Here is a 249,874-nt window from a genome sequence, read left to right on the forward strand (position 1 = left end):
AACGTTAAGTAATCACAGCGTTTCAAAAATGATTGGCTTCAATTTAATATGCTTAAAAATGGGTCGGACTACGTACACCACTTTATAATTATAGTTTGGAGGTTGCTACATGTAAATCAGATGTATCTATCAGAAATCTACGAATAAACCATTAGTAAATGGACTTAAAACTAAACTACCATTTGACTTTAATTACAAAGTTATGAAATGGCTCAAGGTGTGAATGTTTCGGTTCCCACGTTGTCCGGAGCGCTCAAAGGAAAAATTGTAAATTTTTATTCAGACACGCCTATATTTCTATGGCCATCTTAGATAATAGTGTTAGCTGTCTAGGGTATAAATAGCAAATCTTCAGTAAGAAAACGATGACATTGTTGTACTGAAAAGATTTTACTTCTCTAAATATGAGAATGTTATATTTCGTGGGTCTTTTTTCTGTGCTTGTGTGTCTGTCTGATTCATCTCCAGTAAGGAAAGTGCAGGTAAGCATTAAATTTTGTACGTTAACATACTTAGGGAGCAACCATTTAACTTTAAGGGGGGAGGGTATGGGTTTTCGACGCGATCTATCAGATATTTTTTCAATAGTAACACTATAAGATACGGGGGGAATTTGCATTCAGAATATATATTTTTTTTTGTCATCTCATCTGCTTGATCAGAATTTTTCTTTTTCATCATATCTGGGATCAGGATATTTTTTTAGAAAAAAAACATTTAACAAATACGGTAATATGGAATAGTACATGTTTTTAAAAGTTGGGTTGTGCTCGCCTATTCGTCGTATTTGTTTTTGTCCGGTTCTTGCATGTATCTAAATTCGACTTATGGCATACGATTGGCTCCTTTATATCTTCTTCTTCTGTTTATAAAAACTTTAAAATAATTGATGTGCCATCAACTTTTTGGGATGAAATATAATAAAAATATCAAAACATTAGCATCTATGACCTCGATTTGACAAAACAATAGCTCTGCAAATTACAATAAATACTCTTAAATGCAAACAAAAATATATTTTAAACTACAAGTATGTTCTATTAAAAAGGATAAGATATATCCAATGTCTCATATGAACATATGTTTTATTTAGTACCTTCTTTTTAATAGAATCGTGAGTTTGATTTGCATAATGCCATGAAATATGTTCATGATCGACAAAGCATGAGGGAAGAGTTAGGGAATGCAACCGTGGAGGAAAGAAAGGAATTTATTCAGTCAATCCAGAACGATTTTAACGACATCGACGCTATAACATATAAAGTGCTTAAACGTAAGTAGTGTGGGTTTTTTTGTATTGTTTTTTTTTTTTTGTATTTTCATTTACTGCGTTTTTATTCACTTAAAACTTTCATTGTTCATGTGTTATCATACAATAAAGCCTGATGATCATATTATTTGGCGGGTTTTGTTATGTTTTATATTCTCAATTTCACCCTGAATCATGAACTGTAATGAGGAAGTACCGAAGATTTACGCTGCATACCGCGGCATAGACTTTTAAACATAAGAGAAGTGATACAGTTACAAGGAAAGATCAAAATATTCAAAAAATATGATACAGATTTTCTTTTTAAATATTCAAGATAGATATCGAAGAATTAATTAGCGGTAATGTTATTCAAACAGAAGAGAAGTGATAAAGTTACAAGGAAAGATCAAAATATTCAAAAATTATGATACAGATTTTCTTTTAAAATATTCAAGATAGATATCGACTTAATTTGCGGTAAGATTGATCATACTAAGTGAAGACTTTCAAGCGCAAACAATGGCATTTTCCATTAGGTAAATTGGTATATTTCCGAGTATTTCTAGTGTCGTTTTTTGCTCTTGTATATCCATTTTGAACTGATGGTCACTTAATGTGTTTTTCAGTCGCGTCTTCATTAATCTGTAAACGAGCCTTCGGTGGTCGATTTATCTAAATAGCGACTGTCCAACTACACTCGCTTATCAACTTTGAGATTGTGAGTTCGTAACTCGCATATGGCAGATGCATTCGACTTTAATCTTTAATAATTGGTTGATCTCTTCGGACGGCTTCCCCAACCAATAAAAACTGATCGCCACGAAATAGAAAATAGTATTGAAAGTGGTGTAAATCACCAACCAATTAATCAATTAATCAATCAATCAATCAATCAATTAATCTGTAAACAGAACTTTTTTCTGGAAATCATCGTCACGTCAACTGAAAATAAAATAAATCTTTCTTATTCGAAAACATTTTTTGTATAAATGTTTTTTTTGTGCATTTTGTTGTATGTAAAACCCTGTTTAAAGACTCAAAATTTAGTTAAGACTTAAATGATGTCCTTTTATACTAGTGTTACCTGTTATCTTTTACATTAGATGACTGGACAACAGAACTAGATCTGACTGCAGAGGAAGTTATGATCCTCTTCCACCTGCGAATTATGGATTCCTATCTGCCAAATGTTGGAGGTCAGTAGAAGTTTATTTCGGACGAATGACAATTTGTTTAATAAAACTAGTTCAAAGAAATGGAATAGATGTATCTGACTGTATCATAAGACAACCTTACAGTTGTTTATTTGAAAATAACGAAAAAAGGCTTTTAAGAATTTATAACTCAAATGATTTATCAAGATACATTTGAACTTTGGCGACGACAAGCGCCAATCACATGTGACAAGTCAGTTCTTAACATATAGCTTGAAGTACTAGTCAATTCCCCCACAATGCACTATAGTTATAAACCAACGGCATCACATCATAATATCATTCAGAAATCCACAAACTGCGGTACCGACAACTTGTCAATGTGACTTTGAAACGTGTTTTTGAAGGAAAGCTCAGCACAACTTTAATGGAGAACTGAAACTTTAGAGCATGAAAACCTCAACAACCAGACGGACAATTAAACTCATAAGTCGATAATAAATTGACAACGTCATTGCCAAAAAAAAAAAAGAAAAAAGAACGAAAAAACAATAGTACAAAAAACATAACATATAAAACTAAAGACTGAGCATCAGAAATCCCGGAAAACACTAAGGGGTAATCTCAGGTGCTCCGGAAGGGTAAGCAGATCCTGCTCAACACGTGGCAACACCTGTCATATTGCTCATGTTAGTACAAACCCAGTTATAAGTCTAATTTGGTATGTCACATTCTTAGTTATGTGCAAATTAATTCTTGCTAAAAATTTTAAATGATGCTAATGTATAACAGATTTCGAAATTTGCTATAATTGTGTAAAAAACTTTCTCCAACCTTATTTGTATGTGCTTGTGTAAATAAAAAAAAAACGGTTTCGTCATTTTTAAATAATAAAGTATAATTCATGGTGCTATCACTGTTAACAACTTGTCTGACATCAGGTCGAGTTAGTGTTTTAACACGTGACAAGGAAGTTTTTAATCTTTGAAGGGGGGGCTCTTTGAAAATGTATAATAAAATTGAGAATGGAAATGGGGAATGTGCCAAAGAGACAACAACCCGACCATAAAAAAAAACAACAGTAGAAGGTCACCAACAGTTCTTCAAAGTAGCTAGAAATTCCCGCACCCGGAGGCGTCCTTCGGCTGGCCCCTAAACAAATATATACTAGTTCAGTGATAATGAACGCCATACTAATTTCCAAATTGTACACAAGAAACTAAAATTAAAATAATACAAGACTAACAAAGGCCAGAGGCTCCTGACTTGGGACCCTTTTTGATAGACAGATAGAATCTATCTTTTGGGGAAGTATTGGTAATTTGTTTTAAATTACCTGTGTCTTTAAGAAAGCTGGCATAATGAATGTAATGTTACAAAAGAAATATCACAATCTTTTTGATTTCTTACAGGCGGCCCCAGAAGTCTTTTCTTGGGTGATTGTATTAAAGGTAAGTATACAACTGTAAAAAGAGATTAATTTCTGTTCATAAGGTGATCACGAATGCTTTATAACTATTATTAAATTACATCATGAAAATTCTTTGATTTTGATATTATTCGCATTTGATTTAAGATAAAAACACAGTATTTGTAAAAATACATCTAAAGGTCGGCTTTTAATCATCTATAATATATACATAAAGTGTACAGACATGAAAAGGTGATTATGCGAATTTTGAGAAAGATCCAAGCTTAAATGTTCATGTTGTGCAACTATTCTATATAGAGACTACTCTATCTAGTATATAACATTATACATCTATTTATTTTCCTAACTATCCTATACTGCCTGTCGATGCTTTTATCATGAATTGGCATTGCACAACTCATGTCTTCTTTGACTGTACACTAAATCCTTGCAACGTGTTTTAGTTGATTTTAGTCTCTGATGCATGTTTTTTTTTTTATTTTTAATTGTTTTTTGCTTTTAATTTGTTTTCAGTAATTGCAAGTGCTCTCAAATCGTATTTTCGTGTTAATTTGACCTGTTGATACAATTTGTAATGCATTTTTGCTATCAAATGATTACTTAATAGTGTTAAATCTCGTCTCACTTTTTTTTAATATATACCACATTTGATGAGTGTGAATTTACATTGTGTCGTAGCTCAAATGTATTCGTTCAATGTATGTTCACTTGTATTTGTTAATATGTCTTTTTATTGAGTTAACTTTTAAAAGCCATAATGATTTCAATTGATATTTTATATTGTGTCTTTCTATGTCGTGATGTTACTCTATTATTACAGGGTAAGATGAAGGTTGGTGCCTATTAAAACTTTGAAACTCGCTTCATTTGTTTGCACCTGTCATAAGTAAGGAACCTGATGTTCAATGGATGTCGTTTGTTGATGTGGTTCAGGGGCGTTTCTCGTTTCTCGTTTTTATATAGAATAGACCGTTGGTTTTTCTGTTTGAATTGTTTTACACTAATAATTTTTGGGGGCCTTTTTAGCTTGCTGTTCGGTGTGAGCCAAGGCTCCGTGTTGAAGATCGTACTTTGACTGATACTGGTTTACTTTTACAAATTGTGTTTTGGATGGAGAGTTGTCTCATTGGCACTCATACCACCATATATCCATTGTTGAGCAACTATCGCATTATACTTAAATTATTTCTTTGTTTTCTGTTTTACAGCGTATATGGAAACAAATTACAGTAGCTTCGACACATTCGAAGAGGCAAGGATGGGAGCAATGATGCAAATTATAGAGTGTGGAATTATTGGCTTAAAAACATTAGAGAGCGTATTAGATATAAGTGACCTTACTGGTTAGTATACTAATTAAACCAATTGATCTATTGATTGGTAAAAAAAGAAGTAAATTACTATAAAACATGGCCCATTTATTCTAAAATGACCATTTGATTTGATTTTTTGGGGGCCCAAAAAAAAATCCTTCCAGATCACTGAATTAGCTAAATAAAATACAGTAGAACAACTTAAAGCTTTGAAATATGAGGCTAGATAAATCAATGTTTGCCTTGCACCATTCTAATAATGTCTTTTTGTCCTTTTTGTAATACATAGAGGAATCGCTCAAATTGTCTACCAGTTTTGGAATGTCGTTTTCAATTTTATTCAGTTTGGCCCAAAAGAAGTTCCATGATAGTTGTTATCGACAAATAAATAATAACAGCTTTTTGTGAGAAATGTTGGACAAATGTATCCAGGAGAGAAAATAAGATATAGTTGACTCTACGCATTTAAAACAATCAAAAACATTGTCAGAAATTGATAAATGTAATCAGTCACGTACTGAGAGCCAAAAGGTTGTCGCATAATAAGATATCAAATTTTCTATACCCATACAAAAAAGTTGCCAATCCGTTGAATAAAAAAAAAGAGGATGTGGTATGATTGCCAATGAGACAACTCCCCACAATAGTCTAGTCTGTCTACAGAATCAATCTAAACAAATTGCAACAGAAAAGATTTTTTAAATATCATATGAGATTATCATAGCACATTACTGTTAAAAAAGTCTAACATAATCGTACGGTCGGAAATCGGTGAAAATTGAAAATAAAAATATCGGTGATGTGCCTACCGATTCATGTCAGAAATGGTCCGCCATATTGACAAAGGGAGAAGACTCTTACATATGTGAATTTATAGAAACCAACTGAGAAGATGATATCCCTGAAAGAATCGCTAAAATAGATTTATATTATTATAAAAGTATGCTGGTAAGTGTTTTTGTAACATACACTTATGTTTTACGTGTATTTAGATATTCGGAAATGCGTCAAGAAAAGAATTAGACAACAAAAGTTCTTGACGCAGGTCAAACGACAAAGATCGCTATATTTTTGCTTATTTCAAAGAAAATAAATAAAATCAACTACCTTTACCTAAAATCAATTAAATTTAAAGTAATAAAGTCCAAAATATAGCAATAAAAATAATTTAAAGGAACGTAGTAAGACTCGTCCCTAACGAAAACAAAAAAGTATGGAACGCCAAATTAACAAAAATGGATAGTCATAATTGCAATTTTGTCGATTTTGAACTTATTACTATAGCCACAGCATTTATTCTTACCTACTATTGCATTTTCTTCAAATAAATAATTTAAATAATTATTTTCTTCCTTTATTAATGAATAATTGTCGAAAATGAACTATTTTGTAATTTATTTCAGCTTTGAATTCACTTGAAGAAACCTATTCAGTGTCATGATTTCATTGGAGCTAACCAGTCACTGTACTAATTGTTTAGCACACGGATAATTTCTATATCAGGTAATATATTATATTTTTCTGCATTTCCTATTTCAATGAAAATATTTTATCACAGTGGAGTCAAAAATATTTGCGTATCTTGTACTACCAAAAGTCAATTCAAACCAAATTCAAAATGAATGGTCAACTAAACAAATGTACGGAATATGCTACAATAAAACACAATCGAAAGTTTCCAAGTAGGGAAAACATCGAACACAGTATACTTTTTTAATGCTTTATAATAAATATTGTACTTAAGTTCAAGCTGCTCGTTTCTGTGTGTACTTTGTATAGTTTGTCTTGTTTGTCTCAATGTCCTTTTCGTTTTCTCTGACGCGATTTAAGCCTATTGATTCAATTTCTCTTGTCACCCTTTTTGACACTTTTGAAATAATGCATTATCTTCAGTAGTGCTAGAATTCATAATAAATTGAGAAATGGACAAATGAATTACAGTGTATAGACACACTAAAAAAGAAACATCACACGGACAAGAAAACATTATTCATTTAGAGTCGATGTTGTTTATTCTTGTTGTTCTGAATAATATTTTAATGTGTATTGATATGTTATATGACATATATGTAATTATTAAAATATACAACAACAAATGATGTGTGAACTAATTCTTTTCAGCTACATCTATACCATGGAGAAATGTATTGTGTGCCTAAAAGATGACCACCCAACAACGCTGATCAAATTGCGACAAAAAGGATGTCTTGGAATCATCAAAGCTAGCCAGGAAAGAGGAGACTGGTTGTCCGCATCAGAGGGTAATTTTGTCCATCAACTCTGCAGGAAAACATATACCAATCCAAATGACATAAAGAAATACAAAAAAGAAAAACTTGTTCTGAGAGAAATAAATACAAATACTCCAAAATTACGATCAAAGTCCCATTTTGATTTTAAACATCATTGTTTATTCTGTGGAAATGAAGCAACGGACTCAAAGAAAAAAGACAAAAATGTATTTCAGGTTCGAACTGATGATTTTGATAGTCGCATACAAGATGCTTGTGATCTCCGAAATGATGATTGGGCAGCCGAGGTACGCGGAAGACTGGAGAGCGTAAGCGACCTCCATGAAGCGGATGCTGTTTATCACCAGGCATGTAGTGTCAACTTCCGCACGTGCAAAAATACTCCTGTATTCCGTTCTCCAATATCACCAGACGCAAAGCCTGAAAACAAAAGAGGAAGGCCAGCTTTGCAAGAAGACGGCTTCTACAAAATAGTCGACTTCCTTAAACATCATGACGACGAACAGATTTCTATATCAGATCTTGTTGAAAAAATGGACGAGATGTGTGATGGAAATGCTTATAGCCAGATGTATTTAAAGAAAAGATTGAAGCAACATTTTGGAGACGAAATCATTATTACAGACATACCAGGTAGAAAAAGTGTTGTAACTCTACGAGAAACCGTGACTTGTATTCTCCAGGACTATTACCAGAGACCAAGCAATTTAAATCCAGATGACGAAAAGAGAGCTTTGATCAGAGCAGCTGCCAAACTGATAAAAAGCGACATCCGATCTGTAGATACCACAAAGTCTATCTATCCAACTCCAGCCAACATTGCATCAGTTGATAATAATCTATCATACTTACCCGAAAGCCTGCTGTTATTCCTTTCTAATATATTTTCTGAGAAAGACCCATCAGTGAAAATAGCTTCCATAGGACAAGCAGTAATGCAAGCCTCGCGACCTCGAGCGCTTATAACACCACTTCAACTCGGTCTAGGAGTACAGGTGCATCACAACTTCGCTTCACGATTTCTTGTGTCCACATTGAACAGCTTAGGATTTTGTTCCTCATACTATGAAGTCCAGAAGTTTGAATCAAGTGCTGCAGCTGTACACGGAGTTGACCTTCCAGGTGATATAAGCAACAGCTTTGTACAATTTGTAGCAGATAACGTTGACCACAACACAAGAACGATAGATGGCCTCAACACTTTTCATGGCATGGGCATAATAGCTGGAATTACGCCTGGTACGAAGAGAACACAACCCATTCCTAGAATAGCTTTTTCTACTGATGAAATAAAGGCATTAGCAAAGATAGAGATCAAATATTACAAACCTCAATCAGATCGTATGGCTGAATTAAGTTATGCTGAGTTGAAAAACCTAAACATATTGGATAAGACTTTCCGTCTTGATCTGCTGTCGGTTATTGTTTGGCCTTTAAAGTATCCAATACCAATGTGGTCTGGCTTCATGCAGATGGTTCAGACGGGAGACTACCCAGGAACATCATCAGTTTCATTCCTGCCTATGATAGATTTGAATGCTTCTGACATGACATGTATTTATTCTACATTGAACTTCGTCGCCAACCAAGCAAAGCGTTATGACATAACAGCGATCTTAACTTTTGATCAACCTCTGTATTGGAAAGCCTTATCAATTGTTGAAAACGAAAATCCAGGAAGCACCTTGAAGTCTATGGTTTTACGATTAGGACCATTCCACACAGAGATGAGCTTCCTCGGCTCAATAGGGAATCTTATGAGTAATACTGGTTTGAAAGAGATGTTAGAACTCATATACGCTCCGAATGCCGTCACGCATATCCTTAGCGGAAAAACTGTAGCTAGAGCTTTTAGAGGTCACATGTTGGTGGATACAGCACTTTATTGTTTGTTGATTGCAGATATATTTAATATTGACGTATCTAAACTTTTGGAAGAACCCAATTCAACCCTTGAAACAACTGAAATGAAGGAAATTGATGAATTATATTCTCAATTATCCTCTGGAGAGCTGTCAGCTTCAGAAGCGGGTGAATCGGACGTCTTGAAAAACCTAGAAGCAACGGTCCGGAGAAAAACTGAAATTTTAAAGCAAAGTCGTACAGCAATATTCAGAAATGGTCCAGGTTTTAAGACAATTTATCAAAGCAGAGAGAACCGGTAACTGGCCTCTTCATTTGCAAAGCATCCAAGAAATGTTGCCTTTTTTGGCAGCATCTGGACATAATCTGTACACGAAAACAGCATACGTCTACTTAATGACAATGCAATCTTTAGACGAAGACCATCCTGATGTTTATGCTAATTTTATCAATGGGAATCATGTCATCAGACGCAGCAATAGGTACTGGGCTGGAATATCTTCAGATTTATTTATAGAACAAGTTCTAATGAGAAGTGTGAAAACAGCGGGTGGATTGACGAGAGGTCGAGGAATGACTGAAAGCCAGCGTTCCCTTTGGCTTATGTCCATGTTAGCATGTGCTGAGATCAATCAAGCTATACAGGATTTGTCCGGAGTAGGATACTTTTCTAGTGAACAACACAAAGACGAAACACATGCAAGACAAAAAAAGGACACTAACGACATTCAAACTCTTCTCACATTCTTGAAAAGTCGTAATCCATTCATTGATTCAGAGGTAGACCGTTCACTACGAAACATTGAGACAGGAGTAGTAGCTGATAAAACCGTGAATGTGGATGATGCCAAAAAGGTTGGGACTTCCATTCTACAAGAACTAGTAGGAAAGAATATAGCTGACCACACGTTTAAGAGAAAGAAACAAGCCATTACGCTTGGCAACAAAGTTCAGGCAAAACTTGACGGCGAACCTCTTAGAATAGATTCACAGCTCCTTTTTCAGAGATGCACCACTGCTGCACATGGTATTTTCGAAGATATTTCAGAGATATTTCAATTTGAATTATGTGGAGTTCCTTCATCAATATTTGAAACCACTGGCCTTCCAAGAGAGCCTCAAAAATCAACCCTTGCCGAATATATGTGGAATTTGACTGGACTTAAACCAAAAGCACCAACAGAAACCCACTTTGTACTTGATGGTGGTTCTCTTATACACCGTTTACCATGGACAAAAGGAGCTACAGTTGACACCATATGTATGACTTACGTCAATTATGTTAAAAATCACTATACAGATGCAACTGTTGTGTTTGACGGATATCCATCAGTTCCAACTACAAAAGACGTTACTCATTTCAGACGTACTAAAGGAATCATATCTCCAAAAGTCAATTTTAACAATGCCACACCAATCAAAACAAAGAAAGACGAATTTCTTTCAAATTCAGAAAATAAACAGCACTTTATCAATACCCTTGGAGAAAAACTTAAGGACGGACATGTTCAAGTTATCCATGCAGAAGATGATGCTGATCTAAAGATTGTGCTTACAGCAATAGAAAAGTCGAAACAACATACAACTACCGTCATAGGAGAGGACACTGACCTACTCATACTGCTCTGTTATCATTCAAAAGATGCTATAAACAAGATTTACTTCAAATCAGAAGCCAAGCAAAACACTCACAAAATAAAGATTTGGGACATAACAGAGACAAGGACAAAAATAGGACCACTTGTTTGCAATATTTTGCCATCCATTCACGCCTTTAGCGGATGCGACACAACATCTCGAATTTTTGGTCAAGGCAAGGGCACGGTTTTCAAGAAAATAAGTACTAACCTTAAATTACAAGATCATGCAGCTGTCTTTTGCCAGGAGTTCAATGTTGAGAGCATTCATAAAGCAGGAGAACAAATGTTTGTTGCATTATATGGAGGGTTACAAGATGTTGAAACATTAGATATGCTGCGTTACAGAATATTCGCCTCCAAAGTTTGCGTTGGAAATATATATGTACAAGTGCACACTCTCCCACCAACATCTGACGCTGCTAAGCTACATTGCATGAGAGTTTATCATCAAACCCAAGTTTGGATTGGGAAAGGTGATAAATTAGATCCAAAGGACTTGGGCTGGCATGTTGAGGACAATAAATTGCTTCCAATTAGAGCAATACTACCACCGGCTCCCGAAAAGCTTCTTAGGATAATCAGATGTAATTGCAAATTGAATTGTGACACAAAACGATGCTCCTGTCGTAAACACGGAATAGACTGTTCCCCAGCATGTGGGGAATGTCGGGGAATGAATTGTTCAAATACAAGTAACATTACAGAAGCCGATGAACTTGACGACATGTGAATGCATCAATATGCATGTACATTGCAGAGACATTTAACTATACATTAGGAAGACTTATATCAAAATTGTCTATTTTTTTGGTTAAATTAAAACAAAATCTAATATTTTCAAAGATAAATTTTTCAGAAATTGTATTTACCATTCTAATACTTTTACATAAAAACAAAAGTAACCAAGTAAAAACAAAGTAATCAATTATTGAACAGTTTAGGCAATTTATAATATTAATTCAATGACTGTTGTAACAAATCTAACATTAATACATTTTATTTAGAAATTTATTCATTTTTTTGGGGGGGGGGGGGGGGGTAATTTTGGGCTAATTTCGATGATAGATAAATAGATTTTCCTTAAAACAACTGTTTGTTTTCTTTTTTCTATTCGCATATAATTGTAAATAATTGTGTTTAATGTTTTTACTTTAAAGCTGCCTTCAAAATAAAACGTTTGAAAACAGCCATATATGAATCTCAAACATATCGGTTTTTTTTGCATTTTTTTGTGATTTTATCATTAAAAGGGATAATTCTACCAATAAATTCTAACTCTGGATTGTAAATTTTACATCGGAAATGTTCTTTGTAGTTATTTTAGTCATCTTAATTCGTTTTTGAGATTTGATTGGCTAACATAGTGCCAAAATTTCGATTTTCAAAATTTTTTCACAATTTTCCTCGATTTTTGGTTAAAATCAATGTTTTTAGCCCAAAATGGTGATTTCCGATCGTACGATTTTTCTAGACTTTTCATATATGATTGTGTCATGCTTTGGTATTATAAAACTGTTGAAATCATTTCTGTTGCAATTTGTTTAGATTTATGCAATATTTGCCGTAGACAGACTAGACTACAAGAGACCAAATGACACAGCAATTACCAGATATAGGTCACCACACGACCTTCAACAATGGGCAAAGCCCATACCGCATAGTCAGCTACAAAAGGCTCAGAAATTACAAATGTAAAACAATTCAAAGAGAAAACTAATGGTCTAATTAGTGAACAAAAAAAAATGAACGAAACAGAAATATGTAACACAGCATCAAACGACAATCACTGACTACGTAACTAAAGGATCCTGACTTGGGACAGGCACATACATAAATACTCTTTATATTTGACCATTACGTCCTGTCCGTTTACCCTGAATTTCTTCATCGTTTTACCTATTTGCCTTTCATTTATTTTCGTACTTTCCTTTAAATTCAAATGAAGCTTTTTTTCCATCTCAAACTAGTATGGCTGTTCAATTATACACATGAAACTAAAAAAAAAGATAAATCGAAATGAGGCACAATTTGTTTTTTTCGGAGTAGAATAAATAGTACTAATGAAATTTTGAAATGATAACTCATACCGCCTGGATAGCACCTTCCATTCTCGTCGGATAACCATTACATTTAAAGGGGAATGCTTTTGCACAATACACAGTTATTTGTGTCGTAGAATTAGAAATATAAATCATTCTTATAATTATCATCATTCACTTGAGGTTGAGATTTAGATATACAAGACTGTCATGTAAAAGAAATGTTGTTTTGTAAAGAATTCCAAATGACTAGCGTCGTTGGACAATATACTTTTTTTAAATAGATCTATCCGATTTTATGTATCATGATTGAAGTTTCCTTATGTTAACAAATGGCGAAGGTATTTATGGTAGTCCTTAATAGATTTTTTTCCTGCATAAATAAATATAATATCTTTTAATAGATAGTGATTTCGAATGTTTGGACACCTTGGCAGCCATATTGGAAAAAGTTTCGAGGGGCGTGGCAGAAATGTTCACAATTAGCCGATTTTTCGAAGTAATTATGACAATTGACGGTGCACAGTACGACGATCCAGGTAATTACTAGTATATAATGCATAAACTAAAATAAAATAGTGTATTAAAAGTTTATTATAACACCATTTCAAAACTACATTTAGACTCTTAATATTTTGTATTTCAATTTTTTTAATTGAATGTGACGACGTAGTTTTTCTTATCTGATTCTAATTGTCCGAGACATTTCCACAGTCGAGAAGTATCTCATATTTCGGTTTCAATTTCTAAGACATTTCAACACTCATGAAGTAACTCCGACTTTGATTACAGTTGTCCGTAGTCAATCATACTGGATTTAAATGTCTGAAATATTACAACGGTCAAGTTTTTAACTTTTTCGAATTTCAGTTGTCTACCACCTTGTCATATTAAAGAAACCACTTGCATTCTGGTTGTGTATGTGGTTTCAGTTGTCTATCACCTTGTCATATTAAAGAAACCACTTGCATTCTGGCAACTTCCGAAGCAAGGTTGTCGGCTCTCCGGACATTCCCGAAGTCCTGCGTTTAACAGATTGCCGAGTTTATGAGCTTCGGTCCTTGCTTAGAAGTTGGCATTCTGGTTGTGTATGAATAAAACATGACAACAGTCAAGAAGTAACTGTTATTTGTCTGAAATATTACAACGGTCAAGTTTTTAACTTGTTCGAATTTCAGTTGTCTACCACCTTGTCATATTAAACAAGCCACTAGTATTCTGGTTAAATATATATGAAACATTACAACAGTCAAGTAACCCTTGCTTGGTCTGAATTGTCTGAGACGGTACCACAGTCAAGAAATAACACTTTTCCTGATTTTTAATAGTTGAGAGTTAAAACCACCGTCAAAAAGTAACCCATATTTTTGTTATCAATGTCTGAAGATCCCTAAATGTGACTGATGTATAGAAATATTATCCCCTTAGTATTCTTCCAACCGCCAGGAAAAACCCTTGCAAAATCGACTGTGCGGGATGTTTAAATTCGCAGCAACGTCCGGTCAGAATGAAAACCAAACAAAACACAAATAATCAATCAATTAAAAAACTACTATAACAGAGATTAGTCACTCGCGATTCGCAATAAAACAGTGTCAGCTGGTAAGTTAACTACGTTATTTTAACGTAGTTTCGCATGAATTCCAGTTTCATATCTAACTATTGCAGACGGCACATAACCACTGTTCCCGCGTTCACATAAAGAGTATCAGGTATTACTCTCTGTAAAAATGCAACTATTTTTCATCTGTCAACTGCAGTTATTACTATTCATTTTTATATAAAAAAAATTATCATTAGTTGTTTTTTTTTCCGTTGTGTTATAGTAGTCTCAGATAGTCTAAATCTAAAAATCTTACAAAAATAATTGATCTTAGAAATATTATATGCCAATTTGTTTTTAGAATCTTTCAACCAAGCTTTGAAAGGCAAGGCTTTAGCCAAAATGGACCGTGAACAAGGTCCTAATGGTAATAAAATGAGACCACCAAGACCAGGTCAAAATGACAATGACATGAGACCACCAAGACCAGGTCAAAATGGAAATGACATGAGACCACCAAGACCAGGTCAAAATGAAAATGACATCAGACCACCAAGACCAGGTCAAAATGACAATGACAAGAGACGATGGCCATCAGATGTTGACACAAGACAAGGAGCTCAATGGTCATTTTTAAATCCTTCATCCAGACTACATAGAATAAGCAGCATTCTCGCAAGAAAGTTGGCTGATACTATGAAGGATGTCAGATCGTCAAGATTAAGAACCTGAAGATGCAACTGGCTGCAAAATTGATTTGTTGTTATCTAATGTAATGTAGAAAATGTATTCAATAATCAAAATAAATCTAGTAACGTGTTTGTCACGTGACATTATTTATTACGCCATGTTTATTCGAAATCTTTAAGAAGTAGTATTTAGTTTGTGTTAAGGTTAACAAAAACCAAGAATGCTGACTTAAGAAACACCTATTTATAACACTTGTTTACAACTCTTATTGCATCTATCTTTTAAGAAATATGTCAATATACTAGTAAGAATTTGTAGTATTATTGTCAATGAAACAACACCAGAAGCCAAATGATAAAGAAGTCAATAGTTATAGGGCTTCAAAGTGCTCCACGAAACCTCTTTCTAAATAATAAATGTCTATTTTATCAGCAATCTAAGCCGGGCGTCAGAGTTATTGTGAAACTGCCTATTCTGGAAGTGACGTGAATCAGATGTGAATACTAAAAAAAATCCAAATTCTTTTTAGAGTACATACAATCTAAGACTCTTATGGAGGGATAAATCCTACTTTGTAAAGGATCACTCTGATTCAAACAAAACATTCTCTAAAACTGACCTTGGCATGATTCTTAATTTCTTGATTGGAAACATTTCTGTTACGTTTGGAGGACGTGTTTTCCAACAGTCTGTCGGCATTCCAATTGCAACCAAGTGTGCCCCTTCCCTTGCCGACTTTTTCTTAATTAAGTCTCCCAAACAAAGTTTGGAGACTTATTGTTTTTGCTCAGTTCTTATTATTTTTATTCTTCTTATTTTTCTTTTTCTTCCGCCACTTTAAAAATGAACTTGTCCTCACCGTTTCTCAAAAACTGCTTGTCAGATTTACTTAGGATATCATAGAATGTTAGACTAAGATATCTAGGTGAGCCATCAATCTTTCGTTTGTGTATTGGGGTAGATTAAGGGGTATTTTGGGGGCAGAAAGATCCAAATTTAAGAAGAAAACAAACCAACAGAACAAAAAATATCAGTTATGTTGTACTAAGGGGTAGTTTGGGGGCAGAAAGAGGGGAGGGGTTTACTATAGAACCCTATGGGATTTTTTTTTTTCTAAAATTTTCAAATGAATATAACTTGAATATAACAAATCACATGAAATAAAAGGGGAATCCATGGGGGTCATCCCCACCCCGTTCAATTTGAGAATGTGCTATTATCTTGTGGACGGTCCAGATCCCCACCCCTAAACCATATATATTCTTGAAGGGGACAATAAACAAATAAAATGAAATGAAAGGGAAGTCCCTAAGGTTCACCCCACCCTGTCTTGTTTGAAAACTTGTAAACGGTCCATATCCCCACCCCTAAACCATATATATTCTTGTATGGAACAATAAAACACAGTAAATGAAATATAGGGAGAGTATATGGAGGTTACCCCCACCCCGTTCAATTTGAGAATGTGCTGTTATCTTGTAAACGGTCCAGATCCCCACCCCTAAACCATATATATTCTTGTAGGGGACAATTAAACAAATCAAATGAATACTGGGACCATAGGAATTGTGAGTTATGGGAGCTTTGTTTGGGAGACTTCGTAACAGCATCCTGTTACAATTACTTCTTCTTATTATGAGGCCTCATACTGGAACTTCTTAGAAAGAAAGATTAGAAGCTAGCAATGTCCTTTAACTTTGCTTATCGCTATATAGATGATGTTCTCTCACTAAATAATTCAAAATTTGGTGACTATGTTGAACGCATCTATCAATCGAACTAGAGATGAAGGATACAACAGATACAGCTAAGTCTGCCTCATATCTTGACTTACATCTAGAAATTGACAATGAGAGTCGGTTGAAAACAAAACTTTACGACAAAAGAGATGATTTCAGCTTCCCAATTGTGAACATTCCATTTCTATGTAGCAAGATTCCAACAGCGGCTGCATACGGAGTACATATCTCACAATTGAAACGATATTTCCGGGCTTGTATTTCCTATCATAATTTCCTTGATGAAGGGTTGCTCTCAAGGAAGATATTAATCAAGAGTTCCAAAAAGGGAAGTTGAAATCATCACTTCGTAAATTTTACGGACGACATCACGAGTTGGTTGACCGTTATTGAATAACCGTTTAACAGATGATATCGGATATGTTCATGTCGTCGTAACTACAATCATATTCCCTTTTCATGAATGTGACCTACCGAATTAGACTATTTACCGGATTTGTAATAACATGAGCAACATGACGGGCGCCACATGTGGCGCAGGATCTGCTTACCCTTCCAGAGCACTTGAAATCACCTTTAGTTTTTGGTAGGGTTCGTGTTTCTTAGTCTTTAGTTTTCTATGTTGTGTCATGTGTATTTTTATTTGTCTTTTTCATTTTAAGCCATGGTGTTGTCAGTTTATTTTCGATCTATGAGTTTGACTGTCCCTCTGGTATCTTTCGTCCCTCTTTTCAACGTACAGCAATCAATAATGAACAAAACCCATATCGCATTGTAAGCTATAAAACTTATTATAAAGCTACAAAAGGCATCGAAATGACACAGCGGTGTAACAGTACAATATAAGAACTGATATTTTTTGTTCTGTTGTTTTTTTTTCTTCTTAAATTTGGATTATTGTAATATGTACCCCTTGTCGACCAAATTTGAACTTCAATTTACTCGAGTATATTCTACATTTTATCTTCTTGTTCTACTGACATTGGCTGTTGATCAAGTCATACACAAATGAGAAAATTCTTTTCTAAAGAATTTTATAATACAATGTAGAAGTTATTTTCTAAATATATTACAGTCCTAGTATAAGCTGTTATTGAATCGGTTATATTTATTGGCTGTTTATGATAAGTGCAAACATGTATTAAATGGAAGAGAACGGGGACGTTGTCTTGTCTTCAAGTACGTGTAACCTGCTATTGAATTGATGTTTCATCGACGGAGTTTGAAACAATTTATATTATTTTTATTGAGATGGTTCGAACCTTTAGATGCCTCTTTTAATCTTAAAACCCATAACAAAGAAACTAAAGGTTAAAAACGCTGGACATGTTCATAATTAAACTGGGATAAAGAGACGGATTACAGTTTTAATTGTGTAATCGTCATTTCAAAACTCTGAAGCTTACAAATCGTGGGCATGGTTCAGCTGTTGGTATATAAAGAGACTTACATTCTATAAATGTTTTATCGTGAACAACAACTTTGAAGAGAGAACAAACTGATAAGGAAGCAGCATGGGGAAGTTGTATTTCGCTTGTATTGTTTTGGCTTCTGTTTTGATATGTCAGTCATCGCCAATTAAAAAGTTGCAGGTAAGTGTAAATGTAAAAACCTAAGTTTGACAGGTGTTTCCTTTGAGATCAAAGTCCATATATTTCTGTGGTATTGTGATACTTTTTTTATACTCCTATATACGAATGTATGGTTAAATCGTATGCTCCTTTGTTATCGTACGAGTTGTCATAAAAAAAGTACAACATTTTACGGACCCAACTAACACGGGAGGCTCCATCTCAAGGTTGCTGTGCATGTGCAAAAAGAGAAAATATAAATTTTTTTTTAACAATTTAGATACAGTTTTATAATATTAATTGTATACTATAACGAGAACTTGTTTTAGGATGCATTAGCCGTATTCGACACAGCTTTAGGACTTTTCAGCTTGCAGAGATCTTCAACATCGTGTTCGATTTGGCCTTCTAAATTTTATCCCGAGAATATCACCAGCGGAGTTGTCAGTACTTTTGTGTTGACAGGAAATATCATTAGCATGGTCATTTTCTGCCAATTTTCTGTTGATAAAATTTTTTATTACTGTATTTGAAACACTAATTTTTAATTACTGTATTTGAAACACGAATGCGTCTACCCTAGGTAATGACAGCGTTAGACTATTTGTCACCTTTTTGACTGTATTGCTTGCTTGCAGATTTCTTTCAAATCGTGTTTGATTTGGCCTTCCAACATTAAAGTTGAGAAAACAGTTTATAAAACTGTCGACGAAAATAATTCAGAATTCTTAAAACATATTTTTATTCTGATGAACACTTTATTGTGGACAAACTGCTGTCATGCTTCTAATGTCCTTATTTGACATTTGGACTTACTTAGGCGTTAAATCAGTTATAGTTAAAACAACAACAGGAGCAATATGTTCTATTAATATGACATTAGCTTTCAAAAAAGCAGCATTCTCCTTCTATCATATTTTCTGCTTCATTGAAAATTTTATAGTAATTTTCGTGATTTTAATTTTACTTCAAGTATGAGACGGGTAGACATAAGATAGATAAAGTGAGCTTTTACTGATGTTTTGTTTTATAGAGCCGTGAATTTGACCTGCACAATGTTGTGAGATACGCATATGACCGACAGGGCTTAGAAAAGGAACTGGGAGAAGCAACAACTGTAGAAGTACAGGAATTTCTTCAATCAGTCCAGAAGGATTTGAGCGACATCGAGGCTATTACCCAAAAGATATTACAACGTAAGTACTGTTTTTAATTTGCACGATCTTCTTTTTTACTTCTTTGGTACCTGACAATCTTTGAATTAACGAACTTATCTTACCGTGATTTATTTCACGCTTATATATCTCATCTTCGCTAGCCAAGGGTTACGATCATCTCCCCTCTGCTAGCGAAAAAGGTGTATCTTTAAATAAAAGAAAGCTTAGTAACATACAAATCCTTGATAAAAGTTATGAATTTATTACAGCCGATTGCATTGAGTGTGTAAGTAACGGTAATATCCTTGGTAAGCTTGCTTGCTTGCTAGCTGAACCTTGACGAAATTATGTAAATGGTCCCATGGTCTTCAACTCGTCTACTAAACACAAATTATAAAATAAGGAAACAATAATTAAACAATAATTAATATTTGAATTATGAAAAAAATAATCTTGCCAATAAAAAATAAACTATGGGCAATTAAACCAAAACGCTTTGAGATTAATGGATGCTATAATACAAGCATTTTGAGGTCTATCATATACAAAGTTCGTAAAGAAATCTAGTCAAAAAGAACGAAGCCAACAACATCAGAAAAACATCTTTGAAGCATTATTATAAGCATGAAACAATATCAAACGGTTTATACTTTAAATGTCAATGGTTTTTACGTTATACGTCTGATTGTTTTAACGATATATGTCACGTGATTGTTTCAGATGACTGGACCACAGAGCTGGAACTTACTGAAGAAGAACAAGAACTCCTCTTTCATTTGTGGATAATGGATTCCTACCTACCAAATATTGGAGGTATGTTTAGCTCAAAATATGACGAACACAGGATGATAGAAAAGATGAACAATATTTTTTTTTGTTGAGAAAACCGGACTTAACTCATCTTCGCTAACCATCAGTTACGTTCCAGAAAGAAGGGGACTGGATCGTAACCCTTGGCTAGCGAATATTGACTTTACTCACACAAGCTGTAAACTGGACTGTTGATCCTTAGGGGTACGCGAGTTCCTTCCTGGTGGCATCCATCGTGTTGTCTAATCATCTGTAATACATTGTAATTTATTAACAAATTGATCGTAAACCTTGTAAAATCAGTTCATAGTGGGGTCATTAAATGTAAAATTTAGTAAAAACAGTTGAAGGACTGGTTAAGTTGGTCCTAGTAGCTGTTTCATCATATATTAGACTAGAACACACCCGTGATATCGCGGGTCTATGACTGAATTAAAGTATATAACTATGCGCAAGCCTTATTTTAGTATTATTTTTTATCTGATAAAGTCATGCCGATTATAGGATACACAGTTTTCTCTGCTTTCAAATCTTTCTGTTTGAACCCGTCGAACTGGAACTTATCAATTATTGGTAATATTAATTATTTGGAAAAACAAAAGGTCCTGGAATGGAGTATTTTTTAATCAACAGCATTATCCTATGTTAGTTATAAATAAAGTTGAATTCTTTGATTCACTGTTTTATGTCATGCCCGCTAGCAAATTGAAAACGGTTCCTATATACACCTTATTTTTAGTCCAGATTTTTAGTATTCGTATTGTTATCTTAGAAAGTCTTACTGATTAAAATACTACAATAGGTAACAATTTGACAATGATTGAATTTAGTAGTGTCAACCCTGTGATTATGATCCGTGTATATAGCATAATCCTAAATACACCGTTTGGTGGTGCACCTGTTAGATGCCGAACGTACAGATAAGGTAATAGGTAACAGGTGAATATAATATTGATATCGGTATCGGACCTGACCCGGAACTTCTTAATTATTGGCAATATTAATTACGTGGAAAACAAAAGGGCCTGGAGTGGTGTAATTTTTAATCTACACCTTTGTACTATATTAGTTATATATAAAGCTGAATTCTTCGATTCGTCGTTTTTACGTGATGACGGCTGATAAATTGGACCTCGTAATTTTAGTATTATAGATATGAGCAACAGTTATTTCAAATACATAGAGCTATCACGTATCTGTCTGAACGAGGTTCGAAATTGATTTAACCAAATGTGATTTCGTCACTTTATTGTATACCATGCACAATAAAACACTTCCGTAAAAGTAACAGTTAAAGAAATATCTTATCAACATTTTGTCCAAAAGTCCTCGTACATGTAATAAGAAATTAATTAATGTGTTTTAGTCTTCTTATTTTACTTGCTGAAGCGGAAGTCACTATATACCTCAATTTGTTTTACAGGTGGTCCAAAGAGTCTTTTCTTGGAAGATTGTAAGAAAGGTAAGTGATATTTCCAAATATACTTTAAAGGATTATGTACCCTTGTGGTGATTCAATGCTAAACATATGGAAATTTTATAGAAAATCCACAGACTTTATCCTTGTACTCTCATATTTGGCAATTCGATAACTGATAGATATAGAATTATTGCATGCAGTGCTAGCATTGATTTCCTAAAAACAAGTTTATTAATGTAGTTATTGATTAAAACAAAAAAGAATATGGACCGATTCAAGTACACCTTGTAGGGTGCGCTCGACTTTAGTGACTCAGCACGAGGTGTTTTGGAATTTACAGGTTTGTTAGAACATTTTGTAGAAAATGAACACTAGCATATCATAGAAAATCAAGTGAGTAATCTCTGTTTCAAATTTTATAACGAAAATCTCTGTATTTGAGGCTGTGGATTTTCTATAAAAATCTTGGTTTATTTGCCACAAAGTACTCTTTTTCTAGTAAATGCATTGAAACAGTAAAGTAAATAATTATGCTTTCCATCAAGTTTCCCCTTGGTATATGTACTAAATGGCCGATCTCTATTATTCATTATATCTGTAGTTTTGATACAATTGAAGTTTGGAAAAAAATGGCTACTTAAGGCCGGTCATAAACCTTAAATACTAGTAGGTTAACTACTTGAAAATCAATCATCACGTTTATTTCTAATAATGGTTTACTGAATTAATAAGTAATTCGGCTATTCTGATATTTGTTTGAGGTGACGACTAAATGAGATGCATTTTGAAATCCTTAGTGTATCAAGCAAAAGTAAGTTACAAAAATTACTCCAAGAAAAACGACTATTTAATCCGAAATAAACTATCGAATAAACAGTATAAACTTTTATCAAAATTTTAAAACCCGATTTGCAGTTGTTTCTGTATTATTTGTTTAAAAAACGGTTTATGTAATTAATAAATAACTGATCTAAAGTAAATTTCAACATGTCGATGGTTTTCTAGTTTACCTTATATAATTGTACTTTGAGTATAAAATTACAATTTGCATTTTAAAATTATTGATGGGAATTTTGTTTATTTTAACCTACAGAATACATCGCAACAGATTTTAGCACAGAGGCTACTTTTGAAGATGCAAAAATGTCTGCATTGGTACAGATTTTGACCTGTGGATATAATGGTTGGAGAACGATGGAGAATGTGTTGGACATTAGTGACCTAACAGGTTGGTTTATTCTTAGATGATGTACATCACTTGTGTCAACGTGATGATCGTAACTGCAATAACGATCATCCCAATATGTAGTCCGAGATTACTCTGACGTCCAACGGCTGTTTTGCCAGACAAGCTGGGGCCGTGGGACGTCAGACTCAGAGCTCGTCCCATATCAAAAAGTGGATATTTGCCCACCCAAAATAGATGCGCTGCTTCGTCGCTTCTGATGCCGACTGACGGCCTTGGAATTATATAAATCGGGCATCAATCTGTTCATTTTTCATTTATCTCTTCATTTATGTAAGTTTCACCTACCTGCCAACCTTTATTTTTCCATATTTTAACAGTTTTCACAATGACCCATCGATTTCGGCATTTTGCCTTTCATTTTCAAAGATAATCACGTGACCACGAGAAAACAGTGATGATTTATGCAAATGACCATAATGTAACACCTCGTTCATTTACGATGCAAGTTATCTAAATGTCCGAGAACTTCCGATTGTAACGTGGTCGGAACTAAATGCTTCATACCGATCTCCTGTAAAGGAGGTGAAAAATCGTGGTTGCTACTAAATGTTAAACATCGATCTCCTATAAAGGAGGTGAAAAAATATAAATATTTGCATATTTTGAGTCTCGAGACCACGAACTCTCTCGTAACTTGACGTCCATTTGAAAGTGAAAGTCAAAATGTCGAAATCGATGGGTCACTGTGAAAACTGTTAAAATATGGAAAAATAAAGGTTCGCAGGTAGGTGAAACTTACATAAATGAAGAGATAAATGAAAAATGAATAGATTGATGCCCGAATTATATAATTCCAAGGCCGTCAGTCGGCATCAGAAGCGACGAAGCAGTGCATCTATTTTGGGTGGGCAAATATCCACTTTTTGATATGGGACGAGCTCTGACGTCCCACGGCCCCAGCTTGTCTGGCAAAACAGCCGTTGGACGTCAGAGTAATCTCGGACTACCCAATATGGCGGACACAAATTTAGGGAAATTTTAGTAGGGCCAATTATTCTAATGCCATTGAATGTGTTTTTCCTCAATGGTATACAAACAATCAGAAGAACGAAAATCGAGATTAAAAACAACACGATAATGATCGTAACTTCGTCTACAGATGATCGTACCTTTGATAACTATTGGACTTGTTTTTATAAAAAGATGATGGTATTACTAACTCAAAATTTACGATGTTTTTTTTCTTTAAATGGACATCCTATTTATCAGTAACGATATATTGGTATTACCGAAACGTAACACACACAGAAACGAACAATAATGTAACAATGACCATTTTCCTGACTTGGTACAGGGCATTTTATGAAAAAATGGTGGGTTGAACCTGGTTTTGTGGCATGCCAAACCTGCCACTTTAATGGCAGTGTTAATTATAACATTAAAATGACAACATTAACACTTCCAGTCTTCTTAAACTAAATAATTGCATCATAAGCAATGCTTCATTAAGGTTTATGTACCCTTCTGTAGCCATTTTTGTACGAATTTTTCAAACCTCAATTGTATCAAAACTAAAGATATAATAAATAATAGAGATAGGCCATTTAGTACATGTTCCAAGGGGAAACTTGATGCAAAGCATTATTTTTTACTGTTTCATTGCATCTGATAGAAAAAGAGGACTTTGTGGCAAATAAATCAAGATTTTTATAGAAAATCCACAGCCTTTAATACAGAGATTTTTGTTATAAAATTTGAAACATAAATGACTCACTCGATTTTCTATGATGTGCTAGTGTTTATTTTTTACAAAAAGTTCTAAGTAACCTGTAAATTGCAAAACACCTCGTGCTGAGTCACTAAAGTCGAGCGCACCCTAAAAGGTGTACTTGATTTTGGCCATATTTATACTTGTCTTAACCAATAACTACATTTATAAACTTGTTTTAAGGAAATCAATGCTAGCACTGCATGCAATAATCCTATATCTATCAGTCATCAAATTGCCAAATATGAGAATACAAGGATAAAGGCTGTGGATTTTCTATAAAAATCTTGATTTATTTGCCACAAAGTCCTCTTTTTCTATTAAATGCAATGGAACAGTAAAAAATAATGCTTTGCATCATGTTTCCCCTTGGAATATGTACAAAATGGCCTATCTCTATTATTCATAATATATGTAGTTTTGATACAATTGAAGTTTGAAAAGTTCGTACAAAAATGGCCACAGAAGGGTACATAAACCTTATTATTCTCATAGGCGATTACTTTGTACTATGTAATGCAAATGTCTATTTTGTGTACAACTATACAATATTTCACTTGAAACTCATATAAAATATACTAACTTTTATAGAAGATGACTTGAAATCAGTGGGCACTATGGCTGCAATTTTGGAAAAAATCTCAATTGGTGTCTCAGAGATGTTCACTCTTGGACGATTTCTTGAAGTTATTGCTACAATAGACGGATCCGAGTACACCGATCCTGGTAAAGTAATCTATATGATTGTTTTATTTATTAATTATTTTGAAGTCTAAGACACACAAAATTCTTCCTCCATTTTTTTCCATACTTGCAAAATTGTCAGATAGCGCTTATGGTACAATCAACATCTTTCAGCAGGAGTGGTAAAATCGAACGAACAACTTTTTAAAGCATGTAAAGTATACAACAGATTTATTTTACTTTATTGCGCGCCTTTGGACATTGTAAAAAAACACTGTCAGAATTATGCGTACCATTAGGGAACAAGTGACTTTCGGACAACATGCAATGTTTATCCTAGATAAAAACAAGATTTTAAAAATTATTTAAGAATTGAATGCTTCATTTTATAAATTCATTTGGGTGTAAAAGTGTTGACCGAAGTACATCATAGTTTGTATTCCGCGCTTCATTTCAAAAAATTCTAAAAATGTGCGCACGGTCAACGCCTTTACAACCATATGAAATTTTAAAAAGAAACATTCAATACTTATCAGTACATTTTTAGCTAGGATCATAAAAATACGATTTCGATTCAGTTTTTAATTAATTTACCTGTGCACTTTATATTATTGTGGAACCTCGTGTATCATGAATGTTAAATTTCATTGTGTAATGAATGTCAATTTCAGAAGGACGCGAGATTGCGGTTAGCCACTCAAAATAACGTAATATAATGAAACAAACATGCAATGTACTTAAAGACAATAATAGTGCATTGACTTGACATATCAACAATATAAGGATGAGGCTTAGAAACGGGGAAATGCGAGGCTGTGCCGAGCTTTTTCCCCGTTTCGGGCCGAATCCTTATATCGTTGATGTGTCAAGTCAATGCACTATTATTGTCTTTATGCTGAAATATAAAAAAAAAACATTTACAATTGTTGTTTAGTGTGTTAATGTTATTTATTTGATTTAAATATTGGGAAAAATCCCCCTTTAAAAAGACCTCATATCACACAGACGGAGAAATATACAACACGATGAAATGTACATCATTACCTGTTGAAACCGGAAGCAATGGTGAACGAATTCGTTTGTTTACAGACTAAAAAATCAACAATAAACATAAATTTATGATTTATAGGTTGCAAACATAAAATATTAACAAGTGAAAAATGTTTTCCCAAAAACTGTAAAAGAAACAAGTTTGAGTCTGTAAACGCATCGTTGTTTACATTTGAAATAAGAACAGGTTGAAGAGGTCGTATGAATAATTAGATATAATTTCGACAATTTCTATTTAAATATTCCTGAGGAAAAGTGATATCAGGTCAGTGACTGTATATGACATAGAATACGGTCAACGCATTTTGACTGATCAAATAGAACGAGTGCAGTATAAATAATAGTAGATATATCGTAAGAGGGCTCTCTGTTATGGAACAACAATGTGTTTGTTTTTTTTTTTGTTTTTTGTTTTTTTTTAATTTTATGTTTAATCATGCAGTTTTGAATAACAGAGAAAAATATATGCTCCATTACCGTTGAGCAGACCCGTAGACAGGGGTGGTAGTCCTATAGTATAAGACTGCAGGTTCATATCATTTACATTCAACGGATTTTTTTTTACTATCAATGTTGAACCTCAGAGTCTTGTTCAACATTGATAGTAAAAAAAAATATCCGATAAAACACGTTGAATGTAAATGATATGAACCTGCAGTCTTATATTATAGGACAAGGGTGGGAGAAGTTTCATTGATATAATTTATTTGTTTACGTTGCTGATTACAATCGTTTATAATAACATGCAATGGGGTTCAAATTAAACTAAGTATATTACTTTTTAATGCCTGTGATATCAAAATTGTTTATCATATATCTGTTAAAGTACATACATTTAAACAATTTGTTATATTGGTACAGAGTCGTTCAACAAAGCTCTGAAGAGCGATGCCATAGAAAAGATGGACAAGAAACCAAATGGTGATAAAACAGACGAGGGAATGGGTGATAATGACAATAACGATAGTAGTAAGCCAGAGGGTGACATGCGTCCAAGGCCCACAGGTGCTCGTCCTAGGCCAACAGGTGCCCGTCCAAGGCCAACCGGTGCTGGTCGTAAGCCAGATGGCGACAGAAAAACCATGCGTCCAAAGCCCACAGTACAAAGCATTGACCAAGTCTTAGAGTCTAGTAATGACAAATCATCATCAAACGCTGTTTCATTAGTATCCAGAATAAATAGAATCAGGGATCTCAAGGAGAAACTCTTATTGTCTAAGATCCTGAAGGCTTTAAATGACAGACGCAAATAAATGGAAAAAAGAGGAATTGAATCGAACACTATTTAAAGCGAAAGTTTCTATTATTTGTAATGTTTTTTAGATTTGGCTTTCATATTAAAATGTACCTTGCAACATATTTTTACTTCTTTTGTGATCGAAAGAGAAGTATGACTTCTAGGCCAAACAATGGATCTGCCAATCGCGTGTAGTCATCAAGACAAACATAGAACAATTTGACCTTGTTTCTAAGGTCACTTACCTCGGATAAAGTAATATCTGGAGAGCTATTTGAATCGCACGGTAGCACACAAGGTCTCCAGATGTTACTGAAATTTCAATTACTTTCCATATTTTATAAATTTTTATTAAATCTTGATATAATTCATTGCATTTTTGATCAACAGTTTAAGAAACATTAATATATAGAAAAGGAGATGTGGTATGATTGCCAATGTAAAACAGTACATCCAAGTCACACTGTATAAAAAGTTAACAAGTATAGGTCAAAGTACCACCTTCAACACGGAGGCTTGGCTCACACCACGGAACAGGAATATATAAAGGGCACCAAATTGAACAGTGTAAAACAATTCAAACAGGATAACCAACAGTCTAATCTATATAAAAACGAGAAACATACATGATTCACACCAACAAACGACAACCACCGAACAACAGGCTCCTGACTAAGGACATGCGCATGAAAATACAGTGGGTTATGAGAAGTGAAAAAATGGTTTATTCCTGTAGGGATGTTGATTCATATTTTGAATCACATGTTTTAGTCAACGAAATAATTATCTTACATTTGTGTTTTTGACAAGGTTTATTTAAATGTTGGTAAAAACTGTCGGTCTGGGGGGCCTATAACGCAGCTGCAGGGTACTAGTAGTTACATATTTGTATTCGTAATCACAGTCATTCAAAAATTTGATTCGGTAATAGCTTTTGTTTTTAAATATAGTTCAAATATGTTATTCTAAATAAAATAATAAATTTTATAAGGTTTAAATAGGTAATAGGTTAAATACTTTGGGCGATTCTTAATATTATCAGGGATTTACAAAATTCCTAAAACTGCCAATTTACAACTTCACCCAGACAAATATGCAGTTATCAAGAATAACAGTTACACGTACATTCTTATACAAAATGCATATAGGTTTTACTGCCGGATGGGTGAAGTTTTCTTTTACTATCACTATGTCTATACCACTGCCGTCGGACAGTTTGTTCACTAGAGGATCATCCTTTCAGTAGTCAGTTCCTCAGTACAGACATGATTTATGGCACACTTTTTTTTGTAAATTTCTTGCTAATAAACTTAAAAGTTATCACAAGACAAGATTCCAACTCTCTCTCATCTCGGTATCTACGATGAGTTATTTAATGCATTTGGCTATGAGTATATCTAGTATCAACTAGAACACACCCGTATATCGCGGGTCCGTGACTGAATTAAAGTATATAACTATGCGCAAGCCTTATTTTAGTATTAGTATTGTCATCTGATAAAGTCATGCTGATTATACGATACACAGTTTTCTCTGCTTTCAAATCTTTCTGTTTGAACCCGTCGAACTGGAACTTATCAATTATTAATAATATTAATTATTTGGAAAACAAAAGGTCCTGGAATGGAGTATTTTTTAATCAACAGCATTGTCCTATATTAGTTATAAATATTGAATTCTTTGATTCGCTGTTTTACGTCATGCCCGCTAACAAATTGAAAACTGTACCTATACGCCTTATTTTAGTCCAGATTTTTAGTGTTATCTTAGAAAGTCTAACTGATTAAAATACTACAATAGGTAACAATTTGACAATTAAGTAGTTTCAACCCTGTTATTATGACCCGTGTAATACTATATAGCATATTAATCCTGAATACACCGTTTGGTGGTACGCCTGTCAGATGCGGAACGTACAGATAAGGTAATCGGTAACAGGTGAATATACTATTGGTATCGGTATCGGACTCGACCCGGAACTTCTTAATTATTGGCAATATTAATTACGTGGAAAACAAAAGGGCCTGGAGTGGTGTAATTTTTAATCTACACCTTTGTACTATATTAGTTATATATAAAGTTGAATTCTTTGATTCGTCTTTTTTACGTGATGACGGCTGACAAATTGGACCTCGTAATTTTAGTATTATAGATATATATTTTCATGGTTTAATTTCCGAATGGTCACATGACGTGTCTTCGTATTTATACTTTCCTAGCTTGACCATAATTTGTTTTGAGTGGTCCGAGCGCGTGATCCTGATGAAGGTAAATTCAGATAATCACATCGGATGGACAACATTTATAAATGTGTTGTTATCATTCTGGTGCCCATATTGCTATGTATACTAGTATACCATAGATAACACTAGAGGTCTAAATAAACCAGAGATTGAATGTCTGTGTGTGTATATATACAGCAATATGAAAACAACAATTTAATGAATTGTCAATATAACCAAAGGTAAGGCAAATGTAACCATGTTTTAATCATAATTTTCTTCAGAATACATAGGATTGTTTTACCCTACAACGCCTGCTGTGTTTTTGTTAGATGTGTTTCGCTTTTTATTGTTTGTTCTTTAATATGTTGTGGATGAGCAATATTGTCCAACTATAAGGGGACGGTTGAGCGCTCACATACATGTTTAACACCGCCACATTTTGTATGTTGTGTTGGTCTTACGTAAGATTTCTCAATTGAATTGTTTCATATTTTTCATGTCGGGGATTTTTATAGCAAACTATGCAGTATGGGGCATTCTCATTGTTGATGACAATTTAGTTGCCTATAATAATATAATTGCTTAGTACATACATTTGAATTTTGGTGGATAGATGTCTCAATGGCAATAATACTACATCTCTATTTTATATATGATAATAAAATAAGTCGTTTCTTTATAGCACGTTAGAGTAGTCCTATAATATAAGACTCTGGAGGTTCATATCATTTACATTCAACGTTTTTTATCTGGGGTTCAACATTGATAGTAAAAAAAAAATATCCGATAAAAAACGTTGAATGTAAATGATATGAACCTCCAGAGTCTTATATTATAGGACTACACGTTAGAGATAGTTACATATGTTTGTGTACACAAAATCTTCGATGAAAAGAGTAAACTGAAATTTATTCATTAACGAATTTTTCGCTGTCTATTAATTAGATACAAGTACTCGGGATGTCCAAATTAGGACGCCATCGATAAAAGGGTTCCCTTCCAATTAAGTATAATCATTGCTATCATACTGTGAACTTTAATTGAGATAAAATCAGTGTGAGGTTACACGTTTAGCTAGTTTCAAACACGTTTTGTTCTGCGCTGTATTGTCTCCAAACGTTACAATGAATTTAAATGTCTGGGATAAATGTTAAATAATATACGTTTTATGTATACACAACTCACTTTGCTCACAATTCACACATTTATCGACGCAATATAAAAGTAAGTAACTTTATATATATTTAATTATACAATTTTTGAACAATTCCGTTTTCTCTATTCGCATCTTTGACCTTAGATTGTATATGATCACAGTTTCCTTAAAATGATGATGTCTTTAAATCATTAATATTTATAAGGTTAGATGATGTGTTTCGGAGTTTAGTATGACGTTCATTATCACTGAACTAGTACACATTTTTGTATAGCTGAAGCACACCACCGTGTGCGGGATTTTCTCGGTGTGTTGAAGACCAATAGTGGTCTTCGGCTATTTTCCGTTCTTTGTTGTCTCTTAGAAAAATTGAATCTCCATTTCCATTTTCAATTTTATTTGTAAATTGTATAAACCAGACACAAATAGAAGAATTTTGAAACATGGCCGAAAAAAAACCCACTTACGTACCTAACCATCCTAATTTGAAGTCGCACTCATCCTGAGTAAGAAATAGTAGATTCTTCGTTTCTGGTAATTTGACATATCTATAGATAACATTTGGTTAAAGTGATAGCAAATTACTGAGTCAGCTTCCATAAATTGTTAATTTCCAGTGCATTTCAACCAAATTATATTTTGAATTACCAAATCAAATCAAATCAAATCATTTTATTTGTGTAAAATCCAAATATTGGATTGTTACCAAGACAAACATGAAAATCATTACAAACATACAAATTGACAATATTGAAATTTAAACAGAATTCATATTCTATATAAAACATATAATAGCTATATATATATTTAGATGTTTTGGAGGAGGTAATACTTTTGCAAATTTGAAAATACAAGTACAAAAATTCATAATGCAATTGTTATAAAATTCATCAAAAAAAATACTATAAGAAAAATATAAAATAGTCCTAACTTTGTTACATCTACTAGTTTTTCTTATCAGCTAGGCTATTTCTTAATACATATTACCTGAACAGTTAAAGAAAACTAATGTTATATTCGTGCATTGGGTTGTTGTTGGAGATGATTTCACCACTGCCTGATTCACTGGCAGATTGGCACTTAATATAGACAAGACAAGACAATTGTTGAAATAGGCAGATTGGCACTTAATATAGACAAGACAAGATAATTGTTGAAATAGGCAGATTGGCACTTAATATAGACAAGACAAGACAATTGTTGAAATAGGCAGATTGGCACTTAATATAGACAAGACAAGACAATTGTTGAAATAGGCAGATTGGCACTTAATATAGACAAGACAAGACAATTGTTGAAATATTTTATCCAAGTAATCATATAAACTCATTAGTTCATTCCCCTATATTTCACCAATGCTTAAGTCTCGCGGGTTAAATAAGCTCGGAAAAAAATGATCAATTAGTTGTCCGTCGACTTTATTTACTAGACAAATTTTTAAATATTTGTAAACTGAACTATAAGTTGGTTAACGAACCTTTTAGACAAAATCATAGGGTGTATGTATGTCTGTAAAGCTATATCATTAGTATCGCTTGACTTCCAATGACACACGTGACCATTGACCAGCAATTACTATGTGAAGCATCAGATAATTTAACTGAAAATATTCGGTTTACGTTTAGTCAGCTTAAAATCTACCACACCTTCAAGCGAAATAACAAACAATGAAATATAAAAAGCAGAAGAAACTGTTTCATAATAGATTAAAATGGTTGAAGTGTTGTCCGATAGTGATGAGTTAAACAGGGCATCCCATGCCAAAAGGCACATTATGTTTGCTAGAAAGAAAGCAATGTGTGTTTATAGTTTGAGCTGAATATGCTGGACGAATATTGAAACATTGAATGCATGATTTAGTATTTTTGATTTAGAATACAACTGCAATAGATTGCTTTGCTGAGTGCAGCTGGATTCGACCGCAGATGTCTAACCCTGTAAAGTTGGGATCAAAATGGACACAATATTCACCGGCTTGATACAGGTCTGAATTTGGATTGTAATTAAATTTTAGACACATAATAAGTTTCTGACACAGAATAACTGTAGTCAAGGAATTGGTTATTTGATTTGAATTTATATTCAATGTTTTGCTTTTGTGCTATACTATGCTGTTGCGAATTGACCCCCCCCCCCCCTCAAAAAAAAAATCTCGTTTTTTGCGTTTGTGCAATACACTATGCCTTTGAATGTTAACCCTCAAAAAAAAATATTTGAGAGAATTTTTTTTTTAATTTCTGAAATCTGAAATGAGAAAGATTGTCTCCCTCCAATTTTTTTCACCTCCCCCTTCCTTTATTCCAAAATAAAATTATTTTCCTCAAGATATGGTCAATATCTCAATTCAAATTTCTAATGAAGTTTGCAACCATAATTACCAATTTAAATACATCATTTAAGTTTTAAAATACAAAATGACGTCATGTATGGCAAGCCTGAACCACTTTTATTAATTAATCTTAGATTATCTCAGATAAACTAGGATTATATCAGATAAACCCAGTTTATCTCAGATAAACTAAGATTATCTCAGCTTAATTCAAATTCGAGAAAATCCTAGTTTATCTCAGAAAATACAGAAAGTTCTTTATCTGGAGAAAAATCTAGGTTTATCTGAACGATTTTCAGATAATCCTAATTCATCTCCAGATAATTAATTATCTGAATTTCAGATAATTCATTATCTCATTTTCCAGATAATTTAGGTTTATTTCGGATTCTAAATATACCAAAGAACAATGAAACGAGTGTTATAATTGGACGACAATCGTTTGCAAGATTTTATATAAAAAAATACCGTCCTTTTTGGGGCGACAGTCTGCACACGGCACGCAATTATCAAACTACTCATGTTGTGGACATCACCGTTATTGACACATGGACAAGCGAAATTTGTTGAATCAATTTAAAAAAACAGTAAAATACAGAAGGGTATGACGCGGAATTAGGGTCATAAACATGGAATTTAGCATATGCTATATTATAATTTAGCATATGCTAAAATGATTTTAGCATAAGCTAAATTCATTTTAGCTTAAGCTAAATTCATTTTAGCATAAGCTGAATTCATTTTAGCATAAGCTGAATTCATTTTTGCATAAGCTAAAATCATTTTTGCATAAGCTAAAATCATTTTAGCATATGCTTAATTGTTTAGCTTATACATAAATGTTGGCGCGGAATCAAGGTCATAAATATTAAAATTAAAGTTTATTTTAGCATATACTTAATGAATTTAGCGTATGGTAAACTGATTTTAGCTTATGCTAAAATGAATTTAGCTTATGCTAAAATGAATTTAGCTTATGCTAAAATGATTTTAGCTTATGCTAAAATGAACTCAGATTATGCTTAATGAATTGTTTTATCCAATCAAAATCTCGCTTTCTTAACTACTTTTATACTTCGCTCTTGTATAAATAAATAACCACTTTTCTCAAATAAATAAAAGATTTTCTTAATGTAAAAATATGGCTCTCTGCCATCCCGCTAAATCCGCCTCTGCTACCAATTAAGCCGATTTTGTATAACAATTAAGGTTTCCCATGTTGGAAAATTTATTTCAAATTCTTGACACGTTTTTGTTATTTAAATAAAGTTCTTTGTGTAATTGTTTATACATTGTATTCGATCTTTCAACTTAAAAACGATGCTATAGATATACAACGTGTACATTTGTTGCCGATTGCATGAATGAAAATTTCACTACTGTGTGGGATTAAAAGGTTGAATACAATGTATACATTAAAATAGATGACAAGTTGGGATTGTTTTCCAATCTTGTTCGATGATTTAGCACTATCAGAAATACAGATCAATTTCTATTTGCAGCACAATCCCATTTAAAGTTTTCGAGTAGTTCTGTTTCTGATCGGTCTTAAATTTTGCCAAGCCTGGAGGGGTCATGCTGTGCCACACCACCGGGGACCCATCCTATCGTGTTTTGACCATCTGTATATTAATTTCAGATTTCAAAGTCAAAGTAGAGGGAGCTATGGATCTTTTTGATCAGTTTGATTCCAGCTTTTGGAAGAAAAATGAGAAAAAAAATGTTTGTTTCAGCCTCAGCATATGCTAAAATTGAAAGAAAAATTGCTTTCGTCTTGTCGCAAAAAAAAAAAATATAGATTGTTAAAAAAAACTCTGTCCGGAATAAAAATCCATACAGTTTACCGTCCCCCCCCCCAAATCTAATGGTGGCTGCCTTAGTCGCAAAATCACTCGAGAAGAATAAATGCATCCAAGCAAGCGGTGCATGAGAGATTAGCAAAATTGACTTTTCGGCCATTCACGAAAAATTTTGGATCCCGTTGTTTAACTGGGTAAACGGCCAAAAACGTTCCAATTACATTGAGCGTAGCAAGAAGTTTCCCCTTTCAATCAAACACTGATCAATTGATTTGTTTAAAAACTGTGCACAATGTTGTATTGGTTAAAAAAAGATCAAGCACAGTCACTTTTTTTCAGAAAAATGTATAAATGATACCTTATTTTTTTCTAACACGAGTGCCTGCGAGGACAAGTGAATTTTCAGCTCAATTGCATTTGTAGTTTTAGATTGAGTGCTGTTTTCAATTTATGCATTCCCCTTTTTTAGCGATATAAAAGGGGGATAAATCGAGTCGAATTCAATTAAATGTACATTTTTTTGTACTTGTGAACGAGGCATTAGACAGTGAATCCTATTTAGAGCTTACCTATTACCTTCAACATGAAAAAACTTAAAAACAAACCATATGCAATATAAAATATGATGAGCTTCCTGTCATTTTATGGCTTTCATCTAGACTATTGGGATGTTAACAATTATAGGCAACCATACGGCCTTCAATAATGACAAAATCACATACTGTATACTAAATACAAAAAATCAAAAATAAGTCGACAGACATGAACCATCGACAACCACGGAACTATAGGCTTCTAACTTGGGACAGGCACATACAAAATATGCATGCAAAAAGAGTTAAACATCTTTGTGAGCGTTCAATCCATCCTTGAACTTGGACAGTGGTGTAACAGTACAAAATTGGAACAAACTGTTAAATCAATTGAAAATAAATTAACCTAAAAGATCGGTACGAAACCACTAAAGAAAGCCACACTAGCATTAGTTTAAGCCAATAGCTATAGACACAAAGCATCGAAATAAGAATATGTGCAATTACTGAAAGTTTGTCCAAAGCATTTCACTGAGACTGAAATAAATCTTGTTCTCTAAAACTCAAGTAGCAATCACTACATAACCAACATATTTAGTCATTAACAGTCTGAAGGACGCCTTCGGTGCGGGAATTTCTCGCTCTGCGTTGAAGACCTTTTGGTGACCTGCTATTGTCTGTTCTCTGGTCGAGTTGTTTTCTCTTTGACACATTCCCAATTTCCATTATCATTTTTATGAGAAACGCAATGGCCTTATATTCTACAATTCAGGTTTTTGAAAAGTTGAGATCCAAAGGTTTTTGACCATCGGAAATTTGCAATAGTATAGTTTAGGACTACTAGAACACACCCGCGAAATCACGGGCATTCAGAGCGTGATTGAAAGTGTGTAAAGTGTTGTAGGAAGATTTAATGACTTGAGAATTTCAGGAAAAGATACTTGGGGACAGGAAAATGTCTTTTTTATTCCTTTTTCTTTATTTAAAAAATTCCCATTTTTTTTCTCTATTAATTACAACTATGAACATATATTTAGTATATTATGAACATGCAAGTCAGGAGCCTGTAAATAGTGGTTGTCGTTTGTTAACGTGTTACATATTTGTTTTTCGTTCATATTTTGAACATAAATAAGGCCGTTAGTTTTCTTGTTTGAATTGTTTTACACTGTAATATCGGGGCCTTTTATAGCTGATAATGTGATATTGGCTTTGCTCAGTGTTGAAGGCCATTCGGTGACCTATAGTTGTTAATTTCTGTGACATTTTTGTCTCTTGTGGAGAACTGTCTTTTTGGCAATCCTACCACATCTTCTTTTTTTGTTTGTAATCAATGAAATTTTGTAAAAGATTTAATGACTGGAAAATTTCAGAAAAGGTATCAAAAGTCAAAGGTACCTTGGAACAGGACACTTGTTTTCTAGCCCGGCTCATCCTTTTTTCCCCAAAATTCCCCCTTTTTCATTTTCTGTTAATTTTAACAACACATGGATAATTTTAGTGCTTAAATGTACATAATGTACATTCGTTACTATAAATTGCATATTTGTTTTTCGTTTATATTTTGTACATATAGATAAGGTGTTAGTTTTCTCGTTTTAATTGTTTTAAATGGTCATTTCGGGGCCTTTTATAGCTGACTATGGGGTATGGGCTTTGCTCATTGTTGAGGGCCGTACGGTGACCTATAGTTGTTAATTTCCCCAAAAATTCCCCTTTGGTTTCTATTAATTCTAATCAGTAACACATGGATAATTTTAGCGCTTATCTGTATAGTATGTACATTGGCCTTTTTAACTTTTTTGGATTCGAGCGTCACTGATTAGTCTTTTGTAGACGAAACGCGCGTCTGGCGTATATACAAAGTTTTGTCCTGGTATCTATGATGAGTTTATTTACAACCACTGGGTCGATGCCACTGCTGGTGGAGATTTATTTCCCCGAGGGTATCACCAGCCCAGTAGTCAGCACTTTTTTGTGCTGACATGAATTATCATTGATATGGTTATATTTATAAATTACCTGCCTACAAAATTTAAAAATTTTTGAAACACTAAGGCTTTTCTACCTCAGGCATAGATTACCTTAGCTGTATTTGGCAAAACTTTTAGTAATTTTGGTCCTCAATGCTCTTCAACTTCGTACTTTATTTGGCCTTTTTAACTTTTTTGGATTGACTCACTGATGAGTCTTTTGTAGACGAAACGCGCGTCTGACGTATATACAAAATTTTATCCTGGTATCTATGATGAGTTTATTCATTACTATAAATAAAGTGTATTTGTTTTTTACTTTCAATTCTCACTTTACTAATCGGGTCAGCGGTCATTTATATATTATACAGACTCTATCAATTAATCAACTCTGTGACCGCCGTGGATAGTTAATTTGAAAATGATATCAGATAGAAAATACTCTTTATTCGTAGTAAATGTATGTTCAAAGTATAAAGAAAAGGCAAACCGGAAGTCTAATCTGACTAACAATTTCGTCCAATGTCGGAATAATATCCGGACGCTTTTTTTTCTCGTTTTTCTCCCAAAATAACTCAATCTGAATAATCATATGAATGGATGACAAATGCAACTATGCCATGTACCTATAGAATCACAGAGGCATGATGATTAATTTATTGTGGAAAGAAGAGAAGCGACACACAAAATGAGGTCTTCTCGTTTAATAGTATAGATAACTAAAACTATAGTGCACACGCTGCAATGTCTCGCCTTCTTTACTAATCATTGATATTATGGTGATAGTCCTAAGTAAAAAGCTTTATTAAAAACTGTCACATAAACTTAACATTTATTAATTTAACCAAGATAACTAAACAAAGACCAATGAACCATGAAAATGAGGTCAAAGTCAGATGAACCATGCCAGGCAGACATGTACAGCTAACAATGCTTTCAGACAACAAATATAGTTGACCTATTACTTATAGTTTAAGAAAAATAGACCAAAACACAAAAACTTAACACTGAGCAATGAACCGTGAAAATAAGGTCTAGGTCAAATAAAACCTGCGCGACTGACATATAGATCATAAAAATATTTCCATACGCCAAATATAGTTGACCTATGGCATATAGTATTAGATAAAAAGACCAAAACTCAAAAAATTAACTTTGACCACTCAACCATGAAAATGAGGTCATGGTCAGATGACATCCGCCCGCTAGACATGTACACCTTACAATCATTCCATACAACAAATATAGTAGATCTATTGAATAAAGTATGAGAAAAACAGACCAAAACACAAAAACTTAACTATAACCACTGAACCATGAAAATGAGGTCAAGGTCAGATGACACCTGCCAGTTGGACATGTATACCTTACAGTCCTTCCATACACCGAATATACTAACCCTATTGCTTATAGTATCTGAGGTATGGCCTTGACCACCAAAACTTAACCTTGATACATGAAATGAGGTCGAGGTCAACTGAAAACTGTCTTACGAGCATGAGGACCTTGCAAGGTACGCACATACCAAATATAATTATCCTATTACTTATAATAAGAGAGAATTCAACATTACAAAAAATCTGAACTTTTTTTTCAAGTGGTCACTGAACCATGAAAATGAGGTCAAGGACATTGGACATGTGACTGACGGAAACTTCGTAACATGAGGCATCTATAATATACAAAGTATGAAGCATCCAGGTCTTCCAGCTTTTAAAATATAAAGCTTTAAAGAAGTTAGCTAACGCCACCGCCGTAGCCGCCGGATCACTATCCCTATGTCGATCTTTCTGCAACAAAAGTTGCAGGCTCGACAAAAATCAAAATGTCCAGGCTTTAAGTCCGACTGCTTAAGCAAAATTGAGTTAGGAAAGCAGAAAGAAAAATTGTCACGAACACAGCGATTTTTTCCTACCAATTGACTTTGTTTTTACTCTCCTGGTATAATTACACCAAATGCAAAAAACCAGAGCACAGTTCCAATGGCCATAAAGACCCAGGTGGTACAACACATATTTTGTCCTCATCATATGTCCAAACTTATGTCTACAGGGTCTAACATGCCTACCTCTAATTTTTTTTAAAAACTGACAAACATTCCCCTAGGTAAATCATGTTTACCCACTAGGGACAAATGATAGGTAATGGTCTAAGATTCAATGGGCCTAAAGGCCATGGTGGGATATTTCATCGTTTGTCTTCACTATAGCTCCAAAGATAGATATTCTATTGTTTGTCTTCAAAAGGTCCGAACTTGGGTCTAAATGGTCTAACATGCCTAACCCACATTTTTTAAAGAGTGTCAAAACTTCCCTTCGTCAATACTTTTTTTACCTACTAGGTGCATTTTATTGGCAATGGTCAAATGTCTTAATGGGTCAAAAGGCCTAGGTTGGACAACTTATGGTCTGTTTTCACTAAAGGTCAGAGTTTAGGTCTAAAGAGTCTAACATTCCTGCTCCTAATTTTTATAAGTCTGTTAAATACGTTTGAATCTTATTCAACCTTTGGGTTTATAGACACATCTGAAAATAGGCTCCTTTAACAGTTGGAACTGGCGTGTCTTAATTTTCTAATAATCATCGTAAACTTCATTAATGTTATCCAATATAAAAAAAATCTACAATATTCGACGGCAGATTTTATTTTCATTTTAATGATTCTTCTACAAAATATCTTTAGAAGAACCCAGGAGTCGCATGGATATAGCCGGGAACCAATCACTATATTGTTATCCGAGAAACGCAAACACTAAACATATTTTTTCTGAAACATCCCAAAACATTCTGGTGACATGTTTTATTGTTATGCCCGCGTCACACTGTCCCGATTTTTATATACGATGGACACCCGAATGCGAAAATTGTAAGTTCGTACGAAGTTGGTCCCGATCTCGTTAAAATACCAAAAAGTGACAGAAGCAAGTACGATGAATAACGAAGTCTATACGAGGGTGTCGAAAGTATATACGATAGCAAAAGATGGACATACAAAGGTTAACCGAAGACGGTATTAAGCTTCACATCTCAGCCGAAGCCTACAAGATGGATCACGAAGGCTACACGATGGATTACGATGATGGCGCGATGGCCATACGATGTCTAAAAGACGTCGTGTACAGCTTACGATGCATTTAAATTATATGCCGAAGGCATCACGCGTTTTAAATTGTTTGATCAATATTGAATATATATTATATTGTACATTTAATTTTTGGTTTAATCATAAGACGGAAGACCGTGGGTATTTCCAGTTACTGAATAATTTGGTTGATTTCTAAAAAAATAGTTTATGTATCAAATATGCGTATTCAATTTACCATTTTCTGCATGTGTCATATACAAATATAGTGTACATATTTGTCCCCAATATGTTACATACGAGGGGATGCCATGCTCGGCATTGCCTTGTTTGAACTGAAAAATGTGTGCACTAGTCTGAATAATCACCCATAATTATGCCCATGTTTACTGATCTATCTTAAAGGTAAGGTAATGAGTTCGTTGATCCCTTTTATTCAAAAAGAGCTCTTTCCAGGAGAATATCATAATAATATAGACTAAAGGAAGGATGTGGGGAAAGCAATAAATGCGGCAAAATATGACATATAGAAAACAAAATGTTTACGGAGTAAACATTCGTGTGACAATAACTCAGACGATACATAAAAAAATCAGAATAATGAAGAAAAAGTTGGTTTCCCTATATACGTGTACCTGCAGTTTTAGTATACGAGGCGCGTTTATGATTTTCATTATGTTATTTGATATGAAAAATTGACAAAAAATAATATTTTATTTGTAAAAGTAAATCCTGATCCTGTAATACCTGCTCTTCTTGTTCAATTTGAATTAATAGAAACAACGCTGTCGCCTTTCTTGTGCTTATAAAATCATATGATATGAGCTCCATGTTTTGTGAACGTCTTTCTTTACTGTCGTATTAGACTGACCAGTGCATATCGCGCATGGCACATTAAATGTATTTAAGCGCGAAAATGAACTTACATTTAGCTGGATTTATTGCCGTCGTAGTTCCATCCTGTCACCTTCGTACTTTTATTCGATGGCATCACGACGGGATCACGAGGTCTTCACTAAGTCGTGTTGCCATCGTAAGACCTTCGGGTAGCTTCGTGATTCATTCGTGTAGACATCGTAATGTCAAAACTGCCCGATGGAAACGATGGAAACACGAATGCAATACGATGTTCAAAGATGCATCCCCGGTGACATTACGATGGTGAGGATGGTGATACGAACTCAATACGAACCCTCAACATCGGACGCACCTTCGGGGATTTTTTAACATGTTAAAAAATTTAGAACCCTTCCCGAAGTTGTCTCCGAAGGCTAGAAAAAGTAGCCAATGGTTCTACGATGGTTAAAGATGGCACTACGAATAGCCCGATCTGGATACGATCAGTCCCGATTTTGAAAATTTCCATAATCGTGTTGCCATCGGTGTAAAAATCGGGACAGTGTGACGCGGGCATTAACGAATGTAATATGTTTTAGTAGTATACAGTAGAGATAACTTCTAACCTCTCTTTAAATCAGTAAGTCAAGAGAACAAGAGTAAGTCAAATGTGCACAGTCCGGACAATTGGGTTTCGTCGGAACAGGAGAATACTGAACCAGACTCGAGCTGGCAGCCACTTTTATCGACCAATCAAGATAGCAGCCAATTTTGATGATATGTCTAGAAACCCTAAAACCTCATGAGACCCAATCGTTCCGAAAATCGTTCAATCTTAGTGAAATGCAATTTATCAGTGGAAATCGACAATTTCACGGCTTGTATTTTTTTTAAAAGCATTTCATTCCGTTTTAAATAAATATGTGTAGCTAGAGGTCTGTTCGTTATTAGATATTCTAAAATTGATATTCAATATACAACAGCAGTCGATTCAATATTCAAATTTAGTTGAAAATCATTAAAAAGCATGCAGGGAAAGATACGTCGTTTTATAACCCTTTCAAGCTGTCGTAAATTCTTATATATCGTGCATATTTGTCTTTATGTATGTAATAAAGATTTTTATCAATAAAACGGCACGAAAGATTCAAAAAGATGTAATACAATATATAATATATCAAACAAAACCAAAAACCATCACTCCAGAAACATTTAAAAATATAGATACAGTGGAGATCACTTCTAACCTCTCATTAAATCTGTCAGGAGAACTGTTCTAGAACAGTACGTAGAACTGTCAGCCTGACACCTTTTAGTCAGTTCTAGGTTAGAAAAATATTTATGGAAAGCCAGAAAAAAAACCCAGATGATTGTATACTGAAAACCTACCGGAGACTGCTTAAATGACGTTGTGACGGGTCACCCACTGGCGAATTTAAACCTCTGTGGTGGCCAGACGGGCCCGGATCCCAGAAAAAAATATTTGAGTGGGGAATAGCCTGGGTCAATACCTATGAAATAAGCTAGGTCCGGTTCGGAACTTTGCCGTGAGGATATGCCGAAAAGTACCGAATGTGTGCACGTGGTTGGCATGGAAAATACGTAAATGGGCGACTTTAAACCTCTTTGGTGGCCAGACGGGCCGGGATCCCAGAAAAATATTTAAGTCCCGAATAGCCTGGGTCAATACGTTTGAAATGAGCTAGGTCCTGTTCGGAACTTTGCCGTAGAGATATGCCGAGGAGTACCGAATGTGTGGTAAATATAAAAAAAATCGCTATAAGGGCAACTTTGAACCTCTGTAGTGGCCAGACAGGCCCGGATCCTATTCTGGAACATTAAGTAGTTCTCATGACACCTTTTTGGCACCGTTAAAGTTCACAATAATAAGTTCTGCTTAAGTCGACAAAAAACGCCCATTTCACATATTTTTTTTTCATTAAAAAAAAAATCCACGTTTTTTGTACCTATACTGGTCACATTTCAATTTATCATGATATTTAAGAAGCGCTTCATTCTGAAAATGTGCGTACGTTCAACGCTTTTACAACCCTATGAAGTTACTAAAAGAAGCATTCAATACTTATAATTACATGTTTTTAGCAATGATCATGAAAACACGAATTTTATTATTGTTTTATTTTTAATTTACCTGTGCACTTTATTGTGGGACCTCTTGTTATCATGAAGGATAAGTTTTATTGAGTAATGCAATTGCTTAAGGAATAACACGTGATGTACAGTTAGTCAATCAGAATACCGCTTTTTGAAGACCATTTTTCGAACATCGTGAAAGATCTGATGATACGAAGACTTAAAATCATTCTTCAATTATATGTCGATTATTTATATTCGTTATAGGTAATGAAAAAATAAATTTTCATGTCTAAGCCGGGTCTCTTTTGTTGGTGAATAGGGATAAAATCGTGCAATGGCATTGAATCTAAATATCTTATAATACCACGTACACAGACTAGGTGAATTATAGCAATATCAGTCTATTTATCTCACCTTTATAACTTTTATTTCTATAAATACAAATGTAAGATTGTTTTATTTTGTATCAATAATTTTCATTTTTCATTTTTATGCCCAGTATATTTTTAAAACGAACGATACGTTGCTTTTTGTCCGACACTTTTGCTTTTTGTCTATAATTTTTTTCTCGACACTTTTGCTTTTTGTCCGTTTTGTTTTTTGTCCGTTGCTTTTTGTCTGTTTTGCTTTATGTCCGCTGATTTTCTCAACTTTCTCATCCAAGTCAAAGTTTGTTAAAGTAAACCATTATGGGCAGCCTATATATTCCGACACCCTTTTGGTCCGACACCCAAGTAGTCCGACACCCAAATAGTCCGACGTCCAATAATTCGACATCTTATAAGTCTGAAATCGAAATGTAGCAAAAAGTGTACTTTTTTATAAAAGAAATCTAAATAAACTTTTTAAGGCTCTCCCTTGACACCATCTGCGAGTATGGTCTTGAGGAAACGATGATAGTCCATCGGAAGGGGACGACAAATGGCTGACCCGTGTTCAGAGAGAGCCATATCTCTTGCACGTTAAAGACACCCTTGTAGATTTCGAAAAAGAGTAGGCTAATGCCGCTACAAGGCAGCACTCGCACCCGCAAAGTGGAAAGAGATTAATATAAGTCGCAAAACTTGCTTCCAAATCCACTATAAATAAATATGTTTAAACTAAGGATCGTTCAATATTAAGAATAGGACAATTGGGTTTCGTGGGAACAGGAGAATACTGAACCAGACTCGAGCTGGCAGCCACTTTTATCGGCCAATCAAGATAGCAGCCACTTTTTTTCCAGCAGCCAATTTTGATGATATGTCTAGAAACCCCAAAACTGCATGAGACCCAATCGTTCCGAAAATCGTTCAATCTTAGTTAAATGCAATTTATCAGTGGAAATCGACAATTTCACGGCTTGAATTTTTTTTAAAAGCATTTCATTCCGTTTTAGATATGTATGTGCAGCTAGAGGTCTGTTCGTCATTATATATTCTAAAATTGATATTCAATATACAACAGGCTGTTAGCAGTCGATTCAATATTCAAATTTAGTTGAAAATCATTAAAAAGCATGCAGGGAAAGATACGTCGTTTTATAACCCTTTCAAGCTGTCGTAAATTCTTATATATCGTGCATATTTGTCTTTATGTATGTAATAAAGATTTTTATCAATAAAACGGCACGAAAGATTCAAAAAGATGTAATACAATATATAATATATCAAACAAAACCAAAAACCATCACTCCAGAAACATTTAAAAAAATAGATAGAAAAATATTTATGGAAAGCCAGAAAAAAAAATCAGATGATTGTACAAATGTATACTGAATACCCACCGGAGACTGCTTAAATGACGTTGTGACGGGTCACCCACTGGCGAATTTAAACCTCTGTGGTGGCCAGACGGGCCCGGATCCCAGAAAAATATTTGAGTGGGGAATAGCCTGGGTCAATACCTTTGAAATAAGCTAGGTCCGGTTCGGAACTTTGCCGTGTGGATATGCCGAAAAGTACCGAATGTGTGCACGTGGTTGGCATGGAAAATACGTAAATGAGCGACTTTAAACCTCTTTGGTGGCCAGACGGGCCAGGATCCCAGAAAAATATTTAAGTCCCGAATAGCCTGGGTCAATACCTTTGAAATGAGCTAGGTCCTGTTCGGAACTTTGCCGTAGAGATATGCCGAGGAGTACCGAATGTGTGGTAAATATAAAAAAATCGCTATAAGGGCAACTTTGAACCTCTGTAGTGGCCAGACAGGCCCGGATCCCAGAAAAATATTTGAACGGGGAATAGCCTGGGCCAATACCTTTGAAATGAGCTTGGTCCGGTTTGGAACCTTGTCGTAGAGATATGCTGAAGAGTACCGAATGTGTGGTAAATATGTAAAATTCGCTATAATGGGCAACTTTGAATCTCTGTAGTGGCCAGACGGGCCCGGATCCCAGAAAAATATTTAAGTGCCGAATAGCATAGGCCAATACCTTTCAAATGAGCTAGGTCCGGTTCGGAACTTATATTTGAGTGGGAAATAGCTTGCGTCAATACCTTTGAAATGAGCTAGGTGCGGTTCGGAACTTTGCCGTAGGGATATGCCGAAGAGTACCGAATGTGTAGTAGGTACGCCAAAACTGTCTTGTTATGACAATGTTTCATTATATGATGTGCATTTACCTTTATATGATGTGCACTTGTCATTATATGATATGCACTTACCTTTATATGATGTGCACTTGTCATTATATGATGTGCAAACACCTTTATAAGACGTGCAAATATGCTTATATTATGTGCAAGTATCATTATATGATGTCCAAACATCTTTATATGATGTCCAAACATCTTTATATGATGTGCAACTACACTTATATGATGTTCATACATACTTATATGATGTGCATACATACTTATATGATGTGCAAACGTACTTATATGATGTGTAAATGTACTTATATGATGTGCAAATGTCCTTATTTGATGTGTAAATATACTTATATGATGTGCAAATATACTTATATGATGTGCATTTTCCCTTATATTATGTGCAAACATCTTTATATGATGTGGTTGTGTCATTATATTATGTGCTTGTAATCTTATATCATGTGGTTCGGTTAACTTCATTATACAGTGGCGGATCCAGCCATTTAAAAGGGGGGGTTCCCAACACAGAGTAAAGGGGGGGGGGGGGTTCCAACTATATGCTCCCATTCAAATGCATTGATCGACCAAAAAAGGGGGGGGGGGTCCAACCCCCGGACCCCCCCCCCCCTGGATCCGCCACTGTTATATGATGTCGAAACGTCATTATATGATGTCGCTTTCATCGTCGTTATGGTAAATGAACATGATTACGATTAGAATGATTACTGTCTACGTCATAACTGATTCCGATCTGCTTCTGCAGAATTGATATCTTTTTAGCGAAAGTGCATTTTTAAGATAAAGTAAGAAAATGCATTTTAACAAAAATTAACGTTTCAAACATTTCGGCGGAAGATTAAGATCAAAAAATGCAGGAACTAATTGAAGAATTTCCCGGCAGTGGCGAAAATATGATAAAACAAATTGTGTGGCTCTTATTTATAGCTTGCTGTTCGGTTTGAGTAAAAGCTCCGTGTTGAAGGCCGTAATTTAACCTATGATTGTCTACTTTTTACAAATTATGACTTAGATGTAGAGTTGTATCATTGGCACTCATATCATATCTTCTTATTTCTTTTCATTGCAAAAGACACCAATGAACTCAAATTCAATTTCAAAAATATTTTATAACGATAGCTACAAAATTATCCGAGCCCCCCCCCCCCCCCCCCCCCCCCCCGCAATAATTGATTGAGGACGCAAAAATTCAAATTGTTATGGAATTATTGATTTTTTTTACTTATTCTAAATGACCAAAACGACTTGACCATTGAAAACAAACGGGATGTATTTAATTTGTTCAGGGGGGGGGTTTATATATAAGTTTGATATTGACCAGTCATTTGGTCAAGTTAGCATACTTTCATGAAAGTAATCTCATCTTACCCTTTTATTCATTAATGGGTTATGTGTATATGCGGACTGCAGTCCGTAATTGAATTGTATATCTGTTTGATATATTATCTCGATTAATTGTTACTATATATATAGATGTACATGTGTTGTGAAAAAAAGAACCAGGGGCGGATCCAGGATTTTGGAAAGGCGGCTAAGTTTTTAAAGATCGGCAAGCGAAGCGAGAAACAACATATTGGGACCCTTTTGGGGCTAAAAAACATAAAAATAAGTGTAACATGCAATTTTTAAACGGTTTCTGTCGTGGGGCATGTTTATTTTGTAGTTGCTGTAAAGCGTAAGGGTTGGACATTTTCGATCATGTATTCTCCCTATTAATTGTCTTTCATAAAATGATAGCATGGATCCAAAGCTATGTACTTATAAATTTAATGTGGGACTTCTCAGTAAAACATAGATAAGTAGAATTTTCGCCGGTTTGTACGTGTTGTAAGTTAATTTTACAATTTATGAATGACGGTCGACAAATGGAGACAGAAAGTCCACACCCAGCAGGCAGGTTGCAGTCTGGTCTTGAAAAAGTATTCAACATATCAGTTCGGCGAAACAGTCATTCCGGTCATACATGCAAACCCCGGCCACAAAAAAAAATACGCCCGTATTTATTCATCATGCATGTTCATTTAATGCTAAATAATTCTGTTAGAAATTTTTGTTTCTAATAGCATAACAAGTGGACAAAACTATCGTTTTCAGTCAACTTTCGGACAGAACTTGTTTAAGGCAAAAATCAAAGTCATTTGTTTTTCTCTCAAATTCTAAGACTGCCTCCTCAAATCGTACCTTAGACTTTAAATCTATCTAGAGCTTATACATATTTTGGCTCATTATTCGGCTATATTATTTTAAAATAGGCTGGGCGTTTTGAGTTCAACATGTTTTCGTAGGTAAATAATATTTTTCGATTTTAATTTTTATGACCTTGATTCCGCGCCAACATTTATGTATAAGCTAAACAATTCAGCATATGCTAAATTGATTTTAGCTTATGCAAAAATGAATTCAGCTTATGCTAAAATGAATTTAGTTTATGCTAAAATCATTTTAGCATATGCTAAATTATAATATAGCATATGCTAAAATGATTTTTAGCTTATGCTAAATTCGATGTTTATGACCCTTATTCCGCGTCATAGAAGGGCTCATTATATACATTATACATCATATACTTTGTACATAATTAATAAACAAAATTGTTAGCTCTCTTTGACACTAACTGACAGTTTATTACTGACGGCTACTAACTGACTGTTTATTACTGACGGCTAATTTCGACATCGCCGATGATATTTGAACTCTCATATTTTAATTTATTAAGTCGGTTTTAATCTTTTAATCATGACAACGGTTTTGTAAAATATTTAATTTAAACTATTGCATTATTTCGTCATGTGTCAGAGATTTCACTAGAAGGAAGACAATTAAGTAATCCAATACACAAATAATGCACGATTCAATTATGGAAAAAAACATAAAAACCGGCTTGAATTTGATAATGTTCCTAAATTCTTTAAAAATCAGCTTAAATTTAATAATGGTTCTGAATTTATTAAAAACTTGCTGGAATTTGAAAATGTACCTGAATTCTATTTAAAAAAAAACGGCTGGAATTTGATGATGTTCATGAATTCTACAAACACCTGCTGGAATTTGATCATTTACCCGAATTTTATAAAAACCGGCTGGAATTTTATAATGTTTCTAAATTCCATAACTATCGGCTAAAATTTGATAATGGTTCTGAATTCTATAAAAAAAAACGGCTGGAATTTGAAAATGTTCCTGAACTCTATAAAAACTGGCAGAAATTTGAAAAGGTTCCTGAATTCAACAAACACCGACTGGAATTTTATAAATTTCCTAATTCTATAAAAACTGGCTTGAATTTGATTAATTATTAACGTAAATTTTTACAGGATTCAAGGATATTATGTCAAATATTAACGTTTTTGAATTTTAACCTTCTTTAAAAAAGCTCAACTATTCCTTTTATTCAAAGATGTATAAATTAACACTTTGTGAGCTATATATTACCAAATAGGACAGAACATTTTCATTAAAGTTTCTCACTAATTAGTTTTAACTGCAACAATGAAAATGCCGTCTTAGGGAAAAGTTGGCATTAAGTCTGATGCCTCTCGTATCCATGCAGACGGGTTGTTTTATATCTTGAGTCATTATAACATTTAGTATGCATGTGAATAACCTTGCTATATAGATGATGTAGATATTAATATTTTTGTCACTTAGTATGAAACATGTCTCAACCTTTCTGATGTACTTTGAAGAAAGTCAATCAGGGCCGTAACTACCTATGAGGCAGGGGAGGCAGTGCCTCCCCTGAATTTTCTACACCAAAATTTTTTTTTGAAGTAAAAAAATAAAATATTGACAATATGTACACGTAGAACTTTAATTTATATTATAAACAACACAAGTTAACAGTTTTAACAGTGTTATCATGATACGTAATATCTGTCATTTTTCGGATTTTTGATCGAAAGTAAACCGTTTCAGTATTTGTTTTATTTTTAGTTTTTTCGTGTGGCCGTCCGTCTGTTATTCAGTATTGAGGGGGTCAGTATTCGTATGAGAAAACACATGAAACTTTGCTTTCGATAATTTTGAATAAAAACTTAACTATTCACTTTTAGTTGGGGGCTCAATTATTTAAGCAGAGGAAGTTCCTTTTGTATTGTGAATCTTTTAAGATATCGGAAATTCGTTACCGGCTGAATCAGCTGTTGGATCGTTTTTTTTTTAAAGTTTCCCGATCGTACGAGAACATTATGGTCAATGTCTCAGTAGTTAAACACTCTCATTCGTTGTACCAGGGACTTTCTATACTAAGTATATACTAGACTAGTATAGAAAGTCCCTGGTTATATACATGTCTGTTCAGCTTTCAACACTATTGAAATTCAAGATCCTCGATAAAAAAATATCTTGCGTTTATAATCTTGCTTTATATGTTTTTTGAACTTACCAGTTTCTAAAAAAAATATCTTTAAATACAGAAAATACAGATAATAATTGTTTGCATGAAAATTGCTCAAAGGATCCAGCAAAACTGATCTTTCTTAAAGTGAGGAAATCGAAGGAAAACGGGTAATTTTAGCCATATCATTTGAGAAAAAATCCACGGTCACAATATATTTAATGTTAACAATTATAGGTAAAAGTACAGCCTTCAAGACGGAGCTAGCCTTGGCTCACCCGAACAGTAATCTCAGCTTGTTTTTGCATAAAAGTTGCTTCCAGGTTCAAGCAATACTGATGTTTCTTAAAGTAAGGAAATCGAAGGGAAACGGGTAATTTTTAGCCAATGACTTCTAGAGAAAAAAAATCGGCGGAGGGCTGCGCCCCCTACACCCTATCAAAGGGGGCTCAATCGGCGGCCCCAAACCCCTGCCTCCCCTGAATTCGAACCCTAGTTACGGCCCTGTCAATAACATAAAGAAAAATTTACTATCATTACTATACATATATATTTTCTATAAAAATCGGCTTGAATTTGATAAAGGTCATGAATTTAATAAAAACTAGCTTGAATTTGAAGATGTATCTGAATACCTGAATTCTATAATAACCGGCTGGAATTTGATAAAGGTTCTTCATTCAATATAAACTGGCTGGAATTTAAAAATGTTACTGAATTCGATAAAAACCGCCTGGAATTATATAATGTTCTTGAATTTTATAAAAACCGGCTGGAATTTTAGACTGGTTCTGAATTCCACAAAACCGGCTGGAATTTGATAATGGTCCTGAATTCTATTTAACAAAAACCGGCTGTGTGGCACCGTTAAAGTCCACAATTCCTCTAAAGTCCACAACACCGCTAAAGTCCACAACAATTTTCCGTTAAAGTCCACAACGCCGTTAAAGTCCACAAACTTTCCGCTAAAGTCCACAAAATGACCTCCGCTAAAGTCCACAAGAAAACACCGTTAAAGTCCACAACAAGAAGTTCCGCTAAAGTCCACAAAAAAGCACCGTTAAAGTCCAAACATTTTTTTTTTATTTTCAAAAGATCAATTTCTGTTTTTTACATGGACTTTTTTTCTTAGAAAGTATATCTTGTCAGCATAAATTATATTTTTGGTAAATGAAAAGATAATAGTATTTGCTTTATCACCATAAATGTGATCTTTGTGTTGCGATTTTCTATCAATCAAACAGACAACATTTCTGAAAAGTTATCTAGCTGTTACACTCTTTTTATTCTTTAGTAAACATTTGTTCATCCACAAGAAACTCCAACATAGCGTTCCCTTTATGTATATGCTGGAGACATAATTAGGAGCCTATATTTGACATTTAAATTTCCTTTGCAAATATCTATAAAGCTAGGTTCACACTGCCGCTCAGATCAACTCGATGATCCCGATTGTCCAAATTTCCACGACCAAACTCAACCAAATTCTTGATCGGGCCTGTTTACGACTTCTACCTGACCGCCATCCGACTTTACACGACTTTAACTCGACCATTCACGACTCCTTAATGACTCCATCACGACTTCATCTCGACAAAAAATTAATACTATTCGATAATTCCGATCAATTCACGATCTTTACACGATCTTTAATCGACTATCAAGACCAAATCAACTATTCACGATCTCAGCCTGATCTCGACCAGACCAAATCGACCAGATCGTATATGGGTCGTAGGGATAAACGGGATTTGGCCGGGTATGCATAATTTTAGTATAAAAACGTCCGAAATTTTTATCCCCCTCCGCTTCGGGGTGGGCATTAAGTGTAACCCTTGTCCGTACGTACGTCCCAACAATATTAGTTTCCGTTCTCTAATTATTTTTTTCAAAACCAAATTTTATGAAACGCCGTATACACAATGCTTATTACCATAAAACACGGATCAAATACGAATTTGGGTGGCCGTTCTTCTGTAATAATACTTTATAATGTTATATATACTAGCTGGACACATTCTCCGTTTATTTGGTTATATTCAGTAGAAAATCCGAGTAAAATCATACATTTATAAAACATCTACATAGAAATAAGGCAGTTGGATATGTGGGCAAGGTGGTAAGAGCTCAGAGAGACAGGTAAATAGTAATGACGGAGATTGGAAGAGTGCATAGAAGAAGGTGTAGACAGAAACGGGCGCCGAGAAATCTAGGTGAAGCAGTGGCTGACACGATGACCACTATGTGTCGACAGTATGCGAGACTTGCACTCACTCAACAAAGAGGAATCCGATGCTTATAAAAACTTTCTTATATAGTTGACACTGATATGTAATGGTAGTTTCATTGCTCTTTTTTTAGAAATGACACCACAAAATGAGATTTGTCTATGGATTAGCACTTATGATAGACAGCAATATACATAAACTTTACCACCCCCTTGTCCTTGCTATCTTACATATAAAGCGTACCGTTTGTGTCACATATTGTGCATACGTATGTAATCAGTATTTTTCATAGATTTGATATCCAGTAGTTAAAGGGTTAAAGCTAGATATTTCTTTTTCTTTTTGCTGTATGGCAACAACCTGCATGTATTTTCTAAACAATATTGCAAAAGAGGGCAAAGATGTCACATATTTCCCCAAAATTTTATCAAAAGCAGAATTTCAATCCCCTGGAGTGATACCTTTTCTGAAACTGTTTACAACTTTACATATATCAAGAGATCAAGAGTGCATTTCTTTCTAACAAAAGTTTGGTAAACGTTGTGTGCCGTTTAATGCATCGTTTAATCAGAGTTTGCTTACCCTGTTTGAACTGTCAAAAACGCATGCACATTTAGTTGTTATTTGAATTTATTACGCGGGGAAAATAGCCTCCGTAGAAATAGACACAGAAGACATCGACCCTCTATGCATATTTAATTTTATTGGCAATTCTTCATCTTAATCAGATGACTGATATGATGGTCAGAAGTATTTGTCACCTACAATTTGTTGTTATATATATCATGAAAATCTACGTTTTTTTTTCATAACAAATATTTAGGGACTATTTCATGTAAGATTTTAATAAAAATTAGTACCAATAGAAGCAGAACTCTTATAACTTTATTTGGTAATATATCTATTTTGAAGCGTTAATTATCAATTTCTGATGACATAACAAAAAGTTTATATTTTATCCAAAAATTTGATTTGCACCAGGAAAAAAACAAAACTTACCGAAGAAAAGTATGACCAAATAAACAAATATATATTCAGACAATTCAATGGTTTGTGAAAATCCAACTGTAAATGCCGTCAAATGTATTTTGTTTTGTTTTTTGCATTCACTTGCCGATGAATTTGTATGTTGAGAAATCCAGAACTAATATAAATATGTGTCTATGGACATTGGAGGGTGTGGATATAGGATAAAGGCAGGGTGTGGATATAGAATGAACGCGATAGGAAAGTTCATCTTGCATTGAGCCCGAACACCAACAATTGTTGAACTATCCTATATAGTGCGGTGACTGAATGCAGATTTTTTTTCAATTTAATCTCCCCAGCGAACACACACCTATATATTATATCATTGGAAAGAGGAAATCGTGTACTATAATAATATGTCTGTCGTCAGGACTTGATATGGTCACATTTTTTTTTAATTGAGGTCAAAGGTCATATGTAAAAATCTGTGAAAATTTGGGAGGGTTTCAATTTTGACATTTTTTTTCTATTTCTAAACTCTACCTAAATATAAATGTTACTGTTTTGGCTTGAGTAATGTTTGTTATTATACATATATATATACACCTTAATCATTGAGATTTTTTTACAAAAAAAAATCCTAAAACGACGATTTATGAACAGAACTTCAAAAATCAAGTTTTCAACCTATAAAATGTTTAGAGCACCTTTAATAACCTTATGAAAAATTTTAATTTCAGGTAAAAATCAAGTGTCATGCAGGACAATACTTTAAAATTATTTTTTAAACTATCATATTGGGTGAGGTATCAAACCAAAGCAATAAAACACTACAGTCAAATATGACCTCAAATTGAACTTGCGGATACTTCAGGTTTTTTTATAGACTGCTCGTTGCTTTTTGGTTTTTTTTTCTCACAATTATTACTGCTTCCATAGCATTATCTGTTGTTGTGTATTTTACTCTGGTTAATATCTATTACATTTTAGGTTTTGTACCTATATCCCCCTTTTTTTCCTTGCAACGTACCACAAACTTCAAAAGTATTCCATATAAAAAAAAAGATGTGATATGATTGCAAATGAGACAACTCTCCAAATGAGACCAAATGAGACCTAAATTATATGTCCCGTACGGGCTTCAACAATGAGTAAAATTCATACTGCATAGTCTGCAATTCCCGAAATGAATAATGTAAAACAAACGAAAAATCTAACGGCCTGATTAATGTACAAAATGAATAAGAAAGAAACAAATATAGTATATAGAAACAAACGACAGACACTGCATTACCGTCTCGTGACTTGAAACAGACACATACAGAATGTGGCGGGGTTTAACTTTTTTAAGGGTGCGCCAACACTCCCCTAACCTGGGGGGGGGGGGGGGGGCTGGGACCGTGTGTACAAGTGCAACAAGCTTTATACCAAATCAACCTTTATCTCCATCATCTTCATTTTCATCAACCATCACAAGACATGTTTTAATATTTCTACATATTTCACTCATGGCCACAGGTCTGCACATGAAAGGTTCTGCTCAAAGCAAACACGTTATTTTGAGGTTTTCTTTACAAGTACAGACAAGGTATGGTAGGAAGTCCGAAGACATTTGTTCCTAAAAAAATACCAGCTTCAAACCATCCCTATCAATTCATCCAAGATTTAACAGTGATCTAAAAGGGGGTTTAGGAAGGTATGATGACATCCATATGCTTGTCTGCAAAGATGCTTGGGAAACATTATACGAGACGTTCACACTATCTTGAATTTGCTCAATTTCATGGGTGGCAACACATTAGATAGCGTCACACTTTACTTTAAGAAGCATAAAATCCATTGGCATTCAATGTTTCAACAAGGTGTTTTGAACCAAACTCATGGTACATTTGTAAAGCCAATCCTAAATAAAAAGGAGTTAAAAAAAATTGGCCACACAAACGATTGACTCAACAATTGCTTAGCATTTACGCAATTTTTCTGGTGCCATTTCCTGAGAATAGTGTTGGCTGTATGCAGTTTACGGTCGAGTAACTATAAAATGAATTGCAATAAATACGAAGGCATTGACTGAATTGAAGAAGGAAGAGACAATTCATCCGAAGCTGGGTATTCTTCTGTAGAGTTTCAATGTTTTTTCTAAGTATACTTCCAGCGGAATGAAATATCTGTCCGTTATTTGTGTCTATTACAGTTGACATTGAGATTTTGAGGTCAGTTTTCAATTGACTAGCAGCTGATATGGCCTCTCAAATAGTTATTTTGCTACTAAATATTATGTTATATTTGCCTTGAACTTGTTGAAGTTGTTTGACAACTGAATTTCTATAGAAATCACTGAGTTTAGACTGTATTTTACACGTAGAATATTTTAAATTAGAATCAGCCGGAAGAAAAGATCTATATTTATCATATAACGGTGTCATGAGGAATGACCATTAAATCGTTGTCAATAGCCAAAATAAAATTAGTAAAAGCAGTATCGTGATCTGAGATATCTGCTTCCACGGGTTTGGATTTTTTTTTTTTTATTTTTTTCGTTTTTAGCAAATAATTTGTAATGCAACCAAAAATGACAGAGTGCTTGCAGTTTAAAAGATGGACGGGAAACTTTTCAACTTTAACTTTATCTGACACGGATAAAACATTCTTAATATGCTCATCTGATTCAAACTTGAGTAGTTTTTGATCTTTTTAAAATGTTTTGTTACAACAAAATATACAAGCGCTCCAGTTGAACGACTGCATTTTAGAACGCGTACAAATACCCGAAACTGAGGGACAACAGTCCGATAAATGTATGTCGTCATTAAATATCAGATTAGAAGCTTCCTCGCTCTAAAAGAAGGAACAAATATGTTTACTTGTGTAACTTTTGTAGCATGAACGATAATAGACTGCCTGCACAGAGTTCTTCAAATTAACAGCTATCGCATGAACCATCTTGATGTTCACCTCATCCAATCTTATATTCAATGCAGATACAAAAATCGACTTCCCTATACTGGTAAATTGACTGAAAATTTCAGTCGAGTTTGTTTTTTTTGGCATATTAAGCACTGCATAAAATTTAACGACTTTTGTCTTTTCTTTGGACTTAATCATGTTGATGGAGCAAGTTGCAACGGACTCGACATATCACGGAATATTTACTGAAACTATCCGTCTATTATTTTGATTTTACAATAAAACTTTTCTGACAAGTATATTTGATCAACTTCCGAAGCAAGGTTGTCGGCTCTCCGGACATTCCCGAAGTCCTGCGTTTGATTGCTGAGTTTATGAGCTTCGGTCCTTGCTTGGAAGTTGATATTTGATGTTTTATAACAAAAAAACAGAGAATATAAACATATACAAACAAAGTATGTGGCATATATCAGTGCACTTTAATTGAAAATATGTGTATATAATAGCGAAAAAAATAGTAATTTCATATATCAGTTGAGAGCAAATATTGACTTATACACAAAATTTGACGGAAGGCAAGTGATTAAGTTCCGTGTTGAAATTGAAGTTTTTTACTCCATTCTTTTTCCATTGATTTCTTAAGGTTTTTTTCATATTTTGGTTCCAAAATTTTTATCACTTATTAGGTTTATGAAATACTATATGCTTAAAATATTATGGGATAATTTTTATTACTACTATGAAGAAACTAAAGTTTGTGTCTAAATTTGCAATAAAAATTACCTCAATTTTAAACAGTCCAAACTTCGCAAATTTTATAGATTAGAAGAAAATAAAATACTGAATAGAATATTTTGACATATAGAAATAGCTTCAGGAAAAACTATTTCAATTAAATGTAAGCAAACATACACAATTTTTCATTTTGAAAAAGAGGGGTTGACAGTGGCGGATCCAGAGGGGGCGTAGAGGGCGTACGCCTCCACCCCGCCCCTTTTTGCTTGGACTTTTATGTTGTTGTTGGTAGAATGATTAATCAGACTAGACTTCTTGAACTTTGCCATTTCCCGTGTATTTAATTTTTATGCGACAATTACAGTAACACATGGCCAAGGCTGAGGATGACAATCATGACACCTTCAAAACGACACAGGATTGAACAAGAACGTATTGACTTCTATTTCACTATTCCACCAAACAGATTGTAATACGGTCTATAGACTATGACACTCTCATGAAAAAAACCTCCACAGCAATAGTATTTACCTACGAAAACATATTTAACCCCAAACACCCCATCCTATTTAAAAATTACAGCTGAATAATGATCCCCAGTCAGTATTTATGAGCTCGAGAGAGATTTAAAGTCTAAGGTACGAACCATTTGATTTGAGGAGGCAGTCTGAGATATTTGAGAGAAAAAAAAATTGACTCTGATATTTGCCTTTAACAAAAATTCTGGCCGTATCTAGATTTAAAACAATAATCTTGTCCTCGTTTTTGCTATTAGAAACGAAAATCAAACAGAGTTATTGAACATGATGAATAAAAACGGGCGTATTTTTTTTTGTGGCCGGGGTTTGCATGTCTGACCTGAATGTCTGTTTCGCCTAACTGCTATATTGAATACTTTTTTTAAGAACAGACTGCAACCTGCCTGCTGGGTGTGGCCTTTATGTCTATATATTCGACCGTCATTCATAAATTCGTTGTCATTTCAGACCCATTGGTAGCCTTTGGTTGATTTAGAACCCCTTACTTCCCTTAATTTTGTTGGCTGAAACATATCAACCAAACATTTGAATAAAAATTTCTTGTTTTGTATTTTTTAACTCGTGTCCGTTCTATTGAAATATTCATCAAATAGCCCGGCGTATATCTGGTTTACAACAAGAAATCTGCGAGAATTTTCCATGTCTATTTTTTACTGAAAAGTCCCACATCAAATTTATTAGCACATAGCTTTAAATCCGTACTATCATTTTATGATAGACAATTGATAGGAACTTCGAATACAGCATCGCAAAAGTCCAACCCTTACACTTTACAGCAACTACAAAATAGGCATGCCCCACAACGGGAATCGTTTAAAAAGTGCATATTACACTTATTTTATGTTTTTTAGGCCCCAAAAAGGTCCTAAAAATTTTCGCCTCGCTCCGCTCGGCAAACTTTAAAAAGCTTCGCCCCCCCTTTCCAAAATCCTGGATCCGCCCCTGGTTGAAACTCTCCAATATACTACTAGTCATTAAAATGACTTTTTAGTAAAATGTGACCGTACGAAATTCTGACGACAGGGCAAAAACTAAAGAAGACATATTTGTCTTTAAGTTAAGACCATTTTTAGCCGTGTGTTATTGGGGGAGATTAAACTAGACGACTTTTTACACTTCTGTCACCGCACTAATAGTCATATTGATTGATAAAATGTACGTCACATCAAAGTTCACGGTATCGCTTTCAGAGTTAATTTCCTTTCTTTATTCTCTTTTGAAGATACTTTTTTAGTATTTTGAAAAAGCTAAATGGAAGACTAGTATGAAGTTTTAAGCAGAAACTTTTACGAATTATATAATATCAAAGAATGTTTCTGTTCATTTCAATACAATTTTATTGGTCACTGTAGAACATATTTAGCGTTTTGTGATTTTATACATATTAATCTTGTGAGTAATTTTGCATGTGATAAAAACACTTTACCAAGATAAACAACTAGTGTATGTATATATTTTTTAAGCCCCATTTATGGGCATTGGTTTTCCCGTTTGAATGGTTTTATACTTGTAACTTTTGGGGACCTTTATAGCTTGCTGTTCGGTGTGAGCCAAGGTTCCGTGAAAAAGCCCGTTCCTTGACCTATAATGGTTTACTTTTATAAATTTTAACTTGGATGGAGAGTTGTCTAATTGTCACTCATACCACATCTTCCTATATCGATCAAATCAGGTTTTATTGTGACATTTTGATAGAAACCCATTCAACGCATCCATTTCCGATACTAATCGATAAAAATGTTATTTAAAGCATTATAGATCTTTTTTTTTATTATGGCCTCGCAACGAAGTTGTCGGTGCCATATAGTTTTACCCTTTGTCCGTCTTTCCGTAATTCCGTCTTTCCGTAATTCCGTCATTCCGTCATTCCGCAACAAACCATTATACGGAGTTTTTTTCTAAACGACTTCAGATATTAGGCTGATTTTTGGTATGTGAGTTAACCATGATGAGTTACAGATCAAGTTTAAATTTCGTTCCGCTCCACTAATTTTTGCCGAAGTTACGAGCTTTGGACTTTGAGAAATTGTTGAAAATCACAGTTATACGGACTTTTTTTCTAAACGCCTTCAGATATGGGGCTGATTTTTGGTATGTAAGTTAACTATGATAAGTTACAGATCAAGTTTACGTTTCGTTCGGCTCCACTAATTTTTGCCGAAATTACGGGCTTTGACAATCTAGTTTAGAATTTTTCATACCGGCTTCATTTTTCCGTTCTGAAAATCATAACACATTATTTTTTGTTGTTTTCTATAGCGAACACAGATATTAATAACGTTAGATATATTTGGTTAAAAGTTTTGCGACAGGAGAACTTTGGGAATTCATAAACTTACTAGTTTTTTTGTTTAATGGTATTTAATCTAGATTGTTGCCTGAATGAATGCCGTGTAAATGTTATAGATTATGAGGCACCTTTGCTTTGTACATTAATTATGTCAAAAAGTTATTAAATGTTAAGGATAAGAAAAAAAAGTACTTGTAGAATGCAGTAATAATATAACTAACGAATTTACAAACTTTTTAAAAATGATGATAATACAAAGATCAAAATTAATGGAACAAAATCATATACAGATACTGTACTTCTTTCATGTATCAAACTGATGCTTTGTATTGTACTAACGGGATAAAAATAACGAACAATATGTTTTTAACAATAAAAAATGGTGTGGACTTTAACGGTGCTTTTTTGTGGACTTTAGCGGAACTTGCTATTGTGGACTTTAACGGCGTTTTCTTGTGGACTTTAGCGGAGGTCATTTTGTGGACTTTAGCGGAAAGTTTGTGGACTTTAACGGCGTTGTGGACTTTAACGGAAAATTGTTGTGGACTTTAGCGGTGTTGTGGACTTTAGAGGAATTGTGGACTTTAACGGTGCCACACGGCTGGACTTTAAAAATGTTCATGAATTCGATAAAAACCGGATAGAATTTGATAAGGTTCTTGAATTCTATAAAAACCGACTGAAATTTTATAATTTTCCTGAATTCTATAGAAACTGGCTTGAATTTGATTTATTATTAACTGAAATTTTGTCAGGATTTAAGAATGTTATGTCAAATATTAACGTTTCAGAATTTTAACCTTCTACAGAAAAGCTCAAACGATTCTTTTTATTAAACGATGTATAAATGAACACTTTGTGAGCTATAATACAAAATGGGACAGAAAATTTTCATTAAAGTTTCTAAGAGGATCACTAGTTTCAATTAATTAGTTTTAACAGCTGCAACAGTGAAAATGCCGTCTAAGAGAAAAGTTAGTATGAATTTTGATGCCTCTCGTATCCAAGCAGACGGTTTGTTTAGTACTTTATATTTTGAGTCATTAAAGCATTTATTATGCAAGTGAAACACCTTGCTAAATAGATGATGAAGATATTGATAATTTTGTCATTTAGTTTGAAACATGTCTCAACCTGTCTGATGTACTTTGAAGAAAGTCAGTGACATATACAAAAATTTACTATCATTATTAAATCATTTCTTGTTGTTTTATATCTTAATATGTATTTTAAGCAACTTTCTTATCAAACATTTATTGAAGCCATGTATTAACTGTTTCAATTAATATATAAAACAGTTTACACAGGTAGCGGTGCAAATCAATTCAAATAATAATACTCCTGAATTCTATTAAAACCGGCTTGAATTTGATAATGTTCCTAAATTCTATAACAAGAGTGCACACGCTGAAATGTCTCGCCTTCTATACTAATCATTAATATTATGTTGATTGTCCTAAGTATAAAGCTTTATTACAACTGTCTCATAAACTTAACATTAACCAAGATAACTAAACAAAGACCAATGAACCATGAAAATGAGGTCAAGGTCAGATGAACCATGCCAGGCAGACATGTACAGCTAACAATGCTTCCATACAACAAATATAGTAGACCTATTACTTATATGTGAAAACTGTTCCTTATTTTTGTTTGTAACTATGTGTTGTTTATTATATTTGTAAAAGAATATTATGTTACAATGATATTATAGTATGCTCCTTGTGAGCCCATTTTATGGAAATAAAGCTTCTTCTTCTTCTTCTTCTTCTTCTTCTTCTTCTTCTTCTTCTTCTTCTTCTTCTTCTTCTTCTTCTTCTTCTTCTTCTTCTTCTTCTTCTTCTTCTTCTTCTTCTTCTTCTTCTTCTTCTTCTTCTTCTTCTTCTTCTTCTTCTTCTTCTTCTTCTTCTTCTTCTTCTTCTTCTTCTTCTATAGTTTAAGAAAAATAGACCAAAACACAAAAACTTAACACTGTCCAATGAACCGTGCAATTGAGGTCATGGTCAAATAAAACCTGCGGGACTGACATATAGATCATAATATATTTCCATACACCAAATATAGTTGACCTTTGGCATATAATATTAGATAAAAAGATCAAAACTTAAAAACTTAACTTTGACCACTGAACCATGAAAATGAGGTCAAGGTCAGATGACATCTGCCCGCTAGACATGTACACCTTACAATCATTCCATACAACAAATATAGTAGACCTATTGCATAAAGTATGAGAAAAACAGACCAAAACACAAAAACTTAACTATAACCACTGAATAAAATTGAGAATGGAAATGGGGAATGTGTCAAAGAGACAACAACCCGACCAAATAAAAAACAACAGCAGAGGGTCACCAACAGGTCTTCAATGTAGCGAGAAATTCCCGAACCCGGAGACGTCCTTCAGCTGGCCCCTAAACAAATATATAGAATGAAATGCAAAACAGTGTGGCTGTGGCCATTGATTGACACATTAAATTCATCCATTGACTGGGACAATTTAGGTGAACGTTTGTATACATGTAACGATCACTGCTCACTGTGTACTTTTTAAAGACACTTAAACTATGGGGTCACCAAAGGTTCTCAACACCTTAATAAAGTAATTCGAAAAATTAATGAGAAATAACACGATGTTTTGATTTATATCAATTATATAAATCAAAACATAAAGGTTATTCCTGATTAATTTTTCGAATTATTTTATAATTAAAGGCGTTAAGAAACCTTTGATGACCCCACAGTTTAAATGTCTATCGTAGGTACGTCGTGAACAGTGGTCGTTACAGACAAACGTTCACGTAAATTGTCCCAGTCAATGGATGAATTTAATGTGTCAATCAATGGCCACAGCCACACTGTTTTGAATTTCATTCTACTAGTCCAGTGATAATGAACGCCATACTAATTTCCAAATTGTACACAAGAAACTAAAATTAAAATAATACAAGACTAACAAAGGCCAGAGGCTCCTGACTTGGGACAGGCGCAAAAATGCGGCGGGGTTAAACATGTTTGTGAGATCTCAACCCTCCCCCTATACCTCTAACCAATGTAGTAAAGTAAACGCATAACAATACGCACATTAAAATTCAGTTCAAGAGAAATCCGAGTCTGATGTCAGAAGATGTAACCAAAGAAAATAAACAAAATGACAATAATACATAAATAACAACAGACTACTAGCAGTTAACTGACATGCCAGCTCCAGACTTCAATTAAACTGACTGAAAGATTATGATTTCATCATATGAACATCAGGCACAATCCTTCCCGTTAGGGGTTTAGTATCATACCATCATAACATATATGAGAAGAACATAACCCGTGTCATGCCAACAACTGTTTTTAGAATAAATGTGTTTAGTTCCGATGCAAAGACCTTATCAGTGACTCAATATTAACGCCAAAATATGCAATCTTTAATGACTTGACAACAGTATCGTAATTATATCCCTTCTTAATAAGTCTATTTAAAGGTTTTGTAAGTTTCTGAGGTGAATACTGACACCTTTGTGCTTTATAAAGAATATTACCATAAAAAATTGGATGTGAAATACCTGAACGTATTAGAAGTCTGCATGTAGAGCTATATTTACGAATGATGTCTTTATACCGATGATAAAATTTAGTAAATGTTTTGACTAGTTTGTGATATCGAAAACCCTGGTGTAATAATTTTTCAGTAATACATAAATTTCTCTCGTTAAAATCTAAAACATTGTTACAAACACGAGCGAATCGTACAAGTTGAGATATATAAACGCCGTAAGATGGTGACAAGGGAACGTCACCATCTAAAAACGGATAATTAACGATAGGAAATGAAAAATCATCCCTTTTATCATAAATTTTAGTATTTAGCTTTCCATTAGTGATATAGATATCAAGATCGAGAAAAGGGCAGTGGTCATTGTTAGTATTAGCTTTATTTAAAGTAAGTTCAACAGGATAAATTTCATTAATATACATACTGAACCATGAAAATGAGGTCAAGGTCAGATGACACCTGCCAGTTGGACATGTACACCTTCCAGTCCTTCCATACACCAAATATACTAGCCCTATTGCTTATATTATCTGAGATATGGACTTGACCACTAAAACTTAACCTTGTTCACTGATCCATGAAATGAGGTCGAGGTCAAGTGAAAACTGTCTGACGGGCATGAGGACCTTGCGCACCTTACGCACATACCAAATATAGTTATCCTATTACTTATAATAAGAGAGAATTCAACGTTACAAAAATTCTGAACTTTTTTTTCAAGTGGTCACTGAACCATGAAAATGAGGTCAAGGACATTGGACATGTGACTGACGGAAACTTCGTAACATGAGGCATCTATATACAAAATATGAAGCATCCAGGTCTTCCACCTTCTAAAATATATAGCTTTTAAGAAGTGAGCTAACACCGCCGCCGCCGGATCACTATCCCTATGTCGAGCTTTCTGCAACAAAAGTTGCAGGCTCGACAAAAATCAGCTTTAATGTTATAATGGTCCTGAATTTAATAAAAACTGGCTGGAATTTGAAAATGTTCATGTGTTCTACAAACACCTGCTGACATTTGATAATTTTCCTGAATTCTATAAAAACAGGCTGGAATTTTATAATGTTCCTAAATTGAATAACTATCGGCTGAAATTTTATAATGGTCCTGAATTCTATAAAAAAATAAACCAAACGAATGGAATTAAAAAATGTTCCTGAACTCAATAAAAATCGGCTGAAATTTGATAATGGTCCTGAATTCTATAAAAAAAACCGGCTAGAATTTGAAAATGTTCCTTAACTCTATAAAAACTGGCTGAAATTTGAAAAGGCTCCTGAATTCTATAAAAACCGACTTGAATTTGATAATGTTCCTAAATTCTATAAAAATCAGCTTTAATGTTATAATGGTCCTGAATTTAATAAAAACTGGCTGGAATTTGAAAATGTTCATGTGTTCTACAAACACCTGCTGACATTTGATAATTTTCCTGAATTCTATAAAAACAGGCTGGAATTTTATAATGTTCCTAAATTGAATAACTATCGGCTGAAATTTTATAATGGTCCTGAATTCTATAAAAAAATAAACCAAACGAATGGAATTAAAAAATGTTCCTGAACTCAATAAAAATCGGCTGAAATTTGATAATGGTCCTGAATTCTATAAAAAAAAAAAAACGGCTAGAATTTGAAAATGTTCCTTAACTCTATAAAAACTGGCTGAAATTTGAAAAGGCTCCTGAATTCTATAAAAACCGACTTGAATTTGATAATGTTCCTTAACTCTATAAAAATCAGCTTTAATTTGATAATGGTTCTGAATTTATTAAAAACTTGCTGGAATTTGAAAATGTACCTGAATTCTATTTAAAAAAAACGGCTGGAATTTGATAATGTTCATGAATTCTACAAACACCTGCTGGAATTTGATCATTTACCTAAATTTTATAAAAACCAGCTAGAATTTTATAATGTTTCTAAATTCCATAACTATCGGCTGAAATTTGATCATGGTTCTGAATTCTATAAAAAAAAAAAACGAATGGAATTAAAAAATGTTCCTGAACTCAATAAAAATCGGCTGAAATTTGATAATGGTCCTGAATTCTATAAAAAAAAAAAACGGCTGGAATTTGAAAATGTTCCTGAATTCAACAATTGATGATAACGAGTGTTATAATTGGACGACAATCGTTTGCCAGATTTTATATAAAAAATACCGTCCTTTTTTAGAGGAGTTGCGACATTCTGCACATTTATAAGAGAAAAAAATATATGAGTTTACTTATTATTTTCATCTGAGTATCGAAGAATTGGACGTCGATTTGAGAATTTAACGTCAGATTTGGACGATTAAAGACCGGACGTCGATCTGAGTATAATCCCAATTTAGATCATTTTAAGAAAATCACCACTCTGTATATCTATCACCACGCTATATCCCCTACACCCCTCAACTCGATACCTTGCGGAAAAGATGCGCCTGTTTCTCCTCTACAAGACCTATATAGTCATACCCCGTGAAACCCCTATTATTTTTCTCTAGAAGCCATGGAATAGGCCAATCCCACCCTTTTCCGGTTTTTTCAAATTTTTAGTCCTAGTTTCAGATTTTTGAACATAGCGCCACTCGATTTCTTGCGCAAAAGATGCGCCTGTTTCTCCTCTACAAGACCTATATAGTCATACCTCGTGAATTAGAGAATTCAAATGACACAATTCGAAATCAGTAACCATGATCTTAAAATAAAGAAAGGTAGGTACAGGTGGGTTCAGGCAACAGCTAGAATTTTTTATCTTTGAAAACAAAGTGAAGGACGTACTCTACTATCTTCTAAGTGTTCATCTTCAAGTGAGAGTTTCCATCATTTCAATTGAAACAGTTCGACGAGTGCATCAATGTTACAGTAGTCTGTTTACTGTAAGTTACTAAGCTTGGCCCGATTCATCTGTCATTTATGGAAACTAATTCACCACTTTCTGAGACATTCATTTTTATTTCACCATCAGACATGGAGCTACATTTGTAACTAAAGGAAAACTCTCATATTAAAGAAATTTGACATGATATACAGAAACTTTCTTATAATCAATTAAACGACTGCTTTTCTTAGATATGTGATTTTTCATGGTCAAACTTTTTCATTGTTAACGGACATTTTGAGATTTTTTATTGTAAAAAAATTGTGTTTTTTAAAGAAATCAACATTCAAAATTTAGAACTTCATGAACATGTACAGGAAGCTGAATTATTGCACATCTATGTACTACTTAAAATTGTACTTCGATCTGTTGCGTCCTTAAAATGTTCTGACCGTCCTAAGATTTAATGTACGGAAATGTTTCGGTAAATTAAATTCAAATCCGAATTGAATGTTTATTACTTATAGTTACTTATAGTTGATTTCCAGTACAGGATCCCTCAAGGTTCCTCTTCACCAGACTCGTAATTTAATGTGTTTCTTATACTATTTTGACCGTGACTTCCGGATATTTCTGCTCTATAGTCATTATAGTATAATTCTTCGTCTGACCAATATTTGTCTAGTCGATTTTTGAATGAATTTATCGATGGTGACTTTGTTATTTTATCTGGTAGTTTGTTCCAGGTTTTAGCAATTCTAACAGAGAAAGAGTGTTTACGGATATTAGATTGGAATCTTTGATGAACTATTTTATTACTGTTGGTCCTACTACTATATCTTTGTTGAGAATCTTCTGCCTTTCTTAAAAATGAGCTAACTTCTTTGTCGTAGTGTCCGTTCATTGTTTTGAAGGTTTCGATCATGTCTCCTCTTATTCTCCTATAGGATAATGTAGGTAAGCCTAGTTTTTTTAGTCTCTCTGGGTAGCTCATGTCTTTTAGCCCTGGTAGTTGTTTTGTTACCCTTCTTTGAACACCTTCTATTTTGTCTATATCTTTCTTTTTGTATGGGGACCAGACTGAGCTGGCATAGTCTAGGTGTGTTCTAACCATGGTTTTGTATAGTGGCATGAATGTCTCTATTCCCAGGTATTTAAATATTCTTCTAAGAACTGCGAATATGGAGTTTGCTTTGTTCACTTTTTCACTAATGTGGTTTTCGAATGTGAGTTCTGCATCAATGAGGACGCCAATATCTTTTTCCTCTTTAACTTGTGCTATAGGATGATTTAGTAGGTTATAGATTGGTGGATGGTCAGTGCTATTAGATTTCTTACTTATTTTCATATATTTACATTTTTCTGGGTGAAATTTTAGTAGCCATTTGTCACTCCAGGATTCCATCTTATTAAGATCTTCTTGTAAAATTTGTCTGTCATTTTGTGTTTTAATTATTCTGAAGATCTTAGTGTCATCTGCAAATAGGTATGCATCAGAATCTACTTGGTCTGGGAGATCATTTATATATAAAACAAATAGTAGTGGTCCTAATACTGATCCTTGGGGTATCCCAGATGTAACGTTAGCCCAGTCTGACTCTTCACCATTCACTACGACCTTTTGTTTCCTATCTTCTAAAAAGCTCGTTATCCACCCTACTATATCTTCATGGACACCTAGATTTTTAATTTTGGCTATTAATCTTTTATGTGGTACCTTATCAAAGGCCTTCATAAAGTCTGTATAAATGCAGTCTATGTCTAATCCTTGATCTAGCGCCTCTGCCTCTTATGACACACAAAAAGAGAAACCAGAATCTCTTGATGACCAAACGTATGTACACGTTGGGGCGATTTAGAGCTTTTCAGAAGGAGTGAGATTCCTCCTTGTTGAAAGCCTTGTGGAGACCTCTAGATTTTTAAATTCACTCCGTTTTTCTCATGAATGGAGTGTGGTCTCTCTGTAAATTACCCCATATCTTTTCATTTTCCTATTTACCGAAGGTTCCATGTGAAAATTTCCATTGGATCATATCTGTTAAACTAAATGTACAAAACAGGCTCAAGAAAAGGAGAAATTTCTTTTTCAAACCCGAACTAGAGATCTATTTTTTTCTAATAGAGAACCTTACATTATCGTCAATGAGTTCAGGCATGTGAAAAATTATATAATCATACACAAGAAAGAAACCCTGAACAGGCTTTAAGCAATAATTTTTACCTATTTAATATTAAGTTAATATTAACGTGTACATGTATTTGATAAAGTACAGATATAACAAAGAAACTGCCCGGTATCCGACGTAAGAGTATACTTTTTACAGCACGCGTAGTCGGGTGCGTTCACTACGAGGACACTTGTACTCAACTACGCGTGAAGTATGAGTACAGAATCGTCCCATACAGGACATTTTCTATGTTATCCTAGTATATTATCCGACAGTTAAGAATAGAATCTGGTCAAATTTTGAAGTTGAACATGTGGGAATTTTTGATTTTTGCCACGGACCATTTAGTTTTCATGGAGGAAGGGGCCTGGTAGTTTTTAGAAAACAATATTCTGACTCTGATTTTGACTTAAAAAATCTGCTACCTCAATATGAAAAAAAAAAATTGTCAACAAAATTTTCCTGTATAAACTGTAATAGAAAACAGAGTAAATGTGTCTATGAGATACAGATGCCCCCGCCAAACAGGAAGTAGACGAATGACAGACCTGAAAAAGGGAGACACGTTACAATTCACCTTGAAAAAGCTTCAGACCAAATATCAAACCAATCCGACATACACAAGCCGATATATATTTTACAAAAATTTTGTACAGACGTACAGACAAGGGTAAATCTTAATGTCCCGTCGCCTAAAGGCGGGGGTATAAAAATCTGACCAGCGAAGCGGTTATTAAAATATTCTGAGATATATAACTATATACCCCCCCCCCCCTTTTTCCCCTCCTGAAAACCAAATGTTTCGTGTCTTAGCAAATGTGTGTTAGCACTAAGTTGTTCAATTAACGCAGTTAAGCAGAAATGTATGTGTATTTCGACAAAAATTGGTAAATTAACACCAGAGATTCCTTCGTTTGATCGAAGAGTTTTCTTGCTTCAGGCTGAATAATTCACACCGTTCTACATGAAAAAAAAAGATTTAAAAACCAAAGTTCCGGCGGGCTTTTTCACGTCCTAAATTTCGAGACCTGACAATCCGGGACATTAAAATTCCATTTTACCAACAAAAAGATAATCCCAGCTTTATTTCTTGTTAAAGGGTCTCTGGTAATAATGATACGAAGTCGGAATTAACTCAGGTTTTAAGAAAAACATACGTGTACATTCTGGATTTCAAAAGTAAGAATTTTTGACAACACAGAAGTACAAATACCAGTCCTCCCTTTTGTGTATACATATGAGAAAACATTTCAAAGTTATTGATTGAATTCAAATCCATCACACATACAGTACACATTGTAGTCTGAAAAAATAAATGACTTCATTCCTATCAAACACCTTTTTAATTGTTTACCAGTATATTTCTTTTAGTTTTGGGTAAAATTGTAAAGGAAATAATACTATCAAGACGTCCTTCCATAAATCTTTTTTTTCTGTTCTGACTTTGAAGAAATGGCTACTTTTCGCCCAATCGAAATGGTGCATGGACATATTTTGTTTCATATTATTAGAATTATTTTCAATATTATCGGTATTAAACTTGATTATCGACACATGAAAATTTGTCAGCATTGTCAATCATTTTAACTAAAGTACCATTGGTTCGGTCACTACTCGATAACGTAGCTAATTTTGACGGTAAAGAAACACCAATTCGATCACTTCTTTGTTACGGGCTGTATGTTGCACAATTAAACATGATGTCGCAAAATTAAAATGAGGAAATTTTTAAGATACAAGTAATACAAATGAAAAGTTTGTAGATTGATTTATGACTATTTTAGTATGTTTACGTGTATACCATAAAGGTAGAGCAATAAAACTTAAATCAAATACTACAAATTCTGTACTGCTACTTAAAGTTACAGATGTGAACCTATTGTGTAGATTAAGTTGTGTATAGTGTTATTATTGTGATAAATAGTCGATATTTCGTCTCCATTGCAGGTCTCTGTCTTAATCGATCTTTATACACAGATGAACACGCGCGTTTATGAAATGAATATAGAAAATAATATTGGCTGACACAATCTAATTACATCGACAGATTTACGCATATCCATGGAAACACGCCATTTAAGGTAAGGTCATTTTAAAATCGTTACAATTTATAAATGTTTTACTGTCTGTCTGCTGTATACAGGTAAATAAATCACAAGTTTGCCATTTACCAAATATTTTTGATTTGCCATTTCATTATTTATTAATGGTCACCATCTTCCTAAAATACACCCTAACAATACAATACATATAATTGATTAATGTGGGCATCTGTCCTATTTTTGTGATGATAACTAGCCAGGTAATATCAGGGAAACTCGGAAAATGGTGAGATTTTTTCTATCTTATACGATATCAATTTCGTATTTTGTATACGATGGTTTTTCTAATATTTATCACTAGACGGATTTAATTTTAAAACATTTCAATGATTAATAAAGACCAGGAAAATTCGGGATATGGTGAGATTTTTACTATCTTACTCGACGGTCATTTTTTTATTTTGTATACGTGGGTTTTCTTCATCTTCTCACTAGACGAACTTTTCATTTAAAAACATTCCAATACAAAAGACTGATTTACTAAATACTTATACCCACGGCGGTGTCCTTTGTTATAATAAACTGTCAATGGCTCAGTTTGATACTACTGTGACAATCAGTAAAATATATTCAATAGACAGTTGATATTATGTTGATGGATTAAATACTTTATAATGTAGGAAAAGAAACAAGTAACTATCATTTCTACATGTATTCTTTATGTGCAGATATAGAAAACATTTAAAAAGAGGTAGGACTTACTAAGGAGTACAAATATTATGTATACAATAACATAGACATATGTATATATATAATATCAATAAAGCAAAATTTTGTTTAGAGCAGTACAGTTGCTGTTTGAGTCAGTTCCAAACAACAACAAAAAAATGCTATAAATTTAAAATGTTTTGTTTAATTTCCATAAAATGGTCCCAAGCATGCTTTTGTCTTTTTCTTTGATGATATGCCTTGGTGGATTTGTTCATAATGTCTTTTTCATTTCTGTATGTTGCGACCTATAATTGTTTAGTTCCTTTGCATTAAATGATAATTTTGATTTTCTTGCCCTCTTTGATAAATTAATTTTTGTGTCGATATGATTTTCAGAAAACTGTAACAGTTACTCAATATACTTATTTCATAAATACTGAATTTTAAATTGTAAAGCAGCTTAGTCATTTTCGCTATGTTAGATTGATACAGAGCATATATGTCAAATGAATTGTCCTCTACCAGACTGAAGCTAGCGAACAATAACTAAGGAACAATAAGCCATATAAGGTGATATATATGGAAACCGAAACACTGAAAAAGACAGCAACGACCATTTAAAAAAAAAAATTTAAATGCAGAAATTACAAATTCTATTTACATGACATGGGATCTACCATATCGATTTATTCAACATGCCACACCCCTTTTTCAGTACCACAGTATAATGTCCTCTAGTTGACGCATTAATTTGTATCCTTTTTTTCAGAAAAAGGTCTTTGTTAACCAGTTTTACAATTTGGACAGTTCTCGGTTAAAAATTTGACGCATAAGGAAAAGATAAATATAAAATGTATTTCCAGTCTCCGGACTATTTTGGCACTCATATATATAAATAAATAAATTTTGTGTATTTACTGTCTTCTGATTGGTTAAAAGTATTACTTTTATTTTCAATGTTGTCAATTTTTATGACGACACGCCCACTCTGACGTAGTGTATTCATACGCCAACATGTGTGTACGTTGTTTTTGTTAATATAAATAATATAAAAAGTTCTTTGAGCCTTATTTTTGATAGAAATTTATTTATAATGAATGGCAATAATTTATTTTGAATTTATTGAACCATAAAATTAATTTTTGACTCTTCACATTTTACATAATCCGCTTCGCGGATTATTCAATGTGAAGAGTCAAAAATTAATTTTATGGTTCAATAAATTCGCGGATTATGTAAAATGTGAAGAGTCAAAAATTAATTGTATGGTTCAATAAATTCAAAATAAATAATAGCCATTCATTCAATAATTATTATACCACATCTTCTTATATATGAGCCAGTCCATGCGAAAAGGTACAAAAAGTCCTTTTGGTAAACTTTACAGGACACGTTATCAAAGTTTGTTATAGTATTTTTCAAAAACGATTTTATCTGAAAAAAATTACATTAATTTAAACATTCATAAGATTGTCAATTCTATCCCGAATTTGTCAACTAAAACAGAAAAAGACGTAGAAATATCTGAATTTTTGGTATTTGAGCAAGTGTAAAATCATTTGTTCCCCGGACTAATGCTATACCGACCAGAAACTTAAAAATTTACAACACTACAGAGACAAAAGTCAATAATTTCCGTCAGTTCTACAGGTTTAAAGAAAGTAAGACAACATTAAAACACGAGGGAAAATACAAAAACTATAACATCTTGTGTTTTAGAAATTGAAATTTAAGTTAAGTTAAGTTATTTAATATTATTTAAATCAACCTTAGTTGTTAAGTTATTTAAATCAACCTTAGTTGCACGGGATTCGAACCGTTTCCCGGTTTGATTACATTGATATCCGCATCGTATGCGGGAGCCTTATCCCCATTGCTACCGGGGTTAACATTATCAATTGGCAAATCAAGCCATTTAAACTGTACTTTGAAAATTATTGAAATATATGAATTAGTTCACTAAAAATCTTGATAAAACTACGGGGGGGGGGGGGGGGGTCCCAACACTTGCAGGTGCGTGTAGCTCACAGCTTGATGATATGAGGAAAAGTAAATGTGTTTTATAAATCTCAAGTCTACTACCAATAATTATGCACACTTTTTAGATTTTCGTAAATTTTTCGTTTTTGTACCTTTTCGCATGGACTGGCTCATATGTAAACTTATCTCATTTTTTATTTGTTAGTTCTATGACTTCTGTTTTTAACAGCTAGTTTCAAAAATACTATGGAGTTTTCTTTGTTCATTGTGTTCATTTGAGATATCAAACCCTTTAAATTTTAAATTGTAAAGCATTATTCATTCTGACGTCTTTACAAAAAGTTCATTGGCTTTTGGACGTGTACTGATTGATAATTTAGTCTAAGATGCATGATTTTTTTTTGTTAGTTGTTATCGGCTTTGAACTAGCTGTCCGTAACTGTGAGAACGCACAGTCAGATCTGTAATACTTGTCTTTTTGTTGTTGGGACGTACAAGTAACCATCCACGTCCACTTTGTATTTGTTTGTTATATGCATTTCTATTTGTATGCATAACGAGTTAAGCTTTTTTCAACTGATTTTTACAGTTCGTTCTTATGTTTTACTGTTCCATCACTGTCCCAGGTCAGTGGAAGGTTCGGCGACTTCAAACTAGTTTTACCCCGCCGCATTATGTATGTGCCTGTAATTTACTGGTTTTCATTTTTTCCTGTGTTAAATATTTGTTTTTCGTTCATTATTTTGTACATGAATTAGGCTGTTAGCCTTTTTTGTTTTACATTTGTCATTTCGGGTCCTAACTGTTCGATATAGACATTAACCAGTGTTGAAGTCCGTACGCTAACCTATAGCTGTAAATTTCTGTGTCATTTGGTCTTTAGTGGAGAGTTGACTACATGTATTGGTTATCATACCGGTACCACATCTTCTTTTTATATAAATATTGATAAACCTCATTTATTTTTACTCAAATATAAATTTTAATCCATCAATATAATAACAAAAAGCAACTTGATCTTTGAATATATTTTCAGATACCAATGTACCGTGGTGCCAAAATCGACATGTCGCTATATGCATGTACCCTTAAAAGAACTGCTCAAGTGTCTGTATATATATTCCTGGTTTTGATTGCATGGAAATGTTTAGGCAACATTTATACAAAAACAAATTTTTATGAGAGGAATCAAGTTCTTGACTATACAGACAAAGAATCACATTTTGGGCAAACTTCTTCCGAAACGTTTGATCTGTCTCCTATTGAGTTTATACGCCAAGACTGTGGTGAACTTTGTGATACAGATCGCCCTGGGACAACCGGACCATACTTTGATCATATCACTGCTAAAATAAATTGTAATGCTTTATTTACCAACAAATATATTGACCGAGAACACGGCCAAAAGAAAGCGCCAAAAGAAATTCCGAAAGTACTCTGGAATGAATTTACTATGAATAATCGTTTAGAGGTTGTGAGTTATTATTTCGACGAACATTCTTTAGGAAAGAGAAAACATATGTCTGTGCCAATATGGACACAGTCAGAAGTTAACGGTTTGATATCGAAAGCCAAAAAGGGTAGACTTGTTGGAAATTATGGTGTAAACAATACAAATGCCCTTCGTGATGGGTTGACACATGCACCAGGTGTAAAAAATGGACGAGTTCTTGTAATTGGTTCCGTGAAGCCTTGGGCAGAAGCATGTGTCCTGGAGGCAGGTGCGCGCGAAATTGTTACTCTTGAATACGGTAAAATAGTTTCACATATTCCAAACGTTAAAACAATGGTACCATATGAATTTAGAATGGCGTATTTAAACAAAACATTAGGAGAATTCGATGCAGTAGTGACCTTCAGTTCAGTTGAACATTCTGGACTTGGAAGGTACGGGGATGCTTTAAATCCCTGGGGAGACATTATTGCAGTGGCAAGAGGTTGGTGTGTAACTAAAGAAGGTGGTTCTCTAACAATAGGAGTAGAATATAACAACAACCAGGATTATATAAGATTCAATGCCGACCGTTGCTACGGTAAAATTAGGTATCCTTATTTGGCAACAAATTGGAATCAATTTTATAGAGGATACTCGGGGAAAGGCATACAGAGAGTTCATGTGTTTACAAAATAAAACATAAATTCATTATAAAACACAAAGGGTGTAAGATCCAAATAGTTGATTTTTCTCCTTAAGAGAATCAAATAAGGCATGTCGAAAAGCAAATTAAAACGAGAGTTTCGATCAATCAATTTAAAGGGTAGACATTGTCGTCCATCGTTTTTATCGTGTAAAGGGTACACATTGTCTTCCCTTATTTTACAGTGCAAAGCAGTGCATGAAAGCATTATTGATATCTTCAAAAGACCGTAAAATTACAGAAAAAAATTGCTTATTTTTCCAGACATGCATACATAAAAATAAGCCATCAAACCGAACAATAAACAACGGGAATATCATTTGAAAGGTCGAATAAAGGAAAAGTTACAGCAACACACAACTTATGCTTGCTTTCAAGTGCAATATGTATCATGAAATGTGTAATAGTTATACGTATCATGGCAATTTTGTTTGTACGTTCGACCAATTATACAGACAAGTCTTGTTAAACATGTATCATATTCTATACCTAGTCCGAATCACTGACGGAATGTAAAAAAGATACGTAGGGTATACGTTAATGAGACAGAACCCAATATGTATATAAAAACCCTTCAAAGACATAAAGAGGTCAATATGTCGTCTCCAACAAAATACAGGTGTCTGTGTTATTTCGAGCTCTAAATCGCCACCGGGTGTTACCATCTGATTTTTAGGGGGTATGGTGAGGGTAAGATGAAATTTGAAAAAAAAACAGGACAGAAGTTGTGAGTACTAGTACTTAAAAGGCAGTATGACAATTTATGTTAAAAAAAGGCAGGACCGAATAGAGTGAAAATTGAAAAGGGAAGACAGAGATTACAACTAAAAAAACAACTGGTTCCTGATTTGGGAGTGGTGCATGAACATGAAAAAAACAAAATAAAAATAAAAGGATATATATATATGAAGCCCAGGTGGTCGTGTGGTCTAGAGGGACGGCTACAGTGCAGGCGAATTGGTGTCACGATATCTCAGTAGCATGGGTTCGAATCCCGGCGAGGGAAGAACAAAACATTTGCGAAAGCAAATTAACAAATCTAACATTGTTGGGTTGGTGTCTAGACGAGTTTTATATACATAATGTACACAGCCATGTATCACCATCACTGCTGGTGATCCGATGGATAAATCTGTTGTAGAGTTGTCACTGGCTCAGACGTACTTATATATATATAACATCGTGGCCACAAGTTAATTTTTTTCTGTTTAGTATTAAATTTATATTAAGATCCATTTTGTTACATCTTGTGATCAATTTTATTTGGCAATCGCCAATGGCAGTGAGCAGGGTTAAAGAATATCAGTTGTTCGACCTGTTAGTCAAATAAAAAAAAATGTGGAAACATTTGATTTAGAGCACACACGATGAAGGTTATTAAATTAGTAAATGTACTTATTGTGGCAATAAAAGATTGCTACATCTGGTGGCGAAGTAGTTTCTGTGGGTTTTATTCGGCATCTTGCGTGAACAATTTTGTTTGTTCTGTTGTTTAGGTTGCTTTGGTTTTATAATTTTTTTTATACTTTTGACAATTGTTTCGCGCATACCTGATAAAAGTCATTTTGAGAAACATGTGCTCTGCGTAATCATATTATGCGCAATTTTCTACAAATGTGTCGGTCGGTGCCGCTGCTGAATGCGTGTAATATCCCTTCCAAGTAGCCAGTATTTTGGGATTGACATGATTTCAACGACACACTGGCTAGAAACCATTATGGCGAATGTTATCGACAAACACGTGGTGTTAGGATTTGAGTCATATATAACGTTTTATTAGTTGTCAATATATATTTGATTTATTTTAAAATTTTTGAATGTGAAGCTTCAACTTATTCAATTAATCTTATACAATGAAATGTACTGATAGTTCACATCGATAACAATAAAAACAGTAAGCATATACCATAAAAAGAAGGAAGAAGACACCAAGAGTGTATCGGAAATCAAAAGTCCATGTGAGCAGACTACACCATCATGGCCAAAAAATAACAACGGCGAAAGACAATTCAAACAAGTCTATGATTGCGTTGGATAAAAACCGCAATTTTTATACGTGTGCATGTAAAACAAATTTTGTTGTAGAAGGGTCTAAAACAGCACAAACAACATTTTCCAAAAGACCAAAAAAGTGAAAAATTATAGTTAAACAAAACGCATTTGACTAACAGGTCGAACAACTGATGTTCTTTAACACTGCTGACTGCCATTGGCGATTGCCAAATAAAATTGATCACAAGATGTAACAAAATGGATCTTAATATAAATTTAATACTTAACATAAAACAATTCACTTGTGACCACAATGTTATGCCACAAACATATGGTGTTAATATTTTTTTGAACGCCGGATCCGGATTTCGACAATAAATGTCTCTTCAGGGATGTTAGGGATCGAAACGGTATTTGGAAGGCCATATGAAATGTACCCTCATTTGTAGATAGACTCTTGAATTTTAAGAGTCAATATAGGATGAACGGATCATATAAACCGGAGGGAAAATATGATACAAGCCCAAACGAAAAAATATAAACGAGTCTAAATTGAAAACTACGTTCAAACCTATGATTGCGTGTGATAAAAACCGCAATTTTTATACGTGTGCGTGCAAAACAAATTTCGCTGTAGAAGGGTCCAAATACAGCACAAACAACATTTTCCAAAAGACCAAAATAAGTGAAGAAGTATATTTAAACAAAACGCATTTGACTAACAGGTCGAACAACTGATGTTATTTAACCCTGCTGACTTCCATTAACGATTGCCAAATAACATTGATCACAAGATGTAACAAAATGGTTCTTAATATAAATTTAATACTAAACAGAAAACAATTAACTTGTGGCCACAATGTTATGCCACAAACATATGGTGTTAATATTTTTTTGTACATCAGATCCGGATTTTGACAATAAATGTCTCTTCAGTGATGTTAGGGATCGAAACGGTATTTGGAAGGCCAAAGTGTACCCTCATTTTTATATAGACTCTTGAATTTTAAGAGTCAATATAGGATGAACGGATCATATAAACCGGAGGGAAAATATGATACAAGCCCAAACAAAAAAATATAAATGAGTCTACATTGAAAACTACGTTCAAACCTATGATTGCGTTGGATAAAAACTGACGGCTTTGTTTATGTACGAAAAATAAACAAAAAACAAATGTGTAACACATAAACATACGAAACTACTGAATTACAGGATCCTGACTTGGACAGGCACATACATACAGAATGAGGTGGAGTTAAAAATGTTAGCAGGATCCCAACCTACCCCTAACCTGGAACAGTGGTATAACAGTACAACATAAGAACGAACTATAAAAAATCTGTTGAAAAAGGCTTAACTCATCAGATGAACACAAATACAAATACTACACAGAGATGACGTGGCCAGATACTTGTACATTCCAACAACAAAAAGACTCTAAGTACAGAGTTAAGCATGACAAGTACACATTTTTGTTTTGGGACCAGATAAAGCCCGCCTTCGGGTGAGGGATTTTTTTCTCACTGTGTTGAAGACCCATTGGTGACATTCATCTTCTTTCTGCTCTTTGGTCGGATTGTTGTCTCTGATACATTCCCCATTTCCATTCTCAATTGTATTCCATATAACGGTCAATCAACATGCAATGGCGTCCGTAAAATTTTCGAAGGAATGATTCGTCACTGATGAGTCTTATGTAGACGAAACGCGCGTCTGGCGTACTAAATTATAATCCTGGTACCGTTGATAACTATTTACACCACTGGGACGATGCCACTGCTGGTGGACGTATCGTCCCCGAGGGTATCACCAGCCCAGTAGTCAGCACTTCGGTGTTGACATGAATATCAATTATATGGTCATTTTTATAAATTTCCTGTTTACAAAACTTTGAATTTATTGAAAAACTAAGGATTTTCTTATCCCAGGAATAGATTACCTTAGCCGTATTTGGCACTTTTTGGAATTTTGGACCCTCAATGCTCTTCAACTTCGTACTTATGTGGCTTTATAAATATTTTGATATGAGCGTCACTGATGAGTCTTATGTAGACGAAACGCGCGTCTGCCGTACAAAATTATAATCCTGGTACCTTTGATAACTATATTCAACTTCAATACTTCAAACTCTTGGTCCAAAGGCTTCATTATAAACATCAATCCTGTATCAATGAAATCATGATAGAAAATAAAAATTAATTGCATTTAAAACTCGAGTAACTGATATACGTAAAACATTACGTATCACAGAATTTGTACTTACCATCAGCAACAAGACGGGTGCCACTAGTAGAACAGGATATGCTCACACTTCCTGAGATTATCCCCAGTTTTTTGGTGATGTTCGTGTTGCTCATTCTCGAGTTTTCTGTGTAGTGTTTTGTTGCCATAGCATTGTCAAACTGTCTTCGACTTGTGTGTTTTGAATGTTTCCTAGGTATCTTCCATCCTTTTTTAAATTTTAAATACATAATCGCTAGTTACCTTGTAGTATGAAAATCAAAATGATGTTTTTCAGCTTTTCACGAATACATACATTTAATTATTAATATTAATCTACTTGCAGTCAATTCCAGTCATGTAATTTGCGAGCTCTAAAGATCCAGTACCTGTACAAGTACCTCGACTTCATATCAAAGATGAGAAAAACACATTTCAAGCGCTTCATCGTATATTTCATCACAATACTAATGCTTTTCTATTTCATCCGGTATTTTGTCTTAGATTTCCAGTCTGAATTAAAGACAAACAGAAGAACAGTCTTGAATAATGATAGCAATGTAGCTTTAGTTCTCCAGGCCGCTTTACAAATCAACGACCATCCAGTTTTAATAACCCTCGTAAATGATGGATATCTTGACATGGTTCAAAGTTGGGTGTGCAATACTAAACTTATGGGATTCCATAAACAGGTACCATTATGTTAATAAAAGACCTCTTAGTTTCTTTCCTTTAAGTACAAAAAACAATCAAATTTTATTCAAACAGGTATACATAGATATAGGAAGATGTGGTATTAGTGCCAATGAGACAACTCTCCATCCATGTGTGTTTATACGTTCATATATATATACGACCCTTTATATTATGTATGGAAGTTAATACTTCATATAACCATTCATCTGGTTTCTGCAGAAAGATATCGCGTAATGCAAGCTTCCAGGATCAATCTTTACTTTTACTTTATCCTGTTTGCGTTTGGTATAAATTGTTTTACAATAGAATTATTTCGAAGGGCAATTTCCAACCAAAATACAAGTTAGGTTTGAATCTTATTATTCAAGTTGAGCCGAATTGAAGCTATAAATGTCAAATTAATCCCAATTTGCACAAAGCTAACAGGGTAACAATTGGTTGATTTGATTTGATTTTGATTTTTTTTGTGTTTTAACGCCACTTTTAAGCACCACTTTTGGGCTATTTCGTGGCGGCAATTTTTTTTTTATGGAGGAAGCCACCGACCTTCTTTAGGTTACAATTGGTGTCACCCGTGACTCCTGTATATTTTACTTAGACCCGAAAAAGCGTTTGCTATATTATTTTTTATATATTTAATCCATCTAAAATGTGTGCAAAACATAATTATTAATTTAAAAGATGTTTTATTTGCCATGTTACCAAGCATACCACCTTCAATCCGCTCCATAAAATGATATGGGGACAAATATCTGTTCATTTCTTTATCAATTTTGGCTTTAATAATTTTCAGGTATTAAAACAAATATCTTAATTTTGTTACAAGTTAAAAAAAAATTGAGATGATATGGTGCATATAAGCAGCTATATACTATGAGGCTTGCATTTTTTTAATGTTTAGATTAGTTTAGATTTCAAGCCATTTTTTTTCTCTCCATTTTTAGGTAATAATGATAACTACCTCAGCAAATGCGACAGAAAAGATCAAATCTTTGTCACCGGATATAACTGTTGTTGTATTAAATGTGGACAAATCTATGAATGAACACCAAGTGTATAGCCACGTGGGCTATGTTAAAATTATGATACTCAGGACTCAGATACAGCTGGCTTTACTTCAGAATGATATTGAACTATATTCTTTTGAATGTGACTCCGTATTTCTGGCAAACCCATTGCCGACTCTTAGAGCGCATTCTAAAAAACATGATATTGTGTTTATAAGTAATTATAAGTCACCAAAGGCAATCAATGGTGGATTCCTGTACCTTTTCCCAACACCGGCAACAAAGGCAACATTTAAACAGCTGAACAAAATGATGCTCAAACTTTCTGAAAAAATAAAATTTGAGCCATCCAATAAAACTATTCCCACTTATGAAAACGACCAAGTATATTTGTCGAATTTAGTTTTCGAGAAATATGCAGGTCTCAAATCAATCATCTTGCCCTTCTCAGTGTTCCCAGACGGCAAGTGGTACGAAATCTCGGAAAAGGACAGAAAAATGACAAAACCTTATCTAATTCACAATAACTGGATAATGGGCAACAAGGCGAAGGAAGAAAGAGCTAGAAAGTGGGGACATTGGTTTTTAAAAGAAGACGGTTCATGTGATGTTGACGCTGTTAACAAGATAATTTAGTTTTAACAATATATTTTTATTCACAGTGAAAAGTCTTTCAGTATCATTTAAATAACCGTAAAAAGTTTTACTTTAAATAGTTTTAAGTATTACAATTTTACTTTTACTGTATTACAATTTTACTTTTACTATATATATTTATATTCTCGTTTTTTTATAAGAACATAAGAACAGAATTTTATTTATTTTGATAAGAACAAATTTCATCTTTTTTAAACTAAATTTTGCTTAGTTTCTATTATATTTCTTTTGTTACTCTTGATGTGAGATTTGAGTTGTAGGCAACATACTTTGCATTAATCTGGCATAAGTGAACGGTTTCAACAGTGAAATGGTCTTTTATGTAAGAAAGGAAGGAGGTTTAATTAAAATCTAATAGGCCATGAAATTACAAAACAATTTATTCCCTTCAAATTCATAAAAAAAAATTGTGGATAAATTAATACGGTAATACAGTAATAATAGTTTACTAATTTTTATTTAGTGACAATATCACTAAACATAATTCTCTTGTTCACTTGTGCTGCATGATTGATATATACGTATCTTGCTATACCCGACGTTACTTTTTAAGATGTTTCATACAACGATGTTTAAGGATATTAAAATCAAATTTTAAGACACTTGTTTGGAGTTTCAGATTATCACTCGATATCAGTAATCTGGTGTCGATTTTCTCACACTTTGTATAGCAAAAATCAGACAGTTGATTTTCTCTTTTAAATTCTTTCACATTTTGTCATGCTTGGACCTTTTAATGCTAACTAAGCAGTAGACGGTTGTATAGTGCCTTATACTTGTTAACATCCTCGTCCTATCATATTCGAGTCGCTGTCGAGTACTTTCTACGAGTTTCTTCATTTCGTAGGTCTTCTTATATCCAGACTAAATGGTTAAAGCAATAAACAAAAACAAACATGGAAGACATCAACCTACGACTCCCGCTGAATTACAAGCTCTTGGCATGAGAGAGACACATGAAGAAACAAATTAAAACAACACGTTATAAATGTCATGTGATAGAAGCGCTTTTCTGGATTTACCTTCATCAGGAACGTTCAAAGCCGAATATTTGAAAGCCAATGATGTATATAACGAAATCAGTTTAAAAGCCATATGACGAAAAAGGGAATAAAAAAGCCAAATCCATTTAACTTTGCCTTTGAAATTAGTTTCAAACTTAAAGTTTCTTTAATAATTTAAAATTAATTATTGACGGACAATATTCGAAAGGTGTTATATAAATCATGTCAGCCCCGAAGTATTGACTACTGAGCTGATGATACTCCGTGGACTGAGCAGAGATATTGACCCAGTGTTAAAAATGAAAACAAAACGTTATAAATTCTATGAGTCCGAAGTGCTTTTCTGGATTTATCTTCATCGGTAACGTTCAAAGCCGAATATTTGAAAGTGGTGATGTTTGACATAATCAAGTGTGGGAACACAGAACACAACCCTCCTCTAACTTGAGACAGTGGTGTAACAGCACAACATTAAAAAACCAACCCTCCTCTAACTTGAGACCGTGGTGTAAGAGCACAACATAAAAAAACCAACCCTCCTCTTAACTTGAGACCGTGGTGTAACAGCACAACATAAAACAACCCTCCTCTAACTTGAGACAGTGATGTAACAGCACAACATAAAAATACCAACCCTCCTCTAACATGAGACAGAGTTGTAAGAGCACAACATAAAAAAAACCAACCCTCCTCTAACTTGAGACCGTGGTGTAACAGCACAGCATAAAACAACCCTCCTCTAACTTGAGACAGTGATGTAACAGCACAACATAAAACAACCCTCCTCTAACTTGAGACAGTGGTGTAACAGCACAACATAAAACAAACTATCCAAATTTAGAAAAAAACTGGACTAATCAGAAAGACAATAAGCACACATACTGACAAAAACCAACAAAAAACACAAACAAGGCACCTATCTGAGATTACTCTCAAATACTGAAAGCTTTTTTCAAGCCAATTTCAACTAATAAATAAACCATGTTCTCGCAGTATTAAATATGAATCCCTATAAATCAAATGGATTTAGTGTAAACACGTTTATATATAAACAGTTACGAGAAAACCACGACCTTCTGCAATGCCTATAGTACCGACAGAGCATAGCAACAAATGGGTTCAAATTTTACAGTAATACATAATTTGTAATTGTTTTATTCATAAAAAAAACCTCAATGTTAGAACCGATCAAGACCATATTCAAATTTCTTACTATTATTAAATTGATAACCTTCCAAACCGAATATTTTTTATCTATGAAATAATTTAGTCAAGTTTTTAGGTAAGTTGTACGGACGTGTTAGATACTAGCATGTAATTGAAAACAACAACATTGATCAAAACAAGAAGTGTAGATAAATGTGCTCCTCAATCTAGACAATTAAAAAAAGGAAACAGTTTATAGTCCAATAGTATGAACAGCTAGTATTGCACATGCAGGGGTTTATCAAGAGCCCTTTTCGTACGTTTCAGTTTAGAACTGACTGAGTTATAACCTTTTTAAACGTTTAGTGATGTTTTGTCATTGTCATTATTTTTTTATATTGAACTTTAATTATTCTATTGAAATTATTATTCATAATTTCTGTCGCTAAATAGGATAATGATAATTTTACCTTTTCGCTAAAAGGGGGATTAAAATGGGCATCGATCATTGATCTTTACGCTAAAATGGGTTAAAAAAAAAAAGCGCTATAATGTGTTATACTTCGGCGCTAAAACATCCGATTTTTTTCTCGCTAGATGTCCTGTCGATAAGCTAAAATGTTTTCATCCGCCTCAACATATAATCCCATAGACATACCAATAGTAATTTGTCAGTAAATGTCGGATCAATCTTTTTAATTTTAGTATGTACATTATTTTTAATCTACGTGAATGTTTAGGTAAACCTTAGTATTGGTGTAATCTTCTGTTTACAGCGTCTTAAGGATACTCCAGTTTTACCAAAATGTAGAGATGATGTGCATACCGCTACTGGTTTCATGATAATTGAGACAAACAAGTCAGAAAAGTTCCTGCTTGCAAATGATCGCGAGAAAGTTATACTTCTTTTTTTCACACCTCGGCGCAAATGAAATGCAGATCGGCACAAATGTAAAACGCCGGAATACTTTATTATCCTGTTGAAGAAATTAGAGTCAAATGGTAGTATGACCATCTTCCAACGAAGCGTGTTTATGGTATCCATACCTTTGTAATCCATAACCACTCGGCGTAATTTTACATATAATTTATGAAAATTTGGAAGCGAATAATTCCAAAGGAAATATTTCATTGTGTCACAAAGTGACATTTTTTTTATTATAAATATACACAGTGCAGATTACAGTAATTCATGAACCTTATACCCTTACATCCAATTACAGCGCTCCCAAGATGACTTTCTTCACCTGCCTTGGCTACTCGAAAGGCCAACCTAAACCCATGAAAATGAAGTGCTTGTTTTTCCCTGTAAAGACTTTCTCTTTTTTTTTAGATTTTGAATCATATTGATACATTTAATTGCATTCGTATTTTTTGCTTCTGTCTGTATTGACATCATCTTTTTAGTTAGTAACTAAAACTGTATGCTGTACAATAGTTTGTAAATAATGATGAATTGAATCATTTGAAATCGTAGTGCATTAAGTTCATTAGGATGCTTTACATATTTAAATGCACTTTTTATATTTAACGCTTTGATCAGCATTCGAAGGATGTTGCTTTAGTAATCCGATAAAAGAAGAGACATATATAGCCGGTTCAATATTCGGTTGAGAGAGATCATTTGTTTCTAGACGATTATAAATTTCCGGATTAGGATTTTTTTAAATCACATATTATATGACGCGTTTCCGAGTTTGTATTTATGCAAACATCCTACGTGTATTTTTCAATCTGTATCCCTTCTTAAAGTAACAGATCACTTTTGAAAAATAATGACAAGTCAGATGTTCATGGTAAGTAAAGTACTATCACTTTTCTCTTAGAGTGTTGAGTTTTTTGTTCATGTTTTTCCAATGTTGTAGGACATTCCGACACCAAAGAAATTCTTCCTAATATCATGATTTTTATAGACTAAGTGTATCTGATGTTTGTTACCCTTTTTTAATTAATTATGTGTGTTGCTCACAAGTTCTCATAGTTTTGTTGCCTGCTGCTGGTCTTGTCGTATTTTTGCAATGGTTTTCTTTTTCTTTCTTTTTTTCGCGATTAATGGCATTTGATTGCCTTCTTATGATCTTCTTTTTTAAGCCTTAAGATTTAAAAATTCAAAATAACTAGATGTTCTAGCTGTATTAAATTGTGAGACTAAAGAGCATATGTTGCTGGTATTAACATTCAATTTGCAACGTCAATCAAGGAATCAAGGCGTTTATTATTTTTATAGTCCTGCAAAAGCAGACACCTGAAGATTTTATCTATGTTTGAACGTGTTTATGTTATTGGTATTATGAATATTCGTCATATTTAATTAAACTAAACCTAAACAGACACACTAACATAATTCACATAAACAAGGGTCTTGAATTTGTGTTTTTTTTTTCTGGTTTTATTTGTTTATAAATTATTGCATGTTTTTTTATTATTTAAATACCGTGTAAATCATAAGGCAAGAACTATTCACAAGTTAATAAAAGATTTAGCAACTACTACATTGAAAACCGAGAGGAAACAGGTGACATTTTCTGTTCCAACAGTATCAATCTATTTTCATCATGTTTCTATTTCTTTTCCAGATGATATTCGTTTATTAAAGTGAAGAAGGTATAATTCTACATTATTTTAAAAGCTACTTAGGATTACAAACTGTGTATATATCCGTGACGTACTAAAATTTACTGTAGAAATCTCAGTGGCAGAAATTAAAGATAATTATGAAAAGATCAGACTTCAAACATTTTACAATAGGCATCATCGCTTTTTTGGTTGTATGCTTAGTATTCAGACATTACCTATTCGATAATAAAACGTATAGAAAGCGGCCACTACTACACAGCGACAGCAATATAGCTTTGGTACTAGAAGCAGCATTACAGATAAAAGATCGACCTGTCATGATAACAATAGTAAATGATGGATACATCAACTTAGTTAAAAGCTGGATATGCAATACGAAACACATGGGATTTCATCAGCAGGTAACTGTTATTATGTAGTCTATTTACAGCTGAATGCATTGTGTGCGTAGATAAAAGTAATATCTTTGGCTAGCTTGCTTGCTAGCTGAACCGTGAGGTTATAATTAGGTTAGATAAACTACCCTTCTTTAAGAGTAGACTAATCTGACTGATAACCAATCTGTCTGTAGGACTATGCTACTGCGAAAGGAGGGTAGTATACCCTTCCTAAAAATGACTTCACGGTTCAGCTAGCAAACAAGCTTACCAAGAATACTACTTTACCTACATTCGTAATGTAATCGGCTGTAATGTTATTTTATAGTCTGTTTTATGTTATTTTATAGTCAAGTTAATGTTATTTTATAGTTTATTTTATATCCCCATTCAATTCAATTTTATAGTCTGTTTAAGGTCATTTTATAGTTTGTTTAATGTTATTCTATAGTCTGTTAAATGTTACTTTAAAAAAAAAATGGGTTGATTTTAATGAGAGATTGAAATATTGTACGGACAAATGTCTATTGTTGATTTCCTTTTAGATGTCTTATGGTTTTATTTGTCGTTTGCTGATTGCCATTCTGACGTCACGATTACCGATGTCTTTTGTTATCCATTTTGCATGATGGCCTGTCGTCAATAGTTAATAGTAAATGATGAATATATCAAATTAGTCAAAAGCTGGATATAAAATACGAAACTCATACGATTGCATATACACTTCAATAGAACAGAAAAATAAAATGTTCATTTTTTTTTTATTGGTCTTTTTTATTATTGATAATCAGTTTTTCCGAAAGCTTCAAAGCTGTGATTGGTCACTGAGCTCATTGGATACAACTTTGAATGTAAGCTACCTACTTAGTAATCTAGGAGTAATCAAAATTACTATATTTCCCTTATCTAATTGCTTGTGTTACTTGACGTACGATATATAAAATTAAAACAACTTTATAAGCTGTGGCCTAGATGCTTTTTATTTGAAGTTTTCGCACACTGTAACCTCGAACACCAAACTCTAACCATACATGAATAAATCTTTCTGTTGACTCTTATCTCAAGCAAAATTCAAAATCTAGTCTGCATTCCAGTATCTAACAATAGTGTACCTCGGAACATTAAAGTAATGATTTCTGGTGTACACTATGATATCCTCAGAAGCTAACTGTTTGACAGGGAACTGTAAGTATAACTATAGGTCTATTTCGTTGACTGTTCTGTGAACCTTTGATTAGACGAAAACATTATTGTCCAAATCAGGACGGTCTCAATATTTCCATGCACTTGTTTCTAACAAACGTTTAAAAAACCGAAAGTGAACTTTCAATGTCATGTTTTTTCTCTTACTGTTTATGACGTCTTTACACTAAATCCATTGGATATTGGATGTGTACTGATTGATGATTTAGTCTTAGATGCATGATTTGTTTATTAGTTGTTAGTGGCTTTGATTGACTAGCTGTCAGTAACTCTGAGTACTCTCAGATCGGTACTTAGTGTCTTTTTGTTGTTGCGACATACAAGTACCCGGCCATGTCCTCTGTGTGTTTGTTATATGTATTTCTATTTGTATCCATCTCATAAGTTAAGCATTTTTCAACTGATAGTTCGTTCTTATGTTGTACTGTTACACCACTGTTCTATGTTACTTTTTTATTTACATTTGTTATTTCGGGACCTTTTATAGCTGACGTCATGGGCTTTGATCATTGTTGAAGGCCGTACGGTGACCTATAGTTGTTAATTATTATCAAAAACTTATTTATGTACAATGTATATTTACAGGTCATTATAATAGTGACAAGTCCTCAAGGAATTGACGAGATAAAGAAAATATCACCAGATGTCACTGTCGTCGCTTTGGATGTTGATCAATCAATGAATGGACACCAAGAATATAGCCATGTTGGATATCTCAAAATTATGGTACTCAGAACTCAGATACAACTCGCCTTACTTCACAATGATATTGAAGTATATTCTTTTGAATGTGACTCCGTATTTTTTGCAAACCCGTTGCCTAAGCTCAGAGCACATTCTGGTGAGCATGATATTGTATTTATCAGTAACTACCAGCGACCTAAATCAATCAATGGTGGATTTCTGTATCTTTTCCCAACCCCGGCAGCAAAGGCTACATTTGAACAGCTGAACAGAATGATGCTTAAACTATTTTCAAACATTAGAAATCAACCATCAGACAAACTGATACCAACGCATGAAAATGATCAGGTTTACCTGTCGACTCTAGTTGCAGAGAAATATGCAGGTCTTAAATCTACCATTTTGCCCTTTTCCATATTTTCAGACGGGAAATGGTACGACATTTCTGAAGAGGATCGAAAACTAACTTATCCATTTTTAATACATAATAATTGGATAAAAGGTAATATAGCAAAGGAAGGAAGGGCTAAAAAGTGGAAACATTGGTTTTTAAAAGATGATGGTTCATGTGATTTCAATTGGGCAAAGGAAGTTACTAAAACAATAATTTACTAGATTGTATCATTTTATTCACAAACGCCATTCATGACATCATGTGTATTACGATTTTTTACAGTATGTTTACAAGAATGTAAATAAAAGTTTTCTAACTAACTGTGTCTTTGAGGTAAACTGAATTTTCAGTGTGTGTTGGGGGTGGGGTGTGTCACATAGTCCAAACTTAATTTATAACGTTTATATTAGGTAAACAATTGTGTAATAATGTCCTAACAATTTTCATGCAAATTTCGTTTCAATGCCATTTCTACCACCAGGCACACTGTCTGATAAGTTAATGCTTTTCAACCTATTTCCATAGATTGTTTTTATGTTGTGCTGTTACACCCTGTCTCAGGGTAGGGGAAGGGTTGAGCGCTCACAAAATATATTTTACCGAGCATTATTCTTTGTGTGCCTGTCCCAAGTCTGGAGCCTGTAGTTCAGTGGTTGTCTTCGGTTCATGTCTGTCCTATTTGGGTTTCGTAATTTGATTTAACTTTAGTTATAAATAAGGACGTTAGTATTTCTCAGTTGAATTGTTTCATATTTTTCATGTCGCGGCCTTTTATAGCCGACTATATGGGGTTTCCTCGTTGTCGTACGGTTACCTATAATGGCGTACATCCCCTTCATTTGTTGGTGGATAGTTGTCTCATTGGCAATCATACGTACCACATCTCCTTATTTGTATATAGATTGCCTACCTTGTATTTGGCAGTTGTTGATTTTCAATGCTCTTGAACTTCGTATTTGATTTTACCTTCACACTGTTATGATTCGAGTGCACACCAAATTATAAACCTGGTATCTTTGATGATTTTTTTCTTGAGTCATGTTTGGTGTGTAGAATCCCTGTAAGGTGTACATGTTCGTTTGATCGTTATAGTTTATCTGTGTAACATATTGAACTTGCATGCATAGTGTTACAATTGTAGTCAAAATCCCGTTCTCGATTGTGACCTTTCTTAAAGTATACTTATAATGAGCCAAAAAAACCTAGGTGGCATGGGCGGAACCAGATGAGAAATAATCCTGATAACTAGTACCTTCTCGGAGCACCTGAGATAACTACCTATTTATGATGGGTAATGATCAGTCTGTAGTTTCCAATGTAGTGTTGTGAAGAGTTTTATTTGTCTTTTCGTCGTTTTTTCGTGTTTGCCATACTGTTGTCGGTTTCGCTTCGACTTATCAATTGTCCCTATCAATCTTCCGCCTTGTTTTTAGACAGATTTTTATTGACAGTTACCTTATTTGATGTTATAGGTGCACGTGGTTATGACAACTCTTAGTTTCTATAAGTTAAAGACCAACTTTCTTTTGACTATAGAATACTTTTGGGACCACAAAAGGGGTAATCTGATCATGACCAGATCAGATTAACCAATAAAGTTAAAAAATATCTTAATTCTTCGGTAGTTGACAGTGAACCAGAAAGGTTAGTTTGTAGTAAAGTCAATAATTAGTCTGAAAAGTCTGTAAATAGAGTTAAACAAGAATGTGTCCATAGTACACGGATGCCCCATCGGGACCATCATTTTCTATATTCAAGGACCGTGAAAATAGGGGGAAAATCCCTAAATTGGCATTAAAATTAGAGACAATATCATAGGGAACACGTGTACTAAGTTTCAAGTTGATTGGACCTCACCTTCATTAAAAACTACCTCGGCCAAAAACTTAAACCTAAAGTGGGACGAAGGGACTGACGAACGGACGCACAGACCAGAAAACATAATGCCCATAAAGGGGCATAAACGTGTTCTCGCACATGACAATGCACTGATTGTGAAACTACGATATTTGGACACTATTGAATAGTTATCTCATTGGCAATCATCTCCTTGTTTTATTTCAGAATTGAATGATTCTTTTTTTATTTTAATTAATGCTACCCTGTCAAATTTCGAATTAAAAAAAGCCTTTCGTTTGTTTTTCTATGCATTGTTTGGGCGCTGTCTCGAAGAAGAAGTACAGCCATACATGTAATATTTCATACGTAAATCAAATATAACTTTTCAATCCTCCCCCTCTTAAACAATAATCATACGAATCAGATATTGTGCCGGGATCTTGTCTTTTTTTTCACACACAAAAAACGGAAACAATTAGTTCATTGGCATTCTTAATAGCTAATTTTACGAACGATGACTATCATTCAGAAAATTATTGAAAAAAAAAAATATATAAATAGGTTCAACTTCTTCATTTTATATTGACAATCTTCAACAAATAAATACATCTTTCCGATCACAATTCGCTTGTTTGAGCCTTTAAGACTACAGTCAATAATAGCGCATTTTTTTCCGAACTCTGGAACTCTGTTTTGTGTTTTTATTTTGTTCTGGTCCATTACACGTCTGTATCTCCATTCTTTTACTGCATTCTTTACATTTTACTGTACAACACCAGTGAAATTTACATTCACATTTTTCTGTTAGTGTGACTGATCGTGAATCGTAACCCCTCCCACAACACATAATGTCACACCCGTCTGTGCCTAGTGACGATTTATTACAAGTCCTTCCTTCAGTTCCAAGAGATCCTGAAAAACAAACAATAAACAAAGGTAACTGATGTTGTTTATTTTCATTATTGTTATCATTTATTTGTTCCTTTCTTTAGAAGGCTTTTAGAGCTGAAAACGATTTTACAACACAACCTGTTAATATTCCTGTTCAAAATCTGTATCTGTAAACATGTTGTTATTTTTCAAGAAGTCAGGTTGGTTTGTCGTCTTTATTTCTATATTTTTATCTTGTCATTATGGCGCTGTCTCATTGACGTATGTGCCGGCATGATATTTGTCATTATGGAGCTGTCTCATTGACGTATGTCACGGCATGAGATTTGTCATTATGGAGATGTCTCATTGACGTATGTTCCGGCATGATATTTGTCATTATGGAGCTGTCTCATTGACGTATGTCACGGCATGAGATTTGTCATTATTGAGCTGTCTCATCGACGTATGTCCCGGCATGAGATTTGTCATAATGGAGCTGTCTCATTGACGTATGTCACGGCTTGAGATTTGTCATTATGGAGCTGTCTCATTGAAGTATGTCACGGCATGAGATTTGTCATTATGGAGCTGTCTCATTGACGTATGTCACGGCTTGAGATTTGTCATTATGGAGCTGTCTCATTGACGTATGTCCCGGCATGAGATTTGTCATAATGGAGCTGTCTCATTGACGTATGTCACGGCATGAGATTTGTCATTATGGAGATGTCTCATTGACGTATGTCCCGGCATGATATTTGTCATTATGGAGCTGTCTCATTGACGTATGTCACGGCATGAGATTTGTCATTATTGAGCTGTCTCATCGACGTATGTCCCGGCATGAGATTTGTCATAATGGAGATGTCTCATTGACGTATGTCACGGCTTGAGATTTGTCATTATGGAGCTGTCTCATTGACGTACGTGACGGCATGAGATTTGTCATTATGGAGCTGTTTTATTGACGTATGTCACGGCTTGAGATTTGTCATTATGGAGCTGTCTCATTGACGTATGTCACGGCATGAGATTTGTCATTATGGAGCTGTCTCATTGACGTATGTCACGGCTTGAGATTTGTCATTATGGAGCTGTCTCGTTGACGTATGTCCCGGAATGAGATTTGTCATTATGAAGCTGTCGTATTGACGTACAGTACCTGGCCAAAAGTATTCGTCACCTTCATTTTTTTGCTATCTATTCATATAAAAACATTATCATTTATTTGTTCCTTTCTTTAGAAGGCTTTTAGAGCTGAAAACGATTTTACAACACAACCTGTTAATATTCCTGTTCAAAATCTGTATCTGTAAACATGTTGTTATTTTTCAAGAAGTCAGGTTGGTTTATCGTCTTTATTTCTATATTTTTATCTTGTCATTATGGCGCTGTCTCATTGACGTATGTGCCGGCATGATATTTGTCATTATGGAGCTGTCTCATTGACGTATGTCACGGCATGAGATTTGTCATTATGGAGATGTCTCATTGACGTATGTCCCGGCATGATATTTGTCATTATGGAGCTGTCTCATTGACGTATGTCACGGCATGAGATTTGTCATTATTGAGCTGTCTCATCGACGTATGTCCCGGCATGAGATTTGTCATAATGGAGCTGTCTCATTGACGTATGTCACGGCTTGAGATTTGTCATTATGGAGCTGTCTCATTGAAGTATGTCACGGCTTGAGATTTGTCATTATGGAGCTGTCTCATTGACGTATGTCCCGGCATGAGATTTGTCATAATGGAGCTGTCTCATTGACGTATGTCACGGCATGAGATTTGTCATTATGGAGATGTCTCATTGACGTATGTCCCGGCATGATATTTGTTATTATGGAGCTGTCTCATTGACGTATGTCACGGCATGAGATTTGTCATTATTGAGCTGTCTCATCGACGTATGTCCCGGCATGAGATTTGTCATAATGGAGATGTCTCATTGACGTATGTCACGGCTTGAGATTTGTCATTATGGAGCTGTCTCATTGACGTACGTGACGGCATGAGATTTGTCATTATGGAGCTGTTTCATTGACGTATGTCACGGCTTGAGATTTGTCATTATGGAGCTGTCTCATTGACGTATGTCACGGCATGAGATTTGTCATTATGGAGCTGTCTCATTGACGTATGTCACGGCTTGAGATTTGTCATTATGGAGCTGTCTCGTTGACGTATGTCCCGGAATGAGATTTGTCATTATGAAGCTGTCGTATTGACGTACAGTACCTGGCCAAAAGTATTCGTCACCTTCATTTTTTTGCTATCTATTCATATAAAAACACATTTTTTCAAAAATGTTTGGAGGGCATTTATGGTTGGGTTTTGATCAACAAGGCTTTAAAAGACGTAGAATTGTGTATGTTCCGGCATGAGATTTTTCATTATGGAGCTGTCTCATTGACGTATGTCCCGGCATGAGATTTGTTAATATGGAACTTTCGTATTGACGTATCTCCCGGCATGAGATTTGTCTTTATGTAACTGTCTCATGAACGTATGTCCCGGCATGGGATTTGTCTTTATGAAGCTGTCTCATTAACGTATGTCCCGGCATGAGATTTGTCACTATGGAGCTGTTTCGTTGACGTATGTCCCGGCATGAGATTTGTCATTATGGAGCTGTCGATTGACGTATGTCCCGGCATGAGATTTGTTATTATGGAGCTGTCGTATTGACGTATGTCCCGGCATGAGATTTGTCATTAAGTAGCTGTTTCATTGATGTCTGTCCTGGAATGAGATTTGTCATTAATGAGCTGTCTCATTGACGTCTGTCCCGGTGTCCTATAGCCATTCTTCCCCCATGCCAATTTTTCCGGGGGGAAAAACTGGATCGATCCAATATTTCCCCCCGGAAAAAATGGCATGATCCAACTTTTCCCCCTCAACGTTATAGGGGGAAAACGAGGATCAGCCAATTTTTCCCCTTTGCGGCATGATAAGCTAGTTTTCCCCTTTATACATTTAAAACGTCGGCGACGTCAGTTAGAAATTTTTATCCTAAAAAAAGAATATTAACTTTTTTGATTAGTTTAGCGGTACCAAAGCTTCATCGTATTAATATAAATTGATATGTATTTATATATACCATGTATACATACAAGTTATATTTATACACACGAAGCACATTCTGATGCAGTGATCACATCCATTCTCATTCGTGAACCCGTGGTATCATTGACCTAATGAATAGAACTACTTAAACCACGATTTTGACTTTATATGATAAATCATTTTTGTACCACAAGGTAAAAATACCCATGAAAGGCATGGATAGAGAAAAATACTCATCGCCTTGAAGCTTTCATTCAGGAGAAGAAGTGCGATAAGGGTGAAACTTCATCAAACCTAGGGGAGATATGTACCCCCTCTCCACCCAGCATGGGAGACGTGCAGTGGAAACGTGGAATTACAGGAACTACCTAATTATTGTGACTCGCTGTACAAGATCTACACAAATATTCCACCTGCCCTAAAGGTGTATATATAGGGTCGACCACGATCTAGCACTTATTATACAAATATCCACCGGAGTTACACGGACCTGGTAGCAAGTAATAAAAGGCCACCATGCATACGGCCTCCAAAAATGAAAAAAAAACATACTCAAACGACATGAACCAACAACAACCACTGTACCCGGTACTACATGTTCCTGGCTTTGGAATGGGCATTGGTACATAAACAATGTGGTGGCCATAAACTCAACCCTCCCCAATGAACCCAACCTAGGACAGCACAACGCCAGAAAAAAATCAGTTGCAATTGGCTTCACTAAAAATGTTGATAAATGTACGTTGCACAAAAATCACTTACATAAAAAAATAGAAACAAAGCACCGAAATAAAAGTACTCGCAGTTACTGAAAGTTATTTCAAAGCTAGTGAAAATATAGACGGACTAGTGAGCATAGACAGACTGGTAAACATGTGAACAGACGGGTGAATATGTAGACAGACTGGTAAGCATGTGAACAGACGGGTGAATATGTAGACAGACTTGTCGACATATAGACAGACATGCAGTTGAGAATGTAGAAAGACTAGGGGACACAAAGCAAGACAGATTAGTTAAAACATAGACAAACTGATAAACCTGTAGACAGACTTTTGTTAATGTAAAAGAACTAAAAATTTGTATCAATAAACCTATTTCTAACACTGTTCGGTTTAATTTTCAGACGTGTATATATATACAGTGATATCTATAATATAGGGGGAAAGATTGGCATGGGGGAAAAGTGACTATATGTATACGTATTGTCAAATTTCCGCGGGGGTAAGAATGGCAATGATACAAAATTTCCACGGGGGAAATATTGGCTCATGCCAGTCTTTCCCCCGGGGGAAAAACTGGCATGGGGGAAGAATGGCTATATAACACCGGCATAAGATTCGTCATTATGTAGCTGTCTCATTTACATCTGTCCTGGCATCAGGTTTGTCATTATGGAGATGTCTCATTGACGTACGTCCTAGTATGATATTTGTTATTATGGAGCTGTCGTATTGACGTATGTCCCGGCATAAGATTTGTCAGTATGGAGCTGTCTCATTGACGTACGTCCTGTCATGAGATTTGTCATAATAGAGCTGTCTCATTGACGTACGTCCTGGCATGAGATTTGTTAGTATGCAGCTGTCGTATTGACGTATGTACCGTCATGAGATTTGTAATTAAAGAGCTGTCTCGTTGACGTATTTTCTGGCATGAGATTTGTCACTATAGAGCTGTCTCGTTGACACATTTCCTGGCATCAGGTTTTTCATTAGGGAGCTGTTTCATTGACGCATGCCCCGACATAAGATTTGTCTTATAGAGCTGTCTTATTGATGCATGTCCCGGCATGAGATTTGTCATTATTGAGCTGTCGTATTGACGTATGTCCCTGCATAAGATTTGTTATTATGGAGCTGTTTTCATTGACGTCTGTCCTGGCATGATATTTGTCATTATGGAGATGTCTCATTGGCGTACGTCCTGGCATGAGATTTGTTATTATGAAGCTGTCGTGTTGACGTATGTACCGTCATGAGATTTGTCATTAGAGAGCTGTCTCGTTGACGTATGTTCTGGCATGAGATTTGTCACTATGGAGCTGCCTCGTTGACGCATGTCCTAGCCTCAGGTTTTTCATCAGGGAGCTAGCTGTTTCATTGACGCATGTCCCGACATAAGATTTGTCTTATAGAGCTGTCTCATTGATGCATGTCCCGGCATGATATTTGTCATTATTGAGCTATCTCATTGACGTTTGTTCAGGCATTAGATTTGTCATTATGGAGCTGTCGTATGCCGTATGTCCCTGCATAAGATTTGTTATTATGGAGCTGTCTCATTGACGTCTGTCCTGGCATGAGATTTAGTGTCAGAGTAGAGAAAGAAAGCGATAGGACATTTTTATATTAAATTGACGCCTTCATCTAACTTTTTTTAACGGATATGTGTGTTTAACTGATGAAATATTTGCAGTATAATGATTATTAAAGTGTTTAACGACCATGACTGGCTATACAGCCCTGGCACGGTCGGCTGAATATTTGGAGTATTCCTGTTTTGCTAGCAAAGTGAATACGTATCATGTGAAATGTTGTTATATCATGTACGAAAAGAAAAAAGACACTGACCCCAAAGGAATCGAAAAATCTCATAAAACAAACAAAGCCAGACAACAGCATGTCGAAGGCGGACGAGAAACAATTACAAAACATTCCCCTAAAACCAAAGAATGAACACTTTGATTACCAACGAAAAACAGCAAGTGAACCAAAAGTATTTTTTTTAACATATGAAGAGGCGAGTTTAGGCGGCTAGTTATTATCCATTTACATCAGTTTTGATTGATTAATTTAAGTAAGCATAACTCGGATCTAACTGGACATGTGTCTTATACTATTGTTCGTTTGAACCTTGTTGCTGTTTCCTCAATTTCTCAATTTGAGAAGAGAGAAAAAATTGAAAGAGTGGATATTTTGGTAATTTTAAAATATCTCTAAAGAAATGAATACCCGGTTTGAATAGTATTTTTTCTATGAAGAAATGTATATTTATTAAAACCATTTTGCTATTCCCTTTTAAACTTTTAAAACTTAGTTGGAATGCAAAAAAAATCTATAGCAGTTTCCATTCTGTGAAATCTGAACGCTGTTTATATATTTACAATAAACCGGTAAATCATCACATTAATCAGTATTCTTTCTGTAACAAATTCCGAAAAAAATCAGTATTCTTTCTGTAACGAATTCCGAAAAAAATCAGTATTCTTTCTGTAACGAATTCCGAAAAAAATCAGTATTCTTTCTGTAACGAATTCCGAAAAAAATCAGTATTCTTTCTGTAACGAATTCCGAAAAAAATCAGTATTCTTTCTGTAACGAATTCCAAAAAAATCAGTATTCTTTCTGTAACGAATTCCGAAAAAAATCAGATTCTTTCTGTAACGAATTCCGAAAAAAAATCTATATTCTTTCTGTAACGAATTCCGAAAAAAAATCTATATTCTTTCTGTAACGAATTCCGATAAAAAATCTATATTCTTTCTGTAACGAATTCCGAAAAAAAATCTGTATTCTTTGTGTAACGAATTCCGAAAAAAAATCAGTATTCTTTCTGTAACGAATTCCGAAAAAAATCAGTATTCTTTCTGTAACGAATTTCGAAAAAAATCAGTATTCTTTCTGTAACGAATTCCGAAAAAAATCAGTATTCTTTCTGTAACGAATTCCGAAAAAAAATCTATATTCTTTCTGTAACGAATTCCGAAAAAAAATCTATATTCTTTCTGTAACGAATTCCGAAAAAAATCAGTATTCTTTCTGTAACGAATTCCGAAAAAAAATCTATATTCTTTCTGTAACGAATTCGGAAAAAAAATCTATATTCTTTCTGTAACGAATTCCGAAAAAAAATCAGTATTCTTTCTGTAACGAATTCCGAAAAAAAAATCTATATTCTTTCTGTAACGAATTCCGAAAAAAAATCTATATTCTTTCTGTAACGAATTCCGAAAAAAAATCAGTATTCTTTCTGTAACGAATTCCGAAAAAAAGTCTGAATAGAGTTTCAAATAGATTGTCGAATCAAGATTTCGTAAATAAAATCTTACTTTTATAAATTTTAACATTGTACAAACTTAAAGACTGTAGAACGAAAATAACCGTGCGAAATAAAAACTTTTTTTTTTTCAATACATAAGAAAGAAGATGTGGTAGGACTTCCGTGAACTTCGCTATATTTCAAATAATGGCGAGTTCAGCAACAATATCAAATTATCTGATACAATTTCCATGAATGAATAGTTTCGAGTACAGGACAATAAACAGAGATTTGCTGACGGATGATTGAAATATATGTCTACTTCCGGTTCAACTAATATTAGTTCCGGTTCATACGGGGGTTCTAATGCGTAAGTCTAAACTTTCATTACACACTATTATATGAGTATGAAAATAAGAAGATGTAGTATGATTGCCAATTAGACAACTCTCTACAAGAGACTAAATGACACAGACATTAACAACTGTAGGTCATCGTACGGACTTAATCAATGAGCAAAGCCCATGCATATACCGCAGTCAGCTACAAATGCCCAGAAAAGACAAATGTATAATAATTTAATCGAGAAAACAACGGCCTAGTTTATGTACAAAATAATGAGCGGACAACCAAATATGTTACACAGCAAAAACATAAGACAATCACTGAATTACAGACTTGTGCCTTTGGACAGGCACGTACAGAATGTGGCAGGTTAAACCAGTTTGAAGGCGCCAGCCCTGCCCTAAACGTGGACATTGGTTTAACCAAAAACTATAAAAATCAGCTGAAAAAGGCTTTATTCATCATGGATAAAATGCGATATGTGTTTATTCATAAATATGATGTAAACATTTTCTATGTCAGTGACCCTATTCTACTCCCCAAAAAACAAAACAGAGTTTTAATACTTTTACAACCTGACTGAACTATAGAGTATGTGACTACCTTCCTTTCTTATCTCTGTTGTGAATACCATTTTAGGACTTTATAAAACGTTATCAAACATTTGGTAGGGACAATACATTTCATCGGTTTAGGCCAAGCGTTTTTAGATCCTCGTAGGCGAAGTGTAAATATCGTGTATTACAATCATATAACTTCTTATCATTTTCACTTTGAGCAAGTATTTGGTCATACAGATCTTGTATAACAATATTACTACATCTTATTATACGTTGTACCTAGACATAAAGATCTTGTATGACAAATTGGGCAAGAACTTGCATATAAAGATCTAACATGATAAATTGAGCAAGTACTTGGGTATAAAGATCTTGTATGGCAGTCATACTAAATCTCATTATTTTAATATTCAATAAGTACTTTGTCACAAAGGTCTTATAAAGCATCCATGATACATTTTCTTATTTTTGTATTGCATAAAAGTTGTTACCTATCCCTATATCGGTCTCACAGTAATCTGGTGAGTCTTCTAGATACACAAGATCCCGTCTCGTTGGTCTTTTATGATTTCTGTTAGCAACAATAAGACCGGATCCATCTTGGTCTATCATGACTTGTGTTGCACCATTATATTTAAGTCTGAGATATTTGCCCACATATCTAAAAGACTGCATGGCGAGCCAACAAGTTCGAATTGTACATGCACCACTTACACCATGACATTTACAAGTCAGTTTCATAAACTTTTTGACAGCCTGAAATGAAGGAACGACAGGATGGTTGAATTGATTCTATAATGAATCATTTTCATAACAGCGTGGACAACCTCAAAACTAATGTTTGAAATAATACTGAATCATTAACCTATGTTCAAATATTATGAATCTATTTTCAAATATTATGAAATATCGGTGAATATTCATAACATTTAATGTACAAAATGTAGTTCCTTACTTTGCACATACATGTAGATCATCTTTACGTAAAAATCGTTTCGTTTTATTATACTTTAATTTCTAGAACATATATAGCACCCTTTGGTTCCTTACTTTTTTTTTATGAAAAAAATGTTATTTACCGTCCATCGGCAAATATTACATGCATATACAGGACGTTCTAAGTGTTCCTTGGTTTATCAATATTTTATTTTATCAATGATGCAAATATGATTAGACACAATATCAATATGAACACTGTGCTAGTTCACAATGACCCGGTCTAAGGAATACATGTACCGATTATCAGGTTATCTGCATGTTGATATCGTAAAATATCAGCTGCGAGACATAATATGAAGCTTTTTGTCGAGTGAGCGTAGCGAACGAGATCAAAAAGCCTTCATATTATGTCAAGCAGCTAATATTTTACAATATCAATATGCAGATAATCTGATAATCGATTTATCGGGCTATATTTGCGTGTTTCAGAAGTGTTTTCTTTGTTTCACCAGCACACAAAAGATGACTTGATAAGTTCGGGTCAAAGTTATTTACGTCGGTTCAAACATTATGACGTCGCTGATATGTCCGAGTCAAAGTTATTAAGGCCGGGTCAACGTATTTGACGTCACAAAGACATGATACGGAATAATATTAAGAGCTGAACTGAGTGATATAGACAGTGGGACGCCCGATAAGATACATAATACTGACTCCCCGTCGAAAATTCTTTTTCTCTTACTCCAAAAATTAACCCGACCGTGTGCGTAGCGGAGAAGCGGCAAATACGAATTTTCAAATCTTTAGTTTGAAAGGTAGTTTATGCAGACAGGAGCAATTTTTTTTTATGAATATCGGTTAATCAAAAGTACAAGGAAACAATGAGAAGCAACCGGTACCTACCCTCCGACCAGCTCTATTGTTGTGCAAATTCATTAAAGCCCTAGAATCTCGTATTCTCTTTTCTTTGGCGTCTATAAACATTCTAGAAAACTGGCTTCCCCATCGTACATTATCACTACATCCACCCCATTCAAACCACCCTCGTTTATCTCGACCACGCCCAGATTTTGAGGGATCACAACCACACTGCATCAAATCACCTCTGCTGCATGATCTCGTAACTGCATGGACAACACCAGCTGACGATATGGCATAGACAAATGACGCTTCCCGGCTTCCTACTTAACAAAAGAAACAAAAAAGAACAACATAGATTATTTCCATTATTAAACAATATTAGAGTTCAAATTCAAGTTTTGATAAGAAAAAGAATACATTTAGGAATATGGGATTTTTTAGCTTTGCTTCTGTTATGATTGCTTGCTATTGTTGAAACCATATGATGGAGTTTTGATATATTTACATATTTATATTTATATTTTTACATATATAAAGGGAAATCAAAAACATATGAGGACCAGATCTTCCCGGAGCACCTGAGATCAAACCAGATTTTGGTGGTTTTCCTGTTGTTCGTCTTTAGTTTTATATCTAGTGTCTTGTGTTCTTTTGGTAATTTTTCTTATTCTTTTTCGTCTATCTTTGTTTCTTTTTACATGGTGTTTTAAGTTGTTTTATATTTGATCTTTTCTTTTATTTTGCCTTATATATCGTCTGTTACTTTTCTTTATAGTTATTGATCATGTAAATCGATGAAAGTTATCAATCTGCACGGCTCGGGCGACTCTATTTGACCTAAACGACATAGGAGTTCGTGGTAAAGAGGCACCCCAATCGTGCAGATTAAAAGAGAGACGAAAGATACCAGAGGGACAGTCAAACTCATAGATTGAAACAAAACTGACAACGCCATGGCTAAAAATAAAAAGACAAACAGACAAATTATAGTACAGAAGACACAACATAGAAAACTAAAGACTAAGAAACACGAACCCCGCCAAAAACTAGGGGTGATCTCATGTGCTCCGGAAGGGTAAACAGATCCTGCTTCACATGTGACACCCGTCGTGTTGCTTATATCAATACAAATCCGGTAAATAGCCTAATTCGGTAGGTCACATTGTGAAACGGAAAGGGTTTTGTAGTTGCGACATAAAGAACATATCCGATATCATCGTGATGGCGTCCATAAAATTTACGAAGGGATGATTTCAACTTCACCATTTGGAACTTTTGGTTTAATAGCTTGTGAGTAGCAATCTTCTATCAAAGAAATCATGATAGGAAATACACTCCCGGGAATATCTTATCAATTGGGAGAAATATTCTTCGTATGCAGGCGCTGCTGGAATGTTGCTACATAGAAATAGAAAGTTAACAATTGGGAAGCTGAAATCATCTCTTTTGTCGTAAAGTTTTATTTTCAACCGACCCTCATTGTCAATTTCTAGATGTAAGTCAAGATATGAGGATATGAGGCAGACTTCACTGTATCTGTAGTATCCTTTATCTCTAGGTCGATGGGATAGATTAGTTCAACATAATCACAAAATTTTGTATTATTTAGTGAGAGAACATCACCTACATAGCGGAATGTAATGATATATACCGATTAAATTGGCCATTAATTGTTAATATCAGCTGCTCGACACAATATGAATCCTTTATGAACTCGTTCGCTGCGCTCACTTGACAAAAAGCTTCACATTGTGACTTGCAGCTGATATTTTACAATACCAATATGCAGACAACCTGATAATCAGTACACACGTGACGCCTCCAGATTACACGAACGTTTTGGAAACATTCGGAAGATATTCAATCCATGGCCCCTGGAAAAAAATTCCAGTAGGGTGAAAAAAAGGGAAAGCCCAACTTTAGATAATAGAAAGTTGGCAACTTCTGAATTATTAACTAATTTGATAATCAGGCTTTCTCCTAAATTATTTGAAGAATAGCGTTTTAATCGCAGATCTTTGATTTTTCTGTTTTTGTATAAATTTGTGACGATTTAGAACTTTATATAATGTGTAGACTCTTTGTTCTCTATTTGTCGTTTCGTTGTGTTTGTCGTTTGATTGCTGTCTTATCGACTATCTCCCACATCTCATACAGTTTGAGTTCCATTTGATGTACTTTTACATCTATTTATAACAAATTATAACTGAAAGAGTTTGTTAAGCATATAGCTTATTTGCTTTTCTTTCCATCAAGAATATCCTCAAAGGAGAACTAGTCGTTGAGAGATGTACCTAGTGCAAAGTTAACCAAAAAAAAGTTTCACTTTTAAATCTTTAACTTCCCGTACCTCCCTTTTTGGCAAATAGAATTAATTATAAAGGAATTAATATTTAAAAATTCGTAATAAATACCATTGAACAGAAAACTAATCCAAATCAGATTTCAATTATTTGGATACTCTAAACTATTTTAAGAACTTAACCTTAGAAAAATGATTATCTTGTTGACTTTGTAACACGGGTTTAAGATTTACATCCCTTTGATTGAAAAATATATAGTTCGTTTTAGCGTCGAAAGATTTTGTAACGTCGCTCCGCTCGTCGGTATTTCTTCTATGGAAATACGCCCCTGCAGATAAGAGTACATTTGAACTGTGAGGTATATCTGGAACAGTTAATGTACATATTAGCTGTGCATTATCCAGATTATAGCACAGTAAGAACAAAGAGTTTTTGGCTATATCGTGTGTGTATATATGACCTTTGTCTCTTGTTTTTTTTTTTACCATCTATAATTATAACTTTCAAATACGAATATGGTGCAATGTGGGATGATAACATCATGATGGTTCTTTTTTTAAAATCACATTAATTTAATTATTATATATAATTACAGCAAACTCAATAACTACTAGAATTGTAACCGCCCAGTCTCATGAGGAGTAAAGGTTTGCAACAAAAAACTTATGCGCTTTTCTGCACAAAAATGTTGCACCTTTTTCTTTTTGAATTTAACCAATGACAAGGAATGTGTTTTTATCAGTATATGTGTACACGTACTACTCAGTTCAAATGTTCATGGTAAACATTAATAATTTGTTGTGTTTCCCCTTGCACTGAAACCGTTTGTTTAATTGTATTTGCATTCTTCGTTACATTTTATACTATTTGCTATCCCAAGAAATCACATATTATTGTAATTAATATAATTACTCAATAATATGCTAAAGTTCGGCCTTTAAATATGATTAGAATGTATATTTTTCAGTAAACTATTGTGTGACTGTATACATACACTTTACAATATTTGTAAGAATAACACATGATGTTACGGTTTGTTTAAGGCCTATTACATGTTATTGTTGGGCTTAGTGTCAAGGGTTTTTGATCTGTAATCGCATCAAAGTGTGAAATTTGACTTTTAAAACTGTGGTTGAAGAAAGCAAATTAGGGAATAATACCCCAAACCGCGTTTCTTGATTAAATAATGAAATATCTGTACATTTAACTGAATAAATATTGCGTTTTGAAATTAGCAAGTGTGCGAAGATTTCTTATAAACCATGTCTTAATTCGTTTCTGTCTATACTTTGAATAATGCATTATAATAAAACTGATAAAACAGAGTAGGAGGAATAAATAGAATTCGATAATTTTTACATCATTTTATTTTTAAATACTTTACTACTGTATTACATAAATGAAGAAGGAGAAACAATTTGTATAAATATTTCCATCAGACAATCCTTCCATTTCTACTGTTCCGACCACCTTAGAGATACGCTCAGTTAGCACTTTTATCCCCACAAACATCAATACATCATATATTTTAAAGACAAGACAAGCATCGTATTTTTTCTTTCTGTCATAATCTAGAAACCTGTTAATAGGATAATGAGCGAAAAAAGATAGTAATGCAATAAAAATGAATAGGCACGTGCACTAAGCCGCAATAACTCTGTATCAATTATAACTGTTGAGATAGTGTCAAAGAAAATTACGTTCAGAGGCGGGTGTCATCTTTTGAAAAGGTGTATGTATTTATAGTTTTCTCATTAATTATCTTTTAACAAAATCGATGCGAAAGATACTATGAATTAGGTAATTGCATATATACTTTCTACAAGATGTCATCTTACATATGACTTCCAGAAATTATTTGTAATGAAACACTTTAAGTTGCCTATATAGTGGTACTCGTGCAAACAAATGTAGTTCTCACCATTTTTTTTCAACATTGTTAAAAGTTAATGTTAACTTCTGAAATAGTTTTCCTAGTATATATTTCAATATTTTTAGTCTATGAATCACTATAGTTGAGATTTCAGAATGTGACCTACCGAATTAGACTTATTACCGGGTTTGTAATAACATGAGCAACACGACGGGTGCCACATATGGAGCAGGATCTGATTACCCATTCGGATATCTCCTCCAGTTTTTGCAGGGGTTCGTGTTGCTCAGACTTAAGTTTTCTATGTTGTATTCTGTGTTCTATTGTTTGTCTGTTTGTCTTTTTCTTTTTTTAGCCAAGGCGTTGTCAGTTTATTTTCGACTTATGGGTTTGGGTGTCACTTTGGTATCTCTCGCCTCTCCTTTAAGTTGATGTCGTATCCATTCTACGATTTTAGTCTCTGGTGCATGACTTTCTAATATTTATTGTTTTTGGCTTTTAACTAGCTTTCACTGAGTAACTTCTAGTTCTCTCAAATCGAACCTTTGTGTTAGTTTGAGCTGACTGTTGATTCAATTTGCAATACTTTTTTTTATTTGATGTTTACTTTTTTTGTGTTATATCTCGTCTCACTATTTTTAATATATACCACCTTTGCTAAGCATTTAGTATGACGATAAATTCTCGCTTTGTTCTCGTTGTTTCACTCTGTTGTTTATTGGTTGTCGTTTGTTGATAAGTGTTTCTAGTTTCTCGTTGTTGTTTTTTGGTATAAATAGAACCTTGGTTTTCTTGTTTGAATAGTTTAGCGCTAGTCATTTTAGGGCCCTTCATAGCTTACTGTTCGGTGTGAGCAAATACTCCCTGTTTAAGACATGACTTTGACCTATAATTGTTTACTTTCTAGTCTACCCCTTAATATCAATAAATCAAGCTTGTCTGTTTGTAACATGGTTTTCAACTGCCCAGCTACTTTTTAAAGACATTTGCTTTGACTGAATATACAGATAAGCAGTGAATTGCACATATAATGAAAAATATCATGTTCCAATCTGATTACAATACAGATCCTATATGTCCAAGCTTTGTAAAGCTCAGACATCCGCACTATCATTTTCTATGTTCAGTGGACCTTGAAAGTGGGATAAAAATTAATTTAGCATTAGAATTAGAAAGATCATAGCATAGGGAACATGTGTACTAAGCTTCAAATTCATTGAAAACTCCCTTGACCAATTGATCAAAACTCTTAACCTGAAGCGGGACAGACGGACGAACTAATGGACGGACGAACGAACGGACCGAGCAGAAAACATAATGCCCATAAATGGGACATAAAAAAACCCTTAATTGAACACTGGTGGTTAGTTGTCACCACATTTCCTCATTTTTATACGCGTGTCAACAATCAAGTCTTCTCTTGAATTATTTCTTGCGCAAAATGATGAACAAAGTGTTTGTTTACTGTTCTGAAAACCTGGACACTACAGTGGTATACAGTCAACATATAGTTAATAACCAAAACAATTGTTAATCGTATAAGTAACACGATCATTTTATAGATAGAAGATGTGGTATGGGTGACAATTTCATAAGACAACTCTCCATCCACTTTACAATTTGTAAAAGAAAAACCATTATAGGTCAATAAGAATACGAATACGAATACGAAGTCTTGGCTCACACCGAACAGCAAGCTAAGAAGGGTCCCAAAATGACTAATGTAAAACTATGTTCCTTTCCCCTACTGACAAAAGTTCACTCATCTATCACAACAGGACACGAATAATCTGATTGACAATACGGATATACGGTTGTGTCATCCGTGTACTATGGACACATTCTTGTTTACCACGTTTTGTGGTGTTATAGAATGAAATTCAAAACAGTGTGGCTGTGGCCATTGATTGACACATGAAATTCATCCATTGACTGGGACCATTTACGTGAACGTTTGTCTGTAACGACCACTGTTCACGACGTACCTACGATAGACATTTAAACTGTGGGGTCACCAAAGGTTTCTTAACGCCTTTAATTATAAAATAATTCGAAAAATTAATCAGGAATAACCTTTAAGTTTTGATTTATATAATTGATATAAATCAAAACATCGTGTTATTTCTGATTAATTTTTCGAATTACTTTATTAAGGTGTTGAGAACCTTTGGTGACCCCATAGTTTAAGTGTTTTTAAAAAGTACATAGTGAACAGTGGTCGTTACATACAAACGTTCACCTAAATTGTCCCAGTCAATGAATGAATTTAATGTGTCAATCAATGGCCACAGCCACACTGTTTTGAATTTCATTCTATACAGAACACACGAACATATATATTTTGTATATGCATCTCTCTCGAACTAAAGAATTGGCAGTTGTACTGAAAGTTCAAGAATCTTAAACAGCTGAATATGATAAGGATTATGAAGGCAATAATAGTATATTAAATGCGCAGTGAAATGAGAATATTATGATGATAACATCATGATGGTTCATCTTTGAAATCGCATTAATATAATTATTATATATAATTACAGTTAACTCAAGATTTGACTGTTAACCGCACAATAAAGAGGAGTAAATGTTCGGAACGAAAAGAAATAAAAAAAGAAATAAGAAATATCCAGTTGTTTTACATGTTTTATAACCAACAGTTAAATACATATCTACGAGCCTTCGTTTCCATTTTTAATATAATTTGAATTTTCTTTAGTCACACTTTTTTTTTGATATATTTTTTAATTTATGTAAAAATTATTAAAATCATTTTCGGTTTTTAGTAAGCAGGTCATTATTTCTGCACCAAAGATATTCTCAAGCATGTGTTTCCACATAGTAATGTTACTGATTTATTAAGAAACTAAGGTTTCAACTCCCTCCGGTAAAGTATTACCTAGATGGATTTTGGTATTATGCATGGTCCTTTTAGGTCATATTGCTCTTTCACTGTTTTGGTTCTTATCCATACTTTGGCTTTCAAATGTTTTGCTTTGGACGTTACTAATGAAGCTAGATCGAGAAAAGCGTAATTTTTTATGATGCATTTTAAATATTGTCATTTTATTTTGTCATTAAATTCAATATGCGGGTGTATCGTGCGCTCTTGGTTTAGCTGTTTATTCATTCATGTATGGGATTGCAAATAGTTTGGTTTAAATAAATATGCAATGGGACAACCCACGCACACGCTTTCACATACACGTATGTATGCATGTATATTTAAATCTTAAAATTCAATTTGGGCAAACAATTTGAAAAACCAGATTATTTCAATTGAAAACCGGAAATTTCAATATTTCTTTAAATTTCATTTCCAAAAATTTCGTGTTTTTTCTTTTTTTAACACAACCGCTAATATCTAAAACAGTTTTTGTCAAAATATTTTGCGGGTACTGTTGGGATTGGAAACATTAATATATCAACTCATCATTCACAACTGGTCTCAAATGATCGTTTACATCTCAAATGTTCGTAATTCTCAAATGGTCGTAAATCTCAAATGGTCGTACATTTCAAATGATCTTAAAATTTTAATGTTCGTAATTCTCAAATGGTCGTAATTCTCAAATGGTCGTAATTCTCAAATGGTCGTACATTTCAAATGGTCGTAAATCTTAAATGGTCGTACATCTCAAATGATTGTAAATCTCTAATGGTCGTACATTTCAAATGATCTTAAAACTCAAACGGTCGTCAATCTCAAATGGTCGTACATGTGAGCATCTCAATTGATCGTAAAACTCAAATGGTCGTAAATCTCAATGGTCGTAAAACTCAAATGGTCGTATCTAAAATGGTCTCAAATCTCAAATGATCGTACATCCCAAATGATTGTAAATATCAAATGGTCGACATTTCAAATGATTTCAACATTCAAATGGTCGTAAATCTCAAATGGCCGTACATTTCAAATGGTCGTACATCTCAAATGATTGTAAATATCAAATGGTCGTACATTTTAAATGATCTTAAAACTCAAATGGCCGTCAATCTCAAATGGTCTCAAATCTCAAATGGTCGTACAGTTCAAATGATCGTATATCTCAAATGATTGTACATGTACATTTCAAAGGATCGTAATTCTCAAATTTCGTAAATCTCAAATACTCGCATATTTCAAATGATCGTACATCTCAAATGGTAGTAAATCTCAAATGATTATTCTTTTCAAATGATCGTAGCGAAGGAAATATACAGAAATAGTAACATGGTAAGTATAAGTTTTGCATAGAAAATCGAATAAGCGAAGGCACACATAAATATAATTTTTATCTTCCGTTTCTCTTGTCAGATTAATTACGCAAAGTATGAAAATTTCATTACAATGATGGACAATTATTATTTAACTTGTTGTCGCAGTTTAAGGGGAAATAACTAAAATTGCATATTTGGGGTAGTCTACAAGCAATATCAGTACTGAAAGAATAAAAGACTGACCCCAGAACAGCATGCTAAAATAAATATTGTCCTTCCAAATGTTAAATATCTAGAATATATTATCAAGTGTATATATTACCTTTCAACATGATTTTGCCAAAGACAGAAGAATCCCGGTCTAATGTAGTGCAGTTCCATCTATGATTTTGAAATTGTTCTTGACATTCTAAAACACCAAGTCTTGCTCCCTGTCCTATGTTCACCATGACATCAGGATGTAGGCGACATAGTCGCCGTTGTCGCCCTACAAGACCTGGAATATTGTCACACAAAATACCTGCACCTACAGCATGTAACGGCAACTGGCTAATAAACCTACAATAGAAAATATTCACGGGTAAGAAACACTCTTGTGAAACCCAGTTCCCGTCCAAAGATAACATGAAACCTTATGTTAACCATTTAATATGGAATACGTCGGGTTTGTGGCAAATGATACAGCAATCAAACAACACATATAACCTAATTTATCATTTCGGGGCCTTTTATAGCTGACTATGCGATATGGGCTTTGCTCATTATTAAAGGCCGTATACTTAATTTCTGTGTCATTTGGTCTCTTGTAGCAATCAAACCACACCGTTTATATATATTCATAAAGATAGCCTAACCAAAAAAAAACTTATAATGTAACTCGAAGATGATCTCTAAAACCATTTTTTAACAACATATTGCTGTATAATTTTTCTAAGATTTCTTTTCATATTGGTGGAAGATATTTTCTATGAATAGACTTGAATGCAATCGATTTCTTCTTCGTTGGTATCAGTTCTTTGAAAACGGATAGTATATGATATTATACATTTGCTTCCCATGGCGATTCTTGTAAAATACGTCTGTTCTAATATGAAAAATAAAAGCGGACATAATGATAAGATATGAGAAAACTACCGTTATATTTTTTTATTATTTTAATACAATTAATGGATACGAAACGCCGGCTGGAATAAATTATATCACTCATATGTTACATGTAGTACAGAGTGCAAAGATAATTTGACTGTACTTTAAACTTTCTTTTATGAATAAGTTTTTTTTTTTTCGTTGATCTCAATTTCATGCTTTTAAAACAGACTAAGAGAGAGAGAGAGACGAAAGATACCAAAGGAACATCCAAACTCATTTATACAAGCGATACAAATTACAAATTTACTGCAAACAAAATAGAATATTTGTAGGGATTTATATATTTTTTTTCTTAAAAGATCAGCTGATTTGTTTTTTTTTTCAAATTCGATTAGTTCAATGATTGGAAGTAGTGGATATTGAGACCAATTTCTCCACGACATAAGTTCAAATTTTTGTACATGACTGAATTCGTGTATCGGAATAATATCATTAAAATCAGATAATGTACTTACCACCATGTAGTGTAAGATGGTGTTATATATAATCCAAATAAAATTATCACCAATAATAAATAATAAATTGCCATTCCGTAAGATCCATGAGGATTAGATTTGTCAAAAAATCATTTGAATCAAGTGACACAAGTCTAACCCATAGTTAAAATCATAAATCCATTGTAATTATTTTTTCAGATTTTTTTTCTCTTAGTATATATGAATCTCTTAAGTATGATACACCAAGCTCCAGAAACCACAATATATAATAAACAAAAGAAAACAACAATTCAATTATGTTATTCCTGATTATGGAATAAGATCACATTTCTTACACTTTTTCTGTTTTGAATTAAGTAATATCCGTTATTATAACTGTTTATTTAAATTTTCTGGTTATTAAACATTTTTTTGTAAATTTAACATTGATCATTGGCCGTTTTTAAAGGGCGGCGTTGATTTCTGCCAATCCTAATAGAAAAAGCAACCAACGTACTAATAAAAATTTTCAGCCCAGTAATACTGCCTAACACTTAGAGTAAACAAATCAGCTATGATATACCGATAATCTTCTCCCTAACAATAGATAAGGATTACTTATTAATTTTATTATGAATTATTGGATAGGAATAATCCCATAATGAAATATTTCAAAAATCCCAGTTGTGAAATATTCTAATTAATTTTGTTTATACAAATTCTTATTTTCCATATCCGTTTATTAAAATTCGAAGTCTTTTACTTACGTTTATTTTCAAGATTATTGTTTTACCGAGACAAGAAAATTACAAACACACGACTTTTTAGAATGATAATGAAAACAAAGTTGAAATCTGCTAAGGTCAACATCACAGGTGTAATATTTCAAAGACAAAGAAAAACAAGCAGGTATTTACAAACTGTCAGTGGCAGCAATGATCTGTTTCAGCTTAATAGACTTGTAATTACGGCTTTGATGTATTGATGAGATGTAAATTCAATACTTTCTTTAGATCAGTCAAGATAGATACTTGCTATAAGTACCTTCTTTCATCAGAAAAATCAAACTGGCCAGAAATAGATGGCCAGTGTTAGATAGTTTTACATAATTGAACGTTGTTTTCTGTACTATCCTATTCATAAGAAGTCTTACTTTTTTTCTATTTTGGGGGATTTCCCTTTTTGTAGTCATTTCTTGTCTTGACCATGTTGACTGTAATAGTTATTGCTATGTTTTACATAACAATTCGATCAAATCAGTTTCACAAACAAAAAAATACAATAAATTCATTTGTTTTGTCACTAAAATTTGAATAAGTCGGAAAGTTTTAAAATCTACTAAAGAATATCCTTTAGACTCTTAAGGTATAACAAATATGATTATTTGTTTTTGATTTTTGTTTACAGTTTTTAACTCTTTTTTCGGTCATCAAATTTCTTATTTTTTTCTTTCGAAGAAATATGGTCAAATAAGTCTCGTTAAAAGCTAACAACCTTGCATATAACACAGGTGTATTGCTATAAAATGGTTTCTACCTTTTATTGATAAGAGTAACTATGCCTTTAGGTAAAACTATTGCTCTATTTTATGTCCATTTGAGAGGCCTATATGACGTCACATCAAAACAGACACACATTTAGAAAATATTGTTTTAAGAATCTTCATATATATTTACAATTTCAGGGCCAAAAAAAGGCTCTTGACATAACCTTTTCCTTTGTTGCGTATGATTGAACAATCTCCACTATCCCAACATCTCATCAAATTAATCGTAAACTAAAGTCGATCTGATGAGTTCAACCATAAGTATTTTTCACTTATTTTACAGTATGTTCTTATGTTGTACTGTAACACTAACATAGGTTTGAACGATGGTTTGGCTCAAGTAAACATGTCAACCATGCGTGCCACATTATTTTAGTGTCTGTCTCAAGTTGGAAGCTTGGTATTCAATAGTTTTCGTTTATTGTTGTATATCGTGTTTGTTTTTCGTTTATTATTTTGTAGATAAATCAGACCGTTATTTTCTTGTTCAAACGGTTTACATCTGTCATGTCGGGGTCCTTGATAGCTTCTTTTGCGGTATGGGTTTTTATCATTGTTGAAGGCTGTACGGTGACCTTTAGTTCTTAATTTCGACGACATTTGATCTCTCGCGATGGAGAGTTGTCGTATTAGCAATCATACCACATCTTATTTATATATAATAATGAATTTCCGTTGCTGTCGTCCTTTCGCTTTCGTTGAGTTTCACAGAGAATTTCTAAGCACTAAAAATCTAGATCTGATTGTTATACATACTTTTAACATACTTATGATCATCAGTATAAAATAATTTTTTTTATTGCAAAAATATCTATATCTATCTTCGTTTTTTATAAACAGTTTCTTTGGCAAGATAAAAATCATTCAGCTTTTTTTTTATAGAATAGTTGCTTTCAATAACTTTACATGGGCTTCATTTGTGACAGAAAGAAAAACAGTGGTCTGTCGCAAACAACACTAGTTGATAAGATTATCGAATCCAGTATCGGAAATAAAACTTACAGCCGATTTCATTGAATGTGAAGCCAAAGGTAATATCTTTGGTTAGCTTGCTTGTTAGCTGAACCGTGAAGTCATTGTTAGGTCAGGTAAACTATTCTTCTTAAAGAGTAGACTAGTCCATCAGATAACCAATCTATCTGTTGGACTAGGCTACTTCGAAACCAAAGATGTTGCCTTTGGCTAGACACTCAATGAAATCGGCTGTAAATCGATGAAAAATGTGGAATCGTTATGAACAGTGTCTATTTCTGCGATAATAATTTCTGTTTTTCACAGTTCTACGTATCATTATATAAATGGATTGATAAATTGCATTCAAATTCTGAGTATTAAAGTTTTAGAACAATAGGTTTGTTATTTTTGATTTACGAATGCGTGTTTAAAACCCAGTCACATCAATATTTTGACAAAATAAGTAAATCTAAATTCTTTTGGAAAAAGGACATTCCTTTATCTCAGAAACACAGTAGCTAATACATTGGCATGTTTAGAAGTTTGTAGCTGTTTTCAGAACTGAACGCGAAGAAACAACACTTTTAAACGGGAGCCTGATTGGTGCGAAATTGAAAAATAATAAATATTTCAACAATTTCATTATTTACTCTTGGTTGAGACAAGACTTACAATATAACTATACCCTATATAGATTTGCTCACAGTGTTCCTAGACTAATAAATTTTTCAGATGTTATTTGGATTTTATTTGTGGTTGATTTGAAGAGATAATTTCATGGAGAAAATATGCAGGTTCATTAAATACAAAAAATATTATATTGTTTTTGCCGTGTATATTGCAGCGTTAATATCTCAAGAAACATTCATATTTCTAGAATAAAATTGACGGCTAACCTCATACTGGTTAATTTATATTACGTGTATGTCAATGTTATATCCTTAATAAACTGTGACGGAACCAAAAATTATTTTGCAAAATAAGCGTTATTTTCGCTGGGACTAAAATATTCGGGTTGGGTTGAACATGGAGTTTTTTTTGTCATATGTACAAATATTAGTTCGAATCTATGAGATAAATACTATTTTGTACGAGTTATCGAATTTCTCATATTTTGCTGCTTAGCTTAACAATTAGTCAATGTTATAAATGAAGAATATACAATGCATGAATAGTTTAGATTTCACATTTTCAACAGACGTAATGTTTGATAGTTGAAAGGCGTAAATCATAACTATTACTATATGATAAAGTGTTTACTTATATCTTCCCGAGATATACACTTTTTCACTTCACTATATCGGATTAAAAACTTTGATGCGATAAGCTATCCCTTACGGAATACATTGAGCAGGAAGTTGTTATGGAGAGGAATAAAATGAAATCCCGGTTTACGTCAGCAGCACAACATCACACAAAAAAACTCAAAACACTCTAAAGTCTAAATAAGTCATGTTTTAATTATTGTAAGGAATAAGTTAAAGAAAATGTTAGCATTTTTCAAACTGTATAAACCGACTTGAAGTCTGCTGAAGGTCGTACTTTGACCCTTATGGCTAACTTTAACAAATTAAAACTTGGATGGAGAGCTGTCTCATTGGCACTCATACCACATCTTCTTATATCTGTTGAATAAGATCCCAAAAATACAAGACACCGTGATTGAACAGCAAAAGTGCAATTATATAAACCTTAATCAAGAAATTTATTAGTGTCTGGATGGTATAGGGAATAATGAGCAGAAAATAAAGAATATATAGAGAAAAAAAAGCTAATTAAAACAAATAAAAAAAAGTGGAGAATAATTGTTAAAATGAATAAAGAATAAAAATAATATGGTCTGACAAATTAAACAATAAAGATACATGTATGTAGACAGCCAACAAAACCATCGTTTATTCAGCGGAAAGTGGACTTTTTGAAGGACAATTTCAGAACTTGTCAACTGTATAAATAATAAAACGATAAGAAGTATAACACTTTTATCAAATTTCGTCAAATGGAATAACACTTCTGCGATGAATTATTTAGTGAACGTTTTCGACCATTCATATTAGGCACCGTGATCAAAGTTAGTTTGGGATCAATATCTGCAATCACGATGTGAAAGACTAATAGTCAAATTGTAACAATATGCGATATTAAATATTTATATAAGATGCTTTCAAAAATGTGGGTAGATATTAAAAAAGAAATTCGGATTGGAATCGAAAAATTATATTAAACTCAAAAGGGAATATAATTGGAGAAGAATGAAACGCGTATATATACACTCGAGACAATACTGCCGAGGTATAACCGGGAATGGCCATACACATAAATCTTATAACTTGTTTGCTATTGTCAATCATGATTTAAATTTCCCAATGTGAACTTTCATTTTTTTGTGAATCATCATTATAGCAGCTTAAACACACGGAACAACATCTCAGTTGATCCGATGTTCCATGGTTTTCTTTTCCTATCATGATTTCCATTGCTTTCAGTGAATATATTGCATCAAAGGTTCTAAGTGGTAAAGTTGAAGTCATTCCTTCGATAGTTTTAATCATGGTTTGGTTGACCAATACTTCCATGGTTGACCGTTATGGAATATCTTTGTCACACGTGACTCCTGACATGTTCCACTTGTTGTAACCACAATCCCTTCCTCTTTTCTCGATTGTAACATTTCCGATAGTGACCTATTATCGGGTTATTTTACTCGCATGGGTAACATGACGGGTGCCACGTGTGGAGCAGGAACTTTTTTACCCTTCCTGAACACCAGAGTTTTTTGTTTTGATCTGTTACGGAGTCGTGTTACTCAACTTATAGTTTTATTTATACATGTATTAAAATTGTTATTGTTGTTGGCCCTAAAGTCGTTTATATTTTGGTCATAGTATAGTCTGTCTTTAATGGAATTATGATTTTCACCTTGGCATTTTCATCAGCCGTTTAAACGGCTAATGCATACTCAGTCAGATAAACCATTTACCATACAGCAAACATCACATTGTGTCAACTATAGTTGAAGACTCTGATATTTTCTTATAAACGGAACAAATATTCTGAAAGGTACGTAAAGATAAAAATCACACTATTAACTGGTAGGATATTCCTTAAATTATTACCATTCGTTCACAGGTAAAACAACAAAATTATCAAAATAATTAACAAGTAAAAAAATTACACAATGGAAATTTTTTTTTAAAAATCCCACGTGCGACAAATAAAAAGTAAAATCACAAAAATACTGACCTTCACGGAAAATTCAAAAGAAAAGTCCGTACACAACCGAATGAAAATGAGCAGCAAGTGTAGGGAACTGGTTTCAATAAAATTTACAATATCAAGAAACAAGAAATTTGTAGGAAAAAATTTGTTATTGAAATCAGACATAAAAAAGTTTTGATATTAAGAATTTTAACCATCATACAGTGTGCAATTCAATAACTCTTGGTAAGTCTATGATTTATCGAAGCAATGATATTCGAATAAACCGTTGATGTAACAACATAGAAAGACATCTTGATATTTATTATAAGGCGTTTTGACACCTCTAAAATCTAACATTATCCTATTGTATAACTTACCATATTTCTTCCAGACTCTGTCCTTGTAAGACAAGTGATATGAAATAACTTAGTAAAACTGCAATATCATACATTCCAATCACAAAAAATAGGCATTTTTAAAAAATATTGGCACTGTATAAAAAAGTACTGTTAGTTGAAACATGCTGCACGAATGCCAAGATTACAAATGTCATATTTGAAGATTACCATCAATATTATGAAATTTGTATTGTAATATCAAAAGTTTCATCAAAGATTTACAAATTCTGGAGAATATTTGTAGATGGTATTGAGCACTGAAACAAGTGCATGTATGACCAGACATCCTTTGAAGTTTTGGTATGAAATATGATTAGACAGAATTATTTGCTTAATTGAATCGATTTCAGAACGGACTTCATCATGAAGCATTATTTACTTAATTTCGCCAACAATCTGGTGGTTGTATGTTTCAAAAATGAAACGATGATCAGAAGTGTGTTATGGGTGCAGGCATAACAGGTGTATCTTATTCTCTTTACAAACAATAGTCAAAGTAATGCAATAGGAACCAACAGGATACATTGCTTCATATATACAGACAATAAACCTATTTCGGGCTTCCAAGACAAAACAACTGAAGAAATAAGCAAAACAATTTGTTCACTGGACATTTTGCCAAGAAAATTTAATAGACGATGTAGGACGACAAACATAAATTGTTCTCAATGGACTCGTAGAATTATATAATCTTGAAAAAAAAAAACACGGGCGTCTGTCTGGGTTGAACTTGGTCTTTAATTTGTGTCAGCTTCGTTTTAATCTAATTTTATCAGTCCTTCGCACACTTTTAAAGAGGAATTGGCAAAAACACAAGGTATTTTACGATTTTTTCCCATTTTTTTTAAAACGAAAAAATGTGATTCCAAAATTATTCTTTTTAACCACAACATTATTGGGTATAGAGAAGAGTACGGTATTTTATCAAACCACTACTGAATAAGAAGATACAATTTCGGTTTCAAGTTAATGAAACATATTGATTTTTGTAAACTGTAGCTCGATATTAACTGTATAACTCACATTTCCCTTTTTTCATTCGACAATCCCTTTTGATTGGATTATTTGATAGATTGATTGATTGATTAGTGTGATTGATTGATTGATTAGTGTTTAATGCTACTTTCAGCACTATTGTCTTATTTGGTGGTGATAACATTCTATAAGAGGAGGAAGACAGAGTGCCCACCTTAATTCGTTATGAAAACTAACAATCCTAGTCGTTTAAGATTGATTGCGTGCACATACCACGTGTTTGATTCAAACTCACAACACCAGCGTTGAGAGTCTAGTGAAACAGTAGTTGGACTACTTGGACCAATCTACCACGGAGGTCTCCTTTTCACGGATTGGATATGGCTCGAAAGTCTCCCATTTATTGTTTACAAACGTACTTCTTTAAAATCGACGACCCAGTCGTTACTCATTTGCTTTACTAGAACTGTCGAAGCTCACTCGAGATACATAATTTGGAAGGTATAATAGAGCTTTTAAATTTTGCATAGCTACAAGATATAAACAAAATAAGAATATAATTTTGTTTGGTCCAGGACTATATAGAAAGTCCCAGTTTGGTTCAATCACTAATAAAAGTGAAGTTATATAATGACAATTCGTTTTAAGCCAAAATAAGCAAAGAAATATCGCTGATGAATTATCTATAGCAGGTAAATATTTCGGTCACATTAGATCCGTATTCGTGTGACCTTCAATTTAACCCATTAGCTAGAAATTGGTTACGCATGAATAAGTCGTGTTTAGTCAATAAAAGGATAAGAATGTCAGCATTGAAAGAGAAACAAATGTGAACCATTTTGTTGATTGCTTCGATCCACAAACAAAATATTCTTATACAGGTACAAAATTAAATAACTTATAATTTAACCTAAAACACGAAACCAAATAGACCTATAAAAATCCAATTGCACGAGGTCGCAATCTATTGATATTTATGTTATGTTTATATCGAGTTATGTGACCATCGGCATTTTTTTAAGGTCATCTCGATAGTGAATTAGATGGCGTCTAGATTAAAATACACACGAAATTCTGATATATATATTATAGAGAACATGCTTTTTAAACTATTTATTTCAGACTTATTGTAATGTGGATATACGTTTTAATATGTTATAATAAGGGGACGACCATTTGATATTCTGGGGGGGGGGGGGGGGGGGGGGGCAGGCGGATTTGTTTTTGATCGGTTATTTATTTTCGTAAACTAAGAGGACAGATTATTCATTTTCTGCACTATTGAAGCAAGATTTTTCATTTTCATTAAAGCAAGGGACTGATTATTCATTTTCACAACTATATTTATGATATTCGAAAACATACAATTTTTAAATGATTTGTTTATTATAAATAATACATGTATAGTAAAGTCATTATGTACCATTTAATCAGAATTAATCTTAACCCTCTGCAGAAAGGAATCTCTTTATATTCCCAACTGCATATACATGCATTGCATACATACATATTATTAAAGTTTGGTTGTAACTAGCCTCTTTTAAAAGTATTGGCAAACATATTTCGCCGAGCGGAGCGAGGCAAAATTTTTTTGAAGGGTTTTGGAGCCACTGCAGGCCCAAGAAGCTATAGAACAAATGATGCAAAATAATGCTTTCTGGGTGTTCCGCAGACCCTTTTATAATCTGAAAATGCAAGTTTTGTTTTAATAATTTTTTGACAATATTTTGGTCTCAAAGCACAATGTATAAATTCAGTGTAAGACTTAAGTTTCTAGGGACAACATCAAAAGACCAATGTGCATGATAAAGCAAAAATGTAATTCACACAGTTAAGTCTGTGGCTGCTGTTTTTTTAAACTCATGATCAAGTTCATAACAAAATTACTAGATTACAAAAGGAATGCAACACTAACCGAATACAGGAGGGCAATCAATGAACAAAAGACAAATCTATAATACTAAAATTACGAGGACCAATTTGTCAGCCGTCATCACGTAAAAACGACGAATCAAAGAATCCAACTTTATATACAACTAATATAGTACAAAGGTGTAGATTAAAAATTACACCACTCCAGGCCCTTTTGTTTTCCACGTAATTATTATTGCCAATAATTAGGAAGTTCCGGGTCGAGTCCGATACCGATACCAATAGTATAAACACCTGTTACCTATTACCTTATCTGTACGTTCCGCATCTGACAGGCGCACCACCAAACGGTGTATTCAGGATTAATATGCTATATACACGGGTCATAATCACAGGGTTGACACTACTAAATTGTCAAATTGTTACCTATTGTAGTATTTTAATCCGTAAGACTTTCTAAGATAACAATACGAATGCTAAAAATCTGGACTAAAAATAAGTTTCAATTTGTTAGCGGGCATGACGTTAAACAGCCAATCAAAGAATTCAACTTTATTTATAACTAATATAGGACAATGCTGTTGGTTAAAAAATACTCCATTCCAGGACCTTTTGTTTTCCAAATAATTAATATTACCAGTAATTGATAAGTTCCAGTTCGACGGGTTCAAACAGAAAGATTTGAAAGCAGAGAAAATTGTGTATCTTATAATCGGCATGACTTTATCAGATGACAGTACTAATACTAAGATAAGGCTTGCGCATAGTTATATACTTTAATTCAGTCACGGACCCGCGATATCACGGGTGTGTTCTAGTAAATAAGAAACATTGATCCCGAAAAATCAGGGCTACATCTGAGGGAAAACAAAACTTGCTTCATGCAAGGCACTCGCTGTGAACACAATTTGATATGGAGACAAGCATTTGGTTTTTAAATTTCCTACCTGAGGCATTTGCCTCAATGTAGTTACGGCCCTGTAATAAAATAAAAGTGAGTTAAGGTTTCTGAGACAATATATACCTCAAGATAAATGAAACCAATTTTCAGACATTTCAAGTATATTTAAATAATATTTATACTTTTATTATTAAAAAAATTGGGAAGAATTTCCCGATTTTTTTGGGGAAAAAGATGAATTTATGAAGAATCTGGTGCCATCTTATACTTTCGATTAGACCTGCTGAGTTATTTATTTTCAAGACATTGCAAGTCAGGTAATTCATTTTCAAACTACCACAGAACAAACCATTTATTTTTGTGATTATCAAGGCCAAGTTATCTATTTTCAAAATCCTCCTGCCCCCCCCCCCCCCAGAATATCAAATGGTCGTCCCCTAAATCAAATATTAGAATTTGAGTCAAATCGGTGAACATGAATTTGACAACTAGTATCCCTTTAATTAGCAGTTTCCCCCTTTTATACAATGCCAAAATTTAAAAGTTGGCAAAGAGGAACTACCTTACACAATGCATTTTTTTGTAATAATTAGAGATAACTTTAACAAGCATATCTAAATTAATCTTGGAAAGTTGTCCAGAGCAAGAGTGTTATATCGACTAAATTTTCAATTTCGTGCAATTTGGAAAGTCTTCAAAGAATGCAGATTGCATTTCAACCCAGAGTGAACGTCTACCGAAAGATATACAATTATACTTTAAAATTAGTGACTTTCATGAGGGTAGCTACAAAGATTTAGCATCCAAGAATAGTATGGTTATCTTTACTATAGACCCAATGCCATGAGAAAATATTTTTTTATTTGGGCTATTAATTAACGTTTTATTCCATCAAATTAGAAGTCATTAGTTGTATTCTTGCATGTATGACACATTTTTGTGGTGTATATGTTGGACTTGTTGTTTGGATTGTTTTACATTTGTCATTTCAGGACCTTTTATAGCGGACTATGTGAATGGGCTTTGCTCATTGTTGAAGACCGTGCGGTGACCTATAAATGTTAATTTCTTTGTCATATGGTCTCTTGTGGAGATTTATCTCATTGGCAATCATGCCAATCATTATCTTTTTTAATAAAGGCTTTTCAGTCTGTATTGAAATGAGATGTAAATTATATAGATTTGAATGTGGGCCTCATAAGGTTGTTTTCAGTGTTAAGAGTTATTAGTGTATTTTTCCCTATCTTTCCTTGTTACAATAGTGCTGGTAAATTCAATACACTTGCTGCCAGGTTAGACTCATTTTGTAATGGAACACTTGATAGTCATTTGACCAGATACAATAACCAGGTGCTCCGCAGGGCGCAGCTTTATACGACCGCAGAGGTCGAACCCTGAACAGTTGGGGCAAGTATGGACAAAACATTCAAGCGTGATACAGCTCTGAATTTGGATTGTGATCAAATTTTTGACATTACATGTTTTTTTTTTACACAAAACAAATGTCAAGATTTTACAAATCAATTAAAGATTTCTTCTTCAAACTTTTTAAATCTAAAATTAAATAGTTGACACAGCATAGGTTTCTGACACAGAATGAATGTGGTCTAATGAACTTAAAATATTTTTTTTGCTTTTGAGCAATTCACTATGCTGTTGAATATTAATCCTCTCAAAAAAATGTTTGAAGAAATTTTCTTTTTATTTATGAAATCTGAAATGAGAAAAATTTAAACCCCCCCTTTTTTTTCACATCCCCGTTTCCCTTTTTCCAAAACTGATATCAATTCAAATTTCTAATGGAGTTTGCAACAATAACTACTCTTTTAAATACATCATAAAATATTAAAATGTAAAATAAAGTGCTTGTTATCACTGAATGGTAAAGATTGGTTGGTAGTAAAAGTGAATATACATTGTTTATTGTATAAAACAATAAAAAAAACTTCATCAGCAACATTTTATATTGGCAAATTTCCAATGAAGTTATTTACATAAAGTTATTGGCAAATAAAAATAGAAAATGACATCATAGTCATGTCTGGCAAATGTCCAACATACATTATCTAAAAACATTTTAGATAAGATAAGGAAAAAAAGCTTCATCAGCAACATTTTATATTGGCAAATTTCCAATGAAGTTATTTACATAAATGTATTGGCAAATAAAAATAGAAAATGACATCATAGTCATGTCTGGCAAATTTCCAACATATATTATCAACTTCTATTCTATACAAAGAAAGATAACTCCAATTGAAAATTAATTGCTATTGCACAATATTGTGCAATTAGATATTTCTTGCTATTGTGCAATACTGTGCAATTGAAAATTTCTTGCTATTGCACAATACTTGATATGGAATCCTGATTTGGACCAACTTGAAAACTGGGCCCATAATCAAAAATCAAAGTACATATTTAGATAAAGCATATCAAATAAGCCCAAGAATTTAATTTTTGTTGAAATCAAACTTAGTTTAATTTTGGACCCTTTGGACCTTAATGTAGACCAATTTGAAAACTGGACCAAAAATTAAGAATCTACATACACAGTTAGATTTGGCATATCAAAGAACCCATTTATTCAATTTTTGATGAACAAAGTTTAATTTTGGACCCCCATTTGGACCAACTTGAAAACTAGGCCAATAATTAAAAATCTAAGTACATTTCTAAATTCAGCATATCAAAGAACCCCAAGGATTCAATTTTTGTTAAAATCAAACTAAGTTTAATTTTGGACCCTTTGGACCTTAATGTAGACCAATTTGAAAACGGGACCAAAAATTAAGAATCTGCATACACAGTTAGATTCGACATACCAAAGAACCCCAATTATTCAATTTTTGATGAAATCAAACAAAGTTTAATTTGGACCCTTTGGGCCCTTTATTCCTAAACTGTTGGGACCAAAACTCCCAAAATCAATACCAACCTTCCTTTTATGGTCATAAACCTTGTGTTTAAATTTCATAGATTTCTATTTACTTAAACTAAAGTTATTGTGCGAAAACCAAGAATAATGCTTATTTGGGCCCTTTTTTGGCCCCTAATTCCTAAACTGTTGGAACCAAAACTCCCAAAATCAATCCCAACCTTTCTTTTGTGGTCATAAACCTTGTGTCAAAATTTCATAGATTTCTATTAACTTAAACTAAAGTTATAGTGCGAAAACCAAGAAAATGCTTATTTGGGCCCTTTTTGGCCCCTTATTCCTAAAATGTTGGGACCAAAACTCCCAAAATCAATCCCAACCTTCCTTTTGTGGTCATAAACCTTGTGTTAAAATTTCATAGATTTCTATTCACTTTTACTAAAGTTAAAGTGCGAAAACTAAAAGTATTCGGACGACGACGACGACGACGACGCAGACGACGACGCCAACGTGATAGCAATATACGACGAAAAATTTTTCAAATTTTGCGGTCGTATAAAAATGTTCCTTTAATAGTATCTATAGATTATTTTGTCTGCTTATTGACTATCATATACAAATGCCATGCCATTAGATCTTTCGTTAATAACAGGTTATGTAGATAAACAGATTCTTTATTTAAGAACATCGTACCATTTATGCATGAAATATTTTCCACTGGACGTTAAGGTAATAATTTACTTCTGAACATCAAAGAATATCACCAGCATAAACAAAAGCTATAAAACCTGCTTATTTAACAGATCAATTACTTTCTTCTTAATTATCAGAATACCGTCTTAAGAATATTTTTTTAATAGATTTTTTCATCTGGAGTTAAAGGTCAGCTCTATAACATGTCCAGGTTTCATCCATCTCAAAAGCAACCTATTAATTAATAGTGGAGTGCATTGGTTGTAACAATTACATGTGTTTCTTTTTAAAAGCCGACAGTTGAATTATTGGCAGGAAGTCAAAAAAAGATTATTTTTTTATTTCTTAATCTTTGTTTTACATGACCATTACACTAGTGTGATAGTCCTAGGTTTTATCATTAAAATAGTATTTATGCCGATTATTATATGAATATTTCTGATCACCACAGAGATATAGGCTCATATAGCTGTCAGGCAAAGGGAATACAGGGCACTGGCAGATGATGTTAATACCAAATCATAAGATGTGGTATGATTGCCAATGAGACATCACTCCACCAGAGCCAAAACTATGTAGAAGTTGGCATCTGTGGGTCATTATATGGCCTTCAACAATGAGCAAAACCAATCACAAAGAAAGCTACAAAACACATGAAAACTGATGACAAATACACAATTCAAAGTAATTGGATCATATCTATTTGAAGTCAGAATATTTCATACTGGAGTGTTCAGATTTCAATATTTATTGCCATTATAGACTGTTTTTGTTCACAGGGCTATGGGCTCATCCCTACCAATCAGATTGCATGATTAGCCTGGATACAGCAGAATACAAAATTACATCTGCTTCATTTTAGACTGTTATTAACATCTTAAATAAGAGCTCTTTGACAAATTCCCCGTTTCAGATTGTAAACTCTGAATATATTAACTACAAAAGTAATTATGTATTAACAAAAAAGAATTGATGTTACACATGGTTTTAATTTTGAATTTATTTCTTGTAATTCCATATTGTGTTCATGGAAACTATTGTGATATTTTGTTTTCACTTCATTTTTTTCTGGTGGATCTACCAATAATATCATAATATCATAATAAGTAAGACAAATAATTCATTAACAATTTATTGAAGACATGATGTTTATTTTTAACATATAACAAATATATAATCTCATACTAGCTGGTCTTTTCTTATGTTTTATTCTGTCATAAGCTGAAGAACACAAGCTACCATATTACCTTGGTATTGTAGATTTTTAAATTGAATTCAACAAAGAATCAGACATTACTGTGGCTTAATATAATGTATAACAATAGAAAAAATACCTTAGAATAAGATATTAAGCTATAACTTATTCTCATTTAGTTTTTTTTCAACCCCCTTTTCAATAATCAATACCTTCCTCCATCCTAAAAAGCAAGTTTTTAAAACAGCAATCATAAAATTAGCTAAAAAAAAAGATAGAGATTATTTCTCTCGTTATTTCACAAGAAATGAAACAAGTTTCACAACTGTCTAGTGTATTATATTTTCACCATACATTTTAAACTCTTTCAACTATCGATAAGCAAAGAAAAATTTTGCTTGGCAATTATCTCTCTCATAAAAGTTTGACAATGTCAACTTGACATCAATTATGAATGAAATACCAGTGGTGAATCCAGGGGGAGGGATCTCGGGGTTGGAACCCCCCCTTTTTTTTGGACGATCAATGCATTTGAATGGGGACATATAGTTGAAACTCCCCCGTCTCCTGGGTTGGAAACACCCTTTTAAAAATGGCTGGATACACCCCTGAATACCCATCTCCAAACTAGCATTCTTGAATTAACCACAACAACCAACATTCATTTAAGGAAGGGTAAAACTTATTATTCTCAATTTTCTTGTTCAAAATATTTACTTTGGAACAGTAAGATTCAAAATTTGATGAGTAATTCAGGAATGAAAGAGAAAAAAGTTTAATGCAGGTAGACTGACACATTGTAAAATGATTTAAATTATTTTGTCTGAAATATTTTAATCTTTCTGCCTAGAGGTGAAGTTTAACCTGACACTAATCCATGTAAATAAAATCTAATTAAGCATTAAAGACATCTATAATTATTAAATATACCATAAACAAAGGTTAATTAAAAATACCACCTCTGTCTTTAGAATTTGTAAAGCACAGGTAACAATGTCATGACCATAAATAGTGTGAAAAAATAGAAATTTTGAACATACCAGTAGCTGTCATATTTCTAAAAGTAAACAAAATTAACAGAGATTCATATATATCCTCTCAGTCTAAAATGAGACTGAAATATTATTCAGCCATCCTAAATAAAATCAATTATAATGTCAACCTAAATACTATTAACCATTAGCAAGGAGAATTTTTTTAACTATTGGTGTTTACTGACCTTAACTGGCTGGTAAGCCCTTGCACAGTCAGAGAATTTTTTTAATAATCATCTTGTACAACTTTTATAGCAATGTTTGATGACCCTCTCATGAATGTGAAGAAACCCGTTATAGCTGACAATGCAGTATGGGCTTTGCTCATTGTTGAAGGCTGTATGGTGACCTATAGTTGTTTTAATGTCAGTGTCATTTGGTCTCTTGTAAAGGCTGGTCTCATTGGCAATAATACCACATCTTCTTTTTTTACAGTTATATAACTATTTGTTTTCAGACTTGCCATCCAGTGGCAGATTCAGAAGATAAAGGACATACATTGCCCTCCTATTGATTGGAAAATACAAGCAATGTATATAATTTTTAGCTTAAAATTGTCTAAAATATATTTTCTTTTTCTACAATTTTGCCAACTTTAAAAATTTCTGGTTTCTGCCCATAGAGACTTCAACAATAACATAAAAGTTTGTCAGGTTTTCTGAAAACTGATATATATATATACAACTATCATAAGGCATGTATATATTGCTGCTTTGGTTGGTAAGAGTAGAAAATGAGCTAAATAGTTATACAGTTGAAAGTTGGCATTAACAATTTATCTCATAGGTTTAAAACCAGCTTTATGTATTAATTTGAATTTTTCTCATAGTAAAAAAAGGAAGTATGTTCTTAAAATGTTGGAAGCTTACCATGAGGAGGTCAAGTCAATAATGATCATCTTAGTATTACTTGAGGCATCAAATCTGCAAAACTATTCTGTCCAACAATACAAAAGAAGATCCAAGTTATTAACAAGATGATAAATATTAACTTGATAGATATAAGAAGATGTGGAATGAGTGCCAATGAGACAACTCTCCAGCCAAGTCAACTTGACTCTACTTTTGTATTGTGGGGCAGAATAGTTTTGCAGATTTGATACCTTGGTGCAGTATTTTCTATGGTTGAACATGATGATTTAAAGTGAGCTATATTTGTATTTACCCAGTATATTAAAATATACTATCTTATGAAGCAGTTGAAAAGCAGATACCATTGTAAATTCTTGTAAAATACAAAAATGTAAGCTAAAAAAAAATCAAATTCGTCATAAAAGATTTCACCCTGGCCTCTAGGTTAAAGTCTGTTCTGTTGAAATCATAAAGTATAAGCTGCCTCATGTATGGGTATTTACCCTGTATCTAATGCCATGAAATGCCATTTACCCTGAAGTGAATTTAAATATTATAATGATTAAAAAATCAAAATGGCCGCCATTAGTATTGTAATTTGTAATGACAATAGTTGTAATCCTTGGTAGCTTCTGTTGTGTGACTTATGCCTTCAACGTTGGTAAATACTGTGTATTCTATATCTAAAACAGATCCATAGTTTATATACGAGACAGTTGATGAAGAAGATTGGATGGTAAAATGGCCTCAAGCTTCTCCAAGACATAACTTATAGGCATGTATAACCATCCTATTACCTAAAAAAAAAAAAAAAGAATAAAAAGTAGAAAATGTGTAATGGCCTGCATCATAATGGTAATCTGCTGCATTTGTTTGCACCTGTCCTAATTCAGAAACCTGATGTTCATTTGTTGTTGTTTGTTCTATGTGGTTCAGAAGTGTTACATCTTTTTATTTTATATAGAATAGACGGTTTTTTTTTTTTTTTTCGGTTTGAATGGTTTTACACTAGTCATTTATGGAGCCCATTATAGCTAGCTGGTCAGTGTGAGCCATGGCTCTGTGTTGAAGACCTATAATAGTTTAATTTTACATGTGACTTAGATGGAGAGTTGTCTCACTGGCACTCGTACCACATCTTCTTATGTCTATATAAGGAAGTAGAACTGATCAAGAATGAGACAAATAAAAATAAACAAAAAACTGGGTTTAAAGATACACAATTAATAATGCATATAAAAAGATAACACACCCACATTTTAAGCAACATGGCCTTTGACTCAAAGTCTTCAATTATATAAATCCACCATTAGGGGAAGTAATTCCGGCTCCACATGCATCATTTAATTTATTGAGTCAAATCTGGTCCCTGAATAATTACCTGCCTCTTAACGTCCAACTAAACATATTGTCCAATATCATATGTAATTTCAGGGCAATCATAATTTTAAAGAAATATTACTGTGGATTCATTATTATTGGTTGGGTACCAATTTTCAGGGATTTCAGGGGAACATGTAAACCACGAATTTAATTGTTGAACGAATTACACATTTTCAATAAGTTTGCATGCACATTTCAGCAGTTCCACAAATTGCAAGTTTTTCTCAATCTGTAGAAATTGGTACCAACAAAAAAATTACTGAATCCCCAGTTACATTATACTGTTCTTTGTTCAGTCAAACAGATTGGTAATTGCAAATACTGTCAATCAAAATTCTAAATTAGAAGGATTTGATAAATTTTGCAAACATTTAGCTATCGTTCAATAGTACTAATGGTACTTACTGTTTTTGCTACCATACCCATGGGTTCTGGGTATTGATGTGTGAGGAGGGCCAGAAGGGCTGTGAAGGAACACAAACCAGCAGTAAACAAGATAAAGAAAGGTAACTCTTTCTTTGGGTACACTGACACCTCATGGTAAGCTGAAATCATATTGTAGGATTTATAATACATTAATTTCATTTGTAACTTTACAGCAAAATGCTTTGTAGATAAAGGTAATATCTTTGACTAGCTTGCTTGATAGCTGAATGGTGAAGTCATTATTAGATTAAGTATACTACCCTCCTTTAAGTGTAGACCAGTTTATCTGTATGTAAGACTAGACTATCCAAAAGGAGTGTAGTATACTGTACCTAAAAATGACCTCACAGTTCAGCTAGGAAGCAAGCTAGTTTAAAGTTATTACCTTTACCTATACACTCAAGGCATTTTGCTGTAATAAAACATTTAAGATACAACAGGACGCAAATAAAAAGTTTGTTTTGTCTGTAAACGCAAATAAAAAGTTTGTTTTGTCTGTAAGCTTAATTTGTAAGAAATATTTACTATGCATTGCAATTGAAACTGTTATCTTTATACACTGGAAAAGGTAAGATTTTACTGACTGTAAAGAAATCCTTTACTAAAAACTAATTGGAACAAGAATTTGTGCACATTGGACATAGAAATATGATAGTAGGGTTGGGCATGGTGTCCTATAGACATATATTCCTGTTTAAATTGATAACGTATTTCATCATATGAAAATTTCCTGATTGTATCTTTAAAATAAAATAATTCCCTTTCAAATCAAATATTTTTTTTAAATATTCTGCCATCTTTCAGAAATATGGAAAACTTGAATGACTTCCTATACCGGTAAATCATTCAAGGAAATAAACCTGCTTAATTATTGAAGCTAATGATAGCTTATTTGTTTAAGTTAAGTTATGGGGCCTAAAAATAAGATTGTCATTCTATACCTGGTAATAATTCTCTGTCAGCACTTTCTGTACATGTTGGGTAGGGGTAAAATAAATGTCCTTTCTCTAGGGGATATGGTATCATTCTAAAAGCTGAAAAATAATGAAATAATCCTACAACTGTGTCAAGATTCATTAATATCTATCCAGGTATTTTGGAGGAGTTACATTTGAGGGAGACTTTTACCATATTTCACAATATTGTTTTTAAGTCAGTTGATTATCTCCCCTTGATCACAAAAAAAAAAAAATCAAATGAATTTCAGAACATTAATTCGACATAAAATATATGGTTTTAAATAAGCCTTTCGCCATCTATTGGAGCTGTACAAATAAGAAACATGAATAAATTTATCACCAATCCAGTTTAGTATTATATACCTATACTATGAAAGTCTTATAATTCTTAACTTGTTGATAAAATCATGTTGATAACATTACAATAAAAAATGCCCATTAACCTTTATTCTATCTTTTTTAAACCAATAACTTGAAATAAATTATAACTCATGCAGTGTTCTTCTTACAACATCTTAGCATAAAGATACCAATAAGCTTTATTCTCTTATCAAATTTTCAAATGTTTTTGTGATAAAATCCTTTCTCCTAATGCTATACATTTCAGCTTTTTGAAAATCTTCTATTTGCCAGGAAGCTGTTTTTTTTATTCTTAGGAGGAAACTATATTCCCATATTGTATCCACCAATAAAAGTTTTGGATTCTCTAAAATCAGTAATGAGCAATAATTATATGTCTGCATCAAATTCCTTAAGGGCCTAAACATGTGTATAAGCTCACAAGCCAATGAGGATGTTACTCATTGTTTTAAAGCTTTACCATGATTCAAAAATGAAACCAGCAAAATTAGTGCATTTTTGGAGGCACTAAAAGAACAATAATAAAACTTACTTCCTTCCCATGTACAGTGTAAAAGATTGAGAGCGCCATCTACTTTTTTCCAGTGTGGTAAGTGGAAGAATGCATATGCTATAGCCTCACTATCACCTCTCTTAAGTATGTGTTCTGGTGGAAGGATTAAACTTTTCATTTCTAGTAAATACTGAAAATAAATATATACATTACTGTAAGGGGTCATGTGTTGAAGTAGAAGTCACAGCTCAATGTCTTCAAAGACTAATAAAATCATTTTTTTTTCATTTTAGAGTATACATTAGTGGTAAATACTTGAATATGTTAAAAGATACTGCATAAAAATAAAACTATTTTCAAGATTTTGTGTGTGGATATTTTTTGTTCATATATAATTATAACTTGGTATGATGATAGTCATTGAATACTTAACATCCAGAGGGTTATAAAGAACATGTTATTGAGCTTTGAAAATAAATAAATCAACAGTAGTAGTATTCTATTTACCATGGCTCACTGAAGTATACCCAACATTTACATTTATTTACACATGATAAAGTTCAACTCCTGATAATGTATGTATCAGAACATGAAAGTATTATATTGACAGGAACTACAACGATTAATTAGCATTTATTTATAACCCGGGTAGCCCTGTAGAAAAGATATGGAAACTGTCTAATTAGTACGCTGTCTTTAATTCCTTTTGTGACTATCTGCGATGCCGCAGTCATAAATGACCAGAGATACTTCTTATCAATCACATGGTTTTAATCGAGACAGCTTAACAATATTACCTGTCGGAAAACACCTTTACTTATTTCAATCACGTAGGTAGACCTTTATTCGTGAATAACTTATTTAATCAAATCGACTAATGCATAAAAAATGAAAATCGGCCCAGAATTAATTATTCTACAACGATTTCAAATAGTGAGTGACATTATTTTATTAGTTTGTGGGTGAAGTTTAAATCGCCATTAAGGTGTGTTCCGGTTACCGCCGGTTAACAATAAATATATTTGATAAATATTAAAACTGTGAAGTTTAGAGTAATATATATGGTTAAGTTACTGGATAATCCTAGAAAGTCGAAATTTCCAGTTTACAATACGAAACTTAATCGAGCAAGTACCAATCAACAAAATACAGCAGAAGAAAACAGAGACCTAACTACTTTATATAGCTATTTATATAATACATTTCTGTCCCCTAAAATATGTTATCACTACCCGACCAAATGAAACCATCCAAATGATACTGGTAAATATTCTTGAACAGTCGCAGAAGAATTTGTATAATGTCACTATACAAATCCTTGAATCGCAGTACTAAAAAAAATTTCAACACATCGGAGTTCAGCTGAACATTCGTATATACCAACCAATGATCTTACCCTGGATTTAGAGCGAAGCTTAATAATTCCTACATTTATTTAAATCTCTTTGATCTTTTGATTTTATCAGAACGATAATTTACAATCATCTTAAATATGCAGGAAATGTGTGCCTCTCAGTGGAGTAAACAGTAGTTATTATATAATCACAACTTGCGATATATATTACATAAAGTCCAATTTCTATCGAAAAATAAATCAACCAGATGCTCCGCAGGGCGCAGCTTTATACGACGGCAGAGGTTGAACCCTGAACGGTTGGGGCAAGTATGGACACAACATTCAAGCTGGATACAGCTCTAAATTTGGATTGTGATTAAATAGTTGACACAGCATAGGTTTCTGACACAGAATGAATGTGGTCTAATGAACTTAAAATACTTTTTTTTCCTTTGAGCAATTCACTATGCTGTTGAATATTAATCCTCTCAAAAAAATGTTTGAAGAAATTTTCTTTTTATTTATGAAATCTGAAATGAGCAAAATTTAACCCCCCCCCCATTTTTTTTTTCACATCCCCCTTTCCCTTTTTCCAAAACTGATCTCAATTCAAATTTCTAATGGAGTTTGCAACAATAACTACTCATTTAAATACATCATAAAATATTAAAATGTAACAAAAGGTGCTTGTTATCACTGAATGGTAAAGATTGTTTTAATTTATCAGTTGGTAGTAAAAGTGAATATACATTGTATATTGTATAAAACAATGATTTAAGTTGACTCAACTACTATTCTGGACAAAGAAAGATAACTCCAATCAATTGAAAATTTCTTGCTATTGCACAATATTGTGCAATAAGTTATTTCTGGCTATTGCGCAATACTGTGCAATTGAAAATATTTGCTATTGCACAATACTGTGCAATTGAAGATTTCTTGCTATTGTGCAATACTGAGCAATTGAAAATTTCTTGCTATTGCACAATACTGTGCAATTTAAGATTTCTTGCTATTGCTGAATACTGTGCAATTGAAAATTTCTTGCTATTGCACAATACTTAATATAATAATTTTGGATCCTGATTCGAACCAACTTGAAAACTGGGCCCATAAACAAAAATCTAAGTACATGTTTAGATTCTGACAGCATATCAAAAAAGCTCAAGAATTCAATTTTTGTTAAAATCAAACTTAGTTTAATTTTGGACCCTTTGGACTTTAATGTAGACCAATTTGAAAATGGGACCAAAAATTAAGAATCTACATACACAGTTAGATTTAGCATATCAAAGAACCCCAATTATTCAATTTTTGATGAAATCAAACAAAGTTTAATTTTGTACCCTGATTTGGACCAACTTGAAAACTGGGACAATAATCAAAAATCTAAGTACATTTTTAAATTCAACATATTAAAGAACCCCAAGGATTCAATTTTTGTTAAAATCAAACTAAGTTTAATTTTGGACCCTTTGGACCTTAATGTAGACCAATTTGAAAACGGGACCAAAAATTAAGAATCTACATACACAGTTAGATTTAGCATATCAAAGAACCCCACTTATTCAATTTTTGATGAAATTAAACAAAGTTCAATTTTGGACCCTTTGGGCCCCTTATTCCTAAACTGTTGGGACCAAAACTCCCAAAATCAAACCCAACCTTCCTTTTATGGTCATAAACCTTGTGTTTAAATTTCATAGATTTCTATTTACTTATACTTAAGTTATGGTGCGAAAACTAAGAATAATGCTTATTTGGGCCCCTTTTTGGCCCCTAATTCCTAAACTGTTGGGACCTCAACTCCCAAAATCAATCCCAACCTTCCTTTTGTGGTCATAAACCTTGTGTTTAAATTTCACTGATTTCTATTTACTTATACTAAAGTTATTGTGCGAAAACCAAGAATAATGCTTATTTGGGCCCTTTTTTGGCCCCTAATTCCTAAACTGTTGGAACCAAAACTCCCAAAATCAATCCCAACCTTTCTTTTGTGGTCATAAACCTTGTGTCAAAATTTCATAGATTTCTATTCACTTAAACTAAAGTTATAGTGCGAAAACCAAGAAAATGCTTATTTGGGCCCTTTTTGGCCCCTAATTCCTAAAATGTTGGGACCAAAACTCCCAAAATCAATCCCAACCTTCCTTTTGTGGTCATAAACCTTGTGTCAAAATTTCATCGATTTCTATTCACTTTTACTAAAGTTAGAGTGCGAAAACTAAAAGTATTCGGACGACGACGACGCCAACGTGATAGCAATATACGACGAAAAATTAAAATTTTTGCGGTCGTATAATAAAAATGGGGCATTTATTCAATAAATTTGGTACAAATTTCCATCGTCGATGTGTTTTTCTATAGAACTAATGATGACTCGCATTAATCCATCAATCACTCAATCGGCACACATATGCAGATGTATGGTAACGAAATCTGTCGAGGTTTGCCGATTGCTGTTTCTTAGAATTTATCACAACTTTCGATTTCTTCGTTTTTTTCCGTAATCCCGAAAGCAACCGAGAATGACAATATTGTAGGGCACCACACGCTGGTATGTAAATAACGTGCCATGTTTCAAGCTAATTAACATGTCATTAAATTGCGTGCGGCATCGCAGATGAAACGTTTGAAGTCGGGTCGTAGTAGTTCCTGTCAATATAATACTTCCATGATCAGAATTAAAATTGAGAATGGAAATGGGGAATATGTCAAAGAGACAACAAACTGACCGATGAGCAGACAACAGCTGAAGGCCACCAATGGGTGTTCAACACAATATTGTGTATAATACCTTTGGACAATGTGGATTAAATTCCACAGCTCTGTGTATAGCCTCTACCGCTGTCATTTCTGCTGTACTTAATCCTCTTTTTGAAGCAGTATCAGGTGAGAATCTACAAAGATAAAAATAGCATGAGAATTAGACAGTCAATCAAACTTAAAACATGGAAGCAGAAGGCAAATGAATAACAAAAATTTGAATTTTGATAAAAAAATGTGCTGAAAATTTGTTAACATCAGATTCAATTCATCAATATACTCAGGACAATTTTTTTATGGCTCTTTCATATGTTGTGTGTTTCTGTATTCTAATTATAATATTTCAGAACAAGAATGTGTCCCAAGTACATGGATGCCCCATCCCCACTATCATTTTCTATGTTCAGTGTACAGTGAAAATGGGAAATAATCTCTAATTTGGCATTAAAACTAGAAAGATCATATCATAGGGATCATGATTACTATATATTTTAAGTTGATTGGACTTCAATTTCACCAAAAACCACCTCAACAAAAAACCTGATGTGGGACAGACGGACGAACAAACATATAAATAAACACAGACAAGAAAACTTAATGCTCAAAAATGGGTCAAAACAAAATAAATAATGTGACATAAAGTGACTTACTTATCGGCTACTGCCCTTGCTTTTAGTAATGCTGCTGTGTAACATATAGCTGCTGACTTAGGTAAACTGATATCTATAAATTATAAATAGATAAATTATAAATAAACCAGATTTTATAAATTAGATTTAAAGAATGCATAATGTGATACTATACATTCAATCTGAATAAATATCACACCTTGTGTAGCCAGATCCTTCTTACCATAGCTTTTACCAGTATTTTATTCAGTTATATATAAATTAAACAAAAAGGTAGACAATACACTTGTGTTTAAATTTCATTTGATCTTTTCTAGAAAAGTTTATCATATAATAATCAAATTTTATAATTTTATAATGATATATATAGTACACAAATATGTCAGTGTATCATTTTCTAATTTTCCAATGATTAAAATTAGTTCAATTTACAGAAAAATCAAACTCAGTCATGGAAGGGGAGGTAAGGGATTGCCTTACAAAGGGAGATAATTGTGTACATACCATCATATTTAGCTAGTAATGCCTGTACATCTGCATATGCTTGAACTTCTAATGGCAGGGGTGGTAAGAGATTGCATTACAAAGGGAGATAATTGTGTACATACCATCATATTTGGCCCAAGACCACAATTAATGACCCCGCTTTTCGTTGTCCACGAATATAGTTCCTTTTAATTAGAGTGTATTTTTCCTTAATTTTTTTTCTTTCCCTTCCTCACTCATTTCTTAGATTATTTTGGGTGGAAATGAAAGAAGAGAGGTGAAATAAATTTTTGGATGTTGTATTTAAACTGATTTTGATATGAAAAGAGTGATTAGGCCAAGTGCAGAAAGGTCATATTTACAGTTTTCGGAACATCTCTTGACTTGTCAATAGGGGTATGGATGTGTATTGGCTAAATTTGTAAAAGTGATTGCTTCAATCTTTCTGAATTTTGGATATATATTTGGACTAGGACTATACATTACACACACAAAAAATTTGACAAAAGTGCATGGTGCAATTTTTTTAATGTTACAAAACGTTATAAAGAACTGATAGAGGAATTAATTGTGGTCTGTGGCCATTTAGCCAGTAATGCCTGTACATCTGCATATGCTTGTACTTCTAATGGAAGGGGTGGTAAGAGATTACCTTATAAAGGGAGATAATTGTGTACATACCATTATAGTTAGCTAGTAATGCCTGTACATCTGCATATGCTTATACTTCTAATGGAAAGGTGGTAAGAGATTGCATTACAAAGGGAGATAATTTTGTACATACCATCATATTTAGCTAGTAATGCCTGTACTTCTGCATATGCTTGTACTTCTAATAGAAGTGGAGGTTACAGATTGTATTACAAAGGGAGATAATTGTGTACATACCATCATATTTAGCTAGTAATGCCTGTTCATCTGCATATGCTTGTACTTCTAATGGAAGGGGTGGTAAGAGATTACCTTATAAAGGGAGATAATTGTGTACGTACCATCATATTTAGCTAGTAATGCCTGTTCATCTGCATATGCTTGTACTTCTAATAGAAGTGGAGGTTACAGATTGTATTACAAAGGGAGAAAATTGTGAACATACCATCATATTTAGCTAGTAATGCCTGTACATCTGCATATGCTTGTACTTCTAATGGAAGGGGTGGTAAGAGATTACCTTATAAAGGGAGATAATTGTGTACATACCATCATATTTAGCTAGTAATGCCTGTTCATCTGCATATGCTTGTACTTCTAATAGAAGTGGAGGTTACAGATTGTATTACAAAGGGAGATAATTGTGTACATACCATCATATTTAGGCCACCCTTAAAAAATTGTTTGTTTGGCATTGCCGACCCACACTATCAGCAGGTGGGTAGGTAGGTAGGGATTTTTTTTTTTTTTACATTTAAAAGCTTTATAAGTGTAAATTATGAAGTCTCTAGATCAATGTTGTCTAAAGCATTGCAGCATTGTTGTGTGTACATGCTGGTAGTTTCTTTGAAAGGGGTCAATGTCACATTCTACATCATGGATAATTTCATGTAAGACAGTCAGTTTTATTGGCAGAGTTAACCAAAGTACCCAGAAAAAAACACAGAACTGAGGCAGGAAACTGACAAATTAACCATATCAAATGTATGACGTGAAAATTGATCTTTTATTGTGGGACTGCCCACTGTCACAGTTTGGTAAAATTACCATAAGTTAAATGGTTCAACCACTACGGCTCCTTGTACAAATGGACAAAGATTTAAAACTTTGATTGCTTGCTTTGGTTTTATAAACATCACTTTCTACACCATATAGGTAATTTCATGGCAGTCAGTTTTAGTGGCGTACTAAACCGTAGTACTTGAAGGAAAACGCCAAACTGCGGAAGGAAACTGACTAACCTTATCACATATGACATGAAAATCAAACCTTAATTTTACAACTGCCCAACTAAGGCTCAAACCAATACCTAGAGGCTAGTAATCATACATGTAAGGTGTGACGAACTACCATACAAAGACGCCTACTGCCCCTGATAAGTTTTGAGGATAAAGGATCTGTACCAAATTAGGATAGCAAAATATTAAAAATTTGGTTGGCACAAATAGACATATTAATATTATCCAAGTGCAAGGTTTTTCAGGGCTAGGTTTGAAAACGTATGATAAATTCAAAATGGAAATATGCAGCAGGACAGACAATTTTTACAGATAAATAAATTATGGGTTGTAATGCTTGTTTGATTAACAGAAATTTGGACATGCATTACATGAATACAGATAAATTAATGAGCCCTTAGAATTGTGGGAAAAGAGGGGATTTTATTCATCACTAGTACGCTAGATACATTTATAAATATGTTTCTGTCAGTATCTTTTCTGTTTTAAGAATTATCTTATTCATGTTAAGAAGAAAGGCAAGAAAAGGGGGAAGTACTTCAATTGACACAAGATGCTAGTCTTTAAAATATGTATGTTTTGTTCCAGGCTAGCATCTACTGGTACAAAACTACTATAAACCTGTAAATCTGGGACCATTTTGGTCTTTCAGCTTTGGTGCTTACAGCCATAATTATCTTGAATGCATCATTGTGGTTCTGACTGTAGTACAATGTAGATACTTTGTTCTCTGGTTCAAGGGAAAATTTGTCAATGATAAATTTCAAATATTTAATAAGTTCAACAAATATAAGAGCCACGCATATTTGTTCTGTGATGTACCGGTGAAAAACTTCTATCTCATGAAGCGACAAAGTAAAGCAGAAATCATCTGTTTCTGCTTTACAAAAGATAGAATTTGAGTCCTCTACAAGGTCTCACAGAACGTTTCTTTCAATGAATAGCTGAAAATTTGCTTTTTGATAAAATCCATGTCCCTTAACCAATTCATTGCAGCATAGGGAGATGCTTTCCCCTGCCGGCCTCTTTGACATTACTTTTGGCAGACTTTTTCTATTCCAAGTCATTTAAATGTTTGCTCCCAATACAGTGTAAGGCAAGCGCTCTTAAGATCGTGATTTGAAATAAGTAAAGCCAGGAACAAACTCGGCGGATACGATCAAATTCCGTCACAATTTCGATTTTTTTTAAATAAAAAAAAATAAATTCCTGAAACGCAAGTAAAATTATTTGGGCGGCAAGTTTTTCAGTGGGTCGGGCGGCAATGCCAAACAAATAAAATTTTATTTTAGGCCTTAGCTAGTAATGCCTGTTCATCTGCATATGCTTGTACTTCTAATGGAAGGGGTGGTAAGAGATTACCTTATAAAGGGAGATAATTGTGTACATACCATCATATTTAGCTAGTAATGCCTGTACATCTGCATATGCTTGTACTTCTAATGGAAGGGGTGGTAAGAGATTACCTTATAAAGGGAGATAATTGTGTACATACCATCATATTTAGCTAGTAATGCCTGTACATCTGCATATGCTTGTACTTCTAATGGAAGGGGTGGTAAGAGATTACCTTATAAAGGGAGATAATTGTGTACATACCATCATATTTAGCTAGTAATGCCTGTTCATCTGCATATGCTTGTACTTCTAATGGAAGGGGTGGTAAGAGATTACCTTATAAAGGGAGATAATTGTGTACATACCATCATATTTAGCTAGTAATGCCTGTTCATCTGCATATGCTTGTATTTCTAATAGAAGGGGTGGTAAGAGATTACCTTACCAAGGGAGATAATTGTGTACATACCATCATATTTAGCTAGTAATGCCTGTACATCTGTATATGCTTGTATTTCTAATAGAAGGGGTGGTAAGAGATTACCTTACCAAGGGAGATAATTGTGAACATACCATCATATTTAGCTAGTAATGCCTGTACATCTGCATATGCTTGTATTTCTAATAGAAGGGGTGGTAAGAGATTACATAACAAAGGGAGATAATTGTGTACATACCATCATATTTAGCTAGTAATGCCTGTACATCTGCATATGCTTGTACTTCTAATAATGCATCAATGAGATTCTCATGTATGTTGAATAAATTTAATGTGGGAAACTCTTTCATTAACTGCAAAATAAACAACTTAATTACACAACTGACATTACTTCTAAAAAATTGTTTATAAAATTTGATATGGTCTAGTTCAGTCTTGTCTTGTTTTCTTTTTAAGCATTTGCTAAGCAATTTGGCATCATGGAAGTGAGTAAAAGTTTCCACATGAATCATATTTAATCATGAATCTCATAATATTGTTTGATGAAAAAAATTTGACAATAATATCTTCTTTTATTCTTCTTATTTTCTTAATTTACAGAACCAAATAATACAGTGACTGTTAAGTATTGTCCTAAAAAAGTCTGTGTAAAACTTGATGGAATTATAGTTAACTGTTATAGATATCTTATTCAGTGGTAAGACATAAACTTGCAAAATATTTTTTGTTTACCTCTCTCATCATTTTGATTGCTTCCCTTGTTCTACCTAATTTTCTAGCACACATGGCAAGTCTCCTTTTTATATAAACTATCACATTTGTGTCTCGCCCTGTAACAGATTCAAAGAATATTATCATTCAAAAATCCATCTTAGTTTAAATAGATTGTAAAAAAAGAATGTAAATTTCAGAGATGATGTTTCTCAAAATATGTGATTTCCATTGGTTCAGAGTCTTTAGAAGAGAATAAAGAACTCCCCAAAAACATTGTGGTAAAAATAGTTAAGTTCAAAGGGGATCAAACTAAATTCTACAAATGATTTTATCCCCATTAACGTTTGAGGTAAAAATTGAAGCAAAGTGAACACAGTAAACAGAACATCTTGAGACAGACAGACACATAGACTTATAACTATACTACCAAAACATATCATTTGTGTTGGACAGACAGACATGAAGGCCATACAGTGACCTATAGTTGTTAATTCCTGTGTCATTTGGACTCTTGTGGAGAGTTGTCTCATTGGCAATCATACCACATTGTATTTTTTTTTATATAAAATCAAACTTATAACTTTATCACTACAAATCATCATTTGTGTGGGACAGACAGTCAGAAATACAAACTAATATCTATATTACCCCAAATTATTATTTGTGTGGGCTCAAAATTTATATGATGTGATTTAGAAAACAGTATATCAAAACCAATATAGTGGTTAAGATTTCAATAAAGCTTACTTGAGACCTTTAAGAAAGTTCTGTTGATGTTTGCAGTTATAACATAGTACTTGTATACCATTGTTAAGATTGTATATGTATAAACCATTATCTTTGATATTTTTTATAAAATATTTGAAACCTACTGTATGTTGCTTCATGCTGTAAGTTTTGATGTTGTGTCTGTTGTGATTTTCTGTATGATATTTCTGCTGTTTTGTAAGCCTGCTTAAACATTTTCTCCGCCTACAAAACATACAATATTTTCTCAGCCTACAAAAATACAATATTTTCTCTGCCTACAAAAATATAATATTTTCTCCGCCTACAAAAATACAATATTTTCTCAATTTGATGGTTAAAGTCCCATAACTCTGGAATGATAAAAAAATCAAAATTTTCAAAGTTTCTTTCACTAATCCTTGTAATAGCGTAACGTTAAAAGTGAATTTATCAAAACGAAAATGGCAAAAAAAAATCATGAAATCTGATGGTGTAAAACTCATAACTCTGGAATTAAAAAGACAGAAAATTTCAAAATTGAAAGGGAGCTTTCTTTTTTAATTCTAATTAAACACTCGAAAGATTTTTTTTGGGGAATGAATAATACAAAAACAAAACTGTCTTATTAAAAAGAAAACATGTGATAGGTTAATTGTTCTCTTTAAACAGTATTTTTCTATTCAAAGTTTAAAGTTGACCTTGATATTAAACTCCTAGTAACCTTATACAGCCATATCTGCCAGAAACATTCACATCTACCATGAAATTATTTTGTATTTGTTGGGTGGTTATTTCAATCAAATTCCTTCCTAATCAAAATCAAAATTCTAAATACTAATGAAATATTTTTTTTCTCCAACAGGTTTGTCATATGGAAAATTTAATCCCTAAACAAAAGATTTTTTTTACCAAAGATATTTAAGGGATAGGAAAAACATTTGAATGTAACATTTACGTGTACTTTTACAGGAGGATGAATAGAAAATGTAACATTACAAAGCTTTGCTTCTGTAGATTTCTGATAAAATTTTAATGATCATTCTGCCGTTCAATGTTATATACATACATCTGCTATAGAACTTGTATCTTCTTCTGCTAACAATATTATAGCTGTACAACATCTGTCAAAGGAAACAAAGGTTGAATTGATATAGTGTAATATCAAATGATATAATGATTGAATATAAGGTCTGATGTTGTTTATTTGAAGGATGTTAAACAACAGGTCAATATCCAGAAGGAGGTTACACATTAAATATACATAAATGTCAAATGTCAATGTAGCAAAATCTTCAATATTCCTGTTGTGTTTCTGTCTCATAGGGTATTTTCAACATATTCCTTCCTATATAAATACTCAAAGTAGAAACTTGAGTTATTGATCATCTTATCTGTATTTTGTACTAGAAAATGTTGTACAAGTTATGTTATATATGAGTTTTCTATGTCGAAATCTTCAGTTTTAATGTTTTTCTCAACAACTACAACTTTTACAGAGTGATGATTGGTTGATGGATTGGTGTAGTGATGATTGATTGGTTGATGGATTGGTGTAGTGATGATTGATTGGTTGATGGATTGGTGTAGTGATGATTGATTGGTTGATGGATTGGTGTAGTGATGATTGATTGTTTGATGGATTGGTGTAGTGATGATTGATTGGTTGATGGATTGGTGTAGTGATGATTGATTGGTTGATGGATTGGTGTAGTGATGATTGATTGGTTGATGGATAGGTGTTCAACACTACTTTCAACACTTTTGTGCTATTTTGTGACTCTCAGTTTTTAATAGTGGTGGAGCAGAGAGTTCAGTCCTATGAGAGAACCACCACCTTCGGTAGGATATCTGACAATCCTAGCTATTTAATTACTAGTTGAATGCACCTTCCCTATGTTGTTACAGTTACTACTATACATTCGTAATCAGTAGGTGAGCAAATCTGAATTTAATCATTGAAAAATTTGTAAGGGTTCCACCTACTTTTGCTGTTTATCACACACTCAACAAAAATGAGGAAAAAAATCAATAAGAATATTCCTCTTGATTGTTATTTCAAAAACACTTTAACTGCAGACTGTATGTACTTTAATGTTAACTTGCAGAAAAAACTAAGTCCATTTATAAGTAAAATACGAAAAATGGAATTTTATTTTTACAAAATTTACTTCTGGATACTATCTTATGAACATAAACAAGCTTCTGTCCAAGTTTAGTAGAAATCCAGGATAGTTAAAGAAAGTTATTCAAATTTCAAAAACTTTAACCACAGAGTGAATATTTGTGGACGTCGCCGATGACACCGACAGAATGTAGGCTCGCTATGTCTCGCTTTTTCGACTAAAGTGGAAGGCTCGACAAAAATGTCATTTTCTACTATTGCTGAAGCATGTTTGACACATAATGGTGTTTTGATTACTCAGGTAATTCATAAGTTTATTGTGAATTAAAATATAAAGATGAGCAACTCGTTATCATAACATAACAATTCTCATTATATCTTACTCTGGGTTTTTCTCTAATGCATCTTTAGCAGCTTTGATTCTTGATTGAGGATTTCTTTCCCTCCATGCTCTTTGCATTACTGAAAATAAATCAATATATTATTGAAAATATTATGAAAACAAAATGCAGATATATTGCTTAAAAGGCCTTAAAATATACATAGAAGCATTACTCAGTTTCCAAATTTATATCAGTTGTAATTGCTGACCATGCGAAGGCTTTATAAACAGTCAATGATGTTAACAAGAATGTGTCCTAAGTACACGGATGCCCCACTTGCACTATCATTTTCCATGTTGAATGGACCGTGAAATTGGGTAAAAAATTTAATTTGGCATTAAAATTAGAAAGATCATACCATAAAGGGAACATGGGTACTAAGTTTCAAGTTGTTTGGTATTCAACTTCATCAAAAACTACCTTGACCAAAAACTTTAACCTGAAACTGCCACTTTCATTTTCTATGTTCAGTGGACAGTAAAATTGGGGCCAAAAGTCTAATTTGGCTTTAAAATTAGAAAGATCATATCATAAGCAACAAGTGTACTAAGTTTCAAGTTGATTGGACTTCAGATTCATCAAATATAATTCTATTTGTTTGACAATTGATATTTTCAACATTCCTTATACATTTTGACAATTTTTTTTATAAGTTTGCATGTCTAAAGTTTATTTATTAATTGCAAATCAGTCACAAGCCTTTTATTGAACAATTGCAGACTTGAGAGCTTTACTTAATTTGATTCAGTTCTACTTTGGAAAAGTGAGACATCTGTCTGATCAAATCTGTTGGAGATTTATTCTCTAGAAACCTTATTTAGGTCCATCAGATACTAAGTGCGTTTCATATTATTTTTTACAAATCTAATTTGCTTTCATTGTAATAACTTGACAGTACTTTTTCTACACTATTATGTGATTTTCTCTTCATTTTAGGGACTAATTGAAAAATTTAAAATTTTAACTTTTCATTGGAGTAGAGTACACTCATTCGTCTACAGTTTAAAACTATGAATCTTTCCCCTTTAAATCATATTATATAACTGTTCTTGCAGGGTTGTTACAAAGCCTTGCTTCTCTTTTAGAATTTATTTCTTCAAAAAGATATATATACTTATTCCTAATCCAGTAAATCAACATCAGAAGCCCTTTTCACAAAAAATCTTAAGTGTAAAATTAATCTTAGGATAAAAATATCAGTTGAATTGTTAAGGAATATTTTAGACTTACTATAAGTTTTACACTTAAGATTATTTGTTAAAAGGGCTACAGGTGTCTTGGGTAAAGTAAATCATATAATTTAATTTGACATGCTGTGAAAGAAGTTTTAATCCTAGATAACATTTTTTTTTGTGATTTATCCAAGATATTTAATTCATGGGTTTTGAATTTGTGGTTTTAAACTTTTCATTCAACAAATCATAAGAAGATACATCTTTCATTTGGTCTTAAAATTTTGGGGTTAACTAGGAAAGCCATGAAACATTGTAACCAACAAATAAAAGCACAGTGTGTTAAAATCATATTTAAATTATTTTCAACTTACTTTCAAATTCTTGTTTTCCAGCATCTGATTCACATGTAAAGAATGTTTGGTGATCTTGTGCTGAGAGATTCATGTCGTAATATGTTAATGGTTCTTTACCCCTCGCCCAATTATATCGCTGATATTCTGATCCTCGGAATAAATTCAATGGATTTCTCCATACTTTACATTCTGAAAAAATATTTTAATTTCAGTTATAACCAGATGCTCCACAGGGCCCATCTTTATACGACCACAGAGGTTGAACCCTGAACAGTTGGGGCAAGTATGGACACAACATTCAAGCTTGATACAGCTCTGAATTTAGTTTGTTATTAAATAGTTGACACAGCATAGGTTTCTGACAGAAAATGAATGTGGTCTAATGAAATTTAAATTATTTTTTTTGCTGTTGAATATTAATCTTCTCAAAAAAAAAAAAAAAAAATTGAAGAAATTTTCTTTCTTATTTCTGAAATCTGAAATGAGAAAAATTGTCCCCCCCCCCCTTTCCCCACAATTTTTTTTCACCTCCCCCTTTCCCTTATTCCAAAAATGATCTCAATTCAAATTTCTAATGGGGTTTGCAACAATAACTACTCATTTAAATACATCATAAAATATAAAATGTCATACAGTCATCATTTAAGTTGATTTGACTACTATTCTGGACAAAGAAAGATAACTCCAATGCAACATTTTATATTGGAAAGTTTCCTATGAAGTTCATTAAACTAAAGTTTTTGGAAAATTTCTAATGGAATTTATTAATAACAAAGTTTTTGGCAAATTTCCAATATACATAATTTAAGAGCAGTTTAGGTGAGCTATTTAAAAAATGAGTTTCAATTACCAACCTTACACTGCTTTTAAATTATGTTTTGTACTTAAGTAATTGTCCATTAACCTGGAAACCCTTTCCCCCCTTTTTTGCACCTTATTTCTTAACGGTTTGAGCCATAACTCCCAAGGACAATTCTTACTATCTATTTGTGGTATTCCAATATCCAAAATCTAAATACATGGTTAGATTCATCATATCAAAGAACCCAAGAATTCAATTTTTGATGAAATCAAATAAAGTTCAATTTTGGACCCTTTAGACCTTAATGTGGACCAATTTGATAACCGGTCCTAAATATTAAAAATCTAAATACATGGTTAGATTCAGCATATTGAAGAACACCATATATTGAATTTTTGTTGAAATTAAACAAAAAAAGTTTAATTTTGGACCCCGATTTGGACCAACTTGAAAACTGGGCCCATAATCAAAAAACTAAGTACATGTTTAGATTCAGCATATCAAAGAACCCCATGAATTCAATTTTTGTTAAAATCAAACTAAATTTAATTTTGGACCCTTTGAACCTTAATGTAGACCAATTTGAAAACGGGACCTAAGTATTAACAAGAGTGCACACACTGAAATGTCTTGCCTTCTTTACTAATCATTGATATTATGTTGATACTCCTAAATATAAAGCTTTATTACGACTGTCACATAAACTTAACATGAACCATGAAAATGAGGTCAAGGTCAGTTGAACCATATGCCAGGCAGACATGTATAGCTAACAATGCTTCCATACAACAAATGTAGTTGACCTACTGCTTATAGTTTAAGAAAATAGACCAAAACACAAAAACTTAACACTGTGCAATGAACCGTGAAAACCAGGTCAAGGTCAAATAAAACCTGCACGACTGACATATAGATCATAATATAAATATTTCCATACACCAAATAATAGTTGACCTATGACATATAGTATCAGATAAAAAGACCAAAACTCAAAAACTTAATTTTGACCACTGAACCATGAAAATGAGGTCAAGGTCAGATAACATCTGCCCGCTAGACATGTACACCTTACAATCATTCCATACAACAAATATAGTAAACCTATTGCATAAAGTATGAGAAAAACAGACCAAAACACAAAAACTTAACTATAACCACTGAACCATGAAAATAAGGTCAAGGTCAGATTACACCTGCCAGTTGGACATGTACACCTTACAGTCCTTCCATATACCGAATATACTAGACCTATTGCTTATAGTATCTGAGATATGGACGTGACCACCAAAACTTAACCTTGTTCACTGATCCATGAAATGAGGTCGAGGTCAAGTGAAAACTGTCTGACGGTCATGAGGACCTTGCAAGTTACACACATACCAAATATAGTTATCCTATTACTTACAGTAAGAGAAAATTTAACATTACAAACCAGATGCTCCGCAGGGCGTAGCTTTATACGACCGCAGAGGTTGAACCCTGAACGGTTGGGGCAAGTATGGACACAACATTCAAGCTGGATTCAGCTCTAAATTTGGATTGTGATTAAATAGTTGACACAGCATAGGTTTCTGACACAGAATGAATGTGTTCTAATGAACTTAAAATTTTTGTTTTCTCTTAGAGCAATTCACTATGCTGTTGAATATTAATCCTCTCAAAAAAATGTTTGAAGAAATTTTCTTTTTTATTTATGAAATTTCAAATGAGAAAAATTGAACCCAATTTTTTTAATCACATCCCCCTTTCTCTTATTCCAAAACTAATCTCAATTAAAATTTCTAATGGAGTTTGCAACAATAACTACTCATTTAAATACATCATAAAATATTAAGATGTAAAAAAACTGCTTGTTATCACTGAATGGTAAAGATTATTTTAATTTATCAGTTGGTAGTAAAAAGTGAATATACATTGTATATTGTATATAACAAAGATTTAAGTTGATTCTGGACAAAGAAAGATAACTCCAATTAAAAAAAAAATCTTGCTTTTGCACAATATTTTGCAATTAGATATTTCTTGCTTACTATTCTGGACAAAGAAAGATAACTCTAATTAAAAAAAATTTTGCTATTTCACAATATTGTGCAATTAGATATTTCTTGCCATTGCGCAATACTGTGCAATTGAAAAGACTTGCTATTGCACAATACTTAATATAATAATTTTAGATCCTGATTTGGACCAACTTGAAAACTGGGCCCATAATAAAAAATCTAAGTACATTTTTGGATTCAGCATATCAAAGAACCCCAAGATTCAATTTTTGTTAAAATCAGACTAAGTTTAATTTTGGACCCTTTGGACTTTAGTGTAGACCAATTTGAAAACAGGACCAAAAATGAAGAATCTACATACACAGTTAGATTTGGTATATCAAAGAACCCCATTTATTCAATTTTTGATGAAATCAAACAAAGTTTAATTTTGGACCCCCATTTGGACCAACTTGAAAACTGGGCCAATAATCAAGAATCTAAGTACATTTTTAGATTCAGCATATCAAAGAACCTAACTGATTCATTTTTTGTCAAAATCAAACTAAGTTTAATTTTGGACCCTTTGGACCTTAATGTAGACCAATTTGAAAACGGGACCAAAAGTTAAGAATCTACATACACAGTCATGACAGTTAGATTCGGCATATCAAAGAACCCCAATTATTCAATTTTGATGAAATCAAACAAAGTTTAATTTTGGACCCTTTGGGCCCCTTATTCTGTTGGGACCAAAACTCCCAAAATCAATACCAACCTTCCTTTTATGGTCATAAACCTTGTGTTTAAATTTCATAGATTTCTATTTACTTATACTAACGTTATGGTGCGAAAACCAAGAAAAATGCTTATTTGGGTCCCTTTTTGGCCCCCAATTCCTAAACTGTTGGGACCTAAACTCCCAAAATCAATACCAACCTTCCTTTTGTAGTCATTAACATTGTGTTTAAATTTCATTGATTTCTATTTACTTAAACTAAAGTTATTGTGCGAAAACCAAGAATAATGCTTATTTGGGCCCTTTTTTGGCCCCTAATTCCTAAACTGTTGAAACCAAAACTCCCGAAATCAATCCCAACCGTTCTTTTGTGGTCATAAACCTTGTGTCAAAATTTCATAGATTTCTATTAACTTAAACTAAAGTTACAGTGCGAAAACCAAGAAAATGCTTATTTGAGCCCTTTTTGGCCCCTAATTCCTAAAATGTTGGGACCAAAACTTCCAAAATCAATACCAACCTTCCTTTTGTGGTCATAAACCTTGTGTTAAAATTTCATAGATTTCCATTCACTTTTACTAAAGTTAGAGTGCGAAAACTAAAAGTATTCGGACGACGACGACGCCAACGTGATAGCAATATACGACGAAAAATTTTTCAAATTTTGCGGTCGTATAAAAATCTGAACTTTTTGTTCAAGTGGTCACTAAACCATGAAAATGAGGTCAAGGACAATGGACATGTGACTGACGGAAACTTCGTAACATGAGGCATCTATATACAAAATATGAAGCATCCAGGTTTTCCACCTTCTAAAATATTTAGCTTTTAAGAAGTGAGCTAACACCGCCGCCGCCGCCGCCGGATCACTATCCCTATGTCGAGCTTTCTGCAACAAAAGTTGCAGGCTCGACAAAAATCTAAATACATGGTTAGATTCAGCATATTGAAGAACCCCATATATTGAATTTTTGTTGAAATCAAACAAAGTTTAATTTTGGACCCCGATTTGGACCAACTTGAAAACTGGGCCCATAAGCAAAAAACTAAGTACATGTTTAGATTCAGCATATCAAAGAACCCCATAAATTCAATTTTTGTTAAAATCAAACTAAGTTTAATTTTGGACCCTTTGGACCTTAATGTAGACCAATTTAAAAACGGGACCAAAAATTAAGAATCTAAAAACATGGTAAGATTCGGTATATCAAAGAACCCCAATAGTTCAATTTTTGATGAAATCAAACAAAGTTTAATTTTGAACCCTTTTGGCCCCTAATTCGTTGAGACCAAACTCCCAAAATCAATCAAAACCTTCCTTTTGTGGTCATAAACCTTGTGTTAAAATTTCATAGATTTCTATTAACTTATACTAAAGTTTTTGTGCAAAAACCAAGAAAAATGCTTATTTTGGGAACAGTTTTTGGCCCCTAATTCCTACACTGTTAGGACTTAAACTCCCAAAATCAATCCCAACCTTCCTTTTGTGGTCATAGACCTTATGTTAAAATTTCATAGATTTCTGTTTACTTATTTTAAAGTTATTGTGCGAAAACCAAGAAAAATGCTTATTTAGGCCCTTTTTGGCCCCTAATTCTTAAACTGTTGGGACCAAGACACCCAAAATCAATCCCAACCTTCCTTTCATGGTCATAAACCTTGTGTTTAAATTTCATAGATTTCTATTTACTTTTACTAAAGTCAGAGTGCGAAAACCAAATGTCTTCGGACGACTACGGACGACGACGCCAATGTGATACCAATATACGACCAAAAAATTTTCAATTTTTGCAGGCGTATAAAAATCATGAATTTTAAAGGAGCAATAGTAATACTGCTTCATATTCTGAAATTTTTGTAATTTTGTAGTTTGAAAGCATTTTTTTTGCTTGATTTGTTGTTTCTTATAAATAACTTTATATGTTTTCATCCACATTGTGAAGAATCTAGTGGATAGTTGTATCATTAGCAATCTAACACATCTCATTGCTTTTTAAAGGCTTTTGTCTTAAGCTATGTTTTAAATGTAAATATATTTTTGTCCAATTCTCATATACTATGGCACCATGTTCTGTTTGTTTTTGTTGTGTGTTGTTTTAATGGTTTATTCATTTTTATATATCTTTTGTTGCCTGACAATTAATTTTGCATAGACTGTTCTCTGACAATTTACCAGGCATAAAAATTGAGAACAGAAATAGAGAATGTATCAAATGACAAAACCTGACAAAAGAGCATATAACAGCTGAAGGCCACCAAGGGTAGACTGTTGTCTGACATTTTCCTTGCATATACTGTTTGTCTGATAAGTAACCTAGCATAGACTGTTTACTGAAAATTTACCTAGCATAGACTGTTTACTGAAAATTTACCCAGCATAGACTGTTTACTGAAAATTAACCTAGCATAGACTGTTTGACAATTAACCAGGCAAAGACTGTCGTTGGGAAGTAACATGGCATAGACGTATGTCTGACAATTTACCAGAATAAGAGTTTTGTATGACAAGTTACATGTCATAGGATTGACAATTTACCTGGCATATATTATAGTCTTACAATTTACCTGACATAGACTGTTGTGTTACAATTTACCTGGCATAGACTGTTGTGTTACAATTTACCTGGTATAGACTGTTGTGTTACAATTTACCTGGCATAGACTGTTGTGTTACAATTTACCTGGAATAGACTGTTGTGTTACAATTTACCTGGCATAGACTGTTATGTTACAATTTACCTGGCATAGACTGTTGTGTTACAATTTACCTGGCATAGACTGTTGTGTTTGCTGATTCTGTGTTGTGTTAGTTGTGTTATTACTGTTTGTGTTTGTATTATTGTTGTCATTCTGTTGTCCATCTGTGCCACCCAACAATGGAGATATGTGATTTAGAGAAACTTGTTCAATAAAGGATGTTCCATATTTCTTGAAATACCACCATTCAAATATCTGAAAGAATAAAGTAACAATTTTAATAACATGTATTTGATGCTGCACTTTGTTAAATTTTGATTTATGTGCTTTAAATAGCATATCTGTATGCAACAATATTTGTATGTAAATAAACATATTAACAGTAATTATCTACATGGGGAAGCTTATTAACAATTATATGTTTTGTACTGTAGTACACTGCATTCACCCTTGGTCTTTCCATCAACAAAGTGATATCGTACATAAATTACACTCCAATGAGAACTTCTGTAAAATCTAATATTTATTGAAATGAAGAAAATGAGTGCATGTCCACATTCAATTCTTGCAAAAGAATGTGTATCTGAATTTTATACACACTAATAATCTTAAATAAATTAATGTTAACATTTTTTAATTGGTGTTTTTCTTAGTTAAATATAGAGTTTCCAAAAGCACATTAATTCATAGCAGGAGCTTTTATCAAAACCATATGCGTCTATCATATAAAAATATCAAAGGAATGCCTCATTACCAATGTTATTCTTTATTTAGTGACAGACGCATATGGTTTTGAAAAAAGATTCTTATATGAAATAATGTATAACTAGTCAATTATTTCTTTTCACACATGATACTGAAAGAAGTCTTATTTTTCAAAGACTTGTTATTACTTGATATGATTTGGTTAGAGAGATTCTGAAGCACAACAAATTTGAAATTTGATTGAGAAGCAAGATTTTAATTTCCGTAACAATCATGGTTTTGGGAAAACCACAATGACAAATTCAATTAAGAACCTTCTATGCATTTTTACTGTCTAATTGATTCCTAAGAGCTTTTCTGAACTTTACAAACTAATTTAAGATTAAGAGTTTTCCTATAAATTTATATTGGAGTGCTTTTTAGTGATGCATATTACATCTTTGCTAGAAACTGGTCACAAGAAATAAAGCTATTTTAGAAGTAGCAAACTATTGGCTATTCCATTACTAACTTATAGACATAAATGTTTCATACAACAATTAGATTATGATGACAGTAATGATAATACAAGTAATAAGAAGCACGTCTTTGATCATTAAATTATCCATCTCTGCATCGGAACGTAATCTATTCTTAGGCTAATGAAAATACAAGAAAATTACGTGACAAATTGAATGAGGTGTAGTATAAGGGATAATAGTCTTACTAAAATGTCAGCTCTTCCTGTGGTCTCAACGTTTATTTCATTAGGGCAGGTTTTTATTACCACTATAGGATGACTCCAATTTTCTAATTACGTCATTACAAGTTTCTTCAATTACTTCCCCTAACTGTTATATTTGAATTCACATATGCGTGTAAGTGTATGAAGATTTGAACTTGAGACACATTTTAAAAGAACCCATTTTGATCCTCTTAATAAACACATCGTGAATTGTCTTATAAAAGGCAATATTTGTGAAGATGGAGAAGAGAAATAATCAATATGAAATCCAGAAGAGTGCTTACTTAAATGTGTGTTAATATGACTGTAACTGTATCGATTGATCCTACATCGTGATTACAATCACATACAACATTTCTATTTCAATTGTTAGTTTAATTTGTCTTCCAGTTGATTAGATTCGGTTTATCAAATGTGATTTTAATGCGGATATTCTAAACCTGTTTCAAGATAAATGTAAACATTTGTCGTAAGGTTAAAGTACATCTTGCACAACAAATGATTTTACGCATATGAACTTTTGTTATAGACGCAATTTTCTCTGTATCAAATAAAGAGATGTGGTATGATTGCCAATCCAGACAACTTTCCACCAGAGACAAAATGGTGTGGAAATAAGCAACTACGGGTCACCTAAACATGTACATGGTTTTCCCATTGTTCATCTCTTATCAGAATGAGTTGTAGTAGTTTATAATATGATCAATTCAAGAAAGTGCAGAAGATACAAGGAAAATCTCAAAGTACTTTTTTTTCATCATGCTGAAACATCAAGTTATTTAAAGTGTATTCCAAACTCTGTCTTACAAACGAAATGTCAGACAAAAAGTACTTTGGTGAGACAGAAATTTTCAGATTTTTAAGTTGAAAATATAGTAGAAAAATGTCAAATTTCTATTTCTGTCGGCCAACCCTAAAACAGTTTAGCACATTTTTGGAGCCCTATATAGCTGGTTCTTCAGTGTGACCCACTTAGGCTCTGTGTTGAAGACTGTACTTCAATGGTTTATTTTTACAAATTGTGACTTCAATGGAGAGTTTCTGATTGGCACTCATACCACATCTTCTTATATCTAGTACAGACTGTATTTACAGTCACACTTTCTTTCTTTCTGGAAATCTGATTAAACTAAAGGCATTCTCTAGGGACAGTTCAATTTGGAAAAATAAAAATTGCAGACATATAAGATTACAATAAGAAAGAAATGCAGACAATTTCTTATGTTATTTTAATTTAACCAGCATTTTTACACTAAATATCAACATATGAAAGATAAGCAACCGAAGACATATGTCTATGAATAATGTACAATCAGCATATGCAATAAGCATGAGAGAGAATCATGTGAAAGAATTGTGGACTCGTGGATCATACCAAATACAGCTATCCTATTATATACCTTACAATGACTGAAAAAAATTTTTGGATAAAAAACCTTCAATTTTTTTGAGGGTCATTGAACCAAAAAATAAGGTCAAAGATATAGGACCTTAGACCAGATGGAAACTTATGGAAACATGTGAATTCTGAAATGTAAAGCTTTTTACAAATAGTTTTGGTCTTTGTTGCTGCAGTAAATGAGACAAAAATACCAAGTTTGAGAACTGAATAAAAATCTTTAAACCCTGCCATATGTTCATGTTCCTGTCCCTATCCTGAGGAACCTTGTTAGTGTGTAGCTGTCTCTAATTAATATAATCATTTTGAATTTGTCATTTAGGGAATTATGTGTTGACGGCAGATGTTGCAAAATCTCTAATAACTCTTGGGGCAATTTAGAATGTGACCTACTTTATAAACAACTGTTTGTCTTTGCAGACCATATGCTGACCTTTAGATATGATTGGGTTCCTAACTTACTGACAAACATAAACATCGCCTTTTATTCAAACTTTATGAATAAATCAATTAAAAAAATTAAAATAAAGATAATTTGATTTTAACACAAGGATAGGAACAGTATGTCACGACTGGGAATTCTTTAGTATTGATTCAGTCTTAGTCAAAATAATTATGACATCTTGAAAGGCTATGTTAATCCAGTGGTAAGTAAATCCTCATGTACTGGTACAAGCTAAGCAATCCATTTTGGTATCAAATTTATGATGGAAAACAATGCACTGAAAAACTTTCTAAAAAGACAGCTGAAACAAACATTCTCAAAGATTGACAAAGAATGAATTCCTGATGTGATGATCAATAAAGGTAGGTATTCTATTAGTTATATTTTATTATGCATACAGAATGTTACTATACCAAATCTGAGATCTTCAGTACAATAATATTTGGAACTGGTACTTACCAAGATTAATCCCGATATCAGTGATGAGGTACCAGTTAATGCTACATAGAACTTGGGAGTCAGAGTATTCAGAAACATAGTTGCTGAAAAAGAAAAGAAATAATTTTTCATTATCATCCACTTGAATCAAAAGAGAACAAATAAAGCATTTTTTTTTTTAAAAGTTCTATAACGTCGAAAGTACACAAGTTTGCCTGCCAATAGAAAAAAGATGTCATATCAAGCAGGATAGTTATGATCAATTCAATAATCCTTTAAAAAAATTCTTGGAAAAAGTTTTTTAGCTGCTGAGACCACGGAACTCTCATACCACAAGTTATCAATATAATGTCTCCCTTCACTATGATAAATAGTAAGTCAGTGGATACCTTTCTGGTATGGGTATGCTGATTTGCATATTGTGGAACTTTCTAAACTTTGTGAAATTTGCATTTGCTTCAATGTACAATATTGCTTTATTAATTAAAATTTGATTTCAAAATAATTAAAAACAAAATCCCAATCAAATAGAGTCAAATTTTCAAAAGATTAAAGATGTAGAATAACATCTGTTCATTTGCTTTTAGTTTTGTCAATTTATTCTGCATCATAAAAATATATGCCATATCCTTTCTTTGACGATTAAGTTACCTTTGGCATTTGGTTACGTGAAGATTTATACATTGTATCTGCTTTTGATACCTTAAACTCATTCCTTATTTACACATGTTCAGAATGTCACATGAACTATTTACCAATAATAAAATATTTAAAGGGTAAAGGGCACATGTAGAATGTCATCAATACTCACTGGACAACATGCAATCATTATTTTGTAATAAATTAGATTTTTCTCGTAATAATGTAATAAACTCAACCAATACAAACTTAATTTGAACCAGCAAGTAGAGAAAGAGTAATAAAAAATTAAATGAATTATCAACATGTAAGTATTTGGTACCTTTTAAACAGTAATTTGATTCAAATTAATTACAGATTGGAAATATACAAAGCTGCAGTTTATATCTCATTAATCCAGCTGCAGGCTGCACTTCAATTGCATCTTAAGCTTTTTCAAATAGATTTTAATGACTTTTTCAGGCTCAACTTTAAAGAGATTACAACTGTTTATCACTAGTAGGTTTCTGATGTTTATATGATCTACTGAAACAAATCTTAGAAAGTTTCCCTTTACTAGAAGGTAACTTGTTAATGAATCGAATCAACATCTAATGATAACATTCATCACCAAGTAGCAGTTTGATTTCTCTCTGATGAAGTCTATAACCTTGACTTTATCTCTTTACCTATGACCTTGACCTTTCAGCTAGTCTAGAATATTTGTAGAAAAACTCTTCAAATGATTTCAAACTTATGCATTGATTACAATTATAAAGAAATAGTGTACTGTAAAAAAACTGTGACCTTGACCTTACATCTGGATATTACTACAGCAAGGTTAACCCTATTGATGTGGAGAAATATACAAGTTTCAATATTCTTTGAGGGGTTAAAAAACTGCTTAATAAGAATGGTTGTCTTTATATTTTGACATTTCGGCAATTCTCAATTATTCTAGGTTTATTAATGGATGGAAAACATTTGCAGATCAATCATCATTAACATGCTTCTTAGAAGTCACAAGTAATAAGTTCAAAATAACATAAAGCTACTACTTAATGTAATCTACAACAGCAGTGTGAAATAACCAAATAAAGTATTTGACCTTGACTTCTGAGACAGACATTGTTAATTACAAGGCTTATATTTTTCCGTCCTGAGCCATTTGAAAAGGGTAAAAAAAGTGTGGTAAGAGCTGAGCAGCTGAGATTTCCAGTACTGCATCCTTTTCATATAATTCAAGTATTAAAAAAATACTCTACCATATATTTTGACATAAATAGAATTATTTATATAGCTATATTACTACATTTCATGGAGAATTGAAATAGATTTCATCTGGTAATTTTTATATTGAAAAATATCTGATCAATTTATGACAATGGTTTTAATATATGACAGTGGTTTTAACCGCCTCTTTGAAAAATGCTTTTATCCAATTCATAGTTATGATGTAATCAGCAACCTTTATATAATTAATCTAAATTTCTTGCCCTTATCTTATATATTGGAGCTTGTAATAATGACATATTATAGCAGCTCATCCCTTTGTACATAGCAATTGCTATAATTGTGAGTTGGTCTTCTTTATACTATTATAACAGTATGCTTTTCCCCTGCATGTTTTTCAATGCACACAGCATCATGGGCTGTTGTACATGAGATTATAGTTTTTGTGATTTTAATGCAGAATTAAGTTTATCACAAGAGAAAACATATCTATTAATTGACGTCAATTAGTGGATTCATGCAAAGACTTTACATTCAACAGAAATTTATAAAAGTAACATTTTATTTTGTTTTGATTTTATTTTATCTACTAGGTACACCTTTTCATCCTCTCCCCCTAAATAGGACAGGCCCATTAAGAATAAGTTGTTTCAATGACTTTGACTAAGTAGGCACAAAAAGCTGATAAGATCTGTATACATGTATTTAATATTTGTTGGCAAATCTTCTTCACACCTACATATACAGAAAGTTGAAACTCCATGACAACTATGATGTCATCCATTGTTATGGTTGTCTCCCATAAACCAGGTCAAGTCAGACTTTGTTCTTTCTATACCCCTGGTATTTTTTATCTGCACAACACAATAAAATTTCAATACTAAATTATATGTGAATATTTGAAGACGAAATAGTCTTTGATTTACAGGATTTACAACAAGAAAATCAAAAAAAAATTCTTAATATAAATCAAATTACTTTCAAACCTGAGCAACATCAATTATACATCAATATGCTTCTTTATGGCAATATTTGTACTGAAAGTGTTAATTGCACATCTTTGTAAGGGGTTATTCTTTAATCCCTCAAAAAGTGGTTTCAAGCAATACATGTATTAGTGTAGCTTCAATTTTCAATAGGCTCTTTTCATATTCAGAATAGTTATTTTCTTCCTCAAGGTTATAATACATCAAGTCAGTTTCTCCTATACATATGTATATAGATTTACTTAGGCATCACTGAATAACATTTTATAAATATATCAAATGGATTAAATGATTGATGACTTGCTTTTCTCTCAGTTGCATATCAGTACCATTTGGACATCACAAAATCAATCTTAACTTTTGCAAATTGATATTTAAACAAGTCTTCAACTATAAAGATTGTATGATAAACTTTCTGCATTAATCATGAATTCACATTGAATTCCTTCCAAATTTAAAGGAATTAAAATAAAATTAAGTAATTTGATAGGAGTCGGTACAAACAGATGCATATAAATTCTTCATTACATGTTCAGCTCATAAATTTCTCATTAAACTTTCAAGCAATGAAAATAAAACTTTCCACTACAGTCAATAAAACAAACTAAATGATTTGATGTTACAGAATGATAATTTCAAAAATGTTCAAACTTCTAACACATTTGACTATAGTTCAGTAATCACTTATTACAGATCTGATGTAAGAGTTAATTAAGAAGTTTGGTTTTTTGGGGAGTTTTTGCTTCATTTTTCAATCCTTTGTAACAATGCATAAGATCCCTGCACATGTCTTACAAAGGTTTTATTTTCAAAGCAAAGAATAGTTGTATATCAAACATAATTATATTGTGAAAATCATTCTAGCTACATTTTATTGATGCCATATAGTCAGAAAATTCCTGAAACCCTTAAGTTCAACCATAGATTCATGGCAAGGCAGTTTTCTTTTTTGAAGAGAAAATATTTCTTTTAAAAGGTTGACGTTGGCAGTTTTAAGTTATGAATTAATGCATGGATTTAAAGCATGTTTCAATTGATGTTACATGTATTTAGAAATCAAATTTCCCCTCATATCAGTCTATACAAGGTACTGTGACCCTGATCTTAGACCTAGTATAAGCATGTTGATATAAGAACTTTTTCTCTATCTCAAATACATAAATGTCAATGGCAATTATGCATCAATAGCAAGAGAATGCTGCTTATGTACACATGTTAGTTCTAAAACAAACTTACTACTAGACAAAATGGTAGTTCAAGATCATTTTGACCGTTACAATTTCAAATGACAAAAAACATAAAAAAAACAACATTTTCATATATTAAGAGTTTTGTTTTGTAAAATAAAATAACAAAAATGTTTGTTCACATTCATCATTTTTATTGTCACTGATGAACAAACATATGACTGATGAGAATTCATTCAGTTTAGCATGAAATGTCTGTCACCTAGATCAAAACCTTATATTACAAATACAACTAATAAATATTGTTAAAAAAAAATGTGACAAAAATATCCAATGCTGTTTAATGTCTTCTAATAATCATAATTTACTGTACAGAATAAACCTGGGACTAATGTATTCATCCATTAGTCCCAGAATAAACACAGAATTAATCAAATATTGATTAATAACTTCTGAAGTATAAAATATAAAAAATAAAATTAACAACTTACAATCTAACATAGTGAAAAAATAGACAACAGCCTTAAAGTAAGACAACAATCTTATCCAAAGTTACTTCTATATATAAACAACATCTTACTAAACCTTTTATAGATTTTTATAAACGTCACTGAGACAAAATTGTACTAAAAAGAAAGCGATGCTGTCTTTGTCATCAGTCTAATGTCTTAAGGATTGCAGAGTATATGATTAAGATATTGGCCGGTAATTAGCACTTCTTGATGTTCTTGACGAGAAATAAACTGTGACAATTTTTAGACTACACTAGATATAGAATCACAGACAGAATTATTGATCACGATACAGAAACTTGAGAGTCAGCAAGTTTTGTTTTTGTGTTACATCGTCAACGATACACAGCTTAATCAGGATTAGGTTTCTCAGCATCACATGACTTTGACATCCATATTTTTCAGTTCAATACATTATTGATTAAGTTCATACTATTAAAAAACATCAAATAAATGATCATCAGTTTCAGAAGGATGCAGTACACAGACAACAATCATCTTAAACTAGAGGCTTAGAAATCTTGACCATCATTTCTAACCTCCAAGTACACTGAGTAACTGTAAAAATTCATGCCTTAGAAGCAGAATCAATTAAAGGACCAATACAAGTTAATGATCTTACAGAGAAGCTACAAACAATAATTGGTATCAACTGGTACAACAATCCTCAAAAAGATAGGTCTAAAACAATCATCTTGAAGCTCTTTATCATAAACAATGTCAAACTGAGACATGTAGGCTGATTTGAGAAAATGTATCAATCCTGAGTGCTGTACAGAGCATCATAATGTTTTCATGAAAAAAGTTTCAGGTTGGTGTCACCAATGCATCCTATTAAATTATACGAAACGTTAATATTTAAAGATCATGTTTCATTGATGCATTATAGTTTTGGACTTAAATATACTGCCTTTCACTTGATAGCTAACAACATCCTCTATGCAACCCTTCATTTTATAGTTAACAGCATCCCCAATAACCTTATAGCACAATCCTCTCATGCTATTTTTATCCTCTTTTTATTCTCTCAGTTTTAGAAAACATCATTATTAGTATTGACAGAATATTTAGAAAGCTACAAAACAAAGTTCTTTAAAGCCATTATATTCTACTGACTTCCTGAAGTTGTCTTGCTTCCTTGATGCTTGTTAATTATATTTGGAAAAACAACATTATAACAAAGCTCTAATTGAAACCTACGTTCATGATCAATATCTCATTAAAACTGAATTGTGTAAAAGTTGCAGCTGCTGAGAAATATATAATATGATTTCAGGTCTATATGGTCAGTATCAGACAACTTTGCCTTCCCACATACAAAGAGGTACAGTTAGGGTTTTTAAAAGGTCTATTTGGATAGAAATCATTCGAGAAAATGTTGGGCACAGTCAGTGGCAGATCCACGGGTTTGAACCCTCCTTTTTTGGGGACGATCAACGCATTTGAATGGGGACATATGGTTGAAAACAACAGCCTGTATCATGGTTTGAAAACCCCCTTTAAAACATGGCTGGATCCGTCTCTGACAGTTACAAAGTAACTTAAATGTACTTGTCTTTTTCAATTCTATTTAAATATTTTAAACATATTCTTTGATTATTAAGTATTCTGCTGGTAAAATTTGTTGCAGATTCTAATAAAATTTTATAAATTGGGTTTTATTTACACAAGAATTAACTTTCCATGAGAGGTTGAAAATTAATAAAAGTCTGTGACTATTCATAAAGAAACTTACATGCCAATGAAGTATGCATTTTAATCAATGTGATATTCAACCATTTGCACTTCACAACAATGAAAGCACTGCATTATTAATTAATAGCTGGAACATTTTCTGATATTTTAATTTAGTGTAAAGCATGCTCTCCATTCAGGAGGGGATAGGTCGGAATTCCCTTCAGCAGTCCACAATCCTAGTATCATTAAAATCAAATAACGTAAAGCAAACAAAGCTAACATAGACTGGATACAGAACCCATTCATCTAAATTTTCTTAATTTAAAATATGCTGATTTGTAATTGATGTCATAGGTAGAATGATTACTGCATGCAATGAAAGCCAAGTTTACTATTTCTATGGTTCTAGAGAACAACAGCACATCCAATATTTGAAAATTTAACGACCAGGAGAAGAGCATTTCACTTATATTGAAAGATTCTGATCTTGAAAATTTGCACAGAAAATGAATAAATTTGTCTTCTTATAAGATTGTGTAGTAAAAATAACAAATATATATAAACATGATATAAAATTCGTCATTTTCCATGCCACTGATACTGACAAAATTAGAGAAGAGTATTAAACAACTGAGTTCCATAACAGAGGCGGATTTAGGGGGGGGTTGCTTATATAGGGAATCACTGAAGGGTGATTGGAGCTGGCCCCCTCTTAGGTAGTCAGTGGGCCCCCACTTATGAAAATTTCTGGATCCGCCACTGCATAACCATTTCATCAGCCTTCCATGTTAAAATGACTGTTTATTTAATTTAATACAGAAATGGCATATGCATATAAGTTATACTTTTCCTTGTATGTAAAATTTGGAGTTGTTGCACATCAGCATTATGAATTGGAAATGATTAAATTATTCGTTGAATTCAAGTATTTGCTCAATTTCATAGCCTTATATAGTACATCCACTGAATTTAAACCTAAAAATATGAAAATATATATTTTCTCTGCATTACATTCTAATTTTAGGAATAACAGTTCCCAAGGCCTTTGCTTGAATTTGGGAAATATAAGCTACAGAGTGTTATTATGCAAAGTAGCTTGTTCAAAAGATTCTTGAAATATGATGTACAGACATCAAGTCACATACATAGTGGCTTATCTCTTTAGTTATATTTTTCTGATTTCAGACATGTCATTAATACAATGCATCAAATGAGTAGATAGATAAATAAATTTAACACCTGGAAACCCTTCTAAAATCAATTCAAACCAAGTTATAGATATGTAAATCATTAATTCTTATCTCATTTGAAGTCATTTTCAAATTGTTAGTTTAAGAAAATACATTGTTTAAAACACTTTGAGGTACTACCTGAAGTGAAGAAGAAGTAGAATGAGTTTAAAGCCCTCTCCATCCCTCCCCTAAAAAAATACAAGATGTATAGTCTATTCTTAGTGCTGAAAACTGATTTTGTTTGAAACTTTTTTGAAAAAAGCTTGTCATCATCTGAAGATTCAGACATTTTCTGCATATTCAGAAATTTACCAGATATATTCAGAACACAAGGTACTTATATTAAGGTATATAGGAAATTTTTTTTCTGAGACAAGTGCCTGTGGTTTGCATGTATAAATTACACTTGTTGAAAAATGTACGAAAACAAGAATAACTATAATGATGTAAGAAAATCCTAAATGCAAATATTATAAAAATTAACCTGCAAATTCTTACTTTTTCACAACCTAATCGGTAGCAATTTTCACAATAATAAAAACATTGCAAAAACTTTACAATTTACCGAATATTAGAAGCTATAAACAATACAAGGCTATCAGACATTGTAACTGCATGCTCTATTGGTATTTTTCTATCTATACGATGTAGATAAAAAGAAAAATTATGACAAATCTGATCATAAATCTTCATCTTAATCGTTTTCTCAATGATTAGTTTTGCATTTTTCTGCACCTAACACACTTCTATCCTCAGCTGCAACTAAAGCAGTTAAATCATTCTTCAGACAACTAACTCTCCAGGCAAAATCAGAAGTAGTTCGAAAATTTGTATCTCCTAATATCATTACAACATGTGATATTAAAAAATTATCATGAAAAATTGAGGGGTTGACCTAAGGTTTTTCTTCAAATGGTCACTTTTGTTAGTGTTAAATTCATCATTTCTGGAAGTGTTACATATAAAAAAGAGATGCCTTCTTTATTTCTCATCAAAATCAATTATTCAGCAATTACAAACACATGAATATTTACATGCATAATATTTCATACTTATGACAGCTGATTATGTAAGAAATGGAAAATAAGAATGAAATGGATTATTTCTGATGAGTCATAGTTTCACAGTTTGTAATAGTGGAAAATTGACAATCTCAATGCAAAATGATGCACATATCTAATAATTATGTTATGATGGACCTATTCCATTTCTGGTGTACAAAATATTAAACCTGGTCTGCTTTATACATACAATTAAGTTGAAAACACAAACACAATTTTAGAAGTGATAAATATTAGTTTTGGACCCAGCAGTAAACTAGTTCTCTTTTAACTACTTTATAAAAAAATTGTGAGGATATAAAAAAGAAGATGAGGTATGATTGCTAATGAGACAACACCATAGACCAAATGACACAAAAATTAACAACTATAGGTCACTGTACAGCCTTCAACAATGTGGAAAGCCCATAACACAGTCAGATACATGATTTTTAATTTAGATATGGCCCTAGATGATCACAGGCTTCACAGTATATATCTTGTCTAGATATGTCAGATTTTGGCCTGTTATGGTCTGCATATAATTGTAATACAACAAGTGTACCCTTCATACCCGTAGCCAGGGGGGGTTCGGAAATCAAATAAGCACTGTTAAAGTCAACGTTTTGTTCAAATTGTGACTGTTAAAGTCGAGTTCATGAGTCCAACGAACTCCCCCTTGGAAATTCCTGGCTACGGGCCTGCCCTTATTATCAAACACTAGCTAACTTTTCTTTTGGTTTTTACATAACTAGCTAGTTGCACTGTCATTCAGGTTATATAAGTTTGAAACATTAATATAACTTATTAAAAATGCAAGCGACTGAAGTTCTAAACATGTTATGAATAGCAAATACATTTATATAAAATGATGTTTAGGTTAGACATGCATGAATGCCCAGACTAAAAGAAGAGAGAATTATGTTAGTATGTCATAGTGACCTATATATTAAAACTTGTGCTTTAGGAGCCTGCAATTCAGTGGTTGTCATTTGTTTATGTGTTACCTATTTGTTTTTCGTTCATTTTTTCATATAAATAAAGCCACTTTTCTAGTTGAATTGTTTTACATTGTCATATTGAGGCCTTTTATAGATGACTATGTGGTATGGGCTTTGCTCATTGTTGAAGGAAGTATGGTGACCTATAGCTGTTAATGTCTGTGTCATTTTGGTCTCTTGTGGACAGTTGTCTCATTGGCAATCATACCACATCTTCTTTTTTATATTTACATAAGGCTATCAAATGATAATTAACAATTTAATTGTCTCATATTATACTATAATAGGCTATAATACATGGACCTTAATACAAAACTTAAGAAGCAAAATCACTTATCCTGTGAAAAATAGGTCACAGTGACAAGCAATAAACAACATATTCCTTTGAAATAGGACCAGTGGTAAAATAAAACATTTACAAAACAGTGAAAGTTCATACCCATAGGCGTAGCCAGGGGGTTCAGACGAACCCCGCCTTGAAACCAAATCAGCATTGTTAAAGTCAACGTTCTGTTCAAATTGTGACTGTTAAAGTCGAGTTCATGAGTCCAAATACCCCCCCCCCCCTTTGGAAATTCCTGGCTACAGGCCTGAAGTTATTGCAAAATGGACTCAATTCTTTGCCATTAAAAAGGTCATTTTTTTTCTGATCAATCACAGTTACGGTGAAAACACAAATTTCAGCTTACATAAAAAATATCTGGTAACTTAATTATGAGAAGAAAAACAACCATTGATTATTCACATATATACAAGGTTATTTATTCTTTACATATATGCCCAATGCATACAGCGAATAATTGAAACTAAAATTTCTATAATCCGCAGCATTCTTGATATAACTTTGGATTGTTATTATTTTTACATCAATTTACATCAAATGCAATATATATATATATATATATAACACAATAAAAAGTAAACTACTGTGGCAAGATAAAACAGTTGTTTATACTGAACTATGTAACAGCTTGAGCCTCAGTAATACCTAGATATATTATGTTTGTGTAGGCATGTACTATTCCTACATACATATTATGTATAAAATATGTAAAGACTAAGTCAATTTCTGCATCAGAGTCTATAACTTTTCTTCCAACTTTATAACTAGTCTGCATTTTGTAATGCCTTTAGGTCAATATGCAATTGTAATTACCATTAACTAACATGACTAATGTATATTAAAAAATTATTGTATTTTTTCCCTAAATTCTAATATAATGTGACTGTGAATATTGCAATAATAAGAACTGGCATTCTGTGATATTTGATACACATAGATATATAAGAAGATGTGGTATGAGTGCCAATGAGACAACTCTCCATCCAAGTTCTGTCTGTTTACAGATTAAACTGAAATTGCCACAAATTAATCTGGCAATTTTGCCCATTGTTCAAAAATGGCATTAATAATTTCATGCACACAATAATTTCTGAATCTACAGTATGAGGATGGGAATGCCCTTTCCAGTCAGGGGTCAAACGGTCTCTTCTGCTTTCGGCTACATTTAGCAGCAAATTGGTTTAAACTTTAGAATTTTATCACAAAAAATCCTTATCATGATTTGTCTTGATGTCTCAAATAATTATCATTACCATTATTTTTGATTTTTTATGTCTTAAGAAAGTGTACATTTTATCGTCATGCACCAAAATTTTACTGTTAATGTCATTTGACAAGATTTTTTATCGTCATTGGTCATGAAGATACCCCCATTACACTCCTCCAGTATTTGGCCGAAATCAAACTAAAATATGAATATATTTTGGAATGAAGCTAAAATCTGTCTGGATGCTAAATAGCCCAATCTTGATATTGTCATTGTACAAGAACTTTTTAAATATTACGATCATGATATGAAGTACATTAGTTGATTTATTATATAATATGGACTATAAATATGGTTAAATACATAAAATATTCATCAGAGAAGTCTTATTTATGGCCAACAGATACTCAATAAGTTATTACATAGTTTAACCACAATTTCTTAATCAATATGACCTCTTCTATATTTCTAGTAAAAATTAGAGGCACTTTTGAACCTAGTGGACCACACTTTAAGACAATGATGAATGAATTATTATAAAACTTTTGACCACTGCCAATATTGGGGATAGGGCATACAGATTTGATGACAATCAGAATATATTTTGTAATTATACCTGTTCTTGAATTAACTAGAAAATTACCAAATATAAAATGTAAAACTACATGACTTTTACAGCTGTTCTTCATCATAGCAGGTACCGTAAAGTGTTCATGAATTGGTGAGTTTAAGAAAACATATATTCTTAACTCAGAAATGTTTAGTTGCAGAACAGTAAGCTCATAGATCCTCATACTATTTTTTGACAAAATGCAGACCATAAAAAGATCTTCAGAATCTATATTAAAAAGAAATTTATTTTTAAGGGAATTTTTTATTTCCAAATTATTATAAAAAGAAGCCGTCGGAAATAAAAAAAAGCAAGATGTAGTTTTTTCTAAAGAGTTTTTGACCAACCATGACAGGGGTTAAATTTATAGCCAGTCAAGGTCATTAAACATTCCCAGAGCAGTTTTTGCTGGTGACAATCCTTGAAAAATACTTTGGGCAAAACATTGGGCTTCAAAATATTTGGCTGCCTTTTTTCTGTCCTTTAGCTTAATTTTTTCAAAAATTTTGTTTTTCCACCTTTATATCTATTTTGTACCTTTGACCAAAATGAATAAATATTTGGTGTGTGAATGATTAATGTTTAGGAGTTAACTCCCAAAAATGATGTCACCTGTTTATTATAATTGTTTTCCCCAAATAAGACAGTGCTTAGCCTGCAGCAAGGAGTGTACAGCTAAAAATCAATTTATTACATGTGTCTGGTATAGAAATATTTTATATACAAAATTATAATGTTTTGGTAATTTTCAGCATGACAAGCTTAGGACAAGGAAGATTTTTAAAAATACTTCTGTGGGTTCATTTATTTTCCTTTTGTGGTTTTAGCAGTCTGCAAATTTAACAAGCCTATACAAAAAAATGTGTACATCTTTGAACATCCAAACTCATCCAACAAATATAATATGAACCCACAGTAATATCTGTTTAACCACTCACATTTCGTACAGATCAAATGAATTGTGTATGTAAAAAAAATAGAACCATATGTGATGAGTTTATATTGATCAACAACATAAAGATAGAACATGCTAGAATAATACTTACACATGAACAAATTAAACATTGTAAATGCTTTCCTTTCCACAACACATATGAGAGAAAATGTCACCTCCGCACACAATGGAGGCTAATCAAGTCAAGTCAATAATTTTTTTCCGCAATGTCCTCAGCTTTCAAAAACGATTAATGAATTACGGTATTATTGGAAAATAATCCTACAGTATTAAGCTATGAAATCTGTCATGCTAGCTAGGCTAAGATCAATTAATGTGTAAATAATAGATGAGACTCTCAACACAAGTACATCTAGATCTGACTATCACCATTCTATACCTTTATCAACAAAGTTTGTATATAAAGTGATTAATTGGCTAAATAAATCTCACATATATGCCACTGGATTGTTTGATGCTCAATTATATGTCATTACAGTCACACAAAAACCTGTAAATCGTTATAGGTAAATCACTCCTCACACCTGGAACAGCTGATGGTGTCCTCCAAACCAAGTGTTAATTAGTAAAGTACTCTCTCATTAACCTAACGAGATTGTATCCTTCACTTATACAGACAAACAATATTAATATCTTGGCATATGCGATGATTTGACCATTATAATGGTGCACATATCAAGATTTGTGTACAACAATACATCACTAACAGACACGTTTATGTCACCTGGGGGCTTTCTCAAAAGGTAGAAAAGAAGATAAATTATGACACTACAAACAAATAAATCTATTGAACATATCAATTCTTGGAATTAATGTTTGATTTCTATTGACAATTGTATAAAATGTAAATATCTCAACTAAATATAATACTAAAATCAAAAGTGCTAATAGAAAGAAAGAAAGAAAGGTGGAAGTGGAGGGGTGATATAAATTATCATTGTTTGTACTTGCTTGATAATTTGACCTCTCTGTGCATGAACAGTTTTCCTATTACAGATTGAGAAAGACTAATGCAGTAAAATGAATCATCTATAAATAATTAATTAATTAATGTTCAATTAAAATAGATCCAGGGTAGGGGGTCTGGGTGTTGAAACACCTTTTTTTTAACGATCAAAGCTTTTGAATGGGGACATATAGTTGGACCCCCCTTTTTATCCTGGGTTGGGAATCCCCATTTTAAAAATGGCTGGATCTGCACCTGGATTTTCATAAAGCATTCACAGTACCTAGTAAATATTTTTTTCTTCTTCTTTAACCCTTTACTCCATGGAAATATTTTTTTTAAAACATGATTTGCAGTTTTTTTTTCAATAAAAAATCATCAGGTTTAAAGTATTAATGCATTGCTAAAACAAATATTTCATCAATGAAAGTCCAGTAAGATATTGGCATGAATATCCTTTTTATATTATGCCTCGTTCACACGGACATGTAATCCGAATTGAATTCGCTTACCACGTTCACACTCTTCTTTTTTAATTCGAATTGATTCAAATTAACTAATTCGAATTAGTCAATTCGCATTAGAAATATGTTTTTGTTAATACAAATTAAAAGTTACCATCGTTTGGACAGAAAAGCGAATTTGACGCGCATTAGAATTGACGTTAGGACGTAAAACGTTTCGAAGGCAAATTAAACTAATTCGAATTAGTTAATGTGAATCGAATTCGAATTAGGTGTGAACTCAGCATAAGATTCATTTTTTTTTAAGTCTGATACAGATTATTCATGGTCAAAATGATTCACCTGAGGCACTAGACAGGCGTCATTATGGAGTAAAGGGGGTGGCGTCATAAGGCACTATTATGGAGTAAAGAGTTAACACATATTTTCTTACTCAAATAAAGTTTTTCTGAGACCCATTTCTGTCCTGCAGAAGGTATCTCCACTCTTGGACCTGCACCAAATAATCAAAACTTGGTCAGGACAATTTGCCAGAGTCAACAGAATGACAAACTGCCAAAAAAAAAAAGAGCTTTTCATTCAAAATTGAATAATGTGAATAAAAAAAAATAAGAACAAATTTGTTTCCAGATTTATGAATGCAAGTTAATATTGCAAACCAGAACTGTCGCATCCTGTGACTGTGCCTTCTATTGGATTGAGGGAAAACTTGCAAAAATCATTTGAGTTGTAATAAGACAAATTTACACCAAGTAAATAGACATGGGTATGATGTATATATTTTAACTGTCTTTAAAATATTGCATTATTCACTGCATGAATCTAATATTAGAAGGGGTGGCTCCAAAGAATTAAGAATTTGATCAATTTATTTTAACACAAAATCAGTTATTCTACCTTCATTAAAAAATTTAGTAGGGCATATTAAGAGATGCAACACCATATTGATTTGCATGGCAGATGGCTCCAGCGACCAGATAACAAGATAACAGTTCTATAGACATTTTAAAACTAGCCAATGGCAAAAAATAGACATAACTTCATAATATACATGAAGCCCAGACACATGGAAATCCTTTATATACTAACACAGACAAGTTTTCAGAACAGAATAGAATAAATTTTCTCTAAATTAATACTTGCTGTATGAAATTGATTGAAGATATAAATATTGGTCAATGTAGTTCTCTATATATGGACATGGACAGAGAGAACACTACAGAAAAATCAATGATCTACCTAAAGCAACATGTAGAAATAGTCTATAAAATAAATTCATATTACTCTCAGCCTCTGGGGAAATTAACATCAGCAACAAATGATTACATATCTACCAAATAAACGTTGCATGAATAATTTTTATTTATTTTGCACTCAATTGTGTTTCTGTCTGACCTTCAACTTGGTATATATATACACAATCAGTGTTGCTTCAGTAATTGCATTGAACTGCAAGAGCTCTTAGCAATTAGTCTGATAATCTTGCAAATCAATGACTTCTCAAAATTTGAAAGAGAAGCATTTCTTTTTTAGTCAGTTTTTATGATATTTGTAATTTTATATTATTAAATCTAAGAAAAAAAATATAAAATTAAAAATTAAGTAGATAACAATTTGTATTTTTCCATGCCAGGGCTGTGCATAGGTCACTATACATTTAGGTTTTGCTCATTTTCAAAGGCTATATTGTGACCTATAGTTAATATCTTTGATCCTTGGTTGCTAATAGATATTTGTTTAAATGGCAATCATGTACCTCATTTCCCTAATTTCACACTGGAAGTAAATGCTATGATTATACTTTATATTGCATTACTTTTGCTTTCAGATTTGTTTGCCGTTTTATCGGCCCGCGTTATAAAAGGGTTAAATCAATAGTTAAGGATGTTTGCTACTTTGTTTCAAAATAACAAGCTTTCTAAAAGACTAATATAAGTTGATAGGATACAGATAAAGGAGCCAAAAAAGCAGAAAAAATTAAAGGGTACATGTGCCTGTTACGAGATATTAGCCATTTAAAATATGGCGGGTAATTATTCTCTCTAGATTATTCATGTATTTAACATTGGCACTTAATTTTTTTTAAAACAATAAAGATTTTATAAGATTTTCAAATATGGCTTTTAATACTACACAACAAACATGTAACAAAATTTTGAAAAGAAAAGAAGGGGTTATTGGGGAAAATATTTTAATGGTACTACATCGATAAAACCTGCGGATTCTGAGTATATTACAAAAAAGCAAACATGAGAACAGTGAACATCCTTAAGCTTCCATGAGTTCATTTACAATTCTAAAATATGATTACAAGATTAAATTATTGAGATTACAGTAAGATGGTGTTTAAAAATACCGACAAATTAAAGATACATGTAGATGTACCAGTATTTCAGTTGGAACATGCACTGTGTAAAGGGACTGTCTAGACACATCCAAATGTATCAAAAGAAAATGAATCTGAATACATGAGACCCCTAGAATTCAAGGCTTTAAATTTAACCTCCTTAAAATTGGTCAAGAAATAAGCACTCTATACAAAGAATTAGAAAAGTATTATTTTTGGCACCGTTCTCCTAAATGGTTTAGGCCATAACCCCCAAAATCAATCTGAACCTTTTTTTATGGTCTGGAACCTTGTGGTTCAATTTCATAGAGATTTATACTCAAGTTATTGTCTGGAAACCAAATGTATTTGGCCTATCACAACATGGCTGTACCATTATACAACTGCAAAAATTTGGCAGTCATATAAAATTATTTTAGGCTTACAAGAAAAATGACCAATACTACAAATTGCAGTAAAACATAATTTTATGATTTATAGCAACTAAGATTTCATAACATGTGTCTGAACAATATATCAAACTCTAAATGGACCATTGAAGAAACTAGTTGGTCTTTCAAAATTACCTATTTACCAACAAATTATATAAAATATTTGTGAAAAACCCTTACACTTTATCAGAAAACTTAACATTTAAAATATTGATTTTTTACTGCAAAGTCAGCAATCATACTACATTTGTACTTCCACATAAAATATACATGAATATGAACTTTTATTGGATTATATGAAACCATAAATTATCACCTTTCAATGCATTTGTTCTCAAGTATTGATTTTTAATAATACAAGGTGAAATAAAGTATTCATGTGTTGATCACAAATTCTTTTGAAAGATATAAATGCAAAATATATTTCTTACATAATGATATGCAGATCTAGATCACAAAGATTGATGTACAAAGGGGAATAACTGCTGAATTATTTCTTTTAATACTTCTAAATTATAGTCTTTGTTGTAATATTTAATTAAAGTAATATGAAACCAGTAAACGGGGAAAATTAATGTTTATCCAATTCTTGAACCATCTCATGCATATATCATTAACTACTATAGACTTCTGTGCACATTGTTATCATTTTTTTTGCATCCATTCTGTACAATTGTCAAAAAAATATTTCACTCAGTTTGTTATGTTGTTGTGAAAATATGGCAGCTAATTAATGATTGTGTTTTGAAGCCAAATTTTACTGATTGTCACTTTTGTAAACAATCAACAAAGAAGCATGATTATTCAGGTAAGCATGTGTATAACATGTACAATAAGATATAGATTATTTCGATCATCAGATTTTAACGAGACAGGTCACACTGATGTAGCTACATACGGAAAACATGTCTGCAAATTATGCGAAAATGTTTTGCAGTCGTATAAAAAGCTTGGTTTGGCCCTTAATTCCTCAACGTTTGTGGCAATTATCCCAAAACTCAATCCCAGCTTTGCCTTTGTGATATGGAACCTTGTGATACAAGTTCAGAGAGATCCATACATTTTCACACAAGTTCAGAGAGATCCATACATTTTCACACAAGTTCAGAGAGATCCATACATTTTCACAAAAGCTATTGTCTGGAAACTAGAAAAATGCTTGTTTTTACCACTTTTTTGCCCCTGGATCTTACACTTTTGAGGCAAACAAACTCAATCCCAGCCTTCCCTTTGTGATATGGAACCTTGTGGTACAATTTTAGAGAGATCCATACACTTACACACAAATTATTGTTGGGAAACTACAAAAATGCTTTATTTTGGCCCCTAATTCCTTAACCGTTGGTACCATAACCCCCAAAATCAATTCATACCTTCCTTTTGTGGTATTGAACTTTCTGGTAAAATTTCGTAGAGATCCATTCACTTAAACTCAAGTAATTTTCCAGAAAACCAAGGCAAACGTGTCTTCGGATGACGCTGATGCAGACTAAGAGGATGATATAAAAAAAATTTTGACCGACGCATAAACAATAAAAACTAAATTTCTTTTATATTTAGACAAATTGAAGAATTTCTTCTAAAAATGTACATGTGTTTGTATATGTACAAAAGTTTATAATAAAGACTACCCATTTAGTTATAAACCAGATGCTCCACAGGGCGCAGCTTTATACGACCGCAGAGGTCGAACCCTGAAGAGTTGGGGCAAGTATGGACACAACATTCAAGCTTGATACAGCTCTGAATTTGCATTGTGATTAAAAAGTTGACACAGCATAGGTTTCTGACACAAAATGAATGTGGTCTAATGAACTTAAAAAATTTAAATTTACCTATTATGGTCCAATATCCAAATCTTAATACATGGCCATGGATTGATTCAGCATATCAAAGAATCCCAAGAATTCTTTTTATGATGAAATTGATTTTGGACCCTTTTGACCTCAATGTTGACCAATTTGATAGCATACCAAACCAGATGCTCCGCAGGGCACAGCTTTATACGACCGCAGAGGTTGAACCCTGAACGGTTGGGGCAAGTATGGACACAACATTCAAGCTGGATTCAGCTCTAAATTTGGATTGTGATTAAATAGTTGACACAGCATAGGTTTCTGACACAGAATGAATGTGGTCTAATGAACTTAAAATACTTTTTTTTCCTTTGAGCAATTCACTATGCTGTTGAATATTAATCCTCTCAAAAAAATGTTTGAAGAAATTTTCTTTTTATTTATGAAATCTGAAATGAGAAAAATTTAACCCCCCCCTCCCATTTTTTTTTTTCACATCCCCCTTTCCCTTTTTCCAAAACTGATCTCAATTCAAATTTCTAATGGAGTTTGCAACAATAACTACTCATTTAAATACATCATAAAATATTAAAATGTAACAAAAGGTGCTTGTTATCACTGAATGGTAAAGATTGTTTTAATTTATCAGTTGGTAGTAAAAGTGAATAAACATTGTATATTGTATAAAACAATGATTTAAGTTGATTCAACTACTATTCTGGACAAAGAAAGATAACTCCAATCAATTGAAAATTTCTTGCTATTGTACAATATTGTGCAATTAGATATTTCTTGCTATTTCGCAATACTGTGCAATTGAAAATATTTGCTATTGCACAATACTGTGCAATTGAAGATTTCTTGCTATTGTGCAATACTGTGCAATTGAAAATTTCTTGCTATTGCACAACACTGTGCAATTGAAGATTTCTTGCTATTGCTGAATACTGTGCAATTGAAAATTTCTTGCTATTGCACAATACTTAATATAATAATTTTGGATCCCGATTTGAACCAACTTGAAAACTGGGCCCATAATCAAAAATCTAAGTACATGTTTAGATTCAGCATATCAAAAAAGCTCAAGAATTCAATTTTTGTTAAAATCAAACTTAGTTTAATTTTGGACCCTTTGGACTTTAATGTAGACCAATTTGAAAACGGGACTAAAAATTAAGAATCCACGTACATACACAGTAAGATTTGGCATATCAAAGAACCCCAATTATTCAATTTTTGATGAAATCAAACAAAGTTTAATTTGGACCCGATTTGGACCAACTTGAAAACTGGGCCAATAATCAAAAATCTAAGTACATTTTTAGATTCAGCATATCAAAGACCCCCAAGGATTCAATTTTTGTCAAAATCAAACTAAGTTTAATTTTGGACCCTTTGGACCTTAATGTAGACCAATTTGAAAACGGGACCAAAAATTAAGAATCTACATACACAGTTAGATTCGGCATAACAAAGAACCCAAATTATTTAATTTTTGATGAAATCAAACTAAGTTCAATTTTGGACCCTTTGGGCCCCTTATTCCTAAACTGTTGGGACCAAAACTCCCAAAATCAAACCCAACCTTCCTTTAGTGGTCATAAACCTTGTGTTTAAATTTCATAGATTTCTATTTACTTAAACTAAAGTTATGGTGCGAAAACCAAGAATAATGCTTACTTGGGCCCCATTTTGGCCCCTAATTCCTAAACTGTTCAGACCTCAACTCCCAAAATCAATACCAACCTTCCTTTTGTGGTCATAAACCTTGTGTTTAACTTTCATTGATTTCTATTTACTTAAACTTAAGTTATTGTGCGAAAACCAAGAAAATGCTTATTTGCGCCCTTTTTGGCCCCTAATTCCTAAAATGTTGGGATCAAAACTCTTAAAATCAATCCCAACCTTCCTTTTGTGGTCATAAATCTTGTGTTAAAATTTCATAGATTTCTATTCACTTTTACTAAAGTTAGAGTGCGAACTAAAAGTATTCGGACGACAACTACGACGCAGACGACGACGCCAACGTGATAGCAATATAAGACGAAAAATTAAAATTTTTGCGGTCGAATAAAAACCCCATACATTCAATTTTTGTTGAAATCAAACAAAGTAAAATTTTGGAATACAATTTGGACCAACTTGAAAACTGGGCCCATAATCAACCAGATGCTCAGCAGGGTGCAGCTTTATACGACCGCAGAGGTTGAACCCTGAACGGTTGGGGCAAGTATGGACACAACATTCAAGCTTGATTCAGCTCTAAATTTGGATTGTGATTAAATAGTTGACACAGCATAGGTTTCTGACACAGAATGAATGTGGTCTAACGAACTTAAAATTTTTGTTTTGCCTTTGAGCAATTCACTATGCTGTTGAATATTAATCCTCTCAAAAATATGTTTGAAGAAATATTCTTTATATTTATGAAATCTGAAATGAGAAAAATTGACCCCCCCCACCCAATTTTTTTTCACATCCCCCTTTCCCTTATTCCAAAACTGATCTAAATTCAAATTTCTAATGGCCCCTAACAATAACTACTCATTTAAATACATCATAAAATATTAAAATGTAAAAAAAGTGCTTGTTATCACTGAATGGTAAAGATTGTTTTGATTTATCAGTTGGTAGTAAAAGTGAATATACATTGTATATTGTATAAAACAATGATTTAAGTTGATTCAACTACTATTCTGGACAAAGAAAGATAACCCCAATTGAAAATTTCTTGCTATTTCGCAATATTGTGCAATTAGATATTTCTTGCTATTGCGCAATACTGTGCAATTGAAAATACTTGCCATTGCACAATACTGTTTATTCATATAGTTTGAATGAAAATATGATTTCTCAGTAATATAATGCTTATAAGAATTAAGTCTTTATGTATACATTGCAAAGATGCTACACAACAAAGCAATCAGGAGACAAATGGAAAGTATATTTACAGTCTTTGAACCAAATACATGTACCTTTAAAAATGATATCTCAATTCAATCAATTCATGTTAATTATGTCATTGAACGATCAGTTCTTTCTACATTTATCAGTGTTCTAGCCAGGATTTGAAAAGGGCAGGGTGCTAGTCAAAAAAAGGGCAATTTTACGACTAAATGTCATTGAAAAAAGGGAAATTTTACGTGAAAAATGTCATTAAAAGGACGGCAATTCTTCAAGCCTAATCATTAATTAGAATATAACTAGGGCACTATGATAAAATCAAGTTTCATTTAAAATGGATTTCATACATGTCATATAATTCTCTACTATAGACACAATGTTTTATGGTTGATTTTACACTTTATTATGATGAGATACACTTTCGCAGCTTTAAGTGTTTCACATCATTATATGCGTGTGTTTTTTTTTTTTTTATCTTATTTATTATAAGTATGTTTTACATAAACCACAATAGGTGATGCACCAACTTTAAATCAATCAATAAAAGTGAAGAAGAAAAATACAATTTTCAAAATATATTCATTTTTTAAGTGTATTCAGGTTATAATTAATTAAAAGTAATGTTCTGATATGCATTTGCATTCAATTTGTTTTATATTTATCTTTAAAACGAAAAAGGAACATAAATTAAAGGAATATATATATCGTGAACAGGTGATAAAAAAGGGGAAGTAACTCAATGTTTTTGTCAAACTTTTTTGAAATAAACAAATTATTAATCATCATAAGGTAATGTAATTGGTGTTAATTAACAATGTATTTGACACCAAAGATGTAAGGTGAAGCCATGCACTTAATGGGTCACTTAATTTGACAGTTTACACAGGTAGCTGAACTTCCTGTACATGGAAAAATTAAAAATTTTATGGTATTTCAATGGCAGAAAATTACAGATTTTTTTGCTATAAAAAAGGCAGGGCGCCCGAGAACGGCAGAAAAAAGGCATGGGCGTCAATTTAAAAGGGCGGGCGCTGCGCCCTGTTCAAACTTTGTAGCTAGAACGCTGTTTATACTGAGATGTAATGACATAAGCACTGTTACAAAGGGAATGTAGGAAAAATACAGAAGTAGAAATAGAATTAGTCTATATAAACTATAGCCTGGGATCCTAGCTCCTTGTTTGACAGTAGAGAAAATTGGTTTATAAAGACATGTATTCATTAATTGGATGTTAGAATGAAGCATCAGTGTTTTAGCTACGAAGTTTTAACAGGGCACAGCTCGCCCTTTTTTATTGATGCCCTTGCCTTTTTTCTGTCATTTCTCTGGCGCCCTGCCGTTTTTATCGTGAAAATCTTCTGCCTTCTAATTACCGGCAAATTAGTAATGCTCCCATGAACAAGAAGTTCAGCTAACTGTGTAAACTGTCAAATTAAGTGACTCATTTAGTTCATGGCTTCATCTGACAGCTTTGATGTCAAATGCATTGTAAATTAACACCAATTACCTTAGCTTTAGGTCATTAATGATTTGTGTATTTCAAAAATGTTTAACAAAAATAATTGAATTACTTCCCTTTATTTATCACCCTTTCATCATGTTCATAATATATATTCCTTAAATGTATGTACTTTTTCAGACTATTGAAATAAGGAGGTTAGGCCAGAATGCCAGGCTATATGTAACAGGGTCGTAATGGGGGTATTTCATAATTTTCATAAAGAATATTAACAGTAAAAAAAATTGTCAAATAATGTTATGTAATTTTTGGAGCATGAAGATAAAATGTACACTTTCTTAAAGGCAATAAAAACAGCTAATGATTATGATGAATCTTGTTCAATTTTTTCAAAAACTAACAGTCATGATGGTAAGAGTAATTATTTAAGACCTCTGACATATCACAATGAGGATTAATTGACGATAATGATTTGGTTCCCGAAAATTACTGCTTACACCTGTCGGAATATATAGCATGGTCAGATCATATGTTTTCGTACGTCATATGAATTCGCACTAAGCATGCTTTTCCAATGGAAATTGTGACGTCACAATGCATTCTTAATAGAACGAAAACCCATGATACAAGGATACATTACAACTACCATACCCCAATGTATATCTATGACTGCATAAACCTGGGGACAGGAATGACATGAAAGCATTCCTTCACACAGATATTTGTTTCAGTCAATGTACCGTTAACTATCTACACCAGTATTTTTTGTACAGGTGTGGACAGTAATCTGCACATTGACATTGTCATAAAAATTTGACAGAAACGAATGCCTGTGTTCTCTCACTTGATCGTGTTGATTGGTCTGGATTAGTGTAATTGGTTAAGCATGTTATTTGCAATAAGTGTGACTCCTGGTCTTATTTTCAAAATACATTTATCTACTTCAAGTTGATTGCTGAGTGTTGTAGAGTTTTCAGTAAACTTAAGAATAGAAAAAAGGGGGAGGGCATTTGAACTATCTTCATACATACCATAAGACAGGTTTTCTGTCAATTTTAATGGGCCTCGTAAAATGTATACGACAAACACTACTAAAATAAACCAAACAGCCCAAAGATAAGTCCACGACCAGTGAATCCAAGATTTAACTTTCTCAAAAATCCTAGACAGGAAGCCAGCCATGATCAAAATCACTGTCACGAAGAAAATTGTGTATACGATAAATACAAAATGTTATTGATTTAATTTTGAAAAAGAAGAAACAACAAGTACAATTTCAAACCGTGTATAAATCATTCTCCATTCTTATCTTTTGGTGTTTTAATCTATCAACAGTTACCTCGACCTAGTTGTCAGGTGGCGGAAGTTTTCAAACTGAAAGAAGAAATTTTGGTGTCAACATTATTTTCGTCTTCGGTTCCTACTCTTTGCTGTCGAAACATTACAGTGTAAGAACTATGTGTATGACTTCATTGTGCAGTGAGCAAAATTGCAGAAGTAAATTTTTGATTGCCAATAGCCTGAATCAGGATTTACGAAAAAGATTAAAAAAATATCCCCACAGCTCCAGACCTATATGTATATAGGCTAAAAAACATAAATCAATAAAATAAAAAAGTATACATGTAAGACTCCGAGGTGCGATGAGGACGCTGAAATGCAATGGTCATGATGAAGTGCGATGGTATTTATACTGATGTGCGATCGTTTGGCATGACGTTTGAATATTGTAATGTTTTCCAAAATACATGTAACGTTCAAATACAACATTTACTTGCAAGCAGGAGGATAGGGTTTTGTAGATGAATGTTTCATGCTCACAAAGGAAATGAAAGGAATAAAAAAGAAATGAACGATTCAAGTCCATAACAGTTTTGAGCATTACATGTGAAAGTTACAAAAAATATTTTTAACCATGTCAGGCAGCAAAATATGGGGAGCAACAAGACTGAATGATGAATTTGGTTAGCAAATGGGCTATCCTATGTTTGGAATAATGCCACACGATAAATACAACTGAAATAATGTATACTGATTATATAATTTTAAATAATATGAGGCAGGCATTACCTGTAAATGGGGACGAAGTCTGTATTAATTTTTTTTAATTCAAACATGTTTTGTTAATGCTGTTTAATCCCAGGAAAAATCCTGATTTATAAGAAAACCGTTGCTCAAGTCTTATTTTATTGCAGTTACAGTGTGTTTAATTGTCTGCAACATGGAAGGCCAAAATTAACCTGACTGCTCCCTACGAGTACTTCCTAAAATAATAAATAGGGTAAATGTTGTGATCAATTTCTAAATTTTGTCATAACATTCAGGGCTTTCCCTTGAAATTGAAGTACATGTAGTAGGTTAAATTACAATTATAGGTGGCTGTAACATGCGTTTGGTGAAGCCGGACGCCCACCAAGCTGTAAGCTTGGTCCTTTACGGCAGGGGGTCTGGGGCCGTTCAAGGCCCCCTGAAGCTCTGGCATAAATAGAGCAAAATTCTGCATTTTCGCAATCTCCTGGCACCTAATTTCATCTTTCAAATGACCAATTTTTATGTATGAAATTAAAGCAAAAAAAAAAAAAAGAAAAAAAATCTCAAATAAATTTCATTTTCAGCTCACCTTTCCTAAAAGGAAATGTGAGCTTTTGCCATCGCTTGGCGTCCGTTGTCGTCGTCCGTCCGCCGTCGTCATCGTAAACTATTTCAAAGATCTTCTCCTCTGAAACTACTGAACCAATTCAAACCAAACTTCATCTGATTGATTCCTAGGGTATCTAGAATAAAGTTTGTGTTTTAATTCCCATTTCATCAAAAAACATGGCCGCCATGGCTAAAAATAAAACATAGGTGTAAAATGCAGTTTTTGGCTTATATCTCAAAAACTAAAGCATTTAGAGCAAATCTGACATTGGGTAAAAATGTTCAATAGGTCAAGATCTATCATCCCTAAAATTTTCAGAAGAATCAAACAACCCATTGTTGGGTTGCTGCCACTTAATTGGTAATTTTAAGGAAATTTTGCAGTTTTTGGTCATTATCTTGAATATTATTATAGATAAAGAGAAACTGTAAACAGCAAAAATGTTCAGTAAAGTAAGATCTACAAATAAGTTCCATATGACCAAAATTGTCAATTGACCCCTTAAGGAGTAATTGTCCTTTAATGACAATTTTACACAATTTGTTCATCATATTTGCTAACTTTAAAAAATCTTCTGCTCTGAAACTACTGAACCAATTTCCACCAAACTTAAGCTGAATTATCATTAAGGTGTCTAGAATAAAGTTTGTGTTTTATTTTCTGTTTTGTCAAAAAATATGGTTGCCATAGCTAAAAATAGAGGTTCATTGGTCAATGCAAGGATTTCTATACAAATCCTTGGTCAATGTTAAATCATCAATGATTTGGTCTTTTTATCAGATACTATAGCGATAGTAGAACTATATTTGGTGTAGGGAATAATTGTAAGGTGTGTATGTCTGTTTAGTAGGTGTAAGTTGATCTTGACCTAATTTTCATGGTTCATTGGTCAAAGTTATTTTTTTATGAGGTTATTTCTGAGATACTTTTAGCAATAGGTAAACTCGATTTGTTGTATGGAATGAGTGTATGAACTACATTTATGTCTGAAAGGGTTTATCTCGCCTTCATCTCAAGTACAGTTAATTTAATGTAATGCTTGGGGTATACAATGTTTTTTATACTTTCATCATAAATTATATTATGAACACGAGACAAACGAGACATTTCAGTGTGTCCACTCTTGTTTTTGCTTTTGAAGAAGATATGACAGAATCGAAGAACCATTTATATAAACTGAAAACCCAAAATAATCATCGATGGAAGATTTAAGCAAAAAATGTAAGGTGAGCGATTCAGGCTCTTGAGAGCCTCTTGTTTTTTTATATAACAATCCTGATTTGTAAGAAATCTTGATCGATTTATTTTGCATAACTACGTGCATTTGTAGATACTGTTTTCCAGATTCTGAACAACATGATATACTACACTTTTTTTATTTGACTGATATTATATTCCATAACATAAAATTGTCATCCTATTTGATTGTCTTCACGTTATAAAAGCCAAAACCAACGAGTTAATGACCATCGGAACGTCTCTATTGTTATCGTTCAATGACCACCGGAACATCTCTCTTGTTATCCTTGAAAAGAAACGATGAATTCTGACTTTTAAAAATAGACAACCAATCAATGACCTGAATTCATGTGAACTATATTTAGCCAAAGGTAAACACTGACTTGTCATCCTTGTTTATCGTGACCGCGACTTTGCGACTACGTCTCTCAGCTGCCTGTAAACATTTGAAAAAGATATTTTTGTTCTCTTTGAATTTATATTTCTGTCAGTGAAGTAGCCGGCACTTGAAGCCATCGTAAATGGCAGAAATCCACTGTCTACCGGCTACTTTGGAAAGCCCTGAACATTTGATAAACTGAAATGAACCCTGCTAAGTCGTATAGAAATACAACCTTAATAAAAAAATATTTCGCCCTTGAACACCCTATATCTGACTCTATATACTATCATGACTACTGCCTGCTAATTGGAAAATTGGCAAATTTAAAATTATATTTAATAAAAAAATTATTTAAATTTAAAGTCTTTGAATTGGTTTGACTTGAACAGAAATTACAAGATCTTCCAAACGTGAGGCTAGCAGCTAATTCTGTAAAATCTTTTAAAATATTGTGATTTCATTTTAACAGCTCATGTACATTTTGCTTTTTACTCAATGTCACAGCGTAACCACCACCGCACTTCAGCGTATACATGGTATATCAACAAGTTATTGTCACAATGTCACCATCGCACTTCAGGGTGTTAACCATCGCACTTCGGCTTGACCATCGCAGTTCAGAGTACCTTCGCTGTACATATACAAAAGATAAAAATCCAAACATTCCACATTGAGAAACATCAACAGTCATAAGTACAAAATTACTATAAAGTCTTCCTTTTCTTCTGATTACAGGAATAACTCCTATGCTGGAGTGTGGAATTTCCTGAAACTGTAGTTTTATCATGTTTATATACATTGTAAATGAAAATGGAGGTAGAAAATTGTCACATATTAAGTAAAATATTTGTCACAGTCCAATTACAATTAAAATAATGTTGGACGTCAGAGTAATTTTGAACAACCCAGTCAATAAAGCCGGTTAATTAAGTGCTCCATCCATGACAAATCGCCACACTGGCAAATCAACCCACTTTTCAACTCGCTCCACTTGTGAAAACATTAGAAATGTAATACTTATCCTTATGATTTTTTAGAGCCAGACTACAAAATGTATTAGAAATCTCAATAATTTTAACTGCTACTTTTATTTTAGGACAGAAACATTGTAACATGATTTGCCAAAATCAGTCATTTTTTTGTGGTATAAATAAGAGGTACATTTTATCTTCACATACCAAATATTACCATTAACGTCATTTGGAAAAAAAATTCTACCGTAATTCATCATGAAGTTACCCCTATTACCACCCTTGTTAATAAGTAGCACATTCAAAAGATTTTAAAATATAAGCTTTTATAACATGGACACAATAACCACATAGATAGAAAGGCTTAAAATATTACAAGTGCAAAATAAAAATCCACTTTAAAATTATTACACATAAAAACTTCTTCCGTAGAAATATACCGTTAAAAAATGTATTTGTATAGGGTAGAAATTAGCTTCTGGAAAAACATCTCAGAAATTTTAATTCTATTTTCAGATGTATTTATCTGCCTTCTGAATAAGTTAATCAAAAGACAGTTCCAAAATTACAATGGCCAACCCATTTAGTCAAGCAACTGGGGGTTTTGGACAACAACAAAGACCTGCATTTGGACAGGCAAGTCCATTTGGCCAGTCAACTGGATTTGGAACACCTCCCCCAGCATATGGATCTGGAGGATTTGGTAGTACTCCCAGTGGATTTGCTACCAGTGGATTTGGAACAAGTGGAATGAATCAACCATCTAGTGGATTTGGTACAAGTGGAATGAATCAACCATCTAGTGGATTTGGTACAAGTGGAATGAATCAACCATCTGGTGGATTTGGTACAAGTGGAATGAATCAACCATCTGGTGGATTTGGTACAAGTATCAATCAAACATCTAGTGGATTTGGTACAAGTATCAATCAAACATCTAGTGGATTTGGTACAAGTGGAATGAATCAAGCATCTGGTGGATTTGGTATAAGTGGAACAAATCAAGCATCTAGTGGATTTGGAACTTCTCAAACTGGAAGTGGTGGATTCAAAACAACAACCAGCACTCCTGGATTTGGACCTCAAGGTAGTTTTTATATGACCGCAAAAATTTTAATTTTTTGGTCGTATATTGCTATCACGTTGGCGTCGTCGTCCTGCGTCATCGTCGTCGTCGTTGTCGTCGTCCGAATACTTTTAGTTTTCGCACTCTAACTTTAGTAAAAGTGAATAGAAATCAATGAAATTTTAATACAAGGTTTATGACCACAAAAGGAAGGTTGGGATTGATTTTGGGAGTTTTGGTCCCAACATTTTAGGAATTAGGGGCCAAAAAGGGCCCAAATAAGCATTTTCTTGGTTTTCGCACTATAACTTTAGTTTAAGTGAATAGAAATCTATGAAATTTTAACACAAGGTTTATGACCACAAAAGGAAGGTTGGAATTGATTTTTGGAGTTGAGGTCACAACAGTTTATGAATTAGGGGCCAAAAAGGGGCCCAAATAAGCATTATTTTTGGTTTTTGCACCATAACTTTAGTATAAGTAAATAGAAATCTATGAAATTTAAACACAAGGTTTATGACCATAAAAGGAAGGTTGGGTTTGATTTTGGGAGTTTTGGTCCTAACAGTTTAGGAATAAGGGGCCCAAAGCGTCCAAAATTGAACTTTGTGTGATTTCATCAAAAATTGAATAATTGGGGTTCTTTGATATGCCGAATCTAACTATGTATGTAGATTCTTAATTTTTGGTCCCGTTTTCAAATTGGTCTACATTAAGGTCCAAAGGGTCAAAAATTAAACTTAGTTTGATTTTAACAAAAATTGAATCCTTGGGGTTCTTTGATATGCTGAATTTAAAAATGTACTTAGATTTTTAATTATTGGCCTAGTTTTCAAGTTGGTCCAAATGGGGGTCCAAAATTAAACTTTGTTTGATTTCATCAAAAATTGAATAAATGGGTTCTTTGATATGCCAAATCTAACTGTGTATGTAGATTCTTAATTTTTGGTCCAGTTTTCAAATTGGTCTACATTAAGGTCCAAAGGGTCCAAAATTAAACTAAGTTTGATTTTAACAAAAATTAAATTCTTGGGCTTATTTGATATGCTTTATCTAAATATGTACTTTGATTTTTGATTATTGGCCCAGTTTTCAAGTTGGTCCAAATCAGGATTCCATATCAAGTATTGTGCAATAGCAAGAAATTTTCAATTGCACAGTATTGCACAATAGCAAGAAATATCTAATTGCACAATATTGTGCAATAGCAATTAATTTTCAATTGTAGTTATCTTTCTTTGTATAGAATAGTAGTTGATAATATATGTTGGAAATTTGCCATACATGACTATGATGTCATTTTCTATTTTTATTTGCCAATAACTTTATGTAAATAACTTCATTGGAAATTTGCCGATATAAAATGTTGCTGATGAAGCTTTTTTTCCTTATCTTATCTAAAATGTTTTTAGATAATGTATGTTGGACATTTGCCAGACATGACTATGATGTCATTTTCTATTTTTATTTGCCAATAACTTTATGTAAATAACTTCATTGCAAATTTGCCAATATAAAATGTTGCTGATGAAGTTTTTTTTATTGTTTTATACAATAAACAATGTATATTCACTTTTACTACCAACCAATCTTTACAATTCAGTGATAACAAGCACTTTATTTTACATTTTAATATTTTATGATGTATTTAAAAGAGTAGTTATTGTTGCAAACTCCATTAGAAATTTGAATTGATATCAGTTTTGGAAAAAGGGAAACAGGGATGTGATAAAAAAGGGGGAGGGGGTTTAAATTTTTCTCATTTCAAATTTCATAAATAAAAAGAAAATTTTTTTTCAAACATTTTTTTTAGAGTATTAATATTCAACAGCATAGTGAATTGCTCAAAGGCAAAAAAAAACTTTTAAGTTCATTAGACCACATTCATTCTGTGTCAGAAACCTATGCTGTGTCAACTATTTAATTTTAGATTTAAAAAGTTTGAAGAAGAAATCTTTAATTGATTTGTAAAATCTTGACATTTGTTTTGTGTAAAAAAAACCCATGTAATGTCAAAACTTTGATTCACAATCCAAATTCAGAGCTGTATCATGCTTGAATGTTTTGTCCATACTTGCCCCAACTGTTCAGGGTTCGACCTCTGCGGTCGTATAAAGCTGCGCCCTGCGGAGCACCTGGTTTTTACTAAGGAAAATACATTCATTTAATTTTCCGGTGATTTGCATCGATCATTTTTTTTTTCCTCCTTAATTTTTTTTTAATCGAATTGCAGGTTCAATGTTTGGAGGTACAGGCTTTGGAACAATGGGACCACAATCTGCCTCTGGTTTTGGTGCTTCAACAACTCCCTCTTTTGGAAGTGGAGGTTTTGGGACCCAGTCTCATTCTGGATCTGGGTTGTTTGGAAATACTTCCACATTAGGAGGGTCCGCTGTTGGAAATCAGTCCAATACAAGTAATGCATTTGGGGGATCTACTTTTGGAACAGCTACTCAAGCTAGCAGAACATCAACTCAACCAAAGTCATTTGGTGGTCCCACTTTTGGAACTGTGTCACAAGCAAGTGCAATTGGTACTCCTTCATTAGGACCTACAACTCAGACTGGTATGTTTGGTATTCCGTCGCATGCAACAGTCTCTCAAACAACCTCATTTGGTAGTCCTTCATACGAAACCACAACTTGGACAAACACAATTGGACCTACAACCAAAACAAGTACACTAGGTTCTAGTTTTGCAACAGCTACCTCTACTAGAGCTCAGAATTCATTTGGAGGGTTTGGTAGTGCAACCTCATCTGGAGCAACAACTTTTGGTGGAAGTGGTTTAGGAACATCTCAGGCGCCGACTGTATTTGGACAAACAACTCAGTCTTCCGTATTTGGAGGTACTGGATTACAGACAGGGTCATCAACATTTGGTGGAGGAACTTTACCAGTCACCACCTCTGCTGGTTCCTTTAACACACAAACAACAGCATCTATAGGAATATTTGGTCAGACAGGTCCACAGTCCGTTTTATCCGGTACAACAGGCATGCTGTCCTCTGGGATATCAGGACAGAGAGGAATTCAATCAACACAAGGACCATATCCCTTTAGTGCAGCACCTTCAGTATCAACAGGGCTGTTTGGACTGTCAGGTAACTTTGTTGGTTATGGGAAAGCACTCATTTACATTAGTTTTTTGTCGAGCCTACAACTTTTGTCGCAGAAAGCTCGACATAGGTATAGTAATCTGGCGGCGGTCGCTAACTTCTTAAAAGCTTTATATTTTAGAAGGTGGAAGACCTGGATGCTTCATACCTTGTATATGGATGCCTCATGTTACAAAGTTTCCGTCAGTCACATGTCCAATGTCCGTGACCTCATTTTCTGGGTTCAGTGACTACTTGAAAAAAAAAAAAAGATTTTTTTGTAATGTTAAATTATCTCTTACTATAAGTAATAGGATAACTATATTTGGTATGTGCCTACCTTGCAAGGTCCTCATGGCTGTCAGACAGTTTTCACTTGACCTCAACCTCATTTCATGGATCAGTGAACAAGGTTAAGTTTTGGTGGTCAAGTCCATATCTCAGATACTATAAGCAATAGGTCGACTATATCCCCAGTATGGAAGGACTGTAAGGTGTACATGTCCAACGGGGCAGGTGTCATCTGACCTTGACCTCATTTTCATGTTCCAGTGGTTATAGTTAAGTTTTTGTGTTTTGGTCTGTTTTTCTAATACTGTATCCAATAGGTCTACTATATTTGAGGTATGGAATGATTGGATGGTGTACATGTCTAGCTGGCAGATGTCATCTGACCTTGACCTCATTTTCATGGTTCAGTGGTCAAAGTTAAGTTTTTGAGTTTTGGTCTTTTTTCTAATACTATATTCAATAGGTCAACTATATTTGGTGTATGGAAATATTTTATGATCTATATGTCAATCGCGCATGTTTTATTTGACCTTTACCTCATTTTCATGGTTCATTGCTCAGTGTTAAGGATTTGTTGTATGGAAGAATTGTTAGCTGTACATGCCTGCCTGGCATGCTCATCTGACCTTGACCTCATTTTTATGGTTCATTGGTCAATGTTTAGTTTTCTTGGTTAATGTTAAGTTTATGTGACAGTTGTAATAAAGCATTATATTTAGGACTATCAACATGATATCAATGACTAGTAAAGAAGGCGAGACATTTCAGTGTGTGCACTCTTGTGTTTACACATGATCATGCAAGACAGGATCTGTATTTTATAAATATCTCAAATTAACTTTTTTTATGCAATTTTTTGAATCCTCTTATTTTACAGTCTACAAAGATGAGAACTTCAAAAAATATGTACATGATATATAAACATTTATATAACAACAGTGTTCCCAGCCTAATACTATTAAAACAAACTTTTGATGTAAATGAAAAATGTGAAACAGTTCCTTAGTCAGCCTGTGTTGATTCCTACTTAAAAAGGGCATAGACATACAGACGCATGCATTTAACTCTTGAGTTAGATTTAATAAATTAACTTTCAATAAACGAAAAAGGACTCAAATAAATAGCCAAAGTCAAGGGAAGGAATCAGAGCTTTGCTTATCAGTCTGTTCAGAGGGAGACATACTCCAAAAATTTAAAATAATTTGCAACACAAAATCTGTATTTTTATGCCAGTACCAAGTACCTGTTACTGGCATGGGCTTGTGATGCCCTTAGGGGACTTGTACATTGTACTCAGAAGTTAGTTATATTTGAATCATGAATATTGTTTATCTTATTAGGAACAGCTGGTAAATCTGAGATAGGTGGTGATGTGAAAAAGTCAGACAACACAAAAAACTTGTTTGGAAAACCAGAATTGAAAATGACAGCACCGATAACTGAACTGAGTCCTCCCAGTACAGTATTATGTCCTGTGTCAACAGCTGGCACTGCTTTTCCATGTAAGTGTTCATTAGCAAAGGATCAGGTGTTGTTATAGGCCTATTCTATACCTGTTGCATATTTCCTTTGAACATTGTTGAAAGCTTTTGTTTTGACTGCGCACGATCATGTTATTTCAGTCTGTGCCTATTATATTACCAATGATGTACTGTGAAAGTTGTTTTATTTGTTGGGTACCGATTTTCATGGTTTTTTCGTGGATGTCATCATCCACTAATTTAAGTGTTCAACTGAATACATGTATGACAATTGTTGTCCCAATCAAGACATGAAAAGATCCCCATTAAGCTTTGAATATATGAATACAGACATATAATGTAGAGATTACATTGATTATCAGCGAACACATTTTGAATTGTTAATACAACTTCAGACAGAATTTTACCCATTAATATTAAGAAAAACCTAAACTGTATAAATTTTAACCATTTAATTCTTATTGAAAATTATTGAGCAATTATTTATTGAATAGTTGATCATGTTTGCAGTATCCCTTAATTCATATAAAACATCATATGATTATTTTCAACAATGTTTGTTTTTTGATGGCTTCACATTCTCACTCATTTTTTTTCCCTCAGAAACTTAAATCAATGAATTAAGAACCCTTGAACATGTAAATTTTAATATATTTATATACCATAAGAAAATCTTTTTTTTTGCAGCAGCATCAAACAAGGCTTCAGATTCTGTTTTTGGTAGAGTTCAGTCTCGAGCATCTACATCAGGTCATGGAATGTTTGGGAAATCTGATGTTACAGGTAACTATTGATAAGTACAAATATAACTTACACAGAAAAAGGTTTGGCATAATGTACCTGTTTGTGACAGACTTTCTATTGGGTACATGTAGCTGTTTTAAATGTTGGCACTCTTTTTCTCTCATAAGCAGCCATGTATATAGGAAATTGATGGAAAGTGATGTCAACCTCCACCAAAATAACTAGCAATTTTATAGCATGGAAAAATCACCTGTTTAACAAAATTACAAAATCAACAGGTTGTGGGTTCAACCCACAAAAATCTAAACATTTTAAAATCTTTGCCTACTGAAGCTCACATTTAAGCTTATAGGTTATGGAGTTAGAACATTGATTGATCATTAGAGCAAGAATATTGTCCCTGGTTAGAGTGACATGTTTATAAACAGGCTCTAATTAGCTACAGGTAGAATGATATAAGAATATTGTCCCTGGTTAGAGTGACATGTTTATAAACAGGCTCTAATTAGCTACATGTAGAATGATATAAGAATATTGTCCCTGGTTAGAGTGACATGTTTATAAACAGGCTCTAATTAGCTACATGTAGAATGATATAAGAGTAAGACATATCAAAATAACATTGTAGAATTACAAACGACTTTATAATGTTAATAAATGTATAATCTACTTTTTAGATAAGGATGAAAAGCTGAAAGTTTCATCTAAAAAAATGTTGTTTGGGAAACTTGTGGCTGGTTCAGGTATGCTATTAATGAACGATGGCAATAAATCAACATATTGCCATAACTATCTTAATTGTGAATAGTAGAAATTTGATCATATTTATATACATTTGTAGTATACCCAATGATAGCATGTGACATGATTTCATAAAGGTTATCAGACTTACAGATATATAGATTCATAATTCATGTGAAGAATTCAAAAAATGAATTTAGACTGTTAAGGGGGCTCTGGTCTAAATCGAAATTTTATTTTAATATAGGATTTTGCTATATTTTTCTATAAATGAACTTTATTTTTTACTAAATAGAAAAATGAAATAAAAAAATGGGATCACCGTTCACAATCTGCCTTCCAAAGAAGCATACATTTTTGTAAAAGTACTTTTATATATCGAAAATGAAAAAAGAACTAAATTACAGAAATCGCTCAAATTTTACAATAGTTAGTGTAAGTACAGCTTATTTGAAAATTATAACAAAAATATAGGTCACCAATAAGTTAAAAAAGATGTTTCAATTTTAATGCCAAAAAATGGCATTTTTTCACAAAAGGGAGATAATTTGGAGCTTTTTCAATGAAACATACATTTTTAAAGTCATCTGTGGCCAACAGGAAATGATTTTTTTGAATGATTTTTGTACAATATGATAAAGTTACAACTAATAAAGGTAATAAATAAAATTTGTAATGAAAAATAAATGTTAAATTTTTTTCCGAAATTTTTATACCCTTGAGTCTCCTTAGGGTACTATAGTACATAATTTTGATGTCTATTTTAAAGACTATGTTACATGGGTCCCTTTAATTTGATGAATGTAGTGAATGGAATCATTTAAATTACAGGGACTTATTTAAAGTCATATGAAACCTCAAATTTAAAAAAATGATGCATATGTTTTTTTTTTTATAACAAAATGGATAGTTTTCATTATTAAACTTATGTACATACACTTTTTTCTGAAGAAAATTCTTCAATTTGTCCACAATTAGAAGAAGTCTACATTTTTTTAATTGCTTGCTTCAAGGAAGCAATTCGCCGACATATTTTCTGTATGCAAGTGACCTTAGTGTGAAAAATCCAGTGACCACAGTACGCATGGGTCTGTCATTGAAATAAACTATTATCTGCTGTACATGTTATACATGTGCTCAATATCCATGCTGCTTTGTTGATAGTTTACTATAAGGTGACAATTGGTAAACTACAGCTTCAGAACACAACAATAAATTAGCTGCCATATTTTCACATCATAACAGAAAGAGAGAAAAAAAAATGAAGATTATATGATATGTTTGTGTAAAAAATGATAAAATTGTGCACAGAAGACTAAGTTTATGATATATACATGCATTGGTTCAACAATTGGATAAACATTATTTTTCACCAGTCACTCGGTTTCATATGACTTTAACATTCCATATTTCAAGGTGTTAGAAGACGGTCAATGGACCAACCAGGAACCAGTTTTGACACTGATGACCAGACAACAAAGAGAAAACCTAGCAAAGAAAATGGTAAATTATTGGAATCCCTACTGCATAACTAATTTGCCTGATAATGATTTCTCTATTTTGATTTTAACTTCACCCTAATGACTAAATATTAAATCAAACATGTAAGTAATTTACTTCCATCCAATGAGTTAATTCAAATGTATAAAAGGCCCTGAAATGGCATATGTAAAAGAATATGAGAAAAGATTTCTAGGTCTAGTTCAGTGTTCTCCCCAGACATTTCATATAGCATCCTGTTAACAGGGAAATTTGAAATGCCATTTTGTTTCTAAAAATTATAGCATCACATTCATAAACCTATAAGAAGATCAATTCAGATAGCATCACATTCAAGAAATACAGCATCACATTACCATGATGCTAGAAGGCCCTGGAGAGAACACTGCTAGATCTACTTTTAACATTAGAATGGTCTACTTAAAATAAGAATGATTTTGAAGTACACTTAACGTATGTCTATAACAGCATTGTGCATCCTGAAATAGATAAGTTGTGAAGGAACTTAAAGAATCACTGTTGTTTTACAGATGAAGAACCACAATCAAAGAGACCAATCAGAAGACTCTCCAGTGCTGATCAAATGTCCAGTAGAGTAGCAATAGTCTGTAACTATGTGCCAAACAAATATAACAATGTCTTTTCCATGAAGAGGCACTTCTCTAAGTTTGGGGATGTAGCTAAAGTTTTTCCTAATCCAAGGAAGTTCATGACCACTATACACTTTAAAACACATGTAAGTCATCTTTTGTTAACTTTAGATCCCTTCCTTTTCACAGTCTTTTTCCCTGAAAAAATAAATGATTCATTCCCAAATGGTGTTGCTTCAAGTTAAATTTAATTTAAATTATAAATGTGAGTCACATTTGCTGTCAATATGACACTTTATCTAAGAAAGTGTCTTTAATAGGTGTGAAGTACACAAATACATATCAAAAGATTGGTATGTTCTACATGCTAATGGGTACATATTCAAATTAAGATATATGGGCAGTGGCGGATCCAGAACTTTTCCTAAGGGGGGCCCACTAACTGACCTTAGGGGGGCCCGCTCCAGTTATGATTCAATGATTCCCTATATAATCAACCAAATTTTTCCCATGAAAGGGGGACCCAGGCCCCCCCCCCCCCCCCTCCTGGATCCGCCTATGATGGGTGATTCTCAATGAGACAAGTATCCACAAAAGTTTGAATGAAGTGGATGTAAGTAATTATAGGCAACTGTATGGACTCCAACAATGCAGTGTTTTCCCTTGGCTATTGATGCATTGCGGTACCACTACGCATAAATTTCGGCCACCATGCATTCATCATAGCCGCCATGCATCCCGCTATGTGTGAAATTTTTATAATCTTTTAAAATATAATGTGAAGTGACAAAACTCTGCAGGTGTTTCAAATCACTGGACTGATAATTGATCATTATTAGATGCAACACTCTGATTTTACAACCACGATGATTAGATAGAACAACATTCAAGACTTTGATTACATAATAGAAATCGGGAGTTCAAATTGTTTTAATGATAAATATTATGGCCTCACACAGCTTTTATGAAATCATATGTTTGTAAAACTAACTAACTAACTAACTAATTTTATTCAGTATAAAATCCAGTACAAATGGATCATCACTGAAACACATGAACACATATAAAAACATATACAAAACAAAACAACAATAAAACATAACAGCCAAAAATTTTGACACCCATAACAAGCAAGAGACAAAACATAGTATACAAATCATTGGTTTGAAAAATGATATAACTTTGACCTTTGTATCAGAGTTCAAACAATATATGGGTCACTGAATATTTCAGATCGTCTGTTGTTGTTATGAACGATTTCAAAGATTATTTTATTTTTTAAAGTGATCTTTCAAATTAGTTTTAATCCAGGAGAAAGTTAAATCATTGATTGACTGTACCTTAAGTTGAATATCTATATCCAAATTAAATTTATTAAGGCTGTAACCCATAATCACAAATTGAATGCTTTGTTTACAGTTGTTGAATGCCATGTGCTTTTTGGCGGGAAAATTTGGGAAACCCCATAACAGGAAACAGTTACATTTCATTGCTATTTATAGACAGTAAGAATTTCCTTTTGATTTACTGCTCAGACTTCTTAATAAAAAACTAATTATTTCTTAGGGTGAAACTGATAATACTTTAATCTACACCTAGGGGTGTGTAAAATGAAAAGGGGGGACTGTTTTTTTTTTTTTTTTGGGGGGGGGGGTATTTTTTCATAATATAACAAATATATTAAGCTCACCAGTCTGAAAAGAAATGGTTAAATGGATTTTAATTCTGAAAAACTCAATGTTGTTTATTAATTCCTTTATTATTTCCATTAAAAATGAGAAACAAGCTACATGTATAAGGTATTTCAAACATATATTGTTGGCTTTATAAGAACATTAAAGACTGGTATGTACAAATGTACCTGTAGTAAAAAAAAACCTGGTAGAGCCTAAAAAAAATTCTAGAGGGGCCCTTGGAAAAAACTTTTGAATCCAGACTGGCCTTTTGAGAAAATGTGAAGTATTGTTCCAGACTATATTGCAGATTATTGTTAAGTTTTTAAGAAGACTTGCACAATTCATATCACTAGTGTAATAAAAATAATTCCACAAAACAACACAACGCGCCGCATTGTAAATTCACCTTAAACCCACCATGCATCAAAAATTTTCTAGGGAAGACACTGCAATGGGATAAAAACTACAATGTATAGGCCCCAACATGACAAATATGAAACAATTGAATTAAGAAAACTCACAGCCTAATTTATAACAAAACAATTTACAAAAATCAGATATGACAGACTTGAACAAACGACAACCACTGATTTACAGTAAGTTTCCTTTTGGTAGTTGAAGGTTAAGCTCTTTCCAGAAATATTAAATGACAAACTGAAAACCATTATTTTATTTCAGTTTATTAATGATGAATGATCATATGTGTAAATGAAGACATGTGTTCTTTTTTTCTAGGAAGCTGCAAGAGATGCTAAAGCTAGAGGGAAGTTTCTGGACAAAGGTGTACGTCCAATGGAAATCTTCTGGAGTAGTTACAGGCGAAGATCTACTGATGAATCTGACAGTACACCTATCAAAAGAAAAAGTGATCATGGTAAAATATAAGGGGTGAAAATAGATTTTGTCTGCACTGACTCTGCAGTTTTAAACTATTTATTATGTTAATCTATAAAAGTTCAAAAAGTGGGCTTTATTTCCTCAAAAAGAAGAGTCAAAACTGAAGATAAATGAAGGATAAAATAATAGATGAAGTAAGAATAATTTAAAAAAGATTTATAAATAAAAGCTTTATTAAGATGGCTGAACACTTGAGTTTCAACAGTATGAATTCCCTATGTAAATAGACATGCATCTGTTCATCCCAAAATTAGTTTCTATCCTCTAACTTGAGTTTGCCTCAACCAATTGTCATAAAACTTATACACAATGCTCATTATTACAAAGCCCAGATCAGTTTAAATTGGTTGGTCTTATTTTACCTTTCAACATTTATGCCACTTTACAAATAGAAAAATAGCAGATTTTTTTGTTTCTGTTTGCTAATTTAAGTTTGTCTCAACAAGATGTTAAGAAAATTTATAAAAGAATATGTGGTATGATTGCCAATGAGACAACTCTTCACAAGAGACCAAATGACACAGAAATTAACAACTATAGTTCACCGTAAGGACTTCAACAATGAGCAAAGCCCATACCACACAGTCAGCTTTACAAGACCCCATAATGACAAATGTAAAACAATTCAAACAAGAAACTAACAGCTTAATTAATGTAAAAAAATGAAAATGAAAATAAAACAAATATGTAACACAGCAACAAAAGACAACCATTAAATTGCAGGCTCCTGATTTGGGAAAGGCATATATATATAGAATGTGACAGGTTGAAACATGTTTGCTGGAGCCCAACTCTTCCCCTAACCTTTCTCCACTTTTGATTATAAATATACAATAAACGTTATATTTCAGAATTTGCTGGTATAAAACCGACCACTAAAAGTGCCAAATTCCAATGGGCCAAGAATGATTTAGATGATGAGTTAGCAGGTATGTCAGGGACCAGTGATATAGCGTCACAACAGATAAACGTATTGGACCGACCTGATGATGTTGGCAAGTCTTCCTTACCTGGTAGTCCTGTTAGAAATTCTAGTCCAGGTCCTTCTTCATCCAGGAATGCAGTTACCATACCAACTAATGTAGATAAAGGTGTGTACTCTTACAATATCAAGTGTGGATGAATTTCAATCCTTAGATTATAAAACATTGAATATGCATGGGTATGATAGCCTTTTTGTATGCCTTATCTTAAACAGAATGAGAATATGGAAATAATTTCCTCAATATTGAGTTATAACTAAAATTCAAATATATTGCTGGAAAAATTTAGATCTCTTGTCTTTATAATTTAGATAATAAATAATCACGTCAGATATATCTAAGATATTAAAAAAAGACGATGTGGTATGTTAAAAAAAGACGATGTGGTATGATTGCCAATGAGACAACTCTCCACAAGAGAAAATGACACAGAAATTAACAACTATAGGTCACTGTACGGCCTTTAACTATGAGCAAAGCCCATACCACATAGTCAGCTAAACGAAAAACAAATATGTAACACATAAACAAATGACAACCACTGAATTGCAGGCTATTATATCTTTCAACTTTCAAAAATTGTTGAGGATAAAGTCCCATTCCCATGAGCAGAGTGTATGGAACCTCACATAAACAAATATATGGTTAACTACAGAAACTGAAGAAGAACCTCACATAAACAAGTATTCGGAAAATTGCAGTAACTGAAGTAAAAGCTCACAGTATAATTTATTATTTTCAGGATCCATGGCAGTTTTAAGAAATACAGTATGCCACACTGCAGCAGATAAGTTACAGATCCTGAATCTTAGAGATAAGATTATAAGACTTGGTAAGTTTATAGATCAATAGTAAATATCACATCTCCTTATTTTGATGTTATAGATTAGACAGATCTGAGCTTAATATTAGCATGAAATGATAAATTTGTTCTATGTTAGACCTAACACCTAAACTATTGTTACTTTAAAAAATATACTTTTAGGTAGGAAATTACAATTAGTTTTAACATAGCATAAATAGATTAAGTTGAAAATTTTATGAAGTGTTTACATTCATATTGAAGGAATGAAGAAAACAGCAAATCTTAAGTCAAAGGCATTTGTTGGTACCTGTACAGATATGTGTCCTGAGAGAGAACATTATGATAGGGAAGTGAAACGAAGATTACATTTGTTTGAATCTATGAACCCTGGAAGTTCAGTAAGTAAAGTAAATAAAAACATACTTTGATGGTGACTTATAATTTTTGTGAAAAGGAGATATGGGGTAGGTAAACATGAGAGAACATTCCTAGAAATTACAGTCAATTAAGCCATTATCGAGAGACATTACAAATATTAGTGTTCTTCATCTTGATAGTAACCAGAAAATCTTTTATACTGTGGTTCATAACAATACAAAGATAAATCCTAATGCATTTTAATTTTTTTTTATAAGTAACTTAATTTTTCCTTGATTTTTTTTTGCTTCAGTTGCCCTTATATGCTGTTTGCACGTGTTGACTTAATAAAAGAAACTATAATTGTTTAGCAATTATTTCTGTTACACTTTTCTTTCACACTTATTAAAGCAGCACTTTCCTGATATGTCTTTTCTTCCTGTTTGCCGATAATTGAATTTTTCAAAATAGTTGAACTTGATTTTTTTCATCACACATTTCTATAGTACGATGATGATTTGTTATATAAGTTTAAATCGGATCACTTTAGATCAGATACCTACTTTCTGCTTTCTGATCATTTAATTATGAGTTGTGGTATGCTTTGTAGCTCAATGTTTGCATCTTCTTTTTGAATTTAAACATGTTGTTTTTCCAGTCTACATCTGATGAATTTTTATGATGCTATTAGTTTTGAATTATATATTTTATTATACAGAATCCTCAGGTAGATCATAGCAGAGCAGTGAAGGAGTATAGCAGATCATCAGCTGATCAGGTGAGAATATTGTAAATTCAGAAATTTAAGTATCGTTTATTATTGCAATTTTGTCATTTTACACTAAAATGCAATTTTGATTTATGCAATATTGAGAAAAATCCTGTTTAATTCATATAAAAAAATTCAAAATGCAAGTTTAAATTATTGCGATTTTAACTCTGTTGTATTTTTTGCAGTAATGAGAACATGGCACTAAATTCTTAATTTACTGTATTTATGTGGAAATAACTTGACTTGCAATTGATAAATGGTTAATAATTTCATTGAGGAATACTACATAATTTGGTCATAAGATATATTTGTTAATTATTTTATAACTGTTTATACTAAAAAATATCATGAACAGGACTACACATTCTAAGAATGAAAAAACGGGTATAACATAGATGGCAACCATTATTTATTTGATGTATTTATTACAAATTTGGCCCTGAACACATTGAATATTAATTTGGTTTGATATTTACAGATTCATGAACGTTTCTGTTTTGAGACTTTCCACATTAAAAATAACCCACAAGAATAAGTATCTCAGGATTAGCTGTGGTATAGAAGGATATTGTCCAGGTTTTATACATGGACAGGATAGCATTTTATTTTAAGGATTTTCCTGAATATTTTTTTTGAGAACAGGCATACATAGATTTATTTTTAGCCTTCATTAAGGCTATTTACACTATAACTTTTAGATCATTTTGAAACACTATCATCTGACATGCAAGCAAATATGTTTTATAGGAAGAACCTTTACCACATGAGTTACGTCCCTTGCCTGCTTTAATACTTACCATGAATTACCTACTGACTGAAATAGCAGATAGAGGAGAGGATGGAAAATGGGAAGGTTGGTTTGATTTCCTATGGGACAGAACTAGAGGCATCAGAAAAGTAAGCCTTTTATGTTAATAGTTATAGAAAAAGAATTCAATATGAATAAAAGAAGATTTTGTCAGTGGCAATGCAGAGTTTAGGAAGGTTAGGAATTAATAGCTTGTAATAGTGCCTAATATAGCATTGACTATTTTCTGCCAATTTTCTTGTGATTTTTTGCAATCAAAGGTTGGGTAGAATCTTTTATAAATAATTTGTAGTTGATTTTCAAAGCAAGAGGTGCATTTATTATACACCAAAGTGAGAAAAAAAATATTGACTAGTAAAAGGAGAAATTTAGTTGACTAGATAGTAATTTTTTAGATTCTAGTTAGTTTTACACTTTTAAAACAAATTCTCAAGCAGCATAAAAGGTAGATCCATTACAACACAACTTGAAAAATGTCATCATTGTAGTCACAACAATCAAACTAACTTATAGATATTTCCTGTAAAGATAATTTTCTATGATGTTTTTAATTCAGGATATAACACAACAGCAGTTGACTACACCAGAAAGTGCGGAACTTCTGGAGAAATGTGTCAGATTCCATATCTTCTGTAGTGAACGCTTGTGTGAGGAGGACATGCATACATTTGACCTTAAAATCAACAATGAAAATATGACCAAGTGTTTACAAACTCTGAAGGAATTCTATCATGATCTTGATAAGAAACAGAACCTGTTTTGTAGAAATGAAGCAGAAATTAGAAGTTATATGGTCCTAATGAATTTAAATGAAGGAGACATTCTCAGGTAACATGTTTATAGTTATGCCACAGAATAATGAAATATATTCTTGTGAATACTCAGAATATTTTGAATTTTATATCATTTATCATCTTTGAGATACAACCCTATGACTGAAAACAATCTAAGCATATGAAGGTATATAATCAGTATCAAAAGTAGACAAAATATTAAGCTCTAAACTGCTCAAAGATCTGGACATTTTAAAACAATATCAAAGATCTACTGAATTCCAAATATGACAAAAAAAATGTAAGATATAATGATTGCCAGTTTTCCGACAAGCACCTAAACAAATGATGGTGTTAATGTAGCTTTAGAATTGTAAATCTCAATGATGAGGGAAACAACAATAAAGTTTCTATTTTGATTAAGATGTTAAAACTGGGAATTTAATTGAACAAAATTTCTTATTTATTTTCCAGAGAAACTCAACAGTTAAGACCAGCAGTGAGGAATACACAGTACATCAATTTTGCTGTCCAAGTCCATTCTTCCTTAAACAGTAACAACTTTGTACGATTCTTCAAGTTGGTTAAAAAGGCATCATTTCTTCAAGCTTGTATAATGCATAGGTTGGTCATTTACTATTTAATTATCCTTTTTGTTTATGTGAGCTGATTATTAGAGGTGTTCTACCAAAAAGTATTGTGACTCTTAGTATTGTTGTCATAATTAATAACCTTACCACAAAACCTTCTGTAAAACCAGTTGTCATAATTAATAACCTTACCACAAAACCTTCTGTAAAACCAGTTGTCATAATTAATAACCTTACCACAAAACCTTCTGTAAAACCAGTTGTCATAATTAATAACCTTACCACAAAACCTTCTGTAAAACCAGTTGTCACTTTCAAACATAGCATTTTGAATGCTCCTTAAGTAATTCTTTTCAAAATATGATAGCTAGGTCAGTAGGTGACTGTACCATCTAACCAATCAAAGCAACTAGACTGTAAATAAAGTTCTAATACATTTATTTATATTTTAAAATTACACAGATTAGTTACATAATGACTGAATGATAGAAATTATGTCAATGTCCCAATTAACTCTTCTTTCTACCAAATAAAATATTGGAAGTCATTGAATGAATATTTTGAAGATTTCATATGAAAAAACTCTGAAAACAATTAATTTAGATTGGGAATTGTCCTTATGCATCTTTATAGATACTGTAGATATGGAATAAATGCCAATGAAGAAAATTTCAATGTTTTTCTACTTAGGTCAAAGGATAACATGTGAATATCTTTGATAATTGACCAACAGTTGTGCAACAATTTTTTTTTCTTTAGCTCAGTTTAGTAGAAAACTTATGAATAAAAGATGCATTGATTTCAGTTCTATTTTTTTTTCCCATTAATTATTGTACCATAAAAAGAATCTTTCAGTCTGATGATAATAAAACATTTATTATGATAGATACTTCACCCAAGTTAGATCTAGAGCTCTACTGACACTCATAAAGGCTTACAGACCTAAATCACACGTAAGTTATATATCTATAGATACTACACCCAAGTTAGATCTAGAGCTCTACTGACACTCATAAAGGCTTACAGACCTAAATCACACGTAAGTTATATATCTATAGATACTACACCCAAGTTAGATCTAGAGCTCTACTGACACTCATAAAGGCTTACAGACCTAAATCACACGTAAGTTATATATCTATAGATACTACACCCAAGTTAGATCTAGAGCTCTATTGACACTCATAAAGGCTTACAGACCTAAATCACACGTAAGTTATATATCTATAGATACTACACCCAAGTTAGATCTAGAGCTCTACTGACACTCATAAAGGCTTACAGACCTAAATCACACGTAAGTTATATATCTATAGATACTACACCCAAGTTAGATCTAGAGCTCTACTGACACTCATAAAGGCTTACAGACCTAAATCACACGTAAGTTATATATCTATAGATACTACACCCAAGTTAGATCTAGAGCTCTACTGACACTCATAAAGGCTTACAGACCTAAATCACACGTAAGTTTAACTAGTTAGACAATTGATATTTGGTGAATTGTATATTAAAAAGCTCTTCAAAATATTTTTATATGTTACAACTTTTTTTAAAATCAATTTCATTTTGGTCCAAACAAAAAAGGCCAATGTTTTCCAGGGGAAAGCAGACTTCGTATAGAATAAAAAAATTAATCAAGCTTCCTGGTCCACAATAGATATGGAAAATGAGCTGGAATACTATTTGATACAAAAACATGAAGCTTAATCTGACTTCTTTGGACTCATTATTATTTGTTGGGCACACTAATATTTGTATTGTAATAAACGAATAAAACTTGATACTTTACATGCTCAAAATCTAATATTGAAGGCCCCATACAAAGGTACAAATTTAAAGTAACGTTATAAACATAAGACGAAATTTGCATTATATTCTCCACAATATTGTTGATTTCATAGGATAAGGATAACCATGAATATAAATGCTCTACCAAAGTTAATTTTTTTGTAGGCATGCATACAAACCTTTGCAAAACCACAAAATTAAGTATTCACGAAAAGTTGTACAAAAGAAAATATATGAATCCACAGTATTTGTTGTTAACTTTATATAAATGTCTAATTTTAGTATTCTCTAAATGAAATGGTGAGATGTCTAGGATTTGAGAGCAAGATAGAAGCCAGATACTTCTGTAAATTCCATGGATTAAATGTGACGGAGGAGTTCGTTGTCTTAGATAGGACATCTTATGTTGAGCCAGAAGAATCATGGCTGCCTAGAAGATCTCAGAATATAATAGAAAGTAAACTTAGTAGTCGTATCGGTGAGGTGAGTATCACAAATATCATTGACAAAAATGTAAAATATCATCGCATTACTATCTATATATTATACTACTGTGAAAGTACTTTAATTCGTGGGTATCAATTTTCGTGGTTTGAGCAATATTTACATGTTCGTGGCTTTTTAAATTCGTGGATTTTAGCTTTCTAAAAAAAAAAATAATTGAAAAAATAAAGCCTTTAGAAACGAAGTTTACAAATAGTCTGGATTGAAGGACATTGCAAAGTAAACATTGACCCTTGTAAATCGTAGTGACAACACTTATTAACCAAAGATAAAGTTATCAACAGATTAAAGACCATCAAAGGTGTTAATTAGGCCATAAACATGTCACCTAAAGAAATCAGTTACATAAACAAATGCTATAAATGTATCTTGAATTGTCAAATAATTCTTATCAAAATCAAGCTCAGCATGAAATTATTATTTCCCATATGTACCAGAACTACGAGGATATAAATTGAACACTTTATCATACTAGCATATCAATACCGGAATTCTGACTTTCATCGATAGAAAATATTTTTTTTTGAGAATTAAAAGATCAAAACTTGTACAGTTTAGGTTATTAAAGATTAAATTGGTATAATCCTGCATGCAGTTGTAGTTCTGTGACTGCTATTAAAATATTCTCAGATTTGGCGTTATTCAATATCTTCTCAAGACTAAATCATAAGTCCAACCTACATGGGGATCTTTCCATGTCTTGATTTGGACAATGGTTGTTTTATTTCGTTGGACACTTAAATTCGTGGATAAAGTCTTCCACGAAAACCACGAAAATTGGTACCCCACGAATAAAAGTACTTTCACAGTATTGAAAGTTTGATGAAATTGAAATAAGCAAATTCATACAGTAATGGCTACATTTCTGCCAATTAACATGTTTTTCAGCATCTACAATTCTGCCACTTAGAGTTAACATTTGATTTGATATGAATTATTCCAAAAACAGATAAAGAACAAAATCTTTAATTTATCAGATTGAAGCTTATTGAATTTATGGCATAAACCAGATTAGCTTTTATTTTCGGTCAATGCATAGGCTAAAGCTATACCTAATTACCTGTGTTCCTTTTACTTATTACAGGTAATGAATGGAGAGCCTTTGTTACCTTTAAGTTTACCAACACCTATAAATAGTTTTGATGACAACCTTAGATTTGTTGGCAAACTAGATGTTAATGTTTCAGGTATTTAATATAAGTTATTGTATCTTTTAAGTTAAATGGTTATGATCAACTTTTGTAGTTGTAAAGTACTTGTAACCGCCAGTTTGTGCAAGAAGATTAAAACATGATTTGAAGTTAAAAAAAATGATTTATTGAATGTTTTAAGTGTTCTCCCCAGGCCGATGTGATGCACCACAGCGCCTTCATAATATTTTCGTAGATCCCGCAGCGTCTTAATTGGCCGTTGTCCCTTAATACTTGATCTAGCAGCATGTTAATTTTCACATTTTCATTATAAATGTTGGTTAAAATTTTCATGGTGCAGATCACTGCTGATAGGTCGGTCAGTGTTACTCAATTACTGATAATTAATTTGACCTGAGCCACACTTATCTCAGGCTAATCGGACTATGTTATCATATAATAGCGTACATGTCATCAAGAAGATAGATATTTGTAGAAGAAAATAAAAAAATGTAAAAACTTCAGTGCAGAAATTGAAGAAATACATTGTATTGTATTTAGGCATCGTGTGTGTGATCTCTTGACCATTTAAATCACGGATTTTTTTCATTAGTCGAGAAGAAGAATCTATTTATACACGACCAATGAACGTGTTGAATACACATTGCAAAAGATATTTACGATGAAAATTATGTATGAGAGTATTTGTAGTTGAAAAAATTAAAATAAACTTTGATTAAAGATTATGAGGAGTGATTTATTTTAATAGAAAGTGAAAAAATGTTGCTTGCAAGGTAAATTCGTCTCAAACTCGTTTTTTTTTTAGAAATAAAATGATCATTGAACATTGATGTAAATCCGTTGGGAAATATGTGACAATCAACACGGAATCGCTGCAGCTTCTGTATAATGTCACTAGTAAATAATTTCTATGCTCTTAACTTTAACGAATTTGTAAAGTTTCGTTTTTATCTACCTGCCAAAGATAGGTGTCAACAATAATACACACGGAAGCGTAATGTCAAACTACTGAAACTGGTCAGCTGGTCATTAAAACATTTTTGTTTTAAAAAGTTGTATACCAAATATATTTTTCAACCGTGCGAGGGCTGTATAGCCAGTCAAGGTCGTTAAAAATTCCATTTGTTCTTAACCATATTCGATTTTATTAATTCTAAATGAACATTCCCCATTTCCATTCTCAATTTTATGTTCTCTGCAAATAACAAAGGGGTGACTTCTAAGCTACAGTAAAGGCAGATGATGGAAGTAGAAGTTTTTTTTCAGCCCAATGACTTCTAATGAAAAGGGGTAATACACCTTACTCTACACTGTCAGTATACATGTAAGCAGATGTAATTGTTTTTCCTAATCCCAACCCAGCTAAAGTTTTAGCAAGTGATAACATCAAGCACCATGTTTCTGGTTTTCAATAATAAGTAGCTGACTAAGTTTTTCATGGCTTATAAATGTTAAAGGGGATATAAGCAAAAGTTATTGTAAGAGGGGGTTTTCAACCCTAAAGAGGATCAAGACAAAATCGAGGAACAGACTCCAAAAAAATAACACTATCTTGAAACAATATTCCTAGAAGGAGGAGAGATTACAGAGATGAATATTTATATTTTTGACTTCTTAGATTGACTGAATATGAATAACTTTTGTGTTTAAAATCAATTTATTTCATATATATATTCTTGTAATTCATTAATACTCGGCATTATTAAACACATTTATAACACAAAGCATTATAATTCATATTGCATGTCATGATTTATAACTGATTGCTTCAGATCACATAAGTTCACTCTAAAAAAAAGAGTTACGCGCCCTTAAATTTTGCGCCTTAAAAAAATCCTAGGAAGAACACTGTTTAACACAAAGTAGATAATCGTGTATAGGGCATCAGTGAAAATAAATGAACCCTATTTAACCAAGCTTCCCTTATGGTTTTTATTCTCCTTTTCCCCTGGTATTTAAACTTATTTCCAGTAGGTGTTGATATAGCAAACATACAAGAAGAAATCTATTAAGGAGATGAAAAAACAATTTTAATAGCCTAAGACTGTTAATAAGTGATATACATGTATAAACATGCTTTTATAAGTAAGACTGTTTGTCATCCCTCTTCATTTTTTTCTTCATATTCAGCTGACCTTTGTTATTATAGTTTATTATTCAATGTCTTTATATTTGTAGGTATTTCTTCTCTTTTTCCTTTGTTCTGTAAAGGATACTTGTCCTTATTGACACAGCAAAAAGTTATTTCTTAATTTTTCAGATATATCAGAGATACAGACTAAGCCTGTGGTTCAGGATAAACCTTCTGTACCTCAACCAGAGGTAATTCAAGAGGTGAAACCCGAAATAAAACCAGACAGTGGACCACAGAAACTGCAATACACTAATGATGTAGGTTTTAATATAATTGTATGTGAGGTCAGAGTTAAGAACCAAAAACTGCAATGCCCTAGTGATACAATAATGTACATTAATATAAAGCCAAAAAACTTTGATACTTTTTAGTATTCTGGTTGATTTCCCTATAAATACTTTCAGACAAAACTGGACCATTTCTGAATAAAAAATAGATATACATCAATTGATACAATCTTTGATATAAGGTTGGAAATCACACATTTAATTTTCCTGAGTACTGTAGTATTTGTATTTTAATTTCAGGGCTAAAATGTGTTGCAGACAACATCTTAATTGTCACCAAATGAATTCAAGTACATCATCACACTTACAATTCAAATAAGAAAGTGCATAAGACATTTTGTATATTTTGTATTTTAGGATGTCAAGGATTTAGCTAAACATTTATTCTGGGAGGTAATAGGAGATATGGCAAAGGAAGTATCAGAAGATTTGATACAAGGAGCTTTGATGATATCCAATGGAACACAGGATGTTTGTGACATCATTGTAGAGGAAGTGGTCACAGAGTATGTCGGGTATGTATAGGACCTACAAAAAGAGAATCTCTGATTTAATTACAGAATATGTGGTTACTGTTAGTTTCAGAAAGGCATGTAAGGCAAAGGAAGCTAGAGTGTTGGCTATTGAAAGTAAGATTGTATTGCCAATTATATGGGGACTGTATTAGTCAGTTTTTGCATAGATTGGTACCAAAAGCTTCAATAATGGCCTATGAATGTCTAAAAGTAGAAAATTGAAATAATATGTTAGGCTCTTACCTTAAAGTTTGATGCATGTAGAAAAAGTTAAAATAATACACTTAGGAAAAAGTATTATATTAAATGTATTCTTGTAACTGTGTAGATGTATTGGGGGAGGGAATGGTAACAATAAAGTGATCGTCCTTGTGATTATCTGCTGACTGGTGTTGACAAATTTCAAGATTTATCTGATGACAAGTTTAAATTTATGTTTTTAGGTCATTGTCACAGTCATACCACACTGAGGTGACTTTATTAAAACAGAAGAAAGATAAAGAGACAATGATACAGAGTTCTGCCGTCCATTTTACTTCTGTTATTATAAAAGATGTTGTGGATCAAGAAGTCTTAAACCTGGCAACAGCAGAAATAAGGTTTGTTGTTTTATTTGTTATATCAGGGTTATCATTTTACAATTCATGCCCATAGATATTTCTTTTTATATGCACTTACAAACAAAAATTCTCGTCTGCAAATTGCACAGAAAAACAGACAAATAAACATTACTTTAACCAGCAACCACCCCTCATGATGAAATATAAACTATTATAAATAAATTTTGAATTCATCATAATTTATGCAAAATCAGTATTGACCAATATTGACCTAGCCTATGATCAAGGACTAGATAACAGTCAAAGAGACTTCAATCTGACCAAATAACAGAAAAAAGCTTAAGGCCACTAATGGGTATTCAATACAGCTAGAAAATCCTGCACCCGTAGTCAGACTTTAGTAATATTGAGTAATGTTCAGCAATATTGACGCCACACTAATATCTTGAACATACAAATGAACCAAAATTAAAAAAAACAAGACTAACAACAGGGCTCACACTTCCAGGCGATTAGGGTGAAGAAGTCACTTCCCGACCATCACTTCGCTTTCCCCGACCCCCAAAAGCAAAAACAAGTCGCCCTGTTATTTCCGATGCTCGCTTTCAGTCGCTTTAGTCATTGGACATTTTCAATTTTCACCAGGTTGATTAAACATCAATTTTTTATTATACGACCGCAAAATTTGAAAAATTTTTCGTCGTATATTGCTATCTCGTTGGCGTCGTCGTCGTTGTCGTTGTCGTCGTCGTCGTCGTCCGAATACTTTTAGTTTTCGCACTCTAACTTTAAATAAAAGTGAATAGAAATCTATGAAATTTTAACACAAGGTTTATGACCACAAAAGGAAGGTTGGGATTGATTTTGGGAGTTTTGGTCCCAACATTTTAGGAATTAGGGGCCAAAAAGGGCCCAAATAAGCATTTTCTTGGTTTTCGCACTATAACTTTAGTTGAAGTTAATAGAAATCTATGAAATTTTGACACAAGGTTTATGACCACAAAAGAAAGGTTGGGATTGATTTTGGGAGTTTTGGTTCCAACAGTTTAGGAATTAGGGGCCAAAAAAGGGCCCAAATAAGCATTATTCTTGGTTTTTGCACAATAACTTTAGTTTAAGTAAATAGAAATCAATGAAATTTAAACACAATGTTTATGACCACAAAAGGAAGGTTGGTATTGATTTTGGGAGTTTTGGTCCCAACAGTTTAGGAATAAGGGGCCCAAAGGGTCCAAAATTAAACTTTGTTTGATTTCATCAAAAATTGAATAATTGGGGTTCTTTGATATGCCGAATCTAACTGTGTATGTAGATTCTTAATTTTTGGTCCCGTTTTCAAATTGGTCTACATTAAGGTCCAAAGGGTCCAAAATTAAACTTAGTTTGATTTTAACAAAAATTGAACCCTTGGGGTTCTTTGATATGCTGAATCTAAAAATGTACTTAGATTTCTTATTATTGGCCCAGTTTTCAAGTTGGTCCAAATCGGGGTCCAAAATTAAACTTTGTTTGATTTCATCAAAAATTGAATAATTGGAGTTCTTTGATATGCCAAATCTAACTGTGTATGTAGATTCTTAATTTTTGGTCCAGTTTTAAAATTGGTCTACATTAAAGTCCAAAGGGTCCAAAATTAAACTAATTTTGATTTTAACAAAAATTGAATTCTTGGGCCTCTTTGATATGCTGAATCTAAACATGTACTTAGATTTTTGATTATGGGCCCAGTTTTCAAGTTGGTCCAATTAGTTATCAAAAGTACCAGGATTATAATTTTATACGCCAGACGCGCGTTTCGTCTACATAAGACTCATCAGTGACGCTCAGATCAAAATAGTTAAAAAGCCAAACAAATACAAAGTTGAAGAGCATTGAGGACCCAAAATTCCAAGAAGTTGTGCCAAATACGGCTAAGGTAATCTACTCCTGGGGTAAGAAAAATCAGGATCCAAAATTATTATATTAAGTATTGTGCAATAGCAAGAAATTTTCAATTGCACAGTATTCAGCAATAGCAAGAAATCTTCAATTGCACAGTATTGTGCAATAGCAAGAAATCTTCAATTGCACAGTATTGTGCAATAGCAAATATTTTCAATTGCACAGTATTGCACAATAGCAAGAAATATCTAATTGCACAATATTGTGCAATAGCAAGAAATTCCAATTGGATTTCAATTGGAGTTATCTTTCTTTGTCCAGAATAGTAGTTGAATCAACTTAAATCATTGTTTTATACAATGAACAATGTATATTCACTATTACTACCAACTGATAGATTAAAACAATCTTTACCATTCAGTAATAACAAGCACTTTTTTTACATTTTAATATTTTATGATGTATTTAAATGAGTAGTTATTGTTGCAAACTTCATTAGAAATTTGAATTGAGATCAGTTTTGAAATAAGGGAAAGGGGGATGTGAAAAAAAAATTGGGGGGTCAATTTTTTCCATTTCAGATTTCATAAATAAAAAGAAAATTTCTTCAAACATTTTTTTGAGAGGATTAATATTCAACAGCATAGTGAATTGTTCAAAGGCAAACATATTTTTTTTAAGTTCATTAGACCACATTCATTCTGTGTCAGAAACCTATGCTGTGTCAACTATTTAATCACAATCCAAATTTAGAGCTGAATCCAGCTTGAATGTTGTGTCCATACTTGCCCCAACCGTTCAGGGTTCAACCTCTGCGGTCGTATAAAGCTGCGCCCTGCGGAGCATCTGGTTGATAATTAAAGACATTCAGACAAAAACGCTTCATTTTCTTAAGAAAAGAGGTTGAAGCATTGTCTTAACAGTGTGTAGCAGGTTATTTGATAAAAAGACAACTTTTTATCACTTCGTGCACTTCCGGTGCTTGTTACTCGAAAATGTACATCAACCTAACTTTTGGCAGCAAAATAAGTTTGTTAAGTCATTTAACATGTTAAAAGTTGCCTCCAGTAAATGTTTAATCCATTTATTGCATTAAAAGCGTAAGGTTCCTTTCCAAAAAGCTTGTTAAACATTGTTAATTTTTGAAAAATTTCTTGCATTCGTCCGCCAATAACCGTTTCTAACAATGGATCAGAACCGGACCAGCTATGACTGAAATCCGTATTTTTACAATAATGACTTTGGACACATGGATGGAACATCTGACAAGAGAATATTGATCCCAAAAGGAAAAATTACGCATTCCAAACGCATTAACAGACTTTTGGTTACATCTAATTGATTGGTGTATATAATTAATATGGATTGTTTCAAAATATTGATCAAAGTTCCTTAACTCTGAGACTATTATACTAATATCGATATCTTATGGCCCAGCTTTTTATAATTTCTTTTTGACATAGACAAATAATCTTTTTAGTGCTAGATATTTAGTTGGTAGTTTCTCACAAGAACTTAAACTTAAACAACTTTGAATTTGAATTGTTACTTTAATTGTATACTCAGATATGAATTGAACAATATAAAAGAACATTATTTACATATGACCCTTTATACTATAGTAAAATCCAAACATTGTAGCCCAGCGTGTGAAGGAACACTTCTCTTTCAAATCCTACCACTTCTCCCTATCAGTTTTGAAAAGTGAAGTCACTTCTCCTAACTTAAACAACTTTGAATTTGAACAGTTACTTTAATTGTATACTCAGATATGAATTGAACAATATAAAAGAACATTATTTACATATGACCCTTTATACTATAGTAAAATCAAAACATTGTAGCACAGCGTGTGAAGGAACACTTCTCTTTCAAATCCTACCACTTCTCCCTATCAGTTTTGAAAAGTGAAGTCACTTCTCCCTATGATTCTGAAGATTGTGTGACCCCTGAACAATGGCTAGACGTGTCTTACTTTGGACAGGCACAACTATGTGACGGGATTAATCATGTTTTGTGAGGTCTCAATCCTTGTTTGTTTCTGTGTCTCACACAAAAATGTGCAAGAAATCCCCATTCTTTCATGTCAGATTTCTAATTAAGTTTCTTTAATTACAGGGAAGTAAAGGCACAACTTAAGAGAGAACAAATAGACCGAGGTGCTATTGAAATATCAGATGAACTTGTTGACCTTGTTATGAATGAGATGTGTGAAGAGCTTGCAGAGGAAGTGTATCAGAAGGATGTTGTAGAACGACTAGAGGAGTTAGATGATATTTGTCATTGTATTGAACTTGAGAGAGCTGGGAGATTTCTTCAAAGATGGAAGAAGGAGTACTTAGCCAGAATAAAACTGAAACGATCAATGTTAGATTTCCCTCCTGCAGTGGCCATGGACAATAGTTACGATACAGTGCAGAAATTAATTCCTGAAAGACAAAATGATGTTTGTGATAACAATGGATTTTATGTTAATAAACTTGCTAAGTTAAAAATAGACACTCCTGAACGAGATTTAACCAATAGATGGGCTGTTGATCTTATGTTAAGTGCTCATGAGTTATACAGAAAGATTTGTCACCTAAAGTCATGGCAGCCGCTAGACATTGCCACTACAGCTGGTTCACAGCTCCAGAAACATTTTAAAAGTAAGACCGTTATATTGTTTAATAGACATTAAATCTATGCCTTGGTTTTGTCTCAAAAGTTTATTTGAGGTCAGCTTAATTTTCATATACTTTTCTGGTGCAGGGGCAGCATTGATCATTTGTAAATACCTTCTTATCTTCTCACTCTCATTTAGGTTAACAAAACTTTCTATATAGAGGTTGTTTATTATGAAACCTTCTCTTTCAGTCTTTGTCATGTGACCTTGACCTACATTTCAGGGTAGGTACAGTTGTATGTTTGTCAGTAATGTTCATGATAAAAAAAAAACATATTTGATTTTGGCAAGTAACAGTTCTTCTGACCTGGCTACAGCAGTCAGTCGTTCATTAGTTTGTTCCATAGTGCAATGCAATTTTGAATAATTCTTCAGTATGTTAGATAATTCTGTCTATCAATTCTCTTTAATTGGTAAAAGTCAAAAAATTTAGGGCCAAGTTGATATAAAAGCGTATGCCCATTGGAATGTATGGGAAAACACCGACTAGAACCAAGTTGATCCAGTTTGTAAAACCATCACCTGAAGTACAAATTATATAGTCTTGTTCTATTTCAGTATGTAAATCTAGGACATTTTATTGGAAGTTGATACTATCACTCCCTGATTTGAGGCTATGTGGAGGTCATGAAGAAAAAGATGTTGGAGGACTGCTTGAAAAATGGTTAAGGTCAAAGTTCACTAAAGGGAAGGATGAAACATCAAGTGATAAAGATAAGGTATTTTAAAACAAAATAAATGAAATATTGTGAGTTTTTTTAAATTTTAGAAATAGTCATAATAGTCATATATTTTTATGCCCCACCTACAATAGTAGAGGGGCATTACGTTTTCTGGTCTGTGCGTCCGTCTGTTCATATGTTTGTCTGTTTGTCCACCATCCGTTCGTCCCACTTCAGTTTAAAATTTTTGGTCAAGGTAGTTTGTGATGAAGTTGAAATCCAATCAACTTTAAACTTAGTACACATGATCCCATGATATGATCTTTCTAATTTTAATGCCAAATCAAAGTTTTGACCCCAATTTCACTGTCCACTGAACATAGAAAATGATAGTGCAAAGTTCAGGTTTAAGTTTTTGGTCAAGACAGTTTATGATGAAGTTGAAGTCCAATCAACTTGAAACTTAGTACACATGTTCCCTATGATATGATCTTTCTAATTTAAATGCCAAATTAAAGTTTTGACCCCAATTTCACAGTCCACTCAACATGGAAAATGATAGTGCGAGTGGGGCATCCGTGTACTATGGACACATTCTTGTTATACTCTGAAATATTTGATACCTTTTTTTTGAATATCAGTGGAACAGATTGTTCTTTAAAACAGTACATGGTAATTTATAACTTCTTTATTGACAGTTTTACATCAATCTTGTATTATAATGATGAGTTTTAATTATAGGATATGTTAAGTCTGTACAGAACTGAGATCCAATATAGTCACAGCAGTATAGTTAAAGATTTAGGAGTTTGCATTAAAGCAGTGAAAGATGAAGAATTAGGTCACAGTGACCTTCTTGGAACAAATGGAATAATTTTTGTTCTTCCTCCTGGCGTAACTGATGATTTATCTGCAGTAAGTTTTTATTTTTGTAAAATCCAAGCAGATAAGGCTTTTCATAACTACTTCCCTCATATCAAATGAAAATAGGGGATCACATGCCTTATTTTCTTAAAAAATCTATAAAAAAAACACAAATTCTGTCAAATTCAAAGTAATTATCTGCCCTTGATTTTAAAAGGATTAATAGATAAATCAAAAACACATAACAACACTTAAATTTTTTATAGTTAATTTTTGTTATGTTACTGTTGTATATTAAAGGATACATGTACTTGATAAATTATTTTAAAACAAGAAAAGAAGTTTGTTACATGCCCAGAAGGATGCTCAGAAACAACATCCTACCTACCTAAATTTATATGGTCAGAATCTAATTTGCTAATGGCTATATTGTTCCATTGACAGGAATACTGGGATGATGCTAGAAGTCGCCTACAAACGTTATTACAGTTGAAACCATTATATCCACCGGTACCCTTGGTGATAATGATTCCACTGTTAATCAGTGATGATTTAGATGATTTAGTTTATACCGGACTAGATTTACCATCATTTACGGATGAAGAGTTTGTGTCCACTATCTACCTTCGACCTGTTGACCTTCAAGATTATGGCCGTTCATTAGATGTAACACAACCAGAACTCAACCAGGAAGTAAGTTAATTATTTATTATTAATTAAGAATACTAGTGAATGACAGAAAAAAAAAACTTAAAGCAATTACAGATTAAAATTAAGAACTGGACAGCTCAATTCTGTCAGAGTCTACACAAAATAATATTTCCACACTACTGTAAAATTGCTATGGTTTTTACTATACATGAAGTCCTATGATTGAAGGCAAATACTCTTAAAATTATCAGGTTAATAATGTTATTATTATTCAGGACAGAATATACAGTTATTGGTCTTTTTTTTATCAGAAATTTGCAAAAAATGATCTATAGTTTGTTTTATTTAGTATAACCAAAAATCATTTTATCTGTTATGTTTATAAAAATAACAAATAAATTTAGCTAATTATCTGATATTTCTTACAGTTACAAGAATGTGTCCAATTTTTAGCTGAAGCTTACCCACCACAGCCAGACATCAAAGTCAGATATTTAAAAGATTTCATAGATGATTACATACTGAAGAAATTCTTTAGTCCAGTTTTACAAAACCTTAAACAAAGGAAACAGAATGGTTTTCTGCATCAGGTAGTATATTATAATCAGATCACTTTAGTTATTTTGTAATAATTTTTGCGCATTACATTTCATATACCATGAAGGTTAAAGTCAGTGGAATACTGATACCAGTCCATTCATTCATGTTTCTGAAATAATCATTAAGTATGCATGAGACTAAAATTGGTTTGATTGATTTTTGGTGTTATATACCACTTCAGAACACTTTGCTATGTCATAGGGACCAGTTTTTATTGCTGGAGGAACAGGAGGGAACTACCAACCCTTCAAATGTTTGGAAAGCCTTTTTTGTCAAGCCTTAGACTACAGTCGAAAAAGAGAGACATAGCGATCCTACATTCCGTCGGCGTCAGCGTCCACAAATATTCACGCTGTGGTTAAAGTTTTTGAAATTTTAATAACTTTCTTAAACTATGCTGGATTTGTATCAAAATTGGAAAGAAGCTTGTTTATGATCCAAAGATAGTATCCTTAAGTAAATTTTGTAAAAAAAAATATACATTTTTTCCGTATTTTACTTCTAAATAGACTGCCATGAAGCATAACATTCACTCTGGTTAAAGTTTTTAAAATTTTAATAAATTTCTTAAATTATCCTGGATTTATACCAAACTTGGACAGAAGCTTGTTTGTGATCAAAAGCTAGTATCTAGAAAGAAATTTTGTTAACATTTTGTATCTGTTTATCTGTATTTTACTTATAAATGGACTTAGTTTGTCTTCCAGTTAACATTACATACAGTCTGCAGTTCAAGTTTTTTTAAACATTTATGATCATTTATTAAATTCATAACCTATCCTGGATTTTTACCAAACTTGAACTTGGACAGAAGCTTCTTACAATCAAAAGATTGTATCAAGAGGAATATTTTTATTGATTTTTTTCCTCATTTTTGTTGAGTCTGCAATTAACAACAAAAGTAGGCGAAACACTGGGTTCCGCGGAACCCTTACGAATTTTTATAAAGAATTTAGAGCATTAAAAGAAAAATTGTCAAAATAGAACTGCGGCCCAATAGCCTGTGATCTGTTTGATGTAAGCAGTGTATCCCAAACTCTGTCTGACTGACAAAATGTCACACATCTAAATCATTCGGTAAGACAGAACTATTAAGATTTTTTGGTTGAACATATAGTAGAAAAGTTCAAATTTCTCTTTTGGTCAGATGAACCTGAAAACAGATTGACACAGACTGTGTGGGTGTAGTCAATTGGTGCCTACAATATACATGCAAACATTTTGTGATTCTGACATACATTGAAATATAAGATAATCTTCTATGTGGTTCTGTGCAGTTACTAGAAGTTGTTATAGCTCACAGCAGAGACTTAACAAGAAGTTTTAGTCATTCATTGATACTGCTGCATGTGTTGTCTCTTTGACACATTAATTTGTTTCCAATCTAATTTTATATGGTTATGAAGTTACATATAAAATTAAAAATTGTAATCAGTAAATTATGTTTTAAGATACCTGGAGTCTATTTTACTTTTGCAATTACTTGCTATCTGTCATAGAAGAGGAAAATAATATATCCATCCTATTTCAGATGCCAGAACAGATGGTTATATTATTTAATCATGTGATCAGTCACATGACCAAAGTCTTAGCATCAGAAACATTGAAGGACCAGTCTTGGCCAGTTGCAGAATTCTTCTCAACAAAAAGTCCAACTCTTTGTAAGTTGGTGTATATTTTATTTGCATGTGTTTCTTGTTGTCATAGATTTTTTTCTATCTGTTTTCATTAATAAGTTGGTCATTTACTCTAGTGACTTTATCATCAGTGACCTATCTCATTTTAGTGTGTCCTGTTTTTCTTAACTGAGATATTAAATCAGAAATATGCATTGAGATCAAATAGATGAATCAATAAAATGTTAGTTTTCTTTCTCCCCCTGCAACTAAAGTTGCAGAATGCAAGACATAGAGACACTGGTACATGTAACAGTAAAAATTATTTGTATAAAGTTTAATATTTAAGAAGGTATACTTTCCTTGTAATGCCTACAAGACTACAAGTCCATTATACAGGGTTCACCTAACTCAACCTTATTTTATGGATCACTCATGGATCAGTGATCAAGGTTAAAGTTACATGATAAGGGAGGTGTGTTTCTCAGATACTATAAGCAGTAGGTCAACTATATGTGGTGTATGATTCTTTGGTTAGTGTTAAGTTTTGTGTTTTGTTCTGTTTTTAGCTCACCTGGCCCGAAGGGCCAAGTGAGCTTTTCCCATCACTTGGCGTCCAGCGTCAGCGTCGTCCTCCGTCGTTAACTTTTACAAAAATCTTCTCCTCTGAAACTACTGGGCCAAATTAAACCAAACTTGGCCACAATCATCATTGGGGTATCTAGTTTAAAAAATGTATCCGGTGACCCGGCCAACTAACCAAGATGGCCGCCACGTCTAAAAATAGAACATAGGGGTAAAATGCAGTTTTTGGCTTATAACTCAAAAACCAAAGCATTTAGAGCATATCTGATAGGGGTAAAATTGTTTATCAGGTCAAGATCTATCTGCCTTGAAATTTTCAGATGAATCGGACAACCTGTTGTTAGGTTGCTGCCCCTGAATTGGTAATTTTAAGGAAATTTTGCTGTTTTTGGTTATTATCTTGACATTATTATAGATAGAGATAAACTGTAAACAACAATAATGTTCAGCAAATTAAGACCTTAAAAGAAGTCAACATGACCAAAATGGTCAATTGACCTCCTAAGGAGTTATTGCCCTTTATATAGTAATTTTTTAACAATTTTCACAAAATTTGTAAAATTTTACTAATATTTTACACTGTAACTACTGGGCCAAGTTCATTATAGATAGAGATAATTGTATGCAGCAAGCATGTTCAGTAAAGTAAGATCTACAAACACATCACCATCACCAAACCACAATTTTGTCTTGAATTCATCTGTGTCCTTTGTTTAATATTCACATAGACCAAGGTGAGCGACACAGGCTCTTTAGAGCCTCTAGTTTAAATACTAATAGCAAAAGCTTAGCCATATTTAGTGTATGGAATAATTGTTAGGTGTACATATTAATATAAAAAATATAGTTGTCCTGCAGGTATCATCTGGTCTTGACCTCATTTTCCTGGTTCATTACACAATTATTTTATTTAGTGGTTTTGTCTACTTCTCCGGTGCTAATGGTAATAGGACCAATATTTTTTGGTGTATGGAATGATAGTAAGGTGTACATGACTGTCTAGCATGATTCATCTGAATGTGATCTCATTTTCATAGAATATTGATGATATTAAGTTTATGTGATACTTGTAGTAAATCCTTCATGTTACAGACTTCCTGCATGAATTGAATAAGTAAAACAGACCAGACGACATTTTAGTATGTCACTATAGTTTTTATCTCTCTCTTGTTTTAGAAATCAGCTGTCAATCTAGCCACTGATGCAATATCTATGTAGTCTATGTAGAGAGTAATATTATAACAGCATATTATAACATCAGAATAACTTCAAAGTTTTTTGTTTTTTTTAGCATTTGTTTGTAATTTATAAAATTTAAATGTACATATGTGTTTAAACATTTCAGGTATACCTGCTTCCCATTGGAATACAGAAGATCATTTATATTGCATAGAACAGTTAACAGAATCATTGCAGTTACCATGGTTTCTGAATGATGATTTTGAGAAAGATGATTGGTCAGAAATATGTGAAGTATTGTGGATTTATATTGACAAAGTCATAGATGACCATTCTGGACAAGCCAAAATAGACCTATCATCCAAGTATGAATTGTTATCAATCTTTAATCAATTACTTTCACACATGTTAAAAAATTTAGAAGAAGTAATAAAATGAATTATATCAGTTAATATGTTACATTTGTTTTCTAATATATAATATCAATAGTTTACTAAGGATGTGAGTGTGTTCCTCTTTTTTTACCACTCAATAATAGTTGCAGAGCCGATATATGTTTTTGTTTTTTCAATTTCATGCCATAAAAAGGATATTCTATCAATGGCCAGTAGTAGGTTAGTTTTAAAGATATGCAGAGAAATGGGTCACCATATGGTCTAATGCCAGAAGGATGAAGGTTGGGTTACAATGTGAACAAAAACTCAAAAAGAATTTGTGAATTTATAGAATAGAATACTGGATCTTGATATCAAATTTTGTACCTTTGATGTATACAATTTGTAAAATAAAATATATGGTAGACTATAACATTAACTATACATCAGACTATAACTGTAAACATTCACATTTGATCATTTTGTGTTTTTCTTTTTAGGATAAGATTAATTTTGAAGAACACAGAGAGAGATTTTGAAGACCTTTGTTACTTACTAGAGAAGGAGACAAGATGTGAACCCTCACATGAAAATATTCCGTGGACAGATGTCATATCAGCTTGTATAGACTACAAACTAACTGTCACCCAATTTAATGATACACAGCTGAATGATGTAGGTCAAGTTAGGAATAACAATACCATTCAGTTTATAGAAATGAAATTGCTGGGGGGGAAATTATCCATCCTAACTTTTAACAGCCGAAATTTGCTGCTCATCATCATTAGTGGAGGTTTTCTGTTACCCAACATATGAGTATCATGTTTGATAAGTTGACATCCTCAAATAAAATTTATGTTTGGATGCCCAATTCTTAACACTATAAACTTCATATATTCTCCTTTGTACCCATGTACTGTTCTCTGTATTTCCATTTATCAGATGCAGGTCCATCATAAATTCTTAAACCTCTCAGCCCATACAGTTGAAGCAGTTGCAAACAATATAACAAACTTGACATAAATGTTTTGTTCCTGAGGATGCTTGTACAAAGCTTTTTAAAAAAAATATGAAATTTGGCTATTGTCATTTACTTAAAATGTTAAGATATGCTATAGACCATGGTTTAATGGAAGTAAAATTTGAAATAGGTTTTATGTTTACATTCATATCTGTATTTCAGAGTCCCATAGTGCATGTTGTGATCAATTGAAAATCCCTACCACTGTCTTTTTTTGCATGTTCAACAAAATAACTAATTTTTGGATCAACTTCATGCTATAGTGACTTTAGATATGGATATGTCAATACTTTTGGTGTACTGAAGATATTTCACTAATAATATATATTCTTATTAAATTATAAAATGCTTTAGAAAGCTTGTTGGCTATTGTTTTTCTTCAATTCCAATCAATCCAATAGTAGCTTTATACATATTTCTTTTGAACAAATGGTATTTGTTCCTGACAATGATAATGTTTAAAGGAATACTGACACCAATTTTAGATAAATGATTTATATTTACAGAAGTTTGAATTGTTGGCAGTGTACATGAAGAAGGAACTAGATGATTACCGTCCACCTGATAGCTGGAGATTCATGGAATCTGTCAAAGATTTTAATGGTATAGTATTTCTCTGATTTTTATTTCATTTTCATTGGAGCAACACTGCATTTAGCAAGCTAATTATAGAAGAATAATTAAGCTATGCATACTGATACTGATAAGTTTTTATGCCCCACCTACGATAGTAGAGGGGCATTATGTTTTCTGGTCTGTGCCTCCGTTTGTCCGTCCGTCCGTCTGTGCCTCCATTCGTCCGTCCACTTCAGGTTAAAGTTTTTGGTCAAGGTAGTTTTTGAAGAAGTTGAAGTCCAATCAACTTGAAACTTAGTACACTTGTTCCCCATGATATGATCTTTCTAATTTTAATGCCAAATTATAGTTTTGACCCCAATTTCATGGTCCACTGAACATAGAAAATGATAGTGCGAAGTTCAGGTTAAAGTTTTTGGTCAAGGTAGTTTTTGATGAAGTTAAAGTTACATCAACTTGAAACTTTGTACACATGTTCCCTATGATATGATCTTTCTAATTTTAATTCCAAATTAAAGTTTTGACCCCAATTTCACGGTCCACTGAACATAGAAAATGATAGTGAGAGTGGGGCATTCATGTACTATGGACACATTCTTGTTTTACAGTGAATTGATGCCATTGCATCTATTTTGGTATACATACATTAATATTTGTAACATTGATGAAATTTTAAAATATCTCACACAATATACAACAAATTACCTGTGTAATAAGTACAGGTTCTGATTCGGGGAAGAAGTAAAGAATCAGATCTAACATTGTTAGGCTAATTTTCTAGGCGTTTTATAGATATTCTAATGCCTGGTATTTCTTAATCGTGAAAAATCCATGGACAAGGTATGAATTTGCAGTTTTCTCTACTCTTTGGCAGAAATAGATTTATCAACAGCTTATTACTTACATGGGTAATCAGTGGAATATTACAGAATACATCAAGAGATGCTTGGATTCTTGATGTAACAATATAACATGCATATTTGATTGAAAAATATACATTGTTGTTAAAAAAAAAACAACATTTTAGTTAAAATTGATTCAAATTAAATTTAAGTCTAATATTTGATTAACATTTATTTTATTTCAGTGACAACTTCAATGAAATCTTCAATGCAGATAGCAAAAATAAAGTCAAAAGCAAAGAAAGCAGAAGAGAGTTTATCCTATGAACCTGATCATGTGAACAAAACACAAAATAATGCTAACATTGTTCTTGAAATAGAACCTGAGTGTGTTCAGGCTGCACGTAAAATATCGATATCACTAACATCTGATCTTAAAAAGGAACAGCGGGAGTCAAACAAATATGACGAGTTTCTAAAGAATGCGTTGTTGAAAGGAGATTTGAACAATACAACAATGCCTGATATTTCAGCCCTTCCACCCTGGAGTGTATTTGATTCTCCAGACAAAACTGTGTCAGGTGACCACGTACTCCTGGAAAGTTTAAGTGAACCTTTAATAACTGATGAAGTTGACAAACTGAAAAAAGAAATAGATACAAACAGAAGAGCTAGTGATTTGTTTGAAAGTCGGTTAAAACAATGGTTAGGTAGTCCTGTATGATGTGTTGAACTTTTTTTTGAACCGGAATATTGATTAAATCATTAATCTCGTTTAACAATTGATGATACATTACAATTTTTGTAAAGGACTGAAAATTTATTGTGTTACATTTATCAAATCATGTATTAGTTTTTTATACTTGAACAATAGTGCTATTGAAAAATACAGTTTATTTTGTTATTTATTTGTATAATTGTAACAGACACCAAAAAACAAGTGGTTGTTATGAACTTAATAAGTACTAAATATGGCAAAAATCAGTTATATAAATCATGAAGGTGTATATATTTTATTAAATTAGCACATGATTTTAAAAAAAAATCATGAGAGGAATTTTGTCTATAACAAGTTCTAAAATGTCAACAAAAACTCAGAGTTATTTACTTTTTAATCTGCTATGAATCATTGGATCTACTTAATATACTTGATGCAGAGATATCTATCTGTGAAATGTTTGTTGATCCACAGTTGCTGGTATGCTGTCAAAAGCAAATATCATGAAGATTAATGAAAAGTAAATGTTGTGAAATTATCCAATTATGTATGCCATATTGATTTGTTGTAATAAACTATACATATTTAGCATTTGTTTTTTTGTACCTGTATACAAGATCTACTAATATTAAAAATTTGTGAAGATAAAAAGTTCATGAACAGAAAAAAAGTGCCAACTTGTCTTACTCCTATTTACCTGACCGTGTTATGTAAGTTTTGCATCATTTGGCATCAATTATCACTTGGTATCTTTGAACTGTTCTTCCCCTTTTTGATTTCTTTTTAAACCACTTTATTCAATTTTAATTTAAGATATATTTTACTAATAATTCTCATTTGATTGATTGATTGATTTGAATGAAAAACTCTGGATGAAATCATTAATTCTGATTGGTTGATTTAAAAAGTTCTGAAACTACAATTTGTAATTCAGTGTATTTTGATAGGGTGGCAAACAAGACAGCATTGGTGACAAATAGTTGCCTTAAAAACCGTATGAATAAATTTTTATGCCCCATTTATGGGCATTATGTTTTCTGGTCTGCATCTGTCCATTCGTTTGTCAGTTCGTCTGTCCGTCTGTCCCGCTTTAGGTTAAAGTTTTTGGTCCAGGTAGTTTTTGATGAAGCTGAAGTCCAATCAACTTGAAACTTAGTACACATGTTTCTTATGATATGATCTTTCTAATTAGAGATTTCCCCCCATTTTCACGGTCCATTGAACATAGAAAATGACTATGTACTATGGACACATTCTTGTTTTCTCCTATTCTGATACTAATAAGTTGGCAGGAATTATGGAAGGGACTCTTATGATTCTTATTTGTTTAAAATTGGAAAAATATGGCCACCAGAAAAATCTTGTGTATCTATACTACTACATATGAGTCATTAGTGAATTGCATGCAGAACTTGTTTATTTTCTTTTTCTTTTGACATGACTTGATACTAATTCTCAGAAAATTTGGACCATATGCCAAAGTTATACCATTTCTGGCATTAAAATTCCTCAATAACAATATAAGTCTTGTATGATTGACCAACATACAAGTATCCACCAGAGTATAATAATGTAGAAGTTAGCAGTTATAACAATGAGAACAATGAGAACACTATAATCTACTTTAAAAGTTCCAACATGAAAAATATATAATGTTTAAGACGAGAAAATAGCGTCCTTATTTATTAGAAAACAAACAAAAAAATTAGTCTGACTGACATGAACCAACGACAACCATTGTTCTACAGTCCACTAGGACAATTAGAAGATGACAGTGGGACTTTAAGTGCTCAACCTTCCCCTAACCTGGAACAGTGGAGTAACAGCACATTTACAAAGCAAACTGTAGAAATCGGTTGCAATTGGCTTAAGTCAACAGATTGATACAAGGCTCAAAAACCACTAAAATAAAAACAATAGACACAGTGCATTAAAATATATCTGTATTTACATTTCTGACAGCTAGTTTGAAGCCAATTACAACAAATCGTTTAATTGGAATGAATTTTCATTGATTTTCAAAGGGGCAAATTGCAACGAAATATGAAAATATGATTTGTTGCTCAATCATTTATGAAAGTGGGTGAAATAGTGAATTAATAATTTTTGCTTTAAGCAGTCAATTTGGTTCAAATTTACCAAAATAGGCCAAGAAACATTGCTGATGAAATATTCACTAGCAAGTGAATAATTTGACCTCATTGAATCCGAATTCATGAGGCCTTTAATTAAACTCCTAAGTTAGAGGTGCATGGTTGTGTATGAACTAGATGTGTTTTGCTATTAAAAGAAAAAAAAACAATGTCAACATTGAGGTTAAAAAAAGGCTATAAAACCATTTGGTTGACTGATGCGATCTACAAGGACTCATTAAAACAATGATTTTAAAACATGTTTTAACCTATATAAATATGCAATCAAACAGACCTAGAATAAAGTACTCAGTCACTGGAATAAAAAGAGTTAGAAAGGTCAAATTAAGAAGAGCATTGAAGACCTAAAAATTTCGAAAGGCTTTGCTTTCAAATAAAATATGTTTATGTTCGACTGTTCAGTAAAGACCCTTCGAAATTGCATTTAATTGATAAATTCAACAACACTTACCGTTATCTTGATGATATTTTTTCGTTAAATAATCAAGAATTTTCTCAATATACTGCTGAAATTTACCCCAAGGAACTTACTTTAAATAAATCAAATTTATTCGGTAATAACTGTCCTTTCCTGGATTTAGATATTTTGGTTTTAAACGGGAAACTCCACACTAAAATTTACAACAAAAGAGACGATTTTTCAATCCCTATTGTTAATTTTCCATTTTTAGATGGTGATGTTCCTTTTGCACCATCTTACGGTGTTTATATTTCACAACTTGTTCGCTATGCCGGTGTCTGTTGTGACGTTTTTGATTTTAACAAACGCAACCTATGTATTACTGGTAAATTATTAAACCAGGGATATCGTTACCATAAATTACTTAAAACCTTTACTAAATTTTCCATAGATATTAAGATTTGGTTTTGAAGTTTGGTTGTACCTGCAGAAACTTATTTCAAACGGGATAGCACATCCTCATTTTTACGGAAATGTTGTTAACCGTGCCCGGGAATTTAGAAATGATCCATGTAAACTTGTCGCTCCTTTAAATAAACTTATTCTAAAAGGTTACCTATTCAACACTGTAATAAGATCATTGAATATTGTTTTTATTGGTATAAATATTGATTTTGTTATCAGTAAATTAAAAGCTAACTAAATATAACTAGTATGTTATATACACATACATATTCATGGATCTACAATCTTTCGATACCTGTAACTTGACATTGCACAAGGTCATTTTTTTCTCTGGCTGTTTATGACGTATTTACACTAAATCCATTGGATGTTGGATGTGTATGGATTGATAGTTTAGTCTTAGATGCATAATTTTTTTATTAGTTGTTAGTGGCTTTGAACTAGCTGTCAGATAACTGCGAGTACTCTCAGATCTGTTCATTGCGTCTTTTTGTGTCGGGATGTATAAGTACCCGGCCACGTCCACTTGTATTTTTGTCCATCTGATGAGTTAGGCCTTTTTCAACTGAATTTTATAGTTCGTTCTTATGTTGTACTGTTATACCACTGTCCCAGGTTAGGGGGAGGGTTGGGATCCCCCTAACATGTTTAACCCCACCACATTATTTATGTATGTGCCTGTCTCAAGTCAGGAACCTGTACTTCAGTGGTTGTCGTTTGTTTATGTGTTACATATTTGTTTTTCGTTCATTTTTTTTACATAAATAAGGCCGTTAGTTTTCTCGTTTGAATTGTCTTATCGGGGCCTTTTATAGCTCACTATGCGGTATAGGCTTTGCTCATTGTTGAAGGCCGTACGGTGACCTATAGTTGTTAATGTCTGTGTCATTTTGGTCTTTTGTGGATAGTTGTCTCATTGGCAATCATACCACATCTTCTTTTTTATATTAAAAGGAAATGTGAAGTAAAACAATCAATGAGAAAAAAAGTAAAAACTAGAGATAGTAAAAGAGCTGCAAGTCTCCATATCAATGTCATTCTGTAAAGTATTTTAACTTCATCTATTTTTCCCTCTTTTTTGGACAAATTTTGTCAATGGACACATCAAGGATTTGTACTATCCTTGGACACATGCAATCAATAATTTATTAGATCATACCAAATAAGTGCAGCGTGACAATACTCAGAGAAATTATAGTACCAGGATGAAAAAATTCCACACAAAGAGACCAGTTGTGTCGAATAATATTGACCTTAGGATCGTACAAGTGCTTTTAAGGTATATCATCGATATATTTTTCCAGACACAGAATTTTCTTATACATGTACTTTACCAAAATGAAGATTTTTCTATGCTCTTTTCTAAAATATAATAAAAAGGATGGGTCACTGTGCTATTTTTCAAGCTATGAATTGTTGAAAATTGCCTAAATTTGCTTTGAATGACCCTGAAAAAACATTTGTGTGCATAAAAAAATCTATGAGATAGAATTTTAAAATGAATTGTGAGAGGATAGGTTTTATAATTTGTTTTAAGAAAATAAAAAGAAAAAATGTTGTCACCAAACTTGTTTCTAATTAAGCTACAAGTAAAAATTAAAATTTCGCTATCTGTCCAGATATTTGATTTACTAAAAGAGTTCTCTGCCCTTAAATGGATTTTTTTTTTTTTTTTTAGGGGGGGGGGGGGGGGGGGGGGTTGGAATGATTCTATAACACAATTTTTTGGTATTTGTTTAAATATTTTAGATAATGCAATAAGTCAGCACATTTTCTTCATATAAATAAACTGTATAGCCAATAAAATTGCACATTTGTCTTCAAATTTGCAGATTTGGGCAAATAACAAGACGGATTGTGTACAGGTTTATTTATTTAGATAAAAATATACTTTCTTCAAAATTGGGTATGCTCAGGCGTTTTAAATATTAACTCAGGTAGGTGCCTGCTGAGATGGAGGAGAAACAATCAGTTGGCCCTTTTTATACCACAGCAAAAATTATTTCTGTCGAATATTGGTATCACCTTGTCATCGTCGTCAGCGTCATCCGAAGACACTTAGTTTCCAGATAATTACTTCAGTGAAAATGGATGGATCACTATGAAATTTAAACACAAGGTTTGAAACAGCAAAAAGGAAGGTTAGGATTGATTTTGGGGGTTATGGTTCTTAGGCAGCAACCATTTGATTTTCTGGGGGGGGCTATGGTTTTTTTTTCTGTACAAACTTTTTTTTTCGCCTGCGGCGAAAAACAATCTATTTTTTTCGCGACAAGTCGAAAACAATTTTTTTCTTTCAATTTTAGCATTACATATAGTGGCAGCTGAGGGGGTAACAAACAATTTTTTTTTTGCAGAATTCAAAACAAATTATTTTTTTCTCCAAAAACTGGAAACAAACTTTTTTTTCCAAAAAAAACCATAGCCCCCCCCAGAAAATCAAATGGTTGCTACCTTACAGTTTAGGAACAAGGAGCCCAAAAGGGGTCAAAATAAGTATTATTCTAGTTTCCAGACAATAACTTGTGTGTAAGTGTACGGATCTTTCTGAAAATCAAATTGTACCACAAGGTTCCATACCAAAAAAAAAGGAAGGTTGGGATTGATTATGAGGGGTTATGGCCAAAAAGGGACCAAAAACAATATTTTTCTAATACTTTGTTTAAATTGCTTACAGTATTTCTTGACCAATTTCAATGGGGTTTTATTTTTGAATTTTTGGGGTTCTTTGATATACTGAATCTAACTGATTATAAAGTTATTTTGAATTTGGGCCCGTTTTTCTAAATTGGTCAACTTGAGGTCCAAAGCGTCCAAAATTAAACATTGTTTGACCACGTCCACTAGTATTTTTATACGACCGCAAAAATTTTAATTTCGTCGTTCTGCGTCGTCTTGCGTCGTTGTCCGAATACTTTTAGTTTTCGCACTCTAACTTTAGTAAAAGTGAATAGAAATCAATGAAATTTTAACACAAGGTTTATGACCACAAAAGAAAGGTTGGGATTGATTTTGGGAGTTTTGGTCCCAACATTTTAGCAATTAGGGGCCAAAAAGGGCCCAAATAAGCATTTTCTTGGTTTTCGCACTATAACTTTAGTTTAAGTGAATAGAAATCTATGAAATTTTGACACAAGGTTTATGACCACAAAAGGACGGTTGGGATTGATTTTGGGAGTTTTGGTTCCAACAGTTTAGGAATTAAGGGCCAAAAAAGGGCCCAAATAAGCATTATTCTTGGTTTTCGCACAATAACTTTAGTATAAGCACGGGGGGGTAACTTCGATATTTTCTTGGTAAGGGTGTGCCATTTTTGCCTCAAAAAACGTACCCATTTTAATATAACATTCACTGAAATTCAGTACCTATAGTTATATAAATATTTAAGAAAGAATGACCTATACTTATATACAATATTTAAATATGACCCATGCTTATATAAGCACTAACTCACCGGGGTTCATTTGGGAACTTATTTGAAAGCACTTTGTTTGAAAGGTGAACTTTCAAATGAATTGATTTAATTTAATATAATAATTGACCATTAATAATGTATGATTCTCAATAGTATATTTATATATGATATGTAGATCATACCCCGAATCAATATATAGTTATCAAACGTAAATGCATTTTAATATAGGATGTCATTAAAAAGGAGGGTCATTTTTATATAAAATCTTGCAAAATTATGACCCATATTTTTGGCACATCCCCGTATACCCGATAATAGGAAGTTGACCCCCCGTGAGTATAAGTAAATAGAAATCTATGAAATTTAAACACAAGGTTTATGACCATAAAAGAAAGGTTGGGTTTGATTTTGGGAGTTTTGGTCCCAACAGTTTAGGAATAATTTTAGATTTAAATAAGTTTGAAGAAGAAATCTTTAATTGATTTGTAAAATCTTGACATTTGTTTTGTGTAAAAAACCCATATAGTGTCAAAAATTTGATCACAATCCAAATTCAGAGCTGTATCACGCTTAAATGTTTTGTCAATACCTGCCCCAACTGTTCAGGGATCGACCTCTGCGGTGGTATAAAGCTGCGCCCTGCGGAGCACCTGGTTGTCCATCTGATGAGTTAAGCCTTTTTCAACTGATTTTTATAGTTCGTTCTTATGTTGTACTGTTATACCACTGTCCCAGGTTAGGGGGAGGATTGGGATCCCGCTAACATGTTTAACCCCGCCACATTATTTATGTATGTGCCTGTCCCAAGTCAGGAGCCTGTAATTCAGTGGTTGTCGTTTGTTTATGTGTTACATATTTGTTTTTCGTTCATTTTTTTACATAAATAAGGCCGTTAGTTTTCTCGTTTGAATTGTTTTACATTGTCTTATCGGGGCCTTTTATAGCTCACTGTGCGGTATGGGCTTTGCTCATTGTTGAAGGCCATACAGTGACCTATAGTTGTTAATGTCTGTGTCATTTTGGTATTTTGCGGATAGTTGTCTCATTGGCAATCATACCACATCTTCTTTTTTATATTTGAGTTCATCAAAAATGGATTAAATCACATTCATTCTGTGTCAGAAAACTATACTGTGTCAAATATTTAATCAGAATCTAAATTCATAGCTGTATGATCAAGCAGCTTAGCTGGCCCCAATTGTTCAGCGTTCGACCTATGCGGTCGTATCAAGCTTCGCCCTGCGAAGTATTTTTATTAGCGCGGGGAAATGTCTACGGAATTTGCCGGAAAACGACGATTGGCCATGTGATTGTGAAAGCGAAACTAGAACACGCGAATGATTTCTGGCACTATTCACAGAAACCCTGAGGCAACGGTTGAGGTTTGCTCCTGTTTTGTTTTTAGACTTTGTAAACAGTTGTTGCATGTGTTATATAAAAATATGTTTGCAAAGAAAGATGCTCTTTATAAAATTTACACCTAGTTTGGAAATTAAAGCTATGTAAAAGAGGGACGAAGGATACCAGAGGGACAGTCAAACTCATAAATCGAGAATAAACTGACAACACCATGACTAAAAATGAAAAAGACAAACAGTACACATGACACAACATAGAAAATTAAAGAACAAGCAACACAAATCCCACCAAAAACTAGGGGTGATCTCAGGTGCTCCGGAAGGGTAAGCAGATTCTGCTCCACATGTGGCACACATCGTGTTGGTCCATGTTATAACAAATCTGGTAAATAGTCTAATTGGTGGTCTAATTCGAAAGGGAAGGGGGTTGTAGTTACGACGTTAGGAACATATCCAACTTGTACATGTTGTAAGCCAAATGTAACTTGTAAGCCATTAACTGAAAAAGTGAAAAATCTAAAATAAATATGTGTTCACTCACAGTGTGGGAACGGAACTGTACGGTTTTCTAATAAATTGGTCATTCGGGAGACTGTCCAGCGGGGCTCCGACATTTGCAAAATAACAAGTTGCTTGATGGAAACTTTGATGAACTCTTATGCTACTATAAAACGTTTCTGTTTCAAGTTTTGATAGCTAAAACATTCTTTATGTAAATATGAACCAATAAAATAACAAGAAAGATATATGCATCCAAACGTTTTCTTTAGAATGGTGGAGCTCCGTGTAAAACAATCAAAATTGTCACACAACAGCGATAAAAATGTCAAATAAACATCGAAATATCAATGTTTGCTACTTGAATTTTCACATGTACCTTTTCTAATATATAGTCTTACTTGTCTGACAGTTTCAAAGCCATTGTCCCAGTAGAAATCCAAATATATTCATTTTCTCCATGTCGGATATTTTTATTGACTGTACAATCGCTTGCAAGTTTACTGTAATATTACTCGGAGCCTTCCTGTACAATCACTTGGAGCTTTTCTTTTCATCGTTTGGACAACTAGACTACTAAGAAAGGAGGGTAACCTACTTTACCTTGTAATGACTTCACGATCCAGCTAACAAGCAAGCTAGTCAAAGGTATTACCTTTACCTACACACTCATTGGGAATTTGCATTTCGCTGTAATAGTTTCCAGTGGCATATGACTAATTATAACTCTTAAGTAGATACTGCTTACTACTGTCTCTTCTGCCACATTCATGATCAGTTTATGTTTTCCAAAGGATCGGGATATTGTAACTTGATAAAGGAATTTGAATGTGGAATGGTGGTAACATCTTCTGATTGAGGATGTGTGATCAATCTTTGTGGTTTTAGAAATCTGCATTTAAAGGTGACCTTTATAGGGACTCAAGGATTGCTTGTTTTTAAGCTCGGGATTTCGGGATCTGGGAATTCTTTTTTCGAATTTCGGGATGTCAGGAATTAAATTTCTTTAAATTCTTGACTTGGGGATATCATGTTTTTAATTTTAATTCTTGAAGATATTGATTTATAGATGAAGTTGTTAGAACAGTGAGAGAACTTAATTCCAGTAGAATAAATTGTTAACCAGCAGAGGACTTTGTTATGCGAGGTAATACAAACAGAAGGCTTGTTATTATAAAGAAATAAAGTAGTGGAAAGTGAAGAAAGTAATATACAGAAAAAATGTATTAAGTCTAAAAATTTGTTGACCAATATTATAAGAAATATATTAATATCAACTTTATGTTAGCCATTATAATTCTTGACTGAAATGGTAGATAAAGTCCAATAGTATTGTTTGAGTTATTCCCCTTAGATAAGGAAACTAATATTTCTGAAATGTAATTTTTAGGTGTTCAAACAACCAACAATAAATTCATTTAATACTACTATGCAAGAATCCCCCTCCCCTCCCATTAAAAAAATAGAACTTAAACTATAGTTTAAAAATGATATAGTTTGTCTTATGTATTAATGCATTTCTAGATTTTTTATGAAGAATGTGCTGCAAAAATTTGAAATTAGTTATTAGTGTAAAATGATAACCGTTTTAAATTCTAAAGATTCATAAGGGAGCTACCATTTGATTTTTATGGGGGGGGGGCTAGGATGAAAATTTTTGTCCTACATTTTTTTTTTAGTTGTAATCTCTGTCCTGCCTTTTTATTTTTCACTCTATTCGGTCCTGATTTTTTTTTTTTAGTTTATCCTGACTTTTTTTACATAAATTGTCATCCTGCCTTTTTTTTTTACTCAAAACTCCTGTCCTGCCTATTTTTTTCAAATTTCATCCTAGCCCATAAAAATCAAATGGTAGCTCCCTAATGTTGACTTTTATATTGACCAACAAAAATTAGGGACTAAAAGAAAGAAAAAATGTAATGAAATTCCAACTAATATGGTCATGTAATAAAAAACGGGTATTTTTTTTTACATTTCACTTAAGTCTATTCCAGACTGTCTTAATTGCTTTACTAAAAATTACTTAAAAGTTTGAGAAACTATAGCCTCAACTATATTTAGACAATATACGTATAGTGTCTTGAAATATGAAATTTATTTGTATGAGGCTTAGAAACGGGAAAATGCGAGGTTCTACCGAGCATTTTCCCGTTTCGTGCCGAATACAAATAAATTTCATATTTCAAGACACTATACGTATATTGTTTTTATACTGAAATCGATAAAAAAATAAAAAAATAATAAAAATATGAAACAAATATTATTAAAAAAAAGTGTTTGGAATTTCCCCCTTGGGGTACCATTTTGGGGTATTTCCCTATGAGCGTAGTCTAGGCGGTAAGCATTGACAATTTAAGGAATTAGAAAGGGAAAATGAATTTAATTAATAACATTTGATAAACATGGTATATAAATTACCAATTTGAAGACATAACAGGTTTAAATTCATAAAAGTTTGACCATTGTTACTACACGTTGTCATGGTTGTGACGTGATGTTGTAAGTAGGCGGGGCTTATAGTTGAGTTGAGGTCATTGACGTATAAAGCTAACGTTTATACGTATAGCTTTATCTGTATAATAAAATAGCTGATTGCAGTATAAAGCTTTCTTTTAACAGATAAAATGTGTTTAAGTGTTTGCAAGTGCTAAAATTACAGAATTCTTGAAATGACACAGTTCAGTGAAAATTCAATATGCTAAAGAAAATTTTCATGACTTTAAAATTGAAAGTTATGTAACAGAAAATAAAGGAATGAATAATATGCCGATAAGAGTTTTAAGTTTTTAAGCACTTTGAAGGACTTTTAGTTAATCTACACTTTAATATACACTCTTAACCTTTAATAAACACTCTTAACCTATTCACTTCAATGACAAAGTTCCTAAAATGATTAACATATGTTATTGGTTATGATATCTTTTTATTTTTCCATTAATTTAGCAATATTAATCTATTAAAGATAAAAGTAACATACATGTATAGTATGGACCTATAACTTACTAAAAATCACATCAATTGGTCAATGGTGAATAGTCTCATTGACATTCCTACCATATTTTGTTTTTACTTTAATACTGTGATTCCTTCAAAAATATCTGGAAAAAAGTAAGCAAGGAATTAAAGAATGAATCAAGATTGAAGATGTGTAAATACACATGCTATTTGATAGTTGTCTACAATTGTAGTCCAAAGTTTGGACATTGTATTATTAGTTGCATACACCTTCCCTGTTTATTTCTTCATGTTTAGGTAAAGTATTATTTTTGTCAAGTCAAAAATGAGTAAGTTTGAAGCTGTTGAATTGAATGAAATAATAATAAGGATCCCTCAACATAAAAATGTCCATATTAATTATTTTGAGTTTTTATGGTATGATTTGTCCTAGAAGTGAGTATATTACACTAAATATTTTATTGGGCACTTCTTGTTGTTTATAATTCTGACAAAAAAGACAGTGACCAAAGATCTACCATTAATATCACCTATTAAAATGAATAAAAGCAAAATTCTTGTTTTGGATATAAAATAGAAGATGTGGTATGATTGCTAATGAGACAACTCTCCCACAAGAGACCAGAATATTCAGAAATAAGTCTCTGTACAGCTTCAATTATGAGCAAAGTCCATACCGCATATGTAGCTAAAAGGCCTAGAAAGTACAAATGTAAAACATTTCAAACAAGAAAACTAATGGCCAAATTTATGTACAAAATAATATATGAAAAACAAATAATATATATGTAGCACAGTAACAAACAACACCACTGAAATACAGGCACAAACAAAATATGGCGGGGTTAAACATGTTTGGTGGGTGCCAAACCCTCCTGGAGGGTGTTCATTTACATGTGGTTGACTGATATTGAACTAAATAGATTAATGAGGGTTTGGATGGGGTTAAATGATTAAAGAATAATGCCCTTAAAAATTGAAGATTAGAGAATAATGGGCAAAAAAAATGAGGTTAGAGAAAAAAGGGGTTAATTTTTTGAAGAATAGAGAAAAAAGGGGTGAAAATTAAATGTTTAGTGAATAACAGACACCCCCCATCCAGACCCTCATTAATATGTGACCTCCATATGACAAAACATTTAAAATAAAACTTTGTCTTATTGTAGGTGACAGAGTTGAATATTGACAATAACCTTTGTAGCAAAAGAAGAAATATTGGTATATGTATGTGTAAAACCAGTAAGTATTGTGTTTATCAGACTTGGTTTAAAATTGAGAATGGAAATGGGGAATGTGTCAAAGAGACAACAACCCGACCATAGAAAAAACAACAGCAGAAGGTCACCAACAGGTCTTCAATGTAGATATATGTTTATATGGTTTTGTATTTAGTTGTTTCCTGATGTATTGTAGGAACTTCATTCAGAGATGGACTTATTGTCACCTCTATGATACATGTACTTTCATGTCTATATGTTATGCCTCCTGCAATTCTTTTAAAGAAACATCCCACTGCAGCTCTTGAAATTAAGAACTTAAAGAGGACCTTATTTTGACTAATTTTTTCCTTTATTTAAATTAAGAATGGAAAAATGAACGTGTCAAAAAGACATCAACCCAACCAAAGAGGAGAAAACAGCCCAAGGCCACTAATAAGACTTCAACACAGTAAGAAATTCCAGCACTCAGAGGCTCTATTGCATATGTTCCTTTTTTAGAAGAGCAGGACAGGGATTGCCATTTTTCTCCATCTGAAATTTGCACCTTGTTGAGATCAGTTTACATGGTGAAAGACACCAGAGTACTTTATATTTAATCCATGACCTTCAGTAAACTAACAGAAAATTGTGCCACAGGCTGTAGGGTAATTATGCATGCCCGTGAATGAATAAAACAGATGCCAACCAAGATGTGCCATGACTTTTGACTACAATTGAAGACATTCCTGTTTGGGGATGGGCACATGAACATGTGGCAGGGTTAAACAGTTTACCGTAGTAATGTTTTTACTATTTTATTTTGTACAGAAAAAATTTGTTCAATATAAAAAATAAAGATCACAGGGCAAAAGACAGGTTTAAGTCATTTTGAGTAGGATTATAAGAAGGTCCATATTCATGTCTGCATCTGTTTCACCATTAAAAAACATAGTTTAACTATTATTTTCCTCCATTTCTGAGAATCAAAACATTTATGAATGAAATTCCACTTGCCTGTAAATAAAATGGAAATGTAGATCCCTTTACAAAATGTATATAAATCGTTAGAAATGAACTTATGCAAAGCATCAAAGCATACAATAGCTTACTACATGGTATGGCTTTTGCTCATTGTTGAAAGTATCTAAACATCAATGTTATTTGGTCTTTGGTGGAAACTTGTCTCATTGGCAATGATACCACATCTTCTTTTTAGTATAATGAAGGTAAACATAAAACTCATTGTTGTAGATTACATTGGTTAGGGTTAAGTGCAAATTTATGTTTACATCCAAATAGAAATTAAGAGTTAGATTGTGTGCAGAATTTACCATCAACAAAATCAATTTTTGCTAAAACCATGAAAATTTGGTGACCACTGAAAAAAATGAATCTTAAGAATAAGCCAGGAAAGTTGAACCTAATTAATAAAGTCAATTGTAAAGTAGGGATTACTATTTTTACAGCAAATGTACCACCAAGATACATCTGTACACTACATTACTGGTACATATTACGTTTCTTACGTTTTTATTTTTGGGGACCATCAGACTTCAGCGTATGGAAACATCACACTTTAGCGTGCCTGTGTCCTACATATGGCTAAATTTAAACATTAGAAGATGTAGTATTTAATTGCCAATGAGACAACTCTCCACTAAAAAAAACCAATACTGAATAGTAAGCTATGTCCATTAGTCTCTGATAATTGACTTTGGACACTCAAGAAAATGGCTGACATGATGATCAACTATTCCCCTCAACTTCAAACTATATAGTGTTAAGCAATTGACCATGTGCTTGTAATCATTGGAGTTATCCTTGTTTTCCCTCACAGTAATTTGGTTAAGACTCAATACACATTCTTGGACAATTTTTATATGAATGGACAAATAGATTATCCTTCGGTGAAATCTTGTTCCCCTTACGTGTCCTCAGTGATGATATATTGTGTCATAATTGAAGTAGACATCCCATTTGTTGTTATTACAATTTACACCTAATTTAACTTGTTTTCTACCTATTAAATATATATAAAGATGAAATTTTATCCAATACACAAAAAAGGAAACCAACATTATTGAAAGGTAAGTAGTTCATTATTATTTCCTGCCCTACATGCCCTATGGCCATATCAAATTTAAAGATACAAAAAGTCAGTAATTACTACTCCACCTCTTTGGCTACTTGTTGTTCTTCATGTTATGGTTATTAGTGATATTGTTGTTATTTGTGGTTTTGACAAGATTATTGAAGGTGCCATAAACAAAATTTAAAGTTAGAGTGACCACTGGTGTCATCCACAGTCTTGTACCTTTTAATTTGACTTGATAAAATTATTTTATGATCAAATATGTGGTTTTGCTTGTTAACCATTGAAATGAGTTCATGAATTCACATTCTTGAGTAAAGTTTTTCCATATTATTCCTTATGGATTTGCATAATTGAAGAATATTGTCCAATATTTGAGAGACAAAAAAAACCCAGCATCTTTGAGATGACCTTGAGAGTTCTGAGAAAAGTTTAATAATGAGTGTTAACTGTATCGATCTTAACTTATTTTTAATACCATAGGCACAATACTTATTACAAAAGCCCAAAATATAGCACACTCTTCAAATTTCATCAGTGTGAAAAGCTCAATATGAATTCATTAACCTTAAATTAGTTTTTTGCAAGTGAAGTGTTGTTTTAATTCGGTTTATTGGCAAGGAAATACTATTTAGTAGTGTTTTTCTGTTTGAAGTCTTTTCTAACATAAGACAAACATGATAATAAAAATTGTGTTAATGTCATATGTTAGCATGAGACCAATGATCATTTATATGTTATTGATGGTTGGTCATTTAGGTTGGTCTAATCATTTTTCAAAAGTTAATGGGTTCAGGTTCACACATTCTGATAATTAATTGGGAAATTCCATTAACCAATTATTTTTACCCCTGAAGAGATAGGCAAGTTTTTGTTACCTTTAAAGTCAAATTATTTATTTAAGGGGGCTCGCGGGTCTAAATCAAATTTTTTATTTAAGGTAAGGTTTGCATGAAACCTGGATTTTTTTCTTAGTGATATTATACCAATATGATACATCATTTTGTTCAGGGAGGAGTATCCAATCATTTAATGAAAAAAAATCGAACATCGCCCGTCCCGTTTTTTCAGGTGAAAAGCTCAAAATTCCGATTTTTGACGATTTTTAGGGGAAATTGTATTTGAATTCTTCTGATATAATAATGTATGTGAGTGACTATAAAAAAATAAAACTAAATAAAACATGTATAAATAATTGTGGTCCATTCATTTATAATAAATTTTAATTAAAAATATCATAAAAAAGTTCCTAAAAACAAGAATTTTTAATTTTTGGGTTAAAAAAAACCCGTTGCCATGGCAACAAAAAGCCAAAAAATATCCCTTTTCCGGGTCCACCGTTTATGTAAAAAACTGTGAACTTAAGGAATTAATTATTTGCATTATAATGAGCTAATAAAATTGGTATGTCTCCGAACTCGTTTTTACGGAAATTGCCGTTATATGTGTTCATCTTGTCATTTCTGTAAAACACAAATTTTTTTGTTGATCTGCAAAGAAGAAAGTCATCTTTAATAGCATCTTTTAACAAAGAATCATTTTGTCTTGTAACACTTTGGGATTGGCCATAATCAATGAGAGAAAACAGTGATAAACTTAGGGATGACATCAAAAGATCAATGTAGGATAAATAACTTAATTCAAATAGCTTGGGGGTGGGGGGATAAAAGTTGCTGCAAGTTTTGTTAATTTGACATCGATTTTACATATATCCATATCGGTTAATCAATTTTCCCAAATTAAGTTAAGAGGGGGGCGGGGAGGGTCAGTGAACAAACAATGTGAATTAAGTTTTTTTTTATCCAACATTAAACTTTTGATGTCGTCCCTTAACTTTTATACCCACAACTATCAGTCGGAAAGGGAGGTGTTTAACTTTGGTCATACTTGTGTATTAATACATGTACAAGACTGATTTTGAAGGAAAATTGTTTGATTAGAGGTTGTAAAGTGTCCAGTGGCAAATACTTCAGGCATGTTCAGGACGACACAATACAATAGTTGTGTCTTAATGCATCCACAAAAAGTTACTATTAGAACACTCCGTCAGTTGTAAAAGCGATTGATAAAATAAAATATATTTCAAATGATGTAAACGTGTGGTTTGTGTGCGTATTTGCGGACAAACCTTGCAAACTATACATTTGAAAAGACCAAGTTCAACATTCTGTCATTCTTAAAAATTATGCAATAAAAATATCTGAGAATATATATATGCATCCTCTATAAGTAAAACACATGGCGCATTATGTAAATTTTTAAACTAAAATTGACTAAAAGTGTCACAAAAATGTGCCGTTTTTCATTCAATCCTGCGTTTCTATAATTGGTTTTTATACTCTATAAAAAATCGGAAACGGCGTGCATCAGACTTACAAATTCAATAAAAGAGACAGCTTAACAGTCAGTGAAAAAAGCTACCAGAGTTCTTGAAGCAGAATAAACAACACTTCTATCTTGTGAAAGGACAAGACGGGGACAAGCCATAAAAACACAAGATATTAGATCGATTTCTATTGAAATGAGCTTCACATACATTAGTTTTTTTTAGGTTTTACGGCGGGAGACAAGAGAAAGGGGACGGGAGAATGGAGAAAAGTATCCCCTGTCCGACCCCTCATAAATCTAGAACTGTAAAAGTGACATCAAAATTCAAATCTATTCTGTGTTTTTGTGGCAAAAAGCATTGTGCATAAGTTTTATATCAGTTGGTTGAGGAAAACTAAAGTTAGAGAATGGAAACCAATTTTGTAAAAACAGACGTACACTATGATACGTACATTTGGATCTACGTACAAACAGACAAGGATATAACTCAATGCCCCCTTTGCTACGGCGGGGGCATAAAAATGTACATTTATGAAATAAAATAAAACTCCGCGAAACTTCATGAATGGTTTTTGCACAAAGACGTTTTGACTAAACGTGACGTCATATAAATGGAAACTAACAAACTGAAGGTCATAACGTTACTTGTAAGATTCAAATTTTGATAAAATTACATCAAAACAGCGATTTTGAGGTAGGTGTTGTTTTATTTTCGATATATTGTAGTTATCGAACATTGGTTAATCAAAGCAATTCAAAATGGCGGGTCCCTCCTTTTTTCAATTATTTGAATTTGAGTTATCTCCCTGTGTATGCAAACCTTACCTTAATATAGGATTTCTCTATATTTTTCTATAAATGAACTTTAACTTATACTTAATACAAACATGAAATAAAAAAATGGGGTCATCGTTCATTTACGCTCACAATCTGCTTTCGAAAGAAGCATACATTTTTGTTAATGTCCTTTTTTTCTCTTCAACTAATAAGAGAAATAGCGGTAATATCGAAATAAAAAAAGAAACTAAATTACAGAAATCGCTTAAATTTCACAATTATTTAGTTTATGTACAGCTTATTCGAAAACAACAATAAAAAATATAGGTCACCGATGAGTTATAAGATTTTTAAATTTTAATGCCAAAAAATGGCATTTTTGCACCAAAGGGAGATAATTTGGAGCTTTTTCAATGATATCTATATTTTAAAAGTAACCTGGGGCCAACAGGAATTGATCTTTTGGAATGATTTTTGTACCATATGATAAAGTAACAACTACTAAAGGTAATAAATAAAATTTGTAAAGGAAAATTAATGTTTAATTTTTTTCTGAAAATCTTATACCTGCGAGCCTCCTTAAAACTCTAAATCCATTCTTTTCAAAAATTATATAAGGTATTTATTGAAACCTTACATTGAATAACATAAAAACGCAACTTTATATTTTTCACTAAAACAGTATTACCATGTCCTTGTCCAACTTTAAAAAAAAGTAAAATCACAAAAATACTGAATTTCAAAAAAAGTTCCAAACTGAAATTCCTGTATCAAATGACAAAATCAAAAGATCAAACACATCAAACAAATGGATAATAACTTTTATATTCCTAACTTGGTACAGGCATTTTCTTATGTAGAAAATGATGGATGGAACCTGGTTTTACAGTCGCTAAACTGAATTCAAAGGATACAAGGATAGGCTCTTCGTCTAAATTGAACTTTTGCCAGAAATCAAAGTTCTATTTATCCAACTATGTTTTCCGTACTTTTTACACAAACGTTTTTTTTTTATCCAATGTTGCATTGGTTATTAACAATTGTTGTAAAGCATCTGTTTGGTCAGTTGGTCAGTGCTATCATGATTTAATGACAGGACCACAGGGAACTAATCTGTTGAACAGAGGTGTGTCAATAAACTTAACATAAAATAAGTCGTTAACTACCTGTCCAGGTGAGATACAGGTAATAAAATCTGATGGACATTAATGTGTCTGATACATAAATCAAATTGACCAACCTTCTGGTCAAGCAACTGACCATGTCTAGTTTTAGTGTATATCTTTTTGATGTTTTGATAAGAGTTTTTAACCTTATATCTTTTATCCTCATCAAAATTTGTCATGAAACAGACATAATTCATCATCGAGTATATTTATAACAGGGAAATAGACATCTGAATTAAAATATGGCTTTTTAGTTGTATTTACTTTGCTTGAAATACATTGCCAGTATTAATTTATACAGGGACATGGTGTAGAATGTTTATCTTCACATGGACACTTATTTTTCTTCCATGGAAACTGTTATGCCATAGTTCTCTGTATATGTAACCCCTCATCTGTTGTTAAATTTGAATTCTCCAGAATTTCTGAAGCAAATGAAACACAAATTTGCTTACCATATGTACCTTTATAAAAGCTTGTTGATTAATATGCTTTTGAGCATGCCTCTGGGTGAGATATTTTCTTGTTGTGTCAAAGACCCATTGGTGGCCATCAGCTGTTTTCTGCTGTTTGGTTGGGTTGTTGTCTCTTTGATACATGCCCTGTGTCTGTGGCACATAGCAAGTATTTTGACCTTTGGTTCCAATAGGCCATCATGATTTTTGCTGCTAGGGATGGTCTTATACAATGAAAAATGTATAGGAAAATTTTCTGTTTGACTTCAAATTATCTTATAATATTTGAACATTTAAACAAAATTATATAATGAGCCATTTGTTGAACCAGGAATAAAATTTGAAAAAAGTTAGCATTTATGCAGACTTTTGTTGTTATTACGTTTTGTGATTCAAGTGCAAAACTTAAAAAAGTTGTGGGAGCACAGCAGTGATGATGTAATACTTTACTATGATTGTAACTTGTAGATTGTGGTGATATTTCGTTTATAGATCAAATAATATTCGCAGCTATAAAAATGTTGATAAAATTGGCCTATCAACAAAATAAAGATTTCTTAACTACTAAAACTTTGTAAATACCCTCATAACCATAAAATATATATTTAATGATTAAATTGTTTTAGAAGTCTAAGATTTATCTTTAAAAAAGTCTTAGTATTCTCTGTGTAATAAGAAAATCGATTTCATTTTCAGATGTAAAGAATATTCTATACCCCAGCAGAAAAAAGAAAAGAAATAGAAAGTCTCTAGGTAAATTAGTTTAAACTACATTCTGGACTTCTTTTTTGAAAATTGTTTATGGTATTGACAAATCACTTTAGGTAGTGTACATTTAACATACAGCAATTGTATTCAAACACTTTATAAAAAAAATTCTGTGTCAAAAACCTCTTTACATTTATATGTCAGCCCTAAATTATGGTCTGTAATATGTTTTTTGATTTTGTGGATCAACGGTCTGCAAATTATTAAAAAATTTCGAAAGGACGCAAGAGCTACAGTTTTGCTGCTATAAATTATGTTGCTTCTACAAAAATTGTAACTAATTGAACAAATGTTATTTAAAAAGCATCTAAATAATGAAAACAATTTGAATAATAAACCTACAACTACTGAAGAGGTTCTTGGTTCGGGATGGGTAAAAAATAAAAACTACACTTATAAATTTTAAGCATCTGAAACACTTTCATGGATTTACATTTATCAGGAACACTCAAATCTGATTACTTAAAAGTCAAGGAGGTACATGAATGTAAACACTTAAACAGCTATATGAACAAAAAGAACCTAAAACAATAGAACAATCCTTCTAAGGTCAACTTTGTCCAAGAAAGTTGAAACCCCAACAATTTCAGAAGAAAGAAACCAAACTTTAATTTCAAGGATTGGCCAGGAAGTGAAATGTACATGTTCTGTTTCTCTTTCACTTCGTAATAACACTTTGTTTGAGTTAGCGACATAGTAAATTCCTTGTACTGATTTATGTACTATGTAACCTTTTTATTTTGACAGTCGTTCCTTTGCATGACGATCCTACTTAAAAAGAAATGACACTCTTAATTGTTCAAGATGTATGTCAGTTAAAAACCTCGTAAATAGATTGATTGTTTAGCAGTTCATCTTTCATAAAGTTTTATTGTATACCTATTATGTTTGATTTCATGCACTCAACCTGAAGATTTTTTAATATAATAGTTGATCTTGGTTATTATATGTTTCACGGAGTATGAACTGTTATCTGATGAACTTATAAACTCGAGTTCTGAATGAATTCGGTTCTGGGTCAGACATTTATTGTCTGTCTGTTGGCTATGGAATGTTATTTCAGTTTTAAATTTTAAATTTGTTTTTAAATGACCTAATTGATTATTTATTTAAGTCACTTTAATTAAAAAGGTTAACCATTTGATAAATGAATCATGAGCATGAACTAAAATAATACTTTGTTTCACAACAGGCAAAAAAGCGATACTTCAGTTTCATTTTTCGCCCTGTTTTTGTCTCATTTATAATTAAATCATATAACAGGTGTACTTTGAAATCAGTTTGATTGTAATATATAGTATCATAAAATATTATGTGATTTTTTTTCTTTCTATTTTTTTTTCTTGTTTCATATACCTGGTATTCCAAAAATCTGTTATTAGTTCCCTATTGATGAAATCTTGGCTGTGGGGACTTTTAAGTTTGCACTCTGTTTGTCAGTCGTCCATCTGTCAGTCTGGTAAATCAGTTTTCAACACACTTTTTTGTTTGTTTTTGAAGCTATTGATTTGCAAATAATTGGTGTATTGTTTTATCAACACAAGTTATAGATCAAGTTCAAATTTTGTTAATTCTTATGATATGCACTTTATTGGTTTGCTTATTGGCCCAAGAGAAGTACAAGTGTACTAGTTCACAGCAATGAAATCAAAGATCCTGTAGATTTGCATGTTAAATTAGGTTTAGATAAACTTCAGCAGTACTTGTCATGTATTTGCATTCAACATACTTGTGATCAAACTCAATCATAAAGTTAGAAATGTTTGTATATTAAAGTAATAAATTTTGTCGTTTACTAATCTACCCTACAATTACTCCCCAGCTTGCTCTAAATTTGATTTAGATTTAGATGTTATAGATCTGAATATTGGACAAATTATCAATATCAGGGTGTAGTAAATCATCTTATAAAAAAACAGACAAAAAATTTATCAGTAATAGTGCATTTCGATATAGAACTGTTAGTTACTGTTACCAGCTTTGATGGGATATTTTAAAATATCTCCCTATCTAAAAAAAAATTGCAACATTGAGTTAATAAGGTTGATAACAGCCAATCTATTGCATGTTTGATATATCTAATTAAATTTTGTAGGTTGTCCGAAGATCAGAATTGAAAGATATTTCAACAAGATTTCGAGTCCAAGGCAGGTATTTAGAATGTTTGAATACACAGAACAGGAAGACTTATTATACAATTTAAATACATTGCATTGCAAGAGATCAATGAATAATATCAAGAACAACCTTGACAATGTCTTCATGGCATGTGGAGCAGGATCTGCTAATGATTCTGGAGCATCTTAAGATTACCCCTGATTTTGATGAGGTTCTTGCAGCTTTGTCTTTAGTTTTCTCTAGTGTGTTTTGTATGCTGTTGTTTGTATATTGTGTGTTTTGGATTTTTTACCATGGCATTGCCAGTTTGTCATAGAGTTATGAGTTTGAATATCACTTTGGTATCTTTCTCCTCTCTATCCTAGACACTATGTACTGTTATTTAATTTCGAAGTCCCTGATACCTAATTTTGATAAAACAAGTAGGTTGACGTCCTATTGAAAAAATGATGTCTCAAAAATGTGAATGCTATTTAAAGTCTTTGCCTTATTTTGAGTACATAAGCATTCCGTCAGATGGTAAACTTCTCAAATTTCTGATAAGCAATCAAAATCAATAAAAAAAGATCATTAAATTTATTTAGAGATAAAGTTATTTATCTATAGATGTCATGGTGTCATTGCCCTAGTATTACAGTCTCCTTTAAGGGGTATTTAATTGATTATCTGATAGTTTAATCCAGTTATCAACATACCACAGTTATACTTAATACTCTTATCTTTTTATTACTATTGTATGGTCAGGGTATTGTGTATTGGTCTTTGCTATATCATTGTCTTTATTCATATTGCTAACCATGTTCCTCAAGGCTTGTACTTATTTAAGAGACATTATTATTGGCTTCTTACCCCAGTTTGCTATAGCAAGTTAGGAACTATGGCAAAGTTCATTAAATATAGAATGTGGAACCTTAAAACTAAAAACTACTGTTACCATATATTGGTAGAGGACTTCCAAAGGGTTAATTTTTAATCAATTGATTTGATGGGTTTCAAGAAGCTTGTACATGGTGAATTCCATTTTCACAACTCTTCATCAATAACAAAACAGCATTAGTTTACTACCTTCTTATAGTCCCAATTTGAGTTCATAATGCTATTACCATCAGTCTGAATCAATCCTCTGTTGTCAGTAATTCAGTATAAACCCTTATATTTTAAAGGAAAACTTGGCATGCATCATTTTTAGAGAGAATTATGACCATTGACTGTAATGAATCAAGAAGGAGTAAACGCAACAGCAAAAACTCCATTTTACTGATCCTAATGACATACCTGTCAACTGACTCGTATCCTGCGGGTCACACCCAAGAATTTCACCCCTATACCCAGGATTTTTCCAATTCCCGCCAGGTTTGAATAACCAGAACTTTCGGGGGTTCATATCTTTTTGTTGATTTTTTTTACTGCTGTTTTTGTGGCCTTGATGTATAGGTTATGTAGTTAATCAATGATATCATTGGAATTTAGGACAAATCATTTTAAAGGAAAGGAAATATTTTTTCAACCTGAAAGTATTTCATGGGCTGTAATGTGTCCTTTGTCACAATAACAGTTCTTGATGAAGTATGTACTGACTATAATGAATGACCGTATCATAAGGAAGACCAATTTGTTAGTTTTATGTTGTTGTGTAATCATGACTTATAAATCAAAAAAGCATGTTGTCATGATGGTTCACCTTCTTTGTGCACAATTATTGACCTTCAACTTGCATAAAATTTATGAAAAATGTATTTTTCTGCACTTTTTTGTTGTTGCTATTATTGAAATAATTTGATTTCATGTATAGTAACTGAAGAACAGTTAATTTTAAGTTTCCTCTTGGTTGCCTCCTTATATAATAATTGCCTTTTTCATATTGTATATGCTGCAAATGGTGGCAGTTGTGTTATATCTGCACATCTAGTTCTCCTATGGCCATGGTCTTTCAGTTTTCATTTATTTTTTTCACAAATTGAAATGCCTTAGAGTCAGATAACAGGTTTGCATACTGACACTTCTAGGTCCTCTTTGGCCTACAACTTAGATTGGTTACTGTTATATTCTAATACCTCAGAGTAAAGTAACAGCTTTGGCATGAGCACTTATTAATACAGTGAAAAGGGAATTTAATAAGTTTTCCAGTTGACAATTTATAGTCATTGAAAACCAATTTTTATCTGAACAGAAAAACTGACAAAAAATATATTAGTGATAGCTTTGTTAATTTCAGATTAAGTTTGGGAAATCATGAAGTGGTACAGTTAAACAGGTCTTGAATGAGAGATGTATTCTTTTATACTGTATAAAAAACGAAATCATTCCACCTTACTCAACTGCATACTCATTGTTGAAGGTTATGACCTGCAGTAGTTTATATCTTCTTCTTTTTTGTCCCTGTTGGATAGCTGTCTAATGGCAATCATTCCACATCTCAATATTATAATGACTCCTCTTTTTTCAAGTTCCTTTACTCTTTTTTCCATTTCTTTCATGTCTAATAACGGTAGGATAGATTTGCCACACTGAGATTCCCTGTAAAACTAAAACAAAGTGGATATCTTACACCAATATTTCTTTTGATATTTGCATTCATTTATATCGGTGAGACAATGTTACTTGATAATTTTTATAAACAGTTGTAATTTAGCCCTGTTTCAAATCAGTTTTGGATGTAAAATCAATCTGAATGTAGTTGAGAAGCATATATACATATAAGTCTAGACTCTCTGTACTGGAACTATTGCCAATTGATGTTCTATAATCATCTGTTTACATACCAACTAGATGTTCAATTAAAAATTACGTAACTGAATTAAGTTTATATCCAGATTTCATAATGCGTACCTGTTTCTGTGATATTTCATCAAAAATTTCGGAGCCGTAAAAGTTATTTCATCTTTTTGAACTATTTGTAAAATTAGTTGATTAAAATACAGCTGGGAACACCAAGAAAGATTGAGCTTAGCATATATTTCTGATGGTTTTCACGACCTATTCAAATGATTTAAAGCATGAAGAGGTGACCTATTCCAGCAGCACGTCCTATCATCTTGTATAGAGGAAGTGGTCTCCCCAAGCCTATCTTTAATGGGGTCTGTAAAGGAAAATTACAAATAAAGGGTTATCATTGCTTTATATTAAAGGTAGATTAATCAGATACTGAGATTATAAAAAATATTTGCCATTGTACGAAAAAGGAAACAAATTCATAAAGAAGCATTAAGACCATAAGCTGATGCATTGTCACTTTCTATTCTTCACATGAGGGGAAAATTCAATACTGTTAGTGCATATTGACAAGTTTTAAAGTTTTTTGTATCCCTGAATAGCTTTCACAGGAAATGACTTGCTTAGCTAAGAATGATTTAAGACTGAATAACAGAATTACGTCTTTAAAGCTAATAAAGTGCAGGAAATGTATACTTCAATGAACAGAATAATTGAAAATCTGCAAGATTTTATAAAATTGAAAATTCAATGAATAAATCATTTGTTATATATTCAAAAGGGAGGGATACATCAAACAGTTCTCAATTCTTATGTACATTATAACCCAGCGTTGTCTTGTCAGGCTTAAAAATCTCTGATGATCAGAGTGAATAACAATTAGGATGACAATACTCTTATTACATGTTATATAATCTGTGTAATTAACAGACTAACTGGAAAATGCTCACAGTAGATGTACTTAAATCATCTACCAAATAATGTATTTCCTTGACAGATATAAGAAGATGTGGTATGAGTGCCTATGAGACAACTCTCTGTCCCAGTCACAAATTGTAAAAGAAAAAACATTATATGTCAAAATTGTCAAAGTACAGTCTTCAACACAGAGCCTTGGCTCACACCCAACAGCAAGCTATTACTGGCCACAGAAATGACTATTGTAAAAACATTCAAACAGAAAAAGCAACTATCTAATCAATATAAAAAACAAGAAACACTTATGAAACAAATCAATAAATGACAATCACTTAACATCAGGTTCCTGACTTATGACAGATGCAGAGAAATGCAGTGGATCTAAATGTTTTACCAACCATCACCCTTTTCTGGAACAATAGTGTAACATCACAACATAGAAAGCCACCTTGAGTCTACTTTTTAAGTATGTTGACAAAGTACAATATGAGGCCATCTTGATGCTTTTAAAAGATGAATAAATCTGTGTCATGTAAGGTGTTGAAAAATAAGTAGTTTGGCTTTTGGTAGAAGTTTAAAATATAAATGTTGACAGGTATGATTTTGATATTTTTCTTCTGTATGATATGTTCTTCACATTCACATTCACTCTTCACATTCACATTCACATTGTTACAAATCATGATGTATTGAGTTATGTGTACATGTTATGCTGCCCATCAAGGGCCCTTGATTGGAATAATAAAATATTCTTATTCATTCAGAGGTACACCTGACCCTTTAGTCATATTTATAACAGTTTGAGTTGGCTTTTATATACTGGTATTGACATTGTTATTTACCCCTATCATTTTAAGGTTCATCAATGTAACATTACTCTGTTATGTACTGTTATTTGGAATAAAAGTGCACATCTTTAGTCTGAGGTCTCTCACATTATATATTATCAATATGGGTTAGTTTTG

The 249,874-nt window shown here is 32.8% G+C and overlaps 5 protein-coding genes and 3 long non-coding RNA genes across 22 annotated transcripts; 6 read left to right on the forward strand and 2 right to left on the reverse strand.

The window, feature by feature from the left end:
- The first annotated feature begins 357 nt into the window (after positions 1-357).
- Positions 358-15,307, forward strand: LOC143069353 (uncharacterized). Its single transcript, XM_076243944.1, has 7 exons — positions 358-482; positions 1,111-1,273; positions 2,356-2,448; positions 3,819-3,857; positions 5,047-5,181; positions 13,350-13,484; positions 14,850-15,307. Exons 1-7 carry the CDS (start codon positions 405-407, stop codon positions 15,218-15,220), a joined length of 1,014 nt encoding a protein of 337 aa, XP_076100059.1. The 5' UTR covers positions 358-404; the 3' UTR covers positions 15,221-15,307.
- Positions 15,308-18,364: 3,057 nt separating this feature from the next.
- Positions 18,365-27,925, forward strand: LOC143069344 (uncharacterized). The gene is made up of 7 exons (XM_076243934.1): positions 18,365-18,509; positions 19,522-19,684; positions 20,366-20,458; positions 21,879-21,917; positions 22,969-23,103; positions 25,424-25,558; positions 27,428-27,925. Exons 1-7 carry the CDS (start codon positions 18,432-18,434, stop codon positions 27,817-27,819), a joined length of 1,035 nt encoding a protein of 344 aa, XP_076100049.1. The 5' UTR covers positions 18,365-18,431; the 3' UTR covers positions 27,820-27,925.
- Positions 27,926-30,190: 2,265 nt separating this feature from the next.
- On the forward strand, positions 30,191-82,416 carry LOC143069361 (uncharacterized). Of its 4 annotated transcripts, XR_012976375.1 has the most exons (5): positions 31,099-31,252; positions 33,059-33,168; positions 70,907-71,040; positions 80,392-80,737; positions 81,686-82,416. It is a non-coding gene; the product is annotated as an uncharacterized LOC143069361 (long non-coding RNA). The 4 variants fall into 4 exon arrangements; XR_012976376.1 differs by lacking the exons at positions 31,099-31,252; positions 33,059-33,168 and adding an exon at positions 30,191-30,267; XR_012976371.1 differs by lacking the exon at positions 33,059-33,168 and having other exon boundaries at positions 31,105-31,252.
- Positions 71,056-77,066, forward strand: LOC143069375 (uncharacterized). Of its 2 annotated transcripts, none has more exons than XR_012976378.1 (2): positions 71,056-71,287; positions 74,729-77,066. It is a non-coding gene; the product is annotated as an uncharacterized LOC143069375 (long non-coding RNA). The 2 variants fall into 2 exon arrangements; XR_012976377.1 differs by lacking the exon at positions 71,056-71,287 and adding an exon at positions 71,597-71,752.
- Positions 82,417-86,247: 3,831 nt separating the features above from the next.
- On the forward strand, positions 86,248-90,110 carry LOC143069383 (uncharacterized). Of its 2 annotated transcripts, none has more exons than XR_012976380.1 (3): positions 86,248-86,351; positions 87,132-87,533; positions 89,298-90,110. It is a non-coding gene; the product is annotated as an uncharacterized LOC143069383 (long non-coding RNA). The 2 variants fall into 2 exon arrangements; XR_012976381.1 differs by lacking the exon at positions 86,248-86,351 and adding an exon at positions 86,458-86,475.
- Positions 90,111-92,187: 2,077 nt separating this feature from the next.
- On the reverse strand, positions 92,188-118,502 carry LOC143069386 (protein Wnt-2b-A-like). Of its 3 annotated transcripts, none has more exons than XM_076244007.1 (5): positions 118,274-118,502; positions 110,953-111,188; positions 102,300-102,580; positions 100,949-101,213; positions 92,188-92,541 (listed from the first exon to the last, which is right to left on the reverse strand). In XM_076244007.1, the coding sequence occupies exons 1-5, from the start codon at positions 118,345-118,347 to the stop codon at positions 92,282-92,284; spliced, it is 1,116 nt and encodes a 371-aa protein (XP_076100122.1). In that variant the 5' UTR covers positions 118,348-118,502; the 3' UTR covers positions 92,188-92,281. The 3 variants fall into 3 exon arrangements, with proteins under 3 accessions (XP_076100122.1, XP_076100115.1, XP_076100131.1); XM_076244000.1 differs by lacking the exon at positions 118,274-118,502 and adding an exon at positions 112,235-112,693; XM_076244016.1 differs by lacking the exon at positions 118,274-118,502 and adding an exon at positions 112,235-112,692 and having other exon boundaries at positions 102,300-102,577.
- An 8,229-nt stretch (positions 118,503-126,731) lies between these two features.
- On the reverse strand, positions 126,732-180,746 carry LOC143069435 (suppressor of tumorigenicity 7 protein homolog). 4 transcript variants are annotated; one of them, XM_076244069.1, is made up of 15 exons: positions 180,581-180,746; positions 156,623-156,705; positions 152,962-153,145; positions 146,692-146,862; positions 145,146-145,224; positions 143,707-143,761; positions 142,784-142,883; positions 141,930-142,027; positions 141,436-141,550; positions 137,067-137,139; positions 136,448-136,550; positions 132,354-132,504; positions 131,444-131,536; positions 130,482-130,621; positions 126,732-129,490 (listed from the first exon to the last, which is right to left on the reverse strand). In XM_076244069.1, exons 1-15 carry the CDS (start codon positions 180,729-180,731, stop codon positions 129,395-129,397), a joined length of 1,692 nt encoding a protein of 563 aa, XP_076100184.1. In that variant the 5' UTR covers positions 180,732-180,746; the 3' UTR covers positions 126,732-129,394. The 4 variants fall into 4 exon arrangements, with proteins under 4 accessions (XP_076100184.1, XP_076100191.1, XP_076100199.1 ...); XM_076244076.1 differs by lacking the exon at positions 180,581-180,746 and adding an exon at positions 174,764-174,827; XM_076244084.1 differs by lacking the exon at positions 180,581-180,746 and adding an exon at positions 169,294-169,863.
- A 144-nt stretch (positions 180,747-180,890) lies between these two features.
- Positions 180,891-223,721, forward strand: LOC143069406 (germinal-center associated nuclear protein-like). Of its 5 annotated transcripts, none has more exons than XM_076244024.1 (32): positions 180,891-180,997; positions 185,299-185,869; positions 188,082-188,951; positions 190,577-190,738; positions 191,405-191,500; positions 192,139-192,204; positions 193,619-193,705; positions 194,233-194,438; positions 196,704-196,842; positions 197,717-197,956; positions 198,591-198,680; positions 198,915-199,051; positions 199,729-199,788; positions 200,530-200,679; positions 201,147-201,418; positions 201,838-201,987; positions 202,840-202,906; positions 204,030-204,230; positions 205,336-205,438; positions 207,663-207,793; positions 208,181-208,338; positions 208,782-208,937; positions 212,898-213,427; positions 214,003-214,163; positions 214,848-215,021; positions 215,415-215,663; positions 216,050-216,211; positions 217,753-217,882; positions 219,768-219,966; positions 220,476-220,650; positions 221,503-221,599; positions 222,660-223,721. In XM_076244024.1, the coding sequence occupies exons 2-32, from the start codon at positions 185,353-185,355 to the stop codon at positions 223,136-223,138; spliced, it is 6,414 nt and encodes a 2,137-aa protein (XP_076100139.1). In that variant the 5' UTR covers positions 180,891-180,997; positions 185,299-185,352; the 3' UTR covers positions 223,139-223,721. The 5 variants fall into 5 exon arrangements, with proteins under 5 accessions (XP_076100139.1, XP_076100146.1, XP_076100154.1 ...); XM_076244031.1 differs by lacking the exon at positions 202,840-202,906 and adding an exon at positions 203,184-203,250; XM_076244039.1 differs by having other exon boundaries at positions 191,408-191,500.
- The last annotated feature ends 26,153 nt before the right edge of the window (positions 223,722-249,874 follow it).

Source organism: Mytilus galloprovincialis, chromosome 1 (assembly GCF_965363235.1).
Source record: "Mytilus galloprovincialis chromosome 1, xbMytGall1.hap1.1, whole genome shotgun sequence".
NCBI classification, from domain to species: Eukaryota; Metazoa; Mollusca; class Bivalvia; order Mytilida; family Mytilidae; genus Mytilus; species Mytilus galloprovincialis.

Bases quoted from the DNA above. Each gene is read 5' to 3' on its own strand.
- LOC143069435 (XM_076244069.1), bottom strand. From the start codon at position 180,731: ATGGCTGGCTTCCTGTCTAGGATTTTTGAGAAAGTTAAATCTTGGATT. The intron at 143,762-145,145 runs GTAAGATATAAT...TTCCTTTGACAG, and splicing joins GCATTAGAGAAAAACCCAGA to ATGTTGTACAGCTATAATAT. The intron at 129,491-130,481 runs GTAAGTACCATT...TTTTTTTTTTAG, and splicing joins TGGGTATGGTAGCAAAAACA to GTAATAGGATGGTTATACAT.
- LOC143069406 (XM_076244024.1), top strand. From the start codon at position 185,353: ATGGCCAACCCATTTAGTCAAGCAACTGGGGGTTTTGGACAACAACAA. The intron at 201,419-201,837 runs GTAACATGTTTA...TTTATTTTCCAG, and splicing joins AATGAAGGAGACATTCTCAG to AGAAACTCAACAGTTAAGAC. The intron at 216,212-217,752 runs GTAGTATATTAT...ATCCTATTTCAG, and splicing joins AGAATGGTTTTCTGCATCAG to ATGCCAGAACAGATGGTTAT.
- LOC143069344 (XM_076243934.1), top strand. From the start codon at position 18,432: ATGGGGAAGTTGTATTTCGCTTGTATTGTTTTGGCTTCTGTTTTGATA. The intron at 19,685-20,365 runs GTAAGTACTGTT...TGATTGTTTCAG, and splicing joins TACCCAAAAGATATTACAAC to ATGACTGGACCACAGAGCTG. The intron at 23,104-25,423 runs GTTGGTTTATTC...TAACTTTTATAG, and splicing joins GGACATTAGTGACCTAACAG to AAGATGACTTGAAATCAGTG.
- LOC143069353 (XM_076243944.1), top strand. From the start codon at position 405: ATGAGAATGTTATATTTCGTGGGTCTTTTTTCTGTGCTTGTGTGTCTG. The intron at 1,274-2,355 runs GTAAGTAGTGTG...CTTTTACATTAG, and splicing joins AACATATAAAGTGCTTAAAC to ATGACTGGACAACAGAACTA. The intron at 5,182-13,349 runs GTTAGTATACTA...ATCTTTTAATAG, and splicing joins AGATATAAGTGACCTTACTG to ATAGTGATTTCGAATGTTTG.
- LOC143069386 (XM_076244007.1), bottom strand. From the start codon at position 118,347: ATGTATGATATTGCAGTTTTACTAAGTTATTTCATATCACTTGTCTTA. The intron at 111,189-118,273 runs GTAAGTTATACA...TTTCTATTGTAG, and splicing joins CAGAGTCTGGAAGAAATATG to GTTTATTAGCCAGTTGCCGT. The intron at 102,581-110,952 runs GTAATATATACA...TCTTTTGTTAAG, and splicing joins TGGCAAAATCATGTTGAAAG to TAGGAAGCCGGGAAGCGTCA.